The 269,619-nt window shown below is 35.0% G+C and overlaps 2 protein-coding genes across 2 annotated transcripts; one reads left to right on the top strand and one right to left on the bottom strand.

The window, feature by feature from the left end:
- Positions 1-19,204: 19,204 nt before the first annotated feature.
- Positions 19,205-23,931, top strand: LOC120630406 (cytochrome P450 6B7-like). The gene is made up of 2 exons (XM_039899630.1): positions 19,205-20,627; positions 23,530-23,931. The coding sequence occupies exons 1-2, from the start codon at positions 19,274-19,276 to the stop codon at positions 23,706-23,708; spliced, it is 1,533 nt and encodes a 510-aa protein (XP_039755564.1). The 5' UTR covers positions 19,205-19,273; the 3' UTR covers positions 23,709-23,931.
- An 8,844-nt stretch (positions 23,932-32,775) lies between these two features.
- On the bottom strand, positions 32,776-177,075 carry LOC120630663 (collagen alpha-1(XV) chain-like). Its single transcript, XM_039899927.1, has 31 exons — positions 177,045-177,075; positions 108,134-108,213; positions 103,994-104,541; positions 64,007-64,078; positions 62,245-62,295; positions 56,319-56,403; positions 54,739-54,785; positions 52,161-52,271; positions 50,141-50,155; positions 48,488-48,643; positions 46,600-46,797; positions 44,943-44,972; positions 43,151-43,318; positions 42,326-42,443; positions 42,140-42,226; positions 42,059-42,061; positions 41,163-41,200; positions 40,581-40,790; positions 40,372-40,515; positions 40,250-40,258; positions 40,072-40,170; positions 39,672-39,930; positions 39,106-39,183; positions 38,841-38,941; positions 38,453-38,545; positions 37,612-37,752; positions 37,131-37,261; positions 36,482-36,661; positions 34,177-34,320; positions 33,794-33,877; positions 32,776-33,135 (listed from the first exon to the last, which is right to left on the bottom strand). The coding sequence occupies exons 3-31, from the start codon at positions 104,396-104,398 to the stop codon at positions 33,030-33,032; spliced, it is 3,363 nt and encodes a 1,120-aa protein (XP_039755861.1). The 5' UTR covers positions 104,399-104,541; positions 108,134-108,213; positions 177,045-177,075; the 3' UTR covers positions 32,776-33,029.
- Positions 177,076-269,619: the final 92,544 nt, after the last annotated feature.

Genomic DNA, 269,619 nt, shown 5'->3' with positions numbered 1-269,619 from the left:
AACAAGTATTCTTCCTATTACTACTAATTTCATAAGATGAAGAACCAAATCCATCCATCCATCAAAAAAATTATGCATATTTATAGTTAGAAATGACTAAGCACATATATATCTGTAGAACGTATAGCAATCAGCACAATATTTAGACTACGTAGTCTTTCTTGCAACAATCCATTTATTTTATTGTTTGTTTGTCACTAATGAATCAATCAATAGACCGATTGAAATAAAATTTGACGTAGACATAGACTTCTATGCTAGGACATGCATGGGATGCTTCATATTCCGGGAGAAAATAATTATTGACGTTGTGGTGAGTGTGGTGGTCTTTTAAGTGGGAGGTTCCGGGATCGATTCCTAGAAAAAATAAATTGGGAATTTATTTCTGAATTTTCTCTGTTCGCTTAGGTAGGAGACGCTGCCGTGGCTTATTTTGATGGTTACTAGTCGACAAATCCGCCAAGCGATTTAGCGTTCCATTAAGTTGTCGCTTACGAATATAAGTAGGTTTCATGTAACTGACATAGACTTTAGCCCGTTAACACTTCATCATTACTTACTTACCTAAATGTGAGATGGCAGTCAAGGGCCAATTTGTAGTGACATAAAAATATATCTATTTTCAGATCAACCGCTGAACCGATCTTGATGAAATTTAGCATTTGGAGGTACATACAAACGGGAACGGGATAAAGAATATCTCCATATCACTCTAATTCCATTCATTTCTGCGCATTCTGGAGATTAATATAGCTTACTTTTATACCGAAAAATTTGTACGGGATGGTTTTTTTGAATTACAAACTATTACATACATTATTATACATACAGACCGACATACAGCAGATAAACGCGGCGGGTTCACTTTGCTTTATAAAATGATCAGGAGGTTGAGTTCGTTTATAAAAAAAAGGGTTACTGCAGGCAAAGCCACAACACACATCTAGTAATATTATTATACGTACTAAATTATCAATTTAGAAACATGTTACAGATTTATGATAGTACCGATAAGGTTTGTTACGTGTTTAGTCTATTATATTCAATCTGTTAGTAGGTAGGTACATTATTTATTCAACAGTCCACCGCTGGACTTTGGGCCTCTCGTAACGTTTGCTTATAATCACCATGCTGGGCAGAGAGGTTGGTGGTCGAAGCAGATAGCGTGTAGGAAGATGTTGCTCGTTCTCGCTGAAAAAAAAACAACTTTTAATTTGGCCCACGAAGTGACATAATATTTTATTGCCGAATGCCGCCGCATGCTTGGGTGTAAATTATTGCTCTAACCAGGTTGCTTCTTTAATAGTTTTAAATGACAATGTGAGATGGTGATAACAAAAAAAAATAACAACCGGCTAAGTTTGTTGTGGGCTTCTGAGACCAGGGCGCGTTTGGAACCCTTTAGTTTTAAGTTTACGAATTTAGTTATCGATATGCCTATTTGAATAAACAAATATTTAACTTTGACTTTAGCGTATCCAACAAATCAATAATCTACGCCTACACTTCTAGTATCAAATAAATGGTCTTTCAGTTTCTTTCTTTACATCTTTTAGTTTCGTCATTCATTACCAAAATGCGAGATATCCAACTAGTATTATAAATGTGAAAGTGTGTATGTTTGGATGTTTGTTACTCAGTCACACAAAAACTGACAAACGGATTTGGATGAAATTTAGCCTGCATTTAGCATTTGCCATGGAAAAGAACATAGGCTTCCTTTTATTCCGATTCCCCTTATTTTAATTGTTTACGAGATTAACCGCGCGCAGACAGCTTTGCAATTTGGTATGCATGTCTCCAATGCTATCAGTGGCGTGCACTGGGTTTCTTACCAGGGTATGCATGCAGCAGGAAATTTGCATAAAACGGCAAAAATCCTCCTTTTATACGAGTTAAATATAAATTTTAGGGTATGCAGTGCTTTTGTGCATCTATGGAGTGCACGCCACTGCATGCTATGTAGAAGGACATCTACTTTCTATACCGATCTCTCAAATAGTTTCCGCGGTAAGATTAAAGATTAGTACGAGGCAAGAAAAGCATATAGCATACTTTTTATACCGGTAAATAAGAGTTCCCGCGGGAATGAAAAACCTTATTCCATGCGAACGAAGTCGCGTGTATCAGCTAGTTTCTTTATAATTTGTTTTTGTTTTTTTCCATTAATTTATGCGGCGGCCAGTCTTACCGACGCAGAGTGCTGAATCTTAAAGTACTCTAGTGAACTTCGGAAGACAGAAGAAGCCGGAAAGAAACTCAGCAGTTAATCTTTTTCAACATTATTTTACAGTTTACCAACCATTTTTCTATCTTGCGAAAACGGAGCGGCCTGTTGTGTCGACCAACAAGACTGTTCCATTGTCTTTACAGGCAAGTTAGAGAAGTTCTGTATATTAATGCACAATACTCGGTGTAGAGCTATCCTATTTATGCAGCGTATCAGACTAACATAGCAATTCTATCATTGCATAGAAAATTTAAATTTTTGTATAGTGGCAGATGACTACTGCCAACCCAACTTTATTTTGGTTTACGGCACATAGTTCTGTTAATCGTCTACGGAACCCATTACACTTATATTTGGGATAGGTAACAATACCATACAAATTCATAAAATACTATCTGCGTGGTCCATCAATTAATAATTATTAAAAAAAAAACTTCCTTTATCTGAGATAAGAAGGGTTTTTTTTTGACTTACGTGTGATACGCAAATTACACGATAGTTAGTTGCGTTCTAAGTTGCGTATGAGGATTCACTTGGGAACTTGTATAATAACTTTAATGTATGAATGAATGAATAAATGAATGATTGAATGAATGAATGACTGAATGAATGAATGAATGAATACACATTTATTGTACACCACATAAACATAACAAATTAAAAGTAAAAATTTAACTAAAGGTATACAATTTGGCGGCCTTATCGCTACATAGCGATCTCTTCCAGGCATCCAAAGGCATTAAAAACAGCTCAAGAAGAGAGGTAGGTGGTGCATTTAACTGTACTGTGTTGCAAATAAACATGCATAAACCTATATATACAAATATAATATGTACATATAACAAACTTACAATAAAATATATAGATAGTGATAATAATTAATATATACCTATATAATATATGTACCAACTGTTATGAATGATATTTAATGAGAGCATTCTTGCAAGAATGGGGTTGTGTAATTTAATTCACGCAGGCGTAGTAGATATAAATAACAGGGCCGGGTAACCCCGATAACATTGGTCAAGGGCAGTGGCGAGTTGCAAGTAGCAAGTACAGCTTTTGGAGTGACAGTTAATTCTTATATATTTTTAGCATTTTTAGAATTGCATTAGAATAGCATTTTTACCAATGGTGTGACGTGCAAGACGTATGTAGCAGTTTGAAAGAGCATCATAGAAGAGTTGCATATAGATACCGGAGTGTTCCTCAAAGCAGTGCGTTCTGCATTTGTATATCTGCACGTTAGACGTCAAGGCAGGTCGAGGCTCACTACGGGGACTAGTATACCACAGGCCTAAAACCCAGCCAAACTTAAGACAACAGATTAGAATCATATTATGTTTACCACGTTATAGAATCATATTAGGTTTACCACGTTATTTCATCACGTCATAGCATCACATTAATCTAACTTTACAACTAGAGTATCGATCGCTCACTTGCATTATTTCAAATAACACTCCGTTCACAATACTACGTAAAGAGAAAAACGATTTATTCCTAAATCGTAATTTCCATATTCCACTTCTTTAAAAGTTCAATTTATTAGTAGTAAATTTTTTATCTCTCAAACGTTTGCCTCCAGAATGCCTTTACATGCGCACTACATTTCATATAGACACAATACTAGCACACCGGCTTCGGAGTGCTGTGCGTCCGAACGCATCGCTCCATCGCATCATAGTACGATGAGTGCCAGGCGAGGCGGGCCTAATGCATATATGAAAACTAAACTGTTAAAATATATTTATTGTATTTATTATGCCATGTTTTAGTACGTCTCTGAACTTAATTATTGAGCCAGGTTTGATCGGATTTGGTTACGAAATAAGATATTACGTTCTTTGAAAACATAGCGAGTAGAGTAGATTCGTTACAAGTCTCAGGTTTTTGGACACAGCGGCATATTCCAGGATGTGTTCTCTGCATGCTCTGTAAATCGTAAAAGCTACTCGGCAATGGTTTTCACATACCATAAGGTGGTATCTCTCTGCTTGGTTTGTCAATATCTTTATAACTATAAAAAAAACGGCCATTGAAAATATTTGTTCAACTTCCCCTCTTACAAGATAAGTAAGTACCTAAATAAAGGTAAATTGTTAGACATGCAGTCCGACAAAAGACCACATGTTTGGGACACAAAAGAATACATATGATTAACATGGTAACTTCTGTGAGAAAGACTATTGCAATAGAATATTGGATAGGAGCAGGCGTTACTTTGCGGAATTCCATGATATATTATGAAAATTAAGATTAATTTGCTATACTCCGCGAACAGATTATATAGGTTTCACATTTGGCTTAATTTTCATAAAACATCGGTGCAATCGAGCTTAAAGCTTTAAATAAAACTTGTCCATTAACATTAAACTTTCGACAGCTCGTTCACTCAGATGTCGGAGTTTACTCGATCGAAATGTAAAGTTGGTGAAAACTACTTACCTAGTGCTTTCTAAGTTTGGCGGACTTCAAATGAAAGCGTATTAAGAAGTTCCCATTGGAGCTAAAATATCCAGGAGTAGAGTTCAATTAACTTTCAAGTATTTTTTTTTTATTTAAGTTTTCTTGCATTGTAATATTGTATATGCTTATAGTCATTCATTTTTTTAGATACAATCTTTTGGGAATAAACTGTTCTTCATATACATATTAAGTAAGGTCTTAAGGGGGCTTAATTATGGCATCTACTATGTATTTTTAAATCGATTTAGGCCACTCAGGATGGAATTTGCCTTGCCGGTGTAAGATTGCAAGGTAGTTATTTTTCGTATCAGCGACCGCAGCTCATAGGTGGCAGCCCCAAGGTGCTCGCAAAGGAGCTCACGGTACAGGCGGAGTCTTCCTAAGAGAGGACATACCCCTATAAGAATGAGGTACATGACAGTGTAAAACATACAAAATAGCAAAGTTAAATATTATGAAACTTAAGCGTAATTTGCTTTACTCCGCGAAAAGTAGGAGAATCTGTAAGGTGTAATTTATAATTTCTTCAATATATAATAATTTTCAAGTGTTGACTTAACAATTATTCATTGTAAAGTCAACATCTCCTCAGGATGCTCCAGAAGGTCTGTTTGGTGCGGACTATAAGGATTGAAGACATTATAAATAACACCATACCGATTCTTCTGCTTTTCGCGGAGTATAGCAAACAAAGCTTAATTTTCTTAATATATCATGGAATTCCGCAAAGTAACGTCTGCTTCCATGCAAAGTTATATAAAACGTTGATGATTTTCTCATCGCATTAAGGCCATCCATGGAACAGTGACTTTATACGTGGAAGGTTCCAGGTTCTTCTTCTTCTTCTTCTTCTGTTCCTGGGCCTTTTCCGCACTTGGTTTGTCTGGGACCGTCCGTTGTACGTATGGCCACTGATGCGGCTCCCCGCTGGATCACTCCAGCCAGCCGAGCTCGCTCCAAAAGCTTAGCAGGCCGCCCAGGTCGCCGAGTGCTTCATGGAGTGTTGCTGAGGAGCCAAGGTGTGCTGCGCGTTGTTCTGCTACTCCGTTGCATTGGAGCATTACGTGTAGCGGTGTTTCCTCCGTCTCCATGCATGCTCTGCAGAGAGGGCTGTCAGTTATACCTAAAATGGAAAGGTGTTTGTTTAGTGGGCAGTTCCCTGTTATCATACCTACAACTGTCCTTAGTTTAGATCGATTCAGTTGCAGTAATTTTGTTGTTAGTCGTAGGTTGAGAACTGGTACGGCCTCCTTCGTGTGTTTGCACTCTTTTGTTTTAGACCATAGCACCGAGTGTGATGCTTGCGTCTGTTTGTGGAGCCATGTTTTGTATTCAGTGAAGGGTATGGGTATAATGCGTTCCGGTCCAGCTACCCTTAGTGATGCTGCCAGCCGCGCTAATTCGTCGGCTGCGTCGTTTCCTCTGTTTCCGTTGTGACCTCGTATCCATTTTAGGGTCACTCTGTTGGATTTTGATAGGGCTTGTAGGGCCTTGTGACAGTCAAGTTCCAGGTTCGATTCCCGGCAGGAAAATCTGGAAATTTATTTCAGAAAGAACGAACGACTTGAGGGCTCTTGATTAATAAGGCAAAATGACCAGTATAACGCTCACCTGACGCCTTGAGCAAGAGCATTGTCGTCATATCAACCCATTACCGGCCATTAGTGACACACAATGAGACGGTAGTCCACCACGCTGGCTCAGTGCGGATTGGTGGTCTCCAGCATTGTATTATGTGTTAAAACAGTAAAATTATATTCAAAATTCTACAGGCATGTTATTTTCATAAAAGTAATGAGGAAACAGTAGCAAATGTAGCCGAATAGGAAGAAAATTCAAACACATATATAGAGTATATATATCTAATTATAGAAAACCACCACTATTCCCGTAGGTACAGTGAACGTAAAAACGGTAATAAATCAAGAAGGAACTTTACATGATATGCCACGAGGTACTCTACATGGACGCTATCTCAAAAACGCTTATAGTAGCGGAAAAAGTTCCAAATGCAGCAGACCATCAACGTTCAAGTGAATTTATAGCTGTCTCGTGCAAGCGACCCAAGAGTTTGTCACAACGGCGCCTGTGAAAATTATGCGGCAATTGCAAGGTGCTCCTAACGAACTATAAAGTTATGCTTTCAAAAGAATCCTGCCTTACAGATTTAATGAGCGACGTTTGTTTCAGCTCTCATAAGGTTCATTTTACTTTGTCGATACAGAGTTTCAAATGCGTAAGCGACTCCTCGATAGCGAGAGAGAAAAATCTTGTAATCGCCGAGGCTTATAATCAGATCCAGATCAAGTTTCAAACTCAGCCCATCGAAATTCAAGTCGAGCTCCTACCCACTGGGCTATCAGCGCTTCTCGACGTACGTACTAGTGGAAACAAGATAAAGATTCCACTATAGGTTCGCCCTTGACTACAGTCTCATCCGGTACTAAATGATGATTCTGTCTAAGGTGGTAGCGGGCTTACCTGTGATAGCTGTTATTTTAAACCCTTACCTCTAATCGGTTCCGGCGGCATATTATTATTATTACCCTTTATTTGCACAAAACATGAAGAATTATACAAGAAAAAAAGAACATAAAAATAGAAGTAGAAAACAAAAGGCGGCGCTTAGTTGCGATCTCTGCCAGGCAACCTTAGAATTTAACTTCTCTAAGTTATGTGCGTTATAAGTTATTAAAATATCACTTGCTTCAACGGTGAAGGAAAACATCGTGCTGAAACCGGCATGCCTGAGAGTTCTACATCATCTCAAAGGTGTGTGGATCCCACCAATCCGCACTAGGCCAGCGTGGTAGACTACGGCCCTAACCCCTTCTCATTGTGGGAGGAGACCCGTGGCCTGTAGTGGGTCAAGTTTAAAAGAGAAGAATAAGATGCTAGTTAGCTGTCGCGTTAATCTATTTGATAACACGTTCGACTATAGATATTGAGGTACTGGGTTCTGTAACCGGGGGCACCTATCAATTGTTTATTTGTCAAGAAATCAGCAGTAGGTCTGGATATATTATGAAAATTAAGCTGAATTTGCTATAGGTACTCCGCGAACAGCAGGAGAATCTGTATGGTTTAATTTATAGTTACTTCAATCCATATATTCCACACCAAACAGATCTTCGGCAAAGTACACTTTACGCCCGTTTCGCTCCGAAACCGGAGCATCCTCTGGAGATGTTGACTTTACGATGACTTATAAGTCATTGGATTTCCGCAAAGTAACACCTGCTTCTATCCAATAGTAGGTCTGAAGTTAAAGAATTGGGATGCCGCGGAGAGCATGCTAAACCATCGGTCCCGTTTGTTATCATGACGGAACGGTATACTTACCAATGTCAAGTTAGTAATGAGGATTATAAATTATCGCTAAAGCTCGCTAATTAAATAAGCATTGGAGCATTCTATTCGTCTCCCGAAAATGGTCAAAAATCATCGTTTAGGAAGATTTCACTAAAGTAACCAACCAAAAAATTATTATTTTTCGTTAACCACTCTAAGAATAGATAAATTACATACATAATATTATAGAATATGTCTTGATAATAATTAGGTAGTAGATATCTTTACCCATTAAATACTTTTTTATTTATTTTTTGTACCGTCTTATTCCACACTTATAAATATAACACATTTATTTAATTATTATAGACTGTGAATTCTCATTCAATTCTTAATAAAAATTTACATTTAATTAATTAGGTATTTTAATAACGAGTTCTAATTAAAACATATCATAGGTAATATTAAACTAATAAAATAATTATATAGGTAGCAGAGTTCAATGTGCTTATATTATAATTATAGGTTAACAATTAAATATGTAGCTATTAGAATAATTTGCTATGGCCTGTTGAAGAACTAATTACGTGAGATGGCATGGGATTATATTCAAAGTATATCTCATTTGTAAAAGAAACCCTATATTCATATCTTACAACGTTTAGGTAATCGTTTAAATATCTCTAATTACAACATGGCACATCATAAACTCAAACATCAATTTATCTGAACTTATATCACACTGTTAATTAACTACAAAGGGATAACTTCTTCAATCTTCCCTTGACAGTTGACTCTTCTGTCTGTACTCTTATGTACCTCTATTTTTTCCGCCATTTTATATGACCTCCCTTATTGATCTCGGTTCCTGTCATTTTAACTTACATCGACCACAGATAATGCATAATTTTGACCAGTCTGAACGAAGATACCTTTTTATCTTAAACCAAATGTACATACAAAGGCAGATTTGCTAACATTTGGGACTCATATTCGTGGTATCTAACCTACTTATATTTTAACTTAAAAGTTGCTAAGCTGAGATACTGTTATTCGAAATGTTTAAAATTTCTCATTATTCATGAGGAAAGTTAGTGATAAAATATACTTATGCTCATACTAATATTACTAATGATTAATTGACGAATCTAGTAGAAGTCTCACCTGATGGTAAGTGTACAACCATCGCTTATAACGAAAGAGCAACAATTGCTAGGAACTCGTCCTGCAGAATGCCGTCCTGCCCATAAACCTGAGGCGTACATGTTAAGCATTATCAGGCTGTAATTACACCATGCCTTTAGACCGGAATACAGCATTGCAACAATGCCTGCTTGGGGGCCGCAATAAGCATAGTAGTACTTGCCCGGACTTCAGCTTCGCCGTTTTCTAAAGTAGTTGGTACTTTTACACGAGTTTCAGAGTGGCGTGCATAGAGGGTATGCACAGGGAATGTAGATGATGTAAAGTAAAGATAAAAACTTATGGGCCGGCTTTTTAGAACTTACAAAACCTATCCTTAAGTTTTTTATAACATACTAGCGTACCCAGCCCGCTTCGCCGGGCTAGATTTTGCTTTATTTTATTATACAATAAACTTACATCATTAAATTTTTAATTTAAGTCTCATAATATATTAAATCATTTATTTCTCTCCGTATTCATTCTCTTCCATTCTCTTTTCGAGCGGGTGAAGATCATTATCTACACCCATGTACACCCAACAATAGAATAATATCATCATTGTAAATAAAAGCTGTATTTGACAGTTTGACAGTTCAAAAATTGGAGTGCTCCGATCGTCACCAAACTTTACAGGATTACTCGCCAGGTCAATCCGGAGATTCCCTGAAAGTTTCATTGAAATCGGTCCAGCCGTTTCGGAGCCTATACGGAACATACCCACACAGTTTCTCTTTTATATATATAGATACTGGAGATTTTTTTATTTTATAACAGCTGCCCGCTTAGTGCATACCCTGTGCATACCATCTCATCACGCCCCTGCGTGGATAAGGTCAATTCAAACGGGGGTTTATATACGATTGGTATATTGGTATCCGGTGTATGTAGGATTTCATTTTTGATCATTTTTCATCGACTGTAGCATTACGTAAAATTTATTTATCGTCAGAAACTTAAATAAGTATATGGCTTTGAAGCGATATTAAAGGTTTTTTTTTTTTTGCTGGCATGAAGTAGAAAGTATCATAATTTTATATGATCACTTCCGGCTAACAACTTTGATATTTTTTTTTCATTTATTTTAGATACGTATTTGCTCTTTTTCTTTAAAACTTATTTTTTAGTTTAAATAGATAAAATGGATGAATGGGGTGATTCTGTTGTATACTAGTAGGTAAAGTTTTTTTTATGTAAATAATACCTAATCTTTGAAGTTAACTTAATTGAAATATCCTTTTCATACTTTATTCCCTGGAAAAGGATAACACGATTTCCACAATAGCAACCACTTAAAAGCATGTGACTTTTTAAAGTTTTTGTAGTTGTGATTTAGTATATATTATATTAATTTTTAAGACCACATAAGTATTATTTAAGGCACGTTAGGCTACGTATGCATTGTTATCTTTTTGTATTATTAATAAAATAACAATCCTGGGGACAGATTTATGGGGACAGTAAAGAAACCTGACACTAAGCGGCAAGAAATTATACAAGTGTATAGGCGTAGGCGGCATTTAATTAACAACTACGCATATCTATAAGTTATGACTTTTCTTTGGTCTGAGTCTGGTGGGAGGGTTCGGCCGTGGCTAGTTAGCACCCTACCGACCAAAACGTGCCGCCAAGCGATTTAGCTTTCTGGTACGATTCCGAGTAAGTACGGGGTATGTATTTAATATAACTCTTATAACTCTAGCAGGTTAGCTCGCTTTCATCTTAGACTATATCATAGCTGATAGCTGTAGTCGAGGGCTTACATGTACATAAGAAAAAAATATACCTATTACCTATACATAAAGTTCGCCGCCACCGTAGTCAGGAATGCGACATGGGTTATAGATTGCATATTTACATGTCTTCTCCTGAAGAAAAAATCCAATATTGAAGAAAAATACAATTTTAGCGGCCAAGTGGCCGTCTAAGCTTGGCTTTCGAAGTAATTAACTTCGTTGGTAGCTATCTCTAGACCACTGGCATTTTCAACTTAATTGAAACTTCAAATCCTTTGAAATTAGCAGTTCGAGAGTCCAGTTCGAAACTATTCTTTTGAGAAGTGAAAACTAAATTGGAAAGGTTCTACGTAATTGCTAGTAAGTTGGGAGTACAGATATTAATTCTGCGAGGTATACAGAAACTTGAGATGCAGCTACTTTTTTCAATTAGGTAGTGAGAGCCACTCTTCTTTAGTACCTTAAATAAAATTGAAGTCTTCGTCTTATATGTCTAATACCTAATTGTCATCAATAAATGTCATCGCTATATAAACTAGCTTATTAATGACAGGATTCCAAGGTTTAAAATAGTAATTTACAGTGAAACTAGCAGATAAGTATACATAGTAAAAATAAAGATAGTAGTTAGATATTCAATTAAGAGTCTGTCAATAAATAGTAAATTAAAAAAAAACATTGAAGATTGATGATTGCAAAAAAAAAATGATATCTAAACAACACAAATCTGTTCAGTCAGTGAAACTTGGAACTGGTTTAAAAAAAAAGGAATTGCAAAATTTTAACAATACGAACATTGTACAATATGAAGATGAAATAATAACCAAATATAGCGAAGTTCTTTAGAAGTCAGAGGCCTTGTTAGGTTAAAGAAGGCTTTTGTATCTTTGTAGGTACTCGGTCTAGAGCGTTTGGACTAGAGTTTAGTCCGGTAGAAGCAATTTGGTAAATTATAATTCCGGTCCTACCGGTCTCCGGTCTGCTTTGTTGTAGTTACCAACGTCTGTAGGTACCAATAAGTTAGCGGCACGTCTTTGTCAGTAGACAAAGACGGCCGATTGGCGCAGTTTCCAGCGACCCTGCTTTCTGAGTCCAAGGCCGTGGGTTCGATTCCCACTACTGGAAAATGTTTGTGTGATGAGCACTCATGTTTTTCAGTGTCTGGGTGTTTATATGTATTTTCTAGGTATTTATGTATATTATTTATAAAAAAATATTCATTAGTCATCTTAGTACCCATAACACAAGCTACGCTTAAATTAGGGCTAGATGGCGATTTGTGTATTGTCGTAGTATATTTATTTAAAAAAATAAAAAAAAACTTATTGTCTAAGCGTGTCGCGTGGATTATGGGTTAAAACAATTGCCATACCTACTCCTTACAGTTTAGCCCGTTACTATTTTAGACTGTATCATCACTGAGATTGCAGCCAAGGGCTAACTTACTGTGTAATTAAAAAAAACAACAAAGGACGTGTTTCTTTTCTTAGTTTGAGTTTCTTAGAAAGAGAGCGGCATTGGGCGGCGGGGTTGTCGGACTGCATTACAGAATTAATGCTGCATTAAAGATTCGGAGCATTATAAAACACTCTGCAGCGAGTACGATAGATAAGGCGCGGAAGCGTCAGCGATATCAATTATTGTTCCAGTAATTCTTGTTAACGAAAATAGTATTAGAAGTGGTACTTTATTCAATCTATATCTCAAAACTATTTAAACGTTTTCATTTTAGTGTAGTTATTTAGCACTTATACAAAAGCGGACATACAATAGTCAATACTCAAGCATTTATTACGTTTTTTTTTGTAACAGCAAAAAAACCTGATGTGACCGTAATCATATTATATGACCGTAATCATACATGTGGGAAAAAAGGGAACTTCCTATGTTACGTAACTACCTCAGCTTAAAAACTGGTATGGATCTTGAATGATATATTGATGACGGCAGAGGTCATTGCAGCTTGCCGACGCGACGCGACGGTTTGGTTTTTGTTGTAGGTTTGTTGGACGATTGTTAAATTAGGGTCCGTGCAAAATAACGGTTTTAAACCCTATAAATGCGTTAATTTGTAATCGGTGTTGAAAACCGGCGGTGAATATGTCTGTACACTTAATTACAACAAAAACAATACGTACAAACTAACTTGGGAATGTCCTGTTCTTCCAGGACTAAAAATAGCCTAGTTATCCTGCGTCTTATCAACTATCTCTATGCTGAAAATCAAGTTTATCGGTTGTTTTGCTAAGTAATCTCTGTATGTAATGTATTGGGAATATGATGTTTTTCCAGGACTAAAACTACCCTATGTTACGCTCAACCCTTCAATTAACGCCTTGTCAAAAATCAATTGATTGCTTATTTAGGGCGTGAAGGAAGGACGAACAAAAAATTAAATACACTTTTCCTATAATATTAGCTAGCATCAACATTTATTTGGCTAAGCTCTTAATGTAATCGATGTCAAGGAAAATCAAAAAATCATCTAGTATTTTCTACATTTGACTTTACTTGACACCGATTTAAAAATGTTTCCCGAAATCGGTTATTTTTTGTCAAAAACATTTTTCACGCTTTTACTATTACCAAGTAGTAGGTTTGTTTGAGTGGTAATTATATGTAAGTTATAATAGCCAAATGTCAACTGCTTGTAGTCTTCTACCAAATATTGTTTTACCCGAAGCCGGGGCCGGGGTTAATGGTTGAGAAGTTCTCCCGGCATTTCCCATCAAATTTATTGTGATGAACATAAATTGCTTACCTATATACCATAATCGAATCGCAACTAGTGTAATATTTATTATTGTATAGCTTCGGTGACCATTGGTCTTCTTCATCTGTTTGACGTGACTAAATGCTATTTTTCGAAAGAAAAAGCCCAAGTTACATTAAAAAATATTCGACTCGCTATACGTGAGCCTATATTTCAAGAGTTTCCCCGATTTTTCCAGGATCCCTCTAACAGATCTTTACCAAATTAAAATGGGACCACCTTGGAGATATGTCATACTAAACAAACAAAGCACCATCAAAATCGGTGTAATCGCGTAACAAATATACAAAAAAAAACATACAGTCGAATTGAGAACGTCCTATTTTTTTAAATCGCTTGATAAATGAACTACTCTCTGCGAGGTGCACCGTCGGTTCTTCGAATAGAAATAAATACACGGAATGATAACTCTGGTCTGCAATGAAATCCTCCTTGACATAAATATGAAGATTCAAATGTTCTGAATCTATCCCCGTTTGCCGATTTTTTCCATCACGTCTAGGTTTTTTTCTATGAACTTTTACCAAATTTCAAAAATTTGGGCTTTTTTTTTAATTTTTTTGCGCGTCAATGTTACAAATAGTGTATATACAAACAGTGTATGTAAAATAAGTTTTAGCGAGTTGTAAGAGAAAGAAGGGAAGTGCCGAATGTGATTTTTATGGTAGTACATTGTATATCAGATTCCGTGTTTAGAGCACAAAATATGAAGAATTCATGCATGAAAACAAGGAGAAAAATGTTTTTTTTTTCAGACGAGTGTAATTAAAAAGTTTTCTTTAACATTTTTTAGTGGGTAGTTTTGTAATTATCTAAGTTATAATAGCCAAATGTCAACTGCTTATAACCCTTTTCTAGATATTGCTTTTCCCGAGGGCGGGGTGTTACTGGTTGAGGAGTTCTCGTAACACTTACCATCAGCTTTTTTAATGTGATGAGCATAAATTGCCTAGCGGCTATATCCGATAATCGTAGCGCAACCCGTGTAATACTAATAGTGTTGCCCAAATTCAGTCTTGGTCTTGCAGTCTTGGTCTTGTTCTTGCGTTTTTGCAAGACCAAGACCAAGAACAAGACCGCGTATTTTTAGCAAGACCAAGACCAAGACTGACCGTGCAAGACTTGAGCAAGAACAAGACATAGCCTGCAAGACTCTTGCGTCTTGCAGCTAGGACTTAGCGCTATTTCACGGAGTAGTTAGGTGTAACAGTTCGGTGTATAGGTAGGTAGGTACGCTTAGGAATTCTATGAGACGCAAAAAACTATATCAAAGAATATGAAAAACTGGACCTATGCGCATTACGACTAATACCATAAACATAGCGAATAAAAAAATATCTATTAAAATCAAACTGAGTGCATGCATAGTTATGTTTTAACCATCGGCACTTTGATAATGCGGCATCAAAGGTTTTGTACTTACTTCTCAAAGAAATTTGCCGCTTTTCGGAAGTACATGGTTATGATACACGCGCCGGCGGCTTCTTTTGAAATCTAAAACAATCGTTGCCGCCGCGCCGAAATCATAACATTTGACACTATTCATGCAAAATAATTTCGAATTTTAAGAGTACCTACAGGTGTTCCAAAGAATAAATAAGTTTCAGATTGGTGATTTTAGATTGGTGGAGGACGCATGAGACATAGTATCCGATTTTATCGAAAATGGCCCGTGATTTTCTCTCAATACCTGCAACTTCAGTACCTGCTGAGAGGTTATTTTATAAAGCATCATTAGTAATTAGAAAACATAGAAATAGGTTAAGTGATGAGTCAGCCAGATGGTTACTTTGTATTAATTCTTGGTCAAAAGAATTGATATAAAGTATCATAACCTAATGATAAAGCTGTTGATTTGTGTTGTATTTTATTTTTTATTCAAATAAATGATAAATCGTAAAACTCTTTTATTAAATTTCTTATAAGTTGAGGGTTCAATCTCTTTCTAGACAGATAAGTATTGTTCTTTAAAATACAGTCAAGTTATTGTAATTAATTTGTTTTTTTACATGTTTTAGCAAATGTAAGCTTATAAATCATAAATGTTTATTAAGAAACAGTTACTTCCATGGAAAACGACATATAGGTCAGTTGATTTTTCGAATTTCTTATCAAATCTTCAGTTATTTATTAATCTGCTTGATCTTTACTATGGCTATGTTAATTCAAGCTCACAATGTTCCAATTCTAATACGTTTTTCTAAGATTTAAAGTAAACTTTAATAAATAGTAATAGACTAATAGGTAATTGCAAGACTTGCAAGACTCTTGCTGCAAGACCAAGACCAAGACCAAGACTGGGAGCGCAAGACCAAGACCAAGACCAAGACCAGGTGTATTGGCGCAAGACCAAGACCAAGACTGGCTAAGTCTCGTCTTGTTCTTGCATTTGGGCAACACTAAATACTAATTATTGTATAGTTCCGGTGGCCATCCATGCTCTTCATCAACAGTTCCACTTGACCATATGGTGCTGTTCAAAAGAAGATGCACAAGTTCCTTTAGAAATTACTCAATTTTTTTTAAGTCTGTTGCAAACTTACAATCTAAAATCTTTTGCAATTAAATCTGTTGCAATTTCCATACAATTTGTACGAGTTTTTTTGGTGAACAGCAAGTACCGAATCTGGTGTCCAACTCGTTCTAATGTCCTGAATTTTTTACAGAGTCCTGTTTCCGTTACTTACTAAACGGGTCACCGTTTTGAAAATTCAAAATTCAAAATTCATTTATTTCAAGTAGGCCTAATATAAGCAAATATAAAGTATCTACGTTAGTGCATCGCCTAAAGTAATGTTTTGTGTGTTTACATAAAAAATTATGATTCGAGTGATGTTTGGCGTCTTAATTTATGCTTTAAAAGGATATTCGTACACGGAGGCCTCTTAAAGGAAAGAGGAATAAGAAATATGTACGTTTTTTAAATAACTGAACATATTTACACGATACCAAAAAAAGCTAATTATATAAGGCTTTTTATTAAGTTTTTAATGGGCATTGAATATATTTGGTTGCCTGCTCATCCAACATTTAAACTTTTTTTTTTAGAATTGAAACGGTTATAGCATTTATAAATAACTGGAATCGGTACAAATGTAATTGTATGAGACTTAATCTCATAGAATTAATCAACAATTCTATAAAGCCGATACAGCTTTAATAACTTATGTCCCGGAAACCCAACATTTTAGAAGATATAGATCTGATAAGTATAATACTTTTTGTATTGATACCAGCTTATAATTTAGGAATTAACCTAAGGTTTTAAGCATGACCGTTATATTAAAAAAAAAAAATAGAGGGCAGAAGGCAGGCTTTATACTAAAATATTACATCCTTTTGTTTTGTGATTAATAATATTGTGTATTATGTTAACAGGTAATTTTATTTGTTTATATATGAGACACTGATTTATCAAATGTTATCAGTTATCACAGTAAGTTCAACACATAAATTCATATTAACTTGACATAACAGTTGTATGATAAAATTCTGTAGTTATACCATCTGTAGGTAATCTTTTTTGACTCATAAAATAATTAATAAAACATTATGTACGATTTGAAACTCGTTTCTTCTAACATTTTAGAACGTGATTATAAAGTATAGTATGTTTAATATCACTGCCATACCCCTAACAGGTTAGCCAGTTACCTTAGACTGACTGCATTATCATTTCTTGTTTTTAAATTTTTTTAGGAGGAAATCCTCATTCTTCTCTGCAGGTCTGCACTAGTTGACATGCCCGACTCCACTATGAGTGGAATCACCAAGTGCTCTACGGACTACAACGGCCTTGTTTCTCGGACACTACAGAAAGGGGATGTCTAACCAGGCTGCAAACTGCTTTTATCGGTCCTATTCAATCTTTACTCGTCCCCCATAGTGTTTTGGAGCATTGTCGCACACCTATTCCACCCCTCCGTACTGCTCAGCATCCTGTAACATTCACTAAGTCATAACTAGACGGTTTTTTAGATTGGGTTTGCTATGGTATGTCTTGGTTTATCAGCAACTAACATTTCGTGGCTGAATAACTCACAATTTTGCCTGTTGCAAAAACATTCAAGATAACAAGTTAATTTTCATACACTTTTTCAGGCGTATTTATAGTGATGTTTTAATCAAAGTCAGCGTAAATTGGCATAGTATTACAGGTCAAAAAATAAACTCCAGAGACAGACGAATATATTAAAATTTAAAATACCAAACTTATTTATGTCAAGTAGGCTTACTTTATAAGCACTTTTGAAACGTCATTCCGGTTTGTGACTTCACCACCGGCTAGGAAGACAGACTCTACCGAGAAGCAGCGCGAAACTCAGAAGTTGCTCTTTTCCAACATTAGCAATTTGTAATTTAACATTCATTTTCTTATCTTGAGAGATGAAGGTGGAGTCGGATGCTTTCAAGCAACCTTGAATACCAGAAATTTATGAACGGTATAGTAACCTCCGTCCACTCCGCTCCTCCCAACACAGTGCCCAGGACCGTGAATGGAAAAGACCTATTTCCAGTAGTGGATGTTTTGACATAAACTACTGGACAAAGGACACAGTTAAAGATATGATGATGATAGCAAACCCTTTTTAAGAAATGTATTTTAACACATTGCTTAAACTTATGCATTGGTAGATTGTAAATTATCTTAGGAATAATTTTATAAAGCATTAACTCAAACCCACAAATGATTTCTGTACCTTTCTCAGGAAATATGCAGATGCCACCAATTTAGTAACAATATAAACACACCGGCATATATAGCGGTGTCTGTATATAACAACAACAGTTGTAATGTACGCTTCTGACAGGCCATGATTGAATGGATGTTGCATTATGACGTGGCATTACTCAACAATAAAAATATATTTACCTATTGTTAAATATATATTATTCAAAAGTTTAATTTGAAGTTTGTAGCCTAAAACCTTTAAAAAAAATCACGATTTAGTATTTTGCTTCTTTATATTCGTAGATTCGTTACCGGTTTTTCACTGTTCTAGTTAATAAATAAATAAATATACTACGACACTACACACATCTAGTCCCAAAGTAAGCGTAGCTTGTGTTAAGGGTACTAAGATAACTGATGAATATTTTAATGATTAAGATAAATAAATACTTATATATAATAATTATTTACACCCAGACACTGAAAAACAGTTATATTCATCACACAAACATTTTCCAGTTGTGGGAATCGAACCCACGGCTTTTGAATCAGAAAGCAGGGTCACTGCCCACTGCGCCAGTCGGTCGCAATTATTACATTCACAGCAGTTATTTCTTTGCAATCGTAATAATTATCGCAAAAATTCAGGGCCTATAAAGATAATGTTCATTATCCGATAAAACATTAAAATTATTCTGGATAATTATATTGATAAAATTTAAAGGTAACTATAGAGTATGAAATTATCTATGAGTTTTATTTTATAAAATTTATAAAGAATCATCCATACGGAACTCAGTTGATACTTGGTCGTGCTCGTGCAAAGTTTGTGTTCGGCGTTTTGTCGTCAATCGCGTCGTGATTCAACGTACAGTGTAGTTTAAATCTTGAAGAGTGTAGTAGTTCCTTATGAAATAAAAATGCTTTATTTAATACTTTTGTTAGTAATTATCTTATTCTTGTATGGTACGAGAACTTTTGGTTATTGGAAGAAACGTGGTATAAAAAATGATAATCCGTTACCTTACTTTGGTAATAATTTAAGAAACTTTATGCAAAAAAGCAGCATTGCTATGATGGCAACGGAACTATATCGAAAATATCCAGAAGAAAGAGTTGTTGGATTTTTTAGAGGTACTTCACCTGAGCTTGTAATAAGAGATCCCGATTTAGTGAAAAGAATATTAGTTACTGACTTCCAGCACTTTTATGCCAGAGGATTTAATACACATAAAACTGTGATCGAACCTTTAATGAAAAATTTGTTTTTCGCCGATGGAGATTTGTGGCGTTTAATAAGACAGCGGTTTGGTTCAGCTTTTAGTACAGGTAAAATAAAAGCGATGTTTCCTTTCATAACTGCGAGGGCAGAAAAGCTTCAATTATTAGCAGAGGAGGTTGTAGATTTGGAATATTACGATATTAGAGAGCTAATGGCAAGATATACTACAGATTTTATTGGAGCGTGTGGTTTTGGTATAAATATGGATTCTTTGAATAACGAAAATTCTGAATTCAGAAGACTTGGAAAAAGAATATTCCATAGAACACCCAGAGATGCCGTTGCAGCAGCTTTGAAGTTTATATTCCCAGAACTATGCAAAAATATACACTTTTTAGCACCAGAATTAGAGCAATCAGTAAGTGGATTAGTGCAACAAGTTTTGCAAGCGCGAAACTATACTCCGTGTGGTAATAATGATTTTATAGATTTACTATTGGAATTAAAGGAGAAAGGAAATATTTCTGTTGAATCTTTAGAACATAAAGAGAAAAATGGTGAAGCGAAGTTAGTTGAGCTAAAACTTGATGATTTATTACTTACTGCACAAATTTTTGTATTTTTTGGTGCCGGTTTTGAAACATCTTCAACAACATCAAGTTTTACACTACACCAGCTCGCGTTTAACTCAGATCATCAAAAAAAAGTGCAGGAAGAAATCGATAGGGTTCTACTTAAACATAATAATAAAATCACATATGAGTCTATAAACGAAATGCATTACCTGGAAAAGGCGTTTTACGAAGCAATGAGGCTGTATCCTTCTGTTGGATTTCTGATGCGAAAATGTACTACACAAAACTACACATTTCCTGAAATAGGTCTGACTATAGACGAAGATGTGAAAGTCATAATTCCACTGCAAGCTTTTCATAGAGATGAGAAATATTTTTATGAACCAAATGTCTACAATCCTGACAGATTCACTTGTGCTCAAGATATGAAAACTAATTATTTCCTGCCTTTCGGAGAAGGGCCACGAGCTTGCATTGGTGAGCAAATAAAATATAATTTGTGCTAAACATATCAATCAAAATTCATTTCCATTAAATTAAATAAGAGCTATATTATACGAAATCTAGTTGTAATTGGATCTTGTTTGGTGGAAGGCTTCGGACGTGGCTAGTTTCCATCCTACCGACAAAGATGTGCCGCCAAGCGATTTAGTGTTCCGGTACGATGTTGGGTAGAAACCAAAGGGGTCTGAGTAAAATATAACTGCCATACCTCTAACAGGTTAGCTCGCTACCACCTTAAATTACATCATCACTTTCAATCAATTTGTAGTGAAATAAAAATAAATCTTTAAAGTAGTAATATCATGATAGTAGAATTTTTTATCTATATAATATATATATGAATCCATCTTGTTCTAAGATAAGATATCAAAGGATGGTATTAGATGGATTGGGTTAAAGTAAAAAAAAAAGGTCAAGTGTGTAACGGGCCAGCACCTTGAATGTTTTCTACATTGTTAGAAAACTTATAGTTATGATTTTATTTAGTTTAAATTAGAATTTTAAAACTCTCTTAGTTTTAAGCTTACTTGAAGGAGACAAAAACTCTATTAGGAGTGTTTATTTTATTTTCTGCCTCATTTATGAAGATATCCATTGACCCTGGTTTAAAAACGCTGTGAGCACTTTAAAGATAGAGGACGAAAATATGTTTACATTTACATGAATAATATTTTACAATAATAATAAATTTAAAAGGAAATAACCTGGTCTGCCGAGCTCCCTGGTAAGTAGTCAGAACAACGGTCTGTCAAAAGTACGAAGTGAACCTTAATAGTTGATTATGAATTTAGTTTGGTTACATTGCATTTTACAGTACAGGCGGTATTAGGCGCATAAGCTAAAAGCGAATGCGCTAAGAAAGTTGAGGCGCTATTTTATACTGTTTTTGTATGGAATTTATAGGCCGCTTTCTAAATTATGGTCGAAACAAGTTATCCACTCGCGATAAGTGTCTCGATAATTATTTCCGGCTGAAATCTACTATTGCTCTATTTTTTTCCAATTTAAACTATACATTTTAATTGTTAACAATAGACCAAAAGCAAAAAAAAAACAAAAAATTAATCGCGGAAAGCGGCCGCTATAATCATTTCAGCCGCATAAAACCTTTGTTGGTAAAAAAACTAATCTGTATTATCCGGCTAAACTAAAAGTGATCCATATTCATACATATAACTTGCAGTGAGGTACAAACTAAACTTTATCAAAAATAAAGCACAAGGACGGTAATTAAAAAAAAAAAGCCGCCACGCCTTTTGGATTATGGGCCTTATGTCTATGAAATAAGATTCTCCTTACGAGCAAGTACGTTGAATTTTTTTTCAAAAAATTTAATATAATATATAATACTTCATTATTCAAAAACTGCCCCTCAAGGTTATTTCTTAGACATAGGAGAGTAGCACACAGATGTTAGGATGTATGGCCGGTTTAATTAAACAATCAAAAATGTAAACTCAAGGACTTTGTGACGTAAATTTTATACCTGTTCATATATGTAATTTTTGGTGGCAAGTTTTACGTAAATTTCAATGAGTGTGTTAAGATTAAAACTTAAAAGAGATAGGGTTTGGAAGGAGGTTAATGTATTTCGACTGTATTAGATTTGGAAACAGTTCATTGGATTGTGATAAAAACGTTGTCATTTTTATTGGCATAAACACAAATTACACCTTGATTATATAATGATTCGATGATTTGGAACGTTACAAGAAATTAAATGGGGGAAAATATCCACAAAAAATCCACTAATCCTTGGGCACGGCATATACGTGTATGTTATTTCAATGTCACATTTCATTACAATACATTTTCGCAGCTACAAAATTATAAAAAGCTGGTAGATTTTTTGTGTCTTATTGTCACGTGTAGAGATAATGCTTACTAATACTAAATGTAAATGCCACAGTGTGATTACGTGTTTGAGTCCTTCGATAACTCGGTAACCGAACAATGGGGCGGGATGTTTGCATATGTTAGTGGCGGCGCTACGTTCTATCCTGGTTCTTCTCACAAGGATAAAAAAAAGTTTATGCTCGTATTTCTATTTATTCAAAACTTAAATGCAAATTTGCCTTTTGATGGTACTTCGCGGAAACCGTCAGTTTTCTCGGGGATTTTTTGTAGGTAATAATGCTGTATTTTACTTTGGTAGTACATAACTTATATAATGTATCATCAATTGTTTGAACTTATTGAATCAATGAGCCAAATAATCAATTTATAGCTATGATTTTGGATTTATTAAAAAATAATTTTAAATATTGCATTTATTTTTAAGAATCGCTATTTTTTTGTACAATAACCATAGTCAAAAATGTAAACTGTCTTTTGCTCATGTAGTAAATAACGTACAATAATGTATTATCAATTAATTTCTCAGCGCACGTAACAAATCAGTAGTAACATATAAAATCAATGCGCGAAATAATCAATTTTATAGCCATGATTTTACTGACTTTCGTTACATTAGAGCACAACTATAGTCCTTGTAAAATAAATAATCCCAAGTAACATATTAACATCGTATTACCAAAAATATAAAAAAAAAAACATAAATTTATATTATTTGGGTACCCATCGCCGTGTAAAGGCCTCCGCCATCTTGCCCCACTCCACTCTATTGGTGGCGAGCCTTGTCCAAGTCCTTTTTTTACTTCATGATAATTTAGCTTTCTATTGGTGAAAAATTGGTTAAAATCGGTCGACTAGTATCGGAACCTATATACAAAAACAAACTAACAAATACATATTTTCTCTTTAAAATGTAAGAATAGATAAAGATTATGCATTATAAGAAATCATAATAATAATATCTAGACACATCTTTATACCAACATTTTCCTTATAAGCCAAAAATTTTTGTTGTTTACAGCTGCAAGATTAGGAAGAGTCTTAGCTATGGCCGGCGTAGCTGCTGTTCTTCAAAAGTTTAATGTAGAGCCCTGCGAGATAAGCAAGCTGGAACCAATACCGGATCCCATGGCAGTGGTTTCTGAAGGTTTCATTGGTGGATTACCACTTAAACTGAGAAGAAGAGAATTGGTGCCGTAACCGTCATCAGTATATTTTAAAAAGCTGGACCTGAATTTTATGTGGTTTTTCACACACTTTGTTCTGCCAGTGTCCAGCTAGTGTTCAGCAGTGGATTGTTGGAAACCCGTCCATCGGTTCTTCGAGCTATTGATGGTTGATAAATCCTTCTTAGCCTAGTTATTTTATCTAGCATTAGTATTAGCTGTGATATTTTTAATGAGTTTGACGGCCGAGTGGCGCAGTGGGCAGCGACCCTGCTTTCTGAGTCCAAGGCTGTGGGTTCGAATCCTACAACTGGAAAATGTTTGTGTGATGAACACGAATGTTTTTCAGTGTCTGGGTGTGAATCTGTGTATTATAAGTATTTATGTATATTATTCATAAAAATATTCAACAGTCATCTTAGTACCCACAACACAAGCTACGCTTAATTTGGGGCTAGATGGCGATGTGTGCATTGTCGTAGTTTATTTATTTATATTTATTTATTTATTTAATGACACTTAAATGATGTTATATGTTATTTTAAACTGGTTTTGGATATAGCTACTTTAATTATTTTAAATATTTAACTGATAAGTAACAAGTTAGATCGGCAATGTATTTGCCGAGTACATTATTTTACTTTTGTAGTGTTGTTTATTCTGTATTTTTAATAAAAAAAAACAAAATAAGATTTATTATTTATATACCTCTCTAATGGCTCATAACTTTTCGGAGTTGCGTGCGTTTCTAATTTAAGCAATTAAATATTATTTGTTTTAACGGTAAAGAAAAAGACCGGAAAGTGTAAAGTGTAATAATCCGCACTTGTCGTGGGGAAATAAGGCTTAAACCCTTCTATATAATGATGAAAACATTGTTCTCTAGAAATTATTTATTTTGAAAACCTCCAAGGCGCAGAGGTGAGCGCTGTGGTTTAAAGTCGGAAGTCCCGGTTTCGATTCCCGGCCAGACAATTCATAATTTCTAAATTTTCTCTGGTCTGGGAAGTGGCTAGTTACCACCCTAATCCTATCGGTTCCACGTGACATCGTACCGGAACGCTTAATCGCTTAGCGGCGTCTTTGTCGGCAGAACTAACCAAGCCACTATTATTGAGGAAATATTTAAAAATGATTTGAACCAATACCTGCCTCTAAAATAGCACAATTCACAATGAATTGCCAAATAACTGGTACGGTCGAAGGTCAATCACAATCATGCGTAGGCGATAATACTCGTCGGTGATGTAGCAAAACATTTTTGCTAAATACGAGTATTTTGCCACCACTCACATAATACTTATTTGTACTTTAATTTCGTTGTTTTAGATAAGAGTTTAAAATTATTATTAGTTCTTACATAATAAAAATAAAGCTAGAGGCAAGTGATTTATCAATAAAATAACTAAGGTAATAATATTTTGGTTCATAAATAAATATATTTTCTAACTAATTTAGCATTAATATATTTTTTTATTAAAGCATTTTTACCAATTCCTTTATCTGGCAGAGTTTCTTCCAGGCAAGTATTACCGCCATGTATATTTCGCAGCATTTATTTTGGCTAGTTCAGGAATGAGACAAAAATTATATCCCCAGATTTTATTCCTTGACAGGGTATAATAAGGACGTGTCTGCTAGATAACGGGAACATGGATTAGGAAAAGTTTACTCCCGTTTATTACTACACATATTATTTTGATAATCTTACAACTTGTGCGCCAGTGCTGATAAAGCTTTAGGAGAAGATAAATTTGTATCCTTCCCCGGGGATATAATTTTCTCCCATGCTAGCCGTGCTGGTTGTCGGGAACAGAGAAGTTGCAGGACGTGTTCCTTTCATGCCCTACGAAGTGTTACTATACCATCAGGTGTCGACTACTTGGGAAGTCAATTATCGATACTAATGTTATAAATGCGAAAGTATGTTAGTTTGTTTTTTGTTCGTCCTTTACGACCAAGCTTAGCAACAAATCGACTTATTTTTGGCATAGAGTTAGTCGAAATTACGGAGAGTAAAATAGGCAAACAAACGGCTCCCACGGGTTTTGTAAAATGGGTATTTCATAAGATATTAAACCCCTGTGGGATGCTTTGAAAACATAATCAAACGCAGTCGAAGAGCGCAAATTACATTGTTTACTTACTAGATAAAACAGAACAACTTTCAATGCTGCGTTACATTGTAATACCAAATTATTATGTCAATGACTTTATATTTGCAATTTAATCCGCCTGAGAAATTAATTAAATGGAACAATGCACAAGCAATTATGTATCAATACTAAGTCGTATAATTATAACGATTACACGAGTAATTTATTTGTTACGTGTTGCTTACATACTTCGTCTGCTATAATACAACTAGCCATGGCCCGCGACTTCGTTCGTTTGATTATCTATTCAATGCATAGAAACAGTTTAATGCAGGCTATGTCTGTGTAATTTTTTTAGCTTATCAAAAATATAGCAAAAAAACAAATAGCCACATTTTGACAATCTAAATTGTTAATCGGAAATGACCGTCCCGGGTACGTACTTTCTCCAACAAACCTATTATACTTTGCAGTCCCTTTCACAAATGACTTGTTATGATCAAGATATGTGTAGCCTAGAAGCAGCGACAAAAATATACGATTGCGCATGGTAAGTAACGTAGAACAGTGCGAGTAAATGTATGTGTGAATAATTTTGACAAGATTTGGAAAAATTGGTTTACGTCGGTTTTAGCTTCCACTAACAACTCTTCTCGTCGTCTTTTTTCATAGCTTTCCATACCCGATTTATTTTTATGTGTGTATTATCGGCATATTCATAGGTATTGTATATCGGTAAAATTCTTTTGTTTTATAATATTAATGACACATTTTAGTATATATATTACAAAAATGCGATTATCTGATAATAATAATATTATATATTATCTATAAAACGAAGTGAACAATCGGCCTGATTTTTGCCATAGAGTTAGTTGAAAAGACGTACGGTAACAAAGGCTTCATTTGATACTAATAAGAAAACTATCTCTATTGAAAATCGACCTAGGAACCTCGTAGAAAAGGTTTTGTTTTGATAACAGAGAAGTCGTCGTCTGTCTGGGAACCATAGAGATAATAAATAAAACTCATTTTTCGTGAAAATTTTTACTCTTATTGTATAAATACAGTCAGTTATTTATGACATTGCTTACTTTAGTCGATGTTGAAAAAAGCGTAAAACTAAATACTTAATTAAATGCTTGTTGGTATGTCATGTCTTATATTGTATAATATTATAACATTACTGGCGGAATTACTATTTTTATACGAAATTATTTCATTTAATTTTTCTTTGGTTTCAATCAATACTAATTAGTAGGTATATTCCGTATATTTATATGTAATACGTATATTTAATTATAGACAAATCTGGGAATAATAAAAACAATGTCACAACAAATAATTACTAATATTGTTTCATCTCTTATGTTTATGATAAAAAAAATACTAAATATTGTTTTTTCAAATTTTTCGGCAATACATAAGATGTCAATGTACTTTACTGGCAATACATTTATAGTAAATTACCTATTAAAATAATATTTTGTTGGCATTCTAAGAAAAAGTTTAGGAGTGACAGATTAAGTACAGTTAAACGGCACAAGAAATCCTGATAAGACGCCGTAATCTTCTCATCTACAAAAATTTATGTCGTTTTGATGTTAATTTAAGAACATCTGCTAAACTAATGCTTATTTATGTAATGGCATTTATATATTTATGACAAATTATTTTTATTATAATAATAGATTACTGTATGTTGTATTACTATATACTGTACGGTTTTATCGGTTTATGTTGTATTGATTAGCATGCTTTAAAAAAATTCCAACTATTTTACAAATCATACGTAGTTTTTATTTTCATCGTTCTCCTGAGAATTAAATTTGTATAAAAACAGTAACACAGCTGAAATCGACTAGTACCTAAAATAAACTACCAAATGGTAAACAATAATATACTATGCGATAGTTAAATTAAAGTTGGTTTATGTCACACTTGCATAATATTATTAAAAATAGCACATAATTTAGACTATATATAACTACAGAATACTAAAGAAACTAAAATATATTCAGTTAATTAAAAAAACAATGAAAAACTTTTTTGTGTTTAAATAGCAAAATATATGAATGATTTAAAAATCAAAATGAAAGCTTAAAATACAATCGCATATTAGAAATGTTGATAAACACAATGAAGTAAGGTACCCAGAATACTGGCAGCGTTATCTCTCTCAATGATCAGGAGGATATTATGCTTGTCTTGGTAACTGCCAGCTTCCCGTCATTGGTGGGCTCAATGAGACTGGATACTGGGTAAGAAATTCACAATCCGTTGATAGCGCAATGACCTTCGCACACATATCCACTCGAGAAATGCGTGCTTTGTGTCATGTGACATAAAGTGTTGTTTGAAGTCTGTGACGCAAGACAACGAGTATTACCTAAGCGGTACCTTGGTACACTCATCGTCAACACCTCAGACTTGGAAGCTTACTTATAGTAAAGCTTACATTTCAATGTTTTAATTTGATTTGAGTTTATGTTGTTTATTTCATTTTTTAAACAGGTAAGTTCCATTCTTTTAGATTCCTAGGGTCTTCACTATTTGTATCGTTAACAAAGACTAAAGATGAGTAGAGTAAATCGTTTTATTAGTAATTTAGTGAAATATTGATCACTTTTGCCCTCATTAATGTTCTTAACAATGAAAGATCTATCTTATGGTGATGTGACATATTAAAAAAGCTCAAAAATTGCACTAAGTATTTCGTTTTTACACACAATTTCACTTTTAGGTATTGATTGAACGGACAGTATTTATATACATAATACGAACTTTTCTATAACTATCGATTGTATACAAAGCATCCATAACTATGAGTTGCTTCGTAATAAAGTCATTTCCTGATTTTTAATACGTTAAAAAAATCCTTAAGTAGAAAATAAAATAAATAACTTTATGAAGAAATTACCTTTATTCTACTAATTTTATTATTTTTTTAGCCGGCAGAATTCATGACAAATTATTGTTTAGGTTTTTATTATTACAATATTAAATAACTATACTAGTAATAATTATGCTACAGTAGAAAATTAAATTTAGCACATTATTAAATAATATTTACAGTCTCGAATAATCATTGGATAAGCTAATATTATCACAAAAATTTAATACAAATTTTAAATTACAAATTATTTTTATTATGCCGAATTTAGACTATCATTGGTAATACACGAATATGAGTATAAAAAACACTATATTTTAGGATTATATTTTGGTTAAGTGGTACTGGTAAATATTCGATGAGACATTTGGCAAACTATTCTTAAAATAATTTAAATTCGGCACTTGCATTCATAGCTCAAGCTTTCACACAAAATCGGACTTACAAATAATGATATCATTCATAAAAGTGAAAATTTGGACAAATCCTCTTTTCAAGAAAGAGTCATAAAATGGAGAAACGTTTTTCTAAGGGCAGTGGCAAAGGGGAACCTTTATTGGAGTAGGTATTAATATTTTCCTGCAATCTGATAATTTAATATGGCACCTACATTGTCCTAACACAACAATGTAGCTCGTTAATTGTTTGTATATCTTTATCTCTTAAATATATTGTAATTTAAAACATTAGTAGTAATTCATACTATATCTCAAAGGTAGATTACTCGTAGGCATAAAACAACCCACATTGTTATTCTTTTGAGTTCACTTAGAGTTTAATAGAAACCATGAAAATTCTTGTGATAGGCCATAGACTTTCTTTATCCCATCGTTTATCCCAATATAGCTTTTAATCACTCCCCATCCCTATAATCACTTTTTAATAAAGTTAACATTCGATTTTATTCTCATTACGAGATTCTTGTAGTATTACAAGAATCAGAGACGTGGTTCTTCTCCAGATAAAAAGGAAGTTCAGAGAATGTTTTCTTTCTTTGCCCAAGTGGTTGTGCCATATTGATTTATCTGTTCTATTTTTAAAAAGTACGAAAATTAATTCGTGTCTTTTGTATTTATTAGGATCATTCAAATTGTTTAACGCGACACGCCTCTAGAGCGTACAAAGGACAAACTATCCGAATGACCTTGTTGTTATTTTTTTAATAAAACACATAGTTGAACATTGAACATACGACAGTCGAATTCACTAGGCATTAAAAATGCTGTTAAGGCTCATATTCTCGCTCAGTAAAGAAGACTATTATTTATTTATCTACTCTTACTCATATTTAAGTATTTATGGTATGTTAAAGTATGTAGTACTAGTATATTTATTTTTTATATTTATCAAAAGTATTGTTGTATTTGTGTAGTCTGGTTTATGTATTAGTATGTAGTTATTCGTATGTATATGTTTTAAACAGTGTACCCTAGCTTTTCGTTTTTCTTTTTAGTTTTCCTAATCCTAAGGTTGCGTAGCAGAGTTCGCTACATAGCGATAAGGCCGCCTTTTGTATTCTACTACATTCTTTAAGTGTTTGTTCCTTTTTTGTTATATGAATGATGTGGTGTACAAATAAAGAGCATAAATAAAAAATTAAATTGTTACGTAGTCCATATGAATTGTTGTTAGAGTCATCACAGTCGTCAAGAGTCAGCCCACTTTTTCTTCAGTTCATGGGCCTGTCCCGTAACTGCTAGGCCTTTCCGACCGTTGAATGTACTACGTACGTAAATAGGGAATCACATAGGAACATACTTAGGTACCTACATTTTGTAAAGAGTATATACCTAATGGATACTTACGAGTACTATTATAGGTATATAAAAGCGAGTGTTTATTCAGCTCGATTTTTGCCTTGTCATTTTCGGTAGGGGAAAAAACGCATGCACGCGATATGAATTTAAAATGAATAGGTTAGGCAAAGTCTCTCGAACACGTTTGTTTTAATGGGGCAAGGCATAAAAGCAGTGGCGTGCATAGAGGGTATGCACAGGGTATTCAGATGATAAAAACTAAAGAAAACCTCCGGTCCCGTTATAAATACTTAAGGATAGGCTTTTTATAACTTTTACAATGCCTATCCTTAAGTTTCTTATAACTCGTGCTGGATATTTTCTTCATTTTATGTCATCTGAATACCCTCTATGCACGCCACTGCATACATGGAGCTGTGAAAACTTCGATAATATCATGTATCGTAACTAATGTTATAAATGCGAGTTTGTGTTTGTTTGTTTGTCCTTGCTTCATGCCTTAACTGATCGAGCAATTACTCGTAACTCGATATTTGGCATACAGACAACTGAATTTCATTATTTTTACATTTTCATTATTCATAGTTTTTCCTTCGATCAGGGTTGTCGACACAACAGTTAATAATGGCAACACATGTGATGAAAACGTCGCATAGGTAAGATTAACTTAACCGTTCGTTTGCGGTAGTGAAAAATGCGTTCTTGCAGGCTCCATTAACTTCCAATGGTTGTGCAACTTTACTCCAAGTCATTAATTTCGATTGGACAAAGAAAAAATCGAGCTGTATATAATAAATTCCATTGTTCTAATTAATGGATCTCTTCATGGTTGTCATCATCATGCAAAATATCTCAACACGTCAACTAACAATAACTGTTGCATAGGCAAGATTAACTTTAATAGGCTTCAAACACTTAATGTACATTTAAATTTTTTATTTATATCGTTAGATAATACTACAATACTAGGATCTTCGTTAGAGCATAAATATGTGGCACTATAATGCATATTGTTATAACTTTCGCAAGAAGTTCTACTTTATTAGGAATCTCATACGAACACCGAGCTTTTATTAGTTAGAAATCTCATACGAAATTTGAGTTAAGCACACGCAACACGCCACCCTACTCAAGTCACGCGTGTTAAGTCAAATCAAATCTTAGTCAAAATACCACCGTCGTTTATCTGTTTAGAGAAATAGAACCATTCTTTGAGCCATGTTTACTCTAACATATTTAATTTATACATTGGATTTGGCTTAACATTCGTGCTACCCCGCACGAGATAAAGATGGCGTCTTGTACATTTTGCCCGTAATAAAATTTATTCATTATATTAAATTTATAATGCCTCCACACCTTTTATTTTTTGGGATTATTTACATACCTGCATGTTAGAAGATAATTCAGTTACTATTCATTTCAAGTGGTAATGCTTTTGGAATTACGCGATGACGTTACATACGCGGTCACACGAATCAAATTTGAGAAACCATAGAAGCGCAAACTAGGGTTTCAAACCGGTTGCTTGGTAATAAACCGGCTTCAAGCCGCCATTTTACTTTTTCCAAATTGTTATGTATACGACTTTTTGACCGGTGTCATGCAAGCGTTTCTGCTTGCTTTCCGCTGAGCTAGCCTAGTGCAAGATCGAACTCGAGTGGTCAATCAACCCAGTCTACGCAAAAAACCAATAAACTGGACAATAATCCTTTAACCAGTCCATGGTCCATGTTATCTTAGTCCATGGTCCATGTTACCAAACGGAGTCCATTTCCCCTGACTCCGACTTTCCGAGGTATATCTTTGCCTATTACCAACAGTTTAGAGCTTCTAGGTGTCAATATTTCATCCAACCTCAACTTTGGACAATACATCGAATCCAGGGCAAAAACAGCTGGCAAGAAACTTGGCATCCTCAATAAGGTCAAGCGGTACTTCACGCCTGAACAGCTTCATACCTTGTACCAAGCTCAAGTTCGATCGTGCATGGAGTACTGTTCCCATTTATGGGATGGCTCTGCCAAGTATCAGCTTGATGCCCTGGATTCGGTTGATCGCCGTGCTAGAAGGCTCATCGGTGACCTAGCCAATAAAAAACTTAAGAGTTTGGAACATCGTCGCAAGGTTGCCTGCCTTTCGGTATTCTATAGGATATATTTCGGAGAGTGTGCTCAAGAACTATTTCATCTAGTTTCCCCCTCGCCTTTTTACCATCGAACCGCGAGGCACCGGAAGGATCTGCATCCCTACGTGGTCGATATACCGCGGACGCGTACGAAGCGCTTCGCATCTTCGTTTCTAATTCGCACCGCTAGGATCTGGAATCTTATACCGTTCTCAAATATTAAGCAAATAAATAGTTCCTCAGTATTGCCCAGTTTAGGAAAAGTAAAGCAAATCTAGCTCCAGCTTTCATTCAAGCTGGCATGCAAATTGGAGCCCTTGTTTCAACCAGTCACAAAGCTCATGCTTGCGTTGGTCGTAAATTTTCCCGCCACCGCGGTCTTGGTTAAACCCGATCACAAATTTTAACACAAAAGTGTGGCGGCATTTTTGTGATACTGAATAATAATTTAATTTAACTTAAGAATATGTGTGTTCAAGTATTAATTTTCCCTAAAAGGTTGAGCAAATATATCGTTTAGTAGTTGTTGGTACTCTTCCGAGTTGTAAAGGTAGTCTTCTTCGTCTAGATCTGATGTTATGTTATATCTGTAAAATAAACATAAAATATCATTCGTAATACAAAGTAATGGTATAAGAATTAAAGTTTCTAAGTGAGATACTCAGTGAGTGGTACTACTAATCATCATCATCACCAAAGCTCTACAGCCTTGGTTGGGTCTGGGCTTGGTCAAGAAAATGTCTCCATTTGAGTCGGTTAGAAGCTGCTTCTTTCCAGCTCAAACTCCCAAAACCCTCATATCCCTCTTAACTTCATCACTCCACCGAGCCCTAGGTCGTCCTCGGCCTCTACGCCCCTCCAATTTGCCCTTCATCAACCTCTTTGGGGCTCTCGTGCCTTCCACGCGTTGCACATGCTCCACCCAGTCCATTGTTAACAGTTAAATGGTTTTGACGGCAATTCGTTCTTTAAAAAGTAATACGAGGTATAAAAACTCCTATAAACCTTGAGTCAGAAACCTGGCAGTTACAAACTACTTAGATACATTATAACGATAAAATTGTAGGAACACATAGTGAGTAAACAGTACTGAATACTTAATTATAAGAATGTCATCAACAATTGTAGGTCTGCAATAATGAATGTGTACCCATGGTACATTTACTACGGTTTTATGACTATGCAAATATGGCTGTATATAATAATAGACAGTGCGTAATAATATAGAATTAATGTCGTTTTTACCTTAGCGTATTTCTTTTTTTTCGCATATTTAGATGCGATGTTGCTTCTATACATAGAACTGCGAAGTGGTTGTTGCACGCGTATCTGTACAAAAAAATTTTGTGTGTCAGGCCAAATGATCTATACATACCGGAGGAGAGATCGACTATACTAACACTAAAAATAACCGGCTAAAAATAATATTCAATTAACAAAATTACCCTCACTTACAAAGCGGCTATGGCCTAGGTCGTGGCTGCATAGTAGACGAGATTTTGTATGTTCTAGTATCGCAAACCAATACGTATTTCGCATTTGGCCAAAGCGACCAACTAACAAAATTATAAGGCATTGGATTTTTATATCGAGAAATTGCTCTTAAACTGCCGCGTTTTGATACTTACCTCTCCTGTGAGAGCAGCTTATGAGAGTAAAGTGAAGCCGCCATGCCCCTACTAGTTGGATCGCCATTCTGCCACTCTTCGCAGAAGGTGTCCAATGCCCGTTCGCCACTCGCATGTGACCCATGCCATATTAACTTTTGAGGCCTGAAATTATCTTTATTTAATCATGACTATCATTTCCAAGGAGAGTTCAAATCAGGCAGACGGTGGGTCGCAAAGTTGTGGCAACCCAATACAGGGCAGTGGGGCGCTACATACATGCACGAATATAATAAAATAAATAAATACACTACGACATTACACACATCGTCATCAAGCCCCAAAGTAAGCGTAGCTTGTGTTATGGGTACTGAGATAGTTGATGAATATTTTTTTATGAACATAATTCACATACATACTTATAATATACAGATAAACACCCAGACACTGAAAAACATTCATGTTCATCACACAAACGATCTCCAGTTGTGGGAATCGAACCCACGGCCTTGGACTCGTTGCCCACTGCGCCACTCGGCCGTCAAATGCGATCGGCCGGCCTCTGATACGAGGAGATTTTTTTCCATTTTATGTTGCCTTCCTTCTTTATGTCTACTTTAATCAAAGACCCTGTGCAAGGAACTGACATAGGGAAGGGCAAGAAGAAGAATTCAGACCAGAGGTAAGCGAAATACTCACAATAAAATAAACAAAAATTTCAATTCTAAAATAATATTTAAAAAGACAACACGAAATCTGAACTTGGATTTTTTTATAACCCTATTTTATCAAGGTTAGGTCTTCAACTACACGTTCTTTGGTCACGTATCCAGAAGAGACAACGACTCCATTGAACGTCTGGTTGTCCAAGGAAGAATCGAGGGCACCAGATCACGCGGAAGATCGCCCATGAGATGGGCTGACCAAATAAAGGCTGCAGTGGCTGTCCCCTTACATGAGTGTGCAAGAAAGGCAGCTGCCAGAGAGGAGTGGCGACGAATAGTTAAGCGTGCCACAACCCTTAAATGACGACCACGACCGCTCTGACAAGAGCGAACCGACTGAGAAGATTTTATCAAGATTGCATGTTAAGTGGTTACAAAAAGATATGTTATTCATCTTTACTTTTTGATTTTGTTTCTCTTTTTTTCACGCAGCTATAGAGAAGCAAATCGATTTGTTTGCATACAAATCATATAATCATAAGCGGAATTCTGTTTCATTTCAAAATTTGATTCTAACGCTCGTTTAATTGATTTTGATGAAAGTTAAGTAAACAATAACTTTTCTCTTTTAGTTAGTATTTTGATTTTATTTCACACTAAATCTGAGCAGCATCGTGGTATTATACTCTAAATATCTCTCTAGATGAAGACATACATATGCCTGCGTACATGCATGCATATGATGAGCCTAGCGGTTAGGTCTTCAACTACACTTTCGAGGGGGCCAGTTTGAATCCCAACTACCTATTCTAAGCTCTCACTTTTCTAATTTATGTGCGTTCTAAGAAATTGTTATAAGTATCACTTGCTTCAATGCACTTGCGTCAAAAAAATCGCGTAAACCAGCATGCCTGAGAGTTCTCCATAATATTCTTAAAGGCGTGTGGAGTCTACCACTCCGCAGTCTTTTTTAATACAGTGGGACAGCGTGGTAAACTACGGCCTAAACCCGTCTTATAGTGGAAGGAGACCCGTGCCCCGTAGTGGGTCGATATGACGATAATGATTAATTTTACTTATAAATTGCCTGGACACTTTATTATGTCATAAAACCAACAAATATTATAATTAAATTTTCCAATACTAACCTAGGACAATTCTCACCTATTAACCTAATGACTAATCTTTTTAACAACTTAAAAAAACCCTGACATTGACATTTTTCATGACACTTTAATTAGCTTTAAGGCGAAATTAAACTTAGAGTAATATTTTTGAAATTTTTTTTTTAATTGTTTTAATTTTTTTTTCATTTGAATCATTTTTTTCATTTGTTTAATATTAATTCTTTTATTCTTACTATTTTTGCTTTTGACATAATTTAATTATTTTTAACTGGACTTACTTCAATGTTGTGTATACCTGTAAGTGATAACTGTACTAGGACAACGAACTATAATGTAAAATTATTAATGATAATACAGTGTATCGTTGGTATATCTAATGAAATAAATAAATAAATAAATAATTGCGACTGTGAGTGTAGGTGTGTCCTTTCGCATTTTAACATCTATAGGGAATATATCACGGACATCTCGTCAATCTCATAAAAATAATAAACCTAGCAACAACTATGAAATACATAATATTATAATGCTTACCAAGTTGAATCTGTCATAATATTTCTTCCGTTAAAACTGAAAATTCTTACAGGTCCCACCATATTTCCACCATTACCGTCAAATATGTCTGAGAACGATTTGAACAGAACTTCGCCATGCACATTCAAAACAGGCAAGCGTTTATCCGAATATCTTACAATCGCATCGAGGTTTTGGATTCTGAAATAAAAAACAGATTGTTTATTTGTTAAATAAACGTGATTTAATAATGAGTTAAAACACATTTATTACAGCGAGGTTACTACAATTCATGAACTCCTTGGTGACAAGGTTTCTTGGAAACACACCGCTCTCATATCTCGCAAGACAGAATATTTATTGTGGAAATGATGATTTTGAAAAAGAGAAGTTTAGTTTGTCCCTAGCTTCTTTTCGGTACAATCTGCTTTTCGAATTGGTGGTAGAGTCACTACAATCAGACGTACTTGGCGATTCAAGTGTTTATAGTAGGCCTACTTGAAATAAATGAATTTAGTTTAGTATAGAGTTTATATAATTTGTTTTGGGGTAATCTACCATCATACGAGTATAAAAATCATTAACATCATCAGAGCCTATCAGCCTCCCAATGCAGAGGTAAAAATAATATATTTAAATGACAAAAGGTTTCAAAAATTATATTCCAGACCTGCTAGTAAGGAAAGCTCTGAATGTTCCTTTGACTCCGGCACGTCTTGCTTGTCTGTAACAAGCATAATCTGCTCGACGCACTCCATGCATGTTTCCAGAAAGTGGCTCATTGAGAGCTATCAGACGAAGCTGTATAAAATAACATTTAACATAATTCACTAAATTTGTTATCGGATTCAAACTGTTTTTATGCTCAAAATGTTTTTACAAGAATTTTATAGCAAAGAAATATATTATTTTGCATCGGTTTTTTAGTGTCAGTAGCTTTTTCTATGATAAATGCATTATCGATTGGCATTTCCGTGCATGTACTAAAGGTCCTTTTAGTAAAGCTCATTGTCAAACACGTTGTGGACCTTCAACAAAAGCAGATGTTTACTTCTAAAGTTAAATCTATCCTCACACCTATTTCGCTTATGCATTATGGAATATCAGATCTTCAAATCAATAAAAGAAGATTTAAGAGATAAAATACTTACACTTGGTCCTATCATCGTGGACTTATCTATCAGATTTGACATTTGCGGCATGTGTACCAGACTTGCTGCGGGCATCGGCGGAGTTGCTGCGGTGGTCGGTGCAGCAGTCACGGGAATATTTTGTGTGACTAGTGATCCCAACTAAAACATATTGTAATATTATGGACTTTATCATCATCCTTCTCAGTAACTTATGCAAGTTTTCACTTAACCTTGGCATCGCCTACAGAGAACGCCTTATGTTTTTGGCGATGACTATAGGAAATATCTCTTAAGTAATAATTATAGGTGAACGGTGGCAGTTACATATTGGCATTAATGTCCCATATTTATTTTATTTATTTACTTTATTTGAACATGAATATGTACAAATCATGGGCCTGTAATTACACTGGCAACCAGTAGTGAAACAGACGACTCTGCTGCTCAATCTCTGCAATATTTCCTAAGTTGCCTCGTAAAACAACCTGAGCATTATTTTGAGCCATCACGTTCATAATAAATTAGGTACATTTTAAATTTTTATTAAAATTTTCCTACCAACACTTGTAGGAGATATCAGTATAAACATAAACAAGTAATTTAATAAATTTAATTTAAAACAATCAAAAACTAAGTAATTTTATTTATCTAAAATTGTAGTAAAAGAGGATTCGTTAGAGGTTTAGCTGGAGGTGACTTTGTAATTTTTTCTATCGATAATAATAATTATATAGACGGATAATTATATTCTTTCAACCTCATGCATCAGCACCTTAAGAATCTTCTGTTTATTTTCTTGATATTGCGTCAAAACCGTTGATTTTCATTAAATACAATGTGCTACTATTTTTATACTTACCAGCACATACTGCCATCCCGAGTTGACTTTAACAAATAAAGACTGTTCTTCAACGACGTACGCGAGTGCACCCAAAGGACTTGACGATGCCAGCTATGTAAAAGTTATAGTATCACAATTAACTTTTTACCGAAGTACGAAGAAGATACGTAATTTTCAATATCAATATTATTAGTAAAACTCGTTTTAGACTCTATACATATAATTAATCTTCATTTTCTATAAGTCGTAGGTGTTTCTGATGTGTTTAATAACGACAGTTATAAGCGATGTTTTTACCAAACTTGGCTGATGGCTTCAATCTAATTTAAGTCTGAACTGACCTATGTCTCAGTATTTTAAATACGAGTACCTGCATTAGATGGAATACGAGTAAAACTTGACATACCTTCATCATATCCGAAGTCGTGGGAAATACTGCAGAACCAAGCATATTCTTGTTTGAATTAGATTCATCATGGTGTGGTCTGGATTCGATACCGAAAGATGCTGAAAGAGTTATTGTTATTAATATTATCTCAAAAAATAAATCGTTATGTTCTAATAATTTAAAATTTGGTTAAGTTTACATTATTTTAATAAACTTTCCAGCCTTCTAATGACACAAAAAACATGACTTCAGGAATGGCCTATATAGTCAGGAAAATACTTACATGGACTTTCTCTGTTTTTATCTTTGAGATCTTGCAACTCTTTTAGAGCCTTTAACTGGTCTAAAGGACTTTTTGGAACTAAAATCCAGCAGCGTGCATTGAAAGAAATAATGTTAGACAAAATATGGCGAGGTACCGTCCGATGGTTTAGTTTAGTTTAGGTGCAATTATAATTATTGATAATACAGTCACATACAAACTTAGAAAATAAGTGCCTAGACATATTAAGTATGTACCTATAGACAGTTCACGACAAGTACCAGCATTATAATTAACAAATTGGCGTAAACAAGAAATTTTGTAAGTGCTTTTCAGTTTCACAATCATTAATGACAGTTTTCTGACTCAGTGTGGAACCATCTGTTGATCTTTAATATTTATACAAGCATTCAGAACAAAATATGGCGGCCTTACATACTTTAAGAAGCTTTGTAGATAAACACGATGTGCAAATTATCAGTTAGCAAACAAAAAAAACATTCGTTTGCCTACTATATTCAAACTGGATGGCAAAAAGAAAGCATGAGGTTATTAGGGTTTAAGTTGTGAGAAAAAAACTGTCTCACCTGGTTTCCCATAGAATTTTGTACTCCCGTGTACCGGATACTCTTCAGCGAAACTGACACCGGGTTCACCTTTCGGCCCCACGATTGAAATTCCAGGTGTCCCTGGTGATCCTGGAGGACCGGGTGGTCCAGGTGGCCCTGGTAAGTACTGGACTGGATCAGATCTAGGGCCAGGAGGTCCAATAGGACCGGGTGAACCTTGAGCTCCTTTAAGACCAGGTGTTCCATCGTAGCCTCGATCCCCTTTTTCGCCCTTGAACTGAAAAAATACCACAAAAAGTATTAAAAAATGTGAAATGTTTTAATAACCTTCCAAATAAAAATGTTCTTAATACTTTTGGGCTTTAATTTATTTTCGAAAAGTATTTCAATTCATTAACATAATATAAAACAAACTAACCATGGAAGCATCTAGCATGTTTAATCCTGCATCGCCCTTTTCTCCTTTCGGCCCGATTAATCCAGGAACACCAGGAGGCCCTAATGTCCCTGGACGACCCTATAATTTAATTAAAATTAATAAATATTATATGTGAATATGAGAATCAACAAATGCTCATTCAAATATTAAAAAATACCTTCATATTCTGATCAGCATGTAACAAACATAACTCAAGTCAATCAATTGTGTATATAAACAGTTTAATTTAATTTTATTTATGAATTTTCTCAGTAAAACAAATAAATAATGTACGCTTACCATCCATCCGGGTAGACCAACATCGCCTTTCTCCCCTGGTTTACCAGGTGTTCCAGCTATACCTTGCAAACCCTGCAGTCCGCGAGGTCCTGGTTGACCTGGTCTTCCTCTTCGACCCCTTAAGCCAGATTCACCTTTTTCGCCCTACAAAAATACATCAAAATGATTCTTTGTTTTTCGAAACTTCAAACTATTTTAAAGTAAATTACCTTGATTGTCATAATATCTGTCCCAGCAGATGTAATACTGATAGGGCCAGGTGGACCGCGTTCGCCCCTTTCCCCTTTTAGGCCTGGTGATCCAGACGGCCCTGCACTACCAGGCATTCCTGATGGGCCAATATCACCACGTTCACCTGGCTTTCCATCTTTACCAGGAAATCCTGGAGTCCCATCAATACCGTGGCCTCCTTTCTCTCCCTGAACAGAAGAAAAATTACGAATTAATGATTTAGGGTGAGTTTAGTTTTTATCGGATAATATGCTGGCTCTTAGCAATTAGAGTAAACTTTAAAGACCTGACAACAAATAGGAGATGTTAAGCGTCAGTTGTTAGCGTAAGTGTACGTAAATCTTGACTAATATTATAATTTAAATACAAATTCAACTTTTTTTTGTCAATGAAATATATGTTTTTGTAGGGAAATAATAATTACAAACTAAAATTGATATTTACAGTAAACTGCCGTCAACTGTTCACTTACGGGCATAGTACCAAAAATGCTGGCGCTATTATGTAAATAGCATATGTGGGTAAAGTGAAATATTATATTCTTAATTTGTTTTGCTAACCTTTTCACCCTTTTCGCCTTTGGCCACTTGTAGTCGGCCTGAAACAATTTAAATTTTTAAATATTAATAAAACAATTTCAATATTGCTACATTATTAAATACATTTGGTAAATGTAGCATAATTAATATAAAAGCTTAGATTGAGCTTATTATTTTAAATATAGCATAAAACATAGATATAGTAGAAAAATTGATTTTATTTTTCCATTCAAACTAGCTCATACTTTCAACTTCATACTATGAGACTAGCAGGTGCGACTTCCGCGATGAATTTTTGATTTGCCCCGAAATAAAATGAAATTCGCGGGACCGCCTACGCCTAATTACAGCACCTTCAAATTTGTTCAGTGAATTATATTTTATCAGGCCACAAAAACTCTGCATATAAAAAAAAGATATTAGTAGTGTGCACCTCGGGATAATTTAGGCGGATGCCCGGGACTCCGTCTGTAGTATTCCTTATTTTCCTTACTTCCTTATGTTACCTATGCCCTTCTCCAGAAAGAAAGCTACCGAAAAAATTCAATTTCCTTAAGAACAGAACGGTATGTAAGATGGAAGTTACACACAAGTCCCATTAACCATTACCATTTTACCATCTTAAGTCGTTCGTCGTACCTCTCTTTTTCTTCTTCTTTTTTGGGCCGGTTACCGCATTAAAAACTTTTCATTTGTTGTACGTGCATTCCCGACTTATGAGCCTATTTATTTATTTTATTTAATTATTAACTTAATGTCAATTTTGGTGTCTCTAACTTCAAAAACATTTGACTTTCATACAAACTTCGAAGCCCTGTTTTACCTTTTTAGGGGGGTAATTCCTCCAAACCGTTTAACTGTCATCTACGTCTCAAAAGGAATCTACTTTTCAAATTTCAAGTTTGTGGGTTTTAAACTTCCTGAGATTTCGTGATTAGTCAGTGAGTCAGTGGGGTTCTCTTTTTTATATTTAGATAATGGTTGCAGTGCGTACCTACCGGCTGTTAGGAATTCTGATTCTTCTGAACCGATGGCGGCTACTGATAAAGTTGGCGAGCCTGGTGGACCGGGTAATCCTTGTTCACCTGGATAGTAATTAAATACGGTGTAAGGGTATGGATTTTATAATTGATGTTTAAGTAAAGACAGATATAAGTTTTTAAAATTGAAATGGTTTCTATCACCTTTTTCGCCCTTTTCACCGAATCTTCCGTTGGCTCCTGGTAACCCTGGCCGCCCATCAAGCCCTGAAGTGCCATGTTCGCCTTTTATTCCTCGGTCACCTTTAGGTCCGGTATAACCCTTCAATTGAAAGAATGATTAAAATACTCGTTTACTTTAAGTTTTTCCTTGAACTACGGCTGAACGTATACCAAACTCGTTTAGATTTTGTGTAGTTATGTTTTTTTTAGTAAGAGACCATGTTTCTGTTCATAGTCTAAAATTGATTTACAAGGAAAAAATATAATCTATTTAAATTAGAGACTTCCGTGGCATACAAAGGTTTTGAGAGAGGATGTTCTGTGCCTTTCGCACCAATGGACGAGCTTAGACTTTTTCTTTCATTTCATTTCATTTCTAATAGCATTTTAATCACGGAAGTTTTAAATTTTTTAGTGAAGGTTTAAAATAAATAACATTCGTTTGACGTTTAACGTCTGAGCATCTAAAATCGTTTTTCAATAATTATCCCAAGTTGAATACAAGCTATCAAAAATGCATTAACTTTGTAAATTATAGGTATTACGTTCTGCCTCGTGCCTGCTCTAGTGGTAAGCATGATCGACTACGGATCACGAGGTCTTGAATTCGAGTCCTGGGTCGGTCCAATAATCATTGGGTTAATGAGTGGTGCGGTTTTCTGATATACCGGTGTTCAAAATTGGAACATTCATGGGCATAAAAACGTGGAATTTGGAACTCAATATAAAATACCCATGTCCAGTAATTGACGTCTGTCGGTTGATATTCTGATGGTGATGAATATGTCTTTGATGTTTATAACTTACACGATCTCCTTTAGGTCCAGTTTGTCCTAGATAACCCCTTTCTCCTTTATGGCCAGGAAACCCGCGTTCTCCTTGTAGTCCCATAGGCCCTGGTTGGCCTGCATCACCTTTTGGTCCCGGAGCTCCGGGTCTGCCAATAGCACCTCCGTATGACCCCAATAACGATTCCTATGGGGTAAATGGGTATTATTTTAACTTTTGGGCCTTAATTAAGTTTCATACATAGTTTGAGTAAAACCTTATGTCAATCAAAAAAACGTGGTATAACTTCGTAATAAATTTGCAGTGTTTTGCCACACTTTTCTACCGGCGTACCACCTTTACCGGCGTTATCACCCTTTTTTGTAGATATTTTACATTGATTTAGTAATATTATGTTACTACTTGTATTATTCAGCACATGCATGTTAAAAATAATATTTTTGATAAAACACTACACATTTGATTTACTATGATAAAGGTGAATCCTGTCATAATATATAATTAAAAACTTTAAAAAAACCCTGATTTTCAATATACTGTACGTACATTATATAACTAGTAGCCCATATTCACGAAGTTGTGAAAAAGTGTAATTTTATGGTTCATCTCGGATTTGAAAATTGTAAGTGTATATTATTGTACTAGTCAAGCCCTTTCAATTGAACTCATATTGAGGGAGTTGTGAAAAATATGTAATCCGCCATTTTGTAGCTGTGGCCATCTTATACCGATTTTCACCAAACAAAGCTTTAAATGCTTCCGACTAAACACCTTCACAAAAAAAAAAAAAATCGGTTGATCCGAGATTACATATTCTCGAGTTTCCGTGGTAACTAAAATGCGAAATGTGTTCGAGTTTCAAAACTTCAAAATAACATTTTCAATCGACTTTTTTCAATTTCTTTACCGGTAGTACTTAGGTATATACTTAAATAAAGTTGTATTGTATTAAAAAGTATAATATTAAAATCGGGGCAATGATGAAATTGAACGTATAACAACTAATTTAAAATTCAAAATGATTTATTCGAAGATACCAAAGTTATTCGCAAACTTTTGGCGACGAGGGCACTAATAAATTTCCTTATCTCCTGGTCCCCCATGTTTATCTATCAACAACGAAAACCTTACTAAAGTTTGTTAAAGTTAGTTTGTTTTCTGAAGACAATCGTTCTACAACATAAAGGAACATTTAGCAATTTCATTTAATATCAAACACTAGGTTTGATATTAAAAGAAATTTATTGTTCAAAATGCAAATGTACTGTGGTTAATAAAACACAAAAGACATGCATTTTTTATTTAGTTAAAATAGTAATATGGTATGTATGTCGATAATGACGGACTCCCACGCTTCGGCCGTGGCTAGTTACCATCCTACCGACGAAGACGTGCCGCTAAGCGATTGAACGTTCCGGTACGATATCCCTGCCAAGTAAGGCAGTTATAGTTAGGTTACTCCCTAACTATAACTGCCGTACTTGGGAGTAGGGAGTACCCTAACAGATACCATCTTAGACTGCATCATAACTTACTTCAAGATGAGATTGCAGGCAAGATTTAGGCAGTGGCGTGCAATTCATATATGCACGAAAGCACAGCCTACCCTAACATTTTTATATGTCTCATAAAGAAGAAGAATTTTTCCATTTCATGCCATATTCCTTTATTATGCATACCCTGGCCAAAAACCTTATGCACGCCACTGGGTGGGTGTGATTTAGAAAGTTAAGCAGAATTATAAGAAGCATGCTAGGAAGAAAAATAAGATCTATAAGTCACTGCTCAAAACTTCTGATGACGAACTTACCTTGTATATTTGTCTAGGCTTCCAATTTGACTGCATAAGGACAAAAAAAGCATTAAATAACATTTGACATGAAAAACTTTACTCTTCCTTCTGGGACCAAAGGAAGAATAGCATTACTGTCGGTTATTAAGATTTTTACTTATATATAGCATTACTATTTTTTTTTTTTTATTATAATTTTATAATTATGTATCCCCTTAGAAACTATGCGTTTATGGTGGGAATGGCGACTACTTTATCTAAATGTAAATGCAATTTAATCTAAAAAATGTAAAAGATGTAAAGCTAAAAAATGTCGTTTACATTTCCTTAAAAATATATGTTTTTTTTTCATTTATACATTGCAAAGCGGGTCTTCAATTTTTTTGGGTTATATGTGATTTATAATTCCTTCTTCCGTTCACATTATGTGTTTTCGGTAGAATGAACTTTTTATAACTAGGCAGTTTCCGAAAATTTCCATCTCGCTCTTTACGTCTAAGATGTTGTATATTACCAAATTCTTCCTTGAGTACAGCTAATGTTACTTTGCTCTGCACTGGCATATTTAAAAAATAAATGTCAGAATATATCCGCATACGTGGTGGTTTGATAAAACATCATGATAGTGGCCATAATCTTAGGTAGGTAACCTATTAATCATTGATATATTGGCGTAATTGACTTTGATTTTAATTATCTTAGCTGAGGAACTTTATCAGCTTAAATGTACATCAGGAATAAAATGTATACATGTGTGCTGTGCTGCTGCGTAATTCCTATATAAGTCCTAACTCGGGGCTCACTATCATCGCTTAAAGCAGTATTATTTTAATATCGTAGTTATGATCCTTGTTTTACGGACTCCAAAGTTAATCTCATAGAAATGTGATTTTAAAATTATCTTTACTAGTATTATTAAGAAAAAAGATTTTTTTTGTTTCTATCCAATAGGCTCCGAAACTACTGGACCAATTTTAACCATTTCTTCGCCAAAAGAAAGCTTAACTATCGCAAAGTATCAAAGGCTAAATTTTATTTCCAAAAAATTGGAATTTCTTAAGAAAATTGCAATAATGTAGCCCTTTGGGTTACATTATCGCATATATAGCAAAATGTTGCCTATAAAATAAATTGCTTGGCGTGCGCTGTGAAAACTATTAATAATCCGTAAAAAGTATGTACTACATGATAAAAGTAATCAATATTACCTACGAAAAAAATCACGAGGGAATATCTCTACCTATCAAAAATAAGTCACAATAGCAGTTTTTGTGTTTTAAAGTGTTATTAAATCGCCGGCGCGGTAGTAACAAAAGTGGGTTACATAACACATTATTAGGTATCCTAGTATTCACCCTTATTTAAAGAGATAACGATATATAAAATAAAGGGTATTTATTTAGCAATAAAATACTTTTTATTAATTCCAATTGGAATATAACAAAACAGTTATTTTTACTGATACACATTTCCCATTTATACTGTTCCTACGGGATGCGGGACAAAAACAAACGCGGACAAAGTCACCGGCTACAGCTACTTATAAAATTAAAAATGTAAATATAACCTCCAAATAAGTATGTTTAAGAAGCAACAATTCTTTTGTACAGTATTTTATAGCTTTAATGTTACAAGGAAAATACTGGCTATATTTGTGACATATTTTTTTACTTACTTCGAAATTGCTGTAGTCAGATGACCCTGGGGGTCCTGGTGGCCCAGCAGGCCCCGTGTTGCCTGGTCTTCCATCGACGCCCGGTTCACCCTTTGCCCCAGATGGACCTTCCGAACCTCGAGGGCCATCGCCACCTCTGTCTCCTTTTTCACCTCTTAGTCCTATTGGTCCGCGTTCCCCAGGCATTCCTGGCTGACCCTGTCGAGAATTAAGAGTTCAATAGGTAATCTTCCGATTTTGTATTCAAGTTTAAATATTTTGTTGCTATTCTATTAAAATTAGTGGAGTTTGAGCATTCCGATAAAATTAATGTTATGTATTAGAATAAGCTAATTTGATTTGAATGTCAGTGTGCCCGTTTTTCCTTATTTGCCATTTGGCTTATGTTTACTTAAATTAACCTTTGAACATAATATCCTTGAGGAATACTACGCAAAGAGAGAGTAAATGATTTAAACGTGGCATAACATCGGAATAGCTATGCAGTGTCTTTTCTCGCTCTTACACTTGAGAGGTTTATTTTTTCGAATTGTATGTAGCTGATTAACCGTAATGATTTTTTGGTGAACCTCGGAATGAGGCTCTGCCAGGAAGAATTTGAACCCTAGGGCTGGATGAATCGAAGGGATCGTCGGCCTGGGGGCGCATCATGTGGGGATGAAACTCGGTTCAGACAACGATTGCTGTTACGGGGTTTAGTACGGTGATTAGTCCGCACGCCTCAGAGGTCGTGGTGTGCGTAAGAATGACGTTAGAAGTCGGGTACCTCGTCTTCGCCGGCTTAAACGCTGTGCATAGGTAAAATGTATGTCCTGATAGGGAGCATTGATAGTAGTAATCTGATCGTCAGGGTCGGGTTGCTGCCAATTGAAGTGTGACAAAACATTTCACAACATGTCCGATATTATATTCCGTTGATTAATATATAAAGCCCTTTGGGAAGAATCGTCAACAGCCTATAACAGTCCACTGTTGAACTAAAGGCCACTGCAAATGGGAGGGTTGGACTATTATCACCACGCTGCGCTGGGCAGACGAGTTGGTGATCGCAGTAAATGGTAGTAGTAGGACCGAGGATGCTGATGCCTACTCTCTATTATATTTCCTTTTTCGCCTCGTACGATACCCGTGGAAAGAGAGGTTGTGACAACTGTTTTCTGATCTGCCGTCACCACAAAGCATATTGGGGTTGAATATTATTATTTTATTGATTAAGTCATCATTATCATCACTTCAACCGATTGAAGTCCACTGCTGGACCTAGGTCTTTTGTAGAGAGTTCTAAAATCCACGGTCCTGGGCTGCTTGTTTCCAGCGGCTCCCTGCGACTCGTTTGATGTCGTCTGTCCACCTCGTTGGGGGCCGACCAACACTGCGCTTAACTGTACAGTGTCGCCATCCCAACACCTTAGAACCCCAACGTCCATCGGTTCTCCGAGCTGTGTGACCCGCCCATTTCAACTTCAGCTTTGCAACTCGCTGATCTATGTCGGTAACTCTGGTTCTTCTACGGATCTCTTCATTTCTGAGGATACGTTCTGATTACGTAGAGATACTCCCAACATTGCTCTTTCCATCACCCGCTGAGTGATTCTGAGCCTTCTTATGAGGCCCATAGTAAGCGACCACGTTTCGGATCCGTAAGTCATCACTAGCAACACGCACTGTTCGTAGACTTTCGCATTCAGGCACTGAGGGATTTTGGACGAAAAGATGTCTCGAAGTTTCCCGAACGCTTTGGATTCGACGGTTCACCTCTTTCTCAAAATTGGACCTACCTAACTGGATCGTGTGTCCTAGTTACACACGATCCAGTTAGGTAGGATTGATTTAGTAAATAATCATAATTAAGTTAAAAACTAGAAAGAATAAAACAGCGAGTACATACAGCAATACCAGGGGCCCCAGTACGACCATCAGCACCGACCAAGCCCTGTGGTCCTGGAGGACCTCGCAGCTCCGGATTGGTTTGCAGAAGTGATAAGATGACGGTGGAGTTACAGCCACAGTGACCAAGCGATGCGTAGTTCTCACCATATATTTGCTATAAGAAGGTATGGAGAAAGTATTATTTCGTTACATTATGGCTATATAATATATATAATATAGCTTTTTGAAACGTAATATTTTGAATAAGAGCGGTGTTATCACTTGTGCCTATCTTTCGCCTGGCATGCGCTCTAACGTTGTGCGTTTTTAACGGTGAAGGAAAACACGTGAGGAAACCTGCATGCCTGAGATTTCTCAAAGGTATGTTGAGTTCACACATCTTCAATCCGCATTTGGCCAAGCATTTGGGGAATGGGTTTATAATAATGAGGGTGTCATCACCCTATACTACCCCTACACCCTATACAATATTTTACAACATTTTTAAGTTAACGCTAATTACATCAAGCGAGCATTTATTTTTGGACTTTGAATGGTTAATTTCGAGATGTGCTTTACATAAAGATTTATTTATGGGGCACAAAGTATCATCAGCTATCAGCTGCTATTTTATACTGAAAAATAAACTCTCTCTTGGAGCTTCAGTGCAATTATGTTTAGTTAAGCGTACTTTCATGAATTTTGGTATATAGGTATTTCTAGTCTTTTTCGTTTTAATTTAAAAAAAAAACAATCAATGTTATGAATTTGAAAGTTAGTTTGTTTTTTCATCACACATTCTCGTAACGTGGACCTTATTATATGGATATAAGTTAAGTATATATCCATAGTTAAGTTTACAGTTAAAACGGATTTTATTTTGAATACCAACAAAGCGTTTTATGTGGCTAAAAATATTACGCATTTTTTGAAATGAAAAAATATATTTTGCACTTAAGAAGGTCCAAAATATTATTTTTTTATGATAATTTTCTGTAATTATTATTTTTGCTTTGTGGTTGAGTACAAATGTTTTATAATATCTTGGATAAAAGAGGAATTCAGGGAGGATTCTAGGAGGAAAACCGAAATAAAAGGCTTAGTTATTTTCTAAGAAAATATTTAAATGTTTGGCTTGTTTTTCCTCGCAAGTTTGATGAAAATGTAATAAATATGAAACGCGTATGCATTATTCTTTAAACTCTGCTTCCTTATCGCGCTCACATACAGCTCGCGCGCTTAATCACGCATGGACTGTAAAGCATCACTAAGCATACTCGTATCATAAACTACTATTATTTCAAGCAGCAACTTACAGCATTTATAACATAGAAAATATGGGCAGAACAGAATAAAATTATATTTTCATGATATAAATTTCCGCTTGATAACGACTTTTTATACGAAAAATATATTTATCATACAAGTGTTACCCAATTGATGGATAAATTTTTAAATTTATAATAAGATAAATTATAATATTACGATGATAACACAAAACCAATAGGTAAGTATTTATTTTAGTGCTATCATTACACATTTTCCTTTTTTGCGTTGTTTTTCAAATCTTTATCTCAGTGGGAAGTTGGTTTAAAATATAATACCTACAATTTGACTCAAACTTATCATGTGTTTAAAAGCAATTAAACGTAGTAAAATAAACTGTACATACCTTAACAACATTCCTCTGTTTGAGTTTGCAACAAGAATAATTAATTAATTCTTTCTTTTTTATAATTTTAATGCTTATTATCTGTTTAAATTTCAGAAATAGAAGTACAATGCTATTCCTGCATTTTAGGTTACATAACAAAAAGGTATCTTGTTTATCCAAGTAGCAAAACTATATAAGCTATTATAGAAACGAAATAACGATTTTTTTTATAAATGTTTGTGTGATGAACATGAAAGTTTTTCAGTGTCTTGGTGTTTATCTGTATATTATAAGTATTTATGTGTATTATATTCATAAAAAAATATTTATCAGCTATCTTAGTACCCATAACATGCTATGCTTACTTTGGGGCTAGATGGTGATGTGTGTATTGTCGTAGTATATTTTTTTTTTATTATTTTTTTTTTTTTACTTGTCTTGTAGGAAGGACACCCTCGGGAAGACGAGGGGTGGTGGCAACTGAATTAAAAAGCTAGTAGAAAGAAAGAGTTAAATATTTTTAATTCCAGAGGTATTTTAACTAACTAATTTGGGACCTGATAAACTATATAAGTTAAATGGACTTCATCTCCATGAATTGGGAAATGGAACCATAGCGTGTAGAACATGCTAACTGCCTTTGTGACAAAAACTATCAAAGAGCAAATGAATCGATTGCCACAGTTCGAGCATTGGAGTGCTGCCAGGCGCATAGGTAACTAAGTTATGATCGCACCAATTTAGTGAACCGCAGTTTCCTTCGCTCGGAAGTAACAGTCAGGAAATTGCCACGAATATTTTGGTATAGGTCACCATTTGAGAGAATTGATTGGAAAATCGATGGCCTTGTTACTTAAAAACTAAGTTTGTTTCAGAAATGTATGGCGCCTTGGCTAGGTATCTTGTTTATACAACTATTCAAAATGTTCAAAATAGTTTATTTCTTATGAAATAATACTAGTTGCAATGTTGGAAGTAAATTTCCCTTTTTGAAAAAAAAACAAATAAAAGTGTGACATTTGTGGCACTAAGAAGTGACATTGACTATCGGAAAGCGTTAAGAATATACGTGACATTGGCGAAGTACAACGTGCTGATTTGTCACACCTAAAAGCCAAAAAAAAAGAAAAGAAAAAGAAGAAGATATTTATATGCAGCCTTAAATAAAAAAAAGAAGAATTTTGTATGCATTTGACACTCAGCAAATTATAAAACAAAATGAATCAAAATATACATATGACATGACTGTCATTTAGGGCAGTTTTTTTGGACGAACATGTTCTGTACGGATCTACGTTCTTAGAAAGCCGCCATTTTTGAATACATTTTTGTCAAGTACATTATTGGTTTTTATTATATATTACTACATTTTATTCACTTTTAAAAAGTACAGTTCTGTTGGGTATTGTTATTTTATGATAAAAGTGTACATTACCTGGTCAGGGGAGGTACAACTCCTTTAATGGAATGAATGAAGTTAACGATGATAATTCTGTTTTATAAAAGGTTTTTGACGACATCACTACACACACTGTTTTTTTTTTAAGTGGGAGGATATATATCATTTAAAAAGAAGACTGGGGACAAGCTTCGGCCGTGGCGAGTTACCACCCTATACCCTATCGATATAGTCGCGCCGCTAAACAGTTAGCATTCCGGTACGATGTCGCGTAGAAACCGATTTGGGATAACAGGTGAAGATGCAGTATAAGATAGTAGAGGGCTACTCACCAATCTCATACTGCATTATCACTTACCAGCAGGACAGTCTGCAGTCAAAGGCTAACGTGTAGTGGAATAAAACACGAGGAAAGTCTACGAAATATGATATAAAAAATTTAATCTAATTTAGCTGGTTAGATAAGTATTTTGTTTGCGATGCAAGAAATGTCTTGAAAGGGGATATGTCTTCTTCATAAGTAATTTGCAACATTCAAATAAAAGTAACAGGACGCGATCCTAAAATATTTTGACCAAGACACAAGACATAACTAGCTATAACTTATATGTATGATCATAATATGTAAAAGTTACTCACGTCGTCGCCAGACCCTGACATTTCTGTAAGAGCCGTGATGCCCGGTGAACCTGGAGGCCCTGGGGGTCCGGGTGGCCCTGGGGGCCCTCGAATGGACTCTCCAGGAGCGCCCTATAAGGAAAAATCTAATTATTACATTATATAATAACCATATATATAATAAGTAATTAACTTGAATAAATGACATAATGTTATTCTTTTTTTAACGATTTTCTCTTTAATCTTTGTTATCTTTGCTTATTGGATTAACAACGCTGGATATTTCTATATCACAGTCATCATACATATTACTATGGAAGTCTAAATACTATTTGGAGCAGGTCTTTTGTAGGGATCCCTATACCACGATGATGTGCCGCTTGTGTCCTGATATTTTATGCGAAGCTTTACTCGATTCATTTGCAAATATTTTTCATTTACACTCTTAAAAAAAAAACACTTTAATATTCCGACTACTAAGTTGAAGAACTTGCTTACATTACGTGCTGAATTTGTTTGTCTTTTTAGAGTTAATTTTGAAGCATCCTCGATCGTTAATAAAATATCGTTAGTAAAGTATTAAATTCCATATTCAATTTAAATCCCTTGGTAAAGCATACAGTAATATTATTATTACTAAAACATAAATAGATTGCTTGATTTTAGTAGATTCTCTCATCATTCGCGTTTTTCGCCAGCAGAGCCTTCCTTGTAATCCTATATTTTTTTAAGTTATTACATCGTTCATAGATCGTTTTTTATTTCTAAGTTAACGAAGTGTATAAACCGTCACCTAAGCGTTATTCAAAGAACAAATGGGTATGCTTCATACGAGCTTGTGATAGGCCTCTAAGATTATTAACGCTTTAATTGAAACGCTGGGTTTCGGTTCTGAGTTTTGAGTTTATCTGCTTGCCTACGTACCCTCACAAGCTTCATAAGTCAAAATGCGTAAATCCCAGGTGTATGTGTTGTTCAAAAATAGTATTTACATTGCAAAAACAACAAAACTTTGTTACATATCATTCGAAGTAGGTGATACAAACATGAAATCAAACGAAAATCACGTGTAATCACACTTTATTACATAAAGCGCCTGTTAGATAATATCGGCGATTTTAAACTCAATCATGCTACAAACCAATTCGAGTAGGCTTCGCACGAGTACCATCAGGCACGGATGATCAAAACAGTGTTAAGTGCTGTATAATGACTCTATGTCATGGTACGGGCGTTAAGAGCGTGTTTATAGCCGTTAAATACGCATCCGACACGATATTTGTCTATTTGTGACGGGTTACGAACTGCACGTGCCGTTTACATTTATTATACCGCCGAGCCAGCCTTGCGAGGATTTTTTTTTAAAGATAGTTTTTGTGTTATAATTTTAATTACTTAAATACATCGATCTTCGCAAGTACCTAGTGTTTTATTAAGAATCAACCTACCGTACTATAAATATCATTGTAAACATATAACAATTGCGACGTAACAGTGTCATTTAATATATCTACTACAGAGCTATATCTGCGCCATAGATAATACATTAATTGAATATAGAAACTACGAACAAATATTCCAAATAGTTTGTTCGTAGTTTCTATACTGCTTTAATATATTTATTTTGGCGCAGATGTATATCTGAAGTAGATAGATCATCAGCGCGAACGATAAGCCACTTAAAGTGAAGGCGGCACGGCATACATCCTGCTGGCTTATCGGCGTTCAAGTTTGCGTCCTGTTTTCGGCCAGTCGCAGGATTCTTGTCCGAACGCGATCGTCTTGTTGATTGGTCGCACACAATATGCAAAATTAAACGCTAAAAGGACGCTCTCTGGACGTTGTAGCTTAGCCTGGACTTAATGAAGGCTAACTTAATTAAATTTGACACGAACAACACGTCGAACAATTGCTAAATACAATGTAAAATTATGAGCTTATTGCATGTCAGAATGACTTTCTATAAGCATAATTTTATTATTTTAAGTGTGAAACAATTTAATTGCGGAACGTTATCGTTACAATTGTAGTTGTAAGGTTGAATCGTTATGTTCTTTACATGCAGCGTTTTTTTCGTAATTATAATAATAGTACTAAACAATAAACTAAATTTACTCTGGGTTATATCGTTACCCGTGTCATTCGTTTATTCAGTATAAGGATACTTAATCTATCATATTTAGCTGTAGTATCGTATTCAAAGAGGATGTAAACGTGGTCGTATCCATATCTTGATGACTAAAAGGTAGCTAACGGTAGGCGGCGCTACAGACAATAAATCGAGTGGCAAAACAATGGAGCCCGCTCTTTGTGTGAAAACTGCGAATTTTGCGTTCCAATCCCACATGTTTGTTAACCGGCGTACGAACGTCTCTTTTTTTTCATTTGTAAAGTTTTATTTGCTCCCGGATTAATTCACATTCATACCGGATTTATAAAGCGATTTTTAAATCTAAAATACTGCACATTTTAAAATTTAATCGGAACCTTCGGATTTTTATTCAATAATGGGCTCCGATATGAGTTATTCAAGCGATTAAAATTCGGCATCGTTTTACCAATACTAAGGATAAAAAAGTGTAAATTTATTTAATCTTGCCCTTGGTCCCCTTTCTCCTTTTTCTCCTCGAAGTCGCAGTGGGTATCCTGAAAAAAATTAAGTAAAGATCAAGAAATAATATTTTAACTCGTACTTGCGACTAGTACTCAGGCTGAGTGGCATTTTTAGGCTTTAGGAATATATGTATGTTTCACTTTAAAACCTGATTTGTGTGAATTTTTAAATTTAAATAATATTAAAATACGTTGCGTCGTTCAAGTTCAGGTCTTGCGTTCAGTATCCTCTTTTCACAAGAGATCGAAGAGATTTAGATCCTCTAATCACAACACTTACAAGCAAGCGCGCGCCTGAGATTGGTTGCTTGCTGGACGCAAACTTGAACGCAAACTTTGACGCAGGTTGGACGCAGAAGTGTGGCCCTCGCTTATGAGTAGAAACAATAATAATGTTATAAATGCGAAAATTTGGATGGATGTTTGTTACGCATTCACCAGCACAGCTGAACGGATCTGGATGGAATTTAAGACAGACATAGATTACAGTCTGGAATAGGCTATTTTTGATTCTGAAAAAATGTACGGTCTCCGTGGTATAAGTTTGTTTTTGTTTTCGAAGGGATCGACAGTTCCTTTGGCATCGTGCTAGTTCATGGGCTATATACTAGGGCAAGAACTAGTTATACCATAAATTGAAACGTAAACAGTACCTACCTAAACACCCTTAAGATGTAAACAGAAAGTTGTTAATAGCACAGTGGGGTTCATAAGTCACGCCGTAATTACGTATCGTAAAGCAAACAGTCGTTAATCCGCGCAAACACTGTAACCGCACGGTCTCGTCTCGTAACCGTCCCTCGTAATGGGTTTTTGATATAACTTACAGTGCTGAGTATTGCTCACAGTAGTTTATTTATTATGTCTACAGACTGGATACATTTTTTATGGTCTTTATAATATTACTAGCAAACCTGGCAAAAGTCAGGAGTTAAAACATTTAGGAGTCCATTGCAATATACATACAAAGTTTCATCGAAATCAGCCCAGTCGGTTAGGAAGAATTAAGTGAAAAACACGCGTATTATTATTATTAAGAATTATGTAAATTGAGTTATTAGGCTGCCCCTGTTGTCTCTGCCCTAGGTATCGAGGCAGACGAAACTTTTTTTTTTGTTTTCTACAATGCAAAAAAAAGCAAATCAGTCCAGCCATTACCATAATACAAGTTAAGATGTAAGTAAAGTTAAGGGTTCATACTTTTAAAGTAGCCTTTAAAGCGAGGGCAACACTGCTTTGTCGAATCGACGTCTTTAACGGCGTTTAACGTTTGCATCGTGTGCGCGACCAACCACCACACTTCAGCCCGAGTGCACGCTTCTTGATATTGGTCGCACACTTCACGCAAACTTGAAAGCTGCTAAGGACAAGTGCAAGTTTGTGCGGTGCAGTTTGACATTGCCTTAAGTTTTCATGTAAACCTGTCATTTTAACTGTCATTTTATAAAGACCATACTTTAAATACATATTTCTAGTTAAGATTATTTATACTAGAGAGTAGAAGCGCAGAATAACATGAGCTTCTTTTATTTATTTTTCTCGTGATAATAAAACAGGGTATTTTACCATCAAGGCCGGGTGGCGGTGGCGGGAATGGCGGTATGGTTCCGTACCTGCCCGACCCTTCGGCGTCACCTTCTTCTTGGTCCACCTGTGTCCAACAATTAATTATACAGTAATGTTGAGCATACTGGCTTTTTTTAATTAAGCGGTGCTATCCCATATCTGATGCGTTATGCGGGTAAGGTAGATTAGAAGGGTTAAGCGTTTTTGCGGTTAATTTTACATTTGCACATACAGCTAGTAAAGGCACATTCATTAGTGTACATTTTGTTTAAGATTTTAGTTACAAAATCTACGTTAGCCGGGCGCAATAAGTTTTGTTTGTCACATAGTTGATTATATTAATTTAGGTGTTTTGTAATTTTCAAGGCAAAGTTGTTTGGTGGCTACACTAAACGTTGCAGACAAAAATAAGGATATTATTTATGTATCCAGACATCAATGATTTTATTAAAACTGTATTCTAGACTAAAACAAATATGTAATATACCACACGTATACAGTTTATGAAATAAGAATGATATTTACAGCCGTTTAGAAATTTCAGATATTTTATAATACACATTTATATAAAAAAACATCACAGTATTCTTTAAGTTCTGTATATTACCTAAAGCAAACGAGGATAAGGTGCATTTTATGGTGAAAACACAGCATGTGGTGTAACAACCATAAATACACCAGTTGGTAATCCATATCATTGGCTTGTTTTAATATCTATCCAGTAGAATTAAAATAAACTGTACAAACAACAGTACAAACGATACGAATAAGAAAAAAAAAATCTTAATAGTTTGTTTAACAAATAGTAGTAGAGTAATTAGAAACTGTATAAGAATTTATATCAAAAAAAGGTAACACCACGTCACTTGTATGAGCTGTTCAGAATTTCCAAGTAATACCTACGTCGCAACTTGAGTAGGTATGTACTGCATGTTTTACTTTAGCAGTACATATATTTTGACTTTAGTTATTGTAACAAAACGACGTATTTAACTTTTCTGTCCTTCCGTAGTAAAATTGGGTTCATTCCTTTCAAAGTTCTTTTAATTCTTGCTCTTTATATAGTTGACGTGTGGATAGATAGTTGGATACAAATAGGCGTTACTTTGCGGAAATCCATGATATATTATGAAAATTAAGCTTAACTTGCTATACTCCGCGAAAAGCAGGAGAATCTGTATGATGTAATTTATTATTTTCTTCTATCCTTATACTCCACACTAGCGGAGTGATGCAAATTAAGCTGAATTTTCATAATCGAGTCCGATTCGTAAAATGAATACTAATAGGTTGTTGTTATGCGCTTATAACATAAGATATTATTTATTTAATTAGCAGACAAAATAAAAATCACGATTAGTAATTTTTTTTAAACCTAATATAATTTACAAGCCTACCCGATATTCACCCGTTATTCAATGATAAGATAATAAGTAGTAGATTTATTATCAAAAATAATGTAATTATTGTTGGAAGGTATCATTGTGATAAATTCAATTATTGTCACGTTACTATAATTGTTAGGGCTAATAAACAATACTACTTACTACAATACTGGACTTAAAGCCCCTCCCAATGTAATGGGAGGTGTCACCCATAAGCTGGGCAGTATTAGATGGTTGTAGTAGAACAGAGGACGCTGGTGCCCGTTCTCCGTTATATTCTTCCTTTGTGTCCGTTACACACAGACCGGCTCGGACCGGACAGCAGATTTTGATAGCGATTAAAATTGAGTGTTGGGTAGTTGAAATAAGGTTTATTTTTACATATCACCTCTTTTGTTATTGAGAATACCGGGGAGAAAAGCTAACGCGGTTAGTGTGAAATAATAAAAGGAGCCGACCGGCTAAGTATGATTTCTGATGACGCGCCCCGCTCTGGCTCAGCCGAACAGCTCCGTTTGCGTACTCTATGTGCTCCAGTCGATCTATGTAAAACAAAGCTTGGTCGCTCTGGCCAGTTCCAACCGTACGCGCGCCGGAGGTCTGTGTGAAAAGAAGAGCACCGTCCGATTCTGTCCGAGCCAGTATGTGTGAACGGACACTTAGTCGCATACGACAACCACGGGAAGAGTAGGGCTTTTACCGCACTATAGTAATTAAACAAGCTATTTAACGCAAAAGTATAGTATCTACTTGCTAATCTCAAATTTCTGATGACGTTACGAATTAAAATAATATGAAAAGTAACATTAAGTTAATAATCTTTCGACTATACCCGTATCTTTGAAATGTTGCCAGTTGAGACGTTTGATTACAGAATCGGAAACCGTGTACGCGTAGAATACGTAATTCTGTCCCGGGATTATTTGGATATGTATGAATGTTAATAACTTGAAGCACCCAATTCTGTCTTCACGCCTACCTAATGAAGTGTTTGTAGGTTCAGTTTGTTTTCATTTATGAAGGGCTTTGTATGGTATGAATTATTTAAAATATGAGAATGAGAGAATTGCTGGTGAGTTTTTGTCTTTTATGTAGGTACTTTTAAATAAACATGTAGCATACTTGGAGCTTATTTAGATCTCTTGTTGTCCTTTGACGGCCGATTGGCGCAGTGATACTGCTTTCTGAGTTAAAGGCAGTGTTGTTAAAGTTAAAGGGTTTGATTCCCACAAGTGGAAAATTTTTGTGTTATGAATATGAATGTTTTTCAGTGTCTGGGTGTTTAGCTGTATATTTTAGTATATTAATCATACAATATTAATCAGGCATATTATGTTCTTATTTCTGTTTAGCTCTGTCGACCGCCCGCTAATTTAATAATAGTTTCTTTATGAGTAAAGGGTCGTTTCAGAGCCGTAAGTCTTTACTAGGAATATGCACTGTTCAAAAACTGGTCTTCAGACACTGAGTGCACCGCTGCGCAAATGAGGTCGTCAAAAATTCTAGTTCTAGTCTAATAGAGTTCTAAATTAGGTACGAAATGATTAAAATATCTACTCGACAGAATATTGCAATCTATGTTATAATGATTATATTTTACACATTATATCGGCTTAAGTAAATTCGCGAATTTCGTTGGTCAATTGATTGATAATGTAATGGGACTCGAAATAGATAAGGTATGCTATCTAGTGCAGAAGTAAACAAAGATATGACACAGGATGTAGATTAAATCACATAAATAAAGCATCGGTTACACTGATGTACTGAAAAGGAGAGATTCTGAGATGTTGGATATCTGGCAGCAAGCAGGGCATCGAGGTTCACGTTCCACGAATGGCCGATGCCGCCCTGTGTCTATCAACCTGAGAAGTAGGTGCTAAGCCGCATGAAACCACGCCTTTCAGACCGGAACTCGGCAATAGTGATTGGCAGCACTAATAATGGCATATATCCCTTAACCTAACCTAACTATTGAGTGTATCACTGACTCAAGGTAAACACCAAGGAGAATACCACTAGCACCGAGATGTTCACTTAAAACCACATTACACTAGCTGGGGTTTAGGGGGTATAATCACTCGTCATTGACTCCCACATACCCCTCCTTGGACGAAATGCCTAAACCCATTTCCCCAGCGCAGAAAAAAGAAAAAAAAGAACACTAACTAACCTAATTTCTTACTAAACGAACCTAATTTGCAAACCTCTTGCTAATTCGAAAATAATTATTTGAAGTAGGCCGTAGAAGGCAGGTAGTATAATTATTTGAGGTAGGTAGTTATTTGAATCACATTAAAGAGAATACTGTGAGTTGAAAGAAGTGAAGATATTTATTAAATATATAAATATCAATTGCGATATATCGAGTTTATAGGGATTCTACTATTAGTTTAGAAAGCAGATTTTACGCGAAGGTCGTCAAGAAGGAAAGCAGATTTTACTGAGACAAATTCGTCAAGAAACACTGCAATTGTGTTTTAAGTGAAAATAATTATTTTACGATTAACTTATAATTCTTCTATCTTTTAAGACATGAAAGTACAATAGTCTGTCAACAGAAAACGCGACGTGGCGACGTTTTATAGCTTATATATAAAATCCATGCTAACTAGTTATGAGATAATTGTGGATTCAGAAATAAATACTTCCAACTTGATTTACACAATTAATTAAACGATAATGCAAACCTAATTCAAATTTAAATATTTTTTTCCTAAATTCAGTTCGCAGGTTCCTTTATGGATGTTGAAATCTACTAAGATAGGGTGTTCTAAAATCCACCTCAAAGGAGCAAAATCGGGATTGGAAGATTGTACGAAAGTCCTATGTTTGAAGTTCAGGACATTAAAATCTGTAGTTTGATTAAGAGATTAAGAAAGGAGATGAGACAAAGTTATGGTTCCGTTTGTATGGTTTTACATCGATGCGTTATACGGTGTGTACATGCCCTTATGAACGCCGTCTGCGTTAGTCCGATGAAATTTGTTTGGCATAAGGGTACATTTGCTTGCCACACCAGAGTAAATATTTATAGCTATTGAAAAAATATCGTAGTCTTCCTAAAAAAATGTACTTTTTAAGTTTTACTAGTTGTTCAGAGTTTGGTCTTTAGGGACAATTAATTGTATTTTATATACTATTCAATTTATAGGAAACCTACTTGATAATACAAAAAAAAAACCTTTGATTGATAGATTTATTTATTCTCATACTATTATCTAAACCACAAAGGTCAAAAGGCAACATATCAAGTGATAACTTTTGTTGGTTTTGGCGAACCGTTTGATGATAAATTTTTTATTTTATATAGAAATCTGATTAAATTATTAAAACAATTTTATTTTAGGATTATTACAACATGCTACTCATTATTTATTGTATCTACCTAATGCTTCTTATCATTACCATTTATGGCTACCTAAATTCTGTAAGCGTTTTTGTACGTTTCTTACAAATAAAGTTGAACAATATTAAGTGTAAACATTAGTGTTAATAAGACCGTAAAATAACGAAAGAAAATATTTTGTAGGTCTCTGGATGATCTTAATAACAATGGTTGCAATAATACCTCACTCACATAGTGTCATATAAAGCGTCCATTGACCTTTGCAATAAGCTTATCTTACGACAGAAAGCAACCATTCTTGATAAAGAATGTTTGGCTTATGACTTTTTAAATGATAAGAATTTTGCTGCATTCTCTGACCACTTTAGGCATTTAATGATTTAACTTTCTACTGTAATGTATCATTATGGTTAACGTTTTCTATTGATGCATACACCAAACCATATTAAAAATTCATCAATAGAAAGAGCTATCTACATATTAAATTTAATAATTTAAACAACGCATTTTGGTATTAACAGCTTATGAGTTAGTAGGTACACAAAAACATTAAAGGAAATGAAATGAAAACATAATCACACAAATTGTTAAGCCCTGGTTAATTTTAGACATCCACAGATGCATTGTGTTAGTAGCGACGCCACAGTTTGGTGAAACTTACGCTGCCCTATAACACATTCGAAATGAAAATAAAAATCCTTAATTATTTACGTACTACGGAAGAAAAATATCAGCGAGGTTTTAAATTTAGGGGTGTTAATGACCCACCTTATTTGGTGTCAAAATAGATATTATTTACCTCACAAAAGTCATTGCGACTTTTGTTGAGTTTCTACTAAAACTATCGAACCTCGAAAGTTTAGAAGATAAATATACGCAAAATTTAGAAAACATAGAGATATAAACTATATATTATGTATATTTTAGAGATATAGGTACTGCCTGTAATTTAACTAACACGCGGGCGTACAAATCTTTAACCAATCTTAATTGGATTGAGTAACGTCAATATTTTGACACTCACAGTATAAAGAAGTAACAATTTAATTCCTCACAAGAAACAGTAACAAGTATATTAAGATTTTTGTAACACAATATCTGGTATAGTCGTTGTCAAATGTGTTAAAGAGTCACGCAGTTTTAGGTTAGTGAAGATAAAACTAACATAAACAAAATATATTTAAATAATCACCAAAAAATTGTCAATATCAATCTCTTCATTATCGCCGCCGTGGATTACCTCCTGTTAAATGTTTTAAGTTAAGTACATAAATAATAAACAAAATATTAAAAATATCATAATTATTCAGTGCAATCTTACAGGAGATTTGGTGGCTTAACCTGTATATTATATTTATAGAATAGTTTTTTTTGAAGTTGTACTTCCTTTGGCGTGATGGAGAAAAATACGATATATATTTACGATGCGCGCGCACACCGACACCTGAATTCTACATCGTAAAGTTAGTTCTAGGTGGCATGAAAACTATGTTCAAGTTGTATATTCTATTATTTTTATATTTAGAACACGTGTTTCGTAACAGTACAAAGAGCGTGAATAAATAAATATTATTACGTTACTAAAACCGTTTTTATTTAAATAAAATCTTTTTGATTAATTTTAATATTTATCGTTTGCATTATAGTTATTTTTTTTCCAAACGCCTAAGAAGTAGGTATAACTTCTAACGTTATTACATCCATCAATCAGACAAAAGATATAGAAAGGATTCTTTCATAATTTGTGGTCATATTACCACGAAAAAAGAAAGTATATACAGAGCCTATAAACAGAGCAACAGACCAACAGAGCAACAGAGTCTCGCAGGACATGCCTGGAACACGTCCTGTCCTGCCCCACCGTACCGCCCTTCATCAACCTAAGGCGTAAGCCTCTTGTGCTTGCAATTACAACGGTAACCACGCCCTTCAGACCGGAACACAGCGTTGCAACAATGCTGCTTTGCGGCAGAATTAGGCATGGCGGTAGTACGTTTCCGGATGAGCTCTGATACAAAAAGCTCTACCAGGTACTACTAAAACCTAGGTGAAACTTGAAAGAAACATCATTGGTTGATAGTTTATCTGACCTTTTGGTTCGATACAAGTATCTAACCAAAATGTATAATATGTTATGAGCTATTAAAGCTAGAACGCAATTACGACAAAACATGAGCGGTTCAATCAAACTATTTTAATTGGAATTATTTGCACTGATTTAAAACTATGAATTCAATATTGTCATGTACATACATTATATAAAACAGCAGCTAACGATTTGTAACCAATTGCATTGGTTTCAGTTATGGATATATGTTTTAAAACGTTATTGCGTGTTACTATGTAGCGTATGAGCGTTTTCTTTGAAGTTGAATTCTATATGCCAAAATCGTAATGGGCGATTGCACTGGAAGGGTGCTTTTAGATGACGTAAAAGCTGCCGCGTGCTCGTATACATTAATGACTAATATGAATTCCATTCACAGCACAACTTAAATTTCTTAGAATCACCCAATTACGCGTAAATAATAATTTGTCGCTCAGCATCTGCACTGTTAGTTAGATAGCCAGAAATTTAAATCTTACTACGCAGATTATCACAATCGTCATTAACGTATGCATTGGTCAAGCAGCTTCCGCATGAGAATAAATTTTCTAGCTACGTTGACAATTTATATGTTATCGAAAGAGCACCATCTAGTTCCGTAGAGACCGTTCTGTCACTAGATGGCGCTATTTTGATACCCGATAAATCGTAGTTGATTTATAAACAAATGGGTACATAGTTACGTATAGTAACGTAGGTAGGTGGAAAATCTAACACTTGGCATAATGTCCTATACCAGCAAATTAGACTTACAGGAGAATACAAACAGCGATGTCGCCTAAGGTTTGATACCAGAAGATCAACTTATTACTTATTATTATTACAAAAGTATAAAAATAAGACTTACCTCATAGGTATTCACGCATTGCACCTCCGCTTGAGAAGGAGACCCGTATAATTTCAGCTCTTGAAAAGCGCCCTGTATCACAAGGAGGGTTAAAACACGAACCCAAATCCACTCCATATCGTCTGACAATTCATCGAACGTTTTGTTTCATACACTTCGGAAAACTTTTGAAGATTGCTCGAAAAGCTTCTGGTTTCGATTGTACTTATTTACTTATGTTGCTATTGGTTTAAGAATTTAAATATGTTAAACTTTTAACTTTGTGAGTCGATTGATATTAAAAGTAGGTAGGTATGTGTAAATATAAATGGTATAAAAATAATATTGATATAATTGTCTTAGAACCCGCGTACGAGATTACGTTTTTTTCATATTGTAATCCTTATTTTAAGGAAATGTAGGTATAAAATTAAAGAACAAAACTAAAAGCGATGATAGTAAGCCCCAATACAAAATGGTTTTAAAGACACACAAGATAAGTAAAACGCCGGTAGGTACGAACCATTTTAGTAAAATAAAATGTAAAAGATTAATGAATTTAACTTGGCATATTTTATATACTAAGAGCCATATAATTCGTTATATTACGGGGAACCTATAAATAACCAAAAAAAGGTGTATAATAAGAACCCTATGGAGAGTGCGACAGCGATCAATCTAGCACATATTTGAATATTAACTTAATTAACACAAGTAATAACTGAACACATTTAGAATATCTAGCAATAATGTAGATCGGAAAGATTAAAGCGTTTGTCGATAAATCGTTAAGAGTCACCGTAAATGCGCAAGTAGCTTTTTTATTTTTATATTTAATTGAAACAATAAAATAAATCTCTTTTCCGCTCAGAGAAGCACATTATCTAACGATTTCACGCACGCGAGCGAGTGCGTGTCAATCAACGGGTACGCGGCGATGCACTAACTTTGAAACCGACCTAAGTTAAAGGAACGCTTTCTTAACCAGCGTAACTTAATACCTAAACACCGTTTTAAATCTTAACAAACATTCCAAGCTTAGGGGCTTTCTAAAACTGGTCTAAAATTCCATTCCAGTTCGGGATTACTTACTGTCAAATCTCAGGATTGATAGCATTCCACGATTTGAAAATAATGATTCTTTTTATAAAATATAACTTAGTTACCGATTTTATTCTAGAGTTTACAGTATTTTTTTGTTACAAAAACATAAGTTCTTACTCGTAAATATTTTCTGAATAAGCTATGTTTCGGTTCGTACTAATCCGACAAAGTCCTGAAGCAATGCGCGATCAAAATATTCCGATAATCAGAAAAATCTAAAACATAATTGTAGAGCCTATATCTCTGATATATTATTACCTTAACACACTATAATTGCCCGAAATTTTTAACCAATCAGAACCAAAATCTTCAGATAGCAGATTGAATTTAGTATAGCGCTATCCTTTGTATGTACAGGGAAGAGCAGAAGTAGGATATAGCTATTCGAAAGTAAGTGCTAGTCACCTCAGACAGTATTGTGACATATCACCTGAGGTGACTAGCAATTGCACGTGGAGGTTTTGGCTTTGACTAGTTACCACCGTAGCGGAAGGTCGAAGGACGTGACGCCAAGCGATTGAGCGTACCAGTACGATGATGTAAAAATAAGATTTTTTTTAATACTTATTTTTACATCATCGTGTTATTTTTACTTGGCTTGGCTTGGCTTGGAAATCTTATATCATTTTCTTAAGAATTACTAAAAAATTTTGATAAAAGCAGGCGTTACTTTGCGGAATTACATAATATATTATGTAAATTTAACTTAATTTGCTAAGGTACTCCGCGAATAGCATAAATCTGTATAGTGTTATTTGTAATTTCTTAAATTCTTATACTCCACACCAAATAGATCTGCGGGAATGTACTCTACCACCAAAGCATCCTTAAGAGATGTTGACTTTACATTGAATAATTATTAATAGTTGTTTGTTGTTCAATCTTTTCTTGAGTGCCTCAATAATTTTAAAAGCTGTGCACCCAATCTAACCTCTCTGAGGTAGCTTTGCTCATGTTTTTATACATTTAAAAGGCACAAAGGCGGCTTGCGTTCCAAATATCTGTAATTTCACCAAGAATTTCGCAATGAAGCGTTCTGCCTGCTAGGATTTTCGTCATACATCCAATAAAAGAATATCTGGAATGGATTAATGAAAACGTCGCTTCTGTAAATTTTAGGAAATTCAGAGGTTATTGTAAAAATGATTTTTGCCAATAATCCCTACTAATATTATAAATGTGAATGTAAGTTTGTTTGTTAAGCTTTCACGCAAGAACTACTGAACCGATCCTCATGAAACTTTGTACACATATTCTTGGAAGTGTTAGAAGTAATATAGGATACTTTTTATCCCGATTTTAAGCTCGGTTCCTTTGTGAGAGGGGATGAATGTGTTTGACGTTTTACACCATAACTCCGACAAATTATAACCGATTTAAATAATTGTTTTTGTACTGTAGAGGTTATAACATGTGTAAATTTTGGCCAAAACTTTGAGTAGATTTGATCAATGTGGTTGTAGATAGAGAACAGAACTCCTCAGCGGACAGCAGCAAATCCCTCATTTAAGGCTTAGCTATACTGAATACTTAATATGTTTTTAGAACTTTAACTAAATTGAATGCCACATCAAAAAACAAATTCAAACGCAGACGAAGTCGTGGGAAACAGCATATAAGCATTGTATGTTTATATGTATTTTATAAGTATTTATGTATCTTATTCATAAAAAAAATATTCATCAGTCATCTATGCGCCCATAACACGAGCTACGCTAACTTTGGGGCTAGATTGCGATGTGTGTATTGTCGCAGTATATTTATTTATTTATTTAAGTATTAAAATGTTATCTTCATGCCAAATGGGACACAGATAAATACATAATTTAAGTAAAAATCTACGTTAATTCCTATACAAAAACAGAAATCTTTGTACTTCTCTATCTATTTAATTTTAACTAGCTGGTAACCACAATCTTGCTATTCGGTTCATATTTGGCCTACGCAAATATGACCACGTTTCCGAATTTCGACAAAAACTACTAAATTTCCAGACTACTTTCATTTTGTAACGATCTGGGAACACAGAACCTCGTGATCCGAAGTCAATGTTGCGAAGTATTAGAGTAGCGAGGCAGTCATATAATATGTATGCCTTTTTGTTTTCATGTTTGTGATATGTATCTTCTTTGTATTCGAATTTAAAAATCGTTGTTTTCCAAAATTTTATATGCGATCTGATATGCGATCAGCTAAAATCCGTGAAATGTAATCTCTACTTAAAAATCAAAGCACAAAACAAACTGATTTTATTTTGAAGGAAAAATGAAAATCGTTTACAAAATCCACGTCAATAAATTCCATATCACGAAAAAACTCCCAATAACTCTTCAATTTTAGAATAATCTACAAAAACCGGCAGGCCATCAATTTTATTTACATGTCAAACCTATTGTGAAAGGCATGAATATCTCACCGCTCGGACCTTAATAAATCATGTACGTGGTAAAATTAGTATTATTTTTGCAATATCATTTCACGGGCTTTTTATTTTATCGCGGGTTGAAAGGTACCTGGCAATTTCAGTATGGAATGAACGTTGTTAAAAGGGTAGAACCTGAGCCAGTTCCAAAATTTTCTAATGAAATATATAGGGAATACTTTCAAATTCTATACCCTTTAAATTATTTTAATTGTTTGTCTTTTGTATATAAACTTCATGCCGTTATCGGCAACAGAATTTATTGCATAGTCTGTTATTTAATTTATTTCTCTTTTTCATATATACGATTGAAGCAGACGTAACTTTGCGGAAATCCATAATATATTATGAAAATTAAGCTTAATTTGCTATACTCCGCGAACAGCAGCAGAATCTGTATGGTGTAATTTATAATTACTTCAATCCGTATACTCCACACCAAACAGATCCTCGGCAATGTACCCTCTACGCACGTTTCACTCCGAAACCGGAGCATCCTCAGGAGATGTTAACAATAAATAAATAAATAAAATAAATATACTACGACAATACACACATCGCCATCTAGCCCCAAAGTAAGCGTAGCTTGTGTTATGGGTACTGAGACAGCTGATGAATATTTTTTTATGAATATAATACACATAAATACTTATAATATACAGATAAACACCCAGACACTGAAAAACATTCATGTTCATCACACAAACACTCTCCAGTTGTGGAAATCGAACCCACGGCCTTGGACTCAGAAAGCAGGGTCGCTGCCCACTGCGCCTCTCAATGATTAAGTGTTAAAAATTATTCATTGTACGATGATTGTTATTAATAATTGTCGTACGAAGCAAATGGTACAGAGCAACACTTCGTAGATAATGCGAGGAACACGTAGAACAACTCTACCCTGAGTCCATCAACCTGAGTCGTAGGTGTTAAGCCTCATGTGGCTATAATTACATCGGCCCCCCTCAGACTGGAACACAGAAATAAGTATGGCGGAAGTACTACCCCGAACAAGCTCTGTCACAAATAAGGCTAATTTTATCTATTATTAACTAGTAAAAGGTGTCAGGAAACATCAGTTTCAGTTTATAAGTATACCTTTATTGAAGTCGACGCAGCGAGGTAGCAACTTTCGCTTCTGTATAATAATTAAACCCTGAAAGTTTTTGTTAGGTATATTCCTAGTTTGTTCCTGCCACCTTTGAAAATTACACTTAGTAGTTTAATTAAGGTTGTTTTAAATATTAATACTATAATTTTGGGAATAACACTAAGTTTCTATTGGATCTGATGGATTGTAAGTGGCAAAACCATGATCTATGAACTCAGCAAGACTTCAGAAGGAATGCTAAGAACACGCATATTTGCTTTGAAGTGAAAACAAAATCTGTGATGTGTTTTTACACTCGACTAAAAGTTGATTTAATGGGTTCTCCGTTAATTGGCAACTTTTTAGGATTCCGCACCCAGTGGTAAAAGGATACCTTATTACTAACCCTTAGATTCTGATCGCCTTTGAATCGCGATAGTTGAAATTTTCACACATGATGTATTTTTGTTGCCACTCCCACTAGGTAGGTAGGTATAGCTATTACTAAACAGAAAAAAAAATTATCGTATACACACACACAACAGACATGTATTTTTTTTGCCGTTTGTACCTACTTCACTTGGTTGGTTTTTTCAACGCTTTTCTTACCTCCAGTGCAGTGGCGTGCATAGAGGGTATGCACAGGGTATCCACATGATATAATATGAAAAAAATCTCCAGTTATGAAAAACGTAAGGATAGGCTTTGTAAGAGTTATAAAAAACCTACCCTTAAGTTTTTATAACTAGTACTGGACATTTTCTTCATTTTTTATCTTCTGCATACCCTGTGCATACCCTCTATGCACGCCACTGCTCCAGTGGTAAAATAAAGATACAGTGCTCCCATTACGAAAATTTTTTTTTTTTTTTTTCTGTCAAGAACTTCTCAATATAAATGAAACTACAAGCTTGAAGATAAAATGGCGCTGCCACTGGCCACTGTGGGCCCTGGGTATTAATGTGATTATAATTGTCAACGCCCGCCAACTGACATTTGAGCGCTATGAGTATCTTCTATGAGTTTGGCCCTATCTTCTATGAGAAAGGAGAAAGTACTCAACAGTGGGACACATGTTGTTAATAGTAAAAAGTTCATACAAACTAACGTTACTAAATTACTAGATACCTAACCGAGAGTTTGTCTAGACTTTCGGTAGTTAGTTTGTGCTAGTTACTCAGGCAATTGAACTATACTGTGTCAAAGAGGACTGGCGAGGACACGTACTGGCTTAATTAACGACTGATCGAATGTACTGAGTTAAATCCTGTTAACATCCCTAGGGTACGGAACTCTAAAATCTAAGGTTCGTTGAACATTTCTTCTTCGTTAAATTTTGCATGTTTAGGTACGATTTCTTTTACCTGTATTATTGTCTTCTGTACTTTTCACAGATAATATGCAGATCCCACTTATCCATATCGTCATCATCATCGTCATTGTCATTATATAACCTTTATCGGCCCACTATAAGGCACAGGTGTTTTTCTTTTAAGCAATTAAAATATCACTTGAACCAACCTCCTTCAACCATAAAGGAAAACATTTTAAGGAAACCCGCATACCTAAGAGTTCTCCATAATGCTCTCAAAGCTCAAATTTCTACATATCGATAATTTTTTATCTAACCACAGATTGCTGTAACAATTGCTTGTATCATTGAACTAATAACTAATGTGTCTTTTTGTATACCATTATAATTGTACTTGTTTCTTTGTGCCCAATAAAGTATTCTATTCTATTCTTAAAGATGTGTGAAGTCCACCAATCCGCACTGGGTCAGCATGGTGGACTGCGGTCTTAACCGTGCCTTGTAGTGGGCTGGTAATAGGTTGGTATGATGATGATAATAGGGCACGGGTCTCTCCCTACAATGGTTTAGGCCACGAGAGCCCAGTGCGTATTGGTGGACTCTACACAACTTTGAGAAAATTCTGGAGAACTCTCGGGCATGCAGGTTTTATTACGATGCTTTTTTCCTTCACCGTTGTCCTAATCCAAATAAAATGAGGGAAATAAATCCAGAACTGCGAAGTGACATACACATACCACGGAGCCAATGAGATGAATAAGTTCTAGTGTTATATACCTACAAAATTCTTGAGAAACTTAACAGGAATGTTAGATATAAAAGCGATATAAATCAATCGAACCAGACATATTCCCTGCTGAATTAATTGATCCCAAACACGCATCTAAAACCGTCTAGTAATTACTCATCTTGTCATAGACCTGGGATGTTGAAGGCTGTAGCCGTATCGACGTGAGTAATACAAATGAACTCTAAGACAGGGAGGGACGTGACGAATTACTTCGGATTGGACCTTTGAGGTCTTCTGCATATGTCCTTTTACTAAATGTTTATTTATTTTTTATACAAAGTAATGAGTAGTGAAGCCGTTTAAAGAAACTGATTTTTGCAAAGATACTTTAAATAAGTCTGTTATAAATAATAGAATTTAAATTACCTAAAAAGCAAATCAATTTATCCAGTGCATCCTGGTGACCTATAACCATAAAACATGTTTTACGTAAAAATATATTCTTATGGATTACTGCGTATTTTTAAAAACCAGATCGTCCCAAAAGTTTTTCCCAGAAAACGATAACAAGTAGTTACTTTTAATATAAAGCTAAAAGACAAACTAAAAACTTAATACATAAGTAAATTGAAAACGACTTGCATCGTTCGAGTCCATGTAGTACTGAAGTGTATCGATAATGCAGCAGTATTAATATCAAAATCCCCACCAACTCAATGACATGAATATTGGTCGTTAATCAAATATAATTTCAATTGTTCCTTGCAAAATAAATAATAATTATTAGCGTACTTGTAAAAATCCTAACCAATTTAATAAAATATATAACAATTGATAATAAAATATATAAAAATTGATAACTATCAATACATATGTATTGATAGTTATCAATTTTTAATATTTACTGTAACAAAATGTCTTTATATTTATACAAGTTATGCTCGAAAAGAATGGCTGAAAAACCTAGGTTCATCCCAGGCGCAAAAAATGAGGCAGCTCACCCACAGGACCAAATATCTCGGGTTGGCACTCAGTTAAAACTCAGGTGCTGGGCTTCGAACTCGAACCCCGAAAGTGAAATCGAGTTCCTACCCACTGGGCTATCACCGCTTTAATATATACTAGTACTAGCCGTTTCCCGCCCGCTTCGCTGGGCGAATTGAAAAAGGAAATAAATTACATTTTATGTTTCATTTTTATTTATTTTTTTCATATTTTTATTATTCTCCTTTTTTTTTTATTTTTGTATGAACATAAATAGGCCCCGCGGATAGAACTGTAAGCATCGATATTGTTTAGACTTACTCAAATTCCAAATTCCATCGATTTAGCCTATATCTTTCATCCAGGTGATTTTTCTCACTAATATTCATTGTAACTTTCAATGTGCAATCATTATAACATTTCCGTGCCTTTCTTCCAAAAATTAATAATAATTGACATGAAGAAAAAAATTTGAAATGAGCATTGAAAGTTTAAGTTAAAGTCATTGCAAGTCTCATATGTGAAGTCGAAATCGCCGAAATTTCTGTTAACTAAAATTTTCTCCGTGACATCAATTTTTTATAGAAAATTAATTGTGCATGTTTTTTATGAATTCTATTGGAATAAGTAACTAAATTTCTTTTCCACATCTCATGTGCTTGGAAAATGCATTCATTTTAATCTGTTACATTTCCGCGATCCCGCAATAAAAGAATTCGTCGGTTATGTAGTCTGCAAAAGTAAAATGAATGTAAAATTCTTAGTCCGTTGATTGGATAGCTACATGTAAAGTTAAGTTTTTGAAACCTCTCAATGACTTTTTCTCCGCTGCCAAAAAGACGATTGTTGTAAGGAAATACACGAATATCCCTACACACACGAAGATCCCCACCAAATTTGGAGTCTGTAGAAGTTACAGGTTAGAAATAAAAATTTTAGATTTTAACACCCACCCCCGCAATTCCTGTCGGAAGTAGACTTTATTGAAATCCATTTTGAGATGTTCTTTATGTGAATAATAAAAGATTCCTACCATATTTAGAATTTTTAGAAGCTATATTTCGAAATTGAAATTTTTTATTGTTAACACCCACCCCCGCGAACCTTATTGGAGGTGATTCATTGTAAAATCCGCTCGAAGATCATTTTTATATTACATATAGAACACTCTCACTAAATTTGGAGTCTATAGGAGCTATCGCTTGGAAATTGAAAATTTTCATTGTTAACGCTCCCGCAATCTTCTTTGGGGTGGGATATCGTAAAATTTGTTCATAAATCATTTTTACATCACTTATAGAAAATTCCTACAAAATTTGGAGCTTGTAGGAGCTTTAGCTGGAAAATTAAAAATATTAATTGTTAATACCCACCCCCGCAACCCCCTGTGGGGTGAGCTATCGTAAAATTCGTTCATAGCCTATTTCTACACCTCTTACAGAAGATTCCTACAAAATTTGAAGTCTATAGAAGCTATAGTTTAAAAACGGGAATTGTTCATTGTTAACGCCCCCGCAATCCCCTTTGGGGAATGAATTTCTTAAAATCTATTCATAGCTGACCTCTACATAGCAAAAGTAATATTCCTACCAAGTTTCACGTTTCTAAGTCTTATGATTCCCGAGATTTCGTGGTGAGTGACTATATAGATGGGAATTCTTCGATTATCATCGAAATTTTTAACTTTTTATCGGGCTTTTTTAAAATTTTCATACATACAAAACTTTCTCCTGACAATTCTGAAGATAAAAAAAAAGCCCAATTGGTCCAGCCGTTCTCCACTACCGTGAGTAGATTCTTAGCTGAATGTAAAAAACCATAATCCGTTTAATACACTCTGTTGAAATCCATGAAAACAAAAGAATCAAGAGAAAATGTTTGTTTTTATTAGCGGGATAAATGTTCATAAAAGTAAAACAGCAATAAAAAAATGAAGGAATGTTGGAATTCAAAAAATAGATAGCCTTAAACCATCTAGGAAAAATTTCGCATCGAATGGTGGTAGTTTCATGTCGATACGATCAGTGGTTTAGGCGTGATTGAGCCTAAAACGAAGACCATTTTCATTATATATATATAGACTACTACTTACAATAGTAAATTCAACTATTTTATTTCACTTTAGTTTTTCGAGACTAAAATCACGATTTTTCAAAAGTCGGTAGATATCTAAGTTTTTTTCAAAGAAATAACACTAAAGCTTTGAGTAAAACCTATAAATTATAATAAGGGGTGGTCATTCCTCTTGCAGAGTTATCGTTTTGCCTCAAAGACTTCTGGTTTTATTCGCTTTTGATTGTACCAATATATTAGGCTTTCGGTCATTTGTTTTGCATAATTGTGATTTGGGGAAGGGTTCGGAACGTGTTTTGAAACGAAATTACTTATTGAGGTTTTTTAGATTGCCTTCCCTAAACACTAAGGGTTTTACACACGATGCGTCTTCGATATCGAATTTTAGTTGTTATAGCGGCATTTATCTTGTCTTAAAGCAAACCACGGACGTTCACTCTAGTATCTACCGCCTATAGTATGGATTCTACGCTACCGAAGCTTGCCCAGTGCGAATCCGAAGAGGTGCCCTAAGCACGTCCTTTTACGACACAGACATTGACAAATTATCTCCAGGCATCTCTCAATATATATAGGTATATCCTCAGAGATGTTGCTATTTCAATTCATTGGAGGGATCTATTTATTGGAGGGATATTGGAGATATCGAGAGAACTCATTAAATATTATAGTCGGTGCCAAGTAAAAAGTAGAAAAATGTTTGACAAATAGAACCCGACTTTGTTGTACAACTAAAATGTAAGAAGTAAATATTTTCTACAACTTTTTTAAGTCGGCGCCAAGTAAAATGTAGAAAATGACTTTGTATAGATCATATACTTCGTATTCCTCTGTATATAGTAGCAAGGAAAGTACCAGATTTTTTTTAATAGGTTTTTATTGTAATTACTGTCCTGTTATAATAGATATTGTATTAACTAATTGAGTTGTGGGTATAGACGTTAGTGCGCTCTAAAATACTACTAAAGCCTTCCAGCGGTATGGTTGTTAACTAAGTGTAGGTATGGGTTGCTAGACCCAGCGCTGGACAGACCGACATCATCCACTATCTCAAGTGCTCCGCCAACCACTCCTGTCAACGCTGCAATGCGCAGGCGCGGTTGGCGAAGATGATACCTAGCCGTGCTTATGAAAAAGCCAACTTTTTGACATTTTACAAAAACTGAATTACAGACTTTTCTTGCATCTGCAAAATTAGTTTGTGTCTAACTTATTTGAATAATACATAGGTAAGATACGAGCTCCTTTTGCAGATGTAAAGATTTGGAGGACAAATCTGAAACTCAATTTAAGTAAAATATCAAAAAGGCGACTTTTTTATTGACACTGATACCACGTTCACATCCAAAATATCGGTCATAGCCCTTTTATAGATTTATTTGCAGAGACAAAAAACCCAGCTTGTTGCTTCCCGGAGAAGACCAACGGTCTTTGTTAGATTGTTTTTAATACACAAAAATAATTGTCTACTATTACTTACGCTGTCCACAATTTGCGGCGCAGGCTGGCTGTATTTTTCAGCGGCACCGAGTATATGCACCTCACTGTTCTCCGGATTTAACAATCCCAGTGTAGATACAACAGCTAGTCCAACACCCACAAACACCAATAGAAACAATGAAAACAGGCACAGTTTCGTTTTGTTTGACACCACCATCGCCATTTCAGTAAAATGTCACACCACTTTTATAGCAATTTATATATAAGTACTTTATTAACTTAGCACGTCCATTATTTCCATCCTTTTAAAAAGTTAATTGATAGGTATTTGATTCATTTTTAAAGAAAACTCTCAGTAGTACTAACTACCCTGAGTTAGGAAATTAGTGTTGTACCTACTCCTGTGCCCCAGAGAGTAAGTCATGCCTTCGCGTCAATCTAGTTAGTGAAGGCTTTCTCTCGCCTGTGAAAAATAAGTTGGCTTGCGCATAGCAGTTGAATGTATATAGGCTGTGGATAACTTAAGAAAAATCCTTTTATAATATTAAGGATTACTTAAACGATGAAAAAGCTTGGGTGTGAATTGCTTTAGCTTCATAGCTTAATATTAATTTACTGTGAGATGGTGATAACAAAAAAAATTTACCCGGCTAAGTTTGTTGTGGGCTCTTCTTAGACCAGGGCGCATTTGGAACCCACGTAACTTTTGGTTTAAGTTGGCTAACAAAGTTATCACCATCCCTTTACAATTATGTAAACATATATGTATTAACGCTTCATAAGTGCCTGTGATAGGCCTACATGAATAAAGAAAATTTTGAATTTAAGAATTTGTGCATTTTCAAATTTAATACAAAACAAAAAAAAATATTGACGACCAAAAAGAGAGCAGTAGATTGTTCAAAGGAATTCACTATGTGTTTTCCTTTGATCTATACTAAGTATAGGTACTTTTTGTCTGTAATGGTTAGGAATAACATTGTATGAAAGTGAAGTTTATCTACACATTCTTATTTTTTCGATAACAGAACAAAGAGTAAAGATAACAACCAATACGCCTTCTTTTTATTCAAATTCTGGGACTTGACAAAGACGACAGGATATTTCTATAGCTCCAAAAGCCTCCATTTTGTATTTAAAGTTTTAAAAGATTCTTTATAGATAAAATATAAATCCTAAGACCAAAAATGGATTTTTAAGACATATATATTTTTTTTATAATAAATATGTCCGGACTATGCTTGATTATATTTAAAAAGATTATGAAATTTAGGAATATCCTAGTTTAAAGCTTATTTAAAGTAGTATTTTACGCTTTGGATTTTTGTGGTTCAACTAACGAACTTAAAAAAGTCTATATTTTGGTTCGGTTTAACTATTTGGCTAACTTTGTCCTTAATAGATTTAGTGTTTATCTCCTTATTGAAATTGTACCTACTTACATTTTATTTAAGGCAGATTTTTTAATAATGAGGTAAATTAACTATTGAGTCAAATTAGGTAGTTAGAAGGTACCAATAGTGTATGAATACTAAATAGTGTCTTAAATGCCATAAAAAATAATAATATTATTATCACATAGGTATAAAATAATTATAAAATAGCTTCAAAAGTATTCATAAGTCAAATATTATTTAGCCATTGGAAATCAATCTTTGAAAAACTTGCGCCTGCTTAAATTTTGTAGCAATATCGCATGACAGTGTATTTTCTCTACGAAAAGTAGATATTGTAGAAAAAAATATAATAAATCTAATTTTTAGTCCTTTCAACAAGTTAGGAAATAAAGATGTTTTGATAACATGGATATCTATATAATATCAGAGTATCTAAGTACAACACACCATTAATAAACTTCGACAAATTTGTTTAATAAACTTTGAAGGCGTACCTACTTCGCATTAAAACTGTTTTCGTAATTATGAAGTTACAAGCAGTGATACCTACCCAACCAAAGCCTTACCCTTTGACAGTGGGTAAGACGTCCCTTTCGAGTTCGAACTCCATCACGCAAATTGAACTTTTCGAAGCGATGTGCGTTTTCAATAAAAATCAATTTAATATTATTATACCAATTTAACACATTCATGTTGTAAGCAACATTTTGGTCACGGTGAACAAACGCCGTGACCGTGAAAATTAACTATATCTGTTCATAAGAAAGGTAAATAACAAGTATTCTGTGTTGACATTACAAGTTCAAATTAAAACAGGTAACCTTTTAGTACAAATTATAATATTAATTTTTGCCCAAGTTTCACCCCAGGGTATTAAAACCGTGTATTCAAATCACAACATCCCGACACGGATTTAAGCAATTAAGCCAGTCACAATGCCTGGACGACTGAAATTGGTTGTCTTGGAATTAATTTCGTTTACGGCCGCCCTTATCCTACTTTGATAATTCAAATGGGTTAATTTAACGGGGAATTAAGTTGCGTAAGCTAAAAAGGTTTTTGTTAATTTGAGTAGGCATTTTCTAACAGGGGAACTTCGAAGCAGTTTTGTATAAGTATTGGCAAGATTTTTGAGAAAGAGGTGAACCGCCGTATCCAACTCAGATGGGCAGCGTTCGGGAAACTTCGAGATATCTTTTCGTCCAAAATCCCTCAGTGCCTGTAGACCAAAGTCTTCGAACAGTGCGTGTTGCTAGTGATGACTTACGGATCCGAAACGTGGTCTCTTACTATGGGCCTCATTGAAGGTTTCATTGAAGGCCTCAGAAATGAGGAGATCCGTAGAAGAACCAGAGTTACCGACATAGCTCAGCGAGATGCGAAGCTGAAGTGGAAATGGGCGGGGCACATAGCTCGGAGAACCGATGGACGTTGGGGTTCCATTACTAGCCCACTACACGGCACGGGTCCCCTCCCACAATGAGGGGTAAGGCGTATTCCACCACACTAGCCCACTGGCGGATTGTTGATTGTGCGGAGTGTCGGATTGGTAGACTCCACACACCTCCAGAACACGAACTTAATCGAGAACTCTGAGGCATGCAGGTTTTCTCACGATGTTTTCCTTCACCGTTGAAGGAAGTCATATTTTAATTACTTAAAACGCACATAACTTAGCAAAGTTATAGGTGCGTGCTGGGATTCGAACTCGGCGCCCCGAAAGTGACGTTGAAGTCCTATTCACTGGGCTATCACCGCTTCAATTATTTAATAATATCTATAAATGCGAAAATGTATCTGTCTGGTTATTTGTAACCTGAACTAGTTTGCATATTGCGGAATAGCAATTGCGAACCGTTTCCGCGAGTTCAAAAAAAAAACAAAATTGTCGCGGATTAAACCAAATTTTATTCGCAAAAACACTTATTGCAAACTTCTGTTTAGGACGTTAATATTTCACCAATGCTTAGTTTTACACTTAAAGAACGCTACAATATTAGTTATACCTAATGTAGATATAAATCCGAAATCGGAACGGAATGGCTATAAAGTAAGAGTGTCAAGTGGCTTTGCACAACTATCGGAAGTACGAGGTGGATTTGGCTCAGCTCCATTGTGTTAAGTGGAACTAAACTCGTGTTGAGAGACCCACCGACGCTAGGATGATCTTGAACTTTAAATCAAAAGATCGTGAATTTACGTACTTATTGATGAAAAAGTGAAATAAATCATTTCATTTATTTAACATTATTGTGATTATTCATGCGTTTGAAACATACTTAACATAATTTATACATTCATTAAACAAACGATGTGATTTATATTTGCATTCGATTTAATTTATTTTGGCTGATGCAACTCGTCAACCAAAATAAACTAAATCGAATTTATCTGGAAATAGGAACCTATTGGATTATCTAAATTAAACTATTAATTCTATTTAAATTTTTCAGCATAATGTGGGTTACTGGATAAATGTGAGAATGAGTTTGTTAGTTTTTTTTCCGCGCCTATTTTTCCAACTGGTTATGAAATTTTTTTGTAGACACGTTATAAAGTGTAAAGGACATAAAGACATTGGAATGTTGTGTGATTGTATGTTATTATAAAACTTTCTTTACTACGTTACCTGCTGTAAGACTGCCGATAGTATATTGAAAACCATGATAAAAGATAAAGATAAGCATTATTATATCATATTTCACTTGATTTTGGCATTTCGTACATATAACGAACATCAAAAACAAATAATTTGATATTGAAAATGTCCTTAATGATCTACCTTATTAAATAAATAAACTTCAAATAATAGTCCGGCTCATAAACGCGGTATATGACAAGTATAATATGTAATCTACTCATTAGTAGGATTACTACCAATTGTCTTAATAAGATAAATGCTGCAGTGATTTTACTTGGTCAGTGTTTTAGTAGCTCTTAAAATATTCTTACTGCAAATAAATAATAAAATCATTCATTATTATTGTTTAAGAACAAACTATGCCAATTTTTTAGATTGGCAAACAAATTAATATTTCAAGGATAATAAACAAAAGTTCGAATGGAGTAGAATTTTCATCTAGCACTATTTAAGTGTGCGTAATTCGGGAGCATAAACATATCCTCATTAATTCCTGATTTGGTAGTAAAGTTTTGACACAACACTTCACCTGCTTATGTTATATTGCTATTAAACTAACACACCCTAAAAGAACTTAAAGACCTATCGGAATACTCTCTTTAAAATATCACTCTTTACCTAAAAATTAAGTTAAAAACACAATGCGACACGATAAATATTATCGCGCGAAAAACCGGGAGAAAGATTTCGGCACAACACTTCGCCCGATCACAGAGTCACTACTAGTAACGGGAATCTGGCAGCATCAGCTGTTAGGGAGTCGATAACTCCGGCGACGTCTAGTCTGCGAAGCTGACCTCGTTAGCCGAATGTCTACAGACTTGGAGGAACTGCGACGAGTTTTATTTTCCTTAATCCCGGGAATAACAATGTTATACACATTTAATTTATTACAATACAAGCGTATTTTGGGGAATAAAACTTCATTGGTCACGCGACTTTGTCAATTTTTAGTAGGTACCTAGGAAATATTTCAATGAAATAAACTGTATACCAGTGGACTGACCATTCAAAATGTCAGTTTTAGGTAACAATAATACGTCAATACGCCATCCCATAAATATAGCACCTTGCATACCAGAGAGTTCTCCATAGTTTTCTCAAGTAAAGTCACGTCAAAATATACACGTTGGTCAAATTATTGTAAGGGTTATAAAAAGCTTATCCTTAAGTATTTATAACTCGTACAGGAGATTTTCTTCATTTTATATCATCTGCACACCCTCTAGGCTCTATGCACGCTACTGCTCATTACAGGGCACGGGTGTCCTATATTTATAAGACGGGTTTATAGAGGGCCATGGAATATACACGTTGGTCAAATACCCTCTATGCACGCCACTGGTAATGAGCCAGTTAAGGGTTGATAAAGAAACTGCTTCATTGGTGGTATTTAGTATGTTGAACTGCGGATCACGAGGTCTTTAGTTTGATTCCCGGATCGGGCAAAAAATTGTTTCTGTTGAACTTTTAAGTTCTTAATACCGGCCGGAGGAAATCGGCAGTTTGCACTTGGGTGCTTTGCAGGTTTAGCCAATGTCATTCTTTCATCCAAAACATGTCTGCATGGATGCAAAGTTGCGAGCAATCAGAGGACGTGTTAACGATAATTAGGTTTCAAGTGTCATCTTAACTTTAAAAGATGTATACATAGCCAGAAAAATAAACTTAGATCCTCATACCTACGTGATGAACGATGTTTTTATGAGAACATACTTTGGAATTAAAATTAAAGCTTTCGGTGACCAACTAAAATAACAAAAAACTTTTGGAAAAACGCCGTGGAACATTTTGAACGTAAAACTGAAAATACTTCGATAGTTGCATAAAGTTTGTAATTTAACGTTATAAATTCAGACTCGCGAAGTTTTATCGTTCTCTTATCGATTACCACTGTCCGAATATAGATTGTGAATGCTAATGAAAGAAAAAGTTTATTTATAACCCCCGACTTTCATTATGGTAGACATTATTCCACAACTCAAGCCCGTTCATTTGGTACCCGTATTGAGAGAGTTGTGAAGAAATGTGTAACGCCATTTGTATGTGTACGGCCATTTTGGCGGCGGCCACCTTGGACCGATTTTCATCAAACATAGGTAGCACACACACCCAAACACACGTCCGTGTTTAATTGCGTTTTATCAATACGAGTATGTAGTGACATATTTCAATGACTCTAGCATATTACAAATGTAAATTCTGATAAGTCTATAGAATTAAATTAATACACGAGACTTCTTTTAATTACTATAAATCATATCCACACCAAAGAGGTCTCTGGTAAATGCCACTCTGTATTCACTTTGTATTAAGCGTGAGAGAAAACTCATTTAAATCAAGCGGTCAAAGAAGCCAAGACAGTATTCTTGGGATAAATTTACGACTCTAGAATTGTAATATATTCCTATGTATTACTAGAAGTAGTGGAGACTGTTTCATACTTCACTGTTAGCCTGTCCACCATGGATGTGCGAGATAGCCTAGCGATGCCCGAAGACAAAGCTAAGCTGCAACAATGTTTTCGCTGTAGCCACATGAATTCATGCATGGCCTATAACAGCCCACTGCTGGACTAAACGCAGTTAATGGTAGTAGTAACACAGAGGACGCTTCTGCCCGTTCTCCGTTATATTTCTAGTCTCCTAAATCCCTACGGCCCCCTGTGGTGACGCCAATAACACTAACCGTGTGGTGACGCCACACGGCTAGTGTTATTGGTGGTCTTACTGCTTCGTGACATGGACATAACCACACTTCTGCACAAACGAAACTATTTAAAGTGTAGGAACTATTCAATTATACATTAGTTTGTATATTAATTGTGTTTGTATATATGTGTATTTAAAATTGTTCTCTCCACAATACCATGGGCGTACACAGCATGATTTTTTTTAGATCAGATCGGTCGCGACTGTTTTGATTTTTGAGTGCCGTCTATAATCGATAGTGAAACCAAAACTGTATTTTTCTTCAATTTTGTCCGTCCGTCTATCTGTATCTTGGTCGCCATACATTTTCTGCGAAATTTTCAGGAGGGTGTAGCTGCCCTCCCCTGCCTTTCTCTGGGTACGCCCATATGTAATACGTCGCAATTCAATATCAAAACGTAAATACTTTACATAGACACACATTACAAACTCACACTCACATATTGTGCTTATGTATATTTATGAGCTATGATAATGGTGATATCAAAATATGTCATACTCATACATTTGCCGTTAGTATTGTACCATTCATAATTTTGTGAGGTTAGCGATGTAAATAAAATTAGGCAATCCTTTTCAACATAACAACCCATTACAGGTCCATTAAAGGCCCACAAAGGAAGGCTTTTTTCCCACAATAAGACGGATTTTGGACGTATTCCACTATGGCCCAGTGCGGATTGGTGGACTCATTCGCCGTTGAGAAAATTATGGAGAACTCTCAGGCATGCAGGTTTCCTAAGTATGTTAGGTGAGTGCGTGCATTCGAACTCGGTTCTCCGAAAGTTAAGCCAAAGTCCTAACCACTAGGCTATCACCGTTTCCTAGTAATCCCTTAAGAAATTTTCAAATCCATAGCATTGCATCTTCACACATCTTCTATGGAACACGCCTTGAAATGCGGCGCGCGTGGCGTCGCCTAGTCTGGGGACCCGACCTCGTTATCTCAAGCTCCGCAGTGAGCCAGATACTTTTCACACAATTATCTTTGAGAACCAATCGGGGAAAATCGTCATGTAGACTTTCATTGCATTAAAATTTCTAGGAAAGAATATCTTTTGAATAATAATTTATTGATGGATATATCTTCCATTTGTAAGAAGTCACAAAATTTATGTCAGTAGACATGCATTTCGTGGTCAGATAAGATTTCGATACTACAGCGACGGTCCCTTCAGGATCAAGTTTTAGCGGTGGTAATTTTTAAAGACATATGTTGGTGTTAATTATGCATATATTAATAAAAAGCATGATTTAAGATCATATATCTTTACATAACTTCTTTCTTGCCTATTTCTACAGGATAATTCTTTTTTCAGTGCGGATATTTTAATATGTCATGCATGAACCCAATTTATCATTTTTATGCATTTTTTTATGCTTTACTTAACGATACAGAAATTAACGGTTACAAAAGATTAGTCCCCGCGAAAAGATAATAATGGGCACCCTAAAATAGCTCTCAGCTGTTAACTTGCGATCAACGTTTTCTAATGATAGGACTACGCTTATACCTAGCAAAGTCTGTTCGATTTTTATTGTTTTGTTATTATTTCTTGTTTTCGTTTTTAATTCGTGCAATAAAGACTTTATCTTTCTATCTATCTATCTATAATCACTTTTGTAATGTCTATCTGTCTGTTTGTCCATACAGACTCAAGGCAGATTATACTGAGATAAAGCTGGGACAGTACAAAACAGTTATTCTTTTCATACATCATTTAACAATAAATTAATAAACATTTGTCTATTTTGTGAGGCCCAAATTAAAATTCTAAACCGATGGCTTGAGTATCCTACCGGCGCATCTTCTCAAGAAGATGCGCCAGAAAAGACTCTAACGTCTTTACAACCATACTTGACGTTTCAAAAGAAACTGTTGTTATACCTGTTTGAAATAAGTAAAGATTGAAGATAAGATCTAATAGTAGTATATTACCATTTTACCTACAATAAATGATTGAGTTTTCTCTAAAAATAATTCTTTCTTACCATATATAACAAACTAGCTGTCCCGGCGAACTTCGTACCGCGGATAATATTTCTTTTATGAATGTTTTATTTTAATACTTATTATCCTATTCCGGTCTAAGAAGAATCCAAAAAATCAATATATCATAAAAATTGGTCCAGCCGTTCTTGAGTTATAAATGGTGTAACTAACACAACTTTCTTTTATATATATATATATATATATATATATATATATATATATATATAAATATATATATATATATATATCCTATACCTGTGACCTCTCACTTATGAGATCACCGCACTCACTACTACGCCAAGGAGGTCGGCAAAATAAAACAAAAGGTTTCTCTTTTTCATAAAGAACCCTTAAAAATAATCCAACGCATTTAAAATAAATTTTATTTGATTAAGAATAATAAAGGATCACTTAAATACTGATAATTATTTTCAACCAAAACCAAAATAATACATCAAAAAAAAAATATCGTTTATTAAAAAATAAAGCTACCTACGCGTCACGCAATAGTCTGTTTTACTCATAATCGAAAAAAACAGATTATTTATCGCTTTAACACTGAAATTCAGCCACTAAAAAAGCTGTCATAGTTGACCTATTTTATAGAAAAATCGCTCGAACATTTTGGCTTGGTTATGTACGTATATTTGACCTTTTTTTCTCTTTTAGCCGAATGATAAATTCATAAGATAGGTCGCAATTGCTCGCGCTTGCCAAGCACTATTCAGATCGTTCCACAGCGAATGTCAGAAGAGCCCAGGAGCTGTCAGTTATGTAAGAATGCTTTGGACAGCGGCAAAAATGAACCGGACTACTGGCACGCTAGACAGGGAACTGGTGGTCATCTGTATAATAATATCTTTTATTAATCAAAAAATGTACGCATTTCAGTAGTGTGCAGCCGTGTCTCTTGCGATAGTTTAAACTGTGTTATAGGAGGCAGTGTCTTCCCTATATCTATGATCCTAATAACTAACGTTTGGCAAATAGACAAGCATAATTATTTAATCTAAGAAAACTCAATTTAAATAAATTATACAAATCTGTTTGGTGTGTTAGTGTGCTCTTGTTTGTGTGTGTGTCTTTGTGTGCATATGTGTGTAAGGAACATTTTCTATATTTATAATTTCCCACTGAAGTCCTACACCATACGTAGAGAAACAAAAAATATGTTTCTGAAAAAAAAATACAATGGGGAGTTTTACCGATAGAAAGCGATCTTTACCAGGGATTCTACTATTAACTACTGCACCATGATATCATTAATTTATTAGACCTTCGTCTGAAGAGATAACTATAACAATCGACTCTAACTTTGCTACTCTTGGTTTTAGGTATTATGTTCATTTGAGTACATAGGTATCAAAAACACCCCCAGTCCATCCGGCGTTGGTGTAAGCATGATGTTCCTGATATAACATCGGCAACCAAGCTCTTCAGACCGGAACACAGCAATGCTGCTTGGCGTCATAACTAAGCATGGCGGAGTACGCCGGAGAACCCTGTCACGAAAAGCTCTATTACTACTGAAAGAGTAGGAAAAAATGTTGATTCGGAATATTTGTAAAAAAGTGTCATAAGCGTGAAATATATGAGAAATTCTCACGTATCCAGAAGAGACAACGTCTCCATGGAACGTCTGGTTGTCCAAGGAAGAATCGAGGGCACCAGATCACGCGATCGCCCATGAGATGGGCTGACCAAATAAAGCCTGCAGTGGCTGTCCGCTTGCCTGAGTGTGCTAGGAAGGCAGCTGCCAGAGAGGAGTGGCGACGAATAGTCAAGCGTGCCACAACCCTTAAGTGACGACCACGACCGCTCTGACAAGAGCGAACCGACTGAGAAGAAGAAATAAGAATGATATGTATTAGTTGAAAGAGTTCAACAAATAATGGCATGCTTTTATTTGCTTGACGTGATTATTTTCGTAGTCGAAGCTTCGATTTTTATTATAAAATTTCTGCTACTAGCTCCTTCACTACAAGAAAAGCTTTTGCTTGGAAATATTCTCTTTACGTTTTAAATAATAATTTCTGTTTAGCTTGCAAAGCTAAGCAAAGAATTAATGAGGATGTAAATGACCTGTTATGATACCGGTCGCAATGTTTATTAATTTAACCGTAATACCATTATAACTCTGTTCAATTTGTTTTTTATTCGCTTACAACTTTATAAGGTATCAGGTAAAATCACATTGCAACGTTACACTAACAATGTGTAACGTCTTAATGTGATTTTATCTCATGGTAATTAGTAACGTAAAGATGGGAAGACGAACTAAAAGCAAAAGCAGAAAATATAGATATGGTTAAGGAAAGCCAGTGTGGCCAGAGGTAGACCAGAATGGAAAAAAAATCGTGGTAGGTGAGCTTTTAGTGACAGAACTCCTCCATTTTTCTGCCGCAGAGCATCGTTGTTGCAATGCTGTGTTTTGGTCTGATGGACTACGCTACAGGTTGACAGACACAGGGCGGCATGTTGCAGGACGTGATGATCTCTACTGTCTGAGGGTGGGTTCAAGCTGACCCGATCGTTATCGCGGGAGCCCCAGCAGGAGTTGGTAGACGTCCGGGAAGTTTACAACGTGGTTATATTTAGTTGCAGTATACCCGCTTTAGAGGCGGAGAGTCCTACACAACCCCCGTCCTATCCATGGTCGGAGGTAGCCATATTTATTTCCACCACGCCAAAAAGAGGTAAAATAGGGTGGCTCTGTTTTGGTGGTTCGTAATTATTACTATAAAAAATTTGGAAGAAAAATGTGAAAAATATAAGTATTGTTCAGTTTTATTTTTTCATAAATAGGTAACTGTTGTCCTTGATCGACTTCTGCCTCAATAGTGTTAATTGTATACTTGGGCAACTGAAAATGTTGAATTTACTGCTTGTCGTTTTGTAAAAAGTAAGATTTAACTTATGAATTAATAGCTTATTTTCGTAAGTAAGCTCCCAAGTCCCAACGTGTTATCCCAACGTACATCCGGAACAGCGAAAAGTTATTTTAAGTAAGGATATTCATATTATAAGGTATATACTGCACATAAACACGCGACAGGTAATGATCAATAAATAAAATTTCTATATCTAGTAGGTACATAATAGTTGGATTGGTGCCGGGGTAGAACTCTACCACCACTTGGTTATCCTCAGCGTGCCACTGCTGGGCACAAGTCTTTTCGTAGAGGAGACAGATTTTAAAGTTTAAGTCCACTACGCTGCTCCAATCCGGGTTGGTGGGCGCAACAAAGGTATTATTTATGTCTTCCGCGGCCATTATTATTTTATTTAAAGAGACATAAGAATAATTCAACCTGACTTAGCTGTATATCAGAAAACAGAGTATTTTTCACTGTTTAGTGCCAAATTAACACTGATGCATCTTAAAATTTATAAATTTCGAACAGCCTTTATACGTCATAACACATAAGTAGGTACATTGAACTAAACGAACTATTTATTCAAACGTACTTATTAACACGTATAGTTTAGAACACTATATTCCCGATGTAACTTTTTTCGCAAGAAAATTTCATAAAACGGTTACGGCCGCGTGCGTTTGTTTACATCGACACGCGCGCGTCACGTTTTACACGTACGTTGTGACGTCACGGTGACGTACGCTAAAAGTGACGTGTAATCTACGTGCACGAGTTAGCGGTACAACCGGCCGATCTAGACTGAGAGTGAGATGATACCCAAGCAAAACTTTTGGCAAATATACAAGGATAAAAAGTTAAGCTAGCGAGAACATAAAGCACCTAGCTATCCGAAAATTTAAACGGGAGCAAGAAGCTGATTCGCGCACGTAATTTTTCGCCCCTAATTATCTACATCACAATAAAAGTGAGACGTGACTGGAGGTTATTACTGCTAAGCGAAATTTATATCTCATTAAGAGCATAAAGGTGTATTAATCGGTGGTGTATTCAGTACTGCCATATGGTGACGGCAGATAGGAATATGTTTGTTTTTTTTATTCCACTATAAGTTAGCCCATGACTGCATCTCTGCTGGAAAGTGATGATGTGGTCTAAGACGGTATAGGGCTAACCTGTTAAGGGTATGGCAGTTATATCAAACCCATACCTCTAATCGGTTACTACGCGATATAACACACCCTCTCGGTCGGTCTTTGTCGGTAGGTTGGTAACCCACGGCCAGACCAGGACCCGGAAAAATTCTGAAATTATGAATTCCCAAATTGCCCCTGTCGGGTATCCCCCATTTTAAGCCTCACCACACACGGCAGCGCCAGGGAGGTCGCTGACAACACCCTACTTCTGCCCGCGGGTGTCGTACGAGGCGACTGTGGGAATGAAACGGAGAACGGGCAGTAGTGTCCTCTGTGCTACTACAACTATCTACTATTATCACCAACCCGTTTGCCTAGCATGTCGATTATAGGTAAAACCTCTCATTACATTAGGAGAAGTTTTAATTTATTTTTCATGTCCAAGTTTTTACGTGGTGAGCTAAGTTCATTGATAATGTTCAGCTTATTACAGGTTTTCACAACGTTTACAAATAATTTCAATATTTATTACATTTTAAATATAAATGCATTACAAAATAAATATATGAAAATACTACTATATAATAAGGTTATAATGTTAAAAAATTAAATATAATTAAAATAAAATTTGAAACTACAAAATCCAAGTTTGTTTAAGCCTATTAATAATAAATATTTGATAACATAAGAAGGCGAGTATTAATTTTATTTTATTCCAGAAGTAGACTGTTATAGGCTATTTATGAAGCGGTGGTGTAATAATCCTGCAGTTGGCAGAGGCCTTTAGTTCAACAGTTGATTGTTATAGCCCGAGTGGTCAGGACGTAGCATTCCCTTTAGGGATTACCAAGTTCGAACCTCTGCAGTTGGCACGTACTTAATTTAAGCAGTTTAATGTCACTAGCTTTAACATCGAAGCTAAACAAAGTTGGGAAACCTGCATGCCGCAGAGTTCTCCATTATGTTTTAATAGTGTAACACAGGTCAGCGTGGTCTTAACCTTACTCATTCTGAGAAGAAACCCGTGTCTTATGGTGGATCGGAAATGGTGTGCTAACGAAAATGATGAAGGTAATAACTGCCTCGTTTGTCTGTAGTGACTAGCTGATGTCCTCTGTGATACATACTCGAGTCTCTTCTCGAGAATCGAATTGATATTCCAGAGAACTAAATTAAACACGTACACATGAAGAAATAGCTAATACAGATGTGACACGAAAACAGTAAACGAAGATTTATTTCGAAAGACGAAGAAGAATAAAAAAAAGTTGCTAATCTCGCTATATAAATCTCTACGTAAATTAAATTGACACCTTCCTAACTTAGATTGTAAGTTATTGAGTTAACGTGGGTGGGTTACATCTCTCATAAGATTGTGCGTAGGGGGATAAGTTATTAAGTAATTAAGGTACTAATGAGTCCATAGTTAGCTTCAAATTGTACTTCTTAAAATTAGAATTTTCATAGATACTCAGGCCAATAAAATATTTCTTGTATTTGCATATCTGCGTTTCTATATATTTGTGTGTCCTTAACAGATACAAGTTTAAACTAATTCGCAATAAAAGTGATGATAACCTAAGATTTTTCACATTAATGATTTTTTTTTCATTATTAAATACTTACTATAATATAAAAAATGTTTTAAGAATCTTATCTGTCCTGGAACGCGCGAAAACGTTTAGCTCGCAGTTTTTTTGGCTGTGTTGGTGGCAAAATCCGAAAGAAAAAGGAACATTGACTGATAGAACGAGAGTTTTATTTGAATCTAGTTGGTTTCCTACATAAAACTTAAAAATAACGAGGTAGAAGTTAAACTCCTGCAGCTTATGGAAGGGCAGTCAAAAGATTTATGCTATTGGAATTTCATTTTAAGCATTAGTTTTATTACAACTTTTACTATAAAAATAACATTTTTTTTCTAATATTATGAAATTAAAGTAAAAGTTATATAACTAAAGCGCTTGTTTATTTAAAACTATGTATTTTATTGTTCTCTGTAGCGCTCTAACGTATACCTAGATGGATTTGAATGCTGTGTTCACTCTAAAAAAAGAAAGCCAACTAAGAGAGATTTTCTCTTAGTTGACGTTATATAAATTATAACAATTATGATAATAAACATAAAAACAAAAGCTGATTAGTTATAGCAGCAAGTTCATTATATATTGAGCTAACAATGTAGGTATGTTCATTGATTCTAACAAATAAATACGTTGTTTCTATTATTATTTACTTCTTTGTATGATTAGATCATTTTTAATTATTTAGCTTAAACAAGTACGTAAATTGAATCAGTTAAGAATATGCCTTAGTTAAGTAACAATAAAAGGAGCAATACAGTTGCCCAGTCCATTGAATTATGATAAACAATCATTATCATCTTATTTGATGTATCTATGTTCTTGTTAGGCTCGTATGGAATCAAGATGCTTGATCACAATAATCACTATCTTGTTAGGAATAACCAATTTTTTTTTAGAGTGTTGTTGCATTACGTAAGCATAATTTTTCAGCATTCTCAGATGAAACCAATAACCTACATTGGATAATTAAAAACGTATTTTTAGTATGTTTCAAATTAAATTTTAGTTGACCAACATTTTCGACCTATAATTATCCGGTGACAAGGCATAGATCTCCTTTCCCAAGGAGGAAGTCGTAGCTATCATGCAGGCAATGTGCTGACAGGATTGATTGACATTGAAATTGAGGGCATTATGGAGGACTGTCAGGCATGCAGGTTTCTTAAGGATGTTTTCGTTCACCGTTGAAGCTTAAAACGAGTGCAACAGAGTTCTAATTTGATTTGGTCGATATTCCAAACATTTTTTAATTTTCTCCTGTTAAGTGAACAAAGTTAACTTCAAGTCAATTCGTAGCTATTCTCTTCCTTGTTTATTCATCAAGACTGATTAAAATTGTTCCAAATTGATAGCGATCTCGATCAAAACTTTGCCAATTTCGAACTTGGAGTACCTTAATACATATTATGTGAATTAAGTTCTGGAATATTCGAATTATTGGACATTCCATTCCTATATGTAATTACCAAGGTACCTATGAAGAAGAATGTACAGGTCTTTGATCTTGTGGGAAATGCCGACGACGTCTTGTGAGTTTCCTCACCCTGCAACAAGCCTTACTTACCGCACAATTGCTCTGGCTTTTGCAGACGGTTTTGCCAGAAGTTAAAAATATATGAACCTGGGCTGAGATTCAACATCATCATGTCAACGACCCCAACGACCATTCTCGTTTTCGGAGCTTTGTGCCCTGGCGGTAGCTTCTTCAGCTTCGCGGCTCGTTGACCTATGTCGGTAACTTTGATTATTTTAAGAATTTCATCATTATTGATTAATTGATAACGCAGGCAACTACTCAGAGCCGAGCCTTTTCATTAGAGCACGGGGACATAAATAGGAGGAATAGGAGAAGTTTACCCCGATTTATTACACATATATTATTTGCATATTATTTCCACTTGTGCGCCAGCACTTTGAGAGTTGATAAATACATTTTTATACTTTCGCCGAGCAGACAATTGTCTCATGCCTGTGCAGGTTTAGACGATGTTTATTCCCGCACCTCAGATAACCAGTTAATCGTTCGGTCCAGGTTATTACATAGCCCGTCAACCCTTACATTTCGAGCATGGTGAGTTTAAAGTTCTCTATGACAGCCTTACATGCAGTGAGACAATAAAATGCTGTAATTATATTAAAACAATTACAAAACCCATGATTTTTAGTGTAAAAAAATAATTTCTAACCCCGTATTTATAAACCGTAATCTAACTAAGAACTAGATTTATATTATCGATCAATCTACGCTTAAGACCGAACTTGAGAATCTGTTCTTAAACCGATGTTGAGCCCGTGTGTGAGCAAAAAGCTCTCAACGCATTTTATGGCTTAGAATGCTTCTGTTCAGAAAGTAGGTATGCAGTTTTACGATCTTTTAGTATCTCTCTTTATACGCCGCAAGTACGTAATGGTATAATGGCAAATGCAATGGCGAATATTGTACATACCATAAAATTTTCAAGGAAATTTTCACTCCGGTACTTTACATAGCCATTCTAAATGTAGCTTCGGACGTTCTAAACGAGCTAGTCCTACATTCTGTTCTTTATTAATGCATTTTTAGCTACAAAGATGGATCTGTGGCATTATCCACCAGATTTCAGAAAAGGGTAACTAATGAATGTAAAAGTTTATATGTTTATATACATAAAAGGAAAGTTTACTGACTGACTGACTTATCTATCAACGCACAGCTCTGCTACTGGTCAGATTCGAATTTGACATAAAGGAAAGCATTTCTTAAGTGCCAGAGGGTGCTTACCTTAATTAGAAGAAATGTTTGTGCCAATTTTTTTTTTTTTATTAATAAAAGTTATAAGGTAATATATAGTTGATAAGATATTTTTTTACAAGCTATAGAATTTTATCCGAAGTAAGCGTTATTATTATAATTGAGTAACAGTGCTAGTTGGATTTGCACGCGAAAGATTCCGTACCAGAGTGCAATATGAAGAACTTCATAGTATTAACATTATTAAGAACAAGCAAAAGCACTAAAAACGCGTTTCTATTATAGGTAATCTTTAAGTTTCTCAACAACAATTATTTTTCTTTTTTATTATTATAAATAAACTCATTTTCTAAGGTTGCCTGGAACAGATCGCTTCGAAGCGATAAGGCCGCCTTTTGTATTCTACTCCAGTCTTTGTGTTTCTCTCTATTCGTCCTTTATTTTCCTAACTGTGTAATGGTGTATAAAGATTTAAAATAAATAAATAAATACGTTCTGTAATTATATATACATTTAATATTTAAGTAAAACTCGACTTTCGATATAATGCACATTGTTCTTGTATGACTAATATTTATAATTTTGTGGCGGCGACCATCTCGAACCGATTTTCATCAAACAAAGTTAAGAACACTCGCGACTAATACTGACTATAGTCAACTTTCAACCAAAAAAAAAAAACAAAATTATAATAAAATCGATTCATGTGTTCGGGAAATACGATGCCACAGACATCCACACAGACACATATCCAAAGGTACGTCAAACTAGTAACACTCCGGCGTTATTTGCGTGGGGTGTGGCAATAAAAATGGCAACTCTCTACTTTTTATTGTTCATGAGATACAGATCGCTGACAGACACACGGAAGGGCGGACAGACAGAAAGCGAAAATTGATAAGGTCCCGTTAGCCCTAAAAAAGCGTTGTGCAACCCTGGTAAATATAAACCGACAGAAGTGTTATTCAAAGCCGACCTGGTTAGCAAAAGTTCGCAAAAGTTTACCTGTGCTACTACCATGCTAGCTTCCACGATAGCCATCTACGTTACAGTAAGAAAAACGAAGTTTGAGCCAACTTACAAAGTTGGAGTGATATGTAACATTGGTGGGTGCCAATTCTGTTGTATAAAAATCTATTAAAAAAAAACTAAAAAGATATGATAAAAATATAACACAAATTGCAATAGTTAAATCTCACCTGGTGGTAAGTGGTGATGTCTAAGATGGTAACGATTAATCTGTTCGGGCTTATGGCACTTGTAAGTATTAAGCTCATACCCTTGACCAGTTTCTACTTTACATCCTACGCTGAACGCTGAATCGCTTGGTTGCAAGTGTCTGACGATAGGATAGTAACCAGCCACGGCCGAACCCTCCCACAGCTGGTGTTATCCCTCACAGCCAGCTGTGCATAGCAGCCAGAGGAAATTCAGAAATTATAAATTCCAAATTGCCCCAGCCGGATAACGAACCCGGAACCTCCTACATCTAATATGACATTGCAAAGTAAAAACAAAAGCTTTTGCTTTTGTTTTTACTTTGCAATCTAACAATACTACAATCTACAATGCTATCTCATCTGAGACACAGCACGGCATATGCTACTGGCGTTGTTCTATTTCATCGCTGCGTCAGCGTTGAAAACATGGTTGCAAAATAACACTGTGCATAATAAAAAAAAGCATAACACCAACCCTACTATTCACCCAGAAGAGTTTACAACACGGCTCTCATCGCTTCTAAACCACTCAATAAATTGTAACATTCACTAAACCAAACAACAACCTTTAGTCGTTGGTAATAGGCACTATTTTAGTATGGCTTTTAATTTTGTAACAGTACCTATTAAAAAACGTACAGACATTGAGTATGTCTGAGAGATGCATTTGTATGCTTTGAACAAAAACAACTTAACTGAAAAGAAATACAGTGCGGTTATTTTTTTGACTAAACCTTATTATTACTTATTGGACTGTAATTCGCCAAAATCGCTAACGATCTATTTTAACAATATTCTAGTTTGCAAGATTCGTTGCGTGTGCATAAAAAAACTATAAAAATGTTTAATTTGTTATATATGTTAAGTTACCACTTTTGTTTGTTTATTCTTTACAGGCATATACAGCATTCTTTATATTTTATATTCATCTCCAACGTCGTCTTCGAGTAGGTAAATTGTTAAAGATGTTCACAAAATATTATACATAATAGTTTGAATTTAGTTGTGCTACTCATTTCATACTCTTCCCTGTCAATATCCCTATATGTCTTTTGTAACTTAATTTTTTGATTTTAGTTTAGATTAACTTATCGCCCAAAGTTAAAAATGTATCTAATCTACTAAACCGTATTTGCTACAGAAAGAAACACAACACAACAGCCAGATCGTCGAGTCAAAAATTAATAATCAATGTAATCAAAATTCTAAGATAGAAAACTTGAGTTAGCTATGCTATACTTTTCCTACATTTCCCTGTTGATAAGGAAGGCTTTATTAAGTTTAATATTTTATTTTACATTAGATTAATGATTAGCCTAGGGCGATCCACTAGATACAGATACATCGTTGTAATTAGTCTGCAAAGGCGGATCGAGGCGACTATTTGTTTTGAAGATTTTGAAAAGAATTTTTATAGACTTCTATCGCGTATGTCGGGCTTCCTGCAAATTATCTCTATATTGGAGCTTAACGCGTTCCGCGTGGTGTTGCATAAAATAAGTATGGATTATAACTAAGTTAATGCTCATTTTAATAGCAAAAACTGTAGCCTCAGGCGAAGTAACGGCTTCGTCGTTGTAAGAATTATAATAAGGGTTAAATAAAAAATATCAGAAAGCTCACGGCTTGTAGTTATAAACATTAAAACTAACAACTTTTGTTCTAAGACTTTTTTTTAACTTAATATTATGTGAAATATTTTACATAGATACTCTATCTGTTACTACTCTGCAATGTAACATCGGCATCCGCTATCCACGACTCTATCGTGCGCGGTCACTGACCAGACTACGCGACGTTGTCAAATCACTTGTATTCGGTTTCACAGTGTAATGTCAGTTTACAGAAACAAAATGTTTTAATTTTTTTTTATGAAATAAATTATTACTGAATTTTGAAAAGTTGTAAAACAAAAGTTGTTAGCTTTAATGATAGGAAGTACAAGGCTGAGAGCATTCTGGTATTCTTTATTAAACCCTGTTTATTAATTCGCTTAAAACTATAAAAACAAAACACACATTCTTAAAGGTTATACGTTCAATAGCCAAAACCAAAAAAATCCTTCAAGTTTGAAGAAGGCATGCATTAAAATTAAAAAATAATTTATTTTGAATTCATACTCTATGCACTTTTTAAGTCTGTCTGTTTGAAGTGACTACCACCGGCTCAGAAGGCTTCCAAACAGAAGTTTCCCAAATTGTGAGAGATGATAGCAAAGTCGTATGCTTCCAAGGAACAAAATTCGTCAATAGACATTTAACACGAATTCCATAAAGTCAGTGCTCTTTACATGCATCCAGCATGCAATTATAATACGTCCCGTAATTAATTATCAAAGGCCTTTCTCTCTTTGGACACATACAGGATAATTAGGCGATAAAAAAATAGACATCAAAAATAAAATCTAGACGTGTTGTAGCCTCGGGCGCAAATTGCGGAGGAAGTCAGCCGCAGTGAAAATACAGACATTACCTGCTCTGACTGGGCGTTATAATGTTATCTAGTTAAAGGTTGTTTATACTGGAACAGAAAACCTGCCATAAGCGACTCGTATTGACGTACTTACAGTTGGAACAACATTTAGTGCCAGTTTTTTGATCACCGAATATGGAATCTGGAGATTCCACATGGATTACGGCCTTAAACCCTTCTCTATGTGGGAGGAGACCCGTACGCTGTAGTGGCCGGTAATGACTTAATAAGTTGATGAATCATCGAAGGAAATGAAAATACACTTTGCATTATGTGCATGAGTAAATCCAGAATACACCTAGAGAACAAGGTAAATTAAACATCGGCCGTATCACTAAACAAGCGATTTCTATAAGGCAAATACTTAGCACAGCTACATGTTATAAATAAGTATACAAAATTAAGTACTATATGAAGACAACAATTTATTTACGACATTGTTTAACGATTTAAAAATCGAACCTTAACCTAATATTGTTTAATTTTGCTTTAATAACGCTCTGAACCTAACCCTTTAAATTAAGTAACTTTTGCAACAAAGCCACAAATTAGTCTGCTTTTCATAGTTTTCTTTTATTAACTGTCAAAGTTCTGGAGAAGTCTCGCCAACTCCGCCGACGGGGTCACTTTTGCATATCAAATCTCAAAGTTTACGTGTCACTGCCAAATTGCATCGTACAAGTTCGCTACGACTCAGCTCAGTAAATTGTAGGGTTTAATGATGTTACGAGTAAGTTACCCCGAGTGTTTAGTTCATACAAATAAAAGATTCCATTTGAAAAAAAAGACTTTAATATAATATACATAGATGCTCTTGCTGATTCACTGACTCACGTAAGATTTTGTATAAAAAAAATCTTGTGCAACTAATTAACATACGGCAGAAGTAAAACTTCTGAAAAGTACCGTACGAGAGATTAAAATAGATATAGAGTATCAGGTGTATTTATTGTTAAATATTTATTTATTTATTAATACATAACTATAACCTAAAATAAACTATTTAAAAACTAAATAAAATCTAAAACGTCCTCGAAACCACCGCAGCGAGGCACAGTTCCTAAGATGCTGGCAGCATTTCCCCTCTGGATGGCCAAACTAATTCGTTGGCCAAGGTAACTGCCCGCTCTAGGATCACCGGTAGACTCGATAACCCTTTTCGATAATTCTTTGAAAAGGGCTCTTGCCTCCGGACCCCACGGTCCCAAAGTCTCTACACCAAAAGGCACAAAAATGAAGCTGCTATCCAGGTTTTCATATTTACGCCTCTTGGCCTGCTCGGCACTGGAAGCAGCAATTTTAAAAATTGTTGTTGTTGTGATTTTTAACAATTTATTTATTTATTTATTAGCTTTTCAAGGGAAACAAACAGCTAACTATACATAAAAGTAATGCCGTATTTTTGTATCACATAGACCAATGAAGTTTCCACAACTTTGTTATACATATAACACGATAACATTAACCACAATTGCTTAGGAGTAAGTTACATATTATCCCGTTTCCATGGTAAATAAAATAGGAAACAAAATGTGTTATGAATCTCAGTCTACCATGTGTTTCTTTTTGTATAGAGACGTGTTTTCGTTAAATCACAACTATTCACAAGAAGTTTCACTTCTTAAAAAACACATAGATTTGGATAGTTTTGAGCTAGATGATTGAGGATTCTGAAGACGGCTGAGGAGCGCAGCCAGGTTATTGAAGATAGGGGTGTCCTCAAAAAAACATCACTCGAAAACTTATTCAATTGGCATCTAGCAGAAAAAATTACGGTTTTATAAACCACTGCAGCACTGTGCTCTTTCCTTAATCCCTAGATAACTAGGATAATCTTTTCCTAACTAGAGGAGAATATTCCATTCTAGAACTAGGCGACAATATTCCATTCAAAATCTTACTGAGTAAAATTTTTCTCTCTGTCCTACATTTTATACAGTGGGAAGGTATTAAAAGAGACGCTTTTAAATTAATATGCTTCGCTCGCCTCTGAACCAGTGAATATTCAGTATATACTTATAGATTGTGCCTTTGTTTTTCATAAAATTGACAATTTGATAAAATTGAGTTTCATGAAATTGTTTAAATGTTGATGATGTTTGTTTAATATGAATTATTTTTATTTATAGATACAATCTCCGAAGAAAATATTATCTTGATAAAATTTATATCTATTGAACCTGCCCTATTTCTCCGATCAGCATAAAAGCTACATTATTAAAGTGAAAGCGCGTTAAGCGGTTAGGTGAACAAAAATCATTAAAGTCCCGTCATCGTCACCGAACGCTTTCCATGATCTATATGTACACCGTGTATGTACATAGATTTAATATTCACTATTTTCGGCAGTTCCATAAAGACTGCCATACATGTTTTTGTATCTCCGTGCTGCTTTTTATCAAGGTCTGTGTAGTCTTTGTCGTCAATAGATATAAAAGACAAACTATTAAACAAGCAGATATGCTTTCGCATTTAATACGGACTCCAATGATAATATTAGTATAGACTTTGTGCTAGTATTTCTACGGGATAACTCAGGCTTAGCGTTTTGTTTATTTAACAGGTTAAATCGAGACACCGTTTCTCGTTCTATTTCGATCAAGTAGCAGAAATTATTCAGGGCATTGTTCTCAAAAATCAGCTCTTTTAAAATTATTTGCTACCACTGCGATTTTCAAAAACAAATGTTAAATTAGAGCCATTGAATAACATTTTTTTGCATAGTGGTTGCCAGTGGGAAGATCATAACATATTATTGCACATAAATATTACAATACAAGCCGACGTTGTTACCGGCAAAAAATAGTTACTAATAAATCTAATACATAAGATAAGATTTATTTAAATTTACTATCCCTTTACTAACTCTTCGCCACACACTTCATAATTTCATCTAAACATTTTGGACTAGAATGATGACTTGAAATTAACATCTTAAATAAAGAACAATATTTAACCGGTTACTAACCAAAACTTGCCGGTAAATTAAAGCCGGTTGCAAGCCATACTAACAAGCTTGCACCCAAGGTTTAAAGCAAAGGATTATTTGTGTTCTAACCACCATGATTGATGGTGTCGTTATCTTGTAGTTTATTACACGAAACAGTTTGTAGCCTTGTTACTTGGTTGTTAAGCAAATACGTAATTTGGGACCTCAGGGGACAGTTTGTTTTCAAGTACGGCTATGAAGTTTGTTTTTGTTACGCCACATTTTACAAGTTGTTGTATTTGAAATCATTAATTTGGAGGCGCGTATATTTATGAAAACAAAAAAAAACCGAAACATACCATCGTATTTGATAGCCTTGTATTTTTTTTTAAATAAATAATACATAAATACATATATATAATATAATAAATACTTCGACAATAAACACATCGCCATCTAGCCCCTAAGATGGCTGTTGAATATTTTTATTAATATTATACAAATAAATACTTATAATATACAGATAAACACACAGACACTGAAAAACAATCATGTTTATCACACAAACATTTTCCAGTTGTGGGAGTGGAACCCACGGCCTAGGACCCAGAAAGCAGGGTCGCTGCCCACTGCGCTAGGCGGCCGTCTGGCCATATTGCGTTCCTTTCATTCTATTCAACAAAAACACTCTGTTGCAAGTGATAGCTGGCAACTACAACTACAACTGTTTTAGCTTTTGTTGGAAAAGTGGTTATTATCATCAGCATCGTCAACTCATCACCGGCCCACTACAGGGCACGTGTTAAATCTACCACGTTGGTCAAGTGCGGATTGGGAGTCTTCACACTCTGTTGAGAACATTATGAAGAGCTCGCAGGAATGCCGGTTTCCTCACGATGTTTTCCTTCACCACTTTAACCAAGACTATCACCGGTTTTATTAAAAGTTGTTCATCAAAAAAGAGGTAAAAACTAGAAATTGAATAAGAACGTTGTCGCACTTATTAGCTAAAGAATATTTCAACGTGGCAGTTCTCGTGTAATGGAATGTCGTTAAAGTAAGTGATCGATGTCAGTTTGCAAACAACTATGAGAAAATTGTTTTGTAAACACAAAGTATCACATAATTACATAAAGTAGTTTGGAGAAACGAAAAGAAAAACATACTTTTCTAGTTCCAACTCAAACTTAATAGAAAAGTTTCCGAGTTGTAATGGATATCCGATCGATAACTGAATGATATAGTCTGGGAGATTGGTTGTAATAGACCTCTGAGTTAAAATAATTTTTGATCAATTATAATGATTTATTAACATATATAGAATTGCTATATTTATAAAAATAGCTTTTAATCTAAAAAAAGTGTATGATAAAAAGAAATAGATATGATATAAAACTATAAATAGAATAATTAAAAAAAATATTTAAATTTTAATATTCAGTTCAGTATGTAATCTAGAGTTACATCAAAAATAATTGTGACATTTTTTTTTCTTTCCACGAAGAGCTAAATCTATCGTCGTTACACACATGAGCGATAACTCTTGAAAATTGACACACATTTTTAATTCTCAACCGATTAAAAAGGCTATTATCACCATTTATATACAGTAATTAATTATTATTATCTATCGTTTTAATCGAACCTTATATATCTTTCAATCTACTCGCTATTTTTTATGTATAAACTTGTCGGATGATTGGCACAGTGGGCAGCGACTCTACTTTCTGATTTTAAATCAGATTGGCCGTGGATTCGATTCCCACAATTGGAAAATGTTTGTGTGATGAACATGATTTTTGTCAGTGCTTGGGTGTTTATGATATTATATTATAAGTATTTATGTATATTATTCATTAAAATATTCATCAGTCATCTTAGTGCCCATAACGCAAGCTACGGGATCCCGCATCTGCGGGACTAGATGGTGATGTGTGTATTGTCCCGGTATATTTATTTTTTTATTTGTTAACGATATTTTATCACTCTCTCTGAGCCTATAATTTTAACACTAAAGATTCAATTATATTCCTGACAATATTCTTTACGGCCATAATAAAATTAAAGATTTGTATTAATGAAGTAAACCATCAATCTATTTAATTAATGATATTATTTTTGATCAGTAAATTGTTAGATATTTGATATATGTTAGTGATTTAAATATCGAAATCAAGCTTCGCCGCTCTTGCTTTGATCATTTGTTAATAATATTATAACAGTTGTGGTCTTTCAACACTTTGTTTATTGCAACTCCAATGTAATGGGCTAGTTAAAAAATATGCAGGATTTCCTTTTTTTTTTAAATACAGTAAGTAAGTAGCAATCATTTCGATGTAATAATTAGGTAAAGAAATCTACTTTGACAAAACTTTTTAGTTTTTCACATCGAGCTTTTTTAAACTTAGTAGCTCTGAATAAATCATAGATTTGGTACTCTACATACTATGAATTGTAATTGTATTGTGTTATTCAAATATTAACATCAATATATAAACTCTAAAAATATTAAACTGTACAATGGCGCTATTCAAAGAACGTCTTTGCAATATGTAGTTCTAATAATACCGCAACATCGATATAATTAGCTTATGTTTACATATTAACGTACTCCACTCATAAATTAATATAAATCCAACGTAAGAAATAGCTATCAAAAATGAGTCCAACAAAATATCATTTCATTCTTGTGATCACTGCGCATAACCCAAATTAAGTAGGTTCTTTCTATAGGAAGTGGTTCGATGTATATTTATGGCTAATTTAGAAAATATTCATCTGCACGTGCGTGGTTTACAATTCCCTTTATACAATCTGGGTGTGGTTAGATTAGATTGCGTTTGTTGTAGACTAATTAATCGCTCTCTAGTGCAGTGGCGGGAAGGTTTAATGACTGACATAAGTAAAAAAAAAAGCTGTAGCCTACCTACGTACTAATAAAGTTATTTAAAACTACCTACTAATTGGCATTTACGTTACGAAGTAATGATTTGTGTCGTTAATCTGGGTATTTTATTTCTCTCTTTTATGGTCCATAAACTTTTGGACGATTTGTTTTAGAATGTCTTTAATGCCCATGTAAATTACGATTTGTGTTAAATAACCGTGTAAATTAAGTCGTGTTGACACAATTTATTTTAATAATGATGCTAAGCACCTACTTACATCAGTTAAATGAGCTGTACCTACAGATAAAAATAAAGGCCGGCCAGAAAAAAGTTAGGTAATAAAAAAAATATTAGAAAATTACTGCCAGTGTTTTATCCACCAATTATGACCACAAAACTAAATCGAAAGTGTCAAAAGTAGTTCTGATCTTATCACTATGGTTCCCAAAGTAAATCATTATTTTGAAACCGCCAATGTAATAAGGTTGCGTTTTGATTGGAATGTTTCTAACTATAGTAACAGAACGTTAGATCAGTAAGCAGTAGCTCATGCTTTTAACTATAGTAACAGAATAAATGCTGAAGTTTTGTTCGGTATATATATATTTTTGCAGGTATATTATGTTTTTAATCAAATTCAAATTCAAAGATATTTTATTCATGTGGACCTTATTACAGGCACTTATGAAGCATTCATACAATTAACATGTTACACTAATGTTAGTGATGGTGATAACTGTATTCGTTAACTTAAAACTAAAGCTAGGAGGGTTCCAAACGCGCCCTGGTCTAACAATAGCCCACAACAAACTTAGCCAGTTTTTTTTTTCTCACAGTCTAGTTAATGTTTAGCTATCAAGTTTTTTTTTTTCGCAATTCATACCCAACCGTAATCCTTAATTTTGATTTTGTCAAAAATTTAATTTTTCTTATTTATTCTTAGTTAAATGGTGCGTTTTATATAACATCTACAGGGTATTATATGCGTTCGCTCAAAGGGAATTAAAATTCCGTCAGTGCAAACATGGTGTGGTTAGCTTATATTGCAGTATTCGTTATAGTGTTTTATAGTATAACTAGCTGTTGCCCGCGACTTCGTCTGCGTTTGATTTTTTTTTTAAAGTATTCAGTATCCCTAAGCCTTAAATGAGTATATATAGTAGTATATATATATAAAACATGTGACTGTCAATTAATTATAAACAAATAATTTGCAATTAAATAAAATTGCGACTATAATTAAGGATCTAAGCGATCCTATCTCTTAAGTTGGACCAGACTGCTCACGGTGTGCCAATTTAATTTAAAATCGGTTAAGTAGTTTAGGAGTCCATCGCGGACAAACATCGTGACAGGCGATTTATATATATTAAGATATATATAAAAAACATGTGACTGTCAATTAATTATAAACAAATAATTTGCAATTAAATAAAATTGCGACTATAATTAAGGATCTAAGCGATCCTATCTCTTAAGTTGGACCAGACTGCACACGGTGTGCCAATTTAATTTAAAATCGGTTAAGTAGTTTAGGAGTCCATCGCGGACAAACATCGTGACAGGAGATTTATATATATTAAGATATATATATAAAACATGTGACTGTCAATTAATTATAAACAAACAATTTGCAATTAAATAAAATTGCGACTATAATTAAGGATCTAAGCGATCCTATCTCTTAAGTTGGACCAGACTGCACACGGTGTGCCAATTTAATTTAAAATCGGTTAAGTAGTTTAGGAGTCCATCGCGGACAAACATCGTGACAGGAGATTTATATATATTATGATGATTTTTAAATACTGCAGTCAAAAGTTCTCCAGTGAAATGAATTTAAAAAAATGTTGATTATATTTTATCATATTTTAATGTGTAACGAACGATAAATTGTCGAGACGATTTGTAAGAGTCAATATGGAAGATATTTGAAAATTCGCATTGCCATAATACATGCGTAAAAACAACATTAAAAAATTATTGTTGAGGTTAAAAAGATCTAATAATTAATTTCCTTTTCAGAATCTAGTTATAAACTAGAAAGAATGAAAATTTCTATTCCTTTCTATTTTTAATTTTTATTTTGCAATACGTGTGCAGTTTTAGATAACGTCCGAGCATTTGCAATTCAATTAACTGTTTTCTAGTGGCAAAGCGACTTAATTATCATTTTAATTAAACATTTAAAAAATTAAAAAATATTTTTCCGATACGAAGAATATGAATAATAATTAGATTTAAATTATGAAAGAAGATATAAATGTACTCACATGAAAAGCTCCTCTTATCAGGGGTCCAGCTTGCCCCACGTACAACGTCGATGCTGAATCAAATACCAGTTCCTGCGGTTTTCTCTTCACTACCAATGTGTCGAACTCGTGGCAGTTCAGAAATAGAGTCACATTATCAGCCGTAACCTTCAATGCAAATCGACTCCACTTTTTAGCAAATGATGGAACTACGAACGATGCGATAGTTTGGCTTAAGGCGTATATATTTGCATCTGTGTATAAGAGGGATATATTTGTGAGTCCAGGGCCAGAAGGGATCAATTGTAAGCCCAGCTGGACGACAGTTTCCAAAGGATTTACTACAGAGAAAAGGAAACCGCCGTCTTTGTTCGCCGGTCTTACAGTTGCGGTTATGGAGAATTCCGCATACAGTTTCTCCGGCATGAAAAGTCTGTACGGCGATTTAATATCGGAGCCGGGTTTCAGACCATACGCCGGGAAACCGTCCAGACCTTCGTCGAAATACTGGGTCTTCGGGTTGCTAAATGGGACCCCAATCGCGTGCAGCAAGTCGTATTCCGGGATATCTGAAAATAAATAAACGTATATTTATTTTATGCGTCCTTTACACTGTTTCTTTTACTTCAATGTTTATAGTGTTAATTTCTTAAGTAGTTCAGGGAAAATTTATAGTTACAACTAGGTTACGCTACAAGTTTGTTTTATTGCGGTTTGTTGTACCTACTTCAAAAGATTTATTGCCCGAGCACGCTGTTAGAAATAAAGTTTTTATGCATCCCAAAGAACTGAAGTAAGCAAACATGTTAAATTAAATCCAGCTGTTTAGAACAGAACGGTATGACTGCGGAATTCGGTCTTTGATCCGCGAGGCTCAAATTTCAAGTAGGAGCAAAAACCTTAACAGAGCTGAATTTGTTACCAAAAAAGGACAACGATTGCGATGCCGGTAAAAGAATTTGGGAATTAATTGATAAAACTAGGTAGGTAGATAGTTTTTTATTGCATTGTTATACCCGGCGCGTATAAAGCACAATGGATATAAAAATAAATAGTTATTATATAAAAGATTTCTTAAATGTTGAAAAACCTTGGTTTTAAATCATTGCTATAACCTGGTTGCTCTTTAAAAAGTTTTAAATAACAACAATGTGAGATGGTGATAGCAAAAAGAACACCCTGATTGTCAAGTTGTGGGATTCTTCTAGACCTGGCTCGGTTGAGCTTTAGTTTACGAATATGCTTAAGAAGTTATCACCATCATCTTCAAGCCATATCAAACCGTTCCACTACAGCACACGAGTCTCCCCCCACAATGAGAAGGGGTTACAGCCGTAGTCCACCACGCTAGCCCAGTGCGGAGTGGTAGACTCCACTCACATTTGAGAATATTATGGAAAAATCTGAGGCATGCAGGTTTTTCTTCACCGTTGAAGCAAGTGATATTTTAATTGCTTAGAAAAACTCTCATTACTTAAAAAAGTTGGAAATGCGTGCTGGGATTCGAACTCGGCCCCTCCAAAGTGATGTCGAAGTCCTACCCTTCGGCTATCACCGCTTCGCCATTAATAAAAAACCCTGCCATATTGCGGATAAAAATGGAACTATTACGGATTTTCTATGCATTTTCTGAACACAACGATACAAAGAGCAGCTAACTGTATCTCTCTCACTCTCTTATTCAGGTATACTTGGCGGTCCCGGTTTCACACAATCGATGCTTTCACCTCAGAGCGTGACGGTTAAGCCTAACTTACCTAACGAAATGAAAACTTCTTAACCATAAGAAGTTTTTATTTCACAAATATGTTCTTTCAAGAAAAGTGTCTCTAGGTCTTTTTGAATAAAGACTTTTTTGTTCGAGCACCTAACACAGATAGCCGTTTCGCCAGTATTTTACAAAGCGCTTTTACTTTATGTTTGTGGTATCGTGTCTTATACACACTTGGCATGCGGGTGCGGTAAACATCCCACATCGTTCCGTAGACCAAAATGGTACAGTATTTATTGTAAACATTTTGCTAACATTCTTATTTTTAATAGCTTTCAGGTGCATTACTTTTGATGTTTCATTATATAAAATTCTTAATATAATGGGACATACCTTATAAAAGATATGTTTCTCTTTTAATTAAGATTCATAACAAAGACTGATTTAATAATATATGCTGAGTAAGTCTGTAATATTTTAAATGCGGAAGTATGTCTGTTATTTGTTGCCTGCCTGTTGTCAACATTTCTTATATCGGTCGGCAACCCGGGACTTTTACGCGGTATTAAAAAGATGAACTTCGTTACCTATGTGCGGATTTTAAAAACAAAACTTTTGCGTCAGGCAAATAAACGGTTCCAGCGGATTTGTTATGATATCGAAATAAACGCTAAGTACGCACGTAAATAACCGTAAAGTACGTAAAAGCGTAACAATATGCGATTTAGTGTTCCGATGCGATGTCGCGTAGAAACTGATTACGGGTATGACTGCCATACTAACTAACAGATTTGCCCGTTACTATTATCACCAGGTGAGATTGCAGTCAAGGGCCAACTTTTAGTTGAATAAAAAAAAAACCTTTACTACTATTAGAACTGTAGTAGGATAGCGATGAGGCCACGAAAAGGTGCAAATAAACATACCATACAAATATCACTGTATTAATTTACTTTATAAACTTTGAGAATATGAAGTTATCGTTTTACAACCTCGCAATTCACTACCTAACTCTCCAGAGAACGATCCAACCCGCCAAGAAGAAAAACCCAATTTCCCGCCAAAACTCACAGCCGTCCAGGTAGGATCCAATCAATTTGATTGGTTCCCGCCAGTATGCGTCTACCGGCGTTAACCAATCGGAGAATGACAACCGATCGCCTCGTTCCGAAATAAGATTAAATTAAAAAAATAACAAACATGTGGAAATTATAACACTAGTTAAATTTAAATCCTAACACTACGTGGACTTCGAATTAACGAAATAGATAGAGTTAATGCTTGAGATTTAATCTGTGGTATTTTAATAAAAGTGCGTCAGTAATATTCAAATAATATTATGATAGTCCTAAGCTAGAGTACACCAAAGCTAATGTAGACCTCAGCCCGCTCGCAGATATCAGACTAATGAAGCAGTATGATCGTTTGGTATGACTTTATTTTTTTTTTAAATTTTTCTGGAAATTTTCTCCGTTTATTTTTATAGACTTAAAACTTTACGCCCTTTTGTTTACGAGGTACATTTTTATTGCCAGCGAGTGCACGAGAGGCAATAACCCGTTACGGGGACTAATTTCGAGGACCCATTGTCTGTGTATTCTTTTTTTCCAACTGCATAGGTACCTACTTATCTCAAGGGAGTGTTTATGTGCTTTTGAGTTAATACTAGCGTATACTCGCGTTACTGTAGATTTCATCAATCAATTCGGGTTGTTCTTTTCTAAAAGCTATTTTTTATACCTCCATTCTTGTACTGTATGCTTTCATAAGAATTCATGATGACCGGTTGAATAAGGTGTGAAACTTTAGAATTAAATGTAAGCTTATAGAAAAGTCCTATTATAGTATAAAGGACTACGTAATTGATAAACAAGCTAGGGTGTGAATTATTGCTCTAACCAGGTTGTTCTTCTAATAATTTTAAATGACATTGTGAGATGGTGATAACAAAAAAAAACACCCGGCTAAGTTTGTTGTGGGCTTCGTCTTAGACCAGGACGCGTTTGGAACCCTCGTAGCTTTAGTTTTAAGTTTACGAATGTGGTTATCGCCATCATCTCACTACCGTGTAATTCTTATATACGCATCAAAAGTGCCACCTATGGGCCTACTTGAATATGGATATTTATGACTTTGACTTTGACTTTGCCTTGGAATACTGGAAAATATACGTATAAACGTTTAAAAATGGTCTATTTTAATAAAGATTATTTATTCGAGTAACAGAAAGGATACTTAACTATCTACCAAAGTAGGTAACTGAATTTCAAAAGGTTAATTCAATATTCTGTTATTTGCCAGAAGCCCGTGTTAAGCAGTAAAATATTTACTAAACAGCTACATAAACTTTACCATTTTGTAACGAAATCTAAAAACAACAATAAATCTTCCTTGAATCACACAGTTAAAAGCACGCTGTTAGAAACAATCTCACAAGTAAATAAACTCACCGTTCGGATATTTCGAACCAAAAAGGCCGTCATTGGCAGTACACGTTGTCGAACAGAATACAATTGTTAGCCATATGTACCTGAAACAACACAAAACCATTTTTATAAATAATCAAACACCCGTATGCCTATGGCGTTCACTCATGTGTTTTTATATTCTTACGCTATCTTGAGCTTGGAATTGACCCACTTATCCTACTATCTACTATAATGAGGAGAGTATAGGCCGTAGTCTCCTCTTAGAATAAGGAGAGTTTAGGCCGTAGTCTCCTCTTAGAAAGAGGAGAGTTTAGGCAGTAGTCTCCTCTTGGAATGAGGAGAGTTTAGGCCGTAGTCTCCTCTTAGAATGAGGAGAGTTGAGGCCGTAGTCTCCTCTTAGAATGAGGAGAGTTTAGGCCGTAGTCTCCTCTTAGAACGAGGAGAGTTTAGACAGTAGTCTCCTCTTAGAATGAGGAGAGTTTAGGCCGTAGTCTCCTCTTAGAATGAGGAGAGTTTAGGCCGTAGTCTATCACACTAGCCAAGTGCGGATTATAGAGAACTCTCAGACTTGCAATTTTCTCATCTCTCATTATCATCATCTGTTACAATTAGGCGAAGATAATGCATAGTGGGATTGTTTATCTTTTAAAAGTTTTTTAAAGCACTTCTTAATCTCACGGGAAATCAGCAATAGTACACAGACAAAGTTGGAGGCATCTACTAGCCTATACCATTAATGAAACTGAAGAGGTTTATTGTCTTTTTTTTTTAAATATACAGATTAAAATATTTAGAGATCAAACCATAAAAACCAAATATTAAAAGGAAACGGAGTTTTCTTAAATTAAATTAAATTTGGTTGCTCTATAACTAATAATTATTATGTGGTAAACGTAAGATATAAGAAAAATAAATCACATTGTAAAATAAGCCTAAACAATTTCTTACTATTTAGTACTAACAGTAAGTCAGTTTAGCCGATTCGGAAATTAAGTTCTTAAAACAAACACAAAGCAGCTACGCTAGGATATAACCATAGATACACTATTTGTAGTACTGCGAGTATAACAGACGTGAGTTTCAATTATTTTGTCATTGTTAAAAGGAATATACCATGAGAGGTTGTTACGAAATCGCAGGGCACCTTAGGGTCCCATTTGTCGGGAATTGTTAGTTTATTCCGGTTTTTTGCCAAGAACTTCTCAGTAACCGGTGTTATGAAATTGTCTTTTCTTAAGCCTATGAAAGCACGTAAAGATGTCTGCATTAAAGTATTTCGACAACATTGCTATCTTTAAAGCCCTCAAATCCGCATAAGAGCAGTGTGGTGGGTCGGAGCTCTCGCAAATATGGTTAAATTAACTTTAACCCTAACCAGATTTAAAAAAGAATAAAGAAGAAACAGAAACACTTTATTGCACGAATAACATACAGGAAAAGAAACAATAAGGAGTAAACAGTACACAATGTAGACATGCTAAGGCGGCCTTATTGCTGCAAGCAATCTCTTAAAGGTAACCTTTGGAGACAGGACTTAGAGCAAGAGAACGGGATAGAGCCAAGAGTGTTGATAGTAGTGTTCATGATTTCTCGAGCTTTTCAATTTTTCGGGTCTCGAGAATTCTCGAGGCTAATTTCTCGAGTCTTCTCGGGTTGTCGAGAAATTTACATTTACGTTTTCTCATATTATTTGGTTCCAATAACGTCAACAAATTCAGTGGTTTTTCTCTCAAATAAAAGTATCAAATTAATCATAAAACTTTTATTGATTATATTCAAAAATATTAATCTTAATAAGCTAATTAACTTTTAAAAAAAAATACAGAAATAATATTATTTAAACTCATAATTATAATGACAGCACCATTTTTGGCTGGTTATTTAGAACTTATGAACAAAATTAGCTTCTATTAAACTAAACAGAAAATCAACATGAAATAAAACGTTAATATCTTAACTTATAATTAAATTACAATCACAGCACCATTTTTGGCTGGTTATTTAGAACTTATAAACAAAAATAGCTTCTATTAAACTAAACAAAAAATCAACATGAAAGAAAACGTTAATATCTATAACGAAACATGATTTCTCGAGTTCTCGACTTTTCTCGAGCTTGATTTCCCGGGAACAAAGCCCAACGATTTCCCGGGAATTCTCGGCTCGAGAATTCCCGGGAACGAACCCTAGTTGATAGATATACATAAATACCAAAATGTATAGATACAAATACATAGAAAATTTAAATCAATGATTTAAATCAATATTAATCAGGTTAGTCGAACGTAAAACTGTTATTATACAATATTTCATTGCACGTTCATTTTCGTTTAAATTAAGGCATCATTCATGGCAATTAAGCGGCTATTGCTTAATTTCCTTTCATATAATCTCAGTTCAGCGTCTCGACCTTTGCTTTCATGACTAGGCTTATTGTTTGTATAAACCAATTTGCTGCAAATTCATTCGGTGCTCAACGATAATGACGCTTATGTAGTGTTAACGTAATAAAAAATAATTATTGAAGTTATACTTCTTTTGGCGCGTTACGGAAAAATGATGAGAGTAAAATTTTACGATACGCGCACACACCGTCACGAAAAAACCGACACCCCGAAGTTAGCTATAGTCAAAAATTTTATTTTCAATATAAGGTTTGACACTGTACACTTTGAATTGTCAAAGTCTGCGGGCTCATTCCAGTGATTTAATTGATTTAATTTTACAAACAAAAATCTTAAATTTTAATGATGAATCTTGGTTTTCCGATAGTGAGATATATCTTACAATGATAAATCTTCAATGTATTGAATACTTTTTTCTATTGTTAGAGTACTTTTTTCTACAAACGCAGAATAAGGCGAAAGTTAACATTTTTGAAAAGATTTTTATCTTGTTACGCCAAAGAAGTATAGCTTCTAACTCGTGTACATAAGTACATACACGTTTTTTTTTATCTAATTAAATGCATGTTACAAAACATTGTTTAGCACCAAAAACCATTAGACTCGGATATATTTTAATCCACTTTTTAAACACAAATCACATCACGTCGCATTTTGATTTTCGATTAACATTCCAATTAATATGTATAGATAACTACTGTTATTTAATCACGTATTAATTATGGCAATATCATTTTAATATTATGAAATGTATATTGGAAACTTTTGTTAAAAAAACAACTACTGGACTAGGGAATATATAGGACCACTTTCTAAAGACATGTCAAATCAGGTGATATTGAATCTCGAATAATAATACTCTTGACTCAAAAATTAAACTATTTGAATAAATGTATAAATAGATTCACTTTCTAATCACATGTTGAATCAGGCGAGACTGATCTCAAATAATAAGCTATTATCCATTCATATAATCTCAAAGCGTCAGACCTCTGCTTTCATGACAAGGCGAATGGTTGTATAAACCAATTTTCTGCAAAACCACTAGTTGTTTAATGACTATGGTGTTGATATAAACAATAATAATTAATAATCATATTGACCGCAGATCAGAATAAAGTATAAGGCGACTAAGGGAAAATAATGGAGATCGGGCAACTACTACCTTCCACTGCACGGCTAGCACGGGCTGGAGACAATTATTTCCCTGAGCAAAGAATAAAAATTTACCTTCTCCCACAACTTTATCAACTCTCAGAGCTCTGGCGCACAAGTGGAAATAATATCCAATTAATATATGTATAATAATAAACGGGGTAAGCTTCTCCAATTCCATGTTCTCGTGCTTTTAGCAGGTGGACAAGTTAATTGCATCCCCTGTGCGGGAATATAATCGGGGGATATAATTTTTATCTACCGCTCGTGCTAGCCCTGCTGCGGTCATCAAACCTTCTCCCTAGCGCGCTGCGTGCACATTATGGTCAAGCCCTCCCGTTGGAAGAGGCCTTTAGTTTAACCAGAGGACTGTTATAGACTATTGATGATTATGATAGCTTAAGTCTAGTTAATGCATGTTACAGGCAAGTTCAACAAATAAAACCACTAGACTACGATGTGTAGATGGGTTAACTTTTTTAACAAGTGTCAAATCAGGCTACATAAAATCAACTGATTGTCGGCGACGCAGCGGCTCCCCGCGACTCGCTTGATGTCGTCTGTCCACCTGGTTGGGGGTCGACCAACACTGCGTTTACCGGTGCAGGGTTGCCACTCCAACACTTTGGAACAAAACGTCCATCGGTTCTCCGAACTATGTACCCCGCCCATTGCAACTTCAGCTTCGCGGCTCGTTGAGCTATGTCGGTAACTTTAGTTCTTCCACGGATCTCCTCATTTTTGATTTGATCACGTAGGGACACTCGTAACATAGCTCTTTTCATCGCTCGCTGAGTGACTCTGAGCCTTCTTATGAGGCCCATAGTTAGCTACCACATCTCTGGCAACACGCACTGCTCGAAGACTTTGGTCTGGTCTCAAGACTGAATCAGGCTACACTAAATCTCAAATAACACTGTATCGATGATTTTCATGAAACCAAATTGCTACTAATTTGCTTAACAATTATTATTATAGTGTTTTTAATAAGTGTGAGCGGTAATTCTTGCAAAAAGTGTATTTTTATTTTATTCCCTCTTTCATTGTAATATTTATACCTTGGAAATAGTTCGAACTATACTACTACTACGAACTATACTTTTCAACCAACTTAATAAAAAGAGGAGATCTCAGTTAGACTGAATGTTATTATTTGTAAATTGCTTACTCGATTACTCCGCCAATTGCAAATCGATTTTGATGATTCTTTTTATGTAACAACCCGGCCTCGGGAACCACTAAAAAGCAAGAAAAAAAAATGTACTGACAAAAAACGGAGTTTTTCTACAACTAGAAAAAAATTCTAGTCTATTAATTGGTAAACAAACTCAGTTATTTTTTGTCATTTTTTTTCAAAGATCGACGTTCCATATATCGGAAGCAACATCATTCATTCATCATTCATTTTCATTCTCACAATTAATTTGAGGGCACATCCCTTGACATGAGAGGGATTAATCGCGGGGAGAGAACAAAAGTTATAAGTACCAATCTATCACGGGCTTGATTGTTGGAGAATGACAGCCACCATGTGACAATTGCAATGCAATTTGATTGGCTAGCTCTATTTCACTATTAACTAACTAAAACACGCAATATTATCGAGAGTAGGTTTTTATCACACTACTCTTAACAACTATCAAGTTTGTAGGTATATATTAATAAAAAATATCATCATCATCATCATCATCATCAGCCTATCTCAGTCCACTGCTGGACTAAGGCCTCTTCATTTGCACGCCATCTCGGTCTATTGCTGGTTAGCTGCATCATAAAAAATATACAAAGACAATATACACATCGTTGTAGTGAATGGTACTAATATGAGTGAGGAATATTTTGATAATAATATACATAAATACTTATAATACACATCCTTTTACAATACACATCATTATCAGTGTAAATTACGTCCTATTTTGGCAGAAACTTATTTTCTCTTAAGAGAGAGGGTTTTAGGGCAAGACACTTTGTTTCATTGTGCGTACGTGGGCTATATATATATTATGATAAGAATATTGATTTGTATTAAACGTCTCGGTGTGATTGATATGTTTGACTTCCGATCACGTGATCCTAGTTTCAATACCCGGGACGGGCACACTGTTAGGTTAGGTTAGGTTTTTTTTACCCCCAAACATACTTAAGGAATTTAGGATTCATTTATCTCTTGTATTGGTTTTTAAATTGAGTTAAGTAGTCTCAATGGACTGGAGGTTAGGTTAGGTTAGGTTCTGGTTTTTTTAGTAGTAATTCAGAGAACTACTCTGGAGTTAAATATTTGGCCTTGTCCAAATGCGTACCTCGGAAAGCACGTTAAGCTGTTGTAAAAATAATTGATTGTTTGAAGAAAGTCCACCTGAAGGTAAGTGGAAAACCTTCGCCTATAGACAGAGCAACACTTTGCAGTGAATGCAAACAATGCGTCCCAAAATAAGCCGACATATATCCATCAACCCTAATGTCAACGTGTTAAGCCCTATGTGCGACTACAGACCTGAACACTGCAATGCTGCGTCGCGGCAGCATTAAGCATCAGTAGTACTGCCTCTTACGAACTCTGTCACAAAAAGCTGTACAACTAAGTCATCACTAAAAACAGTTATAAAAATCGATACAAACAGTTAAGAGCAGGTCGAAATGCCATCACTCTTAATCTTTCTGTCCAACCAATAAACTCAGTATGATGAGCACCAAAGGGATGTTAGCTCACTCGGTGTATTCTATCGACTCTATAATGGAGAGTGTTCTGAAGAGTTGTTTGCATTGATACCTCCTTCCCTGTTCTCTGATCGAACCTCACTCTTTAGAAATAAATTCCACCTTCATCATTTGGATGCATGGTATTCTTCTACTATTCGAAATGCCAGATCATTTCTACCGCGCATTTGCAAATTGTGGAACAATCTCCCATCTGCTGTGTTTCCTTCAAAATACAATCTAGGATTATTCAAGGGGCGGATAAACAAATTCCTTAAAAGCCGGCAACGCATCGATCGCGCCTTTGGTGCTGCAGATCTTTATGGACGACAGTAATCACTTTCAATCTGGTGACCCTTGCTCGTTTGCCCGCCCGTTTATAAAAAAAAAAACGTTTGAACAATTATAAATAAATAAATAAATAAATATACTACGACAAAACACACATCGCCATCTAGTCCCAAAGTAAGCGTAGCTTGTGTTATGGGTACTAAGATAACTGATGAATATTTTTTATGAATAATATACATAAATACTTATAATATACATATAAACACCCAGACACTGAAAAACATTCATGTTCTTCACACAAACATTTTCCAATTGTGGGAATCGAACCCACGGCCTTGGACTCAGAAAGCAGGGTCGCTGCCCACTGCGCCAATCGGCCGTCCGAATTATAAAATATGACTATAAATTACGTGATAAACATTTTGAATTACTGTAGAGTGGTAACACAATTTTGAATATGTATCCATAGAGGTAAACATTGAACGGGGTTAGACAACGGTATGTTATATAAGGGGATCCCCTTACATATTGTTTGTTTTGTCTCATCTTACGATATTTTGTATGTAGAAATGTATAATGTAATACATCTTCGTTAAGGTTTCGGTAAATGAGATCATGATTAACGAGCTATTATGAAGTTATCTTGCATATACTTGCGACTTCATAACAGACAGGGGTTATGACGTATCTAACGACAGGCTTGCGACAGGCGTAAGTCTTGCAATCTTTGCAGTCAAACGTCACTTTTGTCTTTCTTTACATACAAAAGTAACGTTTGACAGCTATTATTGGGAGTTTTACGCCAGTCGCATGGCTGCTGTGAGATATATTATCACCCTGCCGACTATATTAATTAGTCTATGTTTTACAGAATTTTTTTTCTTTATTATGGCAACTAGTTAAGATCCAAGTCAGTTCAGGTTTAATGAAAATATAAAGTAAATAACTATTGCCGGCGACTTGGTCCTCGTTTCTTAAATATATTTCCTTTTACCGTTGAAGCAAGTGATATTATTATAATTGCTTAAAATGCACGTAATTTAGAAAAGTTAAAGGTGCATGCTGGGATTCCAACTCGGCTCATTCAAACCTGATAGCCCATCACTGCTTATTTACGTATCGAAAACGGGAAGCGCAAACAAGGTGGCCAGTTTTTGAGATATAAAGATGTGCAAAAGCGGCATTTGTCTAGATGCAATATAAACGTCACGCATTGGGAAAGTCTGGCTGGAAATCGAACGCAATGGAGGCATTTAGTCCAGCAGAGTACCAGCTACTTCGAAGACAAAAGGAGGATCGAACATGATGCTTATCGTGACCATCTTAAAGCAAGGCCACCCTCCAATATTACCTACAACTACGTTGACGGTACCCTTACATGTCCTCACTGTGCACGCATATTTAGTGCTAAAATAGTATATATAAGTCACATCAGGGCGCATGAGCGAAGCCCTTACATGTAATCTAATCTAATAAAAAAAAAAAAAAAACAGAACCAGTCGCTGTTGCCGCACGCGGCAGTGAATGAATGATGATGATGATGATTTACGTATATCATTCATAAAAATATTCATCAGTCATCTTCAGTACCCATTACAAAAGCAACGTTCACAATGTATTTTCGTAGTATATTTACTAAAAACCCGGGATAAAATGTAACCTATGGTCGTTCCCACGATGCAATCGAGTTTAGCAATGCATAGGTAACAAATACTGTTCTTTTAACCTTAACCAGCAGCTTTTAAGGGATAAATATTATCCTGTATTCATTGGTCATCTACAGTGCAAGCTTCATGTGTGTCAAATTTTATCACGACCGGTTCAACGGTTGAGCTAAATGAGGGTAACAAATAAACAATCATGCTATATTTTCATCATACGGACATAAATTAGTGATATCTGCATATCGCCTGAGAAAAGTACAGGGGGATGGGTATATGCTTTTATAACATGATACCGAAGGTAATATTAGATCAACCTTTACCTAAGATTAAACAATATATTAAAACACATTTAACCAATCTTGGTTGCTACACGATTGATGAATTCCTTAACGACAAGGCTGCTTGGAAGCAGGCCACTCCGCTCTGATATCTCACAAAACATAAAAATTCTAAAGATTGTTAAACTATAAAATGATGTTGGAAAAGAGCAATCTGCAGAGTTTCTTGCCGGCTCTTCTCAGTGGAATCTGCCTTACGAACCGGTGGTAGAGTCACTACAAACAGACTGACTTGACGTTTCAAAAGTGCTTATAAACTAGGCCTACTTGAAATAAATGAATTTTGAATACTGAATTTTTTTTAATTTTGAATTTCAGACTATCTCATTTTAATATTAGCATGGATAAAGGGTCGTTGAAAAGAGGCAAGAGGTTTTAAAATATTCATTATTCATATTTTACCGAGAGTTACATTTGCCGTTGGTCACATCAAATAGGACGCTACTGCCCGTTCTCTGTTATTCCCTAGGATGCTTCATACGACACCCGAAAGAGAAGCCGTGGAGGCAACTTTATTCTGATCTGCCGTCACCACACAGTACAATCGATACGATACCAACTCCTAGTTAAATAGTCAAATATGTGCTCCTTAGTTCCGTTATTCTCAAATTAAAATCAAATAACATTACATTGTTTTTATGCATGACTGACTTGCTTTTGCATGATGGGAAGTAAAGCCGTAAACTAAGATGGGAAAGCGCTTAACAAGAATCGTATGGAAGTTTTAATTAAACCTCAGAACCATTTAGATTTAATCGCGGAAAGGAAACAAAAGTTGTAAACGCAAATTCATCTGAGCAAACATTGAAGTAGGTTTGACAGCGGATTGTTTTGTTTGAGCATCTCCTCCACAGTTATGTTTACTGTATTAAATTAAAATCATCAATCATTAAGTTTCTTCCTTGATGGATGTGGATACAAACATTTTTCGAAACGAGAGCTTAACTTGGGCTCTGTTTGGAAGACGTTTTATGCTGACTCATAATCTGTACTTAACTTCATCATTATCACATGACGGCCGATTGACGCAGTTGGCAGCGACCCTGCTTTCTGAGTCTAAGGCCGTGGGTTCGATTCCCATAACTGGAAAATGTTTGTGTCATGAACGTGAATGTTTTTGTGGTGCTTATCTGTGTATTATAAGTATTTAAGTATAGTATTCATGAAAATATTCATCAGTCATCTTAGTACCCATAACACAAGCTACGCTCACTTTGGGGCTAGATGGCGATGTGTGTATTGTCGTAGTATATTTATTTATTTACTTTATTTATTGATAACTGGCCTACTTTTCAGAACAACCAGGAATTAGTAGACTTCACTTGCCTATGAGAACATTTTATAAAGAACTCTCAGCTTGCAGGTTTCCTTACAATATTTTCCCAACACAGTTAATATTTCAACTGCTTAAATTAATAAAGGATATACTAACTCGGAATAGTAAGAAGTGCGTAACGGTGCTGAACCCCTTCCCTCCGAAAGAGATGCCGAAGCCTTAACCACAGGGCTACCTCCGCTTTTAATACTTTTCTTATGCGCAGGTAAAGAGAAAATCTTTCCTATTTCTTTCTAAATTAATTAATTTTCAAGCCAAAATAATAAATTCGATGAGATAGTAGAGCAAACTACTTATGTAAATTAGTGATGAACAATGTAAATACAGCACATACATATAAATATACAAATAACAAAAATAGTCTACTTTTAGTCTACTTTTACCATTAACTTTAGTTTCTTAAAAAATAAAAAATCTTTGCTGGTATGCGCTAATAAAAAGATATTTTAATATAAAAGAGAGCAAAGGATACATTTGAATTTAAATGTAGTCAGACATAAATTTATATTGTGTCAGCGATTTGTCACGTTATAATAGATATGAAAAGTCTCATAACCACCTTAATAACGTGTTTGGTTATCCCCAAAAATAAACTTTGACTCCATTTGGTAAGTTTAGGGGTTTACAAATAAGATCCTTATGTCATGCGAATAATCTCGTTTTAGGGTACAGAAATAAGAACGAGCTTTCCGTTCACCCAAAACTAATTTTCTAAGATCATCGAGGTATTGCTAAAACATAAACCACGGTTAAATAACACTAATTCCCTAAATTCAGTGTTAATGACCTTTTCAGATGCAAATTCCAATTACTCAGTCGGTTAAATAAGATCAGACACAGACAATAAACCCTAGACAGTATCAATTATCCAGATCAGATACGATGTTGATTAATTTATTGACTCACTTACAAGTACTTGAACTGCAATTCTGTTTTGTATGTATTTGAAAAACTGTTACCTGTTATGAACTAAGTTTGAAAAACATAAAAAATTTAATTTTTCAATCTCCAAAATTCAATGAAATTTTCCAAATCTAGAATTTAATCTAGATATGATATTAATCGTGTCGTTAATTAAGTGTCTAAGTAAGACAATAGTGTGACATAAAGTGGAAACAGCGTAATAACGATCAGTTTTTTTTGGTTCTTTTATGGTGTGAAAAAGCCCTTTGTCATATCTTGTAGTTTACAACAAATAACTATTCATTTATAAGTAGCATAAAAAATAATACGTTTATTGCTAGTTTGTTTTTTCTTCTGAATACTTACGAGATCAATATAATCGGAAGTCGGAAGAATAAATTAGAATCAATTCTAGTCAAAATAGGAACAAACTAGAATGAAAGTGTTTTGAATTAATATCGTGTTTAAATTCGCAAAGAATATTTTACCTCTTCAAAGAAAATTTATTGTAACCGTAAAAATACAGAGTATCTTAAAGCAAAGTATCTACCAACCTTGGGCCATGTGTTAAGATAACTTATTTGAACGCCCACAATGCGTATATCAAACGTTAACACAAATTAATGTGAGAAGGTGAAAGTTGACTTTTTCGACACTGTACCTTTGTATTAAGTTATTTATGATATTAGGTTTCCAACCATTGCGCTCCACTATGACCTTAATTCTTTCAACCTTTAGAGTTACTCGCTTAGAAACAGACCAAAATAAATTATTTTCATAATATACAAATGGCATGAAGGTAAAACAAGTAGAATTTTGCCGTACTTGTACTCACTTTTAACAACCACTTTAAGCGTTCTAGGGTTCTGTAGTCTGAACCTCAAATCGAATAAAATGATTATCTTGATGTTAAGACCCTTTTGTCAGTAATACGTGTATGTGTCAAGTGAACATTAATACAAAATACTGCGGTTTGTAACCCCTTAGAGCTGTGTAAAAATCAATCTTCTAATCTCGACGCAATCATTATACACGCCGCATATTTTTACACTCGCAAGGGTATCAAAAATTCAAGAAGCCCTATCAGCCCAGTTAAGGGACCGTGAAGGTAAGTAATTACAATTTATTGTATATATTTTTTTGCTACTACAAACTTATTTTATTTAACTTAGTCAATTAATACTTTGAACTGACTAAGAAGTAAATAACTAATAACTATAAGTTATTTTAAGTAGACGCATAGACATTACGATACAATATATTTAATAGTATTGTATATTAAATAAATTAATAAATAAATATATTACGGCAATACACACATCGCCATCTAGCCCCAAAGTAAGCGTAGCTTGTGTTCTGAGTACTAAGATAACTGATGAATATTTTTATATTCATCACTTATTTTTATATACATAAATACTTATAATATACAAATTAACAACCAGACTCTTAAAAACATTCATGTTCATCATACAAACATTTTCCATTTGTGGAAATCGAACCGACAGCCTTGACGCAGAAAGCAGGGTCGCTGCCGACCGTCAATTATTAACCCTTCTTCGATACATCGTCCTTGACTTTAGCCTATTTAATGTCCCATTAGAAGGCACATCTCGCACAGTAGAGACAGATTAAGAGATTAGACCTTCCATAGCAGGTTGGCGGTCTTTAATGCTTACTTTAACATGCAAGTGATAACTTGGGGGATTTACGTGCTCTGTAAGACAGGGGGGCGTCTCGCAGAGCACGTAAGTCTTCATCGCTACTTTCGTCTGTAACTGAGAAATGTGATGTAATTCTTGACATACAACTATAATACTCAGAAAATGAAACCAGACCTGTTAGTTGGTTTGTACTCAGTTATGCCAACGCAATCATTTGAGTGCTGAGCTTCGGTCATAGAAGGGCCAGTCAAGTACAATGCCCCAAAACATCATGAACCCTTAACCGCCCCACTTTAGGGCACGGAAATCTTTTTAGAATGCGAAGAGTTTAGGGCTTAGCGAAATAGTATATGTCACACGCCGTTATGGAGAAATCTCAGACTTGTAGGTTTCCTTACGATGTTTTCCTTCACCGTTAATTCAAGTGAAATATTTGAAGTATTTAGATTAAAAAAACCACAGTACCTTTTCTCATTTGCAATTTATTAAGGGATGATATGTTCTCGCGGAAGCGGTGATAGCGCATTGGGTAGAAGCTTGTCTTCACTTTCGGGGGGCCGAGTTCGAATACCAGTTATGTGCGTTTTAAGTAATTAAAATATCACATGCTTCAACGGTGAACGGAAACATCATGAGGAAACCTGCATGCTTGAGAGTTCTACATAATGTTCTCAGAGGTGTGTGGAGGCACCAATCCGCACTGGGCCAGCCTGGTGGACAACGGCCTTAACTTCTCATATAGGAGGAGACCCATGCTCCGTAGTGGGCCGGTAATGTGTTTATTTATTTATTTATTATTTTGTCATATAAATTGTGATTGTGAACATATGATACATGAAGTGTACAAAGGAAAGCTTATCTCTATAAGAGATCTTTTCCAGTTACCCCAGGATGTTGAGGAGTAAGATGATTTAATTGTGGTATAGGTCAAATAAAGGTACGATACCTATACTAAATAGTTGTATTTTATTCCACTACAAGTAAGCCCTTGACTGCAATCTCACCTGGTGGTAGGTGATGATGCAGTCTAAGATGGTAGCGGGCCAGCCTGTTAGTTGAATTGATACCCCTAATCAGTTTCTACGCGACATCGCACCGGAACACAAATCACTTAGCGGCAAGACTTTTACGGCAGGTTGGTAACTGCGAGTAACTAGCCACGGCTAAATCCTCCCACACAGACCAGAGAAAATTCAGAAATTTTAAAGAAAGTGTGTCGTTCCTCTGTTACTGTGACAAGTACTTAGTAAGTAACATTAAGCTGCATCGTATGTCAAGTTTGTATAAATCAAGAGTGTTATATATCAGTCACCAGGTTTCTTGGCAACGCTGTATATTACTAATGTAATTCACGAATAAAGGATTGTTTGTGCAATTCTTGACCTAATATAAGCCATTGAATAGGAACTTGACCTGGCTGTTGTAATACTTGAGATTAGACAACTAGTGAATTACTCGGCATATTCAATAGTGTTTGAATTACATCACTAAAGTCCCGTATCAATAAACCTACATTAAGTTACAAATAGTTTAACATGTGTCGATCAGTAATACCGAACTTGAGAATCGGTTCTTAGCGCAGTGTCGGATTGTTTATATTAGATCTACTCATAGGAACGGAATTCATATTTTTCTAAATCAAAGTTCTATAATTTTAGGTTGTTATCTAAAGGAGTTCAGTGTTTGTGTCTGCGACTGTCTGTGGCATCACATTTACCGGACGGATGAACCGATTTTGAGTTTCCTTTTTTTTATTTGAAAGTTGAATTTGGCGGAAGTGTTAGCTTTGATTGGTGAAAATCGGTCCAAGATGGCTGCCAAAAACTAGCTGATTACTTGTTCTTTAACTATTCCCCTAATATGGATATCAAATGAAAGGGATTGACTAGTAGAATACTATACACTATGAAAAATTCTAAATCCAAGAGGGCCGCGGCCACAAAATTGAATGATTGCATATTTTTTCACATCTCAATGTAGGAATGAAATGAAAGAGCTTGACTAGTAGAATAATGTACACGGTATCTAAAGCGTTCACTTTTCCCGGCTCCGGTTTTTTTTTACTTTAGATTAATGAGCTACTATAGTAGCTATGATAAATTTCAAATCCAAGATGGCCGCCACCAGAAAATGGCAAATAAAATTTTAAATTTTTTAATTAAATTTGTAAACTATACCGGCATATATATTACAAATTACATATACCGGCATGTTTTCAAAGTATAAATATTTTGCATACAAAAGTTATTTTGCATACAAAAGTTAAAACATCCCGACTGAAATATTAAAACGTTATAAGGCACCCAAAAGCGTTTTACATGCGGTTTCGACTCTTGATATTCATGTTTAATTTATGCTTAATCCAGATCAATGAAGGCTTAAATTTTAATTGCGTTTTTGGCACAAAATACCCGTTTTTATTCAATTCAAAATGTTTTCCAATGGAAATAAACTTCACGAGCTTTGTTCAATGCTTTAAACGTTCGGAATGCTTTGTTTTTATACGGTAGGTAATTGACAAATATATAAACAAAATGTCATATTTATGACGACCTCCCTAGCGCAGCGGGGAGCGCTATGCTTTAAATTGGGAGGTCCCGGGTAGTCCCAGTAGGGGCAATTTGGGAATTTATAGTTTCAAAATTATCTCTTTCTTGTGGAAGGCTTTATCCGTGGCTAGTTATAACCATTCCGTCAGAGTGTTCCGGTACGATATAGCGTAGAAACCGATAAGTGGTAGGGGTTTAATTTTTTTTTTTTTTTGTTTTAATTATTTTATTTTTTAGATTTTGAAATTCGTTATTACAGTTGGATATTTATTTAAATTTTAAATTATACTATTGTTTTTAATTTTTTTTGTATTACTTTCACATTATTTTTGTTTTAATTTTTGTCATAATATGGGTATTTGGCCTGAATTAAAAGCATTTATTATTATTATTATTATTTAATATAACTACCATACCCCTAAAAGGTTAGCCCGCTACCATCTTTGACTGCATCATCACTTACCAGCAGGTGAGTTTGCAGTCAAGAGCTAGCTCGTAGTGGAATAAAAAAAGTTAAAAAAATCTATACAGCCTAACTAATTAACGTGTAGTTGGTCATTATATTATTTCAATCCTCATTTCAAAGAGTCCTTTGAGGGAATCCTTGTTAAAAAGCAGTCCAAATATATAAATATATATAAAATTTACGGCCGATTGGCACAGTGGGCAGCGACCCTGCTTTCTGAGTCCACGCCTGTGGGTTCGATTCCCGCAACTGGAAAGATGTTTGTGTAATGAGCATTTTATGTTTTCAGTGTCTGGGTAATTATCTGTTTTTTATAAGTATTTATGTATATTATTCATAAAAATATTCATCAGTTATCTAAGTACCCATAACTAAAGCTACACTTACTTTGGGGCTATAGAATAAAAAATAGTTTACCTTCTGAATTGAAGAAAAACGAACGCATAATTACTTCTTTAAGCTTTAAGCAAAGGAACAGAAAAGTAAGTACTACAACCACGCTTATTTCTTCTTTTAAAAATTAATGCTTGTGTCCGGTGTGAGGGGGGTTTTTGCTGTTGTAATCATAGATTAACACCTAACCTTGATTTGACGGAACTGGACGGCACTTTGTAGTTTCTTGCATACCCAGCTAAGTATTGCTCTGATTATAGGCGATACTTTTCCATTTACTATTGCGTCACCTATTAATGTAAATTTAAATAAAAATGAAGCAGTGATAGCCAAGTGGGTTGGACTTTGACTTCACTTTCGAGTGGGCGAGTCCCAACACGCACCTCTAAATTTCTAAGTAATTTGCGTTTCAATCAATTAAAATATCACTTGCTTCAACGGTGAAGGAAAACATCAAAGGTGTGTGAAGTCCACCAATCGTTACCGGGCCAGCGTGGTGGACTACGGCCTTAACCCATTCTCATTGTGGGTGTAGACCCGTGCCCTGTAGTGGGCCGGTAATGGGTTGATTTATTATCATTATTACTCTTTATTTGTATACCACAACATTAACATATATAAAATATAACAAAAACAGAAACATATGGAAAGAAGTAGTAGTACAAAAGGCGGCCTTATCGCTTAATAGCGATCTCTGCCAGGCAACCTTTGAATTAGGAAGGAGAATAGACTGCTGGTGGTACAAATATTAAAATACATACATGCGAATAACTACATGCTAATACATAAACTAGTGTACACCAATAGATAAAATGTAAATAATATAATTAATAAATAAATATAAAAATAAACTAATATATATAATAACGAAAAAAAAAATTTATGGGGCTATCTGAGAGGACTGCCGATAGAACTGAAAACTAAATCTATGTTCATATATATACAATCCGCACATAGCTCATGCGAAGCCTTAAGTGACGATGACGATGACTATTTTTTTTAACTCAAAAAGTGCACAAGGCGCCAAAGAAAGTTGTCACTTTAAAAAACCGTTTATTTCGATGAATTGCGGCTACGATCAATAAGTAACCGTGGGCGGTTACCTTTACGTTACGCGGACAACAAAATATATAAACGGTGCATTGTTGCCAGAATAACGTCGCATGTTTTGTTATGCTCACAACACGTTGCATACAAATTGTAACAATGAGCCCAGACCACACAAAATTCTGTTCGGGAAAAATTTCGTCTTCGCATTACATATTCTACAAGGTGGTGGTCGGTAGGTCGTACAACATATGGAGATGTCTCTTAAAAAGTTCATACTTAGTATTAAACGTAAGTTTAAAAAAAAGTCTTGTTTATATAAACCAAATTTTGTATACTTTTTATTTTGTTAACAACATTCAATCACATATTCACAAATAATTTTCATACATATAATTTCAGTCCTACTATAGTATAAAATACTACGTAATCGATAAAAAAAGCTTAGGTGTGAATTATTGCTCTAAACACCTGCTCTTCTAATAATTAAATGACAATGTGAAATGATGATAACAAAAAAGAACACTCTTCTAAGTTTGATGTTGGCTTCAGGACGCGTTTGGAACCTCGTACTTTTAGTTTTAAGTTTACCAATATGGTTATCGACGTCATCTAACGTGTACACATTTCTCATGTAATGTACGCATCATAAGTGTCATCTATGGGCCTACTAGAATAAATATATTTTTGACTTTGACTTAGACTTTCACAATAATATATACATATAAGTATACTAGCTGTTGCCCGCGACTTCGTCTGCGTTTGATTTTGTTTTTATCGTATTCAGTATTGCGAAGCCTTAAATGAGTACATGTGACTATCAATTAATTATAGACAAATAATTTGCAATAAAATAAAATTGCGACTATAATTAAATATCTAAGCTATCCTATCTCTTAAGTTGGAGCAGACTGCTCACGGTGTGCCAATTTAATTTAAAATCGGTTAAGTAGTTTAGGAGTCCATCGCGGACAAACATCGTGACAGGAGATTTATATATATTAAGATATTGTACGATTATGCATCTTCTTCTGCGCCTTTGGTTGTTTTGAAGAGATCACCAAATTGTACATTCTACCTTAACAGTCTATTCTATTTGCATTCTCTGTGGTGTCAATTAAAGTATAATAATTATTTTAAACATATTTTTGCGACTAAGTCACTTTTCTGTTATGGTATTTTAGAAAATGGTATTTCTTAAACTAGCTCTGGTCTACTTGATATATTATACACATTTTTTACATTAAGTCTTAAACCCATTATAACGTTCTGTATCATTTATCTACAGCCTTTCAACAGCCCACAGTTGCGTACACGCGCCTTTTTTTACAATAGATACAAATTGGCCGACCGAGTGGTAAACCATTGCTTATGAACACAGTAACAAGCCGTAGGGCGTGCAAGAAACGCGACCTGCTAAGTGCCGGCCTGTGTCTATCAACCTGAGGCGAAGGCGTTAAGCTTCGTCTGCCGGTCATTACAACGGAAAAGACGCTCATCAAACCAGAACACAGCATGGCTGCTTGGCACAATTAAGACTACTACTAAAAGATACAAAGTACTACCCCGAAAAGTAGACAAGACTTTGGGGTGTCAAGCAATATATAAACAATTTTATATCACGTTTGTAAATAAATAAATAGTAATAAATAAGTACCATTTTTTCCCTTAGGAATTATTAAGCTGATAGATCCTCCATGCAGTGTTGCAAATTGTTAATGCTTTAATATTTTTCCCATTATGGTACACTTAGGGATGAACTGCGATGAATTGAGAAACACTGTCATGTCATGTCATTACATACTCGTATAGCATAAGATTAATATTGATAGGGCATTGTGTTAATTGTAAAAGGTTTTTAGTTTAAATATTTCTAAGATTTTATTTATTTGAATTCTAAATTTTAATTAGCATGAATTCATGGGCATAGTATATCTTAGAATGGGCATTGTATACCTTAAGGAATTGTAACAATGCCCAACAGCATTTCAGCCTAAGTTTATTGAGGCATATTTATTGCAAGGCAGCTGTCTTTGTCGATATACTGTATTTTCTGAAGTCACACTCAAGTTACTTTACGGTATCCCATTCTTTACACAAGGAACTCAAAAAACTACATTTGAATTAAATCATCATCTTCATCATCATATCAACCCATTTCCATTTCAATGAGAAGAGGTCAACTCCGTAGTCCACCATGTTGGCAGTGCTGATTGGTGGACTCCACACACCTTTGAGAACATTATGCAGAGTTCTGCAAGGCACAAGGCATTCGGGTTTCCTCAAGATGTTCTCCTTCACCGTTGAAGCAAGTGATATTAAAATTGCATAAAACGCATATAAGTTAGAAAAGCTAGTGATGCGTGCTAGGGATTCGAACTTGGCCCACCGTAAGTCAAGTTGAAGTCCTACCCACTGGGCTCTCCCCGTTTTAATTAAATATCATCATTAAAATAGGGAAAATTAATTAACATAAGAAATTAGTACACTTTAAATACAGGGTAGGTTTACACGTGTTTAAAACTCAATTAATATTCAATACGATGTTTTACAAAGGCGTTGTTTTGTAAGCGATACACGATGATACGATCTGTGAAATGGTGCATTGTATATAAACAAAGGCAATGCGGTGCTTTTTATCGTTTTTGGGTACCGTATAGTTTAATAAAAACCGTAGAGACCTTTCTGGCGCAGTGGAGAGTTCCGTGGGCTTGTAAATGTTAGGACCCGGACAAGGGAATTTATAATTGCTGATTTTCTCTGGTCTTTCGGCTGTGACTAGTTACCATCCTACTGGCAAAGACTTGCAAACATTTAAGCGATGTCACATATATGTAAACTGATTAGGATTCACCCGATATTATTTTAGACGGCATCATTAGTACCTACTCACTAAGGTGAGATTGCACTCAAAGGCTATCTTGTAATGTAACAAAATAAATACGACATACCGTGTCCACGTTGCTCCACGATAGCGTGTCTCTTACCATACGTACAAAATGTAAGAAACCGATTTGATTCTCGCGCGTTTCTTCACGACACGATAAAACAGCAAGAGTACCTTTGTTCACAACCTTTATTGTTTCTGCACAAAACCTATTTAAGCATTACAGCTGTAAAGTTGATATGATCCCAGTTATATAAAATAGTGATCCTAGCAAAATTTTCTGCGTATGTAACTCAAAAAGTTTTAGTCTATCCCAGACAGTAGAAGTAGTTTTGCAATTTGAAGCGTTTGAAAGGGGCGTAAAGGAATGTGAGGTCACACAATTGGCAATTAGGATTAAATCATTATCTAAATTCCGGGTCGCGCGAGAATAAACACGAGTTTAGAACGTTCAACTCACATGTACCTTGTACCAACTTCGATGGATATATTCGTAGTTAAGCTATTCTTCGAGTTTCTTCTACAAACTAACTATTCCTATTTATGTATATTAGGCCACATTTGGGCATATAGTACATTTTTAAATCTCAGGGTAAATCGTAAAGAGTTTATAGTATCTTATGTCCTTCTTCAATATATAAGTTTGAGCCGCACATAGAAAGAACATAAACAAGGCAAAAAGGCAAGGCACACAAACTTTAGTTTTATTCATTTGTAAAGGTAAGTTTCCTTGCATTTTACTATACGAACTTAGCTTTGCATCATTATTAGTCGTTCATTTCACAATAAACTCTGCTTTAACTTTGCTCGAATATCTCTTAAGCTGTATAAAGCTACATAAGGGCATAATAAGCTTATTTATTATTTTCACGTATAAGGCATTATGAAACGATTGTTGCACGACAATAATAAATTAGATCGTGAAATAAATCGCAAGATTAATCGTAATACGTTATTAAAACATCACGATTATAACTGAACCAACCAAATACGGTATCTAGTACAAATCAGAGAGCACAAACGCAGTACAAAAATGGAAACTTGTAAAATGGTAATACAAGCAATTGTAATAATTGACTGTTGATATAAAATTAAGTAGTTAAACCCGACATATAAATGACTATTTCCCTACCAAAATGGTGTGTGCTGTGGTCATACAAGAGGAGGTGCAGGCTACGAACCAAGACTCAGGCAATTTCCGAATTCAATTGGTTCAGCGGCTAGTTGCCACCTTACTGACAAAGATGTACCGCTAAGCGATTAAGCGTTCCAGTACGACATTGCTTAGAAACCGATAAGGTTAGCCCGCTATCATCTTAGACTGTCATCATTTACCACCACGGGAGATTGAAAGGGCTAACTTGTAGTGGAATAAACAAAAAATTAGAAGATTAAAATAAAAACACTCTTATGTTACGTTTTGTGCAAATTTAACTACACCTCCATCTATTAGCCGCTGGAAAAAGATTACGCGCTTAAGTACGTAATCTTTTTCCGGCGGCATAGGTGGTACAGTCATCAAAAACAATTCTTTGAGAGTCATTTTCTTATAAAGTAAAACATGCCTATTCTAAAAAAAAATATTACTTTTTACTTTTAAATATATGTTTTAAAAATGAATAAACCACAAATTAAGAGAGAAAATATATTTTTATTTAATTTTTCATTTTAACGCAATTGTGTTGTTCTATTTTACAAACACATTTTACACAAAATGTAATGAACAGATTGTTTTTACAAATAATAGGACATGTAAAAAAATGAATTCTACCTACTACATATTTATTTCCCAAGAAAAGCACCTGGTAAAAATACCGGTATCACTATTCTTCTATATCACTTGGCATGTGATATTGTTTATCGATGTATACCATCTCGAATACTCTTACGAAAGTACTCATACTGTTGGTATGGCGACTGTCAATCAATATGTAAATCGCGGTTATCCATTATGGTTATCGAGTTTAACCAGATTAGCTGATAAAGCTCATTTCTGAGATTAAATATTCGACATAATAACGTGGTTGTATATAATAGACTTCTGAGACATTCTTGTTTAGATTAGCCTGAATGCTTTAAGATGTTGATGCCCATGGAGATCGGTGTAGGTCGGTTGTAGCGTTATTTATTTATGTATATCCTTAGTATACTTACAGCTAGCCAAAACGTATACTAAGTCAGTTACAGATGTACATTACAAAAATATTAGTTCATTTGTCTGAATATAATTTAGGAACTTAGCTAAACTTATATTAAATATGTCAATTTGTTGGTGCTGAGCTGGTGATATTATTAAGAAACGAGAGCGCGCGAAATGTTGGAGCATTTCGAGCATAGTGCGTAAGTAACGAATCGAGTGAAAATAGTGGTTATCTTTCCCTGGTTATGTGATCTCGCATGGTGGGGTTGGCGGCCCAAGTCAGTTTTGGGGATGGTCTATTTGGGGCTGGTCTACTCGAGGATGGTCTACTCGAGGCTGGTCTACTCGGGGCTGGTCTACCCGGGTCTGGTCTACTCGGGGCTGGCCTACTCAGAGCTAGTCTACTCAAGGCTGGTCTACTCGGGGTTGGTACCGAAATTTTCTTACCCGAAAACCAAACCAGAACCAGAACCTCACTGATCACTAAAGACATTGCATAATCTTAATTTAGAGCTATTTTCTATGAGTCTGGGAAAATAAACGGTTCCTGTGGGAATTTTTGAAAACCGAACTAGCTTACAAAGACGTGGTTAATAGGTTGCTATAATTTAATCACAGAATTAAGAACATACAGAAACCGTGTACACAACTAATATTGAAGCAACAAAAAACACTCCACTTTAGTAGGTTTTCTCGAACAGGTAAAGTCAGTCACTTTTTTCAATTTAACAGTTGACAGTAATTAGTTTACCTCTAATGTTCTAAACGTTTACAATACTATGGGGAAAATGGGAAAAGTTTGTGAGCTAGCAACAGAATAGGGTTCTGTATATTCTTATACTGTGAATTTAATACGGAAATTCTTGAATGTGTTACTGGAAACCTTTTTTTTACTAAGCTTATGCGGCTTGAACTAAAAACTACAGTAATACTTACAGTATTGCAAAACCCAGTAGTTCATTACGTCGCTATAGGATGTCATATCCGCAAGCAATATAAAATTATTAGCTCTAGTAGGTACACTAAGTAAACGCCAATTAGTGCTACTTTCTTGGTCTGAACGTGCTTACTGGCCAGTTGTCGTGTCAACCAGTAATCAATCTCAGACTTTCCTTATCTTGCTTCTGAATAGTTCCACAGTTTATAGCTCTGAGTCACCGCGTTGTGTTATTTTACTTGTGTTTATTATTTTAGTCTTGCTGTTGTCTGTAGTAGTCTTGTTGTGAATATTTAAACGTTAATTTTCTGACAGATGGAAGGACTGTTTCTCTCTTAAGATATTATCGTTTGACGAATACTATATAAAGGATATTACGTATCTCACGACAGGATTGCGACATCTGCTTACTAACTTGCTGTCAAACGTCATTTTTGTAATTTTTTTGTATGCAAAAGTGAAGCAATGATCATGATATTTTTGCGTTTGGAAATAATTGGAATTAGTAATAACTTATTTGGCGCGGACGAAATTTTGCGGGTAAATTCATATTTTGTGAATTAAATAAGTGATTATCTAAAATATAAACAAAGCATAACACAGAATTAAGAACATATAGAATTATCATGCAGTCATTATTGCATGCAGTGCCATTGTTTCCAAAAATAGAGAAGACGCCCCAAGAACGTCTACACCCGCGGAATGTTGCTCTCTCACAAAATTTTCCCATTTTCCTCATTTTATGGTAAACTTCAGAAAATAAGAGACAAAATAATTACTGTGAACTGCTAAATGAACGAAGTGACTAACCTCCTGATCAAGCAACACAACACAAGTGGACTGGTTTTTTAATGCTTCAATATTATTCGTGTACGGGTTCTGTATGTTCTTAATTCTGTGAGTTTAACTAGAAAATCCGAATCAATTCAATACTCACTATGGCATGGTACCCATTATGGTATAAATTTAAAATTATGTTGAAACTCTAATTAATACGAATTTATCTGAATCAATTACGTAACAATGCCATAAAGTGGAAGTGAAATTCTTTAAATACCATTCTCAGACTTGCTTTTAAGTAGGTAACAGTAACTAAGTCTAAAATTAGGCAAACGGCGTCTTTATGCGATTTTGATGGGGATATCAAACGCTTAGAATTTAAGAGGAATTCTAATCATAGATGTATGGTATTCGTAAGATTCTCTTGTCATTTTGATAAAATGCCTTCCTTTTAACATGTTATCTTTTGTGATAAAGTAAAAAGGGTTTATTTAATAACGAATATTTACTGCTAATGTTATAGTTTTCTGAGTATACTTCTACATGTATGATATAGTTTATACAAAAACATACAAACGTGTGTCGGTGTTTCGAAAAAAAACATAACTGCCATTTTTGAACTTTATACAATATTTAAGGTTATGAATATTTCTGTTTTGAAATTTTTAGAACAGCCAGCGAGTTGAAAAATCGGCATAGTCCAATCTCGTGTTTTGGAAGTATGTGTTAATCCGCTATCCAATTTATTATCACTAGCATGTAATAAAAAGCATTAAAATCCATCGAACTACATAGAAGCAGCATGGTGGGATTAAACTTTAATTTATCTTTCAGTGTTACATACAGCGGTGATAGCCTAGTGGTTAGGACTCAGGCTACACTTTCGAGGGGCCAAGTTTGAATCCCAGCACGCAACCTTTAACCTGAAAAAACCTCTCTATAGAATTCTCCTTAATGTTCTGGAAGCTATAGAGTTCTCCTTAATATTCTGAAAGGCGTGTGGAGTCCACCAAGTCGCACTGGGCCAGCTTGGTGGACTACGGCCTAAAACCTTCTCACTTTGGGAGGAGAACCAGGCTCTGTAGTGGGCCGGTAATGGGTTTTTGTGAGTTTCTCTCTAGGTTATGGAGAAGAAGCATTATTTTAACGATTACCCTAAACAGCCTTGTTATTTTCGTGATGTCTGTCTTTTTGTTTGTCCGGTAACCTTTCGAACAGCTGACTCAAGCGGCATAAGCAAAAGTGTTATTATTTAGAAAACTACGAAGTTTTCTAAGAAGTAAGATAATTTAATAAAAATTCAGACAAAAAAAAAATTTTAGTTAAAAATTGCAAAGCTGCCTCAACCGGGAATAGTACCCACTTATGCACCCACTCTGCCACAGCAATCATCAGAGCACCTCCATGGTGCTCTGATGAGTGCTCGACAAAAAAATAATACCCCTTCAATCATTATGGAATCCTAACTCGAAGCTCTTACACACACTTGACAATTTTTATCTCTATTACCTACTCGTACCATATTAAGTAGTACACAATTCCGTTACAACTTTACAAGGTACACTTAACTAAGGAACAAGTGATAACAATATAATTTTATCATCATGTAGTATGCAAGCGATCCCGGTTATCGCTGGAACCTATTAGTCGTGACACGAATACCGATTGCGGAGTAGGGAATCCAGTCTATTGGGGCGGACGAGATTACGACTTGATTTGTCGATCTGCAGTTTAAGTCTGATTTATGGACTATCGATGTCTTTGCTATCTATTAGGGATGGTGTGGTCTGGCCAAAGAGCAATAGACCATATTAATTAGGAAGGATTCCCAAAATCTGCAATTGTAGTTTTGATTTATTTCTGGTATCATTTTGAATACAGCTTGATTTGTTAGCTTAAGTCTGATTTATGGACTATCGATGTCTTTGCTATCTATTAGAGATGATGTTGCTTTGCCAAAGAGCAATGGACTGCATTGCTGAGCAATAATGACCAAAATCTAGCAATGGAGTTTCTATATAATTTTGGTTCTATTATTTAAATAGACGAAATTTTGATTTGTCGATCCGCAGCTCTTATATAATTTATTGATGGAGATGTTAATGGCGGGAGTGTGTTATTATGAGCACTCATCAATGGACACCTTGCTAATCAGCAGTAATCTAAACCTAGAATTAGAATTTTGATTTAACTTTAGTGAAAATAATGAGGCAGATGTGATTACCTTTACCTTGTTATATTACGTCTGGATAGTGCAGTACTCGTGCTAGCTTAAAACGACTTCTAAGCGTTAGTGTAACTGTCTTTAGGCCTAGCAATAATCCACTTTATCTACCCTATCTTCGTTTATTTCCTTCACTTTTATCATCGCTGCTTTAATATCCCTATCCCTATTATTATTTATTTATTTATTTATAATATTATAAATGTGAATGTAAGTTTGTTTGTTACGCTTTCACGCAAAAACGACCTAACCGATCTTCATGAAACTCTTTATACACATATTCTTGGAGGTATTAGAAATAATATAGTATACTTTTCATTGAAAAAAAAATTACGTAAGATAAAAAAATGTTTGTGAAAATATCTAAAAATCTCATCCATGACTATGTAGCAGTACGCTGCCTCTCAAAATTTCGCGGGCGAAGCCGCAGGGCACATCTAGTATTGTTAAAAAGATTCTACTTTCTCTTTCTACTTCTCTTATGCCTCTAGCTACAACCTAATCTCCATTTTAGGTTAGGTTCTCCCCTTTTATTTCACTTTCCACTTCCTCACGTTCTCTCTTTTATTACCCACGATTACCTTACTCACTGATGGAAGTAGTTCGTGAGATATGATGTTCTTATTGATATACCTATTAAAAGGCAACAATAGTAGTTCAACGGTTTTTAAAGTAAGATACATTCAAATCTAAAGTCAGATTAATAATATTTTTTTAAAATATTTTTTCTTCAGTTTATTGTGTATCATTAATTAGAAAAGGTTAGTTACGGTGTGCTGATAAAATCTCTCTGGTCACAAATAAAATCACAGTTTATCACATATAGGGACTTTCTCGGTTCATAATTTATTGGTAGGTTAAAGAAGATTTAAACCACGTTCAAGACTTACATAACGTTAATCTTAATATTTTGTTCATAATTAATTGCCACAGCTTTCGCACAGCTTAGATCAAAGTTCAGTGTTTGGCCCAACCTGACCCTTACCAGTTACGTATGTAGGAACGCTGTCATTAGTAGGTAAATAGTAGTATGCAGTTTCGTTTCACTATTTAATAAGAAATAATCAACAATCATTATATTTAATTACACTAACTCTTTCTATTTTCTTAGATAAAGTTACTTTCTTAGATCAATAACATTTTTAGCTTACGTTCCGTCTTAGCACAAGAAGTCCCGATTCGGATTAATCATAAAACTCTACTGCTAGATAAGTTGTCATCCGAAAGTCGAGAACCATTCTGTCAGGTACTCTGAATTATTGTTCACCCGAAATTTATTATTTTAAAATTTAGCTATTGATAACATTATGTTGAAGGCCATATAAATATATCTCACTTATAATAGACTCGGGATAGGAAGCACTTTTTTTGTAGTCACACACAAACATGGCCCGTGTATGGTCAATGGCCTTTTGCCAAAACTATACAAAACTATAAATATTATTGAACGCGTAATTATCGATAGTATTGGCATCATTATTCTAGATCATGAATGTAGTCTAAAAAAGCACATAGGCATTAAATCCTACACATTAAAACTTCCATGCGAACGAAGACGCCAGCAACAAGTAGTCAATAATACTGCTCGTAAAGTGCACTTGATACTTACTTATATTCTCAATAGTTTAAGAAATCAACCATCGACCAACTGTCGAAACTATCGATAGTTTTGCAACAATAGTTGAGTATATATGTCAATTGTTTATTTCATTTCTTAACAAGTTGAAATCTGAACTGTAATAACTTTAACATCTGCGCTGAGGGTGTAATGTTTCTCTCATAAGCTCATGTCTCAGCTTAATGATCTATTAAAATCTCGAGACGAGAACAATCTTCTCTCATTATTAATTGACAAAAGGGGCAAAGAGCAAAAATAGCTAACCGGGACGTTAAGGACACTGCACATTGAACTTTAATTCTACTTTTTTTTCTCACAGAGATTAATTTAGTTAAATTGCACTATGTCCATCTCTCAGGGCTCGATTACATCGTAAATAAGACACGTGGCTACACCTTTGAAACATTATGGAGAACTCTCACGAATGCTGGTTTTCTCGCGATTATATTCTCCGCCGTTAAAGCAAGTGATATTTTATTGCTTAAAATGCACATAGGTCTGAAAGTTAGAGGTCCATGCACGGGATCGAAGGTGGTCCCGAGTAAGACAAGCCGAAGCACTAATCTATCCAAGACCGTCATCGCTCACCTACATACCTATGCATCAATTAACTCAAGAATACGATAAAGAATGATAACAAATATTATTATAAAGCACACCTGTACTTGATAGAATGTGGTTGCACTTCCTCAAAGGGAATCATATCCAGTTCCAAGGAATCCAGCGGGCCGGCGGCCGCTTCCGGTTGGCACCTAATACTGTCTTCAGGTTGACACTTCGGACGCAATTTATTTACCACTTCTTTGCATTAAGTGTTTTTTTTTGTTAAAATAATAATTTACAATTCTACTTCTTAATACTAGACCACCGAACCGACATTCTAGATGTCGGTTTGGAGGTCTAGTGATTAGCGTGTTTTACTGTAGTGGGAGGTCGGAGGAGCAGTTTTGTATATCAGGTTTTAGTCCTCTGAAAAATGAAATCGAAATTGTCTATCCCCGTGCCTAAAAGAGCATTCTAGCCTGTCTTAACACTATAAGGATCTAGGCGGATTGTCTGCGCGGAAGCTGTTTTTTTTGGTGCAGTTGTTTTGGTGCGGCAAGCTTAACTGATTCGAAACTTCAAACTGCATGTCGGCTGTACTACGACAGCCATGCAGCGCGGTCGTCCACTCTATTACATCGTAGAACCTGCATAATTTCCTCTATATCCCAGGTGCTCTTTTTAAAGTTACTTAACCTTCCAGGACCAAGTTTAAAAACTCGTATAGAGACATTCTGTGTGTAACCAAAAAAATAAACTATCCTATATTAGGTTTGGCATGAGTCTTCATAAAATGTTATAAATTGTTAAAGCCTTCCGACCTACATAGAAGCAGCGGGAACGGTCTAAGGGCCCTATGCCCATCAGTAGGGCAAAAACGCCTGTTTTCACTAACAATGTGCAAGGCAATGCCTAAGTACTAAGATGACTGTTGTATAATTTTATAAATAATATACATAAATATTTATAATATACATATAAACACCCAGACACTGAAAAACATTCATGATCATCACACGAACATTTTCGAGTTGTGGGATTCGAACCCACGGCCTTGGACTCAGAATGCCGGGTCACTGCCCACTGCACCAATCAGCTGTCTATCAGAAACCCTTTTAACGGTAACCCATTTGATCTCAATAATTGCATATGCATAAATCAGTAATTATATGATTGGGCACACAAATTAGCTCCCAACTTAGCTGTGTTTCTGATACCAGTCGTTTTCTTCAATCCGGATATCAATCAGGATATTATCAATTATTCATTATTGCTTGATTATTCAACATCAGCCTAATTAATATTTAATGTGCCACTAATGGTAACAAATATAAAATATATTAGTGATCACGACCAAGATACACCTTCATATGCTCCTCATGGCACCAAGAAAAATTTAAGGCAAAAAAAAGACCTCCAAAATCGGTCACGTTGAGTCCTCGACCCGCTTAATCGATTAAATTATGCTTTTGCAAGATTCCTTTCGGTTTAGTCTCTGCCGACGCAGAACATGGTGGATTGATGGAATTGATGATACTCCATGGACTTCAAGAGATTAAAGATACTTCGCCATAAGAATATATTTTGACGCCATTTTTCTTTGTAAGTCGCATTTAGGGTAATAAGACTGAATATTGGGATTTTCAAGGAAATTCTCCGTACCATCCTAGCGAAGTAGTTGCTGGCCACCAACATACCTGGCCAACCCAAACTGGTGGTTGGTCAATACTCTAATCCCCTCTCTCCCGTGCGAGAAGATGAAGGTACCCAGCAAACAGTGGAAGATAAATATACTGAGACAGATGATAAGGAACTTGTGGGTTATATCTTAAGGTCTTGGAGTATTAAAGAATAATGTAAATACTCTATAATTATAAGTAAGATTTTGAGATAATATAAACTGAATTTAAGTTAGACAGTCCATAAAGTACAAATAAAAATACGGAAATAAGTTTAATCGAATGACATACTTCCTTCCTCCATTATTTTTAAGAAAGTGATTATTTTTTTATTTTGTGGGAGGCTAGTTACCACCCCATCCATAAAACGATTTAGCGTTCCTTTTTAAAGCTTCGCAGTCACAGATTAGGGGTGTAATATTGCAGTAAAGGGCTATCTTTTATTTGAATAACGAACAAAAACTATTTTAATGAAAATTCTATGAGACATATAACCATTTTAAATATAAAGAAATTTTACTAAAACGGTTTATAAACGACGCAGTTCTGAGGTAAAAAAAATAAAAAATCAAACCATTTAAAAAAGAAAATCGCCTTCAGAAAATTACAAACAGAGTTCTTCCGCACTGTTGGCCACAGAAATAGTAGTTCCAATCTTCTCAGCGCTTGGACAGTAAGTAAAACAATTCACACCAAGAAACGTTTAAAATTAAGGTCAATATTACCAGCGCGAACGAATCTTAACTTTATTAACGTCTCATTGTGAACTTTATCCAGGAGTTGACGAACCGTGGATTGTTCTGATAACGGTAATTAAATAGGTGGGGTACAAAGATAAACAACTTTACACCTGTCTCTATTGTGTCCCAGTTTGATGTCGATGTCCTACTTATGTAAAGTTATGATTTAGAACGATGTGAATAACAATGACCTAATGGCTCAAAAATGTGCACCGTGATCCTTTTAGTAGCTGTGGGGTATTAGGTTCAATTCCGATGGGGTCTAATGTAACTACTAGAGGTTTTTGGAGCTTTCACTCAGCATGCTTCTTTTATGTGGGTTGGTGGGCTTTACCGATCATTATTACAAGTTAGTGATACTAACCGAAAGGATCGATGAACGCGCGCTTCGTGTTTGATTTGAAGATTAAGACTTTACCGGAAAGGTTACGACAACTTATTATTACCTTATCTTATATCTTTAAACAAGCAATTCTTGTTACATATATATAATTGGAATCTCGGAATCGTTCCGGGGCGATAAATCGATCTATCTAGGATTCATTTTTAGAAAATGTAATTTTATTTGTGTTTTATCGATAAATAAAATAAATATATATAATTGTAATCTCGGAATCGGCTCCAACGACTTTCATGAAATTTAGTATACAGCGGGTTTCGGGGGCGATACATCGATCTAGCTAGGATTCAATATAATGGAATCTCGGGCAAAAACTGATGCGTGCGATGCGTGAACGATATACGTTACGCCAAACGACGAAAGTATGTAGTAAGGATATCGGAATTGTTATTTCTTTAAAGTTCTATAAAACAGTTCGCGTCAACATACGAATATTTTTTAAGTCGGCTCATTCGTGGACAAAGTCGCGCGGGTCCTTTAGTTTTATTAAACATAAAGCGGTACCTATGTGGTGACGGGTGTTGGTTACTACACGGTATATCGTCCACTGGTAAGATTTCGTTTGTAGAAAAGCTACTGAAATCAAAGCCTTCTAGCAGACCACACATAAAAGCTCCTGTAGAAATTTCTGAATCGAACGGCATACAGCTGAATTTCTTACGAGCACATGGTGGATTTTGTGCTTTTGTCAAGTCCTAGTAAATAAAATATATGAAATTTTATCTCAATACAGGAAGCGGTGATAGCCCCGTGGGAAGGACTTCGACTTCACTTCAGGGGTCGAGTTCGAATCCCAGCACGCACCACTAACTTTTCTAAGTTATGTGCGTTTTAAGCAATTAAAATATCACTTGTTTTGACGGGAAATAAAACATTGTGATGGCCGAGAGCAGTGGCGTGCATAGAGGGCAACAAGGTATGTTATTAAGAAAGTAGGTAGGTAGAGTTATTAATACCTTAAGGATAGATAGTTAGAGTTATAAAAAACCTAAGTATTTACAACTCGTACTGGGGATTTTCTTCATTTTATAACATCTGCTTACTCTGTGCATACCCTCTATGCACGCCACTGCCCGAGAGACTTGCATATCTGAGAGTTCTCCATAATAAATAAATAAATATACTACGACAATACACACACCGCCACCCAGCCCCAAAGTAAGCGTAGCTTGTGTTATGGGTACCAAGATGACTGATGAATATTTTTATGAATTATATATACATAAATACTCAGAAAATACATATAAACACCCAGACACTGAAAAACACTTAATGCTCATCACACAAACATTTCCCAGTTGTGGGAATCGAACCCACGGCCTTGGACTCAGAAAGCAGGGTCGCTGCCCACTGCGCCAGTCGGCCGTCGAATGTTCGGTTCATGAATGAAAATAATGTTCTCAAAGGTGTGTGAAGTCTATCAATCCGCACTACAGCCTCAACCCCTTCTCATTGTGGAAGGAGACCCGTGCTCTTTAGTGGGCCAGTAGTGCTTTGATATGATGATATTTACTCTCAATATATACTCGTTGGTCTAGTGATTAGCATCTTCAACTACGGATCAAGAGGTTTGAATCCCATGAATCCCAAAGAATTTTCAATACAAGCCCGGAGTTATAGGCAGAGAAAATAGGCAGCGCCTCGGAGAGCATGTTAAGCTGTCGGTCCCCTTTATGAGATATCTCTTATGATAACAGTCGTTAAAGTCCACCAACATGCAATGGAGCAGCGTTGTGGGTGGATGCTCTTAAACCGACTCCCCTATAGGGAAGAGGCCTGTGCCCGTCAGTGAGATGTTAATAGATTGTGATGGTTTAAAGTTCCTAATAGAGGTCTTATATCAATAGGACATACCTAAAGGAACTATAAAATAACCATCACATTTCAAACACGTAAAGCATTGTAACTTTATACATGACGCTCGCATAACAAGCTATCAGTTCCAGTTACATCTCAAATCAACGCTCACGGAACAAAAAGGGACACGAAACTAAACCCCAGTTTCTGAAAGTATGATCAAATCAACGGTCAACTAATATAGCTGTTAATAAATGGATCACGTTTTTTTTTATCTTAATTTTAATACTATTTATTCATTTTACTAAATTAAATGCGTCACAACTGCTGAGCGGCAAACAAGAGTCTGGGTGAAATTTTATCGATAACAAATAGGTTACTTTTTACCTACCCGACGGTTAGATCTATGACGGTTCTAGTGGGTTACATTTGTTTGTGTATTTCACTGAACAAAGGATCGTCATGGTTTTTTGTGCATAGTGGTAGTTTAGTCTCGGCCAAAGTCGCGGGCAACATATTATTATAATTTTGTTTAGGTCAGTATCCGAAAAGCTGAAAGCAAATGATTTATTTGTTTGTTTTACATTTCATTACTTAATTAGTTCCCAATAAATGTATAATTTAACGTTACCAATTCCAATTGAATCGGAATTTTTCCTTCAAATTTCTTTATGGTAGCTTTTGACATCTATCTCACGGGTTGAGTGATGATGCAGTCTTAAAGGAAACCTTGCTAGCACCTTGTTATCTAAAGGGAAAGCTGGAAAGGGCATGGTAGTTTATAATAAAGGGAAACTTTGCAAATGGATTGCCTAATAAGTTCAATGAGCAGCAATTAAGGAACCGAGGGTTACAATAATACATAATAAAAATAAAAAAATATACACAAAGGGAACGATATTGGACATATTATCACCTTGCACACGAATTTGTTGATGTGATCAATGAACACCGACGCAGAAACTGGGGTCTAGATTTTAAATTAAAAAGTAAAAGTCCATTCAAGAGGAGCCTTTATACGAGTGCAGCGCGCAGTGTGAAACGTTCAGACAAATTAAGACCAGCTGCGTAGTATGAGAATGATTAGCGCGAGCACATTTAGATTTATGATTAAGCGGTACTAACGTTTCTACTCACTGAGCGTTTTATTTATTTTTAAAAGATCAAAGTGGAATAGACTGTTCTGTATTTGGACTGATGTTAACAATTTATTTGCTTTAAGAACGATTTGAACGAAGAGAGTTTCCGATGACATCAAGATTTTAGTAACTGGTTGCGCTAGTAGGGTTTTTGACTTTAAATAACGAGGTCATGGATTCGATTCCTGGGTTGTACACAAACATTGTTACCTATTTGGTTTTGTTAACAAGCAAATACGAGAACCAGCTAGGAGTAAGAAAATATAATGTAACGCTAAATCATATCGTTTCCCGCCTCATACAACAACTAAACATATAATTATTATGATTCTAAAGTTATGTCAGTAATTAACACATCCTTAGTATACGTTAATATTCACTCGTAAATAATAAATATTAGCTAAAATTCAAAATTCATTTATTTCAAGTAGGACTAGTTTATTAGCACTTTTGAAAAGTCAAGTTTGCAGACAGATTCTATTTAGAATAGCCGACAAGAAACTCGGCAGATTGCTCTTTTTTTAAATTATTTTACAGTTAACAATCTTTATAACTTTTCTATTCTGTGAGAGAAGAAAGCGGAGTGGCCTGCTTCCAAGCAGACTTGTCGCTAAGAAATTCATCAATCTTATAGTAGACAAGATATATAAAATGTTTTTAAAGTCATTGTTTAAACTTATGCAATGGTTAGTCCAAAATATCTGAGGAATCACTTCTGTACCTTTCGCAGACGATATGAAGAACTCACGTCCATTGCGAGTAAGTTGGTTGTTTATAGGTATACACTTTTATAATAAATACTGCAAAAAACAACGGTAGTAAAAACGTAAGCCTCCAAATACTTGTTAGACACTTTATTGTTGTTAACAATTACGTCTTGCTAGGAATAAATAAAGTTATATGACTAATGTCAGTTTCAACACTTAAACTCAGTTGTCTGGGATGTCGTATATCATACGAACAACTTAAGCTATTATCATTGCTTGTTAGAATTGTCAAGTGCTAAGACATTCTTAATAGCTAAGAGATTTATTGTACAATAGCTGTATTACACAATTATCTTAAACAACACTTATATTGTGTACCTAAATATATTCGTTTAGTAAAATATATTAGTTTACTAATTTTAATACGGTACCTACCTATTAATAAGTTTATTTTTTATATTAACTTTTTGTGTTATTAATAATACGTATCGTATATCTTAGTTCTTTGCGCACCGTTATTCAATTTATAACTAAGACAACTTTTTTATAATGTTTTTTTATTTGTAAAAAATAATTTTATTTTTGTTAGTACATATTTTACTTTTCTGTACCTAATAGTATTTAAATGAAAAATATGAATAATTCTTATTTATAAATGTTTCATTCGTAACAACCTGCAAAGCAAGCCTCACAAATATTGTGTAGAAAACGTCCCGCAAAAATCGAAAACCTTTAGACTGGTTTAGGTTGTTTTATGATGTGCAAAAAAATCTAAAGTTCTCCAGTTTAAAAGGAAACCATTTACTAAGGTGGAACGAAGACATCTTTTGAAACAACAATACATGAATCAATTCCACCGAAATGCATATACAGTATCTTACAACGCATTACTATTTCAATCTATCCATTTTGGATACGCGTACGATGTTTAGATAGGTAACGATACAGGAAGGTATACCATTTCTTTGTACCCCCAGAGATTTGTTGGATTTTGTAGAAGAGAAATCCTCAATTGAAACGGTATTGAAATCGTATTTTGTACTGAAAGTGCTCGGGATATATTGCAAATAGAATATTGTAACCGGTTGAAGGGGTAAGCCAAGCATTGACTGTTTTGGTTGAACCGTATTTTATTTTTTGTTTCGTTGGTGTTCAGAAATCTCAAACGTTTTAACGTGTTTTATCTGGGCTGAAAAAGATGGAAGATTATGAATGTCAAAGTCAAAGTCAAAGACAAAAATATCTTTATTAAAGTAGGCCCATAGGTGGCACCTTTGATGCGTTCGTTACAAGAGAATTACACGGTAGTGAGATAATGGCGATAACCATATTCGTAAACTTAAAACTAAAGCTACGAGAGTTCCAAACGCGTCCTGGTCTAAGAAGAAGCCCAGAACAAACTTAGCCGGGTGTTTTTTTTTTGTTATCACCATCTCACATTTTCATAAACGGTAAAACTGTTCCGGGTTTGGTGGTTATATTGAGCCCAATCGGTTTCAGCGCGATTTCATACCGGATTGATAAATCGCTTTATCATCATCATCATCATCAACCTATGTACTGGCCCACTACTGGGCACGGGTATCCTCTCAGAATGAAAAGGGTCATGCTTTAGTCTAGCCAAGTGCGGATTGGTGGACTTCACACGTCATTGTGGTGAACTCTCAGGCATGCAGGTTCCCGACGTTTTCCTTCACCGTTTAAAGCAAGTGATATTTCAATTGCCTAAATTAAAAACGCACATAACTCCGAAAAGTCAGTGGTGCGTGCCGGAGCTCGAACTTGGTCTCCACGAAAGGAAATCCGAAGCCATACCCACTAGGCTATCTCTGCTTAGACTTGGATAAATCGCTTGGCGGCATGTAAATAAAATAAATAAATAAATTTACTATGACAAAACACATATCGCCATCTAGACCCAATATAAGCGTAGCTTGTGTTAAAGGTACTTAGACGGATTAATATTTTTATGAATAATATACATAAATACTTATAATATACTAGCTGTTGCCCGCGACTTCGTCTGCGTTTGATTTTGTTTTTAAAGTATTCAGTATCGCTAAGCCTTAAATGAGTATAGTAGTATGACTGTCATGTGACTGTCAATTCATTATAGACAAATAATTTGCAATAGAATAAAATTGCAACTATAATTGAAGACCTAAGCTATCCTATCTTTTAAGTTGGACCAGACTGCTCACGGTGTGCCAATTTAATTTAAAATCGGTTAAGTAGTTTAGGAGTCCATCGCGGACAAACATCGTGACAGGAGATTTATATATATTAAGATAGATGAACACCCAGACGCCGAAAACCATTCATGTTGTGGGAATCGAACTCACGGCCTCGGACTCAGAAAGCAGGGTCGCTGCCCACTGCGCCAGTCAACCGTCAAATCGGCATGTATTTATAGCCTCCCAAACCAAACACAAATGAAGTTAAGAAATTATAAGTTCCAAATTGGCCTCGCCGGGATCAAACCCAGGGCTTCCCACATTATATGACATAAAGTTTAATGAGACGTTATGAAATCAGAGGTGCAGAACACAGAATTAAAAACATACAGAAGCCGTGAACACGACTAATGATGAAGCATCAAAAACCACTCCATTTTAGTAGTGTTTCTAAAACTGGTGGCTAGTCACTTCTGCTTCCATTTAGCAGTTGACAGTAATTATTTTACCTCTAATGTTCTAAACGTTTACCATAAAATGGGGAAAATGGGAAAGTTTGTGAGCTAACAAAATTCCACGGGTGTGAGGTAAGACGTGCGCGTGGCGTTTCCACTGTTGTTGGACACAATGCACTGCATGCAATAATGACTGAATGAGGGTTCTGTATGTTCTAAATTCTGTGGAGCAGAATAATCGGCCATATATTTTCGCTCGTGGGTCATTAATAAACCGGTATCGGGCCGCATTTGATAGCACCTGCTTAATGGACTGTCAGACACACGCCCCTATTGTTTTTGGAATAACGCGAGCATGTGAGAATAATTATGTAAATAATTACCAGCGCTCGGAATAAACAAATATATTAATCACTCATACCGTATCATTATCATCATGTTATTAATGTTCCACGGCTGTGCAGAGACCTCTCTTGTATCAGATTTGGAGCTCTGTCCCACCACGTGACTTCAATGCGGTATGGTGGGCTTTAACGATTATAAGTATTGATAATGATCATAATGGTAATAACCGGGACTGTAATCTCACCTGGTGTTAAGTGACGATGCAGTCTAAAGTAATAGCGGGATAACCTGTCAGAGAGTATGGCAGTTATATAAAACCCTAATTGATTTGTACGATACATAGAACCGGAACACTAAATCGCTTAGTGGCACGTCTTTGCCAACAGTTTGGTAACTAGCCACGGCCGAACCAGACAAGACCGGAGAAAATTCAGATATTATAAATTGTAGAAATAATTGTCAAAATTTCCTGAGCTAGGAATCGAACCCGGAACCTCGAACTTAAAGCCACAGCGCACATCGTTACGCCAGGGAGCTTAGTTTTTTGCCTGAGGCACGTGGGTTAAACAATGCTAAATTCCAACGCCTAGACTTATACTGAGAATCTCTCCATACTGTTTGTCGGTATTATAAGACCAAGTTCGATATCCCTTAAAAATATTTTTAAATTTGGGCGGAAACAAAATTCTGTAAAGCATAGCTTGAATGCTGTTTAAAACATGGATGGATTTCTATCTGGTGTAGCTTCAAAATTCAAACTAGCTTAAATCTTCAATCAAACTTAAAACATTATATGTTAGATAAACTTTCCAGTACTTTTGGTTATATATGCTTTTATAGATATAGTTTGTAATATGCTTTAAATAATCATAAGTACACTGTTTTCAAAAATTCAAAGAACATTTCATTAAGGGACACAGCACGTAATACTATTCAATACAAGCTTCCATCTCCAAGCCTTTGAACTCATCTAATTAGCATGCACTGTCATAAGCTATTCTTTGATTTAATTCTATAGTCACACGCTCATGATGTATGCTCTCGCTCGTTTAGATAAATGCTTCTGAGACTAAAGCTGCCTGAGAGAAATTCAGACATGATTAGTTTCTGCGAGCTTAACTTAACAAAGACATTATTCTTCTGCGCGAGTGTAAAAGACTTAAAGCTAGTTTAAATGTAGTTATACCCTCTTTTGCTTTGTTCGCGCACTAACAGGTGAGATATTAACTGCACTGTATTTATCCCTATTAATAATATAAATGATGAAGTAAGTTTTTTTATTGTTTTATGACGGAGAAAGCACATGACCCACTTGATAGCTAATGCCATATCATGAGGGAAAAGTGGGAAACGGATAGCTAAACTTGATTTTCAATTTTAATTTTTAATCTAAAGATTTTGATGAGATTGAGTTAGTTGACAATAATAATAATAATAATAAATTCTTTATTGCACACACAAAAACAAAATACAAATAAACACATTTACAGAAATAATTAAAAAAAAAAAAAAACTAGTTTAGGTGTGCAAAGGCGGTCTTATCGCTAAAGCGATCTCTCCCAGACAACCTTTGGCGATAGTAGTTATTGAAAGGAACGGGTTGGTGCGGCAATAAAAATTTCTACCTACATAAAAATATTGCAAACTAAACTACATACATGGTATAAATTCTAATACTAAACATATAATTATTATATAAAATATATAGTGTTCATACATATAAATATAATAAACTACATACTATAACGCTACATACATAAAAAATAGTTTTTCAAACGACTTTTAAAAAGAGGCAAGGATTTTGCCTGACGTATGTCATCAGGTAGGGAATTCCAGAGTCTGACACAATTAGCTGTAAAAGAATTACTATAATATTTCGTGCGACTGTACGGAACCTGTAGTTTGCTGTCGGTGCAGGAACGTAGCCTGTTATTATCAAAAAAGGTAAAACGTTCTTTTAAATATGGCGGAGTCTGAGGAAGAAACAGGATACGATACAACAGAGACAAGGCGTGCATCTCTCTCCGCTGGCCGACCGACAACCACTTTAGTTCAGCGCGGAACTGAGATATGCGGTCGAACTTTCGCAAGCCAAAGATAAAGCGGATGCAAAGGTTCTGCAGCCTATCGAGCTTATTAAGGAGATCCTGCGATAAGTCAAGATAACATGCATCACCATAGTCAATGACAGGTAACAAAATAGAATTGGCAAGAGCGATCTTAGTTTTAATTGGAAGAAGATTCTTCCACCGCCTAAGATAGCCAATAGTGGCACAAATTTTCCGCCCTACCTCAGATACATGAGGTCCCCAAGAAAAGGAACTGTCAATCGTCAGCCCAAGGTTTCTGACCGTATTGCAGTATGGCAAAGCAACCCCATCAAAGTAAACAGATGGAAGGTTATTAATTTTAGTCAGCAAATTGCGATTACCTATGACGATTACTTGTGACTTAACAGGATTTACGGCAAGACCGTAAGATTTGCACCAGTTACAAATATTCGCCAAGTCTGTATTCAGTTTACAAATAGCAGAGGAAATTCCATCAGTGGTTTCTGAGGAGTAGATCTGTAAATCGTCAGCATAGAAATGAAATGAAGAGGAGATAACAGAAGAGACAGAGTTAATAAAAATGGAAAAGAGAAGTGGTGAAAGCACCCCACCCTGTGGAACACCTGCAGTGAGGGGGGAAAACGAGGAACATTTACCATCAAATCTGACACATTGTTGACGACCAAACAGATACGACTGAAACCAGTCAATGGCTTCAGATGATACGTTCACCTTCGACCTAAGCAACGCAAGAAGCAAGTCGTAATTCACATTATTAAAAGCATTGCTAAAGTCAAGAAGAACCAGAATAGTAACCAATTTACTGTCCATCCCTTTCCGAATATCATCACAGACTTTAATTAGTGCTGTGACCGTACTGTGTCCTTGTCTAAAGCCAGATTGAAAAGGTGATAGAACGTTATTTTTAGTCAGAAAAAGAGTAAGTTGTTGATTGACAATACGTTCTAAGACTTTAGAAAGAAAAGGAAGAATTGAAATTGGTCGAAAATGTGATAGAGTTGTAGGATTAGCAATTTTAGAAAGGGGGATCACGAACGCCTTCCTCCAACTAGAAGGAAAAGTACAAGTTGATAGAGAATAGTTAAATAAGTGTAATAGAATAGGAGCTAGGCTATCAAGGACCAGGATAATCATCCTACGACCAACTCCATCACTTCCTACGGCATCAGATTTGATGGCCAAAACGTGCTTCTTGACTTCGTCCAAAGTCACTTCTCTGAATTTAAAGGTCGGAAAATCAGGCGCAGGCAGAGATCTTAGATGATTAAGAGTAACTTCCTTCATCTGACCATCCAACGTTGAAGCAGTTGCAAAGTGCTGGTTAAGGGTATTTAGGTCCGGGATACGATGAGCCATTTTTCGCTGGCGACCTATACCTAACGAGTTTAAAAACCTCCAGGCCTTTTCAGTGTTTAAATTTTGAAGGGCATTGTAAATAAAATTACGTTGGGCATCGCGGCAGAGTTTACTACATCGATTACGGAGATTTTTATATCTTATAAGATTATCCTCTGACGGGCGCAACTTGTATTTCCTTTTAGCTGCATTGCGCTTATTCATGTGAGCCTTAATCTCGGGAGTTAACCACGGCGCTGGAAGATGTTTTAATTTGATAGGTCTCAAAGGAGCGTGTACATCAAAAAGTTCTGTGAGTAGAGAATTAAAAATACTTAACTTATCATCCATAGTTTCTGCGCTAAATATGGTAGTCCAGTCTATTTTATTTAAATCATACATAAATAAAGAATTATCAAAATGTCTGAAACTGCGACGCATAACTACAGTCGGCTTGGCTTTCGGTGGTCGAATCTTGTATGATATAAAAACCAAGTCATGATAGGAGAACGCTTCAGCGGGAAATTGACCATGATTTTCGACATAATTAGGAGAGGAAACTATCATTAAATCTAAGAGTGAGGGTGTACAGTTAGGGAAAAAGTGAGTAGCATTAGTAGGTAAAATGTTTAAATTACAGCCATTGACTATGGTTTTAAGTTTCCTAGCGCGTTGGTCATCCTTAATAAGACAAGTGTTAAAATCACCCATAATAATGGTGTGATCAACAGACGTAGAAAATTGCTCAAGGGACCTTTCAAATGCATCAAAATAATCAATATGGAGAGAGGGACAGTAGACAACACCCAACAGCAATCTTAAATGGCCAAATAATACCTCAATAAACAGGTGTTCAGCACATTCTGAGTATACTGACGGAGATTTATCAAGAATAGTAAACGGAATATGGCTGCGGAGATATATAGCAACGCCTCCACCCCCCTTACCAATCCGATCATTCCGAATAAGATGGAAGCCGGGCAAGCTATAAGAGGTCGAAGGTAAACAAGGTTTGAAAAATGTCTCGGACACCAAGATTGCGTGGATATTTCTACTGTCGAATGTGGTCAAAAGATCTGGAAAATGAGCTGGGACACTCTGAGCATTTATATGCACAGCATTAAAGTTTTTTGGATATAACGCAAATGTTGAATTTAAAAGAGAGCTTAGCGGTTGTGAAATACTATAGTAACTACCAAGAGAAGACGAGGAATCTGATAAATTGGCATCATCCTCCAGAACACCTTCAAGAGACGTGTCGTTTGAAATCATAATTGGTGTATATAATAAAAAATATAAATAATATTATTAAATAATAAAAGATAAAAAAAAAAAATAAAAAAAAAAAAAATTATAAAAAAAATAAAAGAATGTGAACTAAATAGGAAGGTCCCTAAAAGATTCCTCACTCTCCCGCCAGCATCCTGATGAGTGATCGCTTTACAATTAATTTTATTAAAGACTACATTAAACTAAGTACTAAACAGATCATATATGGCATGCAGACTAAGCTTACAAAGGATAAGTATATGCTTAATAGCAGGATAAATACAAGGCAACAATAAAAATCTATTTGTAGACTATGCACTAGATACAATATTATAAAGCAAAGTAGAACCGCGACCAGACAACTAACAATTACACTACAATATTCAATTGCCTGTTTCAGTAATATGAAGGCCAAAAGGAAGATATACCAATAAAGCTTTGTAATGATAGCGATTAATATAAAATCAGAACTAAGACAAAAATAAAAATAATAAAAAAAAACAAAAAAAAGTACATGCAACATTTTTTATAAGCATAAATAAATCTGTGCGACAAATAGTACATTAACTTTCCTTAATTAATATTTTCACGGAGCAATCAGCCAATGAGAAAACAAACACTAAAACAGATGCATATTGATAGTGCCTATACACTCTCTGGCACCGCAGCCAACGAGTATACAAAGTTCTATTTGTAACAAGATGACGTATGTCAACTTGATATATTACTTATGAGTTGTCATAATTGATTAGTAAATTAATTGACTTTGACAACTAATACAAGATGTTTGTTAGTAAATTTTAAAAATAATGCAACGATTGAGGGTTTGTAATTAATAAAATAGTAACAAGCGGCTTGAAAGACTAAGTAAATTAATATAAGAAAGTGCAAATACCGTACAAGTGCAAGCAAAACATCAAAACTAAAGTTTTATCATACTCAAGGGGCAAAATGAGCCTTAAAGTTTATCGCCTAGCGAGCCTCTGACAATCTTGAATCAAATGAAATATTCAATCCTTAGATAGATTTATATTTGGTTTAAAGTTGCAATCTATACTAATATTATAAATGCGAAATCTGTGATTCTCCTTCCTAACCTGACGGCCGTCTGGCGCAGTGGGCAGCGACCCTGCTTTCTGAGTCCAAGGCCGTGGGTTCGATTCCCACAACAGGAAAATGTTTGTGTGATGAACATGTGTGCTTTTCAGTATCTGGGTGTCTAATGTTAATGTCTAATGTATATTAATCCTAAAAATATTCATTAGTCACCTTAGTACCCATAACACAAGCTACGCTTACTTTGGGGCTAGATGGCGTTGTATATGTTGTCGTAGTATATATATTTATTAAAAAAAATATATTAAAAAAAATATTAAATATAAATATAACCATACTAAGCAATCAATCAACTTAATTTTTGGCATGCTTAGTTAAGAGGACGGAGAGTATCATTGGCTACTTTTTATCCCAAAGAAACAAACAGTTCTTACGGAATTAACAAAAACCGTAATAAACGCAGACGAAGAACGCGGGCAACAGTAACGCTTCCTAGGGCATGTAAGGAACATGTCCTGCAAATTTCATTGAACTGAGGTATAGATGATAAGCCTCATGTGCCTGTAATTAAACTGGAAACCACGCCTTTGAGACTGGAAAACAAGGATTTCAACAATACTGCTTGGCGCCAGAAACAAGCATGGCGGTAATTCTTTCCCGGACGAGCTCCGTCACAAAAAGCTCTTCTACTCCTCAAAATAAAATAAGTAAATTACAATTTCCCATAACAACTCAACCGCTATACCGTTTACTGTTGGACAATACGTTCTAAGAATTTTTACACTCCGCAGTCTTGTTCTGCGTGTCCAGCTACTCTCCGCTATTCGGTGCGACCACTTCAGCACCCCCAAAGTTCCGGTCTTTCGAGCTATGTCCTACGCCAACTGTCGAATGTGGGCCTACGACTGAATTGAGCAAAACAACATCATGTCTCATGGTTATGATCCGCTTCACCAAAAACACTATTATCCCAGCCACCCATCGCATCATAGGCCCAATACGATTAAGACAAGGTATCTCTCAAATAAGAAAGGCCTAGGACTACCCAATGCGGATTGATAGAATTCTCCCACCTTTGCGGAAATTATGGGTAACTCTCAAGCTCTCACGATGGTTATGTTCACTATCAAACCAAGTAATATTTTAAAATGCTCACGACTCCGAAACGTTCGAGGTGTTAGGTGGGAATTGAACTTGATCTTCCTGAGAGGGACACTTAATTCTAGCCAGAAATCGTTGCAAACTCGATACTCAAAGTTCTAGACGAGTTTATATTCCTACGACACACGGTCCAGTTAGGTAGGCCAAATTTCTACCTAACCTAAAATACTGCCAACAATAAGCCAGGTCTGGTGTTTTATGTTCCGAACATGAGGTACTTACTGATATTGTTAGGTGCTCATACCTAAGCGGTTTACACAGAGTCTCGTACAATTTGTAGCAGAACCTTTTATTCGACATTAAATGTAGAGGAATTGGTCTTATTTATAGGCCATCCGTTTCTTATATTATCCTGGCGGGAATAATATCCTTTTCACGAGCCATTTATGAAAAGCGAAATCTTGTCCTCGATGTGGACATCGTGTAAGATTTATTTTTCCAATAAAAGTATTTGGACCATTAATCCGAGACTGTCTCGAAAGTTAGTTAGTTTCAAAATAAAACTATTAAGTTACAGTTATCAGCATAGTTTCAACAAATATAGTGTACAGTCCAGTACAGTGTAAGCCCTGCGGATGTCGTACATACAACAAACTTTGTTTGTACACAAATACAAAAAAAATAACTTAATCAAGATATTGACAATAGTCAAATTACAAAAGTGTCACGGTTTTTTACTTCTTATACCTATCTTTTTGTTTGTTTATTCATGAATTTCTTGTGTATTGATTCCTAATCAGATGATGAGTTTTATGCTGGCTCTGATAAATATTGCTTAGCATTAAAGTCACCTTGTGTACATTTTTTATAGTCAACATCATCATATCAACTGCACTACAGGGTCGGGTCTCTTACGTTCCGTTTTAGCACAAGAAGTCCCGATTCGGATTAATCATAAAACTCTACTGCTAGATAAGTTATCATCCGAAAGTCGAGAACCATTCTGTCAGGTACTCTGAATTACTGTTTACCCTTTAAATTCATTATTTTAAAATTTAGCTATTGATAACATTATGTTGAAGGCCAATTTCATCACTATAGCGCCTGCTATGTATAAGTATATGCTATATATATCTCACTTATAATAGACTCGGGATAGGAAGCACTTTTTTTTTAGTCACACACAAACATGGCCCGTGTATGGTCAATGGCCAAAACTATACAAAAACTTTAAATATTATTGAACGCGTAATTATCGATAGTATTGGCATCATTATTCTAGATCATGAATGTAGTCTAAAAAAGCACATAGGCATTAAATCCTACACATTAAAACTTCCATGCGAACGAAGACGGCAGCAACAAGTAGTCAATAATACTGCTCGTAAAGTGCACTTGATACTTACTTATATTCTCAATAGTTTAAGAAATCAACCATCGACCAACTGTCGAAACTATCGATAGTTTTGCAACAATAGTTGAGTATATATGTCAATTGTTTATTTTATTTCTTAACAAGTTGAAATCTGAAACTTAATAACTTTAACATCTGCGCTGAGGGTGTAATGTTTCTATCATAAGCTCATGTCTCAGCTTAATGATCTATTAAAATCTCGAGACGAGAACAATCTTCTCTCATTATTAATTGACTAAGGGGGCAAAGAGCAAAAATAGCTAACCGGGACGTTAAGGACACTGCACATTGAACTTTAATTCTACTTTTTTTTCTCACAGAGATTAATTTAGTTAAATTGCACTATGTCCATCTCTCAGGGCTCTTACATCGTAAATAAGACATGTGGCTACACCTTTCAAACATTATGGAGAACTCTCACGAATGCTGGTTTATGGATATTCTCCGCCGTTAAACCAAGTGATATTTTATTGCTTAAAATGCACATAGGTCTGAAAGTTAGAGGTCCATGCACGGGATCGAAGGTGTTCCCGAGTAAGACAAGCCAAAGCACTAATCTATCCAAGACCGTCATCGCTAACCTACATACCTATGCATCAATTAACTCAAGAATACGATAAAGAATGATAACAAATATTATTATAAAGCACACCTGTACTTGATTCAGAGGGAATCATATCCAGTTCCAAGGAATCCAGCGGGCCGGCGGCCGCTTCCGGTTGGCACCTAATACTGTCTTCAGGTTGACACTTCGGACGCAATTTATTTACCACTTCTTTGCATTAAGTGTTTTTTTTTGTTAAAATAATAATTTACAATTCTACTTCTTAATACTAGACCACCGAACCGACATTCTAGATGTCGGTTTGGAGGTCTAGTGATTAGCGTGTTTTACTGTAGTGGGAGGTCGGAGGAGCAGTTTTGTATATCAGGTTTTAGTCCTCTGAAAAATGAAATCGAAATTGTCTATCCCCGTGCCTAAAAGAGCATTCTAGCCTGTCTTAACACTATAAGGATCTAGGCGGATTGTCTGCGCGGAAGCTGTTTTTTTTGGTGCAGTTGTTTTGGTGCGGCAAGCTTAACTGATTCGAAACTTCAAACTGCATGTCGGCTGTACTACGACAGCCATGCAGCGCGGTCGTCCACTCTATTACATCGTAGAACCTGCATAATTTCCTCTATATCCCAGGTGCTCTTTTTAAAGTTACTTAACCTTCCAGGACCAAGTTTAAAAACTCGTATAGAGACATTCTGTGTGTAACCAAAAAAATAAACTATCCTATATTAGGTTTGGCATGAGTCTTCATAAAATGTTATAAATTGTTAAAGCCTTCCGACCTACATAGAAGCAGCGGGAACGGTCTAAGGGCCCTATGCCCATTAGTAGGGCACAAACGCCTGTTTTCACTAACAATGTGCAAGGCAATGCCTAAGTACTAAGATGACTGTTGTATAATTTTATCAATAATATACATAAATACTTATAATATACATATAAACACCCAGACACTGAAAATCATTCATGTTCATCACACGAACATTTACGAGTTGTGGGATTCGAACCCACGGCCTTGGACTCAGAAAGCAGGGTCACTGCCCACTGCACCAATCGGCTGTCTATCAGAAACCCTATTAACGGTAACCCATTTGATCTCAATAATTGCATATGCATAAATCAGTAATTATATGATTGGGCACACAAATTAGCTCCCAACTTAGCTGTGTTTCTGATACCAGTCGTTTTCTTCAATCCGGATATCAATCAGGATATTATCAATTATTCATTATTGCTTGATTATTCAACATCAGCCTAATTAATATTTAATGTGCCACTAATGGTAACAAATATAAAATATATTAGTGATCACGACCAAGATACACCTTCATATGCTCCTCATGGCACCAAGAAAAATTTAAGGCAAAAAAAAGACCTCCAAAATCGGTCACGTTGAGTCCTCGACCCGCTTAATCGATTAAATTATGCTTTTGCAAGATTCCTTTCGGTTTAGTCTCTGCCGACGCAGAACATGGTGGATTGATGGAATTGATGATACTCCATGGACTTCAAGAGATTAAAGATACTTCGCCATAAGAATATATTTTGACGCCATTTTTCTTTGTAAGTCGCATTTAGGGTAATAAGACTGAATATTGGGATTTTCAAAGAAATTCTCCGTACCATCCTAGCGAAGTAGTTGCTGGCCACCAACATACCTGGCCAACCCAAACTGGTGGTTGGTCAATACTCTAATCCCCTCTCTCCCGTGCGAGAAGATGAAGGTACCCAGCAAACAGTGGAAGATAAATATACTGAGACAGATGATAAGGAACTTGTGGGTTATATCTTAAGGTCTTGGAGTATTAAAGAATAATGTAAATACTCATTATTCACACTTACATTATAAGTAAGATTTTGAGATAATATAAACTGAATTTAAGTTAGACAGTCCATAAAGTACAAATAAAAATACGGAAATAAGTTTAATCGAATGACATACTTCCTTCCTCCATTATTTTTAAGAAAGTGATTATTTTTTTATTTTGTAGGAGGCTAGTTATCACCCCATCCATAAAACGATTTAGCGTTCCTTTTTAAAGCTTCGCAGTCACAGATTAGGGGTGTAATATTGCAGTAAAGGGCTATCTTTTATTTGAATAACGAACAAAAACTATTTTAATGAAAATTCTATGAGACATATAACCATTTTAAATATAAAGAAATTTTACTAAAACGGTTTATAAACGACGCAGTTCTGAGGTAAAAAAAATAAAAAATCGAACCATTTAAAAAAGAAAATCGCCTTTAGAAAATTACAAACAGAGTTCTTCCGCACTGTTGGCCACAGAAATAGTAGTTCCAATCTTCTCAGCGCTTGGACAGTAAGTAAAACAATTCACACTAAGAAACGTTTAAAATTAAGGTCAATATTACCAGCGCGAACGAATCTTAACTTCATTAACGTCTCATTGTGAACTTTATCCAGGAGTTGACGAACCGTGGATTGTTCTGATAACGGTAATTAAATAGGTGGGGTACAAAGATAAACAACTTTACACCTGTCTCTATTGTGTCCCAGTTTGATGTCGATGTCCTACTTATGTGAAGTTATGATTTAGAACGATGTGAATAACAATGACCTAATGGCTCAAAAATGTGCACCGTGATCATTTTAGTAGCTGTGGGGTATTAGGTTCAATTCCGATGGGGTCTAATGTAACTACTAGAGGTTTTTGGAGCTTTCAGCATGCTTCTCTTATGTGGGTTGGTGGGCTTTACCGATCATTATTACAAGGTAGTGATACTAACAAAAGGATCGATGAACGCGCGCTTCGTGTTTGATTTGAAGATTAAGACTTTTTAACCGGAAAGGTTACGACATCTTATTATTACCTTATCTTATATCTTTAAACGAGCAATTCTTGTTACATATATATAATTGGAATCTCGGAATCGTTCCGGGGCGATAAATCGATCTATCTAGGATTCATTTTTAGAAAATGTAATTTTATTTGTGTTTTATCGATAAATAAAATAAATATATATAATTGTAATCTCGGAATCGGCTCCAACGACTTTCATGAAATTTAGTATACAGCGGGTTTCGGGGGCGATACATCGATCTAGCTAGGATTCAATATAATGGAATCTCGGGCAAAAACTGATGCATGCGATGCGTGAACGATATACGTTACGCCAAACGACGGAAGTATGTAGTAAGGATATCGGAATTGTTATTTCTTTAAAGTTCTATAAAACAGTTCGCGTCAACATACGAATATTTTTTAAGTCGGCTCATTCGTGGACAAAGTCGCGCGGGTCCTTTAGTTTTATTAAACATAAAGCGGTACCTATGTGGTGACGGGTGTTGGTTACTACACGGTATATCGTCCACTGGTAAGATTTCGTTTGTAGAAAAGCTACTGAAATCAAAGCCTTCTAGCAGACCACACACAAAAGCTCCTGTAGAAATTTCTGAATCGAACGGCATACAGCTGAATTTCTTACGAGCACATGGTGGATTTTGTGCTTTTGTCAAGTCCTAGTAAATAAAATATATGAAATTTTATCTCAATACAGGAAGCGGTGATATCCCCGTGGGAAGGACTTCGACTTCACTTCAGGGGTCGAGTTCGAATCCCAGCACGCACCACTAACTTTTCTAAGTTATGTGCGTTTTAAGCAATTAAAATATCACTTGTTTTGACGGGAAATAAAACATTGTGATGGCCGAGAGCAGTGGCGTGCATAGAGGGCAACAAGGTATGTTATTAAGAAAGTAGGTAGGTAGAGTTATTAATACCTTAAGGATAGATAGTTAGAGTTATAAAAAACCTACCCTTAAGTATTTACAACTCGTACTGGGGATTTTCTTCATTTTATAACATCTGCTTACTCTGTGCATACCCTCTATGCACGCCACTGCCCGAGAGACTTGCATATCTGAGAGTTTTCCATAATAAATAAATAAATAAATAAATATACTACGACAATACACACACCGCCACCCAGCCCCAAAGTAAGCGTAGCTTGTGTTATGGGTACCAAGATGACTGATGAATATTTTTATGAATTATATATACATAAATACTCAGAAAATACATATAAACACCCAGACACTGAAAAACACTTAATGCTCATCACACAAACATTTCCCAGTTGTGGGAATCGAACCCACGGCCTTGGACTCAGAAAGCAGGGTCGCTGCCCACTGCGCCAGTCGGCCGTCGAATGTTCGGTTCATGAATGAAAATAATGTTCTCAAAGGTGTGTGTAGTCTATCAATCCGCGCTACAGCCTCAACCCCTTCTCATTGTGGAAGGAGACCCGTGCTCTTTAGTGGGCCAGTAGTGCTTTGATATGATGATATTTACTCTCAATATATATTCGTTGGTCTAGTGATTAGCATCTTCAACTAAGGATCAAGAGGTTTGAATCGGGAATCATGTCGGGCCAAAAATAGTTCGGTATTGTGTATATTCTGTACAAGAATTTTCAATACAAGCCCGGAGTTAGAAAATAGGCAGCGCCTCGGAGAGCTTTTTAAGCTGTCGGTCCCCTTTATGAGATATCTCTTGTGATAACAGTCGTTAAAGTCCACCAACATGCAATGGAGCAGCGTTGTGGGTGGATGCTCTTAAACCGACTCCCCTATAGGGAAGAGGCCTGTGCCCGTCAGTGAGATGTTAATAGATTGTGATGGTTTAAAGTTCCTAATAGAGGTATTATATCAATAGGACATACCTAAAGGAACTATAAAATAACCATCACATTTCAAACACGTAAAGCATTGTAACTTTATACATGACGCTCGCATAACAAGCTATCAGTTCCAGTTACATCTCAAATCAACGCTCACGGAACAAAAAGGGACACGAAACTAAACCCCAGTTTCTGAAAGTATGATCAAATCAACGGTCAACTAATATAGCTGTTAATAAATGGATCACGTTTTTTTTTATCTTAATTTTAATACTATCTATTCATTTTACTAAATTAAACCCGTCACAACGGCGGAGCGGATCTGGGTGTAATTTTATCAATAACAAGGCTACTTTTTATAAACGCGACGGTTAGATCTATGACGGTTCTAGTGGGTTACATTTGTTTGTGTTTTTCACTGAACAAAGGATCGTCATGGTTTTTTGTGCATAGTGGTAGTTTAGTCTCGGCCAGAGTCGCGGGCAACATATTATTTTAATTTTGTTTAGGTCAGTATCCGAAAAGCTAAAAGCAAATGATTTATTTGTTTGTTTTACATTTCATTACTTAATTAGTTCCCAATAAATGTATAATTTAACGTTACCAATTCCAATTGAATCGGAATTTTTCCTTCAAATTTCTTTATGGTAGCTTTTGACATCTATCTCACGGGTTGAGTGATGATGCAGTCTTAAAGGAAACCTTGCTAGCACCTTGTTATCTAAAGGGAAAGCTGGAAAGGGCATGGTAGTTTATAATAAAGGGAAACTTTGCACATGGATTGCCTAATAAGTTCAATGAGCAGCAATTAAGGAACCGAGGGTTACAATAATACATAATAAAAAAAAAAAAATATACACAAAGGGAACGATATTGGACATATTATCACCTTGCACACGAATTTGTTGATGTGATCAATGAACACCGACGCAGAAACTGGGGTCTAGATTTTAAATTAAAAAGTAAAAGTCCAGTCAAGAGGAGCCTTTATACGAGTGCAGCGCGCAGTGTGAAACGTTCAGACAAATTAAGACCAGCTGCGTAGTATGAGAATGATTAGCGCGAGCACATTTAGATTTATGATTAAGCGGTACTAACGTTTCTACTCACTGAGCGTTTTATTTATTTTTAAAAGATCAAAGTGGAATAGACTGTTCTGTATTTGGACTGATGTTAACAATTTATTTGCTTTAAGAACGATTTGAACGAAGAGAGTTTCCGATGACATCAAGATTTTAGTAACTGGTTGCGCTAGTAAGGGTTTTTGACTTTAAATAACGAGGTCATGGATTCGATTCCTGGGTTGTACACAAACATTGTTTCCTTAGTATACGTTAATATTCACTCGTAAATAATAAATATTAGCTAAAATTCAATATTCATTTATTTCAAGTAGGACTAGTTTATTAGCACTTTTGAAAAGTCAAGTTTGCAGACAGATTCTATTTAGAATAGCCGACAAGAAACTCGGCAGATTGCTCTTTTTTTAAATTATTTTACAGTTAACAATCTTTATAACTTTTCTATTCTGTGAGAGAAGAAAGCGGAGTGGCCTGCTTCCAAGCAGACTTGTCGCTAAGAAATTCATCAATCTTATAGTAGACAAGATATATAAAATGTTTTTAAAGTCATTGTTTAAACTTATGCAATGGTTAGTCCAAAATATCTGAGGAATCACTTCTGTACCTTTCGCAGACGATATGAAGAACTCACGTCCATTGCGAGTAAGTTGGTTGTTTATAGGTATACACTTTTATAATAAATACTGCAAAAAACAACGGTAGTAAAAACGTAAGCCTCCAAATACTTGTTAGACACTTTATTGTTGTTAACAATTACGTCTTGCTAGGAATAAATAAAGTTATATGACTAATGTCAGTTTCAACACTTAAACTCAGTTGTCTGGGATGTCGTATATCATACGAACAACTTAAGCTATTATCATTGCTTGTTAGAATTGTCAAGTGCTAAGACATTCTTAATAGCTAAGAGATTTATTGTACAATAGCTGTATTACACAATTATCTTAAACAACACTTATATTGTGTACCTAAATATATTCGTTTAGTAAAATATATTAGTTTACTAATTTTAATACGGTACCTACCTATTAATAAGTTTATTTTTTATATTAACTTTTTGTGTTATTAATAATACGTATCGTATATCTTAGTTCTTTGCGCACCGTTATTCAATTTATAACTAAGACAACTTTTTTATAATGTTTTTTTATTTGTAAAAAATAATTTTATTTTTGTTAGTACATATTTTATTTTTCTGTACCTAATAGTATTTAAATGAAAAATAAGAATAATTCTTATTTATAAATGTTTCATTCGTAACAACCTGCAAAGCAAACCTCACAAATATTGTGTAGAAAACGTCCCGCAAAAATCGAAAACCTTTAGACTGGTTTAGGTTCTTTTATGATGTGCAAAAAAATCTAAAGTTCTCCAGTTTAAAAGGAAACCATTTACTAAGGTGGAACGAAGACATCTTTTGAAACAACAATACATGAATCAATTCCACCGAAATGCATATACAGTATCTTACAACGCATTACTATTTCAATCTATCAATTTTGGATACGCGTACGATGTTTAGATAGGTAACGATACAGGAAGGTATACCATTTCTTTGTACCCCCAGAGATTTGTTGGATTTTGTAGAAGAGAAATCCTCAATTGAAACGGTATTGAAATCGTATTTTGTACTGAAAGTGCTCGGGATATATTGCAAATAGAATATTGTAACCGGTTGAAGGGGTAAGCCAAGCATTGACTGTTTTGGTTGAACCGTATTTTATTTTTTGTTTCGTTGGTGTTCAGAAATCTCAAACGTTTTAACGTGTTTTATCTGGGCTGAAAAAGATGGAAGATTATGAATGTCAAAGTCAAAGTCAAAGACAAAAATATCTTTATTAAAGTAGGCCCATAGGTGGCACCTTTGATGCGTTCGTTACAAGAGAATTACACGGTAGTGAGATAATGGCGATAACCATATTCGTAAACTTAAAACTAAAGCTACGAGAGTTCCAAACGCGTCCTGGTCTAAGAAGAAGCCCAGAACAAACTTAGCCGGGTGTTTTTTTTTTGTTATCACCATCTCACATTTTCATAAACGGTAAAACTGTTCCGGGTTTGGTGGTTATATTGAGCCCAATCGGTTTCAGCGCGATTTCATACCGGATTGATAAATCGCTTTATCATCATCATCATCATCAACCTATGTACTGGCCCACTACTGGGCACGGGTATCCTCTCAGAATGAAAAGGGTCATGCTTTAGTCTAGCCAAGTGCGGATTGGTGGACTTCACACGTCATTGTGGTGAACTCTCAGGCATGCAGGTTCCCGACGTTTTCCTTCACCGTTTAAAGCAAGTGATATTTCAATTGCCTAAATTAAAAACGCACATAACTCCGAAAAGTCAGTGGTGCGTGCCGGAGCTCGAACTTGGTCTCCACGAAAGGAAATCCGAAGCCATACCCACTAGGCTATCTCTGCTTAGACTTGGATAAATCGCTTGGCGGCATGTAAATAAAATAAATAAATAAATTTACTATGACAAAACACATATCGCCATCTAGACCCAATATAAGCGTAGCTTGTGTTAAAGGTACTTAGACGGATTAATATTTTTATGAATAATATACATAAATACTTATAATATACTAGCTGTTGCCCGCGACTTCGTCTGCGTTTGATTTTGTTTTTAAAGTATTCAGTATCGCTAAGCCTTAAATGAGTATAGTAGTATGACTGTCATGTGACTGTCAATTCATTATAGACAAATAATTTGCAATAGAATAAAATTGCAACTATAATTGAAGACCTAAGCTATCCTATCTTTTAAGTTGGACCAGACTGCTCACGGTGTGCCAATTTAATTTAAAATCGGTTAAGTAGTTTAGGAGTCCATCGCGGACAAACATCGTGACAGGAGATTTATATATATTAAGATAGATGAACACCCAGACGCCGAAAACCATTCATGTTGTGGGAATCGAACTCACGGCCTCGGACTCAGAAAGCAGGGTCGCTGCCCACTGCGCCAGTCAACCGTCAAATCGGCATGTATTTATAGCCTCCCAAACCAAACACAAATGAAGTTAAGAAATTATAAGTTCCAAATTGGCCTCGCCGGGATCAAACCCAGGGCTTCCCACATTATATGACATAAAGTTTAATGAGACGTTATGAAATCAGAGGTGCAGAACACAGAATTAAAAACATACAGAAGCCGTGAACACGACTAATGATGAAGCATCAAAAACCACTCCATTTTAGTAGTGTTTCTAAAACTGGTGGCTAGTCACTTCTGCTTCCATTTAGCAGTTGACAGTAATTATTTTACCTCTAATGTTTTAAACGTTTACCATAAAATGGGGAAAATGGGAAAGTTTGTGAGCTAACAAAATTCCACGGGTGTGAGGTAAGACGTGCGCGTGGCGTTTCCACTGTTGTTGGACACAATGCACTGCATGCAATAATGACTGAATGAGGGTTCTGTATGTTCTAAATTCTGTGGAGCAGAATAATCGGCCATATATTTTCGCTCGTGGGTCATTAATAAACCGGTATCGGGCCGCATTTGATAGCACCTGCTTAATGGACTGTCAGACACACGCCCCTATTGTTTTTGGAATAACGCGAGCATGTGAGAATAATTATGTAAATAATTACCAGCGCTCGGAATAAACAAATATATTAATCACTCATACCGTATCATTATCATCATGTTATTAATGTTCCACGGCTGTGCAGAGACCTCTCTTGTATCAGATTTGGAGCTCTGTCCCACCACGTGACTTCAATGCGGTATGGTGGGCTTTAACGATTATAAGTATTGATAATGATCATAATGGTAATAACCGGGACTGTAATCTCACCTGGTGTTAAGTGACGATGCAGTCTAAAGTAATAGCGGGATAACCTGTCAGAGAGTATGGCAGTTATATAAAACCCTAATTGATTTGTACGATACATAGAACCGGAACACTAAATCGCTTAGTGGCACGTCTTTGCCAACAGTTTGGTAACTAGCCACGGCCGAACCAGACAAGACCGGAGAAAATTCAGATATTATAAATTGTAGAAATAATTGTCAAAATTTCCTGAGCTAGGAATCGAACCCGGAACCTCGAACTTAAAGCCACAGCGCACATCGTTACGCCAGGGAGCTTAGTTTTTTGCCTGAGGCACGTGGGTTAAACAATGCTAAATTCCAACGCCTAGACTTATACTGAGAATCTCTCCATACTGTTTGTCGGTATTATAAGACCAAGTTCGATATCCCTTAAAAATATTTTTAAATTTGGGCGGAAACAAAATTCTGTAAAGCATAGCTTGAATGCTGTTTAAAACATGGATGGATTTCTATCTGGTGTAGCTTCAAAATTCAAACTAGCTTAAATCTTCAATCAAACTTAAAACATTATATGTTAGATAAACTTTCCAGTACTTTTGGTTATATATGCTTTTATAGATATAGTTTGTAATATGCTTTAAATAATCATAAGTACACTGTTTTCAAAAATTCAAAGAACATTTCATTAAGGGACACAGCACGTAATACTATTCAATACAAGCTTCCATCTCCAAGCCTTTGAACTCATCTAATTAGCATGCACTGTCATAAGCTATTCTTTGATTTAATTCTATAGTCACACGCTCATGATGTATGCTCTCGCTCGTTTAGATAAATGCTTCTGAGACTAAAGCTGCCTGAGAGAAATTCAGACATGATTAGTTTCTGCGAGCTTAACTTAACAAAGACATTATTCTTCTGCGCGAGTGTAAAAGACTTAAAGCTAGTTTAAATGTAGTTATACCCTCTTTTGCTTTGTTCGCGCACTAACAGGTGAGATATTAACTGCACTGTATTTATCCCTATTAATAATATAAATGATGAAGTAAGTTTTTTTATTGTTTTATGACGGAGAAAGCACATGACCCACTTGATAGCTAATGCCATATCATGAGGGAAAAGTGGGAAACGGATAGCTAAACTTGATTTTCAATTTTAATTTTTAATCTAAAGATTTTGATGAGATTGAGTTAGTTGACAATCTTGAATCAAATGAAATATTCAATCCTTAGATAGATTTATATTTGGTTTAAAGTTGCAATCTATACTAATATTATAAATGCGAAATCTGTGATTCTCCTTCCTAACCTGACGGCCGTCTGGCGCAGTGGGCAGCGACCCTGCTTTCTGAGTCCAAGGCCGTGGGTTCGATTCCCACAACAGGAAAATGTTTGTGTGATGAACATGTGTGCTTTTCAGTATCTGGGTGTCTAATGTTAATGTCTAATGTATATTAATCCTAAAAATATTCATTAGTCACCTTAGTACCCATAACACAAGCTACGCTTACTTTGGGGCTAGATGGCGTTGTATATGTTGTCGTAGTATATATATTTATTAAAAAAAATATATTAAAAAAAATATTAAATATAAATATAACCATACTAAGCAATAAATCAACTTAATTTTTGGCATGCTTAGTTAAGAGGACGGAGAGTATCATTGGCTACTTTTTATCCCAAAGAAACAAACAGTTCTTACGGAATTAACAAAAACCGTAATAAACGCAGACGAAGAACGCGGGCAACAGAAACGCTTCCTAGGGCATGTAAGGAACATGTCCTGCAAATTTCATTGAACTGAGGTATAGATGATAAGCCTCATGTGCCTGTAATTAAACTGGAAACCACGCCTTTGAGACTGGAAAACAAGGATTTCAACAATACTGCTTGGCGCCAGAAACAAGCATGGCGGTAATTCTTTCCCGGACGAGCTCCGTCACAAAAAGCTCTTCTACTCCTCAAAATAAAATAAGTAAATTACAATTTCCCATAACAACTCAACCGCTATACCGTTTACTGTTGGACAATACGTTCTAAGAATTTTTACACTCCGCAGTCTTGTTCTGCGTGTCCAGCTACTCTCCGCTATTCGGTGCGACCACTTCAGCACCCCCAAAGTTCCGGTCTTTCGAGCTATGTCCTACGCCAACTGTCGAATGTGGGCCTACGACTGAATTGAGCAAAACAACATCATGTCTCATGGTTATGATCCGCTTCACCAAAAACACTATTATCCCAGCCACCCATCGCATCATAGGCCCAATACGATTAAGACAAGGTATCTCTCAAATAAGAAAGGCCTAGGACTACCCAATGCGGATTGATAGAATTCTCCCACCTTTGCGGAAATTATGGGTAACTCTCAAGCTCTCACGATGGTTATGTTCACTATCAAACCAAGTAATATTTTAAAATGCTCACGACTCCGAAACGTTCGAGGTGTTAGGTGGGAATTGAACTTGATCTTCCTGAGAGGGACACTTAATTCTAGCCAGAAATCGTTGCAAACTCGATACTCAAAGTTCTAGACGAGTTTATATTCCTACGACACACGGTCCAGTTAGGTAGGCCAAATTCCTACCTAACCTGTCTACACTAAAATACTGCCAACAATAAGCCAGGTCTGGTGTTTTATGTTCCGAACATGAGGTACTTACTGATATTGTTAGGTGCTCATACCTAAGCGGCTTACACAGAGTCTCGTACAATTTGTAGCAGAACCTTTTATTCGACATTAAATGTAGAGGAATTGGTCTTATTTATAGGCCATCCGTTTCTTATATTATCCTGGCGGGAATAATATCCTTTTCACGAGCCATTTATGAAAAGCAAAATCTTGTCCTCGATGTGGGCATCGTGTAAGATTTATTTTTCCAATAAAAATATATTTGGACCATTAATCCGAGACTGTCTCGAAAGTTAGTTAGTTTCAAAATAAAACTATTAAGTTACAGTTATCAGCATAGTTTCAACAAATAAAGTGTACAGTCCAGTACAGTGTAAGCCCTGCGGATGTCGTACATAAAGTTGGTTTGTACACAAATACAAAAAAAATAACTTAATCAAGATATTGACAATAGTCAAATTAAAAAAGTGTCACGTTTTTTTACTTCTTATACCTATCTTTTTGTTTGTTTATTCATGAATTTCTTGTGTATTGCTATTCCTAATCAGTTTGATGAGTTTTATGCTGGCTCTGATAAATATTGCTTAGCATTAAAGTCACCTTGTGTACATTTTTTATAGTCAACATCATCATATCAACTGCACTACAGGGTCGGGTCTCTTCCTACAATGACAAGGGTTAAGGCATTAGTCCACCACGCTGGCCCATTGCGGATTGGTGAACTCCAAACGTCTTTGAGAACGTTATGGAGAATTCTCAGTGTCAGTGTCTCAGTACCTAAGTGATATTTTAATTGCTTAAAACGCACATAACTTAGAAAAGTTTGAGTTGCGTGCTGGGATTCGAACGCGGCCCACGGAAAGTGAAACCGACCCACTAAGTTATCACCGCTTCTCTTTGATATTCAAGTAAAATAAATTTGAAAAACAGGATCAGATATTTTTGAAATAATAGATTTTCAATAAAAATAGAAGCCATCTTAGGTTGTAGATGTATAGCGCGTAAACTATTATTGCAAAGTCATTGAAATCTGGTAAATTAGTACCTCCGTGTAAAAACTAAATGCATTCTCACAATTTAATACATTGATACATCATGTACCTGATCAAATCGCTGTTCCTTAAGACTAAGTCATAAGCTTTTAACTGAATCGTCTACTTTTTCTACAGGATGTGCATCTTTGCACATCGTGCAATGTATTGCCATCTGACGGAGATTTATTCTTGAAAGTGCAATGAAAATAGCTCTATTTTAAGTAGCTACATCTCATGTCAAATCTTCCTTGTCCACGTTGAATTTAAGATTAATGCTCGCTTTGACCTAATGTTAAATTCAGAGTTATATTTCTTTTTTGCGCGAGTCCAATTTTAGTGAAATGGTTTACATTGTCTGGAAATAAAGAGATATTAATGTGGACATAAAGTTAGGAATAAATCCGCATCCATCCACATAATGCCCGTTTTCAATACCACATGGATGCCTAAATCGTATGAATAATGGTTAAGGCGATTTGTATAGAAAAAAATCGTTTCACCAACTTTTAGGTTAATAACAATTGGTGAACGGTTGATGTATGCTTAGGAATGTGCTTAGAGTAGGCGTTATTTATCTAAGCATTGCCTGGTTTGTCGTTAGTGAAAACGGGTATTGGAATATGAGAAGGCTTAATTTTTTAGTCTGGCTCCGTTAACTAATTGTCTAGACCAGCGGTCGGCAACCTTTTGTCCTTCCTAGCAGTAGATCATAATACAAATTAAAATTTTCTATGAACAGATATCTAATTAAAATATAAAGTATGTAATACTAATGGTTTATGGAATTATTACTTATTCGGTAACCTTAATTTATATGCAATAAACGGATTCCTAGTATTATAAAGTGTTTTTATTAAATGTTTTAGTTAGAAGCTATATATTAGTTTGCTTTGATGTATGAAAATTGTTTAAAGCTTTCAAATTCGGTGTAAGACTTCAAGATATTGCCATTTATATTCTGAAAAACATATAGATAGTATTGACGAAAAGTGTTAAATTTTTTTTTGTATGGCTTAATTAAGTTGAAAAATTCAAATACTTATTTTTATAATTTTAGTTCTTCACTCTTAATATGCCTTGGCCGAAAAAACCGCGGACAGAGTGTTCAAAAACCCCTATAGACTATCTTAATAGAAATCTTAGTAAGCCCCTCAACCTCTATTAACTTAGCTATGATTCGTGAACGTTGAAACCTATACTATAATATCAAACCAATGTGGTAGGTTCAACGGATATTTTGATCAAGACTACAACATAGAAATGTGGTAACTTGAACGATATTTCCTATGGGTAGACGAAATACTAAATATACAAAATATAAATATACTACGATAATACACACATCGCCATCTAGCACCAAAGTAAGCGTAGCTTGTGTTATGGGTACTAAGATAACTAATGAATATTTTTATGTATATAATACACATTAATTCTTATAATATACAAATAAACACCCACTGATAAAAAAATCATGTTCATCACACAAATATTTTTTCAGTTGTGGAAATCGGATGCAGAAAGCAGAGTCGCTGCCCACTGCGCCAATCCGCTGTCTATTAGAAATTAAAGAAAATAATGTCTCTAATAAGAAAATAAAAGACAATAGTGCTAATTGGGTAAAACAAAAACCAGGGTTGGGTTTTTGTATAGTTAGATCCTGAATATATAATTTGGTTGTCCTTTTTCATATAACTACTACTAAACTTTTAGTTTATAGATTTGTGTACGGCTGATTTTGGTCTCGTTAAAGGTTTAAATTTAATTTAAGTTTACTGTGAGTAAGTATTCATTTATAAATACAATATCTCGCGGGTTTTCGCGTTTTTCCCGTGGAGTTACTTCCCCGCGCAATGCGATAGTTGTTGCTTTACAATATTACTGGGACAGTTTTGTAGTTTGAAAATATCTGGTATCGTTTTTTAAAACAAGTCTTTAATACACAGTGCGTTAAAAGTTTCTATCCATTGTAGCATCAATATTTGAAATCTATTATTTAGCTACTGTGCATTTTTTGGGAATAAAATCCAAGTAGTTTCACATGGAAAATCCTCAAGGGGGTAAAACAGAGGTTGAAAGTAGGTACGATGTTTTGTTTTGGCACAGGCAGTGCGGGAGAATTTCTTGACATCACGAATTGTAATCAAAATTCATTTCATTCGTTAGTATTTTTAACAAATAACCCAGGTAAGTAGATACTACAATTGGTAATATTTGTCGCCAAAATTATCCCTCATAGGTATGGACACAGTTCGAAATTCTGGCGCTTACAAGTTGAAACATTAAAGGGAGAAAAAATGAAAAGTTTATCTTTTTTGCCCAATACATTTTTTAGATTAAATAAATATTTTTTAGTAATGAAATACATTTCATTTTGAATGCAATGTATGTTATTGCCTATGACATTCTCCACCCCATAAACTATTTCTATGCAACAAATGATGTCAATCCGATGCTCTTTTGCTGCGTTAAAGAGCCACAAATCAGCTGGAGAGTGTTCTGAAGAGTTATTTGCTTTGATACTTCCTTCCCTGTTCTCTGACCGCACCTCACGACGTAGAAATATTCCATCCTCATCATCTGGCTGCCTGGTATTCTTCAACTATTCGCAATACCAGATCATTTGTACTGCACACTTGCAAATTGTGGTACCATGTCCCATCAGATATGTTTCCCCCAAAATACAATCAGGTTATTAAAGGGGCGGATAAACAAACTCCTCAAAAGCCGACCACGAATCGGTGGGTATTCTGGCGCTCCAGATGTTTATGGGCGGTGGTGATCAGTGAACATCAGGTGACCCAATTGGCCTTTTGTCCACTATTAGTATATATAAAAAAAATTGTTTCTATCGCATTTCTCAGATACTTCTCCTTTCAATTATTTATTTGTTGATAATTATAAAAACCTTACCGGCCCATTGCAGGGCACGGATCTCTCATCTCTTGAAATGAGAAGGTCTTATTCTACCTCGCTGTCGCTAGGAGATAATTGGTAGACTTCATGCGCCTTTGAGAACATTATTATGGAGAGCTCTCAGACGTTCTGGTTTCCTCTCGATGTTATCCTTCACCGTTAAAGTAAGTTATATTTAAGTATCAACAACGCAACTTACTCCTGGTCAATGTACAACTCGGTCCCTCTGTAAGGAAGGCCGAAGTTTTAACCATTAGGCTATCAACATATATTTATTTGTTTTAAAGCTATTAATAAAATAAATTTGGTTTAATTTCCAGGTCATCAGTGCCAGTGGATTGCAGTGACCGGCTTTTAATTTATCAATGCATTAGTAATAAATTAGAGGGAGCTTCCTGTAGTTCAAGATGAGATCCGATGCTAATGGAGCGGTTTAATTATCGTCTATACCATCGCTTCGGAGAAGACTATCATGCAACGAAATGTAATTTATATTAATGTTTCATTTGTTTATTAATAGGCTGAAAATACAATACCATTTGAAATGTAAATCTGTATGTATAAAGTTCACTGACTGACTCACTCAACAGAAAATCTAGTAATGTTTTTGACGTATGAAGCATGTAGATAGTTTAAAGATAGAATGTCAGCTAAGAAAGGGTTTCACATAAAAAACCCCAAGGGGGTAAAATGGGTATTGGAAATTTGTACGATGATTTGATCATATCACGTTGATATCACGAATTGATATCAAAGTTTCTACGAAGACGTTCGCGGTCATTCTTTAGTGTTTTTACACATAACCCATGTAAATAGACACTACCATAATTGGTTATATTTGCCGCCCAAATTTTCTCTTTTTTCTTTCTTCGAAGTAAAAAAAAAACATTTTTTCTTTCTTTAAATAGTTGAAATATTTAAAAGAAGAAAAACCATTTTATTGGCGTAATTCATTTATATATTTAAATAAATAATTTTTAATAATTAAATACATTAATGCACATTCAATGCAATGTAATGTACAAACGTTGCAAATAATTATGGTGTCTTCAATATGTACAAAAAAACGTAAATGCCGCGGTAAATAAGTAATAAATATCGATATAAATAGAGATGGCGGTAGTATTTTAAAAATGGTTTTAATTTTCTATACAAATCTGCAGGTCCTTAAGTAAAGACTTCATCAGAAATTATGGTATACCAATGACATGTAGTCATTCATAAAGGCAACACGTGCCTTAAATCATACAGCGGAAATAGTTTGTTATTTGCTCTTGATCGCCATTTATTATAACTCGAAATGTTAAAATTAGAGGAAAGCATAGCAGTACGAACTTCCGCATTATTTAACAAGTTCAGCAAAATTCGAAGAAGAAATTATTACTAAATGGTAGGTACAAATATAGATTCCAGCTTGAGTTTTAGAGATTTGAAGCGTGGATGTATTTTGATGTCATTTTTTAATATGTCCACAATCATTCTTTGCTTTTTAACGTCCTAGTGCAAAGGCCTTCTAACCTCCACGTTTCTAGGTCACTTTGTTGTTTGTTGTCGTCTGTCCAACTGGTTGAAGGTCGACCAACGCTGCATTTACCGGTCTGGGGTTGCAATTCCAGCACTATTGGACTATTGGGGTCCATCGGTCCATCGATTCTCGGAGCTATGTGCCTCGCCTATTGCCACTTTAGCTTGCGACTTGTTAGTCTAGTTTTTCTACGGATGTCCTCATTTCTCATTTGATCACGTAGAGATACTTCTAACATAGCATTTTCCATCGCTCGCTGAGTGACTCTGAGCCTTCTTAAGAGGCCGATGGCGAAACCCATAAGGGTTACATACCCGTAAGGGCTTCTCTCCAATAGAAGAGAGTAATTTATAGCTTAGCTACATTACCTTAATATAGGTTGGCCGGCTTACATGTGCTAAACATAAAATTTTAGTGATCATAACTAGGAACAGTTAACCGTATTCTAAAACACCCAGTGGCAAAAACCAAATTCCTTTAAATCAAATTTTTGGCTCGATTCTTTTAATTTCAGGATCGGGTACCAGGGCTTCATGATACGTAGCTAAACATTAAAACTGTAAAGGACTAGAGAAGCAGTCTAAGGACAGAAATGATTATTTATTAGGTTTTTCGGAGAAGCAGCGTGATGGGTCTGTGTTTTAAAATCCTCTGCCCTATGAAACAGGAGGCATTTGCTCGACAACGGGATATTAATAGACTGAAGAAGAAGAAAAATTGTGACGTAACCGTGTCTATTCTTTTGAGCTATCTTTTTGCGCCACATATCAATTGATAGTTAATCTGACGTATTTTGGCGATTTACAAGAATAAGCATAATAATTTATTATACAAAACATCAACAATATTATAATACTGCTATTAGCTATACTAGTAAGTAAGCAAGTAAACGATTGATACTTTCATCTTGTTTCACAGCCTCAGGACGTGTCAACCAAGTAATTCTATTGTGTATGGCAATCCCGAACATAAAAACATTCTCACGGATCGATGGACGGACTTTCCCGGTGATTACCTAACAATTTAAGTCTGACTAACTTCGATGAGGTTGTCACTTGAGCTGTATATTATAACAGCGTAAAGGATATTATGTTGTTATAGAGCTCATCCGGGGAAGTACTATCAACGTGCTTATTTTTGCCGCTAAGCAGCATTGTTGCAATGCTGTGTTCCAGTCTGAAGGGCCTGGCTGCTGGCGTCATTACAGGCATATTAGGATTCACATCTACGCCTCAATTTGATGGACACACCTCAACACTTTGCAGGATGTATCTCTTTCATGCACTGCGAAGTGTTGCTCGGTTTAAAGGCTTCTGGTCAATCTATAATTAACAATAAAAAAAGGCTCTCTAATATCTTTAAACGAGATATTCTTGAATATTAACCTATATACATACTTCAACGATTTTCATGAAATTTAGTATGCAAAATCTAGATTTATTGATTTATGTATACCCCATACATAAATCAATAAATCTAGATTTTGCCCGGGATTTATTTTTGTCTTACTAATCAGGAAAGTACCTAGATCAAGATTTGCGATGTCTATAGTTATTAATCGAAATCCTTTGACGGTTTGCTTCAAACATTTAAGGTTTAATTATTCTTTAAATTACAACGTTTAACGTTTAACAACAACCGGTCGTTATCTAACTCTGTCCATATTATTATTATAAATGCGAAAGTATATCTGTTTGTTTGTTATTTTTGTTTGACGCAACAGTTCAACCGATCTTGATAAAATTTGCCTAATATGTAGTTTGGAATCCTAGAAACGGAGGATAATATTTATTGCGAAAGAGTTGCTGGCAAAATTGAGGATTTAAAATGCATAAGTTTACCTGACATGCCTTGACCCCTTAACATATTTTAAAGAAATTTTGCGTGAAAATAGTTTGCATCTTGGCAATCTCGACGGCCATAGGAACCATTTTATCTTTTTCTTTTCATTCTTCTAGATTTAAGCGCTTGACTGCAATCTCACTAGGTGGTGTGCAGTGTAAGTGATAATGCAGTCTAGGTTGGTAGCGGGTTAACTATTAGGGAGTATGGCAGTTAACTTACACCTATGGTGTAAAATACCTCTCCCTTATCGGTTTGTACGCAACATCGGACCGGAATGCTAAATCGTTTAGAGGCACGTTTTTGTCGGTAGGGTGGTAACTTGCCACGGCCCAAGCCTCCCTTAGGATATCTAAAACCCCAAAATAACTGCGGATGAAGTAGCGAGCAATATCTCGGAATGATATTTCACTGTTAACCACTCCGCTAAGTGCGTTGCAGTGCACAAACATTTACCAATGTCAGTGTTTTATGGTGATTATTGTTGTCACAAGGAAATATTTTTGCGCAGATGCGAACCAATTTTCAGTCAAGAGACAATGGATCTTTTGTCTTACAGATAGGACGACGTGGGCGTTAAATCCATTAGCCAAGAGTCCCAGGACATACTAGCGACACGACTAAATAATAATGAAATGCACGTGATATGTATATGTACCTCTTTATCAGTTTTTAGTGGGAGCAAAGCTTTTTGTGACGATGGTTTACCACTTACCCATTTGGTAGGCCCATGTTCTCAGTCTGTCAATATCTTTATATACATATTTCTTGTGTGCGTGTGTATGTAATTGAACTCCTCCTAGACGGTTGGATTGATTTGAATGAATTTTTTGCTATAGGTTTGGGTGGCACCCTGGATGGTTTAGTTTCACAAATTAGCCCGACAGATGGCGCTGGGGTCCGCTAGTTAATGTATAAAAAATTTAATATCTAAAGGAAGTGGTGCTCCCTTTCGGGCACGCATAATCTAATTGTTAGAATTATGATATTTTTTAATTCAAGCAATTCATATTTCACTTGGTTTAACGAAGCGGGAAGATATCGTGAGGACGTCTGCAAGCCTGAGAGTTTTCCGTAACGCTATAAAAGGCCTGCGAAGTCTGTCTACTACTCCGCACTTGGCCAGCCTGGTGGACTACGGCCTACACCCTTTTCATTCTGAGTGCCAAAAGACATGAGTCTCCCACAGTGTCCTTGAGTGAGCTGGTACTGTGTTGATGAATACAAAGATGCATATATTTATTAAGCACTAATAAATGGATACGACTCTCCAATTTACAAGTTGTATATTAAACTTCACGTAGGGCTGCCTGGATTTTTTTTATATTGCATATTAATATTTAATGTAAGTTTTTTTTTTATTTAGTTTAGTTTTTGATTATTCTATTTATGTTATAGTGTAGTGAGTAGTGATGGGTCATAGATACCAAATACATAAATAAATATTATTATCGTATGTTTTATACAAAACTGCCACGTATGTTAGCGTGCTCGATCACGGATCACGGGGGTCCTAGTTTAGATTCTCAGGTCAGACAAAAATTTTTAGTAGTTGCTTCGGCATTTTCTGTTAAGATATGTTGCCTGAGTTAGGTAATGCTCACTGTCTAAAATGGTTTTCATGAATAATCTTTTTAAGTTTAGTTTTATTGAGTTCAGACAGATAGACAACTGGTCCTCATTTTTACAATATGCAGTGATATGCCGCGTCGACGCGTCGTTAGTGAGAATTAAACCTGTGACGTTGCCGAACTCAACAACTTTCTGAATGGAGTTTCCCGTTAATTTCACCGCAAATTGAGTCCGATGAACAATCTTAGAACAAAATTTGTCACCCCCGACGTCGCGTGAGCGATGAATTCGGGTCCCGAAAATAGAAAAAGTAGGTGGATACCTACATATTGTCGCTGAAGATCAATACATACATTTGTTAAAGTGAAAACTTCTAAAGCTGCGCTGTGCGATTTTTTATAAGGGCAAATGTTATGGGTCGCGTCACCGACATGCCATGGTAATGTGACGCGCCCCGATTACTACCATGTTCTATGGCCGATAGGCGCACTGGGCAGCGAACCTGCTTTCTGATTCCAAGGCCGTGGGTTCACAACTGGAAAATGTAAGTGTGATGAACATAAATGTTTTCAGTGTCTGGGTGTTTATCTATATATTATAAGTATTTATGCATTTCATAAAAAATAAAAATCAGTTATCTTAGTACCCATAACACAAGCTACGCTTACTTTGGAACTATATGGCGATGTGTGTATTGTCGTAGTATATTTATTTATTTATGTTTTAGTGATAGTACTTTTCAAGAAAAAGAGTTTGATAACGTCAATTTTCTATCTGATTCGGGGGGGTAATAAGAAAAATACTATATTCGTAACAATGTTTGGTCCGACCTAGGACTGGAACGCAGGACATCAAGCTCCGCAGTCAAAAATGCTCACAACTAGAAAAATTAGTTAGTTAATAAATTCTACTAATCTAATAAATGCGAAAGTTTGTAAGGTTGGATGGATCGATTGATGTTTGTTACTCTTTCACGCAAAAACTATTGAATACATTTTACTGAATTTTAGATTGGAGATAGGTTATACCCTGGATTAACACATGGCTTCTTTTGACTCTGGGAAATGTACGGTTCCCGCAAGATTCATGAAAGTCCAATAAACCGCGAGGTATTAAACAATAAAATCACAGCTTTGAAGCGGTGATAGCGCAGTGCACTTCGACTTCACTTTCGGGGTGCCGAGTTCGACCACTAATTTTTCTAAGTTATATACGTTTTAAGCATTAAAAGATCACTTGCTTCAACGGTGAAGGAATACATCGTGAGGATACCTGCATACCTGAGAGTTGTCTACAATGTTCTCAAAGGTGTGTGTAGCCCACCAATCTGCACTGGGCCAGCTTGGTGGACTACAGCCTTTATCCCTTCCAATTGTGGGAGGAGACCCGTGCCCTGTAGTGGGCCGGAAATAGGTTGATATGATGACGATAATGAATAAAATCAAAGTACATATATTAAACTGAATTACAGTGAACATTTAAATATACTTAGTGAAATGTTAGAGGTATCTGGAAGTAATAAATAGATAGTTCTTGATTTATTAAGTGGATTAAACTTAGTCTTGTGAGCATTATTGAACCTACATAATATTGAATCATAAATAATTGTAGAATATATAATACTCACTCAATAGTCAACCGACGAAGGAAGAAGGAATGCGATCTGTAAAAGAAAAAATAAACTTTTAATGACATAAATTGGTCCAGAAAGTTACATAACCATCACTGTCTGTTATGTTTATTATCCGCGACGTTTGTGAGTGTGTGTGTGTTTACAATTGAATTAATGTTAATTTAAAATAAAACTACAACTGTAAGATTAAGATTGAATTCAAAAATATTATCTCTTCACCAATTTGCTTGATTTTCTTTAGAAGCATCGTCATGATCATTATAATCCAATCCTATCATGGAGTGTCTATCTGGACTCTCATGAATAAAGGGTTTTTAGATATCTAAGCCAACTATGCTTCTACAACGCAAGTTTCCATCTAGTGAATGTTTCATTATCATCATCAATATTAACATTACCAGCACAGTACGGGAAATGTTACTCCTCTCTGAGAATAGATACCGAAGTGTTAACCAACAAGCTATCACCGCTCTGCAAATGTTTGCCAATATAATATCGTAAGATTCAACAGATTAACTTATGTAAAGCGCCATCGAAATAAATTTGTACCGATTTACAGATTTCCACTAACTTTCTTATAAATCACATCTTTTACTATATTGTAGTGAAGAAGCTCATATTCATAGTTTATTTTAACGTCATGTCCATAACACCTTTATGAGAAAAAGATTTATCATTGTGTCCATACAACGAATTTACCAACACGGTTACTGTATACCACTTGAGATATCCCAAGATTTATGCTCCACAACAATCTATGCGGTTGGCTTTCCGTGCAATAGTCCTTATTTGTTTAAAATAAGGGTTATATTTATTTGAGAAATTACTTTAATAGTGAACGTAGCTGTGGGTATTATAACGTTCTCTCAGTTGGTGACACTGGTCGTTGTCACCGTAAGATAAATGGCTGATGGTCTGCACTTAGTGACAAGTTTATCCGTGTTTCAGGTTATTGGTGTTACACTAGAAATACTATAACTATCATTTTAAAGAAGCAACAGTGTTGCATTGCCCATATGTAGCTTAAAGTTGTAAGAAAATACCAAGAGATTAACAAAAAAAAAACTTTTAGACTTTTCTATATTTTTGGTATTCCTTGTAAAGAGTTGGTGTGACTGAATGTCATTACTATTTGAAATAGTTGGTTGTATACGGAATGACAAATTTGCAAAATCCTATTTAGTCATACATTATTTCATTAACATCGATTCCCTAACTTCATCGAAGTGTACAAAAAAGAGTTAAATAAATAAGTAAAAATAGCAAATGTATATAATGAATGCTTAATTTATCATTTTCCATCATTTCGACGCTATTTTAAAAAATATGAACACTACTGCGTATTGGTGGGTTTCACATACGTTTGAGAACATTATGGAGAACCCTTAGGCAACCCGATTTCCTCATCCTTTATCGTTAAAACAAGTGATAGTTTAATTGCTTAAAAGCACATTACTTCTAAAAGATGAAGTTGCGTGCTGGGATTCAAACTAAGCCCCCCGAAAAGTTGGAAGTCCTAACAACTAGGTAAGACATAAATAGCGCGCTCCCCACTTTTTACGAATTTTATAAAACGTTTGGGAAATGATCTTATGCATCCAAACAAAGAAAATGATTTTGCTGAATTCTATTCATGTAGCAAATCGAAATAACAGTAGATCAATCATGACGATAGAGAAACTGATGGTGAAATTGAGGAAAGTATAGACCACCCACGATATGAAGTGACGATGATAAGGGACTTTTGTCTGTGAACTAGCCGGACCACATGATTTCGTGCTTGTCAAGGAAAATTTTGCTCGCTACGATCGTGATTTATTGAAAGCCTTTCTAATACACTATAGAGCCCATCAAATATATTACTCTTACAAAACAAGAGTACGTGATTTGTATTCCCGTTTTGAAAGTAAACTGTTGTTTAATAATGTTGAATACATTATTAAAAGTAAGTGTAAATAAAAATGGGTATATAGTTTGTCGACCTCCCTGGTGCAACAGTGAGCGCTGTGAATTTAAGTAAGAGGTCCCGGGTTCGATTCCTGGCAGGGGCACTTCTTCTTCTTCTTCTTCTGTTCCTGGGCCTTTTCCGCACTTGGTCTGGGACCGTCCGTTGTACGTATGGCCACTAATGCGGCTCCCCGCTGGATCACTCCAGCCAGCCGAGCTCGCTCCAAAAGCTTAGCAGGCCGCCCAGGTCGCCGAGTGCTTCATGGAGTGTTGCTGAGGAGCCAAGGTGTGCTGCGCGTTGTTCTGCTACTCCGTTGCATTGGAGCATTACGTGTATCGGTGTTTCCTCCGTCTCCATGCATGCTCTGCAGAGAGGGCTGTCAGTTATACCTAAAATGGAAAGGTGTTTGTTTAGTGGGCAGTGCCCTGTTATCATACCTACAACTGTCCTTAGTTTAGGTCGATTTAGTTGCAGTGATTTTGTTGTTAGTCGTGGGTTGAGAACTGGTACGGCCTCCTTCGTGTGTTTGCACTCTTTTGTTTTAGACCATAGCTCCGAGTGTGATGTTTGCGTCTGGTTGTGGTGTATGGGTATAATGGGTTCCGGTCCAGCTACCCTTAGTGATGCTGCCTGACGCGCTAATTCGTCGGCTGCGTCGTTTCCTCTGTTTCCGTTGTGACCTCGTATCCATTTTAGGGTTACTCTGTTGGATTTTGATAGGGCTTGTAGGGCCTTGTGACAGTCAAGTATGAGTTTTGATGTTGTTGTGTGTTTGGTTAAGGCTTTTAGTGCAGCTTGACTGTCACTGTTTATGTTGATGCTGAAGCCTTTTACTTTTCTGTTTAGCATGGCTATGACTGCTGTTGTTATGCCCACGCACTCCGCTTGGAAGACGGAGTTGTTCTTACCAAGCGGCTGGGCAATGTTTATGTTAAGCTCCGGGCAGTATATCCCTGCTCCAGTGCCTGAGTTTGTCTTTGATCCGTCGGTGTAGACCTCTATTGCGACGGTGTCAGCTTTGTCTGTTTTTCCTCCTTCAGCGGCTACTTTATAGTGCCTGTCTATCACATAGTGTTTCCGCGTCTTGTCACATATCCAGTCTAGTTGTGGGCATTTATTAATTTCTTTTGATAGTATCCTTGTATGTCCTATGTTTGTATCCTTCCACATGGCAGGGGCACTTTGGGAATTTATTATTTCTGAATTTTCTCTGGTCTGGTCTGGTGGGAGTTCTGTTACCACCCTACCGACAAAGACGTGCCCCTAAGCGATTAAGTGTTTCGGTGCTATGTCGCGTAGAAACTGATAAGGGGTATGACTACCATACTCCCTATATACAGGTTAGCCCGCTACCACCTTAGACTGCATCATCGCTTACCACCAGGTGAGATTGCAGTCACGGGCTAACTTGTAGCGGTATAAAAAAAAATACAATATAATTGCTATTGCTGGTAGAATTAAGATTATAACAAAGTAATGGTTTTAGTAAATGCATTGATAGCATAAACAAATTATAATAAAGGCGCAGTTTCCTGGAGGTGAAAAACAACCTGTTGTTATATCAAACCATTTTAATGCGGAAGGAGAACTTTCAGAATGCAATGAATTTTACGCACAGCACTTTAATGTACAAATAATTTCATTCAGTTCCTGAGAACGTTTTAAATCAATGCTTCGTCGTGAACTTTTGAATCGAACCCACCCGTTGATAATGGCTGATGGATGACTCCGCTGTTAACCTTCAGCTACCGGTATAATTGCGTGTAAGGTCTTGTATGCATAAGCCGATCTATCAAATATTTTTTTTCTCTTTATACCGGGCGCGTTTAGCACATTCGTAGATTTAGTTTAGGGATAACGAATCATTTATCTTCTATATATATAAAAGAGAAGGTGTGTAGGTATGTTCCGTATAGGCTCTGAAACGGCTGGACCGATTTCAATGAAACATTCAGGGAATCTCCGGATTGACCTGGCGAGTAATCCTGTAAAGTTTGGTGACGATCGGAGCACTCCTATTTTTGAACTGTCAAACTGTCAAATACAGCTTTTATTTACTATGATGATATTCTATTGTTGGGTGTACATGGGTGTAGATAATGATCTTCACCCGCTCGAGAAGAGAATAGAAGATAGAAATAAATGATCTAATATATTATGAGACTTAAATTAAAAATTTAATGATTTAAGTTTATTGTTTAAATAAAATAAAGCAAAATCTAGCCCGGCGAAGCGGGCTGGGTACGCTAGTAATATAATAATAATAACCATCCAGTCATGACTCGGGTCTATGAACAAATAGGCTTATTTGTTTAAATCTATTTGTTTTATTGATCGAGATCAAACATTAAAATAACTTTTAATAATGTATAACCCCATTAAATATCGTGATATTATTAAACTGTTGGTATTTAAATGCATCTTATAATTGATGTGTGATTATGGCATAAACCATGCATATAGATATAAACAAAAATATTGGATTTCCTGGTCGAGTTTTGGCGGTTTTTGAAAACAATGCCATAGAAATTTATTATAGCTATCTTTTTGTTAGTTAGATAAGCTACAAGTCAAAGCTGAAAAAGGTTAAAGGTAAAAAAAAAAAAGACGAAATAGTTCTTTTATTTTCTTACTAAACATTATAATACGCTGGTCTGAAATGAAACTTTTAATAAATTTAATGGAAATTATTACAACTTAAATACACTTCTTCCTTCCTTATACGTATGGCTTGGATTTGGAACACCCTTTCGAGTTCTGCGTTTCCTACCTCTTACAACCTGGGTATCTTTAAAACAACAGTTAATAAGCATCTTCTAAGCAAGCGCGTCCCATCTTAGGCCACATCTGCACTTTCCATCAGATGAGATTGCGGTCAAGCACTGGTGTTACCAATAAAAATATATATATTAAAAAAATGCAACAGACCTAACCGAAATGTGTGTGTGTTCCAAACCTAAAGCAACGTAACAAGTGACTGCAGTTTAATAGCGTTATTTCCTACAGTAATGAAGAAGACATTATTTAACGTTCCCCGTTTATCTTTTACCATTCAGATCTTATGAACTTTCAATCTTCATTTAATGCGGGATCTATTATAGGGATGCGTGTGCCTATGGGCGCATTGAATGAATGTGAAATTAATTTTTCTTATACTGTATTAAAAAGCCATTACTGTTATCTATGGGTACATTTATAGTCTGTCTATTATAGAGGGAAAGTAAATGTACTAATTTGGTAAAGTCGGGATTACTTTTATATCATTTTAATGTGTTTTTTATGTATGTTGGTAACGCGTGGTTAAATTTACTAACTATTATGTTCTATGAGAATAGAGGATGGAGTGGGTAGAGTATCAATGTTACTGATAACTTAGTGTAGTTATAAGTAGTACTAGAGCTTATTGTGAAAAAGCTGGTTCGGGGTAGTACTATCATGGTGGTTTGAGCGACCCTGCTTTCTGAGTCCAAGGCCGTGGGTTCGATGCCCACAACTGGAAAATGTTTGTGTGATGAGCATGAATGTATTTCAGTGTCTGGGTGTTTATATGTATATAAGTATTTATGTATATTATTCATAAAAATATTCATCAGTCATCTCAGTATCCATAACACAAGCTACGCTTACTTTGGGGTTAGAAGGCGATGTGTGTGTTGGCGTAGTATATAAATATAAATAATTGCGTGTTATTACGCACTACTACACCTTATGAGACGTAACACCTACACCCCAGGTTGATCGAGACTGGGCGGCACTTTGTTGAACGTTATAGGAGTTCCTTGCATGCCCTGCGAAGTGTGCTCTATAAACGAGGTTGTTAGGTTATTTAATGTTTAGGTAGGTTGTTGTAGAGATTTTTTCTGTTAATATTCTCAATGCTTTGAGAAGCACGTTTAGACGTCGGTTCTAGTTATCACTGACATTTGCCGGTAATCGATAAAGCCCATCACACCGCACTGGAACAGCTCGGTGTTTCTATATTCAAAATTCTATTCAAAATCCTCTTTCTGATGAGAGAGAAGGCCTGTGCCTTGCATTGGTAAAATACACAATGTACAATGTGTTTAATGAGCTTTCATTTATAGCATTTTTAGTAAGGTTCCTCTGAATGTTAAGATTGCTTCAAGGTAAGGATAAAGGCCATACCTTTGAGCCTGCGTGATTTTTCTATTAAGAACAGCAGTTTACTTCTGAGTTCAAAATTATAACACCACCCCATACCGAATGCCGAAACATTTTTATTCAAAATAATCCAGATTGATTAATATTTAGTTTTAAAAATGTTATGTTTTAAAAATGTGCTCAGTTAAGCTTTAGCTTTGCAAATATTATTTTCTTTAAGACTAGGTGCGTACTTCAAACTAAATCAAACGTCACTTTCACGCTTGGTCCTATTTTCATGGAGGAAATGAAGGTATGAAAATAGGGTCGCAATCGCATCCGAGATAAGATTATAGCTCTCCTTCGCCTGTCTACTAGTACCATGGCTGTAAAAAAAATATTTTCCAGATGTCTCAAACATTTTTGTTTGTCACTGCAAAGACACCGCTGTATTACTTGTAATTTTACTTAAAAGACAAGTTCTACAGACACATTCAGTTATCAGCTCTGTTAATTAGCTCTACGAACTTGAAAAATAAGAATTGAAGACAGAAAAACATCTTACTTTTTTGTGATTATTTAATAAGCAAATACAATAATAATAATAGCAATAAATCTTTATTTTCGAGGTGGCCTGTTTATGTTCATGTTAGTACCTAATGCATCTTAACCTATGACAGTGCGTAACAACTTAATTAAGACCTTAAAACCTACTGGAGCCAGTTACATAAATTAAAAATTTAACTCGTTATGAAAAACCCTACGAATGAGGTCAACACGCGAATTATGATTGGAAATATCGATTGATAATTGGTTGGATGGAGAAGATACCATGCGTTGTTTGCCGAAATTAAAAAAATAAATAACAGAACTCCAAGGGTTTAAGTGAATTCTTGTCTCTTTAATTTTTATAGCGCCTGATAAGTTATGTCATAACCAGACGCGTTCCAACCATTCTTTTCATTAGAAAAAAAGTATGTAATACCAACAAACAGTTTATTAGAGTGGGAGCATCAAACAGAGTCCTACGGATCCATTAGACTGTCTTTTGTGGGTTTAGTATAAGAAACCCATAAAAGAGTCTTCTGGTGAGTAGAAATTTATAATAGATATTTATTGTAACGCAAGACCGGCTTTTCGGCTTCTATGGTAGTACCGCCACTGTGTGCACCCTGTGATGCACCTTAAGAGTGAGCTATCCAGCTTACATGCAAATTCTCATGAATAGCTCACTCCTGAGGAGGGTGTTGGTGCTACTGACTAGCCTGCCCACCATAGACGCGGTATGTTTATCATTTATAAATCGTCCACATAAAAGCAAACACAGCCGACGCACTGCAGCGCCAAGGTTTCCACCCTCAGCACATTGATGTACTGGTCACGAAGGGCGCTGTAGGTTCGCTGCATATAATTCGTCCACGATGTTGCTAGGAATGTCCATTTGTATCTGCACGGTATTATCTTGGCAAATGAAAGTGTTTATAATGTACTTTACGAATATTTGTAAACATTCGTCACAAATTATTTCGTCACAGATCATTGTCAGTGCTATTTATGTATTTGTTGTAGGAATGCACGCGGGGAAGCCTTTTATTACCGAAACCATCAGCCATAGAAATAAAATTTATTTTATAGATTTCAAATATCTAATTTGTAAACATCATATCGATATTGCTATAAAAATATGAAATGGAACAAGCTATAAAATTGATACGAACAATAATGTTATGTAAACAGGTCTAGCAACGAAGTGTGAGTCAATCTCTCGCACCGAGGTTCCGTACATTGGATGGAACATAGTTACTTAGTTAAGTAATATTCGATGCAATGCCTTTGTAGTTTTTCACGTCAAAAACTACGTGGCTTAGAAATAAAAAAGCCTGATTTAAATTAGCTAAAAAAATTACAACACATAACTTTATATACCTCTTATATATAACATTTCATAATGTGATAAAAAAACAAAACGACTATAAAATAATGACGCCGTTTTGTTTTGCGTTGTATTTGAATAATAATTATTAAATAATTATTCAAAATTTCACGTCGGTAAAGATAATTAGTGGTTATACTTTGGGAAGAGGATAAAATAAAAATAAATAAAGATGGACCATGTCGCATACAAGCGTTCGTTTTAGCATTTTGGCAGCGAAACCCTAAAAAGAAAACACGGATACCAATTTTACAAAATACCAACGTATCTTACAATTTAAGTATAATGAAATTGACAGTTGAATGGTAAAGTGTAATAAATACGGTGATAAAAAAATCGATTATCGTTCATTGATCAGCTATATTTTCCACCTATACACAGTGTAGGTGGGGCGTGGGACGTGGGACGTAAAATCTTACAGTACATACATCCTCGAGTACTCCCGACTTTCAACCAACCTATTATAACCCTTAATTGACAAGTTAGCTGTTTTTACCAACAGACCACCATCAGAGCTTATCTGATTCTATAATTTAGTAAAAGAAAGCAGCAACTAATAAGTAAAAATGAAGTGAAATATGAGAATGGTAAAATTTATAATCTATATTCATCTACTCCCAAATACGATTCAACTAAAAGTGATTTTGTTAACATCATGATTTACTAGTTTACATACTAGTTATGTAGTATATATAAACAAGTTTTTAAAATTCATTCTCTTTATCAGTCTTTGCTATTAAGTACTAAATGACAATGTGCTTTTTAGTGTTCGTTCCTTATGGTGAACAACCTAAATTTTCTAAGATATCGACATAAAATTTGAAGAGTAAGAAGAGTATTTATTTATACATATATATATAATATATATATATAAATAACTTGTGAAGTTTTTAGATATTAATTAAATAAATAAATAAATCTCTCATGGGAAACTTGTGTAACACTTAAAATCGATCAAGTGTTCGCTTTTATATATGTTTCTATATATATATATGTATATCTATATATAAGTGGCCAAATATAAAAGCAAACACTTGACCGATTTTAAGTGTTTCAGTGTTACACAAGTCTCCCATGAGAGAAGCTTTATTTATTTATTTAATTCATTAATATGTAAAAACTTCACAAATTATTTAGATGTATGTATAATATTTTGGGCTACGGTTTACTCTAAAGTTAGTTTCAGAAGTCTAAAGTAACATTCACTTTAAAGTTAGTGACGTGATAAAAAGCTTTACTACCCAGCAGGGTAAGTATACTCTAATAATACTCTCTCTCTATGAGAGAAAAAGCAAACCCACTTTGCCCAGCAGTGGGATATAAAAATGCTATATTAGTAGTAGCAGAGCTTCTTGCAACAGCTTATCCAGGGAAGTACTACCACCATGTTTATTTCTGCTGCAAAGCAATATTGTGTTGCAAGTCCTTCAGACCTGAACACGGGTTCATGTCTGAAGGGCTTGTATGCCACTGTTATTGGAGGCACAGGGTGGGTGGCAAGTTGCAAAACGTGTTCCTTGCATGCTCAGCGAAGTGCGGGTCTGTTTACAAGCTATGATTTTCTACGTACCAACAGGTGGGACATCTGCTTGAACAGTCAATTATTTATTACTATAATAAAAAAAAAAGTTTAAATTTTATGATTATGTAGTTATATTATATTTCCATAGTTATGTTCTGACTTATCATCTTATACGACTGCCTCAAGCAGCATGTTCATGTTACGGCACGATTCAATCGACACGCGTGAATTACTTTCTATAAACGCGATTGCGTTTGAATGAACATGAGGGCGTTTTGATTAGAATCCATTTGTTACATACGATGTTGAGTTCTGATGGCGTCGTTTGTAATAATAAAACACTCTGCCTAATTAATGACAGTAATTTTATTTAAAACCTTTTGAAAACAAGCTGTTAATAAAATCTATCTATTTTATAAAAGTTAGCGTAGCATTCGAGCAGCAAACTTTGTGACATCTTTTCGTCCAAAATCCTGAAGACCTAAGTCTTCGGACACACGTGTAGCTAGTAATGACTTATGGGTCTGAAACGCTTACTATGAACCTCATAAAAAGGCTCATAGAGGGCGATGGAGAGAGATATGCTAGAAGTATTTCAACCTGTTCAAGATTCAGTTCAGAAATGAGGATATCCGTAAAATAACTAGAGCTACTGACATAGCTACTGACAGCTTAGTCGCGATATTAAGTTAATATTTAAATTTAATCTCTAGGTGGGGTTTGACATCTTTGATAACAAAAAGATGGCAAAATGTATTAAATCTTCGATTACAGAGTTCGGATTCGACTGATAATTAGTATAAACTTCGGGAATTAATGTCCCGGGCATACCGGGTGGTTTAAATTCCACATTTTTTAAAAGACCAGTTCGAGACCCTAAAATTGGCATTAGATTTTAGTTTAACTTTGTACTTATCACCATCGCCTTACAATAATGGAAATAATTTTTTTTCGGAGTCATTTTACTTTGTGTTGTAGACTTTGTATTATATAATGATTGATATATATATTTTTTTTATATGGTAACTTCTTCTTGTGTACGACCTAACCCTAAAAGTCTAAGTTTTTTTTCCCTTTCCTTTGTTCCTTTGCATGGCAGAGATTGCTTTTTAGCGATAATATAGCGCCCATAGAACCTGTGCGCTATATTTAGTATTTGTTTTTTGTATTTTGATTTCATTTCATAAATAAGTATGCTTAAACGGTTCATCAAACCTGCCATGGCATATTTGTATGGACATATTTTGAGTTTAAGCTTCGAATTTGATAATGCAGACGTGCTTAAACCAAACAATAGTCATTTAATGCCTCTAAATGTAAGAAAAACGCGTAGGCGCGAATGTTTGCTTTGTAAATATGGCATTATTATGATTTATTCGGCCATTAGTAACGCTTGACCAACTTTTGTGGTTTTGAACGGTTTGTTGAGTAAATGTTTGTGATTGTTAAAAGTTTTGTTGTGTTAACTCTGATTTCTCTAAATTATTTCAATTCGTAATCAAGTGCTCGAATGAATTGTTTATTTATAGTCAAAGTCAAAGTAAAATATTTTTTATTCAAATAGGCACATATATGGCACTTGATTACATACAAAATGTATACATGGTAGTGATGGCGATAACTATGTATATTCGCGAACTTACAAGGGTTCCAAACGCGCCCTGGTCTAAGAAGAATCCCACAACAAACTTAGCCGGGTGTTGTTTTTGTTATCACCATCTCACATTGTAATTTGAAAATATTTAAGAAGCAACCTGGTTAGATATAGTTATAGTTCACACCCACGCTTTTTTATCGTTTACGTAATCTTTTTACTTTATTAGGATTTTTCTGCTTTCCCTGAATACAAACTAAAGTTTTTTAGAGACATCCCAAAGATATCAACCGGTAACCGGTACTATAATATTATTGCCTACATTTTTTTGCCCTCCCATGGAAGAGAGGGAAATAGAATTAATACCAAAGTGCTGGTAGTTCTACTGATATCAGAAGAAAATATAACACCTAGAAATTGACGTTTACCAAAGTCAGTTTCCTTTAATGCATTGTTAATATTCCATATTAAGCTATTTATAACTTCTTGCCAATTATATTAGTACGTAATGAGACTTTTTTTAATTCAGAATTAAATACAAGAAATTGCAATTTAACATAACAAGTTTTTTTCTTATTCATTGTTAAACTCCATATTTATAAGAATGAGTCACATCTCATTGCTGAAGAAAAAACAATACCTAGAAATTGCAGTAAACCAAAGCCAGTTTTCCTCAATGCATTTAAAATCCACCATGTCCTGTAATATTAAACTTATTGCCAGTTGTAATTAGTACCTAATGAATCCCATCCAATTTCATAGGAAGAAAATAGAACACCTGGAAATTCCAGTTTACGAAAGCAAGTTTCCTTTAATGCATTATTAATCCTCTATATCTGCCTTTGTAAGGCAAAATCGACCGGTAGGTGTGGTAACTCACAAAGGAAGTATTCCTTTACGATGCTTATTAATTCAGTCAGCAGTGAATCGTTTGAGGTTTCAATTACACGTCGAATACAGATTGTACACCTTAGTAACCTATTACGAAAAAGCCTACTCGCAAATAGCGATGGTTTCCGAGTATAGAATACCAGAAAGTCTGGAGTCAGCGTGAAATAAAGTAAGTCGATTGCAAAACTTTTGGTTTATTTATTTTTTTATATACACTTCGAATACATAATCTACACTTTAATGCTTTATCAGTAAGCATGGGATGGTCAAATCGCAACGGTTGATAGTTTTTGAATATTGAATACTTGAGATTGTTTCATTTCGATTATACGTCGAATACTATTTTTATGAGGCACAAATATATAAATTTATTTTGATGGTTATCTCAGTTCAATTTAAAGAATATAATATTACATACTGGTTGCTTTTTTACCGGGATAAAAATTTGTTTTGTCCGTTTTCAGTGTTCATCTCCAATTTCGGTGTCGTAATCGAGCCAATCATAGGCTACAGAGAAACATACAAACTTATAATATTACAGTAAAGTAAATATTCGCACTCATAGCATACTTTAATAATACTAGCTGACCCGTGCAACTTCGTTGCACCAATAACCGATTACCGGAAAACACAAATAAAATGACATTTTCTAAAATTGAATCCTAGCTAGGTCGATTTATCGCCCCCAAACCCCATGTATACTAAATTTCATGAAAATCGTTGGAGCCAATTCAGAGATTCCAATTATATATATATATAGGTATACAAGAATTGCTCGTTTAAAGATATAAGATTAAGTATGCTATGGATTTATGTATTGTATACTTTCAATATACCCATTAGCATGCTATTATAATTAACATTATTGTATTTTGGAGGTAGTAATGTAAAACAGCATTAAGTATCTAAGCGAATGAATGTTAATCGCAAAATTGTTAGTTATTGTTTTTATGCTAATATAATTCCTGTTTGAATTTATATCAAATTTCATTGGGATATTGGCAAAACTCCATATACGCATTGTATGTAAAATGTAAATTAGTATTAAAATTGTGCAATCATTACGAAGTTTAACAGGCGTCATTTGAATATAGTAATGATCTGTTATTTTTTGTAACTTTATTCACCTTTCACTTTGTATATTTTGTATATAATAACAACGCTTATTGGACAGGGGTTATGTTTATTTTTATTACATATACCTACGTATTATTAGTATGTATTTAAATAACATGAAATTAAACTATATAAATAAATACTTAGCTGATGTACATATATATTCGCCATAACAGAAAATGATGGTTTCACAAAATAATTCCAAGGAACAATCCTTTTAGAGAAATAACTGTAAGTTATCTTTAAAATACACAGTGGCGACCACAATATCAACTGTGTTGAGGAACATTTTAGGTCAAATGGGGTCACAAATGAGGTACTATGGCAACAGCAGAAACAGAAGTCCAATATGACTTCTTAATAATTCATAGTGCAGACATAAATTAACACGCACATAAATTACAAGTAATAACAATTATTACTGAAGGAGATCGACTTATAAGGGTCAAAAAATGAAGTATTTAAATAACGATCAGTTAAAAGTATAGTAATAGCTCCTGCTAAAACAGGTAGGGAAAAAAGAAGTAATAAAGCTGTAATTCCAATAGCTCATACAAATAATGGTATTTGATCATAAAATATATTATTAATTCGTATATTAATAATTGTTGTAATAAAATTAATGGCTCCTAAAATTGAAGAAATTCCAGCTAAATGTAATGAAAAAATAACACCTCACCGCTGACCAATGCGCAAGGTAGATCGTTAGGTCAATGAAATAAAACGGTGAAGTGGGAGTCGGACTCGGGGGTTCATGAGATCCAGCCAAAAAGACATACAGACCGACAGACAAACAGTCAGACAGACTGGCGCATGGAGAGGAAAGTCAAAGTAATATTCGGGTGCAGAATCCTAAAAAGTGTGTTTGGTGTTTTGTCTTTTTTGGGCCACTTTGTGATGCACCAGGCTGACCCCGCTCTGGCTCCTGTGTGTTTCCGGCTTTTAAATGCTGTTTAAATAATGGTTTTTGTTAAATAACATTCGAGTTAGGTGCACTATATTGTAGCGTAATGTGACCAAGTTGAAGCGGTAAATGTGGTTAAATTTAATACGCACTTAATTTCCTGCACAGAAGGCGGGGGTAAACCCTGACACCTCGTTTATATGGTTTCCGTAACTACTAGCATACCCGTTGTCCTTTTCGGGCAAGCTATATGAACTAACGGTTGGACGGTTAGTACTTTGTTCATTGGGAATTAAAACTTTTAAGTAGGAAAGGTTCACCGAGGTTTGAAGAAAAGTTAAGGACCAAAATCGGATCTCCAAAAGCTTCTCTGGATATTGCATAAGTGGGAATTGAATAAAGCACACTTTTATATTACTGTGTAAAGGTTGGTAACAAAACAACTTTGAGTAGGTAAAAAATAAGTATTTAGACTCGTAAGCAATCAAACTTAGCAGGTTTCAATTTCGATGTTTCAAATTCGATGATCAAGGAGGAAAGGAGATTGGTATTATTATGTTACAAATCGAAAATTGGTTCTTAAAACCAATTGCTAAAATAAAATCTTAGGGGAATATCTAAGAGGCGTACGCATTACGCGACCACGCGAGTATCTAGGTTATAAGTTCCGAGCAAAATGCAACCGATGGATGGATGAATCCACTTGGTGATAGCCCAGTGGGACGACGACTTCACTTTCAGGGGGGGGCCGTGTTCGATTTTTAAACAATTAAAATATCGCTTGCTTCAACGGTGAAGGCTTGCTAGCTACTAAGGTGCGTGGAGTTGCTAAACAGTGTAGCTACAACTATTACTGTATGATTAAGCATTGTGTATTAAATCGATCTATTGGCTAAATTAAATAAATCTGCCATCTGCCACTGCGGTCACTGGTTTCGGTCATAGTCAGTGCGCGAGATGCCTAATAGTTCTGTAAAGACGATTACGCTTTTCAAATTTTCGCCTTTACGGAAAACATTACGCAATAACAGTAAAAATATTTCGCGCTCGTTGCGGAGGTTTTACAGGCTCAAATGCGGAAAATCAGCTTAGGCTGCAATTGTATGCAGCATTCACCGACCAATAAGCGGTTTCCTACGTATTATCACAAAATATTTTTTCGAAAGCAGAAGTATTTTTATGCAATATTGTTTTTATTGCAATAAACAACAATACTTATTTATCGAGGGTAAGACAGCGGGGTGCAGCCTGTTTTAATCTTATGTCGATTTTTTACTTATTTTTTTTTTTTTTGCCATCACAAACTAAAGCTAAAACAAGCAGCTCATCGACGTGAAATTTAATTTTTCAAAAATCTCACGGGAACTATGGAAATTATAGGGTGAAAAGTAACCTTTTAGTCAAATTGGTTTAGTATGTGTGATTGAGTAACAAATATACAATCTTACGTAAAAACTTTCCCCTTTATTATATTACTGTGATGTAAATAGTTCATTAGAAATAAAAGGTCTATGTCCAGCAGTGGACGTCTATAGGTTGAAATGATGACGATGATAGCAAAAGTTGCGTTTCCTCGATGTGCCCAAACTGGACGTAAAGCACTTAACCTCGTTAAAGCACTTATTCATGTAAAAGCTATTCCGTGTAGCAATAAATAGATTATTTCGTACAAAATACCAGCAGTGAACGCGTATCGGTTAAAATTGTAATGATAATGATAGCAAAGGTAGCATTTCACCGCTGTGTCTGAATTGGCCCTAATGCACTTAGCCCTGTGAAGGCCATTCCGTGTAGCAATAAAGATTCTTTCATACAAAAGACCAGCAGTGGACGTGTATCGGTTAAAATTGTGATGATAATGATAGCAAAGGTAGCGTTTCACCGCTGTGTCTGAATTGGGCCTTATGCTCTAAACCCCGTAAAGGCCATTCCGTGCAGCAATAAATAGCTCATTTCAATCTCAATGAGCATAGTAATGCGCAGAGCAAATGTTTGCAATGTTTTGTTTGCCGCCATAGTTTAATGTAATCCTGTTAAATGTGTGTCGAAATAACGCTAACGTAAATATGAACATTTAATAACACAGTGACAATCGAAAGCCATTATTGTAAATGTTGAAACAGTTATCGGAAGTATAGGCTTATTTGCATTAAAAATCATTTTTCATCAATAGTCTATAACAAGTCCACTATTGGACTAAAGGCCGAAACGGAGGATTAGCTCATAATCACCACGCTAGGCAGATTGGTGATCGATGTCGATGGTAGAAGATAGTAGTAGTAGCACAGAAGATGCTGCGGCCTCTCTCTGTTGAATTCCCTTAGTCGACACCCGCGGCAAGAGCTGGTGATAAAGCTATAACAGCAAAGCTGTATTCCGATAAAATTGCTTATTGTCAGCAATGACGTCACTTGGATATATACTAACGTTGGTCTTCCTCCATCAACAAACAATACGTCGTCCCGGAAGTTGGCTGCGAGTGCAGCAAATAGTCAAATTACATTTTCACAATTTTGAATCGGACTATACAACTCTTTAGGTGGTTACTAGCTACGACACTTTCAAAATTATCTGTCATTCACACACAATGTAATTAAACCTTTCTTTCTTCTTCTTTCTACCTTACATATTACTATTTTCTCATGGAACGCAACGTCCTTGAAATATAGCTCTCAAGATTCTTTCATAAATTATCGTATCTAAGGAATTAATAATAGTAGGTAAATAGTTTAAAACTTTATTGGAAAATGTTTTTTCTTTTCACCCAAAACTAAGGTGTATGAGGTAAGGCGAACCACAAGTTTGCAGAACTATACATAATTTCTTCCGCTATTGTAATATTCGAACAAAGGACTGTTCTAAACAATATATTGTCACATCAAATCTTCTTGCCTGAAGACGACTAAGTTACACACTCAGAACCACTTTCTTTCAGACTTTATCGTATGCATAAATAACTTTAGATCGCAATATTTTATTATAGTATCTAACGTTAGATGGGATAAGGTCTATTTTCGGAGAAAAATTTCGTCCGTTCAAACCGAGCTTGCGGCGGGGTGTTCGATCGAGAACGGGTGTCTATACAAATATTTGTTCCGTTTACTGTGTGCTTGTTAACGCTGCTTATACACGGGCCACATTCAAATTGCAAGGTGCATTCGATTTATTTTTTAGTACTTTTTTTAAAAGGTGGAATACAAAACCTTATTTTTAAGTAAAACACGATCTATCTTGGGGTTCTTAGTTTCATATAATCCTGTTTAGCCGAATGAGGAGGAAGGGACACACTTTTCTGTGTTGTGTGTGGTTCTGTTCCCCCTTACAAATCTGATAACAATAATAATATTAAAGTAATAAAAGCTAACTCTGTATTATTGAGGTGCTATAGTAGTATATGTAACATTCAAAATGGACTTGACATGGAAGTTATTAATTTACTTCCGCTTCATTACTTCAATCATTTATTTATTTATTAGGGGCAACAGACAGTCATGGCCAAATCAATAAAATAGACTTAGCTAAAAAATTCAACAAGCCCAAGCTCAATACCCACACCTTTGTCAACAGATTACTAAATTTATATTGAGTAAACAGGACTATATAAAATTTGGAAAAAAAAGTTATATAATCATAAAAATAAATAAATAATACATAACATAAGCTACTTAATGCGACTTATTTTAATTTACGAAATTACGTGCTCAGCTAAGATTTCAATTATTGTAAAGAATCAGGCAACTTACAGGCATCGCATTAAGCAGTACAATATGATATTTTGCGCATTCTGCATTATCATGTTTAAGTAAAATTATATTGCTTAACGATGGTAGTAAGTTCTAAGGACAACGCCTTTTCGAAACATGGTCCGTGTGAAGATAGTCTAAAACCACTTGAGGTAATGCAAGTTCAAATTGCGTTAGACGTTTAACGCCATGCGCGCTTGTGTTTGCAGATAACAAAAATTTTATTCACGTTGTCGCGCAAATTGCTGATACTTCCGTTCCGGTGGAATTTCGTGGCTTTCGAACTTTTTACTGTTATTGTCTCCTCCTAACCTCGTCTGCACTTATTTGGTAAATTGGAGCGTTGCTTACTTGTTTTTCTTTTTTCACTTTCAAGCCTTACAAGAAAATAAAGAAAGTAAAACAAGTACTATAATGACTAGCACTATTGTTAACATTAAGCGTAATTTGCTATAGGTACTCCGCGAAAAGCAGGAGAATCTGTGCGGTGTTTTTTATAATTTCTTCAATATTTTTACTCATCACCAAACTGATCTTCGGCAATGTACTCAATTGCACGTATATCTCAGACACCGAAGCGTTCTCAGGAGATGATGACTTTACAAAGAACAATTTCTAAATCTACATCTAACGATTGTTTTTTGTTAGACAACCTTTTTAATAGAATAAAGCAAATAAAGTTTATTAGTTCTATTTATTCCTTTTTTTCATTTAAAGTGGCTGAACGCGGTAAAGGAAATTAAGTATCGAAAACCATTAACTAAAGCAAAAAAGTGAGTTATGCTAACAACTTTAAAGAATTGAAATATATCATTTTTAATTATTTCAATTTCAACAGAAGTAAATTCGGGTTTCAAACAAGGTATATGTTAAACCTAACCAACAAAGGTTAAATGCACTTAATATTATTTTTTTTGCTATTTTTCGTTTCGTTTTCGAAAATATAATTATCCCCAATTGTGTTTAATAAAAGTTAAATGTATAGTCATTGAAAATACGTTTAAATGACTATAGTAGAAGTGAAAGCGTAAAAATGTATCAGCGTTAATGGCGATTCATAAAATTGGAGGCTAATTGAATGACAACGTAAAGTGCGTGAAAGCAAATTAAATTATCGAAAATTACTAAAAGCTCTTAATACCGTTTGATAGCTGTTAAGCTGTTAAATGAAACGCTTAAAGTAATTGCCTGTAATTTTCGTTACATTGATATCAATTACGTAAGCAAGTAGAGTCAGTACCTTCCTTTTATTTTACACAAAATTGAAACAAAATAAGAAAATATAAGAAGTAAATGAAACAGTAAATTTAAACAATTATTAGTAATTATAATTTCCATTAAAGTTTACAACGGTAACTCATTGTAATGGCTTCAAGTCATACGTTTAAGTGTGTGCGTATGAAGTGTGTGGGAATTATTGATTCAATATTGTTTAGGAACGTAACTTTATACTATAGTAATTCGTGACTCCATTTGATCTTAAGGTAAATACAGGTGATCTTATAGTTGAAAATGCGTATTTTTTTTAAGACAGCTTTGTCTACAGTTGTGGAGCAGCTTAGTAGCCCCAGTATATCATTTTAATCGTAGTTGAACTTTTTGTGATAGTTCTTCCAGGGAAGCACACTGTCACCAGTGGCGTGCATAGACGGTATGCACAGGGTATGCAGATGATATAAAATGAAGAAAATCTCCAGTATGATTTATATAAAACGTTAAGGATAGGCATTGTAAGAGGTATAAAAAGCGTACCCTTAATTATTTATAACTCGTACTGGAGATTTTCTTCATTTTATGACATCTGCATACCCTGTGCATACCCTCTATGCACGCCACTGACTGTCACTAACATTGCTGTTGCCAAGCAGTATTGCTTTGTATCGCTCTGGGGGCGTGGTTACAGGTGTAATTACAGGCTGGCTGAGGCTTATAGCCTACGCCTCAGGTTGATGGTCACAGGGCAGCACTCTGCAAGACGTGCCGTTTCATACCCTGTGAATATAAAATAACGAAAATACACATATCGCCACCTAGCCCCAAAGTTAGCTTAGCTTGTGTTATGGGCACTAAGATGACTGATAAATATTTTATCAATAATATAAATAAATATTAACAAAAATAAAAACCCAGACACTGAAAACATTCATATTCCTAAAACAAATATTTTCCAGTATTTTTGTAATCTTTTTGAAAATAAAGATATTTTATTATTTTTATTGAGAATCGAACTCACGGCCTTGGACTCAGAAAGCAGGGTCCCTACCAACTGGGCAAATCGGCCGTCACAATGAAAATGTATGTATTTTTTTCTACGTGGATGAACCATCGGGGCACAGTTAGTTTATCACACGGTTGCCAACAAGTGATGACCTGGCATCTTAGTAAATTACTTAACGAGTGCTGAATGCTAATGTAGAATAATTTTTTAGAGGTATAAGCAGTTGGTATAATATAAGAGATAATGTGAATGCTATATATAATTTGAACGTTAAAAGCAAAAATAAACTTGCAGTGCAATACACTAGACTGCACAAAATAAGCAATTCATTTAAATGAAATTGTATACAATTTTACAATACGAGACAATATGAGATGTTTATAACGAAAAGAACACCCGGCTAAGTTTATTGTGGGGTTCTTCTTAGACCAGGGCGCGTTTGGAAACCTCGTAGCTTTATTTTTAAGTTTTCGAATGTAGGTATCGCCATCACTACTCACTACTATGTACACATTTTGTATGTCATCAATACATCAAGAGTGCCACCTATGTGTCTATTGAATATATTTGACTTTGACTTTACCTTCCTGTCAAAAAAAGACAAACAATACAGGTGCTAGACCAAGGCCCAATTTGTGTTTTTTTTTCAATAGATAGAACAAAGAAACTATTTTGATCAACTTTATCCAACCAAGGAGGAATACGAGGTAAGTGAGGCGAATAAAAGGTTTTGTAATAAAATCCCGAGGGATAAGTAATTTGATTTTATGGGTCCATAGGCTTTCGATTTTAGACAATATTAATGTAAAATTGTACCTAGGTACTAGCAGTAATTCACAACTTTGCCGGCTAATGTAACATAACCCTAGTTTAAAAATAAATCTGGATTTCTTTTTGATAAATGCGTATACACAATCTAAAAAGAATATTGGTCTTAGTTCGGAAAACATATTCGTATGTATATAATTTATAATTTAAAATTTATTTTAATAATTAATTTTAAAATCACCTATAACATTATGTGACACTCCTTAACCTAAAATCTATTTTTCTTTCTTTTTTTATATACTCTTATTTTATATTTATAATGTTTTTCTAATTCTGAGAGCATACAATTTATATATGTAAGCACATATGGGCTTTTATGTTCCTATAAATATAGCCTCTAAGTAGAGAGAGCATTGAAACTGCTTTAGGCGCGGCTTTTAACGAATATATTTGCCAAACAAGGTCCTAACTGGCTTTCCCACTCATAATGGTGTCACCACACCAGCTGAATTAAAATGAGCTCATTTTGTTGTGCAGGAAAAGCCCTTAGTACGGTCCCGGTGGGTAGTCAGAAGATATACTTCGAACATTGCTACTAAAAATCCTAGACGAGAAGAGGTGTTATAGTGTTTGAGCTACAATGAGATAACCTCGACCTGGTGGGGTGACCGTTTAATGTTTGAGTATGAGAACATTCTCATAAACACAAAATCGACTAACCATCTTATTTTCAAAGTAATCGGCACTTCACTGATCGAGTGTTTGCGTTCTGACGTTATAAATTTACAATCATATTTTGCCAGAATACAAAAAGAAATTGAGGATAAAACCAAATAGCACAAAACTAATGGTAATGTTTTTCACAGTTGCTAAATGCTTCTCTTGTGATGTACATATATATCTTATATTTACATAAGAAATAAATTGCTACGCCTAAACATGGATTCTGGACTGGGATGATACAATATTTTGCAATGATTTTATTACTCCATAAAATGTTTTAGTCATAAGCTTAATGTATGAGTTCATTCTTAAAAAAAATTTGAATATAAAAAAATATTTTATTATAAAACATATCAAAATGGAAACGGCTTTATAAGAATAAATATTTTAAATAAATAAAAAAAAAAAAAACGTGTATCTCAGAACTAAAAGACCGCAAAGCGTTTAGCAAGCGAGGTAATAAAAAGATTTCCACAGTTTGTTGGATTCGGTTTACTCATTAAAAAGATATTAGAGTTAAAAGTGATGTTAAAATAGCAAATCTTGTCATTATTGATTCATAGAATTAAGAACATACAGAATCCACATTCCGATTTTATATGCATTGCATTGTGCCCGTAAACAGTTAAAACGCCCCGCGCATGTCTCACTCTACACCCGCAGAATGTTGCTAGTTTACAAACCTTTCTCATTTTCCCCATTTTAAGGTGAGAGTTTTGAACTTTAGAAGCAAAATAATTATTATTAAATACTAAATGCAATGAAGTGATTCTGTGTCTGTTCGAGAAGCCCTACTAAAGTGGTGTAGTGGTGTTTATGATGCTTCAACATTAATCGTGTATACGGTGTCTGTATATTCGTAATTCTATACATCATCATCATCATCATCTCAACCAATTGACGTCCACTGCTGGACATAGGTCTTTTGTAGGGAGTTCCACAATGCACGGTCCTGGGCCGCTTGCCTCCAACGGCTCCCAGCTACTCGCCTGATGTCATCTGTCCACCTCGTATGGGGCCGACCTACGCTGCGTTTACCGGTGCGGGGTCGCCATTCCAGCACCTTAAGACCCCAACGTCCATCGGTTCTCCGAGCTATGTGCCCCGCCCATTGCCACTTCAGCTTCGCAACTCGCTGAGCTATGTCGGTAACTCTAGTTCTTCTACGGATCTCCTCATTTCTGATTTGATCACGTAGAGATACTCCTAACATAGCTCTCTCCATCGCCCGCTGAGTGACTCTGAGCCTTCTTATGAGGCCCATAGTTTTACAATTCTATACAAATAAAGATTAAATACACTAAGAGTGATTAAGATATTTTACTAATTAGTTTTAATCGTAAGTGAATTTATAAGTCTTGTGTAGCAAAACCTTTATAGTTTAGAAGTTGCAACCAGAATACTAAGTTAGCTTTTAATTTTATACTCTATATACTAAATTTAGCGTAACCAGCTTTCGGTAAAGCTTTAAAGAAATTGTCATTTTCCTTCTAATGACTCATTTTGGTATTTAATACTTACATTCTTAAAGAGTTTTACTTAAAAGAACAAATGAAAGTTGCCCAAACCAAGTAGACATCAACGGTCAAGCAATCCATAACTTTTTTAAATCTAATACCACTTTTAATAACCAAACTAGGTCTCAGCTTACCACCACAAAATGGAAAATTTCATTGTTTTTTAAAATCAAATTATAATATACTAGCTGTTGCCCGCGACTTCGTCTGCGTTTGATTTTGTTTTTAAAGTATTCAGTATCGCTAAGCCTTAAATGATTATAGTAGTATATATATATATATATATATATATATATATATATATATATAACATGTGACTGTCAATTAATTATAGACAAATAATTTGCAATAAAATAAAATTGCGACTATAATTAAAGATCTAAGCTATCCTATCTCTTAAGTTGGACCAGACTGCTCACGGTGTGCCCATTTAATTCAAAATAGGTTAAGTAGTTTAGGACTCCATCGCGGACAAACATCGTGACAGGAGATTTATATATATTAAGATATATATATATATATATATATATTATAATTTGGTTATATATGGGTCAAGGGTTTTTAAATTTTTGAGTAACATGTTATTGTCTACCGTCGAACAGGTTTTTGTGTGTCGCCGTTTATTTTTCGTCAATTATTTTAAAAAATGACTTATCAACCTTATCTTTTTAGTCAACCTTCCGTTGAAATATTTTCTTACGGAAATTTATGATTTCCAGAAATCATAAATTTCCGTTTGCAACACAATGGCGAAGTGGCTGCCTTTTTCACAGCGCTTGAGTCGTCTAAGATCCGAATTGAACCATATTTTGGAATTGTCACAGATCCGAATTCAAGTCTTAGGAAATTCTTACTGTTGGTTAGGTTAAACGACTAAAGGAAGTTCGTTTGGCCTTCGGGGGATTTCACTTGCCTTTCTTCAGTTTCTTGTCTCCCTTCCAACTTAACTCAATAGTTTTAGTTCGAATTTCAGTGAAAATAAACTAAACTAAAAATATAAAAGATCTTGACACCTATAAAGGTATTCGTTTGCGTACAATTCGTTTCATAAACCCCATTCTCATGCCCTTCTCACTCCCATCCACCACGTCAGCATAAGGAAACCAATACCCAAACTAATCCATGTCATGGCTTTATGACAAGAAATCACGACCTGTTTCAATTCCCTAAAGAATGTGAGCCACGAAAATTTGGTCCGAGAATTTCCTTCATGCGAGGTGAGTACATAAACTGGGTTGTAAAGGCATGGTAATAAATATCCATATAAAGTTGCAAGCCGCCCGGAATTCGGGTTATCTCGTTTAACATAATGGCGCGCTAGGTAACCGATGTTTGTTGTGCTATAAACGGTGATGTAAGGAAATCGCTGAGATGATCTTAAAATTACAAAGGTAGGTCGTATAATTTTGATTTGCGTATGTTCTTGTTAAGTTTACACTTGCCTCCTCCTTATTATTATCCTCCTCTTTATCATAAAACTGCCTTGTTGACTTTTCGGTTGACAGTTTCATCTACAGATTGTGTACTTCTGGTTACGACTCCCATGTCATGGCATCCAACGATATGACGATATACGAAAAGATGTTAAGCCATCGAATGACGGGGTCATTGCCACTTACAATGTAATAATAATAGTTAAAGCAACAAATATAGGAATTTACCACTAGCCACTGTTGGGTGGGTCCCTAAGTCCGTCTGTGGTCCGTGGTGGGTCCATGTTCTATAATAATATCATATACCGCTATAACAAAAAAAGGTTAATATAATTATTATGTATCATGTTGGTATGGCCCCCTCATGTTTAAGGAAATTCATACATAGCCGTTTTTTTTTTATTTAGCTTAAAAAAAAAATTCCAAGAAGGATATACCTGATTTGCATTGTTGAGTTGGTCACAAAGAATATATACCGGAATGTTTACCAGATGCTTTTTTAGGTTAAGAGTCAAGGATGCAAGCAATATATGTGCTAAATTGCATGAAGATCGGGGCAGTGGTTAAGCCGAACTCGGAGGTGAGAAACAAGTCACTTTACATTTGCATTTCGCATTTATAATATAAGTATGGATTCACAGCCGTTCCAAAATAAAATAAAAGTCCGTATACGGCACATTATTGCAACTACAAAATACAGGTCCAGTTAAAACCGTAGAGGAAATTGGCAGGACGTGAAAAGAGAGCGTGAATTTTAAAAAAGGCCAATCGGGAATGAGAAAACGATGTTGTAAAATTTTATCTATTGCGAGGTGCGGGAATATTGGCGCGTTTCGGCCTGACGTTCTCACATTTAAGCGCCATTTACGCTTTGAAAAGACCACGGAATATAAATGTAACTATCTGTTGGTTTTATGTCTTGTTTACTTTTTTGCTAGGGGCATCATGGACCATATTGTCTAGGGACACCTGACACACTAAGTTAGATGGCTGTTTGAAAGATGCTGTTTTAAGGGTTTATGTTTGGGCGATGGTCTATGCAAATTTTATGTGGATCTTTAAGGATTATATATATTTATATATATATATAGAAAGACAAATTCAAATTCAAAATTCATTCTCTCATGTAGGCCCATCACAGGCACTTATGAAGCGTTCATACATATATGTTTGCATAATTGTAAAGGCATGTTGTAAAAGGATGATGATGATGTGGACAATTTGGTGTAGGAGATTAAAGGCCTGAATATTAGGATGTCTATAATTATATTTATATTTATTTATAAAAATGTGGTTATTTTTTATATAAGAAATCTTAATTTAATTATATCCTTATTCCATATAGATGGAACGTCCAGGAGTGCCATACACATACATAAATCTGTCATTTTAAAATAATAACCGATGATAGTAAACAATATAAACAATATGTACTCCACACATACTGTTCATTAAGTACTTTGCTTTCAGTGTCTGGGTGTTGATATGTATATTATAAGTATTTTTGTGTATTATATTCATTAAAATAATCATCCACTTCCTTAGTACCCATAACACAAGCTAAGCTTACTTTGGGCCTAGATGGCAATGTTTGTTTTGTCGTACTGTATTTATTTAACGTGAAAAATCTTGCCACCCAACCCGCAGCAGATTAGTGGGTCTATGTAATGTTTCCAGTTGTTTAATCTATCAGAATCATAAACCAGTCCACCATTTCGTTAGGCGTAGTGTGGATTTTGCCCTTAAGTTTATATCTAGTCGCTAGTAACTTGTCGATTCACTAACATTTCAAGACAATACACACATCGCTATCTAGCCCCAAGGTAAGCGTAGCTTGTGATATGGGTACTAAGATGATTGATGAATATTTTTATGAATAACTACTTATAATAAACAGATAAACACCCAGCACTGAAAAACATTCATGTTCATCACACAAACATTTTCCAGTTCTGGGAATTGAACTCACGGCCTTGGACTCAGGAAGCAGGGTCGCTGCCCATTGCACCAGTCGGCCGTCAAATTACAAATGTACCATTTTACACAAATGTGATAATATAGACGATTTTTTTAAATTTTAGAAAAAAGTATACTATATTGCACACCAAGAAACACATAGAACAACGACATAAAATGACTATTAATAGTATGTATATACTTACTCATTTATTGTATGTTATAGTATTAAAATATGTAAGTGTTGTTATTATATATATTAGTTTATTTTTATATTTATTTATTAATTATATTATTTACTTTTTATCTTTTTGTGTACACTAGTTTATGTTTTAGTATGTATTTATTCGCTTGTATGTATTTTAATATTTGTACCACCAGCAGTCTTTTCTCCTCTTCTTTTTTTTTTCCTAATTCTAATGTTGCCTGGCAGAGATCGCTATTAAGCGATAAGGCCGCCTTTTGTATTACTACTTCCTTCGATATGTTTCTGTTTTTGTTATATTTTAAAAAAGTTAATGTTGTGGTATACAAATAAAGAGTTTAATAAATAAAAGGACACATTAAACTTAAGTTGTACTATTGACGGCCTTATTGCTAAAAAGCGATCTCTGCCAGGCAACAAAATTTAGGTATGTACATCCTCATTAACCCATTAGCAGCTTACTATAGGGCACGGGTCTCCACTCAAAATTAAGAGGGTTTTAGGCCGTAGTCCACGCTGGCCAAGTATACTTCGTAAATAGATTGTTAGGCAATTCACACGCCGTTGAGAATATTATCGAGAACTCTCAGGCATGCAAGTTTCCTCACGATATTTAAATTGCTAAAATTAAAAACGCACCTTACTCTGAAAAGTCAGTGGAGCTGGGGTTCGCACTCGTTCTACACAAAAAGAAAGCGGAAGCCACTCTGCCACCGCTTCATGTATGTATTATAAAGACTAATATCATTGTACGTAGCAAAATTATTCAATAGCTGTCGATATAGCTTTGCGATTGTAATAAATAATTCAAACAACGCCCCAGGTCGATACCTCGATACACCGCACACTGAGAAAGCACTAAAACTTTATCTGGATTATTCTGGAATGCACTGTTGGGGATTATTGAGGTGATATAAGAAATGAGTCAGCATTGTAACTTTTAGCTGAGTGTTAAGATAGATCCAAAGTCAATGCAAAAATAAACTATATTGTATCTAATCAAAATTCAAAATTCATTTATTTCAAGTTGGCCTAATATAAGCACTTTTGAAACGTCAACTCTGTCTGTTTGTAGTGATTCTACCACCGGTTCGGAAGGCAGATTCTACCGAGAAGAAGCCGGCAAGAAACTCAGCAGTTGCTCTTTTCCAACATCAACAATTTACATTTTGCATTTTAACATTCATTTTTCTATCTTGTGAGAGCTGAAAGCGGAGCCGGATGCTTCCAAGCAACCTTGTCAACCAATCATTTGGTTTATGCAGGGTGTAACTGCCCTGAGAAGAGTGGTTAGGAAAACTTCAATTTTAGATTATACTTACACAGTTCACGGGTAGAGAGTTGGAATGGAAAAGACCGAGATAGTATGTGAAAAATATGCGATGTCTTTTTTAATACTTTTATTTTCTTTTTCCGTAATATATGCAATTAAATTTAACGTAATATATATATAACTTAGACTGGTTAATATATATATAACGTAGCTCATACTTAATGGATCGTTCATTTTTTGTTGTGGTTAATGGGTATCAGTCGGACGTATGCAAAATAAAGTCTGGTGTACCCCAGGGCTCACACCTTGGTCCAATGTTTTTTAATATTTTCATAAATGATGACTCCAGCTGCTTTAAGTTTTCCTCGGTATTTATGTACGCTGATGATTTAAAGTTTTGCAGAAAGATTGAATCCTACGATGATTGCGCGCTATTACAAGAAGATCTCAATAATTTGATTCTTTGGTGTGGAAATAACCAAATGTCATTAAATAAGAAAAAATGTTTTTATGTCAAATTTACAAGAAAATTAAAATCTCTTATCTACGACTACCATATAAACAAGCACGTATTGGAAAAACTACAGACAGTTAGAGATCTAGGGGTAATATATGATCAGAAGTTAACATTTATCCCTCATTAGTTTGGTAAGAAGTGTTATAGAATATTTTTGTGTGATATGGTGGCCGCATTACGCAACGCACATATTAAGAATAGAACGTATCCAAAAGAGGTTTCTCTGGCATTTGGCTGCAAGTATTGGAAACGGTGACAGAAAATTTTCATACAAGGAAAGGCTAGCATACTTTAAAATGCACTCTTTAGAAAAACGCATGGAACTTCTAGACCTGCAGTTTGTTTATAAGATTCTAAACGCTAAAATTTACTGTCCTCAATTACAATCCAGTTTTAGATTTAGGGTACCTGTTAATTATCCCCGTAAACCAATAACTCCACTCTGTCCCCCGTTGCGTAGAACTGTTCTTGGTGCCAATTCCCCTGTTCCAAGATTATGTAAGACCCTAAACCACATTAGCACTGAAGTTGATATTTACTCTGACTCGTCGTATAAGTTCAGAGATAAGATATTTTTATCATGGACTAATTGACCCTTATTTGCAGTTACCTTGATTTATTTTTTAGTGTGTGAGATATTTTGTTATTATATTCTCATTCACGATACCTTTTCTTTTCATGTTATGGTGTTATTGTATATTTTCATATGCTGTGTTTACTTTTAAGATAACATTACACTTAAATAGAATAGTTAAAATTTTAAAAACGGTTGTATTAGTGTAAGTGTTTGTAAGTAAACCTAATAAATACAATAAAAAATAAAATAAAAAATATAAATATATATATATACTAACGGTTCCCCGCCACTGCGTTACCGTACAACTTCTGATAAGTATATAAATTTTATTTGTATGACCCACCGCGTCGCATTTCCCCATCTCTTGCTCGATTCCTATCGGCCGCAGCGTGATATCAAATAGCCTATAACCCTCACCCCCTTGATTCACTCTCCTATAAGAGACAAGGGGGAATTTTCGTGCAATTTTTTTTCGAGTTTCAGCACCCATACAAAGCCAACCAAACCAAAAAAAATTAAATCAGTCAAATTTTGGTAGTGTTTTTGCCAAACACGCATTAATTCTTAGATTATGATTATCATATTAGGTAATGATTCTGATGTAACAAATCTCTTATCTTAAACTACGAGTAAATTGGCAGGTCTAAAAGATATGCTGTCTCTTTCACTTTGTATCTTCTAAAAGGATATTGCCATTTTTAAATAAGTCAATTTAGTTTAGTTTGGAGATTGCAATTAATTGGTACCTTTCAATAACTACGCTGAAGCTGTAAATAGTTTTTAAATGTTTAATAAAGTTTATTGAAATTTTCCTACTTATAAGTTAACAATAAAATGCATCTGCTGCCGAAAATGGAATTCAAGGCTTGAATAGAATATTATTTTCATGCTGAAAAGCTTTAAATCTTAGGAACGTGAGAACATTTCCCGTAAATATAAACTTGGGCGTCGTTTTCTAATCTTCTTTAAAGAATCCAATCCTGTCGAATTTCTTCCAATGTCATCGATAAATATATTTTATTTGGACGTTCGTAATATTTTCACTAATTCGACAAACATAAAAATCAGCGCCACCTTTTAGAATACTCATAAACTACAATGAAAGACTAACGAACTACAACGTATTTTCGTCCTTAAGTGATACGGTATAATTTTGTTAGGACGTCGACACGAAAACACCTTTCGGCAGATGAAAGATCGGTTGTTGTTTTCAGTTCAATTCTACTGTTAAGCCGGCAATACAAGATTATCAAATGATGACACCAATGAGTCCTTTTCGTAATGAGTAATGTAGCAAGTCTTAGTATGCCCCATATGTAGGATCTGTATGTACAAAAATGATAAGCTTTCACTAAATTCCGTTCTATTCCATTTTTATTCAACCCACATTTTACCTTATGAGACTTAAATAAATATTAGAGCGGAAGTGCATGAACTAATTACTCTCGCTGATTCACCGAGTCCGGTCTCATTTTTAATTAAAAGTGGAATAGATACATCCGCGTTCGTACGAGTGAAATTATGCAATGGCTACGAATTTTTTAAAACGTTTTGAAGTCGTCAAAATTATTATCAATTTATCAACCATTTTATCTATCTATATATATAAAAGAGAAAGTGTGTGGGTATGTTCTTATGGAGAAATAAATGATTTAATATATAATGAGACTTCAATTAAAAATTTAATAATGTAAATTTATTGTTTAAATAAAATAAAGCAAAATCTAGCCCGGCGAAGCGGGCTGGGTACGCTAGTACTTATTATAAATAAGAACTGCCCATGTGTTCTAGCGATTAGTATGTGATCACTAGTCCAAAGAGATCCACGGACCTAGAGGTACCGGGTTCATTGCCCATGTTATATGTATGCCAAAATAAGGTAGGCAATGGGGTTTTTTCTGTCAAGAAAGTCTCAGTAGTTTAGGTACCACCCCGAAGTTTGAAAAACGGTATTTGTCACCCACGTGTACAGGAGAGCACGGTAAGCCATCGAACATTATGTGACATTATATATTAAACCTGCTAACGCCTGGGAGTAATATGTAGCTTTAAATCTCTCTCATAAGACAGGATGCCTATTGCTGATGCTAGATTGAGAACGGAATCCATACCAACATACAGCAAATCGAAAATAATGCATAAGTTTCACCCAGTACGAATTTGAACATTAACCAGTTTGCGTAAACCTATTAATTCAATCAATAATTTATTAAAATATTAATACACCTACCTATATATATTTTATTTATAAGACTAAAATCATTATCTACAGGAAATATAATATACTACCTATAAGCCGAGATAGCCTAGTGGGAAAGGCTTCAGCTTGCCTTTTGTGAAGACCGATTTCGAGCACAACTGACTTTTCGGAGTTATGTGCGTTTTTTAATTTAAGCAATTTAAATATCACTTGCTTTAAACGGTGAAGGAAAACATCTGAGGAAACATGCATGCCTGAGAGTTCTCCATAATGTTCTCAAAGGTGGTCCTAAACCCACGAACCTCGAACCCTTTCATCCTGAGAGGAGCCCCGTGCCATGTAACGGGCCGTTAATGGGTTGATGATGACCTATACGTAAATTTACTTTGGCAAAAAACAAAATGTTATCTGGTTTGAAAATGTATTGTATCTAATTCATGGGCATGTTAAAATAGAATATTAAAACTGTTAATTAATGCCTGAAGCATAAATACAGATAGGGACAGCCGTAAACTTCATTGTAAATAAACCTCATTTTATACTTCTTTAAGGACGAATAGAGGCTCGTTGTGAATTCTTAACGGGCAGTTAAAACGCCAGTAAACTGTTTAATGAGATTATCAAACCGCGGGAATGTTTATAAATTCCGCCCGCCTTTCGTAGAGCTGCATAATCGTTGTTCGGTATATTATTAAAGGGCCGAATTAAAATGGTTGCAAGAGTTCAAATTAATAGTCCAAACCATGTTGTGACTTCTCGACGACAAAACTGGCCTAATAAAGTCCATTTTTTTTAAATCAAATACAATTTAGAGCTACTCAAAGTAAGCGATGCTATAGTCTTCGATGAAAACTTGCTTATCTAAAAAGTTTTTAGTCATTTTAAACCTCCACTCTTAATTCGTGTTCAGTTTTCAGGCACTCAATTTGAAATAGATAAGTTAAAAAAAATCCAGCGACTAGGCCACGCATCTCTCTATTATTACTCGCAGGGTGATTGCCCGTTTTCACTAACGACGTACATACAATACATAAATAAGAAACGCTTAATCAATCTCTAATCGAAGTTTCAATTTGCGCAAACCACTGCAAGCAACAAGAACATTGCAAGTTTAGTACGTTTTGTATACAGGTCGCTGCAAGTTTAGTACATTGCGCTTACCCAGAGAAAGCAAGTGATATTTGTGCAAATTTAGTACGACTCGTACACAGGTCGCTAGATTCTTTTATGTAAGTTTAGTACGTCTTCTTAACAGGTCACCGATGTCGTTTGCAAGTTTGGTACGTTTCATTTACAGGAAGCAAGTGTCGTTTATGCAAGTTTAGTACGTCTCGTATACAAGTCACAAGTATTTTTTAAGAAATAGTTTTTGTGATAGTAAACTAGAGAAAGGTTGTAGTCTATATTATAAATGTTGTGCTTCGAACAATTGTACTGGCCCGGGGACAAATTGCGTCACTCGATTTATTTTTATTTTTTAAAACAGTTTTTATATTTTTGTTTTTATTACAGAGATCTACCCCTAACGAGGTAAAATGCGGGTTGGGGACTTACAAATAATTTGTTTGTTTCTAATATAATATTCAGCTTAACAACCGAACCGTTCATAATGAACTTTGGTTTATTTGTAATAGCTCGAGCTCTGGAGATGGATAAAGAGTACTAACCTGAAACAGAATCGTTCGTTTAAAACAAAAACTTTTATGAAACCTACACAAATTAACATAGCTAAACAGACAAGAAATAAATTTTAAATATGTTAATGTCTAATTACATATTTAAAATTTATTTCTTACGTGCATTAATCAGGTCACGAAAAGGACTATAAGAATCACCGAAAATGTATTTGCTAGCACACGAAATTCAAGGTTTCATACTCACATCTGAGAAGACATAATATTTATTTTAATAATATTTGTTTTTAATGTAATAACTACTTCATATATCTTTTCCGTTGTTCGTTAATATTCTAAGATACGTAGTGATATGATATAATAGAAGGTTGATAGGAAAGGTCACACGGGTGGTTTTCCTAGGACATCAAGCAGTCTTAATCTGGCACTGCGTGTTTAAAATAAATAAATTGAAGAACAAAACAACAAATAGCCTAAAGAATGAAGCTCAGATTTCATTGTACCTATCTATAGAAATTCCTCCATTACCTACTAAAACAATTCCAATAGGTATATTTAGTTCCAGTTCAATTTCCCGACCTCTGAATAAGCTAGAAGTGCTTTCTAAGTCCCGATAGCGGTTTATCGAACGCGGTTTGCCGAGTGAATTATTTATTTGATAGCATTTTCATCGGTACCTAGTTCAGGTTCCTGAAATGACAATGGTGTTGACTTGAAATTGAATTCTTTGAAGTGTTCGCTACATATTCACCAGTTTCTGATTAACGCCATAGATGATTGTATATTCTGTATTAGCTATTGCCGCGGTAGTTTTTATATTTTAAAAAACCCAAGGAATCTAAGTGTTTTCTTTGGCTAGAATAAGCATTATAAATGTGAAATTGCGTCAGTAGCACAGGTAATAAAAGCTTTTTATTTTAATTCCCCGAATAAATTACCCTGGTATTTATAGATAAAAAGTACCTATCCTATGCTCATCTTGAGGATGCAAGCAACATACACGTCGAATTTGATGAAGATCAGTGCAGTGCTTGAGGCAAATATTATGTAAAAAACTAACAAGGTATTTTATTCAAGCTGTTAAATTAGAATAGCAGGTTTTGATTTATCCTACAGTTGTGCATTATTTTTGGACGTCATAATTTCTTTCACTGGCTTACAGTTTCTCTAAGTGGTTAAATTATGGTGGTCCATAGCATAAGCAAAGCTAACGATATAGCAGCTCAACCGTGGGTTTTGGAACTTGCTACAGAAACGTTTGCCCAGCAGTGGACTGCAACGTTTGATACGGGTTGGCAGCAAGCACTCTCGGACCAAAACAGTCAAGCAATTTTTCCCGACCCGGGAAGAATTGCTTCCTCTATCCTTTAAAGAAAAATAACAATTTCTAGACCAACGATGCATTCAAAATAACTAAATATTGAAATTTAATGGTACACAGTACTTTAGTTACTACTTTTAGTTTTAAATTATACCATGTAGATTGAGTATTAGGAGGATATCCTTTAAAGAGAGATTATATTATGTTATCATGAAAGTCTCGTTTAAATAACTAAACGCTGAAGCACGCAGCGGTCCGTAAAACTTGAAAGTTGAAAATTGAAAACTTAATTAATTTTGTTTTTTATTAGTATTGCTAAGAAATTAAATACTTGCCTACTTGATACTCAAAGATTTTACTTGAGTCTGTGCAAACAATAGCCTGAACAATTAATTGAAATGAAATATTCATATTACAGTGCATACAATAGTGCTTCATTTAATTCTTCATCTCATGTTTACACTTAAAGACAACTTTAATTATATCTACTATTTTTTACCGTTTATTGTAATTCGCCTTTGAATTATTTATTTCATGCTGAGAATAAGAAGCTAACGTGTCTGGTTGTACCTAAGCATTTTTGTTCGTGAATCAGTTGCGAGAATCCTACAAGCCACACGGTAAATTGTTTGAGAGTCAAAAGTTCTTGGCGAACAGTTTACACTGCGCTCCGAAAAGCTTATTTTGTGCTCAGTTATTTATGTGCACACTTTGGCTACTGGTTGGCATCCAGTCATCTCGTATGACGCGTTTTTCATCCATGTTTCTGATACAATTGTTGCCTTACACTGCCACGCAATGTTGCTGTACAGCACCGACGTAATGTTGCCTGCCTGGCGGTTTTTTACACGATATACTTTGGCGAGTGTGCTTAGGAACTTCATAATCTTGTTCCACCGGCACCATTCTTCCACAGAACAGCGAGACGCCGTGAACGGCGGCATCCTTATGTGGTTAACATACACGCACGAAGCGCTTTTCATCTTCGTTTCTGATACGGACTGCTAAAGTTTGGAACGCTCTTCCGGCTTCGGTGTTGATTCATACAACTTGAATGCCTTCAAGGCAAGAGTGAATAGGCATTTTCTAGGCAAGCGCGCCCCAACTTAGTCCGCATTGCTTTACATCAGGCATAATAGTTGTCAAGCGCAAGTCTATCTAGTATAAAAATCTAACTAATATGTGTGGAACATTCTTCTGGCATCCTTTGTAGCATTTTTTTTCTGCCACGCACAATTTTAGGTGCTTTTAGGCAAGTCACATCCTACTCATCATTCCTTTCCATCAGGCGTGATGATCGTTTAGTGCACGAATCTTTTTTAGGAAAAGTAAGGGTTCCCGTGAGGTTTATAAATACAAAAAAAGGCCAAACCAAATCACATTATAGTCTAGCTGAACCGCATTTATAACGAGCATTATCTTGAAAAGCTGTGCTTAAGTGAAGCGGAATATGAAAACCTCGTCGAAGGAAGTCTTTTGCTAACACTTAATGTAAATTAAGTAAAACGAGTGAATTCATTATACCGGGATTTTACGATATGATAAAGTCGTTTGAGACACTGAGTGAAGAATGATGGCAGTGTTGGTAATTCAAGAGAGGGTTTTAGTTATTACGATATCCTTCACAAGAATCTACATGAAATATTTAATTAAAACCATCATCATAGGAGAGTTTTGAGTGAGTAATTGAATTTTCTTTAGTCTTGTCTGGTGGGAGTTTACAGCCTAGTTACCTCCTGACCGACCAAAATGTGATGCCAAGCAAATATATTGCAAATATGATGCAAGCGATATATATTATTTGTATTTTTTGTCTGTTGCAATGTCGCTTATGCTGCATCATCTATAAATATCAGGTTAGATTGCAGTCAAGGGCTAATTCTGTTAACAATAGTAATATTAAATAGTCGTCCAACCTAGATTGGTAATTAGGTTCATGTTGAGTAGGTATACATTAAAAAACGTAATATGCACATTGTTAAAAAACAAATAAAATTAAAAAAAAAATATTATAATCTAGTCGAGACCTTTCATTAAATACTAATATTGAGGGAGATGTGGAAAAAAATATCTCATGCGCCATTCTGTGTTGGCAGCCATCCTGGATTTGCACTTTCGTTTGATACCCAAATTGAGGGAGTTGTAAAAAAATATGTAATCCGTCATTTTGTGGAGGCGGCCATCTTGGAACGATTTTCATAGAAAATTGCTAGCGAACACTAAAAAGAAAATCAAAATCCGTTTATCTATAAAAATAAGTAAATCTATAAAATCAAAAACGTGTATGCCAAATTTGACCGGTTGTAAAATCCGTTCAGGAAATACGATGCCAGAGACGGACATACACAAAGACACGCAAACACAAACACACACAACACACACACAGTCGTTTCATAGAGCATGAAAAAAAAGCTTCCCCCCAAAAATAGGATTTTACAAAAAACAAACTAACCGATTGAAGCCTACAAATCAGTATAACTTTTCTTAGATAATATTATATTAAAAGCATTTGTATTGCACCTGAAAGTTCATTAGCAGCTATTATGGATAATGAAAATTAAATTCGCTGGAATTTAAATGACTACGTGTCCCTACTTTATAAAAGGCTGCAATCCACAGCAGCGGGACATTAAATGCCTTTATAATGATTAGCGCACACTGTTCTGGTAAATGCAGGTAAGAGCTTCAATTATCCAGAAAAAGAATTCTTTGCGTCTATTTTTACTCGGTAGCTACGCAGTTGGTGGTCGGCGGCTTCCTTACTATCTTTACTAATATTATAAATGCTTAATTGTCTTTGTTTGTCCTTGCTTTACTTTTTGAATATAATTACTTAAAAGGACGGAGAGTAACATAGGTTACTTTTTATCCTAGGAAACACCTTCACCGTTTATCGTTGACCATCGAAAGAACCTATCTGATCTAAGTAACCTCTAAGTAATATTAAAAACCATTGAAATTTCCTACACCGGTGCTTCAAAATTAAATAATTATACTAATAAATAAATATATATAATAGACAATACACACATCGCCATCTAGCCCCAAAGTAAGCGTAGCTTGTGTTATGGGTACTGAGATAGCTGATGAATATTTTTTTATGAATATTATATATAACACATAAATACTTATAATATACAGATAAACACCCAGAAAATGAAAAACATTCATGTTCATCACACAAACATTTTCCAGTTGTAGGAATCGAACCCACGACCTTGGACTCAGAAAGCAGGGTCGCTGCCCACTGCGCCACTCGGGCGTCACAATTAAATCATGAATGTATGCATTTCGAAACTAGGCAACAGCTATTATATTTTAACAGCCTGGAAGCCTTCCACTTAAGGGATGCTTCCGTTAAACCAAAAAAATTTTTTTTTTTTTAATGGGTAATAGATATTGGACAGTTTAAATGGAACACTGACGACAAAAAACACCGTGTAACAACTTGCATCGACATAGGATACTATAGGTATATGGATATGATGCGGATTATAAAACTGGAATAAATGTGGACAAAATCCGCTTGTATATATTTATTCAAATTTAAAATTGATTTATTTCAAGTAGGCCTAATATAAGCACTTTTGAAACGTCTAGTTTGTATGTTTGTAGTGACTCTACCACGGGTTCGGAAGGCACATTCCACTGAGAAGAGCCGGCAAGAAACTTAGCAGATTGCTTTTTTCCAACATTTTATAGTTTAAAAATCTTTAGAATTTTCCTGTTTTGTGAGAGATGAGAGTGGAGTTCCCTGGTTCCAAGCAGCCTTGTCGTTAAGAAATTCATCAATTGTATAGTAACCTCGCTGTAATAAATGTGCTTTAACATATTGTTTGAACTTATGCATTGGTGGGTCGAAAATTACCTTAGGAATCATATTATTATAAAAGCGTAAACTAAATCCCACAAATAACGTCTGTACCTTTCGCAGACGATATGCAGATGAACTAATTTGTGAATATTTCTTGTATTTCGACTGTGTATATCAACTATTTGTTTATAAAGCCAAGTTTACTAGCGACTCAGGATACCTCGGGATTATTATGGATTGCATTATAAATGATGTTAAAAGAAATATCAAACTTCACATAATTTTGTAATTTACATACATCACGACACACAGTACTTAAATTTTAAAAGTTCTTTCAATGATTAATCGTCTCTCAAATTGCTAAAGAAGAAATTGACTTAGTGTATTCGAAGCCATAAATATAATTGTTGGCTGTCAAAACAAGTACAAACAGGTTGCTTGATCATCAATAACACTTGACCTCAAATAAATCTAAGTAATAACGTATCTCCAAGGAAACCTTAAAAGTGTAAAGCCTCTTTCAGGCGCGCAGTTTTTAATATATAATTTCATAACATATTTACCCTTAGGTACAAGATTTGAACGAACGCAATCGAATAATACTTAAAAAGAAAGTTGTATTTTATTTAATTTTTTTATTTTATTGGACTACAAGTTAGGCCTCGGCTACATCTCACCTGATGGGAAGTGATGATGGAGTCTAAGATGGAAACGGGCTAACCTGTTAAGGATATGGCGGTTATATTACCCCAAATCGATTTCTACGTGACATCGCACCGAAAGGCTAAATCGCTTAGCGGTACTACTGTGTCGGTAGGGTGGTAATTAGCCACGGCCGAAGCCTCCCGCCAGAAATATCCCCTACTGGGAATCGAACCTGGGATATTCCACTTAAAACCACACCGCTCACCGCTGCGCCGAAAGGTCGATTATGTTAATATGGCCGATTCCACTGGTAGAACTGTATTTTGAGGCATTATATTTTTCTACGCTTAACTCCGAAGGTCCTCATTAGAAGTTTACCAATTTTTTATAGACTTAAAATGCCTTTGAAGTTAAAAAGAACCTTCACTTTTTGGAGGAATTTAAAAAGTTTCCGAAGGTAAAAAAATCTATAAATTCAAATACCTGTAATCCAAATTTGACCGATTGTAAAATTCAACTAGTGATAATAGGACAGCAAATTATGACAACCTTGAAGCAGTGACGCTCGCTAGGTTAAACAAAACAAAATACGGGTAATATCAACTTTTTGTTTGTTTTTTTAGTCGATTTTATTGAGACTAAACTTAAAAATCAATCTTAGGTCTCTTCATTACTGAAGGTCGTGTCCGGATTCAAGTTCCAAGTTCCTTAATTTATTAAATTAAGGCGTTTCCGTTTGTATTTGCGATTAAGTAGAGGTTGTGGACTATATAATAAAACGTTACAAGGAATCATATTGTATTATTGTGTAAATAAGACCATACATCACTTAGTTGATAATTTATTATTTGGGAGAAAAACAGAAATGTTAAAATAGGGGCAATACAGTATCAAATAATACTTATGGCCGATTTTTTTATTAAAACCTGAGGCGTACGTTGACCCCTTAGACCGGAGCACAGCATTGCAACAATGCTCCTTAGTGTTAGTTCTTCCTTGGACGAGCACTGTCACGAAAAGCAACTAACTAATACTTCTTATTCCCTGCATCGTCATGTGTACAGAGTTCTTTTGTTTATATATTTAAACTTAATTATTTCGAGAAGCGTACTGGCAATGTGTTTCTTGTGTAAAGCATGGTTTTATCATTTCTATTATTCGTTCAAAGCTTTAAAATTGTTCAGAGCAGTTAGTTATTAGAGCAGAGTACTAGGGGGTAAGAAAGCTAAACAAGTTTCATATAAAATACAAACTGCTTGCGAAAACTTGGCCTACCGTACTGCCATGCGCCACAATAATCATATTGATTTAATAATATTACCCGACCTCAGATAAACTTTAGTAATAATGTATGTCTACGGAAACCTCAATTGTATATGAGCGGTATAAAATAATTATTGTGTACAATTCGTTATTGATATTGATAAGGCCTTATTCCTTTATGTGTTTACCATTTACGAACATGTTCACAAAGCTTATAAGAAAAGAAAATACTATTAAAATAAAGTAACTATTCTTTCTTGTAAATAGACTAGTTTGCGAGTAAGAATTTTTTGTAAGTAATATCAGATCAGAGTTTAGATTTAGTTTGACTAACGGATTTACCTGCCTAACTATATAAAGTTTCATGTGGGATTTCTTCCCAGTACACTCTCAGAACTAGCTTTGCTCAGTCAATCTACACAAATTAAATTACGTTATTTAAAGGACGAAAAAATTTTTGGTAAAAAGAACCGATAAGAAGATGTTAAACGACTAAAAACAAGAAATAAATATTTTCTACAAAATTTTTAAGTCTGTGCCAAGTAAAATGATAATTACTAAGTAAAGATATCCTTTGCGTAGTTTCCATTTTTATAGTACCTAACAAGGAAAATACCTAAGCATTTAGTACATTTTAGTTGGCACCGTTTAATAAAGTCGGTTCTTTTTGGTAACTAGTGTAATACTAATTATTGCGCAGTTTCGGTGGCAATCCTTGGTCTTCATCATCAGTCCCACATGACTATATGCTTTTCGATAGAAGATGCACAAGTTACATTAAAAAATTCTCAAATCGCTTTTGTATGCTAGAAAACCTCTTCCTTTATTTACGACGGTTGACTAAGGGAGTTATTGTTACGGATAATTATTTTCGAATATCTTTTTATTTTTTTAAACCTCATTTTCTGATTCAAATAAATTGTTAAATACTATCTAACAAGGGCCTTTGTACGGGGATTCGAACTATTTTTTTTTTTATAATTCTAACGATTTTTTTATGTTCTAAATATGATTACTCAAGATTGTATAATTACTAAATTAATTTCAACTGTACAGCTTTGTTTGTTTTTGAAATGCTGTAACATGCAGACAAACATGATAGTTACAAAAATATTCCTTTTTTTATTAAAGTATTCTAAAAATGGAAGGATTCGATTTCTACATTTTCTATAATCAGTAACAGTGACCATACCTACCAGATGAAGTCGATTCCGATTTAAAACTAGGAAATCAGAATTGCCCTCAATAAATAAATTCGAGCCAGCCATTTGTCTTGCGTCTGAGGAAACCTGTTGGCTGCCATCCAACTTTTTGCGGTTCTCCTTTACGGCACAATTGCTTGGAAAAGAATGTTAATCTCCCGTCTCACCTTTTGCCCGATTGTTTTGCAGTTTATATCGACATAAAAGCTATGACCGCTTTTTCTTGTGTAATTATGGTCCGTGCTGCATTTAATTGTAGATAAGTATAAACAACATTGATTTTCTCGATCAAAAGATGCACAGACAGATAGGTTAGATTTAAAGACTATGTATAGTACTTAAAAGATAACTTAAAAGTAATAATATTCATTTTTATAAATTATTTTGATCGGTGACTCGAATACCTGTATATATACTCGTACCTTTATAAAAACAAATAATTAAAAAATTAGCTACACAGTTACAAATATTGGCAATTATATAGATGCACTCCCTCAAACTGAATATATTTAGTCCTGAAAATATTGAGACGATATTCTTATTAGCTTTTGATGTCGAATAAACGCTATATAAAGGTAAATCATGGCTATATGCCCTAAAAATAAACTTTGGAACTGTGGAATTTTTCGGTAGTGTTTTACCACCTTAGCCACGCCTGAAGCCTCCCAGACTAGACCCGAGAAAATTAAGAAATGAAAATTTCCAAATTGCGCCGTAAGGAACCGGACCGGGGACCTCAAATTTAAAACCACAAAGCTCGCCGCTGCGCCAAGGAGGACGGTCTCTCCCAGTTAAAGAGATGCGTTTTCTGTTATTATCAAACATGTATTTCAAATATAAATATCGTTTACTCTACCTTACTTTAACAATAAAAAAAGAAATTTTGCTTTGTTACAGATTCACGTATTGTTTCCAGGCGCAACCGAATCGTAAACAAACTGTAAATCTTATGTTTCGTATATCAACGACGCATATATTGAGATTCCTCGCCGCTCTCGAGATTCAATAAAAATGAATAAAATTATGTGTGTATTTCTTGTCGCGTCGGAAATGTTTTGAATTCTTGTTAACAATAAATATTAACTTGTATAATGTAGTTAATGCCTCGTTGGTTAAGTAGTTGACATGTTCGATTAAAGGTCCCGAGGTCTTGTAATTTGTTACTTGATCGGACCAAAAAATGGTCAGCTTGAGTTTGGTAATTGTTTTTTTTTGGGCCCAGCAGGTGGCCCGCCTGTTGAAAAGTGGTAAAACCATCGGCTATAAGCAGAGCAAAACTTCGCCAGGCATGCAAGGGACACGTAGGTACTACAAAGTGTGTCCATCAACCTGACAATAGGTGTTAAGCTTTATGTGTAGAAGTTATGGTTTACGTATTTCACACCCACATATGTACGAGAGGTATGTGGGTGTGAAAACATCGATCATACATGAGCCATGAAAAAATGGCACTACTTTTTTCAGTCATGTCATAAAGTTATCGTACTGATTCAAGCATTGATATTCCGCATCTCTAAATTAGGCATCGAAATGTTTCTTGTATCCGGGAGATTGGTTTGTGTCTCTCTCCCACACATTCCGACGCGATAATTTATAATCACACGTATTTTGCAAAGGTTACATTAATTGCTTCTCTGAAAGATATACGATTTGATATAATAGTAGCGGTTCTTCGTAACTTTGTTTTCAGTGGGTACAAAATCTCTTCTGCTATTCTACACAACAGATTGTCGCGTTGCCCTACCCAAAAATATTTGAATTTTCTGATTTTAGCGCGTTCTAACAAATAAACTTTTATCCCCTATGTAATATTTTATCCTCTTAAAAGAAAGGAGGCAGTTTAATTCTGAAATACACCAAGAAACAAATGTAATTGTTAAGCTAAATACTTTAATGCATCCTTAAATACACTGAAAAATGTCGGAGGTTCATAACAAGTTCAATCCCCTCATGAGACAAACAGGAAAAGAGACTCCTTCTCCATGTAATTTGCCCCCTTAGAAGTCAAATTTGAAAAAAGTAATAGGTAGCGTTTCACAGAATTGGACAATCAAATTCGAAATTTTTTTTTAAAATCTGACGGATAGTTTTAGAGACGCATACGTTCAAACAAATAAAAAAAAAGTTTTGTTACCAGTTAAAATAAACTCTTTTGGGTTTTACTTTTAATTAATGTCGTTCAAGTAATATCGATTATTTTGTTTTACCTATTCCAGTAAGTTTACTACGTATACAAACAGAATAACAATCCGTTTGTTACGGATAACGAATTCGATTCGATTCGAACGGGTTCGATTCCCGGGTTATTCACCTATTCTTAACTTATAACTTATTCGCCTTATGGGCTTTTTAATCTGTTTATATTTAAATCAGATAACAAGGTTATTATAGTTTATTATAGTAACTCTTACACAAAATTTACACCACAAATTTTCAATACGTAAACACGCCCAACACAAATGTTCTACTATCAAACATCCCGGATATAAGCTGTCTACTAAAGCTCGATTATCCCAAAAATAGCTTTGAACTATTGCTCCGAAATAGACTAGTATTCAGTAACGACGTAAAGATAGACACACACTCACTATGTATCTCGTATACTCACTTTTCAAACAATCGTCCACTCTTTTCAACAAACACATTCCAAACTTAACAGATCAAAAGGTTTTCGACTGGCATTTCAGTTTATCGCACATCTACTATATATATCTTAATTACACGACTGGCATATAAAGTACCTTAATTTTTTCAGTGTTCGAGTATGTTTGTATGTTAGTTTATTTTTTCCACCATAACTCCTAAATGCCTGTACTGATTTGGATATATCCGGTATGATAAGAGAGAGTAAGAGATGCCAGTACGGTAGGCCCGTACTAGATAACTTCACCTAAAGCATAAAACAAAAATTATATCCCCCCCCCTATTATAATAAACCCCCCGATTATATCCCCCGAACTAGTTATTCACATCCCATTATATTAATTATAATTTGGCTCAGTATAATATGTATTTATGTATGTGTATGTGTTTGTCTGGGAGCGCGCGCGTGGAGTTTGTTTGTGTGTGGAAGAACAATAAAGACTATACTTCGCCCCTAGCCCAGTAGACCACGATTATAATTATATCCACGATTATATATATGATGGTCGCATCGGTAGGGCCGCGGGCTCTTAATAGTCAGTAAGGATCGCTAAAAACGACATGTAAATTGCAATGCCTTTTTGTATCGAGAACCATAACATCTAATTTGATATCACAATCTAGCATTACCTACGGGTAAACTACGTCCCATATGTCGTTTGTTAGCTTCAAAACCACAACTGCTACTGAGGTTTAGATTGGACAGACAACATGCAAATGTCAACATAACTCTAACTAACCATTGACAATTGCCTATCAGTAAACTTGCCAAGGCTCATCAAGGAGTTTGCCAAACGATAGAATACAGATGATATCGTTCCTATGCCAATTACTGGTTTGATAAACCAAGTGACGTCATTCCTATACAAATGTCATTTATAGTGCCCCTACTAAATAATGGTATCTCATAATAGACACAAAAAATGCGGGGCAGTTCCCAAATCCTGCCGAAAGAAGTGCAAAGAAAATCTTTGTACTATGTATAACATTTTTTTTTTGGCGTGGTGGAAAATCTTTATGGCTACCTCCGACCCTTGGGCAGGTCGGAGGTTATGTGGGACTCCCCCCTCTAAAGACGGTATACCCAAACTAAAAACCACCACGGCAAGTCACTGACTACCACCCAGACGTCTACCGACCACCCCAACCGATTTTTGGGGCTCCCGCGCCATAGACTCGGTTATAAGAAGCAAGTGCTAGTGTCGATGTGCCGGATAAATGAATACAATTCACCGCAATAGAATGTATTGTATTTTAATTTTATTGACAAAGATGCAATGTATCTTCCGTAGGGTTACACAAATAGTTCAGAGCAATTGATTCTCCGATCGAGCGCATAGAATGTGGACACACCCTAGTAATATATTGAACGGCTCGTGTCTCATTTTGTTGTTTTATTTACTTTCGTCAACGTTGGTATAGACAGGCTATAATAATTGCTGTACATCTTACTTATAACTATATCTCGGCAATCTTACATCCAAATATTATTTTAACCGACATGGGCGCGCCTCGAACGGCATCTTGCCGACTATTTCCAAAAATCAAGCCCGTTTGTAGCCCTTAGAAGTGCTTTTCTGTGAAATTGCATTATGGGTGGTCTGTTTGATGAAACAAACTGTACGGAGACTGTTAAAGTAGGTTTATGAGCAATTTGTTCGCCGTGTCAAATTTACACAACAATAAGATGATGTTACGTCTAGAGCCCGAACCATCCCGCGATGTCTGTCAGGTGAAATTGTTACAAGTCAGGCTTGAATATTGCAGTTTTATTTATTTTTAATTGCAATTAAATGATAATTGTTTTCTTCGAAGATCTAAATTGGACCGTCACAAAAGTAAAATTGCCGGTAAAGCTTTAAAAAAACCCTTTAAATTGGTTTAGATTTTACAAACATTATGAATAACATTCCAAAGAAATTAAAATTTACACATTTCTTATAAAATTCAAGTTTTGTGTGTTTGAACGCACTACTATTGGAGTATGGGCACGCAAGCTAATGTAATACAAAACGATACAATAAAATATGAAGATATACAACTTCTTTATTTCTAGAGGCTATAACATCTCAGTGGTAATGAATAGAAATTCTTAATAGAATTTCATAGTAAAATTATGCAAAATAACATCAAAAGATAGTTTTATCATATTTATTGCTTTTTTAATCAAGAAAATGCTATAAGTTTGTGAACGTTATTAAATGAATGAAAGAAAAGCTGAAGCAATCGAAAGTAATTTTGAGATTCTCAACAATTATTATTTTATGGTTACGTTACTCAATGATTACCTTAGTAAAGTAGTCATGATATAACATTCGAGAGTTTTGCAACATAAGATTACATCGATGTCTAATTTATGAACACTTCTAATTATTCTAATTATTTATTTATTAATGATGAACTTTGCAACACTAAGTTACCCGCAGTTATACCCACTTTAATGAAAAGCTGTAAAAAAGCGATAGCCTAGTGGTTAGGACTTCCGCCTTTCTTTTGGTGGGACCGAGTTTGATCCTCGGCACGCACGACTACTTTTTAAGAGTTAGGTGCGTTTTAAGCAATGCTAGATTAAAACGAGGAAAATATCGTGAGGAAATGCATGGCTGAAAGTGCTCCATGATGTTCTCAGAAGCGTACGAAGTCGGACAATCCACACTTGGCCATCGTGGTCGAGATATAGTACGACAACGCACAGATCGCCATCTTGCCCCAAAGTAAGCGTAGCTTGTGTTATACGAGTAGGTACTAAGATGACTGATAAATATTTTTATGAATAATATACATATAAACACCCAGACACTGAAAAACATTCATGCTCATCACACAAACATTTTCCAGTTGTGGGAATCGAACCCACGGCCTTGGACTCAGAAAGCAGGATCACTGCAAACTGTGGCAACCGGCCGTCAGAGAGCTGTTCTGATGATATCTGTTCTCTGTAGTGGGTTGGTATTATATTGATAATAACGAGATGAATTATTATTATTATAGATGTTTAAAAAAACACTATCCAACATTTTACCTTTATAAATCCAAGGCATTTGTCTGGGTGTTGATAAATCAGTCAGTGATTTTTCAAATATCGTTAAACTTTCCTATTTATATATATAATATTTGTGAACTTTATTAAATTAATGAATGAAAAGCCATTTTGAGATTCTCAACAATTATTAGTTTATACGTTACACAATTTTAAGTAAAATGGTAATGATATAGCATTCGAGAGTTTTGCAACATAAGATGACATCGATGTCTTATTTATATTATATCCATAATTATTTCTCTCAGTATTATAGTAAAGGGTTATATAATAAGTATTTCAAACTGTATAAATATCAACTTAAGATACAGCAATGCTATTTAATGGAAAAGCAACAAGCTTCAGCATGAAAAATAACTGTTCTAGACCAAATTTACATGAATAGCGGAGCCGCCGTTCTTTTGGTTCTAAAGTTGCCATTAATTATTCCACTTTTATGTAAATATGAAGCCATGGACGCATCAGCGGTGGACTCGTCTCTCTGTTTTTGTGGAAAGTATAATGTACCTACTTTCTTTATAAGCTGAATAAGTATTCCAGCTAAAACGGAAACTTCGTACAATCTAGGTGAATAAATAAAACATTGTTCTATTTAGGTGCATTTTTCAGCATTTTGTGTCTTCCCGCAGTACTTAATTTATGGCTTGTGTTAAACAGAGATGTTTTAAAAGCACAAACTTTGTAGAAAATACAATGGTAAGGTTCATTCAGGGTCTTACGTTAATTAATCTATTGGCTTTGATCCTAGAAATAAATTCGATTTACATACTCAAATCTTCGTATTAATTATATAATAAATTATTCACGTTTTGTTTAAAATATAGTTCTACTCCAATAATGATAAAAACGAAAACCGAAACTGGTCTTCTCTGTGAGAAGACCAATATTAGGAGTGAGGTGGTAATAGGTTGATACTAATGATCTTATTTATTATTATTTAGTTAACTATCAATATCTTATTAAAATAAACCCCATATTCATATCTTACAACGTTACATATTACAAAACAAACAAACGTGATACAAACATTATAAACACAACAATGTGTCTGAACTTATAGAACACTTTGATTAACTACAAAGAGATAACTTCTTCAATATTTTCCCTTGACACTTCTGTCTTTCCTCCTCCGTACCTCTGTTTTTTCCGCCATTTTATATGACCTTTCTTTTTGATCTGGGTACCTGTAATTTTGAATTCCTACTTCAACTTATACCGACCACAGATAATACATAATTTTAACCAACCTTAACAATGATACCTTTTTATCTTTAACCAAATGTATACATACAATGGCAGATTTGCTAACATTATTACCTAAGAACTCAAATCTTTTAATATAAACATCTGATGTGTTTTCAACATCGTAATCGAATATAAACCGTATAAGAAATTCGCCTATTTTGATGTTTAAAACGCTCTTAACCAAACCAATACAGTGACGAGGTTCCAATCGAGAATGAAAGTTGATAGTGTTATACACAACGAGCGTCCGAGAGTGAGAGAGTTGATCAGTGCGCAGTGACTCTTCGATAACGGATGACATAGAATGGCTGATTTATGAACACTGCTAATTATTTAGCGGCGATAATCGTGACATACTGCAGGAAACTTTGCGTTCAATTGACCGAATTATCTGTCGCTCCATAAATTTATAGTGTTTAGTGTTATTCATTAATTATGTTAGTATTACAATTATGTAGGATTAATTGGAGTTATGGGGCGTGTTGCTGTTTATATGTCCCACTACTAGCTTTAAATTTACATAACACATACGCAGACACACATACACACGCACGCACGCACGCACGCAAGCACACACGCACATATGCTGCTTTTACACATGCTGCGATTAATAATTTTTTATTTGAAACTTATTTAAGTGAAACTATTTATAAATATATTTTTATTGTAACGAATATATAAATAAATAAATAACATCATCATTATTATTGGTCCATTCCCGGCCCAGTACGGATCTCCTCTCAGAGTGAGAAGGGTTAAGACCGTAGTATACCACGCTGTCTAAGTTTGGATTATCGGACTATAAAGTGTACACTCTTTTGAGAATATTACGGAGAACTTTAAGGCATGAAGGTTTCCTCGTGAGGTATTTTTTTGACCGTTAAAGCGATAGAGATATTAGCGAAAATATTTTCGAAAGAAAAAACAATCAATGAAATAATTTTTATATAGGCAGCTTGTTTCTATCGATAGGTTTCGATCGCTTTAAATTCCACTTATTATTTTTACTGGCTCTTGTTTGCGCTTTTCATCAATACATTTTTTTTACAAATCTCGTGGGAACAGTTTCCCAGGGATAAAAGTAGCCTATATTACTTTCCGTCTTGTGATGGCTCATGGACGGAAAGTGACTGGCTCTATGCCAAAAATAAAGTTGTTGCTTTAGTAGGGCATAAAAGAAGGACAAAAAACCAACAAATAAACACACTTTCGCATTTTTAAATATTAATTAAGGATTTTTTTCTAAAAAGTCCTTAAAAAGGCGTGTGGAGTCCACCAATCCGAATTGGGCTAGTGTGGTGGACTGCAGCCTAAAGCCTTTTTACCGTGGGAGGAGACCCGTGCCTTGTAGTGGGCCGGTAATGGGTTGATATGATTTTGATGATGAAAATATAAACACTATCTAGTTAAATATGAAGTAGGTACGATGTAAGCCATTTTTTAGATTTAATTAGTACAGTTTTCTTTTCAGTCTATTATGTATTCAACGGCAAAAGATATTTAAGGCGGCTCTGCAAATTAATAACATTTATGTAAATATCAAGTGTAACCATTAAGCAATAAGAAACGTGATCGGCATGAGGCCTCAGCGGGAATTTAATTTCGCCGATAGTGCGATGATAGACGGACAGACGATTTGTCATTGTCTTTAAAAGTAATTTCGAGCTTAATGCGCTTATCTGAATTGCTAATATTCGTACTGCCTACAATTATTAGACAGGTACATTACAAAAATAAAATTCGATGACCTTCCTGGCACAGTGAGCGACCGCAGGTCTTATATGTGGAACGTTTTTTACCAAGCAAATTGTCCACCGGTTACTCAGGGGAAAACTATTTCTTATAAACATAGCAACATTTCGCAGGAACACGTCCTGTACCATGCCGCGCTGTATCTACCAACCTGAGGCGTAGGTCAAAAGTCAAAGTCAAAGTCAAAAATATCTTTATTCAAGTAGACCCATAGCTAGAACTTTTGATGCGTGTGCTAAAAAATATAAAGAATGGAAGGCCAAGGTATTCAGATATTCACTGCAATACCCACAATGTTCAGGATGGCACTTAGATCTTTCATTAATTAACAGTATTATTGAAGCTAAATACCTAGTTTCTTAGCAGTAATCATTTATTCTCATGACTATTATTCTTCCTTCCTATTAAAGTATTCATTTTATAAAAGAATTCTTTAAAGCCCACCAACCTGCTTTAGAGCAGTGTTGTGGGTCCGTACTCTATAAACCTGACTTCCCAAGGAGTGAAATAAAACAACTGTTCTGACTCTAATACTGTATATTAAGCTTCTCTATAATTCATATTACTTGTTACCTTCAAAGGACTCTACTACCAGTTCGGAATGCTGTCTTCGGCAGAGAAGACCACTGGCAAGAAACTCTACCGTTGCTCTTTTATTCAACAAATTAAAACAAGACTTATAAACACAATTACAACATTATCATATGTTTTAACGCTAGGCCCTTTGATACAAGACATATAAGAAAGGTCAAACATAACTACTATGATCACTTATAACATCAGGACTTTTGGAAAAAGTTGTTTGTATAGAGCAACCTCTGCTACATACGCTATCTGTATAAAATAATGCTAGGGCTCCATATATTATACCTGAATAACCCAAAGGATATAAGAGATATACTTATCTGATGCCACATCAGGTACCAACATAGTACCAACAACTTATCTCAACTCCATCACCAATACATACGACTCTTGTTTCGTCACAACAATATTTCCTTAAGTATATCGTTTCCATTATAAATCATCTATTCCCAATTTGTAACGTTCTATCCACAATACTTAATCTCCTTTTCTCAATTAATTAATTAAAATCCGTGCTAACTTTTCTTTCCCGCCAATCGATCTTGTCAAACTCGCGTCTCTCGCCATAGATCCTATATTTTTCTTTGACAGTCTACTAAAGGCCATTATTCTATTTTCAATACACTATCAATGAGTATACAAACTATGATTTGATATATTTAATATAATCATCGGGTTTATCATAGATAAAGTGCTATAATTCCCTATTTCCTAACAAGTGCATAACCCACTACACGGCCTTGGGCTCAGAAAGCAGAGTCGCTGCAAACTGCGCCAATCGGCCAAAAAAATCGGTTCAAATATATATGCATCCTTGAAACGTACATAAGTAGTATAATTTTCATCCCGTAAAGCGAATTGTTTCTGAAGAAATTTTAAAAAATACGAAAATTGAAGATGACTTTTCGTACTACAGCTGTTATTAAAGTAAATTTATTTTTGTGAATGTAATCCTTTTAAAAATAGATGTATCACGCTCAGCTATTCTTAAACTTTAATTCAACCGCATACAAAAGTTCAAGCATCAATTTAAATTAATTTATGAGTCCAGTAAACGTTCTTAATTAGCTAGATAGTAAACAAGCAATTGCAGCGACGAGAAATTCAATTAGTGATCATGCTTAGATAAGCTGTACAGCTTTGAGTTTAAGTTACGTTTTGTTCGTTTAAACATTCCTGACAGCTTTGAAGTGATTTGAAAGTTTAAACAGTTTGTTTAATAAGTTAGCTGCTTTGATCTACGATACTAGTACTAGTTGATTTTATTAGGTAAAGATAGTTTTTAATTATTACGGATTATCCATACTCCATAGATACCTATCGTAACTTAACTTAACTCTTACCTCTTACCAATTATTGGCTGCACTGTTCTTAATAAAATTTGGCACATGTTTATCTTTAACCCTGGAGACAGATATAGAATAGTTTTTCTTCTGGAAAATAAAAATTCTCAAAACCAAAAATAAACGCGGTAACAACTGGCAACTGTTAGTTTCGTTATACAACGTGTAACAGAATTAGGAAATAATATTGAAGGATGCATTAGTATATTTCATAAGCAATCACCCTGTAAAAATATTAAATCAAAAGGAGCGCATTTATTTTACCATACAAACTAATTCTAATATTCTAAGTGTTTACTAATGAAGACCCTATTGAAGATATAAGACCTACACGCGCATAGTACCTACGCTACGCGACATTTAACTAATAAAGTGGCACAAGTAACTTGATTTTAATTTTGTATGTGATGTTAGGGCTGTATCTGTGTATTTTTCAGTAAAAATTATGGCAGTGATTAATTCAAAAACTTGTAACGTTTCGGTTTCACAGATAATTCACAGAGACAGTTAATAATGTACCTCTAAAACTTGTGAAGTAATATTTTGATTTATATTTACACGTTGTAAGTATATGTTGATTGATTTTTCTAACAAAGCCAAACTTTAGATATTATCTGAAGTTAGGCTTTTTACGAAATTTTTGACATTCTCGTTTCCCTGCAACAGTTTTTAATCTATGTAACGTAGATTTGCAAAGTGCGAGGTTCTGTGATGTGGTTGCGAAAGCTTAACAAGCCTCTCCTTGTTTATATTAAATTAATAAGTTGATTATAAATTTTGCGCTGCGGTAAACTTTAGGATGAGTTTTAACACATCCAATTTAACATTACATCTATAATATTCCGTTTTACATTGATATACTTTCGTATTTTCGTGCTACATTAACACTTCACAGTAAATAAATTCGAGGTTGAATATTACAATGGTTTTCTTAGTGGCACCAATTACCGTCCCGGTGTAAACAGGTCATAACATTTTTCAACTGTTAAGTTTTATGTAATTAGTGATGGATTTACCAACTCAGTATACCCATTGTTGTGGCTTTACAAGTTTGCATGGGACTCTTACACTATTTCATTCAGTAACAAAGTAGTTTTAGGAATTTATAGGAATTTTTAGGAATGCTTTACTATAATCTACTGTCCGATTCAGTATCCTTACCAACAACTTGCGGAATGGTCGGCTTTGTACATAACTCGTTAATGTCGTCGAGAGTTGAATGCTCAAGGCAAATTTAACAGGTTACTTTATAAGCCTGACAGTGACAGAATTTTATTAAGTTGATGCAGGAATATTCATTGCTGTAAAATTAGCGCTCTAGATGCCACCCCCGAGAGTATGGTACCTGCAGGCACTGCTATAAACTAACATGATAAAACGGAAAGATCTTTACGCATGTTTATATATAATAAACTCTGGAGCTAATGAACCTAGTTCGAAAATTATTTCACCATTAGAAAGTTATTTTCGACGGCCGAGTGGCGCATTGGGCAGCGACCCTGCTTTCTGAGTCCAAGGCCGTGGGTTCGATTCCCACAACTGGAGAGTGTTTGTGTGATGAACATGAATGTTTTTCAGTGTCTGGGTGTTTATCTGTATATTATAAGTATTTATGTGTATTATATTCATAAAAAAATTATTATCAGCTATCTCAGTACCCATAACACAAGCTACGCTTACTTTGGGGCTAGATGGCGATGTGTGTATTGTCGTAGTATATTTATTTATTTATATTTTATTTATTATTTTATCCAAAAAAAAAAAGGCTATTTTATATCAGTATTCTTAATATTTTAGCCTTAAATTATTTGAAACTGGAATCTGAAGTATTTGCAAAGCAAGGCGGAGATATTAATTTATAATATTGGTGTTTAACAAAATCGAAATCGGTTCATCCGTTTGGACGTTCTGACAGAGTGACACACACACGTCAAACTTATTACACCCCGTCGTCTTTGCGTCGGAGGTAAATAGTTTTTTTTTTTAAATCAAGAAAACCTTCTATGGCTTAACTTTGTCATAGATTAAAATGTTATTTGGACACGTTTTTTAAAACGGTGATAGTATAAAATGTATTATTATACACAAGTCAGTGATTATACAATTATATATTCTTGTAGCATCACTAAGTTGCGGGGCGGAGTTAACGTCTATGAGTGATGTTCTCTAGCTTTTACATAACATTTCGTTACGATCCTTAGTTAACGCGGGCTAAACCGCAGGGTACAGCTACTATTGAATAAATATACATACTGTGCCAGTGTTTATAATGTACTGTTAACTGTATGAAAACCAATATGAAACCGCAACCATAACCTGGATGTTAACTAGCACGATGCAAATAATCTTTAACCCGATATGCGCTTAACAAGGCCATAATCACCTAAGATTATCGTTTTACCTCAAAACGATAATGCTCACGATTACAAAAACAACATAAAATAAAAACATAATATTAAAAACAACATAAGGAAATAATATAAAATGCGTAAAGGCGGTCTTATCGCTTCAAGCGATCTCCTTCAGACAACCCTTTAAGATTAATGGACCAGCTTAGAAAAGCTTGTGGCAGAGCATATCCGCCAAGTACAACCGCCGTGCTTATATCTGCCGCTATACAGCATTGATGTGTCGGTCAGAAGCGTGTGAACAGCCGTACAGACTCATGAGACTTAGCACTTACACCTCAGATTGATAGGTGATAAGCGTAGGTGAGGTAGGCGGCGCTTTGTCGGACGTGCTGCGAAGTGTTGCTGCACGAGTTAATTGAAGGAAACCTGCTAGTAAAAATAAAGTTTAAAGGTAAAGCCAAATTGACTACCATATTGTGATCAATGTTGTTCTTCAAAGAAGAGTTGCACATATACTCATTGGAAATAAATGAGACCAATTATAAAATTAATTATTTCGAATAAAAAAAATATACTTCTGCACATCCAGGTAGGCATTCAAGAACAAAGTAATTCATTTTAGTCTATTTTAAATAGCAGTTATCTCAGTACTAAATTAAAGAGATACTAAGCAAGTTAAACTCGTAATACGTATTTCTATGACATTCAATGGAATCTAATTCGAAAATAGATTGTATAATCGATCGACTAACATCTAATAGTAGTGTGGAACGTATTTTCTTGTTGTCAGCATTCCTTACTGTCACTCTCTATTACCTTTTGACAAGTCTTTACGACACCCATAATATGCTTCAAGAGTTCTTTATTAGAACGGTCATTTCACTATATTGATGTGAATCAGGAATGACATGGTGAAAGTACTTTTTAATGTGAAGCTTTTAAATAGCCTTTAAATAGAAAAAGTTATCTTTTCTACGTTTAGATCCTTTTTTACTAAAGGTTTTTTTTTCTGTAATTTAATAACTTTTTTCCTCGACATGATTATTTAGGTACCTTCTATGTTTTGCCTTTTTACTGTAATGCCCGTTTTTACTAACGACGAACAATGCCTAAATAAGTTACACCTAATGTAAGGATATTCATAGGCATACATCAACCTTTGATCAATAGTTATTACCAAACTGTTGGTGAAACGTTTTTTTTCCTAATGGCATCGCCTAAATCATTAGGCGTTTGACAGTTCCTAGGTTAAGTGAAAACGCGCACTAATCTATATTAGGTACTTAGTATGAGTTCAGTGCGTTAATGTATGTACGAGTATTTATTTCCACTTAATAACGTCTACAATAAAATTTCTTTTTTATTCTTCATTGTTTAATTTTTTTTTATTTGTTTTTTTTTTTAATTCTTGTAAAAAATCTCTCTTCAGGCTAAATTGTGTACAATGGAGGAAGAAAGTTTTGTATGGGAAAATATCAGAAGTTGGATGCGTATGAAGTCGCGGATAATTGCTTGTAGTATTTGGGAGAATGTATTTAATTTTCCAACGTGTTTACTTGCCCTAAAACATTTTCAAACATGTTGTTAGGCACTATAGTAATTTCAGTTTCGAATTAGCTGACACGTTTCGTTTTATGACTAAACATGAACAATAAATTTTAGCTTGGTTGACGCTTTAAATAATAAAACAAATAAATAGATTTATATATAATATAAGTTGATGAATTTTGGATATTGGAGAAGAGCAGGAGAATCTGTATGGTGTAATTTATAGTATCTTCAATCCGAATACTCCACACCAAACAGATCCTCGGCAATGTACCCTCTACGCACGTTTCGCTCCGAAACCGGAGCATCCTCAGGATATGTTGACTTTACAATGAATAATTGTTAAGAACAACAATCTTTGCAACAGTCTTAACGGATTAAACTAAATTGACAAAAACTTATTCTTTTCTGCGAGAAATACTATGAAAAGGACAGTACATCATATAAGTGTTATTGGATTTGTGTGCAATGGAAGAGGCACTAATGTATAAAATACTTTAAATTTTTTTATTAAGATACACTATCCTGTTTAAGTCTGAGCATATAAAACCGTTTACTGTACAATAATCTCTCTCAATTTATCAATGAAATGTTTAAACAGCCCACGTGCTGCAAACAAGAAATGTGTTTAAAAAGATTGATAGAGTAATAATTCAATAATCGAGTACCTATAATGAGTGTACGAAATGCGTGGGTTGGATTCCCATTTGTATATAATTATCAGCTATCGTTGGGAACTGTGAACGTGGGAGTGTGAATTTGGAATCTTTCATTCCTAATTATCTTTGGTTAAATGTTATTTTAGAGACTTAATGCCTATGATGCTAATAATTGGGTAATATATAATATATACAGTGGCGTGCATAGAGGGTATGCACAGGGTATGCAGATGATATAAAATGAAGAAAGCCTCCAGTACGAGTTATAAATACTTAAGCGTAGAATTTTAATAACTCTTACAATGTCTATCCTTAAGTTTTTTATAACTCTTACTGAAGTTTTTCTTAATTTTATATCATCTGCATACCCTGTGCATACCCTCTATGCACGCCACTGAATATATATATATAATAATATAATATATAATATAAATCTTTAAACTAAACCGACAGCTTATAAGTATATATGCCTCTTTCGATTCTCCGTGGAAGGAGAATAGCATTATTTTTACACCTGTTAATTTGATTATAGTTTTCCCAACTAAATAAAATTGAGATCCCAAAAGTGGTAGTACTAACTTCATAATAATTGTTTACTTTGGCGAAGGTACTATTGATGGCCTGTCAATTCAGTTGAGTTTCTGTCGCTCGACGGCTCTTCACCTCCTGGCGTCTTTTTTCTCCATCGTCCATTATTATATGACAAACGTGAAAGTTTGTTTGGATGTATGAATGATTGTTACTCTTTCCAGCAAAACCTTCTTTATGGAATTGAAGAATAATGAGACTACTTTAATATAGCCATCTGAAGATAATTAATTTCTTTAGATGTTTGGACCTTTTGTCGACGGCACGGTGGAGTACGGTAAAATTCGTAAGAATTTATGATTACACCATAATAGTTTTAAGTCTACTTGTGAATTTTGGTTAATAAATTTATATATTATTATTATTAAGAGCCCATAAGTTATAATTCATAAAGGTACTTTGGTACCGTATATCATATAAAATATATTACGACAACACACATATCGCTATTTAGCCTCAAAGTAAGCGTAGCTTGTGTTATGGGTCCTAAGATAACTGATGAATATTTTTATTATGAAACTATAAATGAATACTTACAATATATAGATAAACACCCAGACAATTAAAAACATTGATTTTCATCACACAAACATTTTCCAGTTGTAGGAATCGAACCCACGGCCTTTCACTCAGAAAGCAGGGTACCCACTGCGCCAATCGGTTGCTGAAATAGCAACAACGACTGAAAAAAATTGACAAAATATAAAGAAAACTGTTAAGTGGGTTAAAAAAAAAACTGTCATCCGCGAGCTATTTTGGCATGTGATGTTAAAACTGTAAGTTGTTGATGGATCACGTCCTATGGTTTAGGAGGAGTATTGTATTTACGTTGACTAAGAACCTGGTATAATAAAAACCCTAAATTAGAAATACATGCCAAAAATTGTGGAAAAGACTTAATTCTAGCCGACATACTCTTTGAGAATAGTGGCCAGAAAATGCAATCTAAGAGGAAAAGTCAAGACACTTAGTCTTGACTTTTCCTGTTAGATTAAAATAAAAAAACTCTTAGGTACATCTTTCGTTATTTTTCTATTAATTACACGAAACTGACCAACGTTACCTAAGCTTGTTAGCTTTTAGCATGAAATTTGAAAAATCTTCTTAAAACTTTCCTATGACTAAGTTAGCGGTTTTTCATCAAACGAGCAACTTTTCGTCCACCGCTGAAATAGCAAACTTCTAAATTAGATCCCATAAAAAATCCATCTGCGAAACGACCGGTAATAAACTGGAAAGTCGATGAACTTTATGGTCATTAAAATTGTACTGAGTTTACATCATACTCTTGCAATGCGATCTTTCGTAAAAGCTGTCTATACACTCTTCTTTTGAACCCCCGAAAATGACGGAGTGAAAATCAGTCCAGATGGCCGCTGCCAGAACATGGTAGATTACATATTTTGTCACAGCTCCCTCGATATGGATATCTTATGTACTGGACTAGTAGAATATAATACACTATGTCAAATTTAAATCCAAGATGGCCGCGACCCTAAAATGGCTTATTACATTTTTTTTTCACAACTCCCTCATTATAGGTATCAAATGAAAGGGCTGGACTAGTAGACAAATGAAGTAGACAACTGTATTTAAAGGGAATGATTTTTTTGTCGCAGGTTTTTTAAATTATAAATTCATAATTAAAGTTATAGAAAAATTACCGGTTGCTGAGCGGTGATATTTCAAAGTCAAAGTCAAATATTTCTTTATTCAAATAGGCACATAGATGGCACTTTTGATGCGTTATTATATACAAAATGTTTACATAGCAGTGAGTAGTGATGGCGATAACTACAATCGTAAACTTAAAACTAAAGCTACGAGGGTTCCAATCGCGCCCTGGTCTAAGAAGAAGCCCACAACAAACTTAGCCGGGTGTTCTTTTTGTTATCACCATCTCACATTGTCATTAGAAAATATTTAAGAAAAATTTCGTTTGGCTAGTATTGGGGAACATACATATATGCAAGACACGCGATGTATCAATAGAAAATTCATTTTAAATCTATTTTTAAATAAAATTTTGATACCCAGAAGTGTTATATATAAATCTTACTATACAAAAGATAGTTTCCTAAAAATTATAATTCATTGAAATCTAAAAAAAACTGATAAAGAAAAGCAATTTTACTGTTTTAAAATTTTGCATATTTATCTATCTCTATAGTCTATCATAAATATAATGTTTTGTTGTAGGTATGTTCCACGTAGTTATATTGTTAATCAGTATGTAACTTTGTTTATGATCAATAACAAACACAACAGTTATTTGCATAAGTCAATACAGCGCTTGTAAATTTACATTGCCGAATAAATTTTGTTTATATAGTTAAAATCTCGTATCGTTCAGGGAATTGCTCCACGAGTTATTAAACTATAGCACTAATGGCAGGGGATTCGATTTCAATTACCTCTAAAAAATTTACGCTCGTGTAAACCATCCTTAAGACATCGCGTGTGCTTTCTGGACTCGATAAGGCAGACAGTAAGTATAGATAAGATTGGTTTAACAGCAAACGAGACAGTGATTATTGTAATTACTATAACTTATATTTATCAGTAAGAAGTAAAATAAGTATCTTCAACTGGTTATTGCTTAAATCAGTGTACCTATACGAGCAATAACATCAGTCAGAGTCGGAAAATTGATAAATTTACCAAGTTAACCTAGTCATCATTTTAAATGGACTTCTACTGCTGGACTACTGGTGGCTTCTAGTCTTTTGTACGGAGTTTTCGTTGTAAATTCCACGATCTTGTCCGCTTGCGTCCAGCGGCTCCCTAAGACTCGTTTGGTGTCTATCCACTTACTTAGTGTAGAGTCTACCAACGCAGCGTTTACCGGTCCGAAGTCGTTATTATTGCTCCTTGGGGCTCCAGGGTCCACCTTTCGGAGCTATGTGCTCTGACCCTGCCTTTTCAGCTTCACGACTGGTCGAGCCCTGTTCCTAACTCTAGTTAATCTCCTCATTTCTAATTTTTTGATCACATAGAGATACTCCGACCGGTCTTCAAACGAAAGCTCTTTTCAGCGCCCGCTAAGTTACCCGTTTCACTTACGACAGACAATGTCTTAGTAAGTAAATTTCTAATCTAATAACGTAAAGTTATGAGCATTTTTTTTTTGTTTTTAGTAGCCTTTAGTAGCCTATAATATGCATATGTTACCTTTACGCATAATTTCGCCTATATAGGTTCTTATGTGAATTTTAACAAGCGCTTTTTAAAATCCTCTTAAAACATATCAAGGCTATATCGTATATAAGCTGTATAAATTATGCTTCTGCTGATTTCTAGTCTGCATTTGAGATATAATCTCTTAGAAATATTATTCTAATTCCGCCAAAATAGGTTTATTGCTTACTGACGTTAGCATTCCTTACGCAAAGTATACCTGATAATTTCATACCTAATAATAGTAGGTATTTAACAAGAGCCGCTTTCGCAATTACCATACGTTCTACGCGTTCCCACGATAAATCCGATAAATAATTTAATATTCAAAATGGCTTATTCACACGTTAATAACAAATACTTATCTTGTGTAATTATTTCAGTATTCCTACCCGTTAAAGGGTTACTCCTACGCGTATATTTGAGATAATGTGGTAAATAAACCCACAGACCTTTTAAGCTCAGGCCAACGTTCATTATTGTCTCTAACGAGAATTTGATTATTCATTACGCTGTTATACTAACGAGACATGCAATGTTAATTTAAGGCCTAGTGTGGCCAATTAGCTAGATTATTTTCATGTAGCCTAACAAATACAGCAATGCCATGTCTTGTTAGCAAGAGGTCAGTATTGTATGTGATTTCCATTTGACTTAATAATAATCCATCTGCTGAAATCGTAAACTTTCATAAAAAGTTTAATGCTTTGGATTATATTATTTCTTTAGATTATAATCGTAATTTCATGTTATTCTTAAGAAAGTCTTAAAAGGTTACTTCACTCAAATTATCAGGAGCAGAACCACATATAAGTTGTTATTCTTAACATGGGATAAATATAAAAAGCATGAAATAGTGCAACTGCTGAGTTTCTAGCCGGCTACTGCTCGGTAGAACCTGACTTCCGTGGTGGCAGAGTCACTACAAATAGATAAATGATAAGATCGCTTTGTAACGATAAGGCCGCAGAATTGTATACTTTTTGTTAAATTTTTATTTATAATTTTTCTATATGTTATTTGGTGTACAAATAAATGATAAGATCGCTATGTATATACGATAAGGCCGCCGAATTGTATACTTTTTGTTAAATTTTTATTGTATGTTGTAGTTATGTACAATAAAAGTGTATTCATTCATTCATTCATAAATTTGACGTTATAAGTCCTTACAGAGGAAACCTACTTGGAACAAATGAACTTTTAACTTGACTGCTTAAGCTTTTTTCTATCTTAATACGTAAGATTTTTAAAGAGATAGGCGCAACTCTTTGTAACCTTTTCATGCTGAAATAGAAAAGACCAGATAAAATAGAGCCCGATAGGAGCTATTCCATACAAGATGCGCATTTTTCCTCAATAATAATTAGCTTATGTTACTCTCCGACCAGTAAATTATCTCTATGCAGAGATATGTCAATCGTCGTTAAAAAAAAAGAAAAAGCATTTCACATTTATAATATTATAAGCTTATATCGTAGTATGCATCCGTATTTTATGAAATTTCTCGGATTTAAAAGTATCCTCGTCCATCACCAGGTTAAGATTGGTTCACCGGTTGATTTAAACATAGGTAACATATACTACATAAAATATTGATTAAAAAACATGTAGGTACATTATTCTACTGGTCAAACCCTTTTAAATATATATCATATAGTATAAAAACATATTGGGGGAGTTATGAAAAAAAATTAAGTCGCCATTTAGTTAGATTTCCGATAATTCACCTTTGAAACAAAAAAAAAATGAAATCAAAATCGGTTTATCCGTTCGGCCGCTAGGATGCCGACAGATAGATGCAGACACACACACAAACGCAGACAAGTCAAACTTATACTTAAACTTTAACTTTAACAAACAAATATTTAACATTTGGATGCCGGGAAGAGCCTTATATCTTCCCGGGATAAAAAGTATCGGAGACAAAGGAAGCTATTTCTGAGCCATATTTCATTAAGAAAGTACAAACAGTTGAACCGAACAGGTAAAAAACAACCAAACAAAAAAACACTTCCACATTTACAATATTAGTTTGAATGACTGTCAAATAATAATAGAACCGCGCAATAATTAACAATTATAATATACTGTGGCACAATCAGGGCACGCAGCGCTCAAAATATGTTCTTGTGTAATGCCCTATTAACACATAATATGAGAAAATGTGGTCGTTAATAACATCACGCACTTTGCCCGTTTGTCTACGCGGACAGGGTACGCCCTGTTTCGAACTGCCACACTAATAAGACGCCTAGAATAGATAAATTGTCACGAGATGAATATAAGTGAAATTAACAGCTAAATCGTGCGCATAGTCTTTGTAATACGATTCCATACTCCTATTAATATTAGTCATTCCGTAAGTGTCTTGTCCGCACAGCAACAGAGGAACTTATGTCAGGCTTTGGTCTTGGCTAGTTACTTGACTAGGCCCAAAGATCCCGCTAAGCAATTTAACGTTCCGGTAAGATGTCGCATAGAACCGACAGGTTCTGCCTTGGAATCTTACACCGACATGGTAAACTCCATCCTGAGTGACCTCAAGCGATTCAACACTACTTAGTAGATTATAAATTTTTAGTAATAATTATTATAATTGTGTAAATTTTAAAGTTTTAGTATATCTATGTGTAAAGGAAGAACAGCCTGGCCGATGTATCAAATCGCAGAAGCGTTTTAAAAATTGTATCTTACGAAACTGTTAATTATAAGCATATAAAATAAGATAATGTAAGAAAACTAAATTGATAAAAAAAAAAAAACTCCCAAAGAATAGAATAAGCAAAAATAGATGTCTAGTCAAGATAATTTTTTGTACGTATCCCTTTGATTTAAAACTTTTGGCAACTGCGCAATGATAAAAATAGTTCTACTTGCTATATTGTTTGAGCTATATATGTTAGTACGGGCAGTACCTACTTGCTATATTGTGAAGTTCAAAGCATGAGCATAAGGTTTTGCGATTGAGATCTTTCGAGGAAATTAACTTTGGTTGACATTAATTCGTTTCAGTTTAAAAAATGTTTGGTTACGAAAATATACTTTCATTCTTAATAAACAGTTAAGACGGTATAGTTCTACGACAATAACTAGGATTATGCATTGTCGACCTAGATACATCCTTGCTAAGTAATAATTTAATTTACCAGCACATACTTGTCAATACAAACATTGGTGGGAATATTGCAGTATGCGTTTTAACATGGTACTAATTTCGAAATGTAAATGGCTCTTACGTAAAATGTACACGAAAACTCATAAATAAATCAATGCTCATGGTTGTTGCTTTAGCCTAATGTTGTGTAGTCTTTGATTTATACTTAAATCTAAATTATAATAATAAATATACTACGACAATACACACATCGCCATCTAGCCCCAAAGTAAGCGTAGCTTGTGTTATGAGTAGGTACTAAGATGACTGATGAATATTTTTATGAATAATATACGTAAATACTTATAATATATAGATAAACCTGGGTGTACACTGAAAAACATTCTTGTTCATCGCACATACATTGTCCAGTTGTGGGAATCGAACCCACGGCTTTGGCTCAGAAAGCAGGGTCGCTGCCCACTGCGCCATCTACTCGGCCGTCCTAAACTGTCGGTAAATTAAACACTCATTAGCTATTACTGCGTGACTTTAGCCCTGGCTTATTATTTATACGTAGATGAAATTATATCAGATCATCAATAAAAAAAGTACTTTACAAGACCAACATCTTCTAAATCATCAGTTTCGAGATATAAAGTGCTAATAAAGTTTTGCTTATAGTCGTCTGTTAATAAACGTAAAACAAAAATTAAAAACACGATAATAAAATGGCCCTATAGTATTCTAAAAAAAAATTTTTAGTGCAAAAACAACCGACTTTGTTAAACAGCTAAAAAGTAAGAAATAAATATATTCTTCAATATTTTTAAGTCCGTGCCAACTACCAAGTAAAATGTAAATATTACTAACAACTACTAAGTATATTCTTTATATATTAGCGAGGAAAGTACCAAGTAATTTCCTAAATCCCTCCCTCCAATAGACCTGATAAAAATGGGACAAATACGAGAAGCACACAGTTTCAAACAAAAAATAAATTTTCCAATTCGGTTGATAATTAATGATAATGTTTGGAGTAACAAACATAAACATACAACCGAATAGGAAACCTCCACCTTTTTGTAAGTCGGTTAAAAAGCCAGAATATTCGAAGCCCTTTGGGGATAGATTAAAAAAGTGTGTGAGTGCGATCGTACTAAAGTTAAGTAAAGTAGAGTTGAGCGGAGTAATTTGTATAGAGAGGGGTACCAGGCATGCATAAGATTATATGGCATCGAAAAATACTTTTCCAGTAAGTTATATAACAACTGTTTCGGGTAGCCGTGAACTTATAAAGTGCAGCCTATATCATAGGTTTTTCAGCGGACATATATTACATACATAACGCCTAAGCATCATGATTACTCCCACTGTCCCACAGATTAGCATCAGCACAACAGATATAAGAAAGCATTATTTCTAAGCCTGTAGCGAAAATATATTGTAACCACTATATGATGGTACCTATGAACCTAAAGAAAAAGTTCGTAGGGATTTTAATGTTACCAGGGCTACAGAAATAGCAGGGCACCTCATCTCTACTTGACTAAACATTTTTCCGTGGGAACTAATGAGGTTGCCCCAACTATACACACAGGTCACGTAGGAGCGAATTGCCTGCAATATAGCATTTTGTATGTGTTCTGTATGTGGGTGTTGTGCGCCAAGTTCTTTTGATCCTGGGACAATGGATAGATAGTGGAAACAATACTTACTCTAGATGTTGTATGAATTTTTAATGCTGTATTAAGTTTTAATAATAGTGTGTACAGGCAGGTAGGTATGCGGCTTACTAAAATTTAATTAAATTATAAATATTTTTTATAAATTAACCAAAAAGATTTATATGTAAATAGGAAGGTAAACTAAGTCCTATTAAAACTGGTGAATCCGATTAAAAAAACATCTTTTATTGAAACTATTTTTAACCCACGACGCAAACACGACGGGGTGTTATATGTTTGGCTTGTCTGTCTGTCGTATTTCCCGAGTGATGACCGATTTTGATTTAGTTTTTTTGTTTGAATGGAGAATAAGTATAGTTTTCTTAGAGATATTTGATGAAAATCGATTCTAGATGTTCGCCGACACAAAATGGACGGATTACATATGTTTTCACAGCTCTCTAAACATGAGCATCGAATGAAAGCTTGACTAGTAAAATTCTATACGACAAATTGTAAAATCACAGATGGCTGCCACTTCATGGCAATGGCGTATTACCTACGTTTTTTTTCACTACTCCCTCAATATGAATATCAAATAAAAGGGCTTGACTAGTAGAATAATGTGCACTACATATAGTGGAAGAATAGTTTTTTTTTAAGAAATATGCATGAAAGGGTATGAAGAACCGGGAGGAAATTTTTGAATGTAGTAAAATAGGTCCATTAAATAGCAAACGTCAATTGATTGACAGGACTTATGATAACAGGTTGGTAATAGTTGTTAACTGAGAAACACACACACTTTTTAGTGTGTATAAGCCCCACATAATTACTGTAGCTGGGCCCCATCAAAACGCTTACTTATGTTTAAATTGGAACGAAACATTGACTATTTTGGGTTGACTGACTATCGGAGACTGGCGAATCTACTCCATTTGAATTTAGTAGATTCTAGAATGTCTCTTAGCCACCAACTTCTTCATCAGGTATCCGAACTTGAAACATATTCATCATCATCATGTTTGAGCATTATTTATGGTTGAGAAGGGTTCAGGCCGTAGTCCACCACGCACATTAACTTTACACATTTCATTAATATTTTCGATGTATACCAGGAATGTATAAAATTATGATTGTCGTTCTGCCAGAGATCCAACCTACAAAAAGATCAATCTATGTTTACAAAATCAAGTTCCTCATACAAGAGTTCACCTTCGCTCTTAATGAGTGTCACAGAATCATCCTACTTTAGAACAAGGGAAGCGTATCACGAATTCCAGGACGGTTTCGGGGCGCGTGCCATCATTTGTCACCCAAGTCGTTCTACATCGTTAAGTTTGCTTGTTATAACTTTATATACGACTAAGAGACGTTCAGAATATTAATGGCTTAAGGTGAATCTTGTTATAGTACCCTTAAAACAAAATATTGCAGTATTTAGACTGCTAATTCAGTTCCTAACTGTAAACTTATGTGTTCATATAAGCAAATTCAAATATGACACCCAGTTTAATTCGTATATTATATTTTTAGCACACACGCTAATGGAGTGCTGCTATAAACTTCATTGCTTCATCTACGAGTATCTAAGCACATTGGCTCAGATTAATGCGGTTTGTTCATTTCATATAAACGTTTTATTGCGATAACTTTAGCTATATTCCATAAAAAGGGTTAGTTTGATGTATTGTACGGTTGTATGTGTAAGAATAATCTTCAAGTTTCTTTAATTTTGTTGTACTGACATCGGTAATATTTATTTATTAAAATATTAACCCGTTATTATTTATAAAACAGTTCTACAAAACATCAAGATATTATATTTAAAAACAAACGTGTGTACTTATGTACACGCGGTAGAAGTTATACTTCTTTGGCGTAACAAGATAAAAAATCTTTATAAAGATTTTATCTTCCGCCCTATCCTACGTTTGTAGAAAAACGACACTAACAATGAAAAAAAGGTATTTGATACATTGAAAGTTTATTATGACGCATTGTCTAGTTAAAATAGGTCGCGCATCGTGAAAATTTACTCTCATCATTATTCCCTAACGCGTCTAAAAAAGTATAACTTCAATATCTAATCATCAAATTTAATTGCAAAAATAAAATAAATGCAAAAACCTTAATAGCAGTTTCATTTTTGTGCTTTTTGATGTAGATGCTCTTTTTAAAGAATTATCAAAAAGGGTTAACGAGTCTGATCCTAAAGCTGACAGTTGGCAACTCGCCATGCCTTGGCCTTTTAAAGAAGTCATACACTACCATTATCTTAGACACTATTCCTCGCTGCGCTGGTTAGATTTTATTTAGTTTTACAAAATACTTATGTTATTTTTGTTTATAAATATAAAAATGAGTATTGATTATAAATAAAACATATTTTGGTAAAACGTTTTTACAGTAAATAATAACGATATTTAAAATTATTATATATTTTACGCTTAAAACTAGTCTACATAAATATTTTAAGGACATATGGTGATCCACAGAGATATTTTAATGAACAATCGAATATATTAACTAAGCTTCGTGACACCTAATTTACTTCAGTCAAAACAAACGATTCCCGCTTCTTCCAATAAAATGAAATGGCCGCTCGAAATAAATTAAGAATTCCATTAAAATTTGTGTAGAGAAAGTAATTATTTAACTTAAGTAACACTGAACAGCTATTAGGCGTAGGAATAAAGATATGAAATTAACAAGTAACGGTAAACGTCCATGAAACCGCTTGAGCTTTATCTAAATCGTAGTCTTTTACTTCTGTTCTAATCGTAAGCAATATGTCAACGGCATTACTTTTGTGTAACACTTATCTAAATAGTATAGTTTGGAAGCCATTATGGTATTGCGTTCTATCATTAATTTTTCTTAGCGCCAATGCAGGTGCGAAGCATTATGAGTTGACCCGAAGTTGTGATACACATTGATTTGTGTTATATGTGAAACCCAAATTCGATAATACTGCTATAGTGCAAGACTGAGTCGCAGTTATTATCGCCCATCTTTGGAGCGAGAACCATACACTTAAAATAAAAATAAAAACCTTAAATCCACTTGAATTAAATTCAATTGAATGCTTTTGCAAAAACTCTGATTTTATTTTCTTCCATTTACAAAAATACATCCATAACAATTTTTTTTTTAAATATAATTGATTGTACATAAAAGATGAAATATGAGGGTGCGCGCGCGTGTGTGTATGTGTTTGTGGGTGTGGGTGTGCGTGAGGGTGTCATTGTATGTATTATTGAATATAGTTATTCTTACGCACCTTCGATCAACTGGCAACCAATAGCACGTGTATTATAGTCTCACATGTAGCTACTATAGTAGTTCCTTCATAGACATAAAGGTGCTATTGATTATCAAAAGTGTCAGTCACAATTAAGAAATCCCTAGCTATTATTGAGCCTATTTTGGTTAGTTTACTGCTCCGAGCAAGGATTAAAAGTTATAGAATATCTCATTTAAGTAAGGAAATGCTAATTATAATTTATTGAGTTTGTATATTTGGTACATTATTGATCGAAGATTCACCTTTTTTATTTTTTGTTCACTGCAATATTAGTAATGGTAATATTGCATTAGGATCTTAAATTAAAATTCGCTTCTCTGTTCAACGGTGATAGGGGTCGACTTCACTATGGGGGATAGCGATTTCTATCCCCGGCACGCATCTCTAAGTTTTGGGAGTTATGTGCGTTTTACTAAATTTAAGAAATTAAAATATCACTTCTTTTAACTATGAAGAGAAAACAGAGAACTATGGTGAGGAAACCTGCATGCTGAGAGTTTTCCATAAGGTTTTCAAAGGCGTGTGAAGTCTACCAATCCGAACTTGGCCAGCGTGGTGGACTACGGCCTATACTCTTGTCATTCCGTGAGTAGACACACAACTTGAAGTCAGCCAATAATGATTTGATAATGATAATTAATATGATGATAATAATCGTAATAAAATAATAAGGTATTCTATTAAAGAAATGTAAGATTCACTTACTAGAACGAAGTACTTGAAGAACCTATAACGTATTTCATCCTTAAGCACACAATAAAATAACAGGGGACTATATTCAAAGTGGGTCATATAAAAGTAAAACTCATTACAGTCCTCTACTAAAAACAGGTTTTTATAGGCTGTTCCTTGGATGCTAAAGGCGCGGCATTCAGGTCACGTGCTTGGCGAACCACCTGACTCATCTCAGTGGGACGCTAGGCTATTAAAATTCTTAATGCTGTCAAGTTTATGTGTAACAATGAGTTAGGTTGATGACTTTTTGAGCCAACTATTTAAAGGACTTTATTAAAATCACGTTTCCAAAGGCTTCCTCTCAGTACGCGGAAGCTACCTAAAATATAAAATCTATTTTTAGTTTCCGCGGGAATCGTTTTTTGTCATAAGTTGATGACCTCCCTGGCGCAGTGGTGAGCATTGTGGTCTTACAAGTGGAAGACCCCGGGTTCGTTTCCATCCGGGGGAAATTTAGAATTTTATAATTTCGTAATTTTCTTCTTCCATTTCATAAAAATCAGTATACCGTTATAATGTTAACCTGATTTACTTATCCTCTATATTGATCCATTATCAATGCATAAAATATTTATGTTGTTTAAAATAACAAACAAAATTCATTAATGTTACATTTTCAATATACGATTACGTTGCCTGTGTAAATTAAGCAACAGTTTAATTACAGTTTCGTCGATCGGTGACGGCAGATCCGAATACAGTTATCACCAACCATTCTTCCCGCGGGTATTACGCGGGTACGAGGCGACGAAGGGAATATAACAGAGATTATTCCCTTCGTCGCCTCGTAGCAGCGTTCTCTGTGCTACTACTACCATTTACTGCAACCACCAACCCGACAGCCCAGCGTGATAATTATGGGCAAACCTTTACTTTGGGAGAGGCCTTTAGACTTTTATGGGCTGTTGTTGAGGATGACATGTTCCAAGCCGACAATTACAAGCTTGCGTCGTTTCGCACCATTAATGTTAATGCAATGTGCATACAAATATTACTTCATACAAAAGTGTTCAGCACGCTTAGTTAACGGATTCACAGTTTATGCTCGCACCAAAATATATTGCATACATTATGTATGGAATTTATAATTTTTGACCCCCCACGAAATAGTTTTACGTCTTTTTTTTTGTATGAAAGGTGAATTAGTCGGGAATGTTTTTGCTTGACCTGCAATATATTATTAGTAGGATAATGTAATCTTTTTATCTACTGCTAAAACTCAACTCACTATACTGGTAAATCATTTTTTAATTTGCAGCTAATCCCACAGATGCCTGACGATGACTGAAAGATGACATGTGTGAAACCTTGTCAATATCATTACTGTTCTCGGTAGAAATAACTTATTATCATAGTGGGCAGATAAAATCAGGTTCGTAGAGTTGCTGAACATCACAAATCTAAGCATTGTCGACAGTACACTTTCATAGAACACATTAGCTTGTAAAATTAGCTTGTGTGTTGCTTTCTTCTCTAAATATTCTGGAAGTTAAGAAAGGCTGATACGTATACTTTAATGTAAAGTGAGTTATATACCTATAAACGTATTGTATTAGTAAATAGACTAGCAATATAAACGTTAAACACTGAAATTTGTTATACAACATTAACCCAGTTTCCCATTTCTAAAGTGCTTCTTCCAAGACTGTAAAATGAAGCGTCGCCTGTAGTTCAATTTATAGCATCTATGACTAATTCCCTAATAGCGTGAAATGTATCATCTTCATAGTGACGCAAGATTATATTTAGTACGTTGCTATGATCCGATGGACAGTGAGAAAGATTACTCACCGTCCATTCAAACTGGCGCTGCAATTTCTGGTTAAAGGCTTCGCCCGTGGATAGTTACCATTCTACCGACAAAGACGTGCCGCTAAGCGATTTAGCGTTCCGGTACGATGACGTGTAGAAACTGATAAGGGATAGGTAACATAATTGCCAAAAGGTAAGGCCCGTTAACATCTTAGGCTGCATCACCAGTTATCAGCAGTTGAGATTGCAGCCAAGGGATAACTTGTAGTGGAATAAAAAAAGGCCTTCAATAAGGCCAGGCCATTGCAGTGGGACGTTCCATTGCCCAGCAGTGGGATGTTGTAGAGTAGAAGGTAATGATGATTTATATACAGCACAGTTATAAAGACCATTTCATACAAGTAGAAACAAAAGGTAAAATGTTTTCGATTTCCAAATTCATAAAACATCAATTGACAGATAGATATATAAACTTTATTGCTACAAAACACAATGAAACAATACAAAGAAAAACAAAGTCATAAGTACATAGTATTAGGGTGGATATTAGGATGGACGGTCTTATAACTTGAAGTTCTTGAATTTTAAATCAACGGTTGCTTATTGAATTTAACTAGGCAGATGAATTCAATCAGGCAACCCTTGATTTAAAAAGAACTGGGTAATAAAGACTTATTACCGTGTTCTTTTTCAATAATCCATTATACACATGTATTGTTTGTCAACGTGTGGCAATAATAATATGTAGCCCATTTTAAAGCTTCCTTTGTCAATATTTATTAATCCTTTTTAGGGTTCCGCACCGAAATGGTAAGACGTAGCCCTTATGGTGTTGTAACTTTGACGTTTATGTTCTTCCGTCCAAGAAAAAATCTTATTTTAAAATACCGATATGTCAATATCTTGTAATCGTTAGAATTGTGGGTATTGAATTTTCATAAAATCTTTATGCGTACTTATTTGTATTTATTTTTAAGCTGCGTAGTTTTGGTTTATAATGCAAATTAAAAAAAAACAATTATGAATATTAAGCTTAATTTGCTATACTCCGCGAAAAGCAGAAGAATCCGTATGGTGTAATTTATAATTTCTTCAAGCCTTATTACTCCACACCAAACAGATCTTCGGCAATGTACCCTGTACGCACGTTTCGCACCGAAACCGGAGCTTCCTCTGGAGATGTTGACTTTAAAATGAATAATTGTTAAGTCAATATTTAAAAAGAACATTAAACAAAATACACTACACTACGCGTTTCCGGGAAAATATATTTTAGTTACATTATTCGGTTTTTGATACAGCTTTCATAAAAACCAATATAAAGATTTATTCATGCCTTAAAAGTGTAAGGAACCATCGGTTTTAAAGACTCTGCTGTCGTTTGACTTGTGCTTTTTCTTCTTTCTTTTTTTACTTTTTAACACGAATGCTCGTAAAACGTAATCTTCGTAACGTTTTTCGTATGATTTAATCTCTATAACGAATTCCATGGCTACTGCCTCTCTGATTCATAAGCAACATGTTTTTATTAGGATATCGAAAATACAAGGTAATAAATCATCGTCCAGGCCCAGTTCCGTTTAACAGGGACATAAAAGAAGCACCAGGATTTTATATTATTTGTTCCCCAGAATTTTCTCGAAGGCCAAATTACTGTTACATCAAAAAGCGCGATTGACAAACGGTTTTTTCTTCGGCTTCTTAAAATTGATCACGTGCTTGGCGGTATAAGAAATTACACTGACAGATAATTAATGACCTAGAAGATGTCTAGATATTGAAGCCTTTAATTTATGACCCAAATTTACTTACACTTTTTTATGGGACCCTATTAGAAAGCTACTGACTAATGGTTAGTATAGGATGAGTGTAGTTTCTGCCTGCGACTTCGCTCATTTAGACGTTCTTATTTTTTTTTAAATATTTTTCAGGAAATTAGGACTACTTTTCCTAATATATTCAAAAAATACTGACAAACATGTTGCCCTGATGTTACTATTCAGGTACGAATAGTAACATCAGGGCAGCGTGTGGCTTAGTTTTTATGAATAATTAGATATAACCTGGCAGAGATCGCTTTCTCGCGAAAAGACCGCCCACTGTATATGCGTGTTACATTTAATGTTTTTATTTATAATTGTATTCTGTAAAGTGTATTTTCATTTCATTTAATTTGCCCAATCACTAACAATAAGTTACCAAATTATAAGTTGTTGATGTCTCTCTATAAGATAATGATAAATTGTTTTTTTTTTGTAAACGCAAGTTAATACTTAAAAAATTAAATAACATAAATTTAGCAAAACTAAAAAACATCATTCGGTTGAAAACAATATTATTGGAGTAACTTTATTTTAAGTCAGGAAGGTTCACCGTCAGTTTGTTATAAAAAATTTACTGTCATTAGATTCCTACTTAGAGAGATGTATGACTGTTCGTCATTACTATGATAGTAGAAAAACTATGAATGAACGTATTCCAGTCAATAAATGAATTTTGAGATTATACGTCTTACTTTACTGAAAGCAAATTAAGACTTAAGTCATAGAGTTATAAGTTATTTTTTTAAATACATTTTTTTACAAATACTGAAGTTGATGGAATAATAAGTTATTTTGTAGATACGAAGATGCCTATGAGTGTTCTAATTTATTACACCTAATAATAATAAAAGGTTACTACTTGGCACCATTTTAAGCTTGTCAGTCTTTTCAGGAAATGAATAAGATTTATGTCGAATGTGGTACACGTACGACTATATGGTAATAGCTTAACGGTCTTCCTGCGTCTTGCATTTAAAATATGTCGTTAGTGTACGCGACACGTTTCACCGGGAATCGAACCCGGAACGCCTAATTTAATGTGTAACTGTTGTATCAGTTACATTATGTAGATCATGTACACACACGAACAGAGTGAGAATCGCGTCCTAAAACATGTTGTGATGATTGTACGTGTTAAGGCAAGGACAAAACGTGAAACCTAACTTCGACTTCCTAGGCGCAGCGGTGAGCGCTGTGGTTATATTTGAAAGGTCCGAAGTTCAATCCCCGGTAGGGGAAATTTGGGAATTCATAATTTCTGACTTTTCTCTGGTCTGGTCTGGAGGGACGCTTCGGCCGTGGCTAGTTACCACCCTACCGCTAAGGACGTGCCACTAAGCGATTTAGCGTTTATTTATTAAGAGCACTAACAACATCCATTTTTGACTTGTCGACTGGACTAAATAATTTCAAAGTCGATATTCATATTCTGAGGAAAACCTAAAACTAATTAGCTCTTAATACGTATCGACATCATTACGAACTGTTAGTTCTAATAAAAATAAACCTTATACCAGTTTCAAATAAAGGCGATTTTGCATCGTGTCGTAGTTTCTTATCAGCAAAATCAGTAGGGCTCTTAACGAAAACCTTCAATCTCAGCGTTCAGATTAAATGTGGAGATACATTGACCGACGCTGACCTTGAACGCCAAAGACAAAATTTGTAGATGAATTATGTCATAGGAAAGATTAGGCAGGCTTTAAGTATGTTCGCGGAACTTTTAACATGAAAATGCCGAGGTTTAAGCAAAACATTCGTCCACCTTCGAAGCTAGCTGTTTCCAATAACTGAACGCATTGTTATATTGACGCGGATAATCGTGTTTGGTTATTATAATATAAATAAAGATATTGTTTTTTGTTTCGCTGACTCTTGGTCCCGAATGAATTTTTGCCCTACTAGTCAAAGGGTTGTTAACCAGATTTGTAATTTTTATTATTATATCGAGAACAGCGCTTCTATGCATATTCAATATTGATTATAAAAAACCTATGAAATAAGTGGAAGAAACTGCGGAAGCCGGAAGGGCATACCAGATCCTTTTAAACATCACTTGTGCCTTTATAAAATTAAAAATCTGAAACACATGCACAAACAGATGAATGGTCTTGAGGAATAGGGATGCTAAATATAGACACACTTTTATCCTATTTCCGATCAGAAATACGTTTTATCAATCACTACCGCTATAGATTAAAAGAGTTATATAATGTCTTGTGTCTAAAAGAGATTGAAACAATTTTGGTACAATGTTATTTTTCAGCTATTTATGGAATTATTTAGGGAGAGAGATCGGGGCATAAGGGATTTCTATCCACTTCCCTTTCGCACATGTTTCATGGAAGCTCCATAATCTCTTAATAAAACACCCGTTTAGAAACCGTATATAGTAATGTATGGTTTTTCGCGTTGCTAAAATGATTCAATGGGGAAAGTATATTTTCACATAGAACAAGGTGGGTTGGGTTTAGGTTATCTTAAATTTATCAGCCAGCTTTCATTCGGTCTTTGCAGTCAACGCAGTGGCGTGCATAGAGGGTATGCACAGGGTATGCAGATGATATAAAATGAAAAAAAGCTCTAGTACGAGTTATAAAAAATTAAGGATAGGCATTGTAAGAGAAATTAAAAAAAAGCCTACTCTTTAGATCTTGCCACTGAGTCAACTTACATCAACAGAACTGTGAAGATGTGCCACTAATGAAAATAATTATGTTACAAACGGTAATTACAGTAATAAATAAAAATAAAAACTTGCGGGCCACGTAGTGAACACCAATATTATCTAATACTTCTCTTCATTGTCAGTATCAGACCGGCCATAGAGGGCGGGTCTCCTCTCAGAATGAGAACGGTTTAGCCGTAGCCTATCTCGCTCGGCCGAGTGCGGATTGGTATACCACACGCCGTTGAGAACATTATGGAGAAATCTAAGGCATGTAGGCTTCCTCACGATGTTTTGCTTCCACAGTTAAAGCAAGTGATATTTAAATTGCTTAAAATAAAAACGGTCATAACTCTGAAAAATCAGTGGTGTGTGCCGTTGCTCGAACTCAGTCTCTAAGAGAGGAAAGCCGAATCCCACCTACTAGGCTATCACCGTTTCTACTACTTATCATGATATCAACCCATTACCGGTCCACTGCAGGGCACGGGTCTCCACCCATAATGCGAAAGGGGTTAAAGCCGTCCACCACGCTAGCTCAATGCAGATTGGTGGATTCCACACACCTTTGAGAACACTTAGGCATGCAGGTTTCCTCACGATGTTTTCCTTCACCGTTTAAGCAAGTGATATTTTAATTACTTAAAAACGCACCTAACTAAGAAAAGTTAAAGGTGAGTGCTGGGATTCGAACTCGGCCCCCAAAAGTGTAGTCGAGCTCCTACCCACTGGGCTATAACCGCTATCAAACTACTTATAATACTTACAAAATATAATAAATTTTCAATAAAATTAAAGTATCAAAACAGAGCCGATTATAAACTAGACTAACAGTGGTTATAAAATTGAATTAATTGCAGCGCCATTTCTTAATTATTTAAAGCATAATAAAAAGAAAACAAGATTCGAGATTGATGGATTATTTATTGATGGCCCTGATTATTAATTCTTCCGAGTTTATCGACCTACCTTGACTCTATAATGTAAACAGACACATATACTTAGATAAGTATTAATATGTTATTACTATCAAGTAAGAGGCTGATTTTCTTTTAATGTACGTCTTATTATAAATATCCGAAACCAAACTATTACAAAATGGGGAAGTGTATCTGTTACTTTTCCTTTTTATATATGTTTGGATCAACAACAGTATGGTACTTAAACCACAAGTCTTTACAGCGCATAATTGCAAATTTGCGTTTAAATGAGTCACCTATACACCTACCGTGGGAAAGATTTTAATTGAAAAATTAAAATTTAAAATTGTAACATATATGTAATTAATTATTTTCATGGGTTCGATTCCCACAACTGGAAAATGTTTTTGTGATGATCATGAATGCTTTTCAGAATCTGGGTGTTCATCGGTATATTATACGTATTTATGTATATTATTCATAAAAATATTCGTCACTGATCTTAGTGCCCATAACACAAGCAAGATGGCGATGTGTGTTTTTATTTATATGCGCGTAGTATATTTATTTATATTTATATTATACTAGAGATCCCTCGCGACGTCGTCCGCTTAAACGTCCACCTTAAAAGAGAGACATATGCTGTCCCAGGCTTTCTTTAGAACTTATAAAGGGGAAAAAAAAATCATACGTGATTTTATCAAAACTGTAACCGTTTACGCAGCGCACGTAACGTAAGCTCTCAAAAGAAAGAAAAAACCCTGATTTTGATCTATTTTTCTTTTGTGCTATGCTCATATTAGTCTTAGCGTGATGGTATATACTTTATAGCCTTCTTCGATAAATGGGCTATCCAACACTGCAAGAATTTTTCAAATCAGACTCACAGACACAGACACAGACAGAGATAAACCTAGATACAGCGCCATTTTTCGGGTTGATTTGTGAATCTAAACCATCCAGGATGCCACCCAAACGCATACAAAAAAAATCATTCAAATCGGTCCAGCCGTTTAGGAGGAGTTCCGTGACATACACACGCACAGTAGAATTATATATATTAAGATTATATAAAAAAAAATCAAGGTCTTTTGTGCTTATGCCTTAAGATATAGAGAATCTATGCAATTGCTGCTTTCAAAGTACGAGTTGTTATTTATGAATCTTTTATTTAGCAATTCGTCATCTGTTGTATTTCACACGGGCTTATTATTTCCCTGTTGTTATGGCGGTGGCTTAAATTAGATGCGCTGGAAAAGCTTTGTGAATAATAGGGCGTTTGATGTTAATGAATTGTTTTTAGCCATTCGATTATGTCAGAGGTTTCGTGAACTTAAATAATGTATTATATATAAAATTCTTGTGTCATTATTTTAGTTACTATAGTAAAGTACTTTGCCTGACCGATGACTCCGAAACGGCTTGACCGATTTTTATGAAATTTTATATGCATATTCAGTAGGTCTCTTGAGAATCGTCTATCTAACTAGCTATGTTTCATACCCTTAAGTGATAAGGGTAGTCTGCCCCTAACATTTTATTTTTATTTTGTGGACAAAATTTTTAATTTTTAATTTTAAATACGATTTGGCATCAAAAATATTTTCAAACCTCCAAACATGAGCGGATGAAGTGCTATGCAACAGCTAGTATTTTTATAAAGATCATTTTGGAGCCTGAATTTTATATTCAGGCTCCAAAATGATCTTTATACGAGTAAATGAAATAATAAACACAAATAATAATTATTAACTCTGCATTTAAAAGACTTAAACCCTTTTAATGCTCAATTGTTGGGCACTTTCCTCCTTTTTATAGGAGAGAACCCACCACAGTTATGTTATGTGGATTGGTGGGTTTTAACTTTTTCATCAAGCCTAATCTTCTAAGATTACAATAGGCTTAGCCCTGACTGACAGATAACCCACAGCCAAAATTGCTGAACGTACTTTGAAATACAGGAGATAATATTCTTTAGGCATCCTAGAGGTGTACTTACACAGGATTTTAATTGGTTCTACCTGTGAATTGGTTATACAGGGAATTAAACTTTATATGTAAGTCTTGAATACCTATTTCACGGTTTTTGAAAACACTATTTCAACCCCCTCGGTTTAAATCCTACTAATATTATAAATGTGAAAGTGTGGATTTTTGTTACTCAGTCACGCAAAAACTGCTGAACGAATTTGGATGAAATTTAGCATGCATGTAGCCTTTGACATGGAAAAGAACATAGGCTACTTTTTATCCCGATTCTTTAACTAGTTTCTGAGGGAAAATTTAAAATCGTTAACGAGCGAAGCTTTTGACCCAATTCTGAAGTCCACGCAGACGAAGTCGCGGGCAGAAGCTAGTAAAGAATAAATTGAAAGTTGTTCATTTCAAATATATTTTTCAATGGTATATCTCAAAAATTAAAAACAAAGAAATAGGGCCAACATATGGCCTTTCCTTCCAAGGACGGGTATAGGCACGTTACAGATTTTTTTTTAATACTCGGGATATGAGCAATTCTTCGCCGATTAAGCTACAGGCATGAGACGGTTAGTTGCTACAGTCTATACTGTGTATCGATCTGTATTAAAAGAGCTTTTACGAAATTACGTGTTAACTCTAAATTGATAACAGCTATTTTTGCTTATAAGGTACTTTATAAAAATAAAGTTTGGAATTTGAATAATAGTCGTTTGCGTGCCAGGGAACAATCCAAGTTGTTTGATAAATATTTCACGTAATCACCCGCCCTGCATTACAGGTATACGTATGTCATTTAAAATTCTTTTTCTGCTGCTAAAAGCTAAAAGTGCCGCCTTTTCGTGTATAAAAAGCATAAAGAAAAAAAAACAACAATGACATAATTTTGTGATATTATTTGGTATACTTTAACTTTAACTATGGACCTTGTTTTATGAGTGTCCTATTTAGGTTTATTCATATAACATAAGCTTGCGCGACTATAATGCTAATGGAAAGCACTGAACAGTTCTATAATTTTTTTTCTTGAAGATCGAAGATAGAAGTCCTCTACTTTTAATGGCAGAAAACATAGATACTGTAAAGAGTTCCACACAGAAGCTGTTCGTATCATAAACGCGAGTAGAAATCCTTCGGACTTTACTACCTCATACCGGTATATGCTCAGTTGTAGTCGATTTTACAACAATCATCTTTTTCCCACTCATAACTGCTGCCTTATTGTAGGCACCTGGCACTCAACTCTTTAAGTGGAGGAGCGAATTCGCCGACAAAAAAGGTCGCCACTTTCTATCTTCATCGGGACCTGGGCTCAGTCATTAACCTAAGAAGCGTACGGATTTATCACCTTACAACCCCAGATCACTGCATACTTTGCCTAAGGCAAGGTTTCCCCTCGCATCGCCCTTTATACTGACCAGCCTCCTTTTCCTTTGGCGTGGTAGAAAAGGGGCAGGATGGAGGTTATGTGAGACTTTCCCCCTGTAATAACTTCTGACTGTAATGACTTTCCCCCTGGGTATACCCAAACGCAAAAACCACCATGGCATGTCCCTCTTATTGGATTTGTTAGACGCCCGGGAACCCGTTGTATACTTCCGGAACGAGACTGACCAAACCAATTTTAGTGCCCTACGAGTGGTAATAACCCGTCTAGTTACACCAGCGGAACCCACACGATTGTTAGATACTGAGCCTGAAAAAAACCTTGATAGGCATTCGTAAAGTGCTATGAAATTATAATCCAATTTTTTTTTTCCAAGTTAAATAAAATTTTAAATTCATAATATAATTGTATCGAATCTGAAAGTCAAAGGGATCCGACAACAGCGGGTTTTGTTATATTTTAATTGGCAAGAATTCTAGCTTTCTGCTAGCAATTATTCTTACTACACTATCGGAAAAAGCCTGAATTTCTCTACACATTTTTACTAATTAGAGACTAGGCAAGTAGAGCTGTTTTTTTCGTCCTTGTTTTAAAAAGTAGATTTTATTAATACTGTTATAACTTTTCATGTTAATTAATATCTAACTGAATTATTTTGATATAGCTCTTTAGGTTAAACAGATTTAAGACAGATAGCATAATATATGTAAAATATGTCTTTAATATTAATAAAAGTAATCTCTTGTTTACCGACGTTTCTGTCAATAATATTTGTAGTAATATTTCTGCAAGGGCCGAAAAATACTCATTGAATTTGACTGTATCATTAATGAAACATAATGGCACTGGCTTATGGAATTCTGGTACAAAAAGTTCAGCTGGCAAAGAAAATTCCAAATTTAATTTATGATGAATTTTATGGTGACGTAGTGATTATATTATAGGTAACAATAAAGCTCAATTTAAAATATTCCAAATGCATTTCTAAAAGCCATATTCTCTATACAAAAAGAATACAAAAATAATTTCACGTCCGGCTGGAGCGTACCGCGCGTCAGTTTTAAGTCATTGTTAGACGTATCGCCAATAAAATGAATGACATGTATAAACATAGCTGTCAGCTTTTGTTTGTCAGTTTGACAAACTGGATGTTGATAATAAAATCAACAACACTTTAAACTTTTCTTGTTATATTTTAATGCCGTCATTCATTTCGTGCCCACGTCTCTTCCCACTTACCACTTAAACAGATACATTATTACAATAATGATTTGTATTATTTTCGTAAACTGAAATCTGAAACCGATTTCCGTAAAATGATTTGTATTATTGTATTACTGGGTATGGAGTTTCTTGTGCAAATAAAATGCCATCGAATTATTAGTGCTAAAAGGTATAAAGATTAAAAAACCTTATATAGCCTACTTGACAGTAGAAATTTATAATTTCTGAATTTTCTCGGATTTGATCTGGCGAGAGGTCGGGGAAACGGGACAACGAGGGCAACCGGGGCAAGTTACTCCCCTTATACGACACACGACAGACACTAAATAGATTATTTATCGTTCCAGTGCGATACGTAAAAACCGATTAGGGGTATGGTTTTATTACAACGGGTGGCATTGTACGAGTTATAAAAAGCCTAACCTAAATAATATCTCGTACTGGATTTTATTTCCATTTTATATCATCTGCTCGATTAGCACATACCCTGTGCATACCCTGTCGTCACGCTACTAGTATCTACGCGGTTTTTGCAGTGCCCAATATAGTATAGGTACTTTCTTTCTTCATTAAGCTAAGATCATTGTTGATTTGGATTGAACAATCCAAATCAACAATGATCTTAGATACTTAGGCTAATCCGTAAGTATCTAGACAGATCGTATTTTAAATTCTAATAGTTTATCATCATTTTCAGCCCATTATTGACTCACGACATGGTTCTCCGAATACGGAATGGCAGACTTCACACGCCTTTCAGAACGTTATGAAAACCTTCAGGCATGCATGTTCCCTCACGATGTTTTCCTTCACCGTTAAAGCAAGTGATATTTTAACTGCTAAAATTAAAAAAAAAAACCGTTAAAGCAAGTGATATTTTAACTGCTAAAATTAAAAAAAAAAACACTAACTAATACTTATAACTGTAAAAGTATGAGGTTCGTGGCGGGGATCGAACTTGGCCCCCCAAAAGGGTAGCTGAATCCTTACCCACTAGGCCATCAACACTAACGTTCCCTGCTAATACTAGTTATATAAACTACTAAATGGCCTCTGGTGTTAATATATTTGGCCCATAAAAAAATGTAGATTGTATAATGACCTGAATGTACCTGAGTCTATTATAACTTAGACACGACATTTCGATTAAATATGTTTTTAATAATATGGCGGTAAATTTAGAAACAAGAGAATCAATAACAAACTCATTTTTACATTCATAATAATTATGTATTATTGTTTATGTCTATCATAAATTTTATAATAAAGAGTGACCTGTTGTCGCAGTTTGTTATACCGGTTGCATTAATAATATTACACAGTGGCAATCTTCGTGCCTTGTGATTTGTGTTTAGTGGGATCGCTGGTTGTACGAATTACTCTATAGGCTATTTTCCGGGTGGTTTGAAGATAACCGCGATTTGATTTTATCTTTATCTTTATCTAGTTGCAAGTTATTTGATGTTAAATTGCTATTAACTTGATATTACACGAATACATTAATATTATGTTTATCTCACAAGAATAAGCAATGTCATTGACTTTTTTCGATAGGAATTGTAGATAATGAATAAGTAAATATACTACGACAGTACACACATCGCCATTTCGCCCCAGAGTAAGCGTAGCTTGTGTTATGGGTACTAAGACGACTGAAGAATATGTTTATGAATAATATACATAAATACTTATAATATACAGATAAACACCACCACCACTGAAAAACATTCATGTTTATCACACAAAAATTTCCCAGTTTTGTGAATCGAACCCACGGCCTTGGTCCCAGAAAGCAGGGTCGCTGCCCACTACGCCCGTCTGCCGTCATAATGAATTTTGGATAAATTCAATTTCACTTGAATTGATTGGATATTTAGAATTGATAGTTTGTTAATGTAATTAAATTTTAGGAAGTTTCATAACGCACGTTTGGTGTTTAGTATAACTCACAAAAAGGGAACGAGCGAGCCGATGATGTTTGTAGCCATGTTATGATTTGTATGGGTATTTCTTATAGAAAAAAGAAATGCTGCTTTTGCATGATAATAATAATAATAATAATCTTTATTGCCAGATTATAAGTACACAAGGTGTAGTATAGTCAATTTGAATTGTTCAATTTACAATGGCATGCAATGGTTTACATTAAATTCCACCATAATAAAAAAAAATTGTCTAATTTATTAAATGTTGTCATCAATTCAATTTATTACATCATATAATGTCTAGGAATATAAATAATCATGATAATCAGTGTCTAAGATAAGAGGTTCCTTTAGGCACGGGGGTGAAAAACTACCAATTTCCAAATTCAAGGCTGACTAAAAATTTCTTGATAGGAAGACCTAATACTATTAATTGGCTCGACCCAGGGTTCTAACCCCAACCCAAACCCGGGTACCAGACATACTAACTAACGAGGCATTTAATAATACCTACAAACACAACCATAAACGATCATAAATCTAAGTCTTAATTCTCGCATAACAAAGAAAGGTAATTCCCCATAATAAAGAGATAGCAATGAATACAAATAGCTTTATGGTAATGCAAAGTGGTGTTACTGAATTCGCCTATTGATTTTATAACTACTGAGAATCTATGATATCATAATAATTGAGCGATGCTTCAGTACGTTATTGTTTATATTTATCCCGTATTCATTCTGCGAATATTTTTATTGATGGGATTTTAAAAGTATTCTTTTAAGACCTCTTAAGCTAGTGGTATCGGTTGCCCACCTGAGGCTACACCATATTAAAATATGTTGTGACGTCACTAAAAGAATCTTTAATAATATGGAATTGCTTAAATAGTTATAATTTACTTTATAAAATTCGTAATAATTATAATCCAAATATTTAATGTTTTTCCAAATAGATCAATAATTATAGTTTGTGAAATAACTTACCGAAAACTAATATCATCAAATATTGGAACGTTTTGTTGTCTTAAAAGTAGAAGCATTGATTTCTCAAGCATTCATTCTGTATCATGCAATTGTAGGGGGAAACTCTGTTAAATTGTATGTCAAATGTAATAAGTGAAAATTAGTATTATTCGTGTCCTATCCCCACGTTCTCCAACACTATATAAAAAGTAAACAAAACATAGAAATGTATAAGCTGTTTTTGTCGCGATCTATCCTTCTAAATTCAAATTCGAATTCAAATATTTTATTCATGTAGACCTTATTATGGTGATAACTGCATTCGTTAACTTAAAACTAAAGCTAGGCTTCTCTCATAGAGTAAGGTATATATCTTGGTCAGGCTTAGTTTACGAACTCTGAGGTGAAGATTATGATCAGGCATTCGTGATAATGATCAACAGAAACAGCTTAACGTACTCTCCGAGGCACGAAGTAATCGTCGATACCCAATTTGAAGTTTCCAATTGGGTCACTCATCAATTATTTACTTGGGCCAATATAATTTGCGATGTTCCAATAAAGCCTTGGCAAATTAATAAAAAAATATCTACACGAACATTATAAAAGAGTGCCTGATAGATAGATTACTTCTTTAATGTATACCTAAGTTCATCTGAAACGATTTTGATGCAATTTGGTATAAAATGTCTATAATGAGATAGAAATATGAAAAGCATTTAAAACACGGTCCTGAAGCATGAAAAGCAATATAATAGCTTTTGACACCTAAATTACTTACTATTTAATACCGGAGTAGAACATTCGGCATCTCGGGGAAAGAATCCATAGTAAAACAGCCTGTCGCTATGTGAAAAATTCGCCAAAAGTGTAGCCTCATAACAATTATTCATTGAAAAGTCAACATCTCCTGAGGATGCTCCGTTGTAGTGCAGAGAGTTGCCGAAGATCTGTTTAGTGTGGAGTATAAAGATTGAATAAATTACAAATATACAGATTCTCCTCCTATTCGCGGAGTATAGCAAAGTAAGCTTCATTTGTATAGTATATCATGGAGTTCCGCAAAGTAACGCCTGCTTCTCTCCAATATGTATTCATTCATTCCTTCATTCAATGTTTAGGTAAGTACTAAGACGATCGATTGCTAGAAATACAAATGAAATCGATTCGTATAAGTCTAGAGGCACCTCCTTAATAATTAAATAGGTAATGGCAGTTCATAGCAACGTTAGCAACCATGTCTTGAGTTTGTTGACATGCTGTATCCGAGCATGCGCAGCGAACACTATCTATACATAAACAATGCGGAATGGCTCATTACACTCTTTGTATCACAAATAGATACGTTATCTATGTAAAAGTTGTGTAATCGTCTATCGAATGTTCAAAAGCTCGCCGAAATCGTTTTTTTTTTAATCGAAAAGGAGACATTAAAGACTAAATAAAGACGACGCACAAAAAAAACTAACAAATAATTTCTTATATTTTTACAGTGAACTACTGAGCTAAATTTGATTCGGCTCTTCGCATTACATAACGTCCACCTTAGAGGTGGCACTACTATAAAACTTCAAATCGATAATCGTTTAAATTGGTTAAAAAATCATGTCAGAACCTAGTTATTTTTTACTTAATTTAGTATTAAATTATAAGTTTTTGTTAACGGCGTTTAGTAAAAATATAGCGAGTTACAAAATCAAATGTAATTAATAAATCTTATAGCTGAAGGAAATAATTAATGTTTAATTATTATGCATAATCGTAGATATTGCAATCTAAACAAACCTTACGCAAAATTCTATTCAAAAAAAAAAATCAGTAGAGTGAATTTGCTAAATAATAACTTGAGTAGTTCTAGTAAAAAGTACATCTAGTAAATTATGACTTCCACATAAACATGACTTACATCAATTAACACTAAATAAAAAGCGCAATATTTCTTCGAACGATAACTATAATCGTTATAAACAGCCAATAAAATCTAAAAGCTTTAGCCCATTATTTAATAAACATAGCGTACTCACCGAGAACACTCCATCTCGAACGTAGATTGCTCTAGTAATATTTAATTGACACCCTTGATGTGGCTCCTTTGATCTTACATGGACATCGCTCAAAACATAGCAGCGTGTAGCCTCCTCGCGGAAAAATCACTCTCACACGCTTCACAACAAATAAAAAGACCGGCTTTTCGTCTGTCAAAATCACGTGGTCGACACACACCCGCGGCCCGTCAGCGAAAACGCTTTTTCGCGAGCGCTAAAGCGCATGACATTGCGCGAACATATTATTCATGTAGCGTACTAACCTCCCACACTGTTCGTGAAGAACTAAGCGCAAGTTGTGAAGGTGCACGTGGCCCGTAGCTTACGCGACGCCCTTCCAACGCCCTACGACCGTATCGGAAAAGCGACTTTCACTCCAGACGATTAAGCGCAATTTCCCCTGGAGGCGGCACTGTGAACCCAGCGAGATGAGCTAGAATATGGGACGATACACACAGAGTATTTTCGTACTGTCGTTTAGTGTGCGTAAATGCGTGCGTGTATGGACCGAGGAAATGAAAAGTGCATTGTGGTTTTATTTTCACCCAATTCCATTTTTGTATGCAGCCCATATATTACGGGTATACATTTTAATCAGCCTGTATATCTTTGTTATACCGGGTGCGACTAAGGATTGGATGGGAATAAAAAGTAAGGCTATTGTTATAAGGGGATATTGAAAAAGTTTCTCTCCTCTTTCGGATACCTTTTGTTTTATTTGAGGGGATTTTGAAATGTGCTATTGAACGCGCTTTTGTAGAAGGTGACTTGTGCTTTGAATTGTGTTATTGAAAACATTGATATACAAATCAAGGATACGAAGTTGCTTATAACCACTATGTACGCCTGATTCTGTAATCATTCACCAAAAATGCTTTGAATGTTTCAGTACCTACATTTTACTTCGATCGATTTAATATAGTTAATATTTTGTCCTATTTTCTAAAATATTTACCATGGAAAATCCGGACGGATTTCTAACTCCAAATATCCTGTCCCTTACATCAAAGAGCTAGTTTATGGCGAGAGACGAGTAAATATTGCCCTAGCGTATCGTGTTTGTGCAGCATAGAATGTATGCAATACGTGAATATAGAGTAGCGCTTGGAGCGACCTACAGGTCAGTAAGCCAGGCGTTATAAAGGCCACCTATGTGTTATGATGTTTGATTTTGCTCATATAAGTACACTTAAAATAGCGTCGGTAATTTAAAAGTTTTCACTTAAATAACTGCGTTCTTCAAAAAAGACTAGCAAATGTCTTACCGTTTGAAACTTACTAATACTAACCTTGTTAGTAGCCTTAAAGTACTGGCTTTTAACCCTGAGAGAAGGATTAAAGTACTTACACATAATGCTAAATATATGCTTGTGTTTTTTCCTTTAGTGAACCAAGATTTAATTTGAAATATATGTAATGCGTATCTATAATTATAAATTACTTTGGTTGTACTTTTTTTTACAGTAATAAACAGTCCAAGTAGATATCCCCATCCAAGGAACATGTCCTACAAAGGTTTCATCAAATTGAGGCGTAGGTGTTTAACCTCAGATTGGCAACCACGCCCCCACCGGAAATAAGCATTATTAGAGGAGAACTTCCTTAGAAAAATTCTGTCTAAAAAAGCAACATCTGGTTTCTAACATTTCGTATGGTTTTATGTCAATGGTTACAATAATGTTTCTTTTGCGTCAAAGAGCTTGTGTATTGAAAGAGAAGAGTAAACAGTCCCGTACCGTGTCGTGTTTGTGCAGCATAAAACGTATGCAATACGTGAATACAGAGTAGCGACCTACGGGTCAGTAAGCCATACGTTATAAAGGCCACCGATGTGTAAAGATGTTTGATTTTGCGTCTATTCATAAGAACTCTCAGCAGACCTAGCACGGGCAGGAGATAAACATTATATCCCCCGATTATATCCCTGCAAGGGATATAGTTAACGTGTCCCCCTGCTAAATCACGAGAACATGGAATAGGAAAGTTTACCCCCGTTTAATATGCACAAACATTATTTGGATATTATTTCCACTTGTACGCCAGTGTTTTAAGAGTTGATGAAGCTGTGGGAGAAAATAATTTTTTATCCTTTCCCCAGGGATATAATAGTCTCCTGCCCATGCTAACCGTGCAGGAACAATAAGCCTTAGTAATGTAGTCATTATCATTAAACAATTTTCTTTTAAATTCCGGTGACTTTTTTTAAATACTGCTGATAAATAATAGATTTTAACAACAAAAGTAGCCGTAAATCATATTAGCCGTACCATATTTGCCATGCCAATGAACTGCTAAAATATGTATATCTGTTGTGTATAAGAACAATTTATATTAAGTTGACGATTCTTCCCAGAACAATTAGAATTTCTATTGGGTGGTAGATATATTTTTTATTTTATAATTATTGTCAAGAACTCCCAACTGAAGACTGAACTGGCAGACCTAAACAGTGCTCATACTGTGATCTTAGAGGAGCGTGACCAACTACAGGTTGTGGTTAGCTCATTCAATCAGTGCATAGCAACATATGATGAGGCTCTGGAAAAAATTTCTATGTTGGAGGGTGAACTAAGCAGTGCACATAAAACTATTAATGACCTTCAGGCTCAATTAAGTAGTGCTGAAATGGTATCCACAAATAATTTATATGATGAGCTGCTTGCTTCATCCTCTACTGAACCAATGTGCATCGATCTGACTTGTGACAGCCCTTATGTCCAAAAAATGAAGCCACAACATATTCATCCATATCTAAATAGTCACAATAAATTAAAAAAATATATAAAAATTGGTAAAATTATCAAAAAAACTCAAAATTTAATTAAAAACCAGCAAGCAAGTACCAAAAACCTGGCATTAAGGAAAGAAAGGGTATTATTATTGAATAAGTTAAAAAGCTATTGTTTCTCACTTCAAAAAACAACAGCAAAATATGATACAGATGTTCAAAACTTGAATAATCAAATTAAACAGTTGGAAGATTCCTTGACAACTGTCACTTCCAAATATGAGCTGTCACAAAAGCAGATCCATGAGCAAATCCAGGCAGCTGATGAGTTGTTAGCCCTAGGAACGTATAATATGGCTCGTTTTGAGTCTTTAACAAATAAATGTCAATGTACTCATGACATACCTATACCTAGTCAAGACTGTAGTAATATATTCACTGACAATTTGGATATTTGCCCAGAGAGGTCTGGAAATGCAACACATGTTCCTGTATCCTTAAATTCTACTTTATCCGCTAAACCTAAAAAACAAAGTATAGTAATATCTGACAAAATAGGTAGAGGTTTAGGTCCTATTATGAATTGTTACCTAAACCACTCAGTGACAAATATATGTTCACCGGGGGCTAGCTTTGATTGTGTCATTAATAGCCTAAATGAAAAAAATCTAGATAGGCATACAAATGTTGTCTTATTGTTAGGGGACAGTTTAAATGTCAAAAAGCATCAGATTATAAGATGCATTGAAAAATTACTGCTTTTAAATAACAAAACTAAATGTAAGTTTGTAATGTGTGCCTTTCCTTATTGTGGCACTCTAAACTCAAAACAAAATGAACATATTTATAAATTAAACTTATTAATCTATAATTTGACATACCGTCATAGCGACGCAATTTTTTATTTTGACATTAATAAATTCACGTCATCATTTGTAATGACAAGAGATAAATTGTATCTGCCTAAAAAGTGTAAGCAGCAGATAGCGTTTTTACTAGCTTATAATTTAAATGATACTGTTACAACTGTTGTAACAAAGTCTATTGACACTTTTACAAATTGTACTTCAAGTACTTCTATTTCTATTACTGACCCTAGTACTTGCGCTAGTACTATTAAGAAATTTAATAATGATTTAAACTAGTTAATAAGACAACGGAGGAGCTCTGCCATATGAACATTGTACACCAAAATATACAGAGCTTCACCGGCAAAGAATTAGAAATAGAGCTGTTTGTGGAGAAACTCAATGTACATATTTTGTGTATAACTGAGCACTGGCTCACTGGTACACAAGTAGCAGTAAACATCGATAACTTTATATTGTCAAGTGCGTTCTTCAGAAGGACTGCAATTCACGGTGGATCTTTAATTTTTGTACGTAATAATATAATTTGTAAAGAACGAAAAGACATAGTTGGTCTTTCTGTTGAACGCATTGCAGAACTGTCTTGTGTGGAGCTGGAGCGATTTATAATAGTGAGTGTATACCGACCCCCTTCAGGTGATTTTAGCGATTTCGAGAATGTCATGGAGGATGTACTAAAGCGTTTGTGTCTTTCTACTAAAAAAGTAATTGTATGTGGCGATTTCAATGTCGACATTTTACTAGAAAATGCAACAACTGCTAGATTGCTTAACTTATTTAAATGTTTTAATTTGTGTCACACTTTTAGTGAACCTACTAGAGTAACTGCAACTTCAGCATCCTGCTTAGATAATATTTTTTTCAATTGTGACATTTTAGATAAAAGAATAATTAATAATTTAAGGTCAGATCATTGTGGTCAACTTATTACTGTTTTAAATACTATCAATAAAAGCAGACAAATTATAAAGTGTAGGCCAATAACTAAGACTAAATTAATGCGATTCAAACGTGAAATTACTGCGAAAATCCCTGGTATTGCGTGCGAACATTTTCATCCGGACAGTCTTTATAGTGCACTATTTAATACTATAAACAACGAATTTAATAGAGTATTCAACTTTAAGCACATCAATGTCAGTAATAAATTAAAATTTAGTGACTGGGCTACTGTAGGTATATATAAAAGTAGGGAGAAGTTGTATGAGCTGTATGATGAAAAACAATTTAATCATACTCCAACTTTCGTAGAACACGTAAAAAAATACTCTAAAATATTTAAGAATGTTTGCACTAATGCGAAATCGCTACACATTAAATATAGTATAATGAAATCTGATAACAAAATACAAACAACCTGGAAAATAGTTAATTACGAGTCAGGAAAAACTAAATCTCGTGATGTGGATTTTGAACTTATTGTTGATAACAATAAAGTGACGTCTGACAGGGAGGTTGCTAATACTTTCGAAAACTTCTTTCAGAATGTTCCCATTTTGTTAACAGATTCTCTAAGCTCTTCACCAATAGCAGCTCAGCGTATATTGAGAGATAATGTTAAAGAGTGCAATGTTTTATTTAATTTTAAACATATATCTGCAATAGATATTGTAAAGAATTTCAGGTTATTAAAGTTGAAAAAAACCGGTGATCTGTGGGGTATGTCGGTGATGGTCATTTCTAACATTATTGACGTTATTGCCCCTTATCTAGCTGTAATTTTTAATGAATGTGTTGATATGGGTATTTTTCCGAACCTAATGAAATGTAGTAAATTAATACCCCTTTTTAAATCCGGTCAGAAAAATGACCTTATCAATTACAGGCCTATTTCAATCTTGCCAACTCTTAGTAAGGTCTTTGCAAAAATTATACTTTATCAACTTTTAAATCATTTTAATGTAAATAACTTACTTCATCCGGAGCAGTACGGCTTCACTAAAGGTCGTAGTACAACGGATGCAGGCGCAAGACTCATAAAGCATATTTACGATGCCTGGGAACGTTCGCAGAATGCCATTGGTGTTTTCTGTGATCTGTCCAAAGCATTCGATTGCGTTGAACACAAAACGTTGTTATTAAAACTAAGCCACTATGGCATCAAAAACGTTGCACTCAATTTAATTGCCTCTTATCTAAGTGATAGAGTTCAAAGGGTATGCGTAAAAGACATAAAGTCTAAGGGATCATCTGCCTTAATGGGTGTCCCACAAGGCTCAATTTTGGGTCCCTTATTGTTTCTGGTGTATATAAATGATCTGCCACACCATGTCAGGGGCACTTGTGAGATTGTACTGTTCGCAGATGATACATCTCTCATTTTTAAGACTGATAGAAACAAAGATAATTTTGACGATGTAAACCGTGCTTTGTCACATGTGTCAGACTGGTTTACTGTTAATAACTTACTTTTAAATGCAAAAAAAACTAAGTGTTTGGAATTTGTTTTGCCTAACGTAAAAAAAATTGATAAAAACATCATAATAAATGGAGAAACACTTGAAATAGAAAACTCCACTGTTTTTCTAGGAGTGACCTTAGATTGTAAGCTACAGTGGGGTACCCACATAGAAAGCCTAGCGAGTAAACTCAGCTCAGCTGCATATGCAATCAGGAAAATTAGACAGCTTACCGATGTTGAAACAGCTAGGCTTGTTTATTTCGCATACTTTCACAGTATTATGTCCTATGGGATCTTGCTGTGGGGAAAAGCTGCAGATATTGAAAGTATATTTATACTACAGAAAAGAGCCGTACGATCAATATATAAACTTGGATCACGCGAATCGCTTCGTGAAAAATTTAAACAAATAGGTATTCTTACAGTAGCTTCGCAATACATTTATAGTAATATAGTCTTTGTGAGGCAAAATATTACTCTTTATAAATCAAAAGCTGAAATTAACAATCGACTTACCAGAAACGGTCATAAATTGGTGATATCTGCATATCGTCTGCGAAAGGTGCAGAACTCCTTTCTTGGGTTGAGTATACGCTTTTACAACATGATTCCTAAGGAAATTCTTGACCTACCAATGCATACATTTAAAAAATGTGTAAAAACGCATCTAGTACAGCGAGGTTACTATACATTTGATGAATTCCTCAATGACAAGGTAGAATGGAAGCAGCCAGCCTCGCTCTCATCTCCCGCAAGATAGCAAAATGATTGTAAATGTTGATGTTGGAAAAGAGCAACTACTGAGTTTCTTGCCGGCTCTTCTCGGTAGAATCTGCTTTCCGAACCGGTGGTAGAGTCACACAAACATGCATACTTGACGTTTCAAAAGTGCTTATAAAGTAGGCCTACTTGAAATAAATGAATTTGAATTTGAATTTGAATTTATTTCAGATTACATGCCTAGGTGGAACCTACGTTGGAAGGGTCGCAAGCTTTTGTCATGATGTTTGTTAGTCATAGTAGTATTATAATGGAACTCAAACTTGTTCTTTTCCTGGCATTCTACTAATTTTTTTAGCATTTTATAGAAGTGCTATTATTTTTTAATAATATATAGAAAAGTTTTCAAG

Source organism: Pararge aegeria, chromosome 16 (genome assembly GCF_905163445.1).
Source record: "Pararge aegeria chromosome 16, ilParAegt1.1, whole genome shotgun sequence".
In the NCBI taxonomy this organism is placed as follows: domain Eukaryota; kingdom Metazoa; phylum Arthropoda; class Insecta; order Lepidoptera; family Nymphalidae; genus Pararge; species Pararge aegeria.
Note: the sequence above shows the minus strand (reverse complement) of the source record. Positions and strands in the feature narration are given on the sequence as shown.

What these genes read in the sequence shown, in the direction of transcription:
- LOC120630663 (XM_039899927.1), bottom strand. Translation starts at nt 104,398, where the DNA reads ATGCCGGAGAAACTGTATGCGGAATTCTCCATAACCGCAACTGTAAGA. An exon ending in ACATGCTAGATGCTTCCATG is followed by an intron (nt 39,931 to 40,071) that starts GTTAGTTTGTTT and finishes GTATTTTTTCAG; the next exon opens with TTCAAGGGCGAAAAAGGGGA. An exon ending in CCACGATGATAGGACCAAGT is followed by an intron (nt 37,262 to 37,611) that starts GTAAGTATTTTA and finishes TATTTTATACAG; the next exon opens with CTTCGTCTGATAGCTCTCAA.
- LOC120630406 (XM_039899630.1), top strand. Translation starts at nt 19,274, where the DNA reads ATGCTTTATTTAATACTTTTGTTAGTAATTATCTTATTCTTGTATGGT. An exon ending in AGGGCCACGAGCTTGCATTG is followed by an intron (nt 20,628 to 23,529) that starts GTGAGCAAATAA and finishes TGTTGTTTACAG; the next exon opens with CTGCAAGATTAGGAAGAGTC.